Here is a 288,358-nt window from a genome sequence, read left to right as displayed (position 1 = left end):
TGAGTCAGACTGGTTGTGGAGCCGAGCCACCACAGTCGGACTAATCCATGACAGATTTAGAGTCACTAAAGAGGCAAATACAGACACTATGCTATGTTTAAATACAATGAGTGAGTAAACGATTCCTATTATCGTAGCATAAGACGCTTACTCATGGCGTTGACATGGTTGACAAAGATGTCGGGGTGTTTTCTCACTATGATCTATCTTCTGAAACTAGCCCATAGTTTTTTACAATCCAGCTGCATGCTATTGACTTTACAGATGGTCAACTGACAGTTAAAGCGGGTGCAGTGCACTTTATACTTAGAGCAGTCAGTCAGTCAATCAGTCTCTCTCTCTATCTCTCTCTCTCTCTATATATATATATATATATATATATATAAAACTTATGTCATGTGCACAAATTAATTAAAACTTGTGAACGAATTAATTCAAACGATTTACATTTCTTTTCTTTATGGCCTCTCCCGAGCTCTGTAAATTTGCAAAAACATATTCACAACTGCAGTACTCTTAAAAAAAAAAGAAACTATATATATAGGTGAGATAAATTGGTGTTAATTATTACAGATGTTGTACTACCAAAACTTCTTTTATGAGACTTTTGCATGTCATTTTGCAGGCTGTGAGGTTACTTCAAAAGGGCCTTCTGTTGGAAGAAGCATGAAGGTTTACTGGTTACCCCAAGCTGGGGGCAAAGGGAACCCGGCTGCCAGACAGCTGGCCCTCTTCACTTTCGGGGACTCGCGCAAAACCAAGCCCCAAGAAAATGACAATGTACTGCACTACAGCTGGAAACCATCAAGATGAAAAGTTTAGACGACGGGCCTCCTCTGCATAGCTAAACCCTCCCTGTACCCAAAGTCTGTCTTGGCACATCCTCTTATTTGCTCATGTAAACGTGTCACTCCGAATTTATTCTTCTCATTTTCCACGGATAAAGGAATTAAACAGACATCTTCTCTAACTCAAAGCCCTGTTTATTTGATTTATCCTTCTGAGTTATCAGTCATGAAAATACATGTCACTCGATTGATCTTATCCTCCAGACAATTTCACCTGCTTTGACTATTTGATTTGACCTGGGGCTATAGCACACCGCAGCCCCCTTGTGACAAATGTTAAGACTCCATTACAAAATATACATTCATAAAAACTCCTAGAGCTTCCTGGTTTTTTTAAGCAACTGACCCAAACAAAATGGCTTAAAAGGGACAAGTGGTAGATTTCTCAGAGGAAGGATTTCATGAAGAAAAAAACAAAACAACCAATACAGAAACAAGAAATAGATAATGATTTAATTATTTTTTTTTGAATGTGATGAATGAGAATAGCCAACAACAATTGCTTCAATAGGGAAATAGGAAATTAGTATCTTCTGCCTAGTCCATTAATGTGGCTGGGACAGGAACCAAGACTTCCTGAATTGACAGGAAGCCATACACATGTTGCCACTGAGTGATGGAGGGTGTACAGGAAAAGGGCGGGGCTGGTGGAGGCTTGTGGACCTGGCATGCCCAGACAAAAACATTGTGTGATGAGCGCTACTCAGTGTGTTTAGAGCCTGGGATGGCCATTCATCCACACCAGTCAGGCCTCCATGGCAGTGATTAGCATTGTCATCCTCATTTCCAGGCCCTCTATGCAGATGGCCCGCATGCTGGAGGTGCCAATGTAAGAGTGGCTGTTCTCCCTCACATAATCACTCTCTGGCCTCTGCTCTCATCTGTCCTCTTTATTTCCATAAAAAGTATTCTTGGGAAATTTGTATGGCCATTTTATGTTCCTCCATTATAGCTCTGGATTATCAAGAATAGACTTGCCAGCGCTTGTGCACTGATGAATGTTTCTGTGGTATTGGTGACGCAATTGTGGAGCTTCTTTTGAGTTACTCATATTGGCATGGCCAACATTTGATCTTTTTAATCAAGTAAAATCAGTTTTATGCTGCAATATAAAAACACATAGCTGCAGAAGATGACAGTTTAGCACAGCAGAGGGAGAGGTCTGATCAGCACACTGCCTGGGGCACTACAGGGCTGCCGTGGGCTCTCCGTAGATACACACAGCAATTAGGCCCCACTATGAGGCCTGTGGAGAAGAAAGTACAGCAGACAAACAGGATATGGCATGTCAGTTTGATACCACATCACCATGCACAAAATGTCTGATAAACTCATTTAGAACCTTTGACAACAACCTCTGACTCGTCTCGCATGGCCTTGTTTCGCACGTCTGCACTTCTACTCTCTCCTCCTCTTCTCGGCTCTGCTCTCCTCTACCCTGCTCTCATCTCAAAGCCAAGATGATAGGCTCTAATAATTAAAGCAATTCTGTATGGGCTGGAGAGCTCCAAAGCATCTGTGTGTGTCAGACTCCTGACATGATACAGAGGGACAGCACAACTATTAAATATCCATCATGCCACGCCACATCAGTTCTAATGCAATCAGAAACACATGAGTACGTCGGCTAAGTCCCTCTCCATCCACAATGATTAAAGGAGTCTTTAATATCAAAGACAAATAAAAAATGCAGAATCATTTTATCAAAAATGTAAATGACCTGTCTCTTCGCATGACATTTACCAGGGACAGAGCTGGCACTAATATGAAAATCTCTATACCACGGTGAACAGCAGCACAGGGACTGTTCTCTTGATAGCCATTATTCTAATAAGATATTAGAGCTCCATGCTGTAAGCTCTTTAATTATCCTTTCCTTTCATCCAACACGTGTGAAACATAAAGGTTGACAGGCAGACAGGAGAGACCCGAGGACAGGGGAGAACAAAGTTTCTCATCTCGCCTTGGACAGACTATGACATGAGGCAATAAAGAGGGCACCGTCTCCCTTAAAGATATCAACACTACTGTGCAATTGGACTGAACTGTATTTGGCCTTCAAATTGGATTGCAGATGTGTGTTGTGTGTAAAATGTATTTTGTTAAAATGAATAGGTGAAAATGATGGTGAAATTTGCCATTCGAGAGTTACATTTAGATTCCAAACCTTACCTCCATAATTTGAAACACATAATTTCACTTGTCTTGTCACTGCTTGCATGATAATTATGCTATGTTTGCACATTCTGTTAATATGCAAATATCCCCAAAGTGAATAACCATTAGTTAAATTCTCATACTGCCAATGACATTTCATGTTTACACCGTGTCTCTTGTTCATCAAAACTTTACCATTGTGGAAAATACATTTTCTGTCTTTGGCCTATCTTAAAATATATATTGAAGAATGCAAACCAGTCAGTAAAGGAAGGAGATTCAACATTGTGAAGTCAACGTTTCTGTAAAATATTATTATACACCATACATTATTATAATATTGCAACATGTCCTGTTAAGATTCATGTGAGGGATGAAGTACATAACTGTAATTTTACTTGGCTTAAAATGACACTTGATTTTGACAGCACACACAGTTAAGTGTGCAGGAACCATTGAGGGTGTCAGGACTGGCTCACATTCAGCGCAGCCCACCACCTCCATTGCTCTCATGTTTATGCAGAGAAAGACTGAACTCTTTTGATTCTACAGTGAAGCTTTTGATTTGGTGCTGAGTGTCTCCTGGCAGCCTTTCAACACTGCAGCTCAGGTACAGGCATTCACTAATCAAGCTCAGGTGGGGCAGGGCATGGGCCTGAGTGGAGATGATGTACAAATGTATGGAGCTGGTAGAAGGATTTGTTTGGGAAGCTGCATCACCTTTTTCATTTGAGACAGTTTTCAATCGTCCCTTCACTTGTCCCAGTTTTACCCCACAACCCTTTGCTCTATGTACATGTCTCTGCCGAACAGACATACTGGGAGCATATTGAAAGGCTGTTGAATACATTACTTATTCACAAACTTGATTCAGACATACACAACTTTAAAGTGCATCTTTTTGTACAAGAAGATCAGAAAGTCCCTCGTCAACAACTCTGAGCTCATCTTGATGTAAGTTTGTTCAAAGTTTCTCTAGAGTTTTCAAATTCCTATTTTTGACAAAAGAGGAGAGTCAGACAGCACGGCTGGGACTATCAACCATTCCTGTTAATCATGTAGTGTGATTTCAATTTTTGGTTGTTTGTTATTTTTGTCCGAATATAGAATATAAAATTAAAAAAAATATAATCAAAAGGGCTGCATTGAACAAGAGCACCTAAATATGATTTAAGCTTATTAACAATTTGGTTGTATTGTACAAAAGAGACACGCTTACATAAAATGTATTTGGGCACATGTCAGTACGTACTGTGGCCATGTCTAATACACTGAGCATATCACTATGTTATGTTAACCTTTATTATTTGTCACCAGCAGGTGCTTTTAAAAAGTTTTAATAATAGTACTAGTCCTTGTAGCTCACTATTATGTGCAGTCGCATATAAAACAACCCGGCTCAAATGCTATATTATCTTGATTTTTCAAGTAAAAGGTAAATACAACACTTGCAGGAAACAGTCTTAAAAAAAATGTGCCATTCTTCAAACTGTAATGCTCTTTTTTTGTCAATGTACTTGTTGTTTCATGAATTTACTTGGTAAGCCTCTGTTGACAGGTATCACAGCTTGCAAACACTTCCTGAAGACAGCGAAGAGTCTTTCTATTCACTTTTCCTCAAAGATCACTAAGTTCTGAGATATTTTTAGGCTGTCTTTGCAAGCACAGCATGGTTTAGATCAACCCACATATTCTCAATGATATTCAGGTCAGAGGACTGTGAGGGCCACTCCAAAAGATTCAGCTTGTGTTTCTTGAAGTTTAGATTACTTCTGAGATGTGCTTTGGATCACTGTGGGGAAGCCAGCAACTTTTTTTTATTTCTTTATTTTTTTTTAACTATATGAAATTTGCATCCAGAACTTGCTATTTCATGGAATCCATATTGCCACCTCCATGCTGAAATGTTGGAAGAACTTCTTTTCATCAAATGTTGTTCCTTTTCTTCTCCCAAACACACCCTTGGTGATTTTGGCCAAAGAGCTCAATTCTAATTCTTTCCAAAACTCTCTGCCTTATCGAGAAGTTGGTTTGTGTGCTTCAGATGTTGACCTTTGTGATGGAGTTGGAGCTAAAGTTTCCATCTGAAGATTCTGTGCTATGTTTACCCTGTGTATGCATCATCGATGCCCAATGGAACTGTCCACGACCACTCATACAAGAGTTTTGCTTTGCCTCTCTGTTGCGTGTTACCACACGGTTTGATGAGTTACAGAATTTATCGGTTCTACAATTAGCATCAGAAGACAATTCCTAACGTTTTAACCCTTTTGTCAGTTTGGGAACTAAAAAGTTAAATTTGAATAAAGGCTGAATGTTAATGTTGCTGCAGGGTGTCTATTGACCTCTTTTTGCTTAAAAATCGTCAACAAAAAGTATACTTTTCCCAGGAGTTCTCAAACTTTTGAAAACAACTGTATGTGGTTGTGCTTGTCACTTGTGGCCAGCTTCCCAGCCTACTTAAATATCCCAAAACATTTCGATTTTCTGTTGTGTTTTATTGTCTGTCGCCTCTGTATGTTGATGCCATTTCTCTTTCCCCTACTTTTAACTTACACGGTCAACAGTCAGTCCTTTATGTCAGAGTTAAGTCTCTACGTGCATTTGTTGTATAACAGTTCTGTGGTTGAAAAAGTATTTTTCATTCATTCATTCCTCATCAAGTCATAGCTTAAGTTGTAGTTTTGGTGCCTAAATCCAACACAACTGCAACCATTTTAAAACATTAACCACGAGGAGACATGGTATTTCTATAGAGGTCTCTTAAAATGGGGAAATTATGTAATTTCAGTATGAGGATGTGTTGTGTAGACATGGTGTATTGTTTTGAAGCCCCCCATTTACAAATGCATAGTGACACAAACATAATCCCTGAAAGTAAGAATTGGAGTGTCATATACTATTGATTAGGGTGGTGCAGAAATGAATGGAAACAGTTGTGTGTACTGAGGGGCACCTGGGGTCAAACACAGGGGTAGTGTCATTCAGGAGGGTCCCAGACTACATTAGCCAGCACCTCACCGCCAGATACCCTAAATGATCTACAGAGCCTGTCAACTACAGGGTGGGGGTGAGGGGTGCAGGGTATCAAGTCAGTTAACATGACGAGGGAGCCATACAGATAAATCACAATTCACTCAGGGAGCAGTCACACTCAGGGAATATGTCACACTCAATGACATATTCACTGGCTGGCTCTACAGCTCATTTGATAACGCTCTTGCCACGCCATTCATTTCTCTGAAGGATGAAAGGGAGGCTGAAAAAGTCATCAGCTCACTGAGGCAGGGACGCCAGTGACTCAGAATAAAGAGGGAGGGAGGTGCCTCATAATTAATTAAGTTTTTTAACCCAGCTACAGTCAGAGACATCCCACTATTTGCCAGTGGTCTTTCAATTAGACATGCGTTGTAATTAAATGCTGTGTCACAGTGCTGTTGGAGCTTGCCAGATTTATGTCCCGGGATAAGTTACTGCCATTCATTATCATGATGGATAGCGCAGTGTAAAAGGAATATTGTTAGGGTTCCTGTAGGAAAGCCGGAGCAATTGCATAATAATAGAAATATCTCTTATTCTTGTCACCCCTCCCGTTCACCACACTAAAACTGTTATATTTCAAACCTAGGTCAATGTAGCCTTCTTTGTAAGAAAGCTGCCATCTTTAAAGCCATTTGTGTCAAATTGTTAAACACTAATCTGTGAAACCTTGATGATAAAACCTACCACATCAAGTAGAGTAATTGTATAAAGTATAGCTTTGCAAACATTTCTTTACCCCATAGATCAATGAAGATAATTTTTTTCACAAAATCATGAATTGCTAATTAAGTGCCACTTGTGAAATGCTTGAAAATCACAATGGTTGTTGCTTAAATTTAATATCACACACATCACATTCTTCGTGAGACCACAGAAAGTAAGGCAGAGGAACAGAGAGAGCAGCTCCTAGGTACCCTGGCCTATATGTGGCTGAGTGTGAAGTCAGAGACGCCTGAAAATTTGCCAGTACAACAGAGGCAAGGCAGAGACACTCATCTTTAGACATGTCTTCAGGACATGGTGTTGTCATCTTGACCGCACAACTTTTGTGTTAGATGTACTTTCAAGTTGAGAATGCCCACCTCACTTCAGAAAAACCCTGTCTCGGTCCGTGTCTCTCTCTGTAGCCTAAGTTCACACACGCTGGGCTCTTTTATTCTGTCCACATCTCTTAAATCACAACACTATGGTCTGAAAGCAGGTACATCATAGATCATGTTTTTCCCTTTACATAGTATTAGATGTGGTCTTAATTATTTTTATCATTGAGGTGATTTTGTAAAAAAAAAAAAGAAGAAAAACCTTGTAGTCGGTCGTGCTTGTGTATAAGTGGTATGGGATATTGACAAAAATGATTTGCGTCCTTCAAAATGTGTTTTTAAAACTCATATTGTATGAGCACCATACTGTACGGTAATTAATTGTTGCTTAATGATATTAACGGAAGCAACATTTTTACCCATATTACAGAAAACTGTAATTCCCCCTGCCTGGGCCTCAACACAGATCTAGGGTTAGAGATAGTTTTGTCTGGGTTATGAGATATCTGTGTCAAAGATGTATTGCAGCACCCCAATAAAGGTGAAGCCACTTTCTAAAGTCTGAGCATGTTTGATGCATTTTTTTTCGACCTCAAACTTTTTGCTCGAAAAGGCATTGCAAGTGTATTAAGTCCTTGTCCAGGACCTACAATTGTCACTCTGATTTCAGTTTTGTCCACAGAGAAAGAACTGCATCAAAACTTAAAATGTGTTACACCATTTGATCTTCTGTTGTCTCCACCACTCGGAGCACCTCTGCCATTGTGCTGCCCTTCAGCATCACCACAGAATGAGATCAGCCAGACAACTCCTCACTAAACAAGTGAAAATAGTCTGGTTTCTGCTATCACTATTAATGCACCTCAAAAAATAATGCTGTCAAGAGCAACTTGAAGCCAGTAAGAGCACTACACAGAGCCAAGAGCATTTAAACACAAACCTTGGATTCAAAGCATCATGTTTTATTTTGTTTGACAATAAAATGCTTTTCATTTCATAACAGTGAGATTCCATAAAAGAAATAAAAACACAAGTCTGACAGGTGAAGTGTGAGACGTGAAAGGTGTAATCGTCTGCCGGCAGGAGAAATAACCACTGAACAATCCTCGTGCTCAAGTGTTCATCCTTGTGCTCATGCTGGTAAAACATGTGCAAACAATTCAGCAACCTGCTCATCAAAACCTTGCTCTACAGCACAACTAGTGGTCAAAAAGATACATCCACAGGGTTTCTCTGATGTCATGTGCTATGCTTAAGAATTGCATATACAGCACTTCAAATTTCATTTATATTTTTACTGCTTTGTTAAAAAGCACTACGTGTGTATTTTCTGTCTTTCCTTTTTCTTGCCGTATATCTTTCCTGGTTGGGTTCTGTGAAACTAGCACACACTGTAATGGACTTGGCCATCCGGGGCGCCACACAATGAATTTTGCTGTAATTCCCTCTGTCATGAGGGCGATGAATGTTCCATGCTTTTTTTTCCCCCCTTTTGCTTGTTTCCTACATGTAGACAGCAATTTACATGGAGACATTAATGTAACTGTCATGTTCTATCCAAGAGCACTGAAGCAGAACTGCTAAAAGACAGCCGAGCCACAGCACTGATGGCCAGGGCACCAAAGATTGAGGAGCAATACAAAGTTAATGGAATTAAGTAAAGAATTCCCCCATTCGCCAAAGGGGAGTCAAGAAGAAAATAGAGAGCAACATTTAAATAATCCTTGGCTTAGAAATAAATGATAAAAATAAGGGACTCAAAAAGCATTGGTGAATTTAATGTGTATGAGGTGGTGGAGGGTGGTGTAGTGCATCATATTAGCTTTGATAGCACTGCAGCATCAGCTTTTTGTGTGATTTCTCTCCTTGCCTCACTGTTGTCTAAATAAGAAAACAGGCAACTATTACATCAAATGAATTGCTCGGTTAAGTATAATCCAGCAACAATGGTGGTGGTGTAAGTTGCTCTGAGGCTACTCGTAATGCTGTTATGCTGTATGTCCTACTGAACTCTGCACTACATGTGTGGATTATTTTATGTCTGAGAATGAGAGGTGGCAGGGGAGTTCAACAGACAGTGAAAAAGGCTTTGGGAGACACAGTAGAGAAACAAGGTCTTGTACCTCAATATAACATGTTCAAAATCTGCCTTATTTTCACTAGGGATCCTGTAAGCACAAGCAAACACTAAGTGGAAGGTCAGTGTGATCTTTTTCCACAACTTAGTCAAAAGCAGAAAAAGCGTAACCATGCAATAAGGTTTTGCACTTTTTTCCATGAATGTATGGTGCACAAATTTGTTAAATATAAAAAAATAAAAAAATAAAAGAAAGATGAGCAATAATCCTACTAAAAGGGAACATTGCTTATGTACACAGGGTTGTAACTGTTTTTGAATGCACCGTAAAATATTTTAAAGATAGTTTCCAAAAGCTTTTTATCATTTTATGGGTAACCTTCACCTAAATTTTACATTTACTTCATTGTTGTTCTGCTGCCCGCTGTTACAAAAGAAGATTACATGAAGGAAATGATTACTTATGGTCGAAGTCAGCTAATTTTTCTACACATCCATTTATCAACAACTCACGAGTCAGCCTTGTAATTCTTTTGTCATTAATAATTCATGAATGCCTCCTTCATTAATTCATAATCTTTTTTGAGGTCTGATCCTAATTGCTTGCTATGATTTTGATTTGGATCACAGCCTGTGATCAATTAACTAATTTCAGCTAGCGACCATCTATTGCTTTATGGAGCAAAGTAAAGCAATTATTCTCTAAGGCAAACAATGAAAGCATGAGTTCTGCTTGTTTCCTGCAATACACTGAATGTTAGAAGTGAAATACATGTATGACTATAATGGTGGAAGAACACGTATTGAGAGGAACATTTTGCAAAGTAAAATGAAATAAAAAAGGCTCATCATAAACATGACAGGATGTGCAGCGACGACCATTGTTTATTGCACATTTGGGTTTGTGTTAGGAGCAAGTGTGCTGCTGCTTTGCTGTTATGGATGGCCATGTTAATGAGGATGGACAGTTTACATGGCTGCTGTCTAACCTCATCTCTTCAGCTTTTTTTTTTTTTTAAGTTTAATTAGAGGTAAGAAGGGGGAAAACATATTTAGGAAGAAATTGTTTGTGGATAATACAATAAAAATGTAATTAAATAAAAATGTTTACGTAACCCTGGCAAAGGCTGAAAGCTTTTTATTTTCTAGCTTTTGCATTGCTAAAATGATCATTGTACAATGTATTTAAACAAGACAAAATCCAACTAAATGCATTTTTTATTTAGTAGTTAAAGTCTAGTTAAAGACAAACCTTAAAATGCAACACTTGTTTTACTTAGTCATATCTGGTTATTGCAGCTAGTTATATCAGACAATACACTGTATGAGGTTGATCTAAATAAAACCCACAGCAACTATAGTCTAAAGCAGGAAGTGAGATGAAATGCGGTGTACATGTCCCTGATCCAGAAACATTGAGAAATTGTCTTTGGTTTAAACTGGGGGAATTCAAAAATTACAGTTTAATGCCTACATTATTTCAGCTTTATTTCAGAATAATTTCTCATAAGCGTCATTTCTCTGTTAAAATGTCTAAAAAGTATTTATCTTTCATGTTCATGAATACAGACAGTCAAACCTTATAACAGGAACCATAGACATAAACACACTTCAGATACTGTAGTAATGAGATGTCATAAGAATTTCCTTCTCTTCAGATTGTTTTACTTTATTTGTTTGTCAGCAGGACTCCAGAAAAACTATGCACCAAATTTTCATGAAATTTGGTGGAACTGTGCAACATGGGCCAAAGATGAACCTATTCAATTTATGGAGCTGATTCGAAACACAGGGCGGATCCATGGATCATTTTTCACGTTCATTAAAATTGTGAGACAGGGCATTTGGCCTACTAAATGCCATACATTGGTAAATCCAGAAGATGGTAGTAAAGTTAAATGGTGACCAACCATAGGCCATTCTAAAATTTCGATAACTCCACATCACGATCCACATTCATGGATATCAGTAATCCTCTGGGATACACATGTACTTGCCTAAACTTTTTTCAGCAAACTGTTGTTATGGAACATTTGGGAACAGCGGTTCTGTAGGAGAGAACCGGAGCCAGTACAAGCGTAACATCGCCGCAGTGGTTGCATATCATAGAAAAATGAACCATTGGCCTTTGCGGAGGGCTGCACTTTCCCTCCTTATCATTATAATTGTCTCTGATTGTGTGGTGTAATTTCAATAATGTGTTCTATTAATATGAGCTGTCACTAAAGATGTATAATATAATGTCAGGGGCATCAAATACAGATACATACAAGATTGCAATTTTTGTTGTGCAATTCCTTCTGAGACGTAAGTAGTCAACCACTATGGTGTCTGACACAATGTTACACATGCCACTGTTTCTCTTTTCTGTTTCTCTTTTTTTGTGCTCACATTAACATGCACAGGTCAAACTCTGGTTCTGTATAAAACATTAATTTACCAGAAAGAGGGTAAAAAAAAGTAAAGAAGCCTCATCTTTGTCCTATTTATAGCAAAGTTCTTTGAACACATTAATGTGTTTTTGCGATTTATTCTAAATCAAGCATAATAAACAAAGCATACTTTCTTCATGAAATCTAATAAAAGTGAGTGCATGTCACAGAACTCCTGACAGCCTTGACATCAAAAGCATATGATTTTAGATGAATGCAGGAGTAAGGGGGTGGAGGGCATGATTAGCAGCCCACTTGGCTTCTCTCCCTGTCGTATGTGCTGTATGTACATAGCATCAGTCACCTCCCCATCACCTAATTAACTCCTTCACCTTTACACAACAAAGTAGCATCGACTTCAAACTGCTGTCTGATTGATTTGACACAAATGCTTTATGAGTATTTTGGAATGAAAGGTGATTTTGAAGATGCAACATACATTGCTAATAGCCATCAAATGCCTCAAAGGCTATTTCTGTTTTTTGTTGGTTTTTTTTATGATGATTAAAGCTGTTGGTGGGTTTTGGAGGCTTACCTGACCCAAATGCAGGCAATTTGCTATGAGCTGCCGAGTGTGGTGTTGTGAATTGTGCACACAAGGTTCTATACACACACAGGCTAAGCTTTGTCTTCACATGTGTGTTCAGTCTCAGCCAGCAGCAGGTAAAACTTCTGCAAATTATAGCCCGAGGGCAGTCTTTGCTGCTCAGTGTTCGATGCTGTTTGATACTGTCTGCCTGCAGTTTGTGAAATTCCAAGTTTCTCTTATTTGAGTTTTGTTTTTTTCACAAGTCCTTTCATAATAACTGCTTTCCACAAACATTTACATAGAACAATGATTCTTCCTGACTTTATAGAAATAACAATGTGCTCCATTTTTTCATTGGCATGTTTTAATTTCTATTTCAAAATCTTAGTCCTGTATATATGACTTTAGTATTTTTAAGATTTTATATTACTGCTAATATAAAAAGGTACAGGCCTACTGTAAACATAAAACATAACAACATGGTATCGTCTGCCCAGCAGTGCCGACATAAAGGACAAAAGCTTATAATGGCCTCCCTATGGTAGTACTCCAGGCATAGCCTACTGGGAGGAGACCTCAGGGTAGATCCAGAACACGCTGGAGGGATTATATATCCCACCTGGCCTCAAGATCAGCCACAGAGGTGGAGGATATGGCCGGGAATTTGGGCTACGTTACTTAAAGATGTATGGAAAGATTGACAAAAATGAATCAATGAATGAAATAAAAGTCACAAATGAAATGTTTGATTATTGCAGTAAATCAAACAACCCTCATGGTAAATTACGGTTCGGTTCTCAGATGCAGGCTGCTTTATCAGAGGTCAACAAAGCCAAAAGGAGGGTACCTCACAGACTTTGGGAAAGCTGGTTTTAGGGCATATCAGAGCACTGAGCTGACAGAAGGTAAGAAAGTCTCTGTCTAGACTGTACTCATGTTGATGTTCAAGTCTAACACAATATACAGCACATTTATCATTCATAAAGGTGTTCTGCTAAGACAAAATGTAAATGACCACGAATGCACTACGGCTAGTTAAATCAATGTCATTTCTATTAACTAAAAGCAAAAAAAAAAATGTGTGATATGATGAACAATAAATAAGTCGCAAGAAACGTATCTGCTGACAATAAGTGAATGACTTTCTGAGGCATTCAGCATCAGTAATAAAATTGAATTGAAATTTTGGCCTCGCTGCCTCAAAGGTTACGGGTGGCCATGATATCATGCTAACTCAGCACAGCAAGGATGCAGGAGGCTGAGGCTAAAGCCGATCCCAGGCAAAAAGTCAGCATCCTCGCTAGTTGATGATTCATGTGAAAGGCAGAGAAATCAAGTGGGAGTTTTGCTATTGCAGTGCATCGGAGGTGTACAATAGAATACAGACGGAATAATTTTCAACAGATACCTACCAAAAGAAGTTTATGGACAAAAAAAAAAAAAGCAGGAAATTTAGCATCGAAATTTGTATGTGTACACAGTGCATTTATTACTTCTACATGCACATGTCTGTGTGTTTTGGGTGGAGGGGAAGAGGTCTGCGGGTTATGCTGGTGATCTAGAGCTGATTTCTTTCTTTAAGTGTGCAGGATCTGCTTGGCATGCTCTGCGTCTCCTTTCTCCCTGCTATAGGCTCTGCTGGCTATAGCTTGTGGCGCTCCCGGTGGAGTAAGCTCTTTCCACTAACAAAATGCAAAATACAAAATTAATAAAAACACCCTTTGAAACTGACAAATATGCCTCGGGCAAACTATCGGCCCGCCGGCTGCTTAAAATTTAATCAGTATTTTTTTCTTTATTTATTTATTTTTCACAGCCATGCTCATCTTTTTAATAACATGTTGCTGAGACTGTCTGTATACAAAGTTTTCCTCTGTCAAGAATTGCATAGGGCCTGTCAGTTCATGGTCTCTCTCCCTCAGGGGGTTGCCAGAAAATAAACTAAGCAGATTTTATAAACTCAGTCCTTGTCCTTCTCTAAACTGGTTTTCTACGTGGTCCCCGTGGCGATCAGTGCGACCTCCATCCGGAGTGGGCCCATACGAGGACGTAGGGATCCACTCACATTACTCAGATATGCTGGAATCCTCCTGTATTGTGTTTTGGCAGCGGATGAAGATGAACAGGGGTGACTAAAATGGTAGAATTGTTGATGTTGGAAAGCAACACTGAATTCCCTGACAGCCCTCCCATAGTGATATAATATTCATGCACTCATTTATAATTTAATTATATTAACACAGGGTTTCAGTGTGAGTGATGACAGACCATCAAACCCTCATCTAAGTGTCAATCAAACTCTCCAGCAGAATCCTTATCTTGAAAGTAACAGAGCAAAGAGATAGTAGAGAGGGAGCAGCAAAATATTCACAAGCTAGCAGCCAGTTGAATTTTATTCCTCCTGCGTGCCAACTCCTGAAGGTGGTATTCCTGTTGGGGCCATCTTTGCAGCTGCACTTAAACAGAGCTCAGGATGACACATTGAAGACCCATTGACCTAGATACACTTTTAAAGCCCTATGAGTAGATTTTGTGTGTGATCATATTGTTTTTGTTTGTAGAAAAATGAAACGTGTAGCTGTGAAAGTTGGTGCAGTTTGAGTTGAACTCAGCGCTACTCTTCAATACTGTTACTTTAATTATTATCAAATCGTGATTTATTTTGATATGTTTAAAAAGACAGTTGCCCTTGATTGAGTGTTCTCCCAAGTTAGGAGCAAAGCATATTTCTCAGTTCATTGAATACTTGTCAGATTACAAATTTTCTAAGCTCTTTAAAAAGGAAGCTCACATATGTTCATTTGTCTTTGACTTGTCTGATACACCAGTCTAGGGATGGCCAAGTGGTGCTCTATGTAGGTAAGCCATATTCAGATTCTGCACCTGCAGAAACCTATGCCTTTTCACTGAGTAGTAATCACTGCACTGCCAAAACCTACATGTTTTCACCTTGCACTTAAAACTGGAGAGAATAAATTAAGAAAGACTATATTCTTAACACATGAATACAGTCTAAGAGGTACACATGATTTATACATTTATGTTTCCTTCTGCTTGAAAAGAAAAGCCTCTTTCTACCCAAATACAACCTTATATTTCCATGCAGAGGATGAGGTTCGGTTAGATTACATTCAAAATTTATTTAACAAATATTGTCTGTTTATCATGAATAAAGATTTTTTTTTTTCCACTGTGCTTTCTTGAATTATACCCGGAAGGAGGCCGGTCTCTTGTTCTTACACATAAGTGAATCTGAGTCTGAGATAAATTCCCCTTGGCAGCTTTTTCTCCTCTGTGTAAAAAGCTTCCAGTTTTGTGCTGCTTCTTCCTTTTCTTACTTTGTTAGTTATTAATTGAGATCATGAGAGTCAATGCTTTCAGCAGGACTAGTTCAAGACAAGAAATGCTTGAACTTCTTTTCCATAAATATTAACAAGCAATCTATTATGCATATTATTCTTTAAATAACATATAAAATGTGTTTTTGTGCCTAAATCTTAATTTTGCATATGCTTTTAAGTAATATACATTAAATAATAATTGCCATTAAATTGATGGCAGAGGCAGCTTGGGTACTGTCAATCAAATTTGTGAAAACCCCCTCTGACACTTTCTGTCTCTCATCGCTTCCAGCTGCCAAGCCATCATTGTTCACGCCAGCATCTCAGAGTGCAGCAGAATCAGCACATACTGTACTCTGCAGCACTTTCCCATCCCAACACTTACTACAGGTCATTAAATGTACTGTAGATATATTTTTTAACCAAGAGAGAGGGATTAATCTGAAGGCACTGCAATATTAAGTATGTTGCCACTGTGTGGAAAGAAGTAAAGGGCAACGGGACACATGCTCCCTCCTGTTAGGATCTGTGGTGACTTGCCTATTATATTGTTGCAACCAGTGATCGTGAAATAATTAAACATTCAAAGCTGTACTAAAATGAAAGAGTATAACAAATTCTAACTCCTCTCTCAAGCTCTTTAATGTGGCCTTTATAATCCAGCAGTCTAATAACATCCACAAAATAGCATGATAAAAACGGACAGAAAAGGATAAAGAATTGCCACCGGACATCACTCCACTTTGGTTACGTTTCCCTGCTAAAGCTCCTTACGCCTCATCGAAGCTAAACATGTCTCAATTGGAAGGGGACCAGCGCTGCCCCTCCCTGCTCTATTCTCCTTTACTTGAACAGAGGCATGGAAGTATTTCAAGGGACAGTGCCTTTGATGTGAGCAATTTATAAGGCTAATTATACAAACAGGATAATAACAATGGAGACAACAAGCTGCCTGTGTGTTTACCCTCCCTGTGTTTACACCACAGACAGGTCCTTGAGCCATATGGCAACACACTGGCGTGCACACACGCACGCACACACACACACACACACACACACACACACACACACACACACACACACACACACACACACACACACACACACTTAAAGACATTTGTAAAAACAGCTAGGGTAATTCTCAGTTATTCACAGTGCAGATCATAATAACAACAAACAATGAAAAATGCCTCACATCAAAGAAGGAAATGATTATGTATTTAAAAATCCTTTAAAGTTTTAAGAAAGAGGCAAAAGAATGCAGATGCACTGGCTTCCTCCTGGAGTTAATTGATAGCACTACTGGTTGAATGTGGTACATAGCTGCAGGACAATACTTGTATTATCATGTGAGCCCCTTGCCCTTGGGTAACAGATCTTGTTGTTTGCATATTTATTGTATATTTGTGTATTCATGGCCTGCCTGTATCTTATCACCTAAATTGGCTCGTGTCATTATTTCCTGTGTGGGTGGTGGATTGTGCTCTGGCAGTCCCAGTAACAGAGCTCAGAAAAAAAAAGTCTTTTGCTTTCAGAGAGGATTTAATTTAAAGGGTCTGAGATAACAAGCTTCTTTTCTCTGACATTTGTTCAAACTCTTGTACAGTTATAGAATACAAAACCTCAGATGTTCTTCAAAAAATCCTGGACAACGGTTGTAAATTTTTCATTTGAAACATGGATTCTTTTTACCTGTTCAGCTGAAAAAGAATGGGCCTGACTGTACGCATCTACCTTTCATCATGCAGCCTAGCTATTAGGCGTGCCTTATCGCCCCATGCATTAGAAGCACATTAAATTTGGAATCACAGCACTCTTCAGGTTCAAATAATGAGCATTTAATTATTGACAGCAGATGAATATTTAACAAAGACACTGGTGGTTCACTCAGTTGGCCTCATATGGAGTAGTATTAAAGAGGACATGAGGTCCCCATGACCCAGAAACCCACCCCAGTTCTCAATGAATTTCAACAACTGCTATTAGATTCCCTAGCAGGTCCATCCAAGAGGAGGTACTGCTGTGCGAATGCTCTCACTACACAGTTAAATCCAAAAAGGCATCAAAACATAATGATGAAAAAAGAACTAAATTCAGCATTATTGTGTCTGGATAAGCTTACATGTGCTTGTCGTTGCAAACAGCCTTCACACAAATCGGAAAATGGCTAAATAAATCTGAGGCAGCCCACCACGTTGTCTGTGCGAGGAAGGTACTCCATTAGCTAGTATAACAAAAATTCAACAATTAAACATTCACAACAAATTTTGAAATTTTTAAGTTTAAGGCCTCACTTTCCAACTTGCAACTGCATATTAACACCGGTTTGAAAAAGTCAAACATTTGTCAAAAGTAAATTAAAAGTAAAAAGGACACAATGTGAATGTTCCTCTTGTGTCATTATTAAAAAGGAACAAGTAACCGTTATGAGCTCATTAAATGGCTGATATCAGTTGTCATTGTGCCCATAGATATGGCTAGTGGGGCCCTTATCCTCCTGGCTGGCTCAGGAGACCATTATCAACAACATTTCAATGACAGGTGGTCCTTTGTTGTCATGAAAATGAATTTCATCCATACCGGTCCCAACAGCTCTTTGATACATCACGACTGAATGTTTTGTGATCATTATTTTTATGACACAGTCTATTTATTAATTAAATAAGGTCATGATCAAGTCCAAAATTATCTTAAAATGCATAGTTATTAAGTCAAGCAACAGCCTACCCGCCACCACAGCACTGAAGCCCTCTACAACCTTACAGGGAAAACCTGCTCCAGGTCACAGAAGTTTCAGTTTGCCCAGTCGGAAGCATAATTATGGAAGCGATGACAATCAATGGCACACATTTAATAGGCTGATAACATTCAAGTCTAATGTGTGATAGCAAATACAAACATACATATAGTAACCAGAAAAAACAAATATTTGACATCATTAATTTATGGAGATATATAGATGCTACTTGCATATCTATACCCACACACTCTACAGACATTTAAGATTATGTTTAACTCCTCAGAGACAATTCTCAAAAATCACAGAATGTTATTTCCTTTTTAAAATTGAAGGAAAATGCTGTTGATCAGCAAGAATGTCCCTTACCAGCAGTCTATTTTCTATCTAAATCAATGTGGTTTGAAGTTTGATGTTTTCCTTGGCTACCACAAGATCTAATGGATGAGTCTTGTGAACTCAAGACTTTTAACTGAAATCCTTTGTCGGAGACAACAGAAGCAGACTGCTTTCACCTGGACATTGTGGGATCAGAGCCTCTGTACAATCAAAAAGAAGACACACCAACGGCCAGACAGTTGGAGAAAAGTGGCGGGAAATAGAAATAACAAGATCTACATCCACCCCCCAGGGAATGAAGCATTTAACTGTGTCAGTCAATCTTTCCTTTTCGCAGCACACATCTACTTATCCTCCACTCTGTCTGTAGATGAGTGGCTGTTTAGATTTTTTTTTTTTTTTTTAAAGGTCATTTCTATTGTTGAAATTCAGTTTTTATTTCATTGTAGGATAACAAAATGGCCTTAGGTCATGTTACAATAAATTTTTACTTCAGTGTCAAAATGTCTGTTCATTTATTTTACTTACTTGTATGTGCTTATCTATTCATTTGTTTTATACAGAGAACATAAATACCTACTATGACCAAGTTTCTTTAAAAAGAATGGCATTTGTATAATTAAAGTAAGCTGTATAATTATGATTCTACCAACTGAATAATTAAACAGGGATTTTTTTTTTTTTAATAATATCAATAATGGCTTGTATTTAAACATCTCTCTTGAATTAAAGAATATAGATAAATGGTCTATTATGTTACTGTAATCTGTTGTTTGTGCTCAATGACATGGTATAGAGCTAATTCTATGTTGCCAAACCTCCATTTGCACAACACACAGAACAATTTAAGTGTTCTGGTGACACTTCACTTAACTTGGCACTGTAATTATTTGACATTATAGCTGTGGAGCTTTGTAAAGCCCAGCTGACGAGTGGTGACTTTTCGCTGTCCCTCTGGTCCAACAATAATGCAAGCGCTGCCTAATGTGAGAAAATATAACAGTATTTAAAATACCAATGCTTTTACAACGAGGCTACACATGTAAATAAGAGCCAGGGGCAACCCTCCTCTCTGTGCGTGTCCTCACAAGCCCAGCTTTGTACTGTTACTGTATATCTTCCAGTCCAGGTTCTGCACTGCAGTCAACCCACACACACTGACATCTTAATTAAATCTTTAGGATCCTGTTAAAGGTTTTTATTGGGGCCGAGACATATGGGTTTGCTTTGCAGTAAGGAAAGACACATACATGTATGTCATCTCTTATAAGCAGCTGAATGGCAAACAGCTCATTGTATCCAAGATGTGTTTTTGCTATAAGCACTCAACTTCAGTCCCCGAGTTCTGCGCTCCTTTCTCCACCCTCCTCCCTCCTCCCTTCACGATTATGCTGTCTGTGATGGTATAATGGTTAATTCATCCCAAAGCGAGCCGCCTGCGATACTTCTGACAGCTGAGAAATGTCATTACAGGCCATAATGAAGAATGAAATCAGTTATACCATCGCCACACGGCCAAAATTTAATTAGCACCTCTGAAGGTCAGCCGAAATGCTTTCCTCGTGATGTTTTCATGCGAGCACAATGTTTGGTTGTAAATTTATTTCCACTTTGATTTTGCATGGGGAATAGAGCGCACAAAAGAAAAGTTGCCCCTGTGTAGAAACATATGGAAAAGAAATGTAATTAGTATTGAAGTGCTAACTGTGTAACTTGTGAATGGCCAGCAACAAGCAGGGAGTTAACAAAGGCAACTGATAAGACATTGAGATTGAAATGAGGTGTGGAGAAAAGCCTTTTCATCATCCAATGCCATACCTTCACACAATGTACAATTAGAGCTCATACTCTGGAGTGAGACACAGCCAAAGTGTTGCATCAATTTGCAGATCATTTAGTCTTTTCACATGCATTCGGCCTCTGATAAAACAGCAGGAATCAAAGCTGGATAAAGATGAACATAGAGCATGACAGGAAAAAAATTCATGCAAATGACTTTTGTTATTGCACTGTGATTTTTATTTGAATTGTAAGTGATCATTCTGCCTTTTAGTTACAGCTGTCAGCCCTCATTAATGTGCATTATAAATTGCATCAAAGTGCATAAGGCTGTGTGTGATTAATTTATACAGCTCTTTACGTAGGAGGAAACTGCAGGTGCCGAGGAGCCTAATGACTTGGTTTGGGTGGCACAGCTACTCGGAGTCTTATTCTCAACACGGTATGTTATGTGTCAGCTCTGGCATGTGTCTGTCACACTAGCACTAGTTCATTGGATGAAGATTACACGCTCGTACCCATCAGTTAACACACTGTTCAAAGTGACTCAAAAAAAAATCCCCTCTTTCATAATGACAATCAGTTAAGCTCTGATTAGATTCAATAAGTGATTTTAACCTCATGTCATTTCCAATCAACATATGTAGCCACAATAAGACTGATGAATAAAGCTGGAAAATGGTCTTTTATCATGTAATAATTTCATATTTTCATGGGCTCTTATTCAAAGCTTTTCAATTATCTACACAATGTGGTGACACTTTGGTTATCAGTGTTTAGATAATAATAATAATAATAATAATAATAATAATAATAATAATAATAATAATTTTATTTATATAGCACCTTTAAAAACAGAGTTTACAAAGTGCTCTACAGAGAAGCAAAGCATAGTCATACATAACGTCAATACCGGTAAACATTTAAGAAAACAGGAGGCAAAAAAGACCATACCAAAGAGGTAATGAATACAAGAAAACCAAACAAATAACCAAAACAAGCAAATGGAATAGAAAACAAACAAATAAATAAATGAATAAAATAAACAAACAAAAACAGAGGAACAAAAGAACTGCATAAAAGGACATAAAAGGACGACATCACTTAAAAGCAATTCTATAAAAATGTGTTTTAAGAAGTGATTTAAAAGAAGTTAATGATTCTGCAAGCTCAGGTAGGTCGTTCCAAAGTCGAGGGGCCCGAATGGCAAAAGCACGGTCACCCTTTGATTTAAGTCTGGACATTGGAACGGCCAGAAGGGCCCCACCAAAGGATCTAAGGCTGCGAGTTGCCTCATATGGGGCTAACATTTCAGTAATGTAGCTCGGGGTCAGACACAGGCGGGCCTTAAAAGTGATCAACAAAATCTTAAAATCAATTCTAAAACCAACCGGGAGCCAGTAGAGAGAGGCCAGAACTGGAGTAATGTGATGTCATCTGTTAAAACCAGTAAGAAGCCTAGCTGCTGCATTCTGGACTAGTTGGAGGCGGGAGATCGATTTTTGGTTTATGCCAGAAAGGATAATAACATCTGAACAAGTTTAAAAAATAACCCAATAATTGTCATTTAGTCAACTTACTGTTTTAATACAGGATATGAATCATTTTATTTTGTGGTACAATTAGCCGTTAACTGTTAAAAATGTATAGCTAATTATTTTTTGACAATCAAATTATAATATATTATTTTCCACAACTGGTGAAATGAAAATTATGAGCAGCATCTTATAAATGTCTTGACAGTATTCAGAACTGCTACATCTACATGAATGACGAGGAAAATGTGTTTCTCATAATTGTATAATTTTGGATTTCCATGAATTTGTAGGATATGAGGGTAGAATTTCTGGCTATATGTGCCAGATCTCCACAGGAGCAGATGCTGATAAAATCCTCTTAAATTCCAGCAGAGAACAGGCACACCCTGAGAGCACACACTTCTCCCTTAAAGGTTCTCTTTAAAAGTTAGAATTACATTAAGTGTTTCTCATCTAAATAAACTGTGCATCTTTGAGAACTGATTTTTTTTTTTTTTTTTTTTTTTTTTTTTTTTTTATCCTTGCATTTTTGGATAAACTGCAATGTCAGGGCCAGTCCTATAAAACACAAACGTCTATACTGAGTGACTGAGTGTCGGAGTTACACCATTGGTCGGCAGAATGTTGTGACTTCCTGTATCCTTTTCAAATTAAAAGTCCTTATTTATAATTAAAACATTTCACTCCAACATTTCAGAGATGGCCCAGCCACATGCTACATTTTTGACCACGTTGTGTTTAAAGCTTAGAAAACTGTTATGTTCAGATCTTTGGTCAAAATCCGATTGATGTGCATGTCTTATTGAACTCTGATCGTGTGTACAGCTGGAGCAAATCGCAGGAGATACATTTTTTACAAATCTGTTTCAAACAATATCTATATGTGGATTGAAGTTGAATTCTAGCGAATCTGTGTAAGCCTCACTGCTGACTGATTTCAAGCGGAAACTAAAGAAACCGGAATATCTTCACATTTAAGAAACTGGAATCAGAGATTTTTTTCTTTTAAAAAAATTACTCAAAACAATTGTTCATAAAAAAAAAAGTAGCCAATTAATTTTCTGTGAGGAGAAATTACCTCAATTACCCAATGCTTTAAAAGGTTTAAGTAATAATAGCTTTCTGCTTTTGTCCTCTCTTAGATTGCAGATCTCGCATGGAGTCCATGAAACAGGGAAGTATTCAGTGATAGTAGGCCTAGACAGGATCATAAAAAACATAAAAACAATCTCTCATTCCATCATCTGTTGATGAAGTCAACACAAGTGTCAGCCCTATTTAGATGTACAATGCATACAGTAAGTCTTTCTATAAGAATACCCAGCAGGAGTCACAAATCAGCCCTTATTCTCCAAGAGAGACCTCACATGAAGCAGACAACATGTGAAAATGGTGTCATCGTTTACAACATTGCTTATCCCCATCTTCTATTCTAGTGTTATTTGCTTTAAAAAAAAAAAAAAAATCACACACAACCACGTGCGCGTACACACACACACACACACACACACGACCACACACACACTCTTCAGGACTATTATTTTACCATTAAACTTGTGAAACCCACTCTTGGAAGTTCTAAAAACATTGGAAGTGCTAAATGTTTTCTGGTGAGCATCAAGACACGAATGACTCATACAGAACAACAGACATAAAACAAAATCAATGTGGTAGATTAATTAAAGAGCTTTTAGACACCCTTTGCTATTTTCTTCCCTTATTGTCTCCTGGAAGTCTCGCCAGATGAGAGCCACTCTATTCAATCCAGAATTTTGCCTTTTATATGTAAAAGACAGGGAATAAAGCAAGTCTAAAAAAGGGGACAATTTTAAACAGGTCTTTGTCTTTGTCAGAGAAGAAATGGATTAACTATGAGATGCTACTTTGAAGCCCTGGAAATTTGTAATGAAAAATTTAAGCTATAAGCGAGCAGGATGGGAAGGGGTTTAGGTGGGCTAAGCACAAAGATTCATTTGACTCTGCATACACTAGGGGCTGTAATTCAAAGGTTGTGCTGTGTGTTTTGTAATTTCATCTTTAATAAATATTTTTCCTTTGATATACTGGTCGTCCTGTGGCAGGCCTGCATGATGGTAGAAGGGAGGGCTAGAGAGAAAGAGCAGCCTCCTGGCTCTAATGAGAAGGTCATAGCTCTCTAATTATCATAGGTAGCTCAGTAGCATCCTTCAAAAGACCCCAGGAGAGCACCAGTTTCAGACAATATTCTGAAACGGCTATATTCAGTCTCACGTGTAAGCCAACATGGACATTAACAACTATATTCACTCTTACATGTGAGCAGACAAGGACATCAACAAACTAAATTACTTATTAAAGCCTGTCTTTAAACATTTACTAGCCTATACATGCAGTGCAAAAAAACAAAAACTAAACATACGTACGAATCTCCACACACACAACCCCCCACCCTCACGTGAACTAAAGGATCTGCTCACAACCAATATTCAAAACAACTACTCACAAAAACTAACCAGCAATTCATGTTTTCGGGGGTGAATACAGGTTTGTTTACCTGTGCGGAGCAACACTGCTAAGAAAGGGTATATGATGAATGGAGAAGGTGTATGGCCAGACATACACATAAAAAAAAATACTTTTCATCTCATAGACAAACAATGAATATAAACTTCACGTAAATCTAAGGTAAAACATTTAAGGACAAAAGAATTAAACTAAGTGTAAAGTTGCAAAAAAATAGGAGGACATTTATAGATAAAAGCAACTTAAAGGTTATTTATTCAAGCCCTTCTGATAGTATTCTCACCAGCTAACCCACTAACTGACAGTCAGAGTGATCTTCATACTACAGTATCTAATTGTCTAAGGCTTGGGTTATATGAACAAATATGATCCGAACTGTAGAGGGTATTTGAAGAAGCTGGAGAATTGTATGAAAAAAATAAACATTTTCTAACCAGTAAGGTGCTAAAACAAACTATGAAATCCATCGAGATTTAGGTGACATTCAACAAAAGATCTGAACAACCAGAAGAAACCATTAGTAGCTAACTCTTAAAGGCATTTGTCAAGTCATGCAAAACTACCATCTCAAGTGGAAAACTATGGTTACCATCACCAATCATGATTAACAAATATGCTGTTGATGAATAATATATAAAAACAAAAAAGGAAAATGTTTAGGTCTGTCTATGAACTGAATACTAAACCTGGTAGCATTATGTTGTACAACCTACAGTCTCTTTTGCTTTACTATTATCAGTTATATATTTTACACTAATATCAGGCACTGTACTGCCTCAGAGTAAAAGACGCTAATTATTATTCATATATGATGTGAAAAAAGGCATGAAAGACTGTAAAATGCATTATTAATGTTACTGTTGTCCCTTTAAACAAAACAATACTACTAAATGTGCTCTGACCTGCAAAGAAATGAGAAAATGCAGCTGCTGTTTTGACTGATTTGTCAGAAAGATGGGTTGTTCATGGGGTCGCTCGTGTACAAGTATAATAAATAGAAAAAAAAAAAAAAGAAAGCAGCAAATGAATAGCATATGGGCTGGCTCTCCACTATCCAGTGGCTTCTCAGTAAATTGCTTATAAATTAATCTAATTAAGAAACCCACATCGCATCTCAGCGTGCTGTCACTGAACCCAGCAGTCTTTCATAGGTTGTAGCGCTCCGAAGTCTTGAGAAATATGATTTGTAAAAAGTTTTGAAATTTTGGAAGACGTAGGCAATGAATTGAAAAATAATCAAGAAAGGGAGTAAACAAGTTAAATGATTAACAGATTATCAGGAAATTCAGGAAAAACGTGTATTTCACAACAGCAGTATTTAGGTAGTAATTAATGAGCACAGCACTGTTCTTCAAATCCAAGTTGAAATGGTTTCACTGGTAGGTTTGGGCAGCAATATCATACCATGGCCATTTTTTTAAGGGTGTGCCATGTATCTTTGTGGACAGCGAGAGAGTTTCCATTTGACATGTTTTGGATTACACAGGAGACTACTTTCAATTTGCTTGCCAGTTCAGAATAAAAACTTACAAGCCATGCCTCAGAAGTACAATCGTAATGTAAGACATCTCCATCAATTTTCCACTCTACTTCAGTTCGCTTTAACAAGTCCTTATGGAGAGTACAGTACAGTCGGGAGATAAAAAGCTTCTTTTCTTCCCCTGCTTCTGCCTCACTTCTCCTCCTGCCTTATCAATCGACCGCCCATCCTGTGTGCTTGCGACCTCTAATGGATTTCACATGACAACAGGCCTGGCCCAGACAAGAGCACAAGCCCTCACTGACTTGACAACCATTAGTCTGCGACGAAGCAGGAGGGGGGAGAGGGTCTCTCAGTGTCCTGTAACTGATGTGTCGTGCACTGAGCCATCTCCCCCGGGTCAGGCCCGGATATATCCACTCTGACAAGCGTCTCGCTCCTTTCTCTGTGTCCCGATGAGCCTATTATCATGAGGTCCCGTGAATGTTGTGCATTCTGGGAAGTGGCACATAAAAGAATGATCAGGCAAAGCTTTCAGACAGAAGTTGTTCGCACAGGAAGGCTCTTTGTTGAACAAAATGGAAACGCAGCAATGAGAGGTGCACCTGTTGAGCGTCCTTGTGGAGACACAAGCACTCACACTTGGCATTATGTACCTTATTATTTATACGGGGCTGTCAGCTAATAATGCATGGGTCTCTCACTGGAGTACTTTCTGCCATCTTTGAAAGTCATGGCAACAGGCACCCATGATCTCCGAGACATCAGGGGTCTCTCACCAGGGTTTTGTCTGAAGAAGTGATTCCCACTTAAACTGATATAATGCATCTGTGTTGCTGTGAGTGGAAAGCAGTCTTCCTGATCTCTGATTTACTTTTCAGTCCTGTTTAGTGTATTAACTTGCATCCTAGTACTGCAGACCTGATGATTTCAGGATGTGGGAGATCATATGCGAAAAAAACTTTTCCAGCTTGTGAGACAAAAGAATTAAATATAATCTTCAAGACTTCAGATCAAATATTCCCTTAAAAGCACTTGTGAGCAGCCATATCATATATAGCAACAACACTGCCTCCTCGTATCCTAACTTTGCAAAAAATTCAGAACAAAGTCATCTGCCTACCTCCGTTTCAGTATTCCCGCTGCTAATAGCTGTAAGCACTGAGATTAGCCTGAAAGGGTTAAGGGCATTGTTCACTTATCATGTGATAGGGACATTTTTTTATGCAAGAGCGAGCCCTGATTAGAGGGTGAGTTTTAATGACAACTAATTAGCCAACCTCTTTAGCCTTGGCATAATGATCAAACGAGCTGTCATCGGGTACCTGATACAATGATCCTCTCACTCTTGATATGATATTTTATTCCTCTACAATTATGCAGCCCCCACTGCACCACATGTGTTTATTGCCTCAAGCACACATGTCAAATTAAAGAGCAGCTTATGCACCTGATATTTAATTATTGCCTGCTGCACCACCATGCACAATGGGAAAATGTCAAAGCCAGCAATCTACAGTACTTCAAGCAGGAATCGGTACGCTGCGATCACCGAGCACTCGCACACACATAGATAGGAATTTGAATATTGAATATGAATGGGAACATTTTCCAGCTCGTCTATGCTCAGTTGGCTTTTTATACTTCCCTTTGTCACTGTAAAGGGAATTTGATATATAAAAGATATTGCTTGTCAAAAACAAGAGTTCAAAGCTAATGTTTGCTCGAAATATGAAAAAAAAAAAAAACATCATGAAATATATTGTAAAAATAGATGAATCATTATTAACCGAGATTCAGTTAAGTAAATATATTTTTTCATACAACTGCTACCTTCGCTGCTGAGTTTCAGTCCGTTTTCTGAATATCTTTTCAACAAGCATTAGTGGCAGGTCCATAAATCAACAAGAATATAACTTTCCATATCAGTGAAATTAAATTCTGCAGACTTTCTTCAAGGAGTCTTCTTAAAATGATCAAACATACAGCAGTTCTTGATATATTTGTGCTAGAGTAGCTGAAATGTGCAGGAGCACTTCATTTATCTATATAAGTTGAATTGAGAGCAGAGGCATGAACATATTTTGAAGAGAATGAGATTGCCTGAGCATGATGACTCCATGTGTTTATAATGAATGGCGTTGTGGTAAAAATCAAGCAATAAAGGCTGCATTTCTATGGATAATTCAATTATTTCACAAACCATGAAAGTTTAATTATTCTTGAATAGCCTCCGAGATAATTTCTAGGTCTTTGTCTTCTCTGCAGTCCCTTGACAAATTTATAGCACCACAAAATGTGATTCTGATTATTCTTCTGCAGCTAACCCAGTGTTTACTACATCTTTTATGAACTGAAATAGGTCCTTTTTAATTGACTTATTCTTCCCATTTATTCAAACACGATGCTATGGTCATGCTCTAAGTGTTTAATTCTTTCCGTTTCCTTCCTCTAAAGTGCCAAGTGCTGTTCTATTGATGTTAAAATGTGTTGGCCTCCTAATTACACACTTCTTGAAAACAGATTGTCATCTTGGCAGTGTTTCACTTCATACTTTCTGGCTGATTTCATTTTTTTTGTCTCTGCTTTGTGTGCATAAAGCAATATCTTGCGTGTCTCCGAATCTACAGTGAATGATGGAGCCACACTGTTAGGTAACAAGAGGGTAATGTTAGGGGACTTTTGCAAATGAACAGGCTCTGTGCTCAGTATTCCTTTGACCTTATTAAAATTTAGCTACAGTTTAGTCAATTTTACATTTGCTTATTTAACAAGTAAAAAAAAGCTACAACATAATGGGACAACGATAACTCTTTAGTTTCCAAATGACTGTCACTGACATATGCTTAAATATGGAAGACAAAGCAGGACCTGTCTCTTTTATGGAGTCAGAGGTTTTATGAGTACAGTTGATTGAAATATTAATTGCTTGTTAATTAGTGAGGTGACATTGCTGGAATGATTGACTTAAACGCCCCCTCATGTGTACTTGTCATATGTAATAAATCAGAGAGTGAAATACAAAATGAGTTCCCCGTTTTAGTCCTGCCCTATAAAGTTTGTGATTTACTGTATTGGCCACCATAACTTCCTTTCTATTTATTGCTGGCTGCAGCTCAGGGAGGGCGAAGAAAAACAGAACAGCAGCCTTTGATTTGGTGAGAAAATCAAAGTGTGCATTTCCAAACACCTCCAGCACGGAGCCCGTTTGGAGCAGATTGCCGGGTTCTGTGACAGTTGCCATTCAGCTGCACAATAATGACATGTACATTGAGACTTTGAGTGGTTGTATGACAGACCAGCACTGCCCTGTAGTGGGAGGCATCACTTAACACAGGAATACACACCTCCCTGACTGCGAGCCCGCTGGCTGCTCTCCCTGCTCCCTGGTGGATGGTGTGTTCACTTACCACCTGCTCTCCTGTATGGTTTGTGACAAATGTTGATAGATGTTGCAAGTTTATAGAGATAATTGATTGTTTAAGCCAGGGAATCCCCATATGTAGGCTTCATTTACCTGCGGAGTGTTTTTCATTTGCCAATTTGCCATCATTTGTTAAGGCAGTTAATGGTGTGTGTGTGTGTGTGTGTGTGTGTGTGTGTGTGTGTGTGTGTGTGTGTGTGTGTGTGTGTGTGTGTGTGTGTGTGTGTGTGTGTGTGTGTGTGCATTAATAGCAGACTTGTTTTATGGTTAGTGGAATTAATCTCATATTAACCTGTCCAAACTAATCCAAAACTATGTACAGAAGTGGCTCGACCTACTGTCACGGGCAATAAAATAAAGTGTTGTATTGTACATATACTGTAATCAGAGTAAAGGTGTGGGCTGTTATCATTTCACAGTAAACAAATTGACCACAAAGAGATGAAAAGCTGTTTGTAGGATCCTCTGGCAGTCTACAAGTCAGTAATTACTCTTTTACAAACATGCTGCGTGTACATAAAAGCTTTAACAGGGAGGAACCCAAAGCCCGTCCATAGGAGAGCTGTGTTGCAGGGAGCACCTGTTCAGTAGATGCAAGGAAGGAATGTAGACTGGGGAAGTTTTGTTCAGGGTGCCCCAGATGCCAGTATAACACAGATGTTGTAGTGTTGCTTCAAAACCACAATCACAACATATGGTAATTGCTGCAGAATTATTTTCTGGCCAGCTCTCTAACCAGAGGCTGATAAAATGGAGAAGTAAGCTCCCGATGCCCTGTGGAATGAACACCTGCCAAATCTAACTACATGAAATGTCAGTCCTGTGAATGAAGGGCCACCAGGTAAAGCCATTAGGGCTTGTGATGGCACAGCAATCTGAGAGGCCACGGGTGAATGAATCCACAGATGTTTCACTCAACATTTTTCACAAAGTTGATTCTTTGTGATTCTGTGTGTGCCTGACCTGGAAATCCACCTGAAGCTGTTACAGTGGGAATTTAAAATACACAGATGCGGCCATTAAAAATGTACTTGTGAGACAGAGTTGATTAAAGTGCAGGGGTTTTCAAGTGATTCTTATTAACAGTTTTAGACCAAAGAGCTGAATCTTTGCTTGTAAATGGGAGGTAAACAAGTCATCTGTGAGGGACTTGAGAATGTTACAAAAAAACTCGTGTTTGAGTTTCAATTTTATATTGTTGTGCAAATAAAATAATCTATATACTGTGTGATTTTTAATTATACAAAATATCATTATGGTATTTCCACTAAGGTTCCATTCAATCTCTAAACAAGCTTCCTTTTGATCCACTGTAGTTTGGACGTTGAGTCTTCAGTAATTAGGTGTGAGTATTTGTAGTGTTGTCAACCCCATCTTATGACAGGTTAAAATAAAAATCCATGTGGTGCTGTAGTTCTATTCTATTGCAGGATAAAGGAAGCTCATTTGAAAAGGCCAGATTCATTCAGGTATTATGTTCCTTCTTGACTTCTAAGTGAAAATTATCAGCTGGTAGTCTTAAATGTACAATATGTCAATTTTATGCCCAGAAGAAGCAGGATGAGTTTGAGGTTTTGCCACTCAGCACCTCAATATTTAAAAAATGTTTGTGCTGACCAAACTATTCAACACGTAATATGAGCAGAATCTGGAAAGCCACATTGAGATGCAAAATGATGAAAAAAAAATAGATACTAACTAAAACGCAAGCCATAACTGTTATTGTCCAAATGTTGCCAAAGCAGACATACATGAATATGTGTCATGCATTTTGTATGACTGTGTAATTATATACATTTTTATATATAAATAATACATATTTTAAAACATGTAAGTATAGAATATACAGTTACCTACCAGGAAATATTTCTGCAACTTATTTGTTGAATTTGAATTTGTAAACCAAGTGTTGCCATCACAGAAATTTGTGTTTTAGGCATGTTGATGCCTATATTCCCTGTGCTCACTCATCACAGACAAAATGTTGCTTCCTTTTCAAATTGACTCATTTCCCAGTGTTGTTGAGGCACATCTAAAACATAGTTAGAGTTTTGTGAAGCATTCAGCAATATCCAGGAGCAGCGTTTTATTTCACTCCAAGGCGTGACTTACCAGTCACCCGGATATTCAATCACTGAGCGTTCTTAATTGTAAATGTTCAAATGTGGTTGTTTTGCTCTGGCTATTAGCTTTGCAGAGTGTGTGGAATGTGTTTCTGTTTCAGCACAGTTGAGTTCAGAGCCATTATTCATCCATCGCCCAGAACCAGCCGATGGGGTTGGTTCTCTGTTTCTCAAGTGAGTGTTTTTAGTCGAGGGTAAGCACACATGCACACATGCTTTTACACACACACACACACACACACACACACACACACACACACACACACACACACAGACAGACAGACAGACAGAGAGAGACAGAGACACACAACAGAACCATCCAAGAAACTTGCATTAGAGCAAATTAGAAATCAGACTTCTTCTCTTCTGAGTTTTTGGCTCCACCATCTGGTCTTTGCTGTCACAGTTTTCAGTCCAACACTAGTCATAGAAAACACTGAAGCTTATACATTACATAAAAAATAGGCAAATAACATATTCTGCATAAACCAAATTACACCTGCGCAGACTTTTGTTTTGCTTATAGACAATAAATAACAGTTTTTATTTAAATGATTCATAAATTGCTAAATGACTTCAATCTTGCCTTGTAACAAGCACAACAAGATCCCTCTTCAATGACTGTGGCTCAGGGAAGAAAATGCCATGCAAAGGTTAAACAACTTTCCATATCAGGAATTACACAGGATTTTATTTTTGGTTATAACTACTCTGGTATTAATAAGAGTATGACGTTTGTTTCTAATTTAAGAGGAGAAGAGAAGGAGCAGGGATGTGACTTCACATGGTTGTCTTCAGAAGACTAAGTTTATTGATTGGGGGAAATGAGATTGGTGGAGAGAGGGTTTTTGCTCACCAGGGGGTAGACTGGTAAAGGAAGGAGGGTGGCTCACTTAAAAAGATCTCGTGTTATGGCAGCTGTTATTAAGGCTCTTCATTTGCTTTTGAAGACAGGCTGGGGGGATCAGTCGTGGCAGCTTACAGACATGTGGTGTCTCCGTTGCTTATTCTCCTACTGACAACATCCTTTGAAAGAAAGCTCTGTGTGTGTGTGATTTACAGGTAGGTGTCTCTGTGTGTTTTCTTTTATTAAAATGCCTCCTGCAAAGACAATTTCAACAATTAAACACTACCAACCGTTTCATCTGGTATAAGCCAACACTGTATATGAAGATATCAATCTATTTTTTGTGATTTAGATATTCAAACAACCGACACACCAATCATGCTTGTTTGTGTTGCTAGAGCTTAATAATCTATTACATGAAAAGAAAAAAAGAAATTTGTTACATACGTGTTTTAATTGTTTTCCAGCATAACAAGTCACACATAATAGTTTTCATCACTTTGACAGCACTGATTAGTTTAAAAAAACAGGAAACCGTCACATAAACTGACAATTTAAAAAAAAAATCTAAATGTTCTATGAATTATTAATGCATTTGTTTTATATTTTAAAATTCTGTAAAGTTCAATGTGACTTTTTAAAAAGTTTTTTTCTACACTAACAGCTTGTCTGTAGTGTGTCCTTGCCTTTCACTTCCCACAACCCCTCCATGCCATGGTGTGATGGTGAGTGAGTCTACCAATATAGTCAGCACTTTTTTGCTTAGTTAAAGGATTTTAATATACTCAAAATACTGTAAGGCTATGCCCACACTTAACACCTTTTTGGCCTTCTGTTTCCACCAAAAGCCTTTTAAACCACAATGCCGATAACAATACATTTAAAAAATGCTGGTCCGACATTGCAGTACGGACCAAGAAAGACCTCATGAACAGCAGATGACCATGGTTTTGGCTTTGTGGCAACAGTTTGAACTGCAGGTCACAAAATGCTCACTGGTGGCCTCCATCACCAGACCCAGATTCACAACACCCTACTGGGGCTTGTTTCCAGTTGGCAATGACCACATGTGACAAATGTTGTGCGCACAAATTCAACAAGCTGTCAACAACAGAAACCATTCTCAATGCAAAGCCATGTCGGTAAATGACCACTGCAGATTTTTTCGGGGTAGATAATAAAAACGATTCTTGCTCCGGCCTCAATTCCTCGATTCTTGCAAGCATTGCTGCAGCTGTTTATCACTTCATAAAGATATACCACCAGCGCCACTGTTTAAATTACACTTTGACTTAAACGTCATAGCATTTTGCTGGATGGATGCTGACCAATCTGCCCTTCAGAGTGGCTGAGCAAAGCTTAATGCGAACAGGGCTTTCTATGACAGCAAAGGTGAGGGAGCCTGGCTCCACCTGCCTACCTCACTGGCACCAAAAAATTTTTAAAAAATTAAAATTGTGTGGGTCACCTACCTCCATCGTGACAAATTTTGAAAAGCTAAATTCACTCAAATTTAAAAACGTCTATGACAACCAGATCTAGTAAACTACTGTAAGAGGCAATTGCTCAGGAGTTTACCTGACAGAATAACATAAATTCCACTTTTACGGAAGGATGAGTGGAGAATTCAGAAAAAGGTAGAGGTGGATTAAAGTAAAAGCTGGAAAAAGAAACTAAATTATTTGTTGACCTCAATTCATGTTATGATCTCTTCCCTTACAAGCCTTGTTTTACACGTACCAATATGAAGATTTACTAAAACTGCAATCAGGTAATAATTTTGGTACGTTGATGAACAAAGCTGAACCGCACATTAATCTGTGCATGAAACATGTCCGACAAGGCGTGACAACAGACACCCATTTAAAAGTGGGTTTATTTTGTGGTCCTGCTGCCTCCCCTTCCCCCCTCCACTAACGATGGTATGGGAACCAAGAATTCGCTCCGCTGAAAGTCAGGCTTGTTTGTTTTGAGGAGCATTCAAGCACTTCTTCAACAACACGATCTTGCTCTCCCCACACCATGCTGCTGTTACCGCTGCTGAAAACTGGCAGACTGGGTTGCCTTCCATTAGAGCAGCATTGGGAAACTAACCATGCAGAAAGTAGCAGGCTTAAGGAAAACTTGTTTCTCTTTTAAATGGATAGGCAGTAAACACGCTCCCTGGTGACTGCTTCCTCCTGACAAAAATGATATTTGATGCTCAAACAAACTGACTAAGCCCAGATGAAGCTCTCAATAGCAAGGTCTTTGCCTGACTCTGTGCTTAGTCGGACCTTTTTTCCAAGATAAAAAAAAAATGTATTTACATGTGAGGTAACAGTTCAACTGACCTCATCTCCTTCATAGTAAAACATTCACCATGCCAGTGAACAGTATGTGAATGTCGGGCTGAGCCATTGTGCATTGCACAGCGATACGAAGATGAGGAAAGCAACAATAACAATTAAAGCTCAGGTTTTGAGAGCGAGCCTTAACACACACACACAACAGCACACAAAAGCATCACTGAATAGGTGGCTTTACAAGGGATGCATGATATTCAATTTTTTGCCAATATGCCAATGTTTTCCAATGATTTTGTCCAACAGCTCATTCCGATTCCAATATACAGTATGCACATATCGTTTCCATCTAATTGCAGAGAATATTAAATCCTACCATAGAAAAATTATTATAAATATATAAGTATCTTATCGGGGCAAAATAAGAAAAAACAAATTCAGGTTATGTAAAACCAACCATGTTTATTTCAATGTAACATTTCCTTTCAAACAAAACTGAGATTCATACTGCTTAAACAGCAATTGCAAATAGCAACTTTGCCATCAGTTTTGGACATTTTAAAAACCTCCACACCACAGACATATTGTTGTCGCCTGTTTTGCGCTCAACGCAAGAGACATGATGACATCACACTGCGCGTACACCCTCATACCAGGAGCACCGTGTTGAGCTTTTAGTCATAATTAAAGCGTCACATTATTGGCCGATCATATTGGCAGAAATGGTCATTTTGGGCCGATATTACATTTTAAAGGCATTACAGGCCGATACCGTGCCAATATGATCGACCCGGTTAATTACAATAAAGTCAACACAGTATTATCATTAAAGAGTTCAGTGGCTGCAAAATTCAACAACATTCACATTTCTCCGGCAGGGCTTCAAAATCTCCACATATTGTCTTTCTTTTTAGGGGTTTGGTAGCATTTATGATGCACTACAAACTCCTATTAACATCATGCGTGTATGTCGGATCACTAGGAACAGGTTTGATCATGCTTTTTGAGGCTACTTTTTCCCTTCAGTGGTATCCACTGTACCAACTGTGTTTAAAAACATAAAAGTAATAGGCAATTTGCAAAGCACTTAAACTGTCATGTCCTCCATAACCGCACATTTAAATGGATATTTTACGTAATTACACTGAAACAAGAGGATTATAACAGTGCTAAGCTTTGTTGTTGATCTAACTGATGGTAATGCCCTGCCTTTGTGGGATAAATGAGCTTAAACTTGGATGTAAATCAAGAAATTATTAATCACAATGTCTCTAACCCTTTTAACTATAGTTGTTTTGAAAAATACTAAGTACAAAGGGGAGACATTTACTCAGAATGGTTCTATAGTTATGTAAAAATGTGAAGTTTATTTGCCTTAAAACAATTCAAATAGATATTATCCCTAGAGATTCTTTCCCAAATGAGCAAATAAATACCATTGTAATGCAGTACAACCCTGCCCCCGATTTGAGGCAAATCCCCTATTAGGAGTATAAATCTGCAAGGCTTTGTGGGTAATTAGCGAACATGCTCGGGAATGTTAGCAGGGCTTGGCAGGTGCGTTTGATCAGTGGCAAGAGGCAAAATCACTGTTGACAGAGAGAGATGGCAGGAGGATGGAGATGGGAGGGCAACTGGGTGGAGAGGATAGAAATGTGAGGGGCAGGTTTTCCTAAACCGCACGTTTTATTTATTTATCTATTTTTATATTTCACCACTGACACACCAAAGACACAGTAATGCTTTTACACGAGTTTATTTACTGAAATAAATGAGTTAAATTATTGAGAGCTGAATATTTTTATAGTGGAATGCTCTGCTTTAATATGAAAGATCACAAATAAATGTTATATTCTGCAATGGTCAACTAATGAGACAATGAAAAAGCTCTATCTAATTTAAATGCATAAAATATAGGGTTTGGGCAATATAGTTGTGACCTAAAACAAACACAGATTCAGAACACAAACCAGTAGTCTTGTTTCATAAGAAGAGCTCATTCAAACACCCATGAAGGCTATTAAATACTCCTATTTTAATATTCATAATCACCTCATCATTGAATTTTGTTCTGACCAGCGATTATGGTTTTATTAAACTGCAAAGGTGATGCGTGTCAAAATTAATACAATGTGAATAAAATGCAATCTAATGACAACTCTTAAATACATCTTATGCTACTGAATTATTAATATTATTGTGTGTGGGTTACCATGGGTTCAATGAGGCCTAATTAGAGAAGATACACTAAGCTAATTTGCAGATGCCAGAAGCATAGTTTATATATAAGAGCTAATATTTGAAAGTCAAATTAAAGTTGAAAAAGCCTGTAATAACTGTTAATTAACTCTGGTTTTGTTTTTTTCCCTTTGACAAACTTGAATTGAGTACAATATTCACAGGGCTGGTGCTTAACATTTCGGACCACAAAGATAAATTTCAAAGCTTCGAATTATTCGTTTGATGTGGGTATTCTCTGTAGATTAGATATTATTTTAAGATCCCTTTGTTCAAAAATTCATTTTTATTATCGCTGCATGAAATGCATGGCAATTCCCCACATAACTAACCATTCGTGCAATTAACATCTTCGATCGGGCTCATATTCCTGATAATTTATACAGACTATGTACCTCCCCTGTGATTGCTTGCAGGGTATGACTCTTCCACAGCTCCCTCGCATTTACAGAATCAGCTTCACACTGATGAAAATGCAATGCGAAACATTAATGAATAGGACTTGACTGTCATAATAATAAAGACTTTGAAACAACACCGAGGCCAGTTCAACAAGCAAGTCGACATCAGCACCAGTGTAGTGACATCAAACCAATTAAGACTGACGATAAATATTAACAGGAGTGGGTATTAACGGAACATGACTGGGAAGCCAAGCTGTAAACAAGTGCTGGATGGCTGATCATTAAAACTGTGTCACACAGTGCTGCACCGCAATGGAGAGATCGTGATTTCAACACGAGAACTATTCTTTCTTCAGAGTGGAAGGAAGCTCTGAGTATTAGCATGTAATCAGCAAAAATCTGATCAATACAGTAGGTCACATTCACCCATTGAGTCATGACTAAGCTTAGCAGGTGACCATTCACTGATATATCGGTATCGCTGTTTATACTGTCTGATATGAAAACTTTCTTTTACAGAACATAACCCAGAAAAAGATGCTATGGGTAATTTAGAAAATGTTCTATTTGTGTTTGTTTATTGTTTTTTATTCAGTTATTTTGAATTATTACATTCCCAGTGAAGTTCAGGGTTTTAGTGCACTGATGTCATTTTGGACAATAAATCTTATTGGTAAACTATAAAATATCCTCCATTACATATTTTTGGTGTATATTTTAAGTTGATGTCAATATATCCAATATCTGTACCATTTTTAATGTGGCAAAAATAATGATTCATGCTTTGAGAATTACAATACGCTGACTTGTTAACTTCATGACGTCATACCGTTAGGGTTTCCTACGTTACATGCATAATTTAAAACACAGCAACAACAAGCATGGCCCAAACTGCCTCACCGTGGAGGAGAGACGTCCTTTATCTGGAAGTGGTTTGGTTACAAAAGATCAGATGTAGAGGAGGCCACGGTAATATGTTAACGTCAATCCTGATATAAAAGTACAACACTTACTTTGTTGTAGTTGTATGTTCTTTAAATTAATAATCAAATATTTCTAAAAATTCTGTAATTTCCTCTAGAATCGCATTATTGCAAAATTACCCAAAAATATCAATATAATTTTAGGATCTTATCATCCACCCTTATTGTACAGACTAATTAGGTTTTTTTTTGTTTGTTTGTTTGTTTGTTTGTTTGGGGAGGGGGATTTAAATATCCACACCTTGAAGAAGATATAATTATTTGCATCAACATTGACAAAAACAAAAGGTAAATAGCTATATAAAAAAAAAACTCAACTTTTAATCATCAGGAAATTGTGGCCACCTCACAAACGTGAACACAAATATTGCATTATAAATTAATCTTACAGAAGCAACACTTTCTTCATTAACTTTGGCTGAGTACATTCTCGAAGATATACACACATATCTAAGGAGAATCATATGATTTATTCACCATTTCATTGAACAAGACCAAAACTACTATGCCTGCATGTAGTGACAAAAATATGACATCAAATGCAGCATGTACTGTGCAACAAAATGTAAGTGTGAGATCCCACAGAGTAAAATAAGGATATTTCAGCTTTTGCTGGATCCTTTTTAATGTGTCTGTGATTTGATTAAAAGACAGAAAATGAGTAGAGAAATAATTGTTCTTGTTATGTTGTGTTCCCTGAAAATGTAAAATGAAACTTAAAAATGAAATTGTGCAAGAAATTCCCTTTTTTCCCCCCCCTACGAATTAAGAGTTGAAAATATTGTTGCTGTTAATTTGCCTTGAAGGTCTCCTTGACTCAACTGGGTTTCAAATGATGGATCTAATAGGTTACCATGCCGTCACCTCATGATGGGCACAATGGTGGGTTTTCCATTATTTTAAGTTGACTTCAAAGAATTGTTAAAGTAGTTCACTGCCTATAAGCCATATCCTAGTGTCACAATAGCAGAATGTCTGACTGAACCGAAGTTAAGCCCACTCCCTTCAACTATACAAAGGCAGGAAATGGGAAACTTTGAGTGCTGGTGAATGTCACGGTTGCTAATAAATAGGCAGGATTAACGCATACCTTTTAATATTCGCGCTGCTTAATGGGCTGACAGTGTTGAATTATCTATAGGTCTCAGTGATTCAAAAAGGACCATCAAACCCAAACTTGAGAGCAGTGTCTTGTAATTGAATAATACATTACATGTGGCAATTATTTCTGTTAGAAGCAGACTGAGAAATCAATAACCAAGGGATCAAATCAAGGACTGTGAAGCTCTTGTTTCTATTCCCCTTGTGACCAATTACATCACCACAGTTTAAACACCTGCAGTGTCACAGCTCACTGTGACACTTTCTTGCACACTCTCGCACTCTCTCTGTCTCTCACACAGACACACATATGAATTGTGTTGGACAGATGCTGAAGACTTTGAGCAGAGAAAGGTACCTGTATGAAGATCACATCTAAATGTGTACCGAGTGCACTAAACATGAACTGGGTGCTCACATTTTAACATGTTGAAACCTTGTCTCGAGGATTATTGCACTATTGTGTGCTAAATGAACTGTGCATCAAGACATAATTGTAAATATGGAATGATGGGAGAGTAATGCATCTTTGTTGAGATAATATGCACTCATTGCACAGCCTGACCTGCAGTTATAAATTATGCACTAGTTTTTAGCTCCAGGCATTATGCTCCCATGACATATGTGGTGCTGATTAAGAGGGAGTGAAATGGGTCTGTTTTAAAATGAACATATCCCATTACACAAAGGCATAGCTCCAATTTATCACTTAGAAAACACAGGTGACAATGAACCTCTGACCACCTCATGGTCTGTTGACATTGGTGAATACAATTTGCTTTTATCTGAAATATTCACAGCTCCTAAAAAGGCTGATATCAGGTCTCATTAAATGTTGATGCTCCTGGTGAGTAAAGAGAATACTGGCTACATCAAAGGCCTTGTTATGTCCAGTGAATACTAACTAATCCAGAGTTTCTCTTCAGTAAGACCAGCAGTGTCTAGTTCACTGCTGGGACCTCGCCTGGCCCTTTCTGTTCCAAAAGGAGACTTCTATACAAGATGATATTTTTCTGTAAATATCTGCTCCAGCATGTGAAGCATTGTGTTTCATCTCCCCTGTGATCCTCAGTGCACTGACATGCTTCCTCTCATCTGAGAATGGATCATCAAAACTCACAACAGTCAATACCGCACAACACGCATAGGATCGGCTCATCCAAGCAATAATAGCCTGGAGTCAAAAGATACGTGTTCCACGGTTGATTGATTAGTAGTCCCATTTGTATTACTTTGTTTGTTTGAGCGATGGAAGTGGGAGTGTGCGCTCCTGTCAATGTGCAAAAGAGCAACAGGAACATTACCTACAAACAATTTCCTTTTAAGTACAATACCCTTACTTTTTTTATTTTTTTATTTTAAATTAAAGAACATGCCTACTCTAAAACTGTTTTAGTATCAATAAAGGCCGTTAACTTTGCCCAACACAGCACAGTAAATATAACAAAATTGAGGCCGTCAAAACGGTGAGAGAGAAAACAGAAGCAGCAAAAACCCCCGAGATGTTAATAACAGTCATAACAGGTTGTTGGTGTCAACAATCACGACAGGATAAAGAACAGAGAGTTGTAAATACTAAAGTGGGCACTCATAAACCTTTGCAAAGAGAAATACAGTGTTCATGAAATAAAAATCATGGGCAGAACTGCAGAGCCACATTATTCTGATGTAGAGAGGGAGAGTGAGGTGCTGGAGCAAGTTTTACAGAAGGTTAAAACATCCACAGGCTAGTTGAATGAAGACATGCACAACCAAAGGACTTAACATCAAAAGAACCTGTGTTTTCAGCTATTCTCTGTGGTGGGCTTGCTTTACATATTTCATGGCAGTGGATTTCATATCTATGCCCACCTTTCTATTGATATGGGCAAAGCCTTTTCTATCTTTCAATTAAAATGTTGCTTTCTGTCTAAATGTAATTTGTTGTTTTGATTTGAAGAACAATTTCAATTGTTGTTCTTTACTGGAGCAGGGAGCCATGCTAACAAGTGGAAGGCTTCACAGCCCTGCGCAGTTCTTCTCCTAAAGTGAAGAGCAAGAATAAGAACAGAGCGTTTGTTTTTGTCAACATAAAAGCCTCCAGATGACCTATGGTTCCAACCAGACCTTTAAAGAAATGGAGGACAATCAAAAGGACAAATGTGACGGGACCCCTGTGTGAGGTACAAGATGAATGCGAAACAGCGCGGTGGTTCTGTGATGTCTTTGACCTGATAGTTCAAAGCTGCTCCTGGACTCTGGACCCCTGTTCAGTATGTGAGCACCTCAGACAAAGGCTTTGTTCATAATAAAGTAAATCCACCACATTGTTCCTTTGAGCTGAACATCACCATTTCAACAGAGAGGACACTTTCCCGACTTGAGCAAAGCACGAATGCATCTACAAATACGTAACATATACGAACATAATTTAAAAATCTAAAAAGGAAATTTTCATAAATTTTAGATGTGTGTGATGATCTCTACCAAAGTTATGCAATTCAACCCTTCCAATTTCTTTTCCTGGGACACAAACTTATTTTTTTCCCCAAAATGACCTATGTCAATATCCTCATTAAGAAAACCCTACGGAGCCAACCTGGTCAAGAACACCTTGGTACACGGGTTACATGCCCCGTTCTCAACAAGCAAAGTCTTGTAACGGTGCATAATGCGCCTCTGTTTCACAGGAACAGGTTATGCGGTGGCCAGGCACAAGGCAGCGTGCTGTGGAGCTACAGGACACTTACTTCCCTCATCACCGCTGCTCCAGCATCAGGAGGCATGGGGAGGCGCTCCAGCCTGCAGCCATAGTTAACCATGGCAAAGCAGCGAAGGGTGGTGCTATGATGCCTCCATTCCTCCTGAGACACAAGGGTGAGCAGGCCTTTGAAGTTAAAAGTGTGGCTGGAAGACAATATGAGCAGCATGTGAACATCTATCGGTGGTGTGTGCTGCGTAATATAAGGGCAAAGGTGGGATGTGTGATGGTGTCCAAACTGTACAATAGCATGAAGTGTGAGTACAGAAAAATAACAGGAACTTAATTGCAAAGACTGGTTTATATGCGTGAGCCACACCATCCAGGCTTCCAATACAGAGTTATACTTAAATGGCCTAAGAGAAGCACAGAGCAGTTACTGCAGAGATTTAGATTGGTAGATTATGAATACAACACCACTGAAAATTAATTCACCTTAAATTTAGTTTTTCTGCATGTGAGACTTATTAAATAAAGGTCAGGAACTGGTTCATTACTATACACATTGAACTCTTTTAGCATCATGATGATACTGGTGTCAATTTCGCAAAACCTTTTTCAAAGGACAGAAATAACACATCTTTAATATTTTACACTTTAATCTCTAACTATAGCCCTATTGCCAAGTGAAGTTAAGAGTGAGGTTTCAGTGTGCATTAAAGGGTCCATTGCTACCATAAATTCATTTTTGGTATTCCTAGTTTTATTTGTATAAAAAAAAAAGAGAGGATGTGATAAAACAGCAAAATCAATAAAGAGAAATAGTTTTATAAAAATTATAAAATCTGTAACAAAATGCTCTCACAGGATATAAATTAACCACAGCATTTACAGGTCTGACTTTAAATGTCTCATTTTTTATGTTTGATTCTTTCAAATGTATTACAGCCACTGAAACACTACACAATTTGGTGCATAAAAGTGCTCAGCACATTAACATCAGCTGTGAGCGTTAAAGTCCGTTTTGCTGTAAGATCACAAGTGCAGCTTCTATATATGCATGTGATCAGAAGACGCACGAGACAAGATGAATGCTATTGCATTACAGCCATTTCATTATCCAGCACGGCCCCATGGCGCTGCCTTAATGAGAAGTCTAACAATTAGGACGACATGTTGTGTGTGTCTCCTTTAAGAGAATATCAGACAGGCATCTTTATCAAACATAGTTTTTTTTATAAATCCCTCTGTCACTTACAATTAGACAGATCATCAGCATATCTGAACAGAAGGCCTGCTTTCCATTTCAGAATACACACAGGACATTCCTATGCCTACAAAGAGGGCCTTCAGAGAGAAGGAGAGAGGGAGACAGGAGCTAAATCTTTGACAGAGCACAACGCAGGCCTTGCAAATGTTAATGTTGTCTTTGGAAATATATATTCCACGCTGTAAATAAGCCCCAGTAATGACTGAAGTTTTGAAATGGACTAAAAAGACTGCGATGTCTTACATTTAGTAACTTAGGTGTCAAGAAAGCCGTAGTTAAGAGTGAAAGTCTCTAACTCTCAAGCTTTATAAGTATTCTGCATTTAAAGATTCGATTTGTTTTTTTGTCTTTTCAATCATCAATTGCACTGCCACAGAGAGTTGACTTCCTGATATGTTTCTGATTTAGCTGGCAAAATGGCTCAAATATTTAACACAATAAAAACAATGTAGAGTTGTTAACAACACCAACAACCTGACCACACGAGTATTGATGGGTTTACAGGTCTAGACATATGGAACAAGCTGATCAATTTGGATGAAACGATACACTGTTGCTAAATATGTTCATCATAGACCCTGAAATAGCATCAATTATCCTCATCTTCTGCACAATTTCATTTAGTTACCAGCACACTTTTTCTTTTACTTTAACAATATGTTTGATCTGATGGTTTTACAATAGGAGAGGAAAGGCCTACACATTAATTATGAACTATATAAAACCAACACCAAAAGAAAACAACAAGCAGTTTTTCCATCACATTTTGTAAACATAAAATTGATCAACTGAGTAGGAGAGTTGGATGGCTCTTTGCTGCCATCTACAGTATCTGTAAAGACATTACACCATTTCGATAAAAGCTTAAATTACTCTTTATTACAAATCTATAGAGAAATAAGCTTCTTTTTTTTAAGTTAGTTGAGCCTTAGCACTGCCACACTAATTTTTTTGCTTCACCAATAAACAAAAAATGCCAGATTATGATTTGAATATAGGTTGATGGGTACTGGCAGTAGATATTACAGTAACACACAGAAAAAGTAGAGTGTATTAAGGCTAGAAAAATAATAGTCATGGGCTATTATAAATCTTGAAAGACCTCGCCTGTATTTCTTTCTCCTCTTTGATATTAAAGTCCTAATTTATCCATTGCACAATTAAAAGCGATGGGATTATTTCTCTCTTTGAATTAAATGCAATGCACAAAGTTCATCTTGAAAGTCTTTGGGAAAATCCAACTGGAGGGTATCCAGATCAAATACAAAAGTTTTATTACCACAGACATGTAGGAAGCCAAATTAGGCCCTGAAATTACATTAAATTAAACCCGGCAGACTTGAATGCAGTGTTCACCGTTGCGCATTATGAATATAATATGACAGTGTTGTATTATTGAAAAGGCTCTTCAAGCTAGCAGAATGTGTTTTGGAGCTGGGAGTTCTTATTGGTGTGTGTTTGGCAAACCTTGAGAGCTTATTAATTCATAGATTTATATATTTCCTCAAACACTCAGAGTAATGTTTATCTATAATAGTACTTGGTCACTTTTACTCCGATATTGTGTACAATACATTTAAGCCATATTGATATATTTGGATTTAGTAAAAAATGTCATCCTTCAACATCAATCTAATGCTACATACACATGTATTATCTCAGTATTAACTTTAAGATAAGAAAAATACACTGATGATCAAAAGATTTTAAAGCGTGAGTGTATCGGTCGGTGGTCAATTTTCTGTTCAGTCAATCCATTACCTAAAAGTGTTTGGCCTTAAAAGCAAAATGCAGGTTGTCATAATATTTGCAGATGTTGCTGCAAAGTTGAACAATGACACTTTAATGATTTGCTGTTCTTAAGAGTACAATTGGCCACCACTTCCACTATGTTTATGTGGGGGTTATCTTGACTTTCAGTTAATTTCACTGATAATTATTAATATTAATATATTCACAAAAATTGACACACTGGTTATCAGGACTCAAAATACTTTGATTGAATTATTGTTGTTCTGCATGAAATTAATTAAAGGTTGCAAGTATTTGGGTTCTTGAGTAATTATTTCATGAGAAATCTCTTCTGCACTGGCAGCTTAACGTCACTAAAATAAAGTTCTGTCGATAGCTATTAATGCACATTAACACTGCTATCTCCATTTCCAAGTGTCCTCATGCCTCTGCAGCACCACACATGTTTAGCCACATGGTGGCATTGCACTGCACAGAGAAGCAGATAGGAGGGGTTTTTTCTGCATTTAGAACTTACTGCCATAAATTGTCCCATGGTTTAAAATGTGTAGGTTCACATTAAGATGATTAGGATGCCCTAATATATATAATAATCTTCAGTATATCTCCTAACTCCTCCAGATGTTTGGTCACAATATACCCGTCATTGTGGTGGGTAGCCGAGAGTCTGGAACATCCTTACTGGCTCATCTCACATGTGGGACGCAAAAAGTAAAGACAACGATGGCTGTCGTTCAGACCTCAACAAACTCAAACAGCATCCAGCTACACAACAGGGGAGTGTTACATCAGAAAACCAGTGTCCAGCCAGAGCAGAGTATGTGGTCAATCCCCCCCCACCCCCCACCACAGAAAGAGTTTTTCAAATAGGACACGCACTGGTTTATAAAGATGCGTTGCAACATAGGCTTATATATGCATCCAGCATAAATGTGCAATTGACAGTTGCTTTTCACCTGAGTCTACTTTCACTGTTCTGGTCATGTGCAGGCAGGCCTCCATATAATATGACACAATGTTGACTGTCTAATATTTGATGGAGGCTAAAAGTTCTCTACTCTGCCGTATGGACAAAAAAAAAGTTGTGTCCCCAACAATCAGTTGGCACACAAAGAGTCTGTGAGCCTTTGTTTAACAAGAGAAGTCAGACACTGCTACTCTAACTTCCTCCCAGTTTGGCATCCAGATGGCGACGAGGCAAAAGTGACAGATGCTTGTCCCCAGACACTCAAAAGATCTGGCCTGTTCAACAGCTCCACTGAGACTCTGAACCAACTCCAACACCAGCCATCCCTCATCCCCTTCATCAGCTCTGTTTGGGAGTTTACACATGGCTACTCACATCCCAGAGCAGCTCCATCCTCCTCCGTTTCATCAGCTAAGATATGGATTGTTGGTCAACACTCAGTGGACACCAATGCACATTTTTAAAACACCCATCGTTTAAACTCGTTTCTCAAATTAGATTTTCTACAGTTAGAACTTCTTTTGCGGTTTTTACGTCCCATCAAGCATCAGTTGTTTTGATTCTATTCCTATTAAGTTGGCTTCTTTGTTCAAGTACATTTTTTTTTTATGTATTTTAGGTTGTTATTTATCAAATGCTTTGACATGTGTTTAGTATGTAAAATTAGGGGCATTTAATGACTTAAAATTGGGGCTGATTTAATAATCTCAGCCAATTGAGTACAAAAAATCCTGAAAATGTACAGCTTTGTTTGATTGTGGCAGAACAAGTCGCAGATTATAATCACATCTCTGAATTTACAGTGTCTATTATGAGCAAGTTGGAAAAAAAAAACAGCAAAAAGAAGAGGCGGAGCCGATCCAAGCTACTAATCAATATATGACAACGGAACAACACTAATATGTATCAGGCATAAAAACAAGTCACCAGCCCGAGGACACCGGCTCGGTTGGGTTTCAGTTGGTCACAGCAATGACACGGTGAAGTTAATAAATACTCTGCAACGTCATATGTACAATAGATTCACGGGACATATGTTAAACATATCTGGACCCTGCAACATAACAACACAACAGTCCAATATTTGGGACAGCGAAAGTTGACAAATATTAAAGTTTGTTGTTGAACAACCTGTTAGCCAACTATATGTCTTCAAATGTACATTGATACTTAATTTACACGACTTTTGTACACACCAGATACTCCACATAACACTTATCACTTCCATTGAAATCCATATAAACAATCTGATATATAATTGAAAATTAAATAAAATTTTCTAAATGTTACAACACAGAGATAAAGTACTCCCATTTTCAGATTTTCATTATCCACAGATGGTATGTTTAAAAAAAAAAAAAAAATTTTTTTAAATCATTCACCTTAATTTTACATTTACTGACAAATTACAAAAAGTCTCAGGAAATTGAACTAAATTCTTAAGTTTTCTGTGATAGATTTTTTTTTTTAATGGTAAATTAAATTGAGGAGGTTTAAACAGAAGTTGCATTCCTATTAAAGTCTTCCACATGCCTCAACAACCCACCTTACAATTTGTCCTTGTTCTGGTCAACATCTGATTAAAAACATGTATTGTTCAGAGACGATGTTTGCATATTGTAATAATCTCTTGTTGTTGATACTCAGAGTTTAAAACAAACACACTCCCTGAAGGGGCAGAAGAATGGAGGAATCAAACAACTGGTAGAACAAGCATGTCAATTAGGGAGGACTAGCAGCCATGAAGCTCAGGGTCTGTTACACAGGAGCTCTAGAGAAATACTGACAAGACTCCAGGGGGCTGTTAAGTCTGTAACAACAGGTTTCTGGGGATATCCTCCATTATGAAGAAAAAGGTCAGACAAACTGCTGCTAAAACAGAAAAATTGCAAAAGTAGAGGACCCGATACCAGACAGATGTCGACCAACGATCATTACGAGATGACCACAAGCTGATCAAAAGTCTTCGTGATGAAGGAGCGCCTGAGGAAGCCATGTTATACACACAGTGATGACAAGTCAATACATTTTTGGGCCAAAACTATGACTATTGATTTTCTGGCAAATAATACCTCTGTTATTTAATATGAGCACTACGACTCAAGTGCCTGCAAGAAGGAGTACAGAGCTGTGCCAGCGCTGAAGAAAGGCCCGGCTGATCATGATGAGAGCCTGGCATTGGGATTGTTAACCGTAACACACTCGACCCGATCATGTCGGTTCGGGGTCAGATCACCAAATTACTGCAGCGGGTATGAGTGGGTTGGACTCTGCGCTGCGGTGGATAGGTGAACTGTGGAAGCGGGTGGGGGCTTTTCCAAAGTCGTGAGTCTAATGCGTGTCAGAAAGGTAAATTAAAAATAAATAAAACGTATACCCAGAAGAGGTTTTGGTCAAACAAACATCATCGGGGAGACAGCCAGCTGCATTATAGCCACCATTCAGTTTACAAGTAAATCTCTTATTCTGTAAAGTTGAGCTGCGCTCGGCAAAGCAGGTTTCTATAAAATGGAAAAACAAGTAGGGCGCACCAAATCTCTGTCAAAACTTGGCATTTATATCATGTAACTAGCTGCTAGCTCGGAGGTTGTTGTTTAGCAGAGGAGGAGGAGACTGCTGATTGAAATAGTCAGCCAGGGTACACCAACAGTCAACACCCAGAGAGTTAGACTAGGGCCACAAAGGCCTGGGGGGGCGTTGCTACATCCTGGTCTTTACCTATTTTATCACTCTGTCTACCACACTTACTGATGTTGTAAATCTCCACATCCCTGTCACCACAGTGACCATGAGCATTCCTCAGGAGATTCAACCCAGGTGCTGTGTTGTGTTGTTCACAGCAGACATTTGGACTCGTCTCAGTGGGAAAAGCACAAGTGGCTCAGTTACATTATCTGTCCAAGTAAGCCATGAAAGAACCACCATGTACCACAGCTGGACCTCCTCAGACTGGACTGCAGCCTCATTAATTCAATCTTTAATTCATTAATTAATTGATACACGTGTGGTAATGTCTGCAATGAAAAAGGCCTGTTCTATCAAAAGGGCCATTGTTAAAAGAGTGTAATCACTTTTTACAGATGTCGCCATCCATAATAAACTCTGTCCATAATTGTTGTTCCACTTGGGATCTAATTTTTAAAATAGGTAGTAATGCAGTCAAAAGTACTAATGCAGTCTCTGGCTACCACACAACTCCATTTCTGACAAGAGCAGTCAACAACCTCAACAACATCACATTTCAGTGATAAACCATCAATAGCCTCATTTAGACATCTATTAAAGCCAATAAACCAAGTCTGGAGTGTTAGAAATGGAAAACACAAGAGAGAGAGAGAGAGAGAGAGAGAGCAAGAATTCAAACACAGGCATGCTCATTTCTAATATGCACATGTTCACAGCACGGAAGTACAAAAAAAACAGAACAGGAACTTACTTTTGTGTGAAACTCCATCACCTGGCTCAGGTGACCTCTCTGATGGGCCTCACCCTCCGGTTGGTCCACCCATGGCAGGTCAGTGAGGCGGTCTGCGCTCCGGGCTTTTCTCCACATGGTTGCGGTCCTTGCTGGAGAAGTGCGCCAGTCTTCTGTCTTCCGCACGTTGTTCCGTCTTTCCCAGTTCATTATGAACCTCGTGTGATTATCAGGGACAAGCTCATCCTGCACACCAAAGTGTTTCTCTGGTGATACAGTTAAAGTTATAAGAGTTTGGCTCCGGTCCCAGCTGCTTAGCTGTTCGGTGAGCGCAGCATGCTAACGCACGTATCCGGCCTGGGTTACTGATACGGACGCTTCTCTGCTCCCCGCGTCCACTTTTGGAGGGAACTGACCGAACTGCTGCACGTGATAAAGGTTTTTTTTTGTGGCTGTGCCTTGTGGATAGATAGTCTACCATAACAGTGCATGTTTGTTAACCATCAGACATTTTGCCAAACCAAACTCCTGGTTGTTCTGTGACAACACACGACATTGTTCTTCAAAAGTATGTCAACAGTAGATTGAAATTGCAATATAACTGTTAACATACTTTCTGCCTGTATATAAATATGCTATATATATATATATATATATATATATATGCTATTGGGATATATAATGTTATAAATTGCGTGAAATAAAAGCTAAAGCCAGTCTCTACATATGTCTCATTGCAGTGCTTTGATTTGAAAACAATGAAATGTCAATTTCACTCCACTGTTCACGCTTTTGGAGAGCGTTGTATACTGTATATCAGTGTTACAGTATATAATTATACACTATACCATATCTAATATCCATGGCCGTTGTTGGAATGTATTTAGTTTGGTGGTTTGGGTGGATAAGCAAAATTGCTTACTTTTTTTTTTTTTTATATACCTAATTATTACCTAATAAAGAAAAATAAATGTCCTATCTCGCATGTTTGTCTGAAACGATATAAGATAAAAACTCAAAATTAAGTAATGTCTGATTCTACAGGAGAAACTAAACTAAACTTTCAGTTCAGACATTTAATTTCCAATGAAAAAGCAGTGGCTTATTGTAACCACTGGAGGGCAAAATGAGCCAGGTACAGCAAGATATGATATACAAAGTGTTCAAATGTCAGGGACATGCTTACTCTTATTTCAAAGTATTAAAGTATCAAATGCACTTCACAACTCATAATTCAAGAATTATTCAGAAACCAAAATTTGCTCCTGCTTAAAAACCTTGTTTTTAATAGCACATTATATGCACTTTTTTTTTTTTTTTTTTTTTTTTTTTTTCAATTGACGAATCGTGTCCTAGGAGAGCTCCGTATATTTTTCAAATATATCATCCAATGAAACAAAACAGTAAGACATTAGAGCCTCATGTATAGCTAAAATACAATTTATTCCTGCTTTCAAATCACAATAATTACAATATTTAGAATCACAAGTAAAAGTTATCACAGTTGCATTGTTCACTATAATGATATTTAATGAAGGGTTTTACATCAAGGCACAAGACAGCCACAGTTGTTGAGGGTTGGGTTGGTAGTGACACTGTTCTGCAGCCAGACACCAGAAGTGCTGTTGAGCGACAGGTCAAGACAGATAAAGAGATCCACTCTCATCCCTCCTGGCAAAATAAAATATTCTCAGTTACCTTTACATGATGACACCAATGCTAGTTATTTCTGTTTTTAAGTACAGACTAACAATGAATACTGGCAACCATATGTTGGTTTGAAAGCAAGACATTAGTCCATGTTTATGGAGGATATTTTACGTAATGACACTTGTTTCAAAGTGTTGCTAAGTGGATGATGACGTAGTTCTGTCACTCAAGAGAAGAGGCTCTTTATCCTAGAGAGCCGAAGAGAGGAGACAAAAAAGAAAAATGTTAAACTCAGTGTTGTAATCCACAGTAAATTCTGAAAAGATTTAAGTTGTGGGAGGATTTTAGAAGAAAATGTGGGTTTGATTAGTATGACAGGAAAATACAAATATAGAAAGACAAGAGGATTAATATGACAAAGTTCCTTGGTTGAAGTCCACCTGCTCAGCCATCATTGTATGCTTTTTTTGTAGAATTTATAAACACTGAAGCTGTCACAAAAAAATGACTGTTAACAGTCAGTAAAGCCAGATTTTTGTCACTATAAGCCACTCGAGTTTGGTCCGAGTGTGGTATTAATATGTGACCACGTGAAGCTACAAATGATGATGTATTTGGTCATTATGTCTTACTATTAAATTAAAATTAATGGAGGTTTTTCTCAGGTATTCCGATAAACATTATAGGAATTCTACAGTAGTTTTTATATATAATGGAACACAATTCTGTTAAGCTGACAGGCAAAAACACCTCAAATAATAATTGTATTTTAGTTGACACCCAGGTAACAGATTGAAGGACTGTTCTTGATGTTTATTTTGAAATGTAAAAAACAACAACACATGTAACACTTAATATTTCAAATACAGCAGGGGCACTTTATGTTGAAAGAGTAAATAACCAAAAAGATTTTCTTTGTTCTCTTCTTGGTTTCAAAACAATGATTTTGTTTGATCTCTGTCCATGACTTTAGCTACAGTTTAAGCAACTATGAGTCCAGCAATAACACGGCGTGATAACATACCCTCCATCTGGTCTTGTGTTCTCACAGAGCCATGCCGCTTCCGTCTGCCAAACGCCTGGGCACCAACGTTGGTGGGAACAAAGTTGCTGTGCCCCAGTCCTCCTGACCGACTCAGGAAGTCAGCCAGACGGTGGGTTACACAGGTGGAGGTGTTGCATGCCCGCTTTTGTGCTGTGGCATTGCTTGTCAGAACGGAAAAGACAGGGAATAATGATATTGAAGATCAGATTAGATGTCGACATGATAAACTTTGAAAAATATGATCTAGAATTATCAATAGCAAATGAAATACACTGAAAGAAAACAGAGGGAAATTATCCAATAATTGTATGACAATTAAACTTACCCTTTTATTCTTTTTTTTCTTTTTTTTTATCCAATAATTAAGGTGTATTTTAAATCGTGAATGAATAAAAACAGCTCTCAAATAATAGATGAATTTTATTATAGGGGAAACATATTAATCATGAAGAGAAAAATAATCTATAATCAGAATGAACTTTAACTTTTCTCATCTTTTAATTGTATTGTCCAGAATTGCCACAGTTTAGCAGTTGATTCTGAGTCTCTCATGTCTGTGAATGGAAAATTCAAGCAATGATTTTTTTGTTGTTGTTGAAGTTAGTGAAACAAATAGCATCCACATGCATCATGATCTTGTGAATGGATGGAGCTGGAAGAACAAGCAAACATGTGGATTCAGACAGACAAAGAAAAGATGAGTTGAGACTGAGAGTTTCAGTTGTATGAGTTGCTGTAGTTTTCATATTGCTCAGATAGACTTCTCTTTTTGCCAGGTGTCTCTGCTCCCACATTAGTGCGAGGATAGGTTTGTAGTTTGTGAATATCCTGGGAGAGTTTTCCCAGCACGCAAGTGCTCAAGCCGGTGCAACGCTTAGACATGGGTCTGTCCAAGCTGTTGGAGATGGAGACAAACATGCAGAAACAGGCTTACAGTAACATGCAGATGATTATTCATAATTACATGCATGATGTCTCTCCAAAATGTCATGCATTTACAGAAAAGCTGTTTTTATGTTGCAAACGCATTCTAACAGATCCAACAAGGATATGAAGATATCTCATATTGTTTTTCTGTAATAATGACTATCATGCATGTTCTCTCATTTTTTATATCATGCTCTCTACAGTTGCTCGACCAAGTGCACTCTATTGCAGGCACATCGTTTAATACTGAATGAATGGACGGATGAATGAATAACTGCAGTCCATGCGTGTTAAGGTTATGACAGAGGATGTTCATAAATTTCACTGTGTACCTTGATCATTAATAAACACCAAACCTGTAAACCTTACCTGTTCCCATCAGCTGTTTGATGGGCTTGCTCATCTGCGGTTATCTGCATAAATTCCTTGAATGCTCTGAGTAACCTTTGCACATCATCGTTCGATAGTGTGACTCCATCTGACACAGACTCCGTACTAGTTCTGAAAATGTACATTCAATTACAACCCATTGATCTCTTTGGTTCTGCCAAAACATTGGTTCAAAAAACGGTGTTTTTAAATAGTGATTAAACCGGGGATGGTGCGCTGCATGTAAATTGATCTTTGGGATTTTGAGGACATTTAGTGATACATTTAAAATCTATTTGATTGGCCGTGGTTAACAAGGTTTTGTAGAAATAGTGACATTAAAAATTACAATCATTACACTGTTTCGTCTTGGTAAATATATTTTTTTTCTTGTAGGAGTAATGCCACCGCTCTCACCTGGATGGAGCTGCCTGCGAGATGTACATCTGGCAAATGATCAGCGCATAGGCAAGAAGGAGCGTCCAGAGTTTAAGCATGATCATAATTCCCTGTGGAAAACACACACAAAACCAAACAAGGTAAGAAATATTCAGCTTACTGTATGCATTTTACATGATGTTCACAACATTTTGCCATTAAATATGTTTTTGTGTAGAGTCTCTCATCCATTCCATTCATCCACACCTGTCTGAATCCCTCTCTCTCTCACACTCCCTTGGTGTTGGAGCCACTGAAGTTGCTGAAGCAGATTGAAGAGTTGTGTGGTACACTGGTGCTGGCAGCAACTATAACAGCAGCTATGTCCATTAGCAGAATTAACTGCAGCCAGCCATAGATAGTAAGACATCATCAAACCAGCAGAGCAGCATCTAACCTTCTGTTTGTAGCCTGCAGTTACCATCCGACTCACTCACCTTTTCCAAAACCCACAGCTTCATATCTGATATTTCTAAGTGACAACATAATTTGTACGGAAATCTAAAGATTCTTTTTTCTATACTCACCGAAAGATAGTAGATCTACTGGTAATGAAGATTTCAATGAGAGACTCACTTGCGAATCTGCTGAGTGCCACAGTGCCTGGTTTTATATACGTTCCCGTGGGTTTTTGTGTTGACTGAGTGAGCACTTGATCATAGTCTATTGGCCAGTCAAGTGCTTTACCTCAAACTGCCAGCCAATCATAAGTCCTACGTCACTTATAGAAAGCCAATAAAGGAGCTTGTATGCAAATTACACTGCTGCACGTTCATAAATGTACTTAATTCACAAAAAGCTGTCAGCTATTTGAATCAGTTGGGAGTATAATTTGTTGTTTAAGCAATGTAAGTGGGACTCACTGACCCTCACACACTGCATCAGGTTCTTCAGCCCAAATATATGATCTGTAAATGACCTTATATTACAGGCTGTAAACGTAATTTTGTTGGTCAGATAATGTGAACTGCAGCCCTTGTTGCACCCACTAAAAACACATTTTATGTGCTGCAAGCGCAGCAGGGTCAAAAGCCACATGCAGACAATTCTCATCATCACAAAGTATAACTTCATACAAAGTTGCTAAACAACACAAAACTGCACTCTGAAAATCCAGAATTGAATCAACATGGTTAATGTAAAGTCCCAAACAATGTAAATTTAATTAAAGCTACGCAAGTATTTATGGCCTCCATCTAGAAACCACTTGTAAGTATGATTTATAGTGGATAAGGAGCCAATACATGAGAAGTACTGTATAAAGATTCTCTTATGAAATATTATATACCAGTTTTTATATCTCTGGACACTGCCTTCTAAACCACAGTATCTTTTGTTGTTAGCTCATGCTAGATTTAACATTATGATGAAGGTATCCATTTATCGCCAGGTAGAATGTACTCTGGTTACAACCTGCTCCCTCACATTTTTCACAACAGCACTGCCCCTTTAGACACTGCTGGATCATTTCCCTTCCCACTTGTCATCAGATCTGAATATCACTAAATCTGGAGGAAATGTATGGGTTGCGTTAGTTAGTTTAACCTATTGTACAGAAAGAAATAGCATCACAGTAAGCTCTCTATTGATAAATTCAACTTGCCATTCAGTCGTGTCCATCTGGTTTCTCTAAGCTAATTACTTGGCTGTTGGTCTCTGGTCATCTTCTAATTCCCCTTATGTAACAATATTGGATGATGTGTCATAAAGCATCCTGCCTCCTGGTTACTTTTTGCGTCACGAGGAAGCTCATTAGAGTAGAGAAGCCTTTTAGTACTATTGAGCAGGCCTACAGGCCATCTACCAGAGGCACTAAATTAGTTTCCAACAGCTCCACACAGTCAGAAACTGCTCATGAAAGACAAAAGACTTGACAGAAAGAGATACACAATGAATAATGTTAAGTGTCTTGTTCTCCTTAGAGTACACTGCCAAGACTTTTCACATGCATATCTTTTAAGTAACTACCCATTGCCAACATCTAATGCAGTCTCAAGCCAGTAGAGCATCAAGACAGAAAATCATTGAGAAAGAATTCAGTGCTCGAACAATCTCACTGCTGACACTCTTTAAAATGACTGTGAATACAGAAGCTAAAAGTCTGTAATAATGATTCAAAAATGCACAGGACCATCTCTCTAGCTCAGATAAGGAGGATGTGAAGTGACACCTTAATAAGTCTAGCAGTTGAGATGCTTCTTCTTTTTGTCTGCGTTGTTCTGTTTTGGTCTAATGCTGCTCCTTTTCCTTGATTCACCACTGTCTGCTCTGACTGTGGACACCAGCTGAGGCAAAGAAATTACATTCCAAGGGGAAAAGTGTGCTGTCATTGCAATTAGCTCACACGGTTCACATTCCCTAATGTTAGGCATGAACTGGACTGGAAAATTAATTACAACACAGGAGAGCATTCATGACAGAGAGGGCAGCTTTATGCTCACTGCAGAGCTCATCAGTGACAGTTTCAGCTGAGTTAGTGTGAATGTATCTTCTCCCAGATGGAAGCAACACCATTCTCCACAGGCACTCTGCTAAAAAGCCCTAATGAGAATTTCCTTGAAATCTCTTTCATATCAACAAGTTGCATGATTTGAATAGACAGCATGAGTTGATAATCACCTGGTTTTGTCATGCAGAATAGTAAGTGACTGCAGCAGAAATGTTTAAGTTAGAGTTTATGGATGGTTTTTTAATTATCTTTGATGCAAAAAGTACACTAGTCATCCACAAAGGTTTGTCATTTTTAGCAATACAGCCCTGTTGAATTTAATCTGACTAAGCAAGATGAACAGAGGCCATGACCACCCACTGAAGGGACCATTAATACGTCTTGGATTTGCATGCAATCGCTGATGGAGCCTTAAAATAAGAAGACGACATTAAGGCTTATGGTATATTGTGGTCAAAGTGTGAATTTGTTATTTTTTGGGGGGGAGTTGTCAAGGCAGCCAGAAACATTTGTTAAAGACAGGTGCCAAAAGAGCACAAATATCTCAAGTACTCCAGTCACCTTGACAGAAGCACCTTGACAAAGCCAAATGAACTTCCGGGGGTGAGTGGGCTACTATCTGTAATTTGGTAAGTGTTTGTAAGTGTTTGAACATGTTTTAAAGCCGTTGTCAGAAGTCAGATCTCAGCCGACACTGGAAGTGGTCGATTGTAAAAAATCACTGTACCTGTTACAGATGTACAAAGTGTTTTTAAAACAGCAGCCTGAAAAGGACATTTAAAGATTCATCTGCATCCTCAAATGGAAAGAGACATTTACACTGAGGCTCATGGAACTGTAAACATGAAGTGAAGTATCCTTCAGCAAAGAAACCTCCACCTGCTGCTGTCCATTAGAAAGCTAACCTAACATTTAAACACCTGCTCAGAAGTTGCACAGGGATTACAGGACCTCCTGCTGTTCCTGCCACAGTCATCATGTTGTTAGAAAGTAGGTTCTGGACAGCATTAGTATTAACAGAGAGGGTCAGTGATTAGATTTTACCCGTGCACTTGATAATTCCAGTCGTCCGGATGGAAAATTATTTACTGTGGAACCACAGTAGTCAAGGGACCCACACAATCAAACTACCACACATGCAAAACAGGAAACACAACCTCCAAATGGCTTTATAATGTAAAGACTGATGCTGTTCTACCACACATATAGTAACTGCTTCAAAGTCCCACAGTGCTTTAAAGCAGTAGGACGATGTCGTCCGCCACAGTAAGTAATATACACACGTCAGTGCACTGGAAGATGCCAAGTCAGAGTCACGCTTTGCCATGGCGTGAGAAATATAAACATATATGACTGTCAAAGAAGCAGGTCATGTGACAAAGTACAAAGAATGATAAAGTCTGCATAGGAAGGAGGTTGGGTGGTAGTTGAATAGAACAACCACGGGACTTTCCCCCAGGCAACAGCTGTTTGAGTCTGTGAGAAAACAAAAGTCAACGAGGGTTTTCTTTTAAGCAACATAAGTTATTTACATATAACATATTTCATCTACGTGACGTACATGAAGTAACTTACTTAATGTAACAATATTTATGTAAAATTACGTATTTTAAAACCCAAAACGTGATCTTTTCCTGAGCATGTGGTATTTAGTGCCAGGCACCTCACTTTTCAAACCCAAAACACGGTATCATCTCGTGGAGTGATGGGTGTGTTACATGCTTTGTCGTGAGGTGGGGTTGGTGTAGTGGTAGCTATCCCCTTTAATGCATTTAGTACAAGTCCTTAGTATTTAGTCCTTATTTTTCTCCTCAAAGAACTGCATTTTTGGAGGCTTTATCATATCGAAAAACTCATGAAAGTTGGTGCACGATGGTGAAAAATTTATTATTTTAGTGGAGTCGTGAGTGGGCGTTGCCAAATGGCTCGCTAGCGCCCCCTAAAGAGATGCCCCGGCAGCTACATTTACCTACATGCATGAAATTCGGTGGGCAGGTGTATCACACCGAGATGTACAAAAAAGTTCCAACGCAGCATTACATCAACTCAAAAGGAAGTCCGCCATTTTGAACTTAGTTGCCATTTTTGCCGATTCACACGTTGTACTTTAACGAACCCCTCCTACAGATTTTGTCGAACTGACTTGAAACTCTTAACATGTTTGGAATTAAAAGTCATCACAATGCATGCATGTAGGTAAATGTAGCTGCCAGGGCATCTCTTTAGGGGGCGCTAGCGAGCCATTTGACAACGCCCACTCACGACTCCACTAAAATAATACATTTTTCACCATCGTGCACCAACTTTCATGAGTTTTTCGATATGATAAAGCCTCCAAAAATGCAGTTCTTTGCGGAGAAAAATAAGGACTAAATACTAAGGACTTGTACTAAATGCATTAAAGGGGATAGCTACCACTACACCAACCCCACCTTATGACAAAGCATGTAACACACCCATCACTCCAAAAAGTGATTTAAAAAAAGTCATTCAAAATATCCAAAGTGTTGTCCAAAATAGTCAAAGAAAAGTCATACTATATAGCATGTTGTCCAAAAAGTGACCCAAAATTCATTTTTGTATATTGTATAGAGTATAGAGTATAGAGTATAGCCAGGGCGATGCGGCTAAGTTTGATGTTTCAGCATGACACAGGAAGTTGATGTTTAAGGTCAAACGATGCTCCAAACCTCACGAAACTTTGCACATGCGTCAGGCACCAACTTTCATGAGTTTTTGAAGATGTTAAAGCCGCCAACAAAAGCCTTTTTTTTTTAAGAAGAATAAGGAACGAGATCAAAAAAAGAATTGAAACTGCAAGCGGGAATATACCGACCCTCGGGTGCTGCACGTCGAGGAGCCGGTGGCCCCGACCTGCTGGATCCCTGACGTGCAGTGTGCGAGGGCCCGCAGATCACTGCTTGCAGTTTTAGTTTTTATTGAATTTGCTGGATTAGCTGGGCAGATTTCTGTGTATTTTATCTATTAACCTTTTCATCTAATAACTCATTGTAACAGGCACTCCAGAGATCTTTGGGGAACTTGTATGGTAAAAAGTAATGCAGCAGAGGCCAATATAGCCTGACTTTTGTCCCTAGTATGGGTGACGCTTCAAAAACACAGGCCCCTATACTAACTTTGATACATCTTCATAGCTTTTTTCAGTAAGGACACATTGATTAGTTTTCAGATTTTGAAAGCTCCCTCCAGACCCATATTATTTTTCTGCTGTCAGGTTTTCAAGGATCCAATACACTGAACTTTATGAGTAAAATTTGTGGTGCGTACCTTTCAGAAATTGTAATACCCTGTATAGTTATGTATCAATTATATATAATATATATATATATATATATATATATAAGTTATATATCAATCAGCCGTATCAATACATATTTCCCACTCGGGGCATAAGAAAATACTCAACTATTGATTACTTGACAGGGTTTGATATTTTTTCCATATTAGATCCAATTAAAAGTAACTCTCACAGACCTCACATCATATGCCCTCTAGAGAACACTAATGTTACTACAATCTGTAGAACCACCAGTTAACCTGACATGCAGGTCTTTGGACGGTGGGAGGAAGCCAGAGTCCCCGGAGAGAACCCAGGCAGGCACAGAGAACATGGAAACTCCACACAGAAAGGCCCCCTGCTGAGGCTCAAACCCAGAACCGTGCTAACCACTGCCCCACAAGGCTGTTTCAACTTGGACAAATATTCTCATAACATTCCTTTTGTCATTTTATTTTTCTTTCCAAGTTCAAATTTTTACGTCAATCCTCATGTCACACCTTTACTGTATGCTCGTGAGATCTCTTATACCATTCTTTTGTGATTTCCAGATCAAAGGTTTGACACTTTTGAAACTTTTCTTTTGATTTTCTTATATTAGAAGAAGCGATTCTGTCAAATATTTTTCAAATAACTCTTATTCTGCTTACAGAAAATATGGTCCATGTTAACCACCTGGACGCTCTTGTCGTCGGTGTTTTGATTAAACTAATCGCTAACAGGATAATGCAGCAGTGAGCACAGATTTTTTGATTAAATTTGACAGATGTGTTTAACGCTTCCAGAATAGCTTTTGAGTCGGGGGAGCTGGCAGGAAGCAAAGAAGTAATTTGCAAGAATGTCCTCATTAGGTAGCCCTAACAAATCTGAATGATTGGGAGAGGTCTGTGGAGGCCATTGAGGCATCTGGAAAAAAAAAAAAAGCTCTCCAGCTGCCGCAGCAGGAAGGAACGGCTGGATAAACAACTTCGTGTCTAATGAGGAGCCAGTCATGATGAACTGATCACACAGCAAAGTGGAAAGTGTGATTGTACAAATGTACAAATTGTTTAGAGTTTAAAACTGCCTGAACGAGATGATCTCATTTACCTGGGTTAAACTACAAACTCTCTCCACTTCCGAAGACCATAAAAAAAAACTTGAATACATAACTTTATTGTGCATATGGACTATGAACATAAGGGGGTTGTTTCAAATATTCTTGGTAAATGTTTTGTCAAGTTTATGTTTATTGATTTGTTGCATTTATGTAGGTAGAAACCAGCCACTGTGCCACTGTGCTGTCACCCTCAAAAACACCCTCACACAGTCCTGCACGAGTTCTGTCTGAACATCGCACCCAGCTATGCAAGTTTAGAATGTGGTGCATTCCTTCACCTTTCACCTCCAAATGTAGTTCAGGTCCTAACCTTTAACTTGTTGAGGTAAGGGAACCTGCACAAGATTACTGGGTCAAAGTTTATTTGCTTAAAAACATGGGAACAGACAAAAAAACCTTGATTCTTCACTGAGCACATTAGTACATTAGTACACTAGTACACTCAGTACATTCCAGTTTGAAAAGAGGCTTCAATTTGGAGTATAAGGAGTTATAATTACTGTCTGTACAATTCATAATTTTATGATTAATGTGGGATTCAGTCACAATTTTAAAAACAATTTTGAGTTATGCTCAGTTTCTGGTTAAAGAGTGAGACGGGCAGGACTTACAACAAGCCTGTTTACATAAGGAACTGAAATGAATGTCAAGTAATAAAATTAATCAGAATATATCATGTAACAGACAAAATGAGAAACCTGGATCTAAAAGAACAAACGGTGAATATATTTTATAAAACATACTCGTATACTGACAAAAATATTATTTTTTTTATATGCAATACACAACCAAAGTATTTGAAAATCTGTATCTTTCTTAAAAATGTATTTTAATAGTGTGTCGTATTTTCCTCTCTTCTGTATTGTTGGAACTTAAGAGTGAGTATTCAAATTTCCCAAACTGTCAATATTGAATTGGATTCGTCAAAGTGATTGCTGTGATTAGAATGAAGATCCATCTCAGAGCTGAAAAAAGTTATTAGTCATTGAAATTGTTTTTATTTTTTTTAAACACATGCATTTTTTTTATCGATACAGGATTCATTGATTCTACACATCAGTGATCTTATTTACATATACAAAACATGCTGGTAGTTCCTAGTGCTGTCAGATTGTTCAGAAATGATCAAATCAACTCATTTGAATTCACAACGATGAATTTGATGAGTTTTTTTCTTAAATGCCCTGCTCTTCAAATAAAATGTTTGAGAGCACTGCAGGTTTATTCTCCAGGATGTATCTTAACGGCATCTCAACATACGCGTTTTGCATGAACCTTGTATTGACATGTTTTTTTTCCTTGTTTATACAAGATATTTAGATGCAGATCATATGTCGTGCACTGTATTGAGGGCAGCCTCTTCATGTCAGAAATTGATGTACAAATTTGCTGTTGCAAAGAAAACTATTCCTAGTTTGCCAACATGCTGACCCTCATAGTTCAGTAGTCATTATACAGCCTTTAACTCATTCAATTAGCTGTCCCACTGACCTTCCAAAAGTCATTACTACAGTTTTTTTTGTTTTTTTTTTCCCTCATATATTTCAATCTGTGCTCTGTCTTCTTTATTCAAAGCCTCTTTGTGTTCTGAAATCGTTGTTGTGTGTGGCAACTGAGATTTAATTTAGCCAATGACAATCCCGAGCTCTGCTTCCCAGAAACGCTCGTTTAACTCAAACTTTATGGTTTAAGCGATGCACTTTACATTTAGACAAAGTGGTCTGTATACCTGAGCTCCTGAGTTGCCTAAATGATCAAAATACAGTATTCATCATAATATTAAATAACCAGACACCTGCCAAGATCCTCGACATTTTAGCCGGTGACATACAGTAACTACATATTGAACTTCTGGACGCTGACTGCAGTTGTCAGGCTATATAAACAACTTGAAAATAGTGTAATGTTTTTTCCTGTTCATTTTTTTGGTGACTTTAATTGTTATATAGACTGACAAATACATAAATCAGAACTACAGGACTCTACTTCATTTTAATCTCATCCAGTAAAGATCACCACGCAGCCTCGACAAGCGCACGGTAGATGACATCATACGGATATGCGTCTCGACAAACATTAGTTTTTGTTTTACATGATTATGAGTTCCTTTGATTTGAGTTAAGCGTTTCAACCTCTTCTATTATTGTTAGGACCCAAGAAGCAGTGACATTTAAAACTTCAATGCGCTGCAGCATGTTCCCTGTACCTGCAACAAACAGAAAGAGGCTTCCCAACTGTGCGTGGAATTTTGGAATATGATCGATTTAAATCGAACTATGTTTGATGTAAGTCAGAGCTTCTGCAATATTTTGATCCTCACTAATGCACCAAAATCTGCACGTTTGTGTCTCAAACGAAGCTAGAAATGCATTTTTCAACTTCCAGAGTATTTTTTTTTTTTTTTTTACAATCAATAACAGGCTACATGAGCAACAGTTTTACGGTGTGCTACCACCTCTGTAGGTTGCTTAAAAGCAGCCAAAAAGTCCACCTAATAACCACCAAAATGATCCGGATTATTGATCAAGAGCAGAACAAAGTTCACCGACAGTTGACACTAACTTTCTGGCCAATCTTAGCTTTAGAGGCGGGGGATAGAAAATGTGCAAGATGATACATATGTGCTTCAGTTCCTCGGGACAGAAGCCGAAGCGAGCAGAGTTTGTCTGCAGGGGAAAAAGCTTTTTGGAAAGATGGTTTCACTTAAATCGCCGTCTCTGATGCCGGTGTCCTGCACACAGGCTCTGCTCGGTGTGGGCTGCTTGGCTGTCGTCTTCCTCGCGTTCCTGCTGGTTCGCCAGCTCGTGAAGCAGAGAAGACCCCCGGGGTTTCCTCCTGGTCCATCTCCCATCCCTCTGATAGGGAACATTCTGTCTGTGGCCACCGAGCCGCACGTCTTCCTCAAGAAGCAGAGTGAAGTTCATGGACAGGTAATGACTCTGGCCGCCTACAGCGCATTTTTTACAACCGCAACGCTTTTCAACGTAGTTGCTGTGCAAAACGGTGCAAGCGGTTTCAGACTTTCCATGTCGCGCGCGCGCGCACACGCACGCACTTTTGGAAATACGAACAAAAGAGACTCGCCCTAACATCTGGTGGTCTCTAGCGTTTGGTTGGAGGAGAGTAACTGGCAAATCAGGGGCTCCCAGCAATCAGAGCCCCCTCCTTAAAATACATACAGCCACACAGACTTCTTTATGATAACACTGTGTACTTTTTGAAGTTCAACATGAGTTATGTACATCTGGTTATCTCTGTAGATGGGCAGATAAGTACTTTCCATCCACTCGGCTTTGTTAAATATCGAGAAAATGTACACGATCGTTCTTCTCTAGCACATGAAATCCCACTTTGGAGAGAAATACAGACTCAAATGTTGTAACATCTGGTACAGTTGTCATACCAAATCTCACATTCCCTGACAAAGGCAAAATGCTTGCAAAGAACAAAGTGTCTGTCATGTTGCAATGTGTTCCTTATAGATTTTCAGTCTTGATCTGGGAGGCATCTTGGCCGTGGTATTAAATGGGTACGACTGTGTCAGGGAGTGTCTGTACCATCAGAGCGAGGTGTTTGCTGATCGGCCATCACTACCTCTGTTCAAGAAAATGACCAAGATGGGTGGTAAGATGCTGTGTTGTGATTACAATGCATGCTGATTTTTGGGACAGTACATCTACAAAATTATTGGGATTTGAAATGATTCAATTCTCTCTTATTTCTCTCCACAATCCGAAGGGCTTCTCAACTGTAAATACGGCAGAGGCTGGATTGAACACCGTAAACTGGCTTGCAACTCTTTCCGATACTTTGGCAGTGGCCAGAGGCTGTTCGAGAGAAAGATCTCAGAGGAGTGCATGTTCTTTGTTGACGCCATTGATGAACACAAGGGAAAGCCCTTCAACCCCAAACACCTTGTGACCAACGCTGTGTCCAACATCACCAACCTGATCATTTTTGGACAGCGTTTTACCTACGACGACCGCAACTTCCAGCACATGATTGAGATATTCAGCGAGAACGTGGAGCTAGCCGTGAGCGGCTGGGCCTTGCTCTACAACGCCTTCCCATGGATCGAGTATGTGCCGTTTGGAAAGCACCAGAAGCTGTTCCGCAATGCTGCTGAGGTTTACGACTTTTTACTGGAGGTTATAAATGGGTTCTCTCAGGGCAGGGCGCCCCATGTACCGCGTCACTACGTTGATGCCTATTTGGATGAGTTGGAGCAGAATGCAGGAGATCCCAGTTCATCTTTTTCTTATGAGAATCTCATCTATTCAGTGGGTGAGCTAATCATCGCCGGCACAGAGACCACGACCAACACCTTGCGCTGGGCCATGCTGTACATGGCTCTGTACCCAAACATACAAGGTGAGTTGCAGAAGAATCACCCCAATATGAGAGCATCTTACGTCGGATCTGCTCTTAATGTTATGTCTGAATAAATGCCTGATAGTGTCTGTTTTTCCTGCAAAGAGAGGGTGCACAGGGAGATCGACAGCGTGTTGGCCAATGGGAGGGCCCCCACTTTGGAGGACAAACAGAAGATGCCCTATGTGGAGGCGGTTCTGCACGAGGTCCTTCGCTTCTGCAACATTGTGCCTCTCGGCATTTTCCGCGCCACCTCCCAGGACGCAAAAGTCAACGGCTACACAATTCCCAAAGGGACCATGGTGATCACAAACCTCTACTCGGTGCACTTCGATGAGAAGTACTGGATCGATCCAGGTGTTTTCTCACCGCAGAGGTTTCTGGACAGCAGTGGCAACTTTGTGAGGCGCGAGGCCTTCCTTCCATTCTCATTGGGTTCGTGGCTTTGTGTTTCTCTGAAATAGCAAAGACCTGAAACAGTGGCTACTTCATTTGCCCTTGAATTGTTTCAAGAATTCACATTGAAGAGTGTAGAAAATTTCATTGATTCCTCGAAGTTAGTCCATCTGTGGAATCCAAGGCTGGCAAGCTATCAACAAAAACATAAAACGAAACTGATACATGAAGTATGCATGTGTGCCTTGACAATGAGCGCTTATATACACAGAATTTGATCCTGAGCTGAATTTCTCCTCAGTTTTTGCAACTGTACTTTCCCCACCTGGCTGAAATAGAAATATAAACTGCATGAATCACTCACACATACTGGCATCACATTTTTCGCAATCCAGGAAGAGAGAAATGTGTGATGCGTTTTAGTTTAGAATAAACCACTGTAGTTTTTCCCTTTTCCCCAAAACAACATATTAATTTTCCATGTTGTCCATTTTTATTTTGAAATGGTCACACCATTCAAACTATCCTTAAAATATTGGAATTCAAAACAAACATAAGCTGAATGTGTTTGCTTCCAATGTAGTTTGAATGTTATTTTCATTTTGCTCAAGTTCTTCTGTTCCTTTGCTGTGTGTGTGTTTTCTCATAAGAACTTCCTGTTCTCATACAGTCTTTATTGCAAGACATACACTTAAGAGAATTGTCTTTTTTATATATATATTGGCAGCACTCTGTATCCTCGGTTAAACCCATTTTCTTCTCTGTACTGTTTGTGTTCGTCAAGGACTTGCATGTGAGGACTTGAGCGAATTTGACAGATGTTGCTCCTGTGTGTGTATGACAGTGTTGATTCATGTATTTTCTTTTTCTTTCTTTTTTTCAGGGAGGCGTCACTGCCTGGGTGAACAGCTGGCCAGAATGGAGATGTTCCTCTTTTTCACCACTCTGATGCAGAGGTTTCATCTTCAGTTCCCTCCAGGAACCGTTCCAACTGTCACTCCCAAACTGGGCATGACCTTACAGCCCAAACCTTACTCCATCTGCGCAGTACGCAGGCAACACAAACCTCCCTGCCCTGGAGACACTCCTTATCACAAGTAGAAAGATTCTACTTTGCACAGCAATGCAACAACCACATGATAGAGGTGTATAAAACTGTATCACTCGGGACTGTAGTGTGCGTAACAGTTTTTCCAAAGGATTCTCTGACAAGGGTGCCTCTCTGCATTGCATATGATCCCGTTTATTCAATTACTATCGATTTTTTTTTTTTTTAAACTGAGCAATATGCATGTTTGCACAACACTTTTAAACAGCAGGGAAAGCAACAGGTACTGAAAGGACACCCTGGGAATACAAGTGCACTATTGATTTAGTTCTCTGAGCCCAGAACATGAAATGTCTATGAACCTTGGTGCTGTAGCGGGGGTTTAGGAAGAAGTCAATGATTCATAGTATGTACACCTATGATGGTTCATAGCCCTGCCTTCTTACGACAGCTTCAGGCAAAATGACACCGGCAATTCACACGTGGTGAGCGAAATCAGATGACCAGACTTTCCAAGAAAGCTCTGAACACTGTGTATTGGAGCTGGGCACGGGCCAAGATGTGGGTCATGTGGACTGACTCTGACCCCTTCTCCAGGGACAGCAGTGCTCTGTGGAAAATCTTTCTCTTAGAAAGCAAATGTACCCGGGTGGATTACTAGAAACTGTGCAACACTGGTTTCTGCCAAATGGTGCTTATCAGTACTAACAATGTACTGCATTTATGTGTAAGGTTCTTTTTTTGCAATACTGGTGGTGTGAGGTTTAGTTGTGTGTTCATAAAGTCTTTCGTAAGATATTAAAAACTTGCCCTGTCTTCTTTTAGCAACTGCTCAATTGCTAAATCCCACCTTTTAAATGTACAAAGATCTCAGATTTATTAGATGACCGAGTCCTCTGCCCGACATGTCGATCAAATGATTGTCCAAGAGCTCATCTGAGGTCCGAACAGATTCCTATTCTGTCTGTCTCGGGACTCCCAGCATGATCAGTCATTGTCACAATGTGTATGCCGATGAAGGTGAAAAGCAAAAGTGTGTCATTGCACTGCTCTGTCCTCATTGAGACATGATTAGTTGACGTTGATTAGTGGTGAGAAGATGCTGTCTCCTATATTAATTGATTCTTTGGTCACTTTAGGGCAACCCAACAAGCTGTAAATATATTCACAGGCTATAAAGTCACCAGTGGAAAACAGTGCCTTATTTGCAAATAGAAAAAAAAAGTGTTTATGTGAAAATCCAAAGGAACACCGCATTGTAGTCGTAAAATGCACAATGTAGGCACAATAAATTGATTGAATAGATGAATAAATGGTGTGAACAAATAGCTAATGTGTGCTGGTGGATTGACAAAATTACTTTGTTTAAAATCTAAAGGCCATTTAAAGATCAGAATATGTAGACAAAAATGATCGTAAAACAACTAAAATGAGCTGCTGACAAATGAACGTCTTCAGTAGAGTTTATATCGGTGAGAGAGTTGAATCCATGCCCTCATTTTACTGTGCGCTCCCTTTATTAATCTACGCACTAGGTTTATTAATCCATTCCGTTTGTTGAACTTTTTGCATTTTTTTTTTTACTAGACCGCTGCAGTGCTCTGTGCATTCGTGTAAATTTCAAGTCTTGCTGGAGGCAACTTGGTGAAAAACCAATATTCACTGTACTTTTATCTGTAGTTGCTCTCCACCAACCTCCGAGAGAAATGTTTCTGCCTCTCAATGATACGTTCACCAGTTCATCAGCAACTTTTGTCGGCTGATGTTAAATGCTGAGGTTGTGCAGTGGCTTTTTAGAACTTTTTTTCTTTGTTAAAAACAGAGTTCTTCTGCAGCGAAAATGCCACTAATGAGAGCAGGAAGTGTGAACCAAAAAATGTCAGACCATAAAACCAAAGCAATGAACTGAAAGCCGCTGAAATGCTGACATTCTGTGGGGAACTACAATGTGGGAAAATGAAAAAAAAAAATTCTGTCAATGTAACATGTTCCATATTGCGGGCGGATCCATTGTTACTGTGGCTGATGAGACCTCTTGAGTGTTGATGCATTCATATAAATGAGAAGGGAGGCTATGTTGTCCCACTCTTAAGAAGTGCGACAAAACTAAGTGATGGAGATGTCAATCAAACAGTCTGTTCACGCCCTCACTCTCCTGTTAGGAGGTGTTATGAGTGAAAACATTCAGTACGTGTGGGTGGACAATAGAGGTATTTTTGGTCTTTAAAGTTATTTTTCTGTTTATCGGAGGTGGCATGGACCAAAAAAAAAACCAAAACAACAGAAAAGTGTATATTGTGAGTTCACACAGACACACAAACACCAATAAAAATCAATGAAAACTGCTGATGCTTTAGGGATGGTGTTTTTTTTTATGACAGCTATAAATAACAACAAAAATCTGTTGCCCCCACAATGTAGATAAGGGTGAATGGTTACATTAGACAAACGTACGTATATTGATGCTACATAATGGTAACAGCCATTCATAGATGTATTTATGGCACAATCATCAGAGGACACTGTGGTTTGAAATACTGCACAGTGAGAAGCCAACAAACTTTTACAACGTAATGAGCCGGAATATGTCAGGTCAGGAGCTACCGAGGCTTTATGATCCAGCATGTGGTCCATGCGAGATAAAAAAAAAAAAAAAAAAAAAACAACAACAACTGATGACAGACTTGTCAGAAGGTGTCTGGCTCTAACCCGAGTCCAACTCTGACTCTCGCCACTTTTGATCCCGGTGGAATACTCGACTCGTAGGTGTTTCTCTTGCCTGATCAGAACTGGAGCCCAGAGAAATGCCAGTCAGCATATCACAGACCACACATGACGGTTGGTAGGTAAAGTTTGGCACTATAGTCGGGTCAAGTGATACGACAGCGAAAGAGAGAGATAATGTAGAATACACGAGTGGTTATGATACAGAACAGGGAGAGGTTGAAAAAAAAAAGTGGAAAAATCAAGATCAAAAAACACCAAGCCCCACAGTTCCACACCTGTAAATAGAAGTAGATAAAAACTCTGGAAACACAATGGTACTTACAGGATCGCAATGTACAATATGTCAGCTGCGTGTAGAAAACAGATGCATTCATTTGATTATTTAAAAAATATATATTTATATGCACATACTCTTTTGTACAGCGGCTAAACACTTGTTTGGTATTAAAATGTGCACATCTGTATGTTTTTTTGTCTTTAAATATTACTATCTCAATTTACACTGCTTACTTAACATTGTCTGCAGAGATTATGGTTTAATAAGGTGGTAAAGGAGCCAGGCGACAAGTCTGCCTTCCCTTTGATAAAAGGTCTTATTCTAGTGGAATGCCAAGAGTTCTTCGAGACAAAATTAGAGACTGAGTCGTTTTTTTTTTTAATTTGCCTCATAGTCATAAAATATCTATTTATATATAAACAAAAGCAAAGTAACATGAAACCCTGGATCCCTTCTTAACACACTGGCTGAGTTATGGGTTTTGACAAAGATCTTTACAAAAAAAAAAAAAAAAGAGGAAAAGGAAACTTGGATGGGGTGTCAGTTTGTCTGAACATCAGCGTCAGCTAACAGGAGCACGGACATTTAGACGTTGTACTGTTGGATTAAAAACAATGCAGAGAACATTGAATCTAAAAAAAAGCCTAATGTACTGTTATAGAATGGCAAAATTGTACAATGTGTTGTCCAGCTGCAGGAGACATTTGCAGTCTGCCAACAATTAAGATAAGCTCTTCTCCAGTGAGGTTGTAAAAAGGTTATGCAAACAGTGTATGAATGGCCAGGAGACAGCACATAACTGTATGCTCCTCTGTCACAGAGGACTTCAATTGCTTGAATTTGTTTGTAGTCAAGTTGTTCATTAAAAGATTACAAACTACTTCAGTCACCCAGATGTTTAATTTTCTTCGTTTTTAAAGTGTGTTTCATATTAATGACATAAATTCTTGCAAAATAATTATTCAACTTTGCGTGAATCCTGAGTAACCTTTAAAAAAATACTTATAATCAAAAAAGGAAAATGAAGAATCCATTCATTGACACAGCACTCCTGATCTGAATGCAACATGTTAAAACACCAGGACATTTCACTGATTAGAAACCAACCATTACTAAAAGGACACACAAACATACACACAAATTACATCCTAAAATAATTAAAAATGTGCTCTCTTTCTCCCTACTCATTCTCTCTTATCACATTCCTGCCAAAAATATTCACACACTCAAACAAAAAGAAAGAACAGAGATAAAGAATTTAAAAAAAAAAAAAAAAAAAAAAAAAAAAGGGTGGTACACATGAGTAAAAGCATCAAAAATGATGCAGATATAATGCTATTAATCAGTCAACATTTCAATAATGTCTCTGTGACTGAGTCTGATACAGTGTTTCGTGTCGCCAGCAAGGAGAGAACTACACAAGCCTAGGCTCTGGGCCAATATGGACTTAGTAAAGGTTCAGACAGGCACATCATTTGATATATATATATGTATATATATAATTCAAAAATATACCTGACATCGAGGCTGAAGCAGTTTCAGTCTCTTGTCTTTCCGTGTATGAACTGTTCACTTTGGTAAAGGGTATCAATCACTTCACGATGTCACTTGCTTCAGTATTTCTCCTCTACCTTTCGTTTTCAAATATACAGAAATTGTTTTGTACCTAAGGGAGGTGTTAAGTGTTAAGCGCTTTGCATTCAAGGCAGCATCACAGCCAGGTTACCATGGAGGGCAAGTTAATGCTGGACCCAATCCGCACTCTTCCTCCGCACCTTCCTCCTCAGTTCTGGTGCCTCTTTTCCTGGGTGCACTTGACTCTCCATGGGGTGAAAGTGCATAGGAGTTGGGCCCCTACCGTTGCAGTAAGGATCCGCTCACAGTAGTAAGGCCTTTTTGTTTCTCCAAAAACAATGTGACTGCTTAAGCATCTGAGTGTCTGCACAGTGAATCTTTCAATATATGAGTGTGTGTGTGTGTGTGTGTGTGTGTGTGACAGAGGGAGAAAAGTGTGTTTTATGTGCATTTGTCAACTGTCTGTCTGTATGTCAGTGAAAGGCAGGTGGTCGAGGGACTCGTGTCCTTATACTGCCTCTCCTTCTCTTTTCCCCACATCTCTGTTCTTTCCTTTGACCTCCTGCTACTGACGCTACTCCCCCTCCTCCTCCTCCTGGATGACATCTGACGGGGAGGTGGGCAGGCTGTCGGGCTGCTGCTGTTTGCCGAGCTCTTTGCTCTTGTCCTCCTCCTCGATGGTCTTCTTCCACACCTTGTGGTTCTCCGTCAGGTGCTGCATGATGCTGCAGAACAACCTGCGGCGACGTTTCCTCCTTCCTACAATGAACATAAGGAAAACATACATTTAGAAAATCTAGACTGGTGTAACAGTGATGTAAACACGACTTTGAACCCTTTAGAGTGACACCGATGCTGCTGTGTTCTAGATGTTCTACTTGTGCACTAACACTCACTATTCTGAGTGCATCAGTGTGTTCACGCTGTCAGTACAGAAACATGCAGTGCACTGCAAGTACCAGGATGATGCACTCAAAACGCTCCAAAAACGGAAGTGTGAAACTCTGGACACTTTCCACCCTAAACGGTCGCCATCTTGGCTACGTAGAGGAAGGGGCGCGGCCACCGACGGAAAGAATTTTCAAATTAAGTGTCTCTATTGTTCTGCTGCTCGACAGAAAAATCAGTGTGTTTATTGAGTGTGTGGCACAAAAACACGTTCATTTCTGAGTAAAATAATTAAAGCTGCAGATCTTTTGGTGGCTGATGTGTTCACCAGCTGAGGTTATTTCCTGTAAGTGTAGAACAGCAGTGTGCCATTTGAAACAACACCACACTGTCAAAACTCCTGCTCTACACAAGTAAGAGTCCTTTTGTGGAAGAGCAGTATTTGTTAGTGTACTACAGAAAGTATGTCATTTGGAGCACAGCATGAGTCAGCGGGATTAATCTTAATGGGTCAATCCACGTCAGCTGACTGGCAAATCTCAGCTTTATCAGTGATTAGCTGGAGTCTCTGTTTACACTGTGAAGCAGTGAAACTGGAGACAAATCTTACTTGGTGCCAGCTCATCTTCTAGCTCATCTTCCTCATCCTCATCTTCATCCGTGTCCATGTCCACCTGCCCCTCCTCATCGTCTTCATCTGATCCCGCTTCGTTAATCCAGTGGCCAGGAAGGAGGCCAGCGGCGTCGTAGGAGTTACACAGCGGTCCCACAATGTGGGTGATGAAGGACTCCTGTAGCTTGGCCAGCTGCGGGGAGGAGCGGTCCATGAAGGGGCTGATGGGTAATCCCAACCTCGCTTCCTCATCTCCCTGCAGATTACACACAAGGATTACAGTTAAAAACAGATTTTAAGAGATGCCTGTTTCATACTTGATTCCATCTACATCCCACTGACACAGCAGAATACCAACGTTTTTGTCTTTGGGCATCTGGGTCCAAGGAAAACCAAGTTTTACATGCAGGAAAATAAAGACTGGACTGCGTGTGAGCTGGAAAGATTTTCCTCCTCGTCATCTTTAATCGTTACATCACATCCCTTATGGTTTTCTTTTCTCTATTTGGTGTGTTCTTGTTTCCTGTATTGGTAACCCTGCAGTTTAGATAAAGATGAGCCTGTTTGGAGGGTGCATTAGGTACACATGAGAGGTATGTGATCTTTTCTGATGGTGTCTGTACTGGTAATGGGATTACTGTCATTTTACAAAAAGTAAAAGAAGATCTTATTTAAAGTATTGTTCTAAAATAGTTCAATCTCCAGAAAAAATGAAGTGGTCTGTGATGACTGAATACACTCAGCAGCATAATCTGTACCTGCTCATAAAACTCATTGACGATGCCTTCTGTCCACTTGAGGTGCAAGTCGCGGACTTTGGCCGGTCCATTGATATCTGCCAGCTTGATACACACTTGGCACACCAGTAGCCGGTCGTTCTCATTGGTCCAATCAATTCCTGGACTGTTCACATCGTTCACCTGTTCACAAACAAAGATGGATGCCTCATTAGAGCAGGTCGGACAGTTTACCCTGCACTCATTATGCTGAGTTACAAAATGTTAACATCCTCTTAATGCTTGAATCTAAATGTAGCCAGAAGTTAAACATCAACAGATTTCTGATTGGTTCTTCGTCTCAGACCTTGGCGTTAAACTCGGCCAGGAAGTCAAAGTGCTTCTTGAGGTCTGTGGCCAGTATGGCCTCGATGACAAGGAAGCGAAAACGTTTGAATTCCACGTGATCCAGGTTGACGAGGAAGTTGAACTCGGGCTGGGACAGGTAGAGGCTCCAGGCAGACGCAGCGTGGTGATTCTCCAGCACCGAGCGGTCGTTGTACAGCACTGCCTGCAACAAACAAGAAGGAAAGACCACAAGGTGAGAGAAGAAAACACGACACACTGACAAGATTCCTACTATTTCCTCTAAAATGGTAATAGTCTTGCTTACATAATGTGTCTGCATACGAATTACACAATTTGTTATGGATTTAAAAATAGCAAGCACTTAACAAATGAAATAACAGGACATGAGGGTATTTGGTTATGAAAGCAGAAATGTGACATGCTCAGGCACACGTATAGCTGAGGGAGTTACAAGGACATTATATACCAACAAAGACTTGGGATCCTTTTAACAGACATGGTTGTCAACATCATTATCAATCAATAAGTCCAGGGTTCCCTCTCCTTTTTTTTTAACCCATTTTCCTGGGACCAAACCCAGACAGTGTGAGTGCAATCACGGGACATGTTGTGAAAATACAATATTTAGACTGGGGCAAGTGGTTAACTTTTTCACCTCTCATTTGCATAGCTGACCACACTGAGAGAGCAGACTGGGATTAAATGGCCGTGTGGCAGGAAAATAATCTTTCATATGCTCTCCATTTGACAGTTTGCAGAGATAATTTACTTGTGTCAGGTTGTCAAATAAGACTTTAATGTCAAACAGAAACCCGTCTTTGTGTTATGAAGCATGTAAATAAAATGTTGATTCAAATTAACCCTCTGAATCCCAAACAGTCTCTGGGCGTTTTTTGCTCCTTTCACATTTGTCATTTAAATAAATTGGAAAAAGATGGGATCTAAATATACAACATTTTTCCAAGTGTCCTCAATTGTCACCAATGTAGGGAAAAAGTGGGGGCTCCACATGCCACACATATTGAACTATATACAACAACCCTCTGTGCTCTCCGTCCTATCTTTTTTGAGCTCAACTCTGCCGTTGGGTCAAAAATTGTCTGAATTTTTGTAACGTGACTGCTGAGTCATTTAAGGCTTCTCATGGGAAGGCTTTTGAGTTTTTTTTTTTTACAGAATTTACATCATGCAAACTGTTTATTCTTGGCAAAATTTGAAATGAGAAATGCAGAATATAGGGATTTTGCTGAAATATCACTATTTTAAGCTTAGATTTCTTTTCTGGTTTTTTTTTTCAGACAGAGGCATTTTGTTCACATGATTATTTCAAGGACCATTGGAAATTTGAAAACCTGAAAATAATTTAGATTTTTACAGTTTCTGGCTGATATATGGTATAATTTTGCCTGCCTTTCAAGCGTGACTAAAATTAGATTTATAATACATCAAATCACAAACACAATGTGTGGCAATGGAAATGATACTGAGGTATGTATGAGTTAAAATGAACGTGTTATTTACTACATTAGAGGTAACAAAAATACATCAGTAGTAACTTTACAAATAGTAAAAAAAAATACTACATATGTGATGTGGCATTTTTTTCTGTCTGTAAAATCGAAGAAAAAAAAAAAGCCGCTCAGCATCCACCGGGGGCCACTCACACTCTGGCACTGCTGCACAGAGGCAGCCATGGAAGTTGCATTTATACACTGGGCCTGTCTGGGGCCAAGACGCCAGTGGTGATATTTGCTCTTTGGCTGTTGGTCTTCAAAATACAAAAAAATCCTGTTTGAAAGCAGGCTGCAAACAACGACCCTCCATATCCTGAGTGGATAACTCCAAGTCCAAACAACACGGATACATGGTGACTACAGGATCCAGAATTTCAACAAGGAATTGCCCAGGTGTACACGAAGTGCGGGACCAACGTCGATGGTGCCATCGATTTAAGCTGACTGGCAGGTGTCATCAAAACAGTGCATGATTTTCAGCTGTGCGTAATCTTACAAACTTTTATGTAAACTCTATCTTCGCCTCACCATTTTCATCATTTGTGGCAAAATGTAATTTTGCATTAACCGATATTTTGAACATCTGATCTCATTTCTGTACACAGGAATGTGTTTATGTTTGACAATCGATCTGAAACACTTTTCAGTACCAAACAATGCTGCAAGTTACCTGAGGTGCATTAGTGGCTACTAGAAAGGCGTTTGTACGACCGGGGTGGTCGTAGTCGTGCATTGCAGCTGCTACATAAAGGGCCATGAGTTCCAGGGCAGGTATGTTCCAGGCCAGGCAGCCGTAGCTGTCATCTGAAATTGAGGAGCTCTTAGAGGAGGCGTAGGAGATCCTGCCTGGAGAGATTCCACTGTCTGAATCTGGAACAAAACAAACAAGATGGATGAATGGGATAGTAATGACAAATAAGGTCAAACCACAGTGCTGTTGCTGTGAAACCCGGTCACAACTGTAGCTTTTCTGCAGTTAGGCCAAACCACAAACGTATTATTGAATGGCCATACACACATTTGTCTTTTCATTTTTGTTGGGACAAAAATTTGTAGTAGTGTACGCGTCTCCAAAGGTGCCAACAGGAGGAGGAGTTTACACACTCTATCTCTAAAGACGATCGGCCTCATCATGTTTAGGTGGTTGTATTTTTCTGTTCTGGTCTTTGCAGATAGGATTCCTTATCAATGCACATTCACCCAACTTATAAACTGACTGCTCCCAACTCATGTTCAACAGGATTGGCAGACCAAAATGTCTGCAACTAATTTATGATGATAGTTTCCATGATAGCTTCATTTTGAAGGTGTTTATGAGGAAGACACTGGGAACAACTATATAAAAACAAATACATTTAGTTATTAATGAGATCAGAGAAGTTCATTAAGAGAATTTTGAATGAATGTTGGACATCACAACCAGTTTCGCTCAAACTGTAACAACAATGTGTGGCTAATGAGTTTGAGTCTTTACCCGTGTCACTCCCTGTCACATGCTCGCTGTGGATCTGCTGGAACCCAGGGATTGGTCGAGTGGTCAGGTACCAAACAGCGTGGAGCACATCAGTAGCATGGACCCGGTTATGATCTGTGTGTTTGAATCAAGTCTGTTTCAACCATGTTCACCAGCAGAAATTCCAAAACCTGCATCTTAGCTTAGCTTAGCTGATCCACTAATACACATGAACATCTAGAGATAACACATAAGAAAAAACAAGCATAATTCTTTATATTTCTTGAAGACTACTTACAGGGAATGTCTCTGTAGCCATTTTCCAGAGCACAGAAGTATGTCATGAACTCCCTCACCGGGATCTTGAAAATTTCGAACAGACACATATCCTGGAAAAGGGTGTATGTCACCTGAGGAAACCCCAGACAAAACATCAATGATCCACCGAATGAATCAGTTCAATGGAACACTAGATATACCAAATATTAACATGACTGTGTGTGCATCACTACGCATGGAAGAAGTTCACAGTTTGCTGAAGTGTCATTTCAAAGGAACGTCATCCGCACTGAAGTGCTGCATATCTACATTTACAGTAGATGTGTTCACAACAAGTCTCTCCCTATGAAGCCTTTAAACTGTGATGCTGCTGAGGAGCTCACCGGCCATCATTAAAGTCTGCATCCACTCAACCTGGAGACTGTTTTCATTCTACTAACACTGTGTTTTTCCAATTCCACTTCTTTTTCAGGTTATATAAAGCTGTTCCACAATTACGCTCTGGTTACAAAAAAATAGTTATTCACGCAAGTTCTTTACAAAACCGGACATGGGCATTTTAAAATAAGACCAAAAGGCTAAAATCCTTCCAGTAGGGGAATAACAGTTATTACATCCCACTAACAGAACTGCCTGCTTTTGTTAAGAGATTTATCAGGAGAGGATGGATTAAAGCACATTGACTGACGGAAGACGGATGTGCTTGTTGTTGTTGTACTAACATAGCTGAGGATCCTGCCGGTCTTCCCTCCTGTTTTGTCCACCAGGTCAAAGATCTGGAAGTTCCAGGTGTTCATCCTCTCCATGAGAGCCTCGTGGCCCTCCAGCATAGGATCGAGCCTGAACTCCTGCTCACCCTGGACACACCCACCAAAATGCAAAGGTTGCATTGATTAGCACCATTTTATGGAGAAAACATTAATAAAAGAGTACTCCACCAATTTAGCATTGCACTAATATAACAGTGTTGGCCTCATAACAGAAAACACATGGGTCAAAATGAATGCAATAAAACCAGAGCTATAATTTTTGTCTCTTTTATTCGACAACCAGGCTGCTGACAGTTTGGTCAGAGATTTGTCTGTGTGTTGTGCAAGTGGTGGTTGATGTAGCTCTGCTGCTAGCACCACTTGATGAAATGGATCAGACTCCACACAGTTTCATCTGAAAGCCAAAAAAGGCTTTATGCAACTTTTTTCACATCTACAGTAAGAATTTCAAAGACCTAGAAACTGTGTCTCTATATTATCAGCTGCTGTAAGCAATTCTTCATTCTGTAAATGTGTGAAACATAACTGTGGTATGTGGAGCTGATAAATACAACTTACATCGCAGATGAAATAGCTGTCCCTTCTGTTGTGCTGCAGTGAATAATCATATTCTTCAGTAGAAGCCACCTGATCGAGCTCACCTCTGATTCCCGAGTCTGCTGGTCTGTGCTCGGGCTCTTCTCCTTCTCCTCCTCTGCCAGCCCCTGGTTTCCTCCAGCGTCCGGCCTCCCGTCTCCAGTCGCGTCCACCTCCACGCTCTCCTCCCTGATCAGAGGCTCAGCTGTCAACTCCAGCCCTTCACCTGCTGTGTGTTGTAAGGACATACAGCGCAATGAAAAACCACCCAAGATGTCATAAGTGTATGGACATACCTAAAAACAGAGACCTAGAAGGTAAAAGTATGTTCATTAACTGGTCATTTAATGTTGTGAAGTTCTGTTGTAAGGACTTTACTGTGTCAAGGGCGTTAACATAATTGTGTTGGGATTTGGCACTATATAAAAAAATTTACTCGAATTGAATTGAATTATCATTCTACTTTTATAAGTTCCAACTTGAAATCTCACTAGATTTTCTTTTTTGATGTTAAAAATATCTGTTTAGTAAAGATTATGTATTTTACTTGTTATCAAAATTGCTTGCTTTAAACAGGTAGCTGTTGTTAAGTCAACATAAAAATTAAGCCTTAAATAGTAGCTGTTGCAAGAAGACACAGTGTCTAACGCAATTAGTAGGATGAATAGTGATGAAAGCAAAATAACCACAGAGGAAATAAGTGTTTTCAATGTTTAAGTCTAATGATTCAGCAAACTATACATTTACTGATTTAAAATTGACAATCATTGCTTGGAATATAACAGGAAACAGAGCAAAGATATTCAATGTGAGAATATCTTTGCTTCTGTGTGCATCAACCTGCATTCTGGTTGGACTCCAGCAGAGAGCAGCATTTACTCCTTCAACTGCTTCCAGGAGGGCTTTCTCATCAAACCCCAACACTGCTCATGACTGCCTGCTGTGACTCCATTACACTGTATATTGTGTATTAAATGTAAGTGTACGTACCTGAGCGCCTACGTTGAGCCTCGCTGGTAAATGGATGATGAGATTCCCCTGAATCACTGCTGGAAACTCCCTTTAGCATCTGGCGGCCACAGCTGGAATGGACAGACGACCATCAGGCATGTGACAAATTGCAGTGGCTCATTTAAAAGTACTGTTAGAACCCCTGACATAAAAGAGTGGATGAAAGAACATGCCACTTCAGTACTGCAGCTCTTACCCGGTGCACAGCGGGAAGGCAGAGCTGCGGAAGGCCTGCTGGAAATCGGCAGAGCTGACTGAGTAGCCCAAGGGCTTGAACAGGTTCAGATTGACACTCGGCTTTGTCAGGAAGTCAGCCGTGTCTGGGAACTCCACAGGCGAACGAGTGACAAGGGATAATGAGGAACCTGGACCTACTGAGGGAGGACTGTGGCTCGGTGAGGTGACTGGGCTCAGGCTGGGAGATGTGCCTATAGGAAAAGAGAGAGGGGGACAATACTGAGTCAACACACAAGCAATTAAACAACATGTAGTGAGTTTGGGAAGTTTTGTGGTGAAATCTCACCTGCTCTTCTGGGCCCTGCATGGTATGTGAGGGTAACAGACGAGGACCTCTGCTTGGGAATGGTAAGCAGGTTTGCATTGGGCCCATTGGACAAACCTGAGCTGGAGCACAAGAACACACACATTCAACTCAGAACCAAACCTTTTTGCGTAATAAAGAATAGCTGTCTCACTATCAGATGTTTTGCTTCATCCAGCGAACAGTCCAAAGCTACACAATCCTCTATCAAGTCAATTATCCAACACTGAAACAACAAGAACCTTCTGCTACTGAACCCCCAGAAACACATCAACCATCACAGCTGGTCCTCTCCTGCCATCCTGTGGAGACAGACTGTATACACACACACACTATGCCCCATAGTAGTCGTATTTCAAATAAATTGAGTTTCTCTTCATGGATGTAAACAGCAGGTACCATGAATACAATCCAGGTGTAAAATGCAGATCTATTTCTCCAGTCTCTGCTCGGAGAAGAGACAACACGATGACACGTTAACAACTCTTGGCTTCTCTGTGCGAGCTCACATTCATTTTACATTTTGATGTTGGCTAAAACACAATGAAAGGACGTGATCAAACATGATTTCTCTCAGTTTCTTGTTTGTGGTTAACAGCAATGATCAGACTGCTAAACAAACAAAACTAAAAGGCTCAGGCAGTACTGTCATTTAAGACGGTTTGTCAGGTGATGGTGGGGTCTGGTCTGTCCCATGATGAAGCAGGAATTGTGGGTTAGCTGGCCAGCATTGGGCCTCTCAGTCTCACACATACGACACAGACCAAAACTGCAAGTGGCTGTTTCTGCTCATGAATTACATCGTCACGAATCGACTTGAGGAAATTGGAGGTACTTCACTGTGGGCTGTCCATCATAACTTATTGCATCAAATCAGACATATCCTAAATGTTTGCTGTACATCTGGTGTTAATCTTTGGCAATGAAAGTAACAGCTAAGCAGAGAGGGACTTGTGTAGTGACACAAGGAGGAATGCAAAAGAATAGAGGCAAAAGAAAAAATCAGAAAAAAGCACAATACTCAAAGTTTTAACAGTTACATCTGCCTTCTCGATGCAAAATGAAATATGATCATTTTTCATCTGGTCCTTTCGTTTAATATGTATAACTGCATAGATAACATGAATTTCGGTTAAGTTCACTGAAGAATATTTTTTAACTGCTTTACAATTTACGGAGACAAATTCATAACTTACATGAAGGAAAAATAAAAGACGTTTCACAGTGCACAAAGGCTGCAGAGCCACCTGAAGAAGACCACAGCTGGAATACAGACACATTATCCTGCAGCAGCCATCAATCTGTTTCCAAACTGAGCAGATTCAGGGGCGAAGCTTTGCTCACACGATGTGTGTTAGCAACGCTGGAGAGAGTCTGTGTGATACCTGGTCAAGTTGAGTTCAGGGTGGGGTCTCTTGCCATTGTTGCGTTCCCAGCGTGAGGAGGCGGAGTCAAGAGGAGGGAGTGCAGAGGGCGAGGAGGCGGAGCTCCTCCTTGGCTGCGTGTTCGGGAGGCTGTTTCTGCTGCTCAAACCCTGAATGGTAAAGGAGGTTAGAGTTTCATACACAAACTGAAGGTGCTGTTGCACAAACTATATCACACCTAAAAGTTACAAGCATTTGTTAACTTGGGCCATATTCACACTGACTACAGAACTGCATCGAAAGGCTCCTGATCATAAGGTCAACATGTTTAACCTGGCTCAGCGTTTGCCCAGCATCATCTGGCTAATCGAATATAGTGATTAGTAATCCTTTAATGAAATGGTCAAGATTGATGATTGTCACTACTTTCCACAGTTGCTTTCATAGTATTACAAACTGGTGTGTGGCATTTTGTTGTCTGAAGAGCTCAAATAAACCACATTTCACATGACTTTTTCCTAGTCAGCATCCTTCCCAGAACAACCCAGAGCTAATTATCAGTTTAGTTGTAACCCTTGTGCCCACCTTAATGGTTTTCCTGTCACCCCTCTCTACACAGTCCTCCACCTCATCGCAGGAGTAGAAACCTGGGAAGGGGGTGAAGGGGTTGACCCTGGGGCGGCACGAGCCGGAGAACGTGCCCATGAGGCTGGAGATGCTGCGCAGAGCAGAGATGGTGTGTGGAGACAGAGACGAGTCCATCAGCAGGTCTGACACCAGATTCCTGGCCTCGTTGATGACTGAAAGATCCACGCCATTGCCGCTCACAGCACCCTGCCATATGCACACACACACACGCACATAGACACACACACAGACACACACAAATACACACAGACAGATACACACACACACAAATACACACAGACACACACACACACATACAGACACACACAAACACACACAGACAGATACAGACACACACATACAGACACATGCAAACACACACACACACACACACACACAAATACAGACAGATACACACACACACAAATACACACAGACAGATACACACACACACACACACACACACACACACACACACACACACACACACACACAAATACACACAGACAGATACACACACACAAATACACACAGACACACACACATACAGACACACAGAAACACACACAGACAGATACAGACACACACATACAGACACATGCAAACACACACACACACACACACACACACACACACACACACACACACACAAATACAGACAGATACACACACACACAAATACACACAGACAGATACACACACAGACACACACACACAAATACACACAGACAGATACACACACACAAATACACACAGACACACACACACACACATACAGACACACAGAAACACACACAGACAGATACAGACACACACATACAGACACACGCATAGACACACACACGCATGCACACACACACACGCACGCACGCACACACACACACACACACACACACACACACACACACACACACACACACACACACACACACACAGGTTATGAAGATCTCCCACTTGTCTCTCCATCTTTATTTCTTTTAGGAATCTCATTTTCCCACAGCTGACTGCTGATATTTATCATTTCTAACTTCCTCTCCCGCTTCATTCCTCTCTGGTTGTCTCCTCATCCCTCTTCTCTTCCTCTAACCTCTGACATAACAAGACAGTAACAACAACTACAGTGTAGTGGGGGGAAAGTACACTATCTAAAATCTATATGAAAAGTGGAGTGCTATGTTAAAATCTAAAGTGAAATCCCATAAACGGTAAGTGCAGTGTGTTACAGGGTGTAATCCTTGCTTTTCTTAGGGCAGGTTTCCTAAGGGAAAATATTCTGACTTGGTTGGCTCTGTTCTACAGGAACAAATAATGACTTTTGGTCCCTGGGAGCAAATTTTTTTTGATAGATTACACAAATAGTTCAAACTAGATGTAGAATGTCTGAGGAAGATAAAAAAAAAAAACGTGGCGTGACGGCGATTCCGAGGTCATTGTATGCGAGGTTTTACACAATGTGTATTTTGCCTGACAAAAAAAGATGTGAGGAAGAGAACTGAATGTCCTAAAGGTGACGTTACACTCTGCCGCTCTATCTGAAAAGACGTGTTTTCTGAATGAACCCCAAAATACGTGAGCAGGAATAGACGCAGTACTGACCTGATACTGTGGTTTGTACCAGTGTTTCAGATCCCAGTCCCATAAGATCATCTGGAAAACACAAGAGAACTGTCATTCAAATGGCATCATCATATATGTGTACAATGGAGTTATAAAATTCATTTACATGGGACAAGTTCAGGCTTTGACCTATGCTCCACTTTGAGCACACTGCCTTATGACTTCTCAGCGAGGGCACTAGCGGGTCATGAGCAGAGCAACAGAGCTCCTGCTAGTCTATTCTGCCTGTTATCTAAACACACAGTGAAGTAACAGTTTACATTAAGGATTTCCTGCACCACATGATGCACTTTCTCCTGCAGGTATGCTAATGCACACTGACTGAGCAACAGCAGACTGAGGCCTTTTACTGAAAGTAAAAACAGAAGAAGAAAAGCAAACCACTAAAACCACCGTGGTGCGTCTACAATGGAGCTATGAGATCTTATCTGGCTCTAACTACGTCAATCAGCAGCATTTCCATGCTATCTGTTGGTAACCGCACAGGAGCTCTCACACATTACAGAAGTACACAGTCAAAGTTGGAGCAGCTTGTGTAACACTAAGTTGCTGGACCTGAAATAACCTAATTCTCTGTGTCAAGTATGAATATAAAATAAAAAATAAAAATGAGTTAGTAAAGCAGTTAATTGGGTTTATTATACAGCCCTATTATGCTGAGCACAGTCACTGCTTTCTTAATGTGCAAACTTAGGAAAAAGTTGATATATTTTCAAGCTGCCAAAAAACTTTAATATGCACTAAAAAATAAAGTCCAGGCAGTCAGCATTCCTTTTACAGAGCATGCAGTCTCACCCTGCACCACAAGAGGGAGAAACATTCTACAAGAAGCACCTCCTCAAACACTGAGCCTCATCCTGACATGTAAACACACACACAGCCACCATACTGTCAGGAATAAACAAAGCACACCATACCACATCATGAATGGGAAATCGGTCGGTCATATTTCAGTAACACACTAAAATAATAAATTCACTGTATTTTAGGGAACAGCTTTAAATGTGCTTTTTACCGACAAAATCTAAAATGCATTGTTCTGCTACTATTTTACATTGTGTGATTACAAAAACAATGTGCTAATTTTTAAAAGATACGAGAACAGGATTTTAATTTAACAAGAAAAACTGAATATGTGACAGGAACAGAAGTCTACTAAACTACACATATTCTTGTTTTTGTACAGGTTTTTTTGTCCCCCAGCTATAATGATATTGTTTTGTTTGATTCATACAGTAGGTGAAATCAATAACTAAGGTTGCTAAGTAGATCAGTGGGTCCATTCCATCTCCACTAATCAGTAACTGTTTCATTGATCAAAGTGGGATGTTGGGTGTTTGTCATCAGCATCTGTACAATGCTGCCAAACATTTAATATGGCAAATAAGCCCTGCCATGGCAACCCGACATAGAGGCCAGCAAACAATGCTCCATACACCATGGCAACGAGATGGCGGGAGACGGCCGGAGGACAGACAGAGTTGTTGGCCTTCTGCTTGTTTACAGAGAGAAACAGAAGGACTGAAACAGAGAGGGAGATGGGTAAAAAGGATGCCATTAAAGATGGGAGAGTGAGAGACTAAGAACTACACACCGGTATAAAAAGAGAGAGCGACATGACAGGATACGACGTGCACTCTTGACACCCAGTGACACACTCAAATGTCTGCAGAGTGTCACACAATAAAGAATAGTGTGCACAATCTGCCACCACCGCACCATCAACGTGTGCTCCTCGCTTTACCTCTGCATAATCTGCGCACAATGCACAACAACATGTGACTGCTCTCCGCCTCTCAGTGAGCTCAGAAACAGGAAAAGCTGGCCGATTCAGCGCTGCTGCTGCCGCCACCACCACCACCACCACCACCATTAAAGTGTGTGCCAAGCAAACAAATTATTTACAGTGGGGACCTTTGGCAAGCAAGGAGAGTAAAATCTTGCAGTGAACAGGAGATATTTTCTTTAGTGATGTTATGAAAACATGGCATGAGGGCAGAGAGACACACAAGTCAGCATGCTCAGACACCTGCACACACGGCAAAAACCCATCATTTTACAATTGTGAAGCAGCCTTTTTCTCAACCGCACTGGGGCACCAGGTGAACTATGTCCTGTGTCTACTTTAGGCGAAACTCTACTTTAACTACATTAAAAAGAAAAGAAAAAAAAAAAAAAAAAGAAGAAGGTACTTTTTACTGCACTAAATTAAATACAAATCAAGCAAACATTTAACAAAATATAATGTACTGTTATAGAAATAACTACCCAGAAGTATGTTGTAGTAATACAAACTACATTGAATTCAATGAGCTACAGTATAAAATGTTGCTTACTGTATATGTTTATTCATTTTAAAATAATAATATGCTTCTCTGTCTAATATATACTTGTATTTTAGATTCTTTAGTGCATTTTGTTACTTATACTTAAGTACATTTTTGAAAGCATGTTTGTTACATTTCACAGGGTATTTTTATGTTATGTATTCCCCCTTTTACTCAAGTAAAGAATCTAAATACTTTATATAAACAGACAATGTAAGTGAGTTTGTAGGGGCATGTTTGCAGCTGGTAATTATACATCAATATCACAACATATATCTACAACTGGGAAAATGAGAATATGTTAACCTACTGACCTGTTTCACCTTTTTTCTGCTGATAAATTTTTCGATTTTTGAATTTCAAACCCACAAACACAGATAGGGTTGTAGGCCATGTCCTGTGTGTCTGTGATTCTGCGTAATGCTGCATGTGCCCCCCCCCACACACACGTATGAAGACTATTTACAGCGCAGGTATTTCCAGAAGGGACATAACTGCACTATATTTATGCAGAAATGTACAGACACAAAACAAACAGAGGTACCTATACAGACGAAATAGAAAATTAAATATGAACTTATGCTTTGGCAAAGAATAGTGAACGTAAAAATAACTCCTCATACACACATACACACATACACACACACACACACACACACACACACACACACACACACACACACACAGTTATTCAACATGAAACAGGTCTTAAATATTTCCTAACAGGAGTCAATAAACCTGTGCAAGCTATTAGACGGCCAGTTAGTTACACCTGTGTGTCACATTAGCCAGGCTCTGTGGTGTGAGAGGTGCTAGAACTGATAAAAACATGCTAATAAGAGTGTGGGGGGGCAGAGAAAAGGTATCAATGGCAGGGCATTTGTATGGAGAGGAGCAGGGCACTGCTGACGTCAGTCTGCAGCGACACACAGCGTCAGCAGGCCTCTGCACATGCACACGTGATAATGAGGACTGGGCTCTGGCTGTCAGAACACGCAGGGGAAGAAAAGATGATATGGAGAGAGGGAACCAAAGCGCCGGCTGGCCTGATTGTTTTTAAGCCCATATTCAGGAAAAAGAGCTGAGCAGAAGAGAGGTCTGCAGAGTGTGTGGTTGTGTGTCCTACTTGCTGAGCCCAGCTTGAAGTGACAGGATGGAGCTGTGGCTGTAGCATCGAGCCAAGGCTCAGGCAGGTTAGCCGACGAGGGAAGGAGCAGACTGGGATTAAAGAAATGTCTCTGAACTTTTGACCCTTAAAGACTCACTACAAGGATGTATCCTAAATCCAACCACACATAAAACAGCCAATACGATACACATACATGCACACATACAATAAAATAGTCTGTACTTCTGAAAATAAAATATACCTTGTCCACACTAGATTTTCTGTAACTCTGAGAAATGCACAAAATTGAAGTTGGTAGATGATAAAAGTATGAGCTGACGAAACAGCTGTTCATGAAAGGTGGGAAGAGTTTCAGCACTTCCTCCCATTAGAGGCAGTTGACCAATCTACAGGTCCAAAGAATTGTACAAATCTCTTTACATCACTGTTACGCAGCTCAGCAGCAGCCCACAGATCTACAGGCCTGATGGGAAAACTCAGGGTGCTCCAGATGGCTATGGCTGTCACCAGTGTCGTCAGGGCAACCTGGCAGGACTATGGAAAATTCTTTGACTAGTGAAAGGAGCTCGTTCAAAATGTCATCCCTCTCTTTCACACTCATCTACCACTTCAGTGGACCTGGTGTTGTTCAGCGTCTGCTCTGCATAGGCCAGCATCTGAGTGTCATTAGAAATATCTGGACTATTTTTGAAGCGCTACAAGATTTGTGTCTTTGTTCACTATGGTGTTTGTCCTATTTGGCACCAATCCAGTGAAGTAAAAAAAGCAAACGCTACCAATGAACTATCTTGACTTGAACAGTCACAGGTTTCATGTCTTGTTAGTCAGGTTGTAAAACTTGTTCTGTAAAACTTTATATCGGAACGAGTCTTCGGATGTAAAATGTTGGTATAAACTTGCCATCGGTCGACTATTTCATTCGTCATTATGTCCCCTTCTGCTGTCTCTCTCTTACTGTTTTCAAAATCCCTGTTGCTGGGGAAAACAACAACAGCCTCCAGGCTACCAACCTACATGCTGAAAATGGCAAGTTTTGACAAAGGTTTGCATAATTCAAGAAATACATCCGGCTTTTTTTGGTCTTTTGCTTGGAATTAGCCTCTTTTTTTTGTTTTTTTTTTGCTAGGGCTAGCTACCCCATGTGCAAATGTTCCACTGAAGGAGGTCCCGCCAAAATAAAAAATGCATAGTTCTGAGTTTTTTTACTTCCTACATGTCCGACAAGGCACATGTTGGGGTTTATTTTAGTTCAGTATCTGTACTGCATATCAAATCATGGGTTTATCCCTTCAAAACCAGCTGGCCCCGTTAATGTCACTCCCACCTTATCACGAGACAATGTCCACCATGAGAGGCTTCAAATGTCTATACTGACGACCGACCCAAACAAGTGATCTTTAGCGACCCCACAACATAGAGTAGTATTACCTGCTACAAGTATCACATGCGATGTGATACCATAGGACAAGATGATCTAAAGCTCAGTCTACTTAGCATTGGGTTACTTGACACCACGTTCTCACATACTACAGGAAGCAAACGAGGTACAGTAGTAGTCTCGCATAGCCAGATCTACTCTATCTCCACCGCACTGCACCAGGGCTGGAGAAAAATAATACTCTGGTTTCTATTTCTTCAAATATAGCAAAATAGTGCTGGGTCAGCACGCGAATGTCAACTGGGTAATATAACTTGTACCAATAAAAAAGACAAACATAACTTGAGTGGGCAAGAGGTGAAGCCTGAATTAAACCACAAACCATTTAAGAACTGTATGTTGCTCTTGCAGGACATAAAACCGCTGTCACAGAAACTTGGAGAAAGTGGAATGAATTAGTAAAATAGTCAAGTTAATGTCATTAACACGTGCCGCTGCATTTAAAAAATGTGCAAATCACCTACGACTGATGAGGTCAGAAAACGGATCAACATCTGGTGTGAATGTCTGGACTTTTCTAAGGTGTGTTCAGCAAATGTGAACAAATGTTTGGTGTATCTTTAAAACATACACCGGAGTTTGCCTGCCTTATTGCATGATCCAAATCTACGTCAAAACCTGCCATTTTCAACGTGTACATCGCTTGCCTGTTGCTGTTTACCATAGTGACGGGGATTTGAAAACAGTAACACGCAGATAGAAGAAGAATGACGACTGAAATAGCCGGCAAAGTGCAGGCTTTCAGTGTAGCAACAGTCTACGTGAGGTGAGTCAGACTAACACAACAGCAACATTAAACTAATGGCCAGCACAGAAGGAAGTGGTGTATTACACGCAAGAATCTCAGATCTGAAACTGGAAGAACAAAGTGGACAGATGAGCAGAGCTGTTGGTATTTTCCTCGACTTAAATTCATTACTGACAACTGATCCATTCATGAGGCACAGACATGAGCCATACTTGTTTTTCATAAACAGATGGTTGCATGCCTAAAATATTTTACATAATTTTCTGGTGAGTTTTCATCATTTTACAGAATTGCCATGTCTCATTATCACACAATGTGAAATTCATTTTTTAGAAAATGGAGAAAAGTCATTTGCTTCCTCTTCAGATAGTAACATCACGCTACATTACATGAGGAAAGTATGCTTATCATCAGCTTGAGAATTAAACATATAATGCACGATCACGATCTTGTAAAACAGTGAGCTTTGAAAACTGACTTGACCTTCTAAATCCTTTGTCTCTCTCTAGACCGCCATTATTGTTGTTCTCTGCGGATTATGCTTCAGTTATTCCAGACTCCCTGATAAATTACAGATGCTTTTTCATGTGACCCCACCGGTCCACAGTGAAATGAATTGAACAACAAGCAACAGTGAGTATTCATACATTTGTATGCAGAACCAAGTTCAACCATGTTTTGTGGGGTGCTTGTTTAGCTCTGATGTACATTGAGTGAACACCCTGGTCAAAATATCATTGATTTGTAAAATTAAGTGCATTTCAAGAAGGATTTTGCGGTCAAGTGTTGTACTTTCAGTGGGTAAGTTTCTGGATTTCCAAGACATTCATGGTTTTCTGTAGATACTAGTTTCTCTGTAGTCAGCAAATAGAATTTAAGTATAACTATCTAGTTGTCAGTTTTGCATTGGATTACCAATATAACGTGATCAAATGTACCCACTGATTCAGATTACATGAATTTATCTAGAGAATAAGATTTGCAAGACAGCAGCATAATGAGTCAGTGAAATCTGGGACGTGGTTTTGTCCTCAGAGATGTAATGAGAACAAGTTAGTTTTTTCGGAGGTTAACTAAATCTGACTAAAACTACATCTAAAAATAGCAGCAAAAATAGGAAAAACAGGAAACCAAAAGAATTTGGAGGAGACCAAATGATTGATCAGCTACAACACAAATCCAACCTCCAAGGCTGTCTGGCCTACATCAACAAAGCTCCCTTTCCTAGAAGGGTAATCTCATTCATGGTCGTAGTTCTCTGCTGCATAGTGATTAGCCTACACATCTTTCTCATCTTCTATCTCAGGGGCATAGCATGTGGTTTTACTATGGAGCTTTGTTTACATGAGGCAGTAGACGTACAGCACACAGCCTATAGAAACGCACCCGCTAATTCCTTTAAAGCAAGGAACATAGCAGTCGCTGTCTGTGTCCCCAGAAAAAAACCGATGGACCAGCACAAGGCTAACAGAGAAACTAAGTGGATGAGTTACAACTGTGCTCAATGAGACTTTTGGAAAGTAGAAGAAACAGTATGTGTGCCAAGTTGGATGGTGCTTCTTCCCAATGCTATTATTTCATCAAAGCAAGGAGACTGGAAGAGCAAGAGGCACGTGGAACTGATGTATTTAATCATACATTTCAGGAACTGAATTGAAGAAACTCAGGTGTGGGGTGGTATATGGACCCTTTTACACCCTTATGTGGTGACGGGATCTGCTTTGAGTTGTGGCTGAAAGTTGGTTGGTGTTCATCATGGTGCAAACCAAAGGACCTGCTGATGGAATAAGGATGGAAAAGGCCCAGATGCCAAAAAGGTGTTTTTTTCATGTGTTTAATTCACACATCAATATATTTTTTTCAAACTGTTGTTTTTGTTACGAGCACTTTCACACAGAACACGAATATTACACAGCAAGGAGAAAAATGTATTGTTTTTGTCAGGTGGATTTTTTTTTTGTTTTGCTTTTGCACATCCAGTAAAGACATCAAATAATCACATCCCGTGTATGAACATAAAAGGATGTCACATGACAACTCCTCTTGCCACCTGTTGTTACACAGCAAAGTGGAAAAACTGCAAAGACCGCAATCTTAAGGACAACGTGTGATTCAGCATTGCTGAACAATGAAGCTATCGGGATGGTGAGTAGTTTATCTAGTTTAGTTTTAGATGTAGTAGAGTTGTTAGCAGGCAACTGTGTCACAGTAAGTTTGGCTAACGGCTCATGCAAATCTTTTCAAATCTTTTTTTTAATAGCTGTTGTGAATTTGCAGCCTCTTGGTGCAGATATAAACAGTTTTGAAGCAAAATATTTGCAGGCAAGTGCGTCACATTTTAGTTTCTTTTATTTGTCAGGCACAAGCGGAAACCACCAGTGACGTCACTCATTGGTTTGTGAGCTGTCTTTCTGAAACCTCGAGTTCAGTATTTTGTGTATCACCATCTTGCTTTTGGAGCCAGAAGTGACCATATTTGTACAAGCTGGGGAAGAGCGAGCAGTGGATCTCACTCAACCTGATTGGGAAATCCAAGGACACTACACCCACCCACCGATAGCTGAAACCTGACTGCACCACAAGCCTGCCAATCAATCAGACACCCCCCCCAACAATTACCACTTTTTGAGGCCTGATATGTAATTAATGAGGATTATTTTCAGCTGGACCACCAGAAAACTAATAAGACTATTATGACTTGTGGATAAATTTGATTGACCTTGCATTTTATGAGACAAGTTGAATGGCAGTCTATGGAGCCAGAGTCTTTTTGGAGCAGACCCCTAGCGGCACTTAGCGGTACTATAGTTTAAGGCCCTTCTACATTGACCTGGAAGCTTCATCCCCTTTTACACACAGTTTCTGGGTGTGTAAACGCTTTTAGTCCAAGGAGGCTGGAGTAAAATCACATGAAGGCCTAAAGAAGGAAAGACAAGAGCAGAAGTAACTCAAGCTGGTCTGAAGGTGCAGGTGTGTCCACTTTGTTGGATTAACTGTGTCTCTCAGCTGACCTAAGATCACTTTTGTATCCTCCAGAAAGAGATGCAGTAAATTGCTTTGTGTCTGGGTTGCCATCCCAACCTGATTACAGGAAAGAATACAGGTGCAGAACGAGATAGCTAAGAACTGTAATGGTTGACAAAAGATTATTTGATTACATTTTTTTCTAAATTTTTCCCCACAATGCAAATCTGAACTTTAGGATATAATAAGAAATGGCTTTATGTCCCCTAAAGAGTCCGTTCCTGTTTGTCCAGGTTTGATCTGGTGGTATAACAGACCTTACGATTATGAGCATTTCCCCACTGTCGCATAACAAGTAAGACATTTATCCTCTATTAATTTTACTTAACCTGCTGCAGTCAACTTTCAGTTCTGACTGGAATCACAATACACTATTTCCTCTTTGTTTGGGTGCATAGCCAGAAATAGGCAGAAAAACATTTAGGATCAATGCATAACTTGAGCCTCAAGAATGAGTAACACTTTCTCTTACAGTTCTTAAAAAGGGAAGGATTGTTAAAGGTTAAAAAAAATAAAAATAAAAAAAATAAAAAAAAAAAAAAGGAACTCAACCTGTCACAACAAAAGTCTAAGACGTCATCTGCAAGATGATTATCAAAGCAGTTGATTATAAGGGATCTTGAGCTCATCCTGGGCCGACCTGATGTCTGTCAGTAATGTATTCTTATTGCCAATGAGTTTCCAGATACACATTCACAAGAGGAATGCATCGCCAGTGCATTTAGGAAAAAAAAACATTTCTGCATAAAACCAATTCAGGTGTGCTGATTGTGGATGAGGATGAAACAGGGCTGGCAGGTACACACCTTCACAAGTTAAAGCGAGACCGTGTCACTGTGTAAGTTCCTCACATGATTAAAAGTTTAATTATAAGCAATATAACACACTTCATGCTTTTCACCAGTGGCTTATGGAGGCTAATGTTAGCAAACTTTGATTGACCTGACAGCTCTTCTCTATTTGTGCAACTCTTACACTACATTGGGCCATGTAACTACAGTTCCTAACTGCCATTGGTTGCTACCGTAGCTGCTGTTCAGCAAAAGTTACAGAAGCTTTAAGGGGACAGTTGACAGTTTTTGACACAAGGTGCGATGAGTTACAGACTAGCCAACACAACAATATTAATTTTGAAAAAAATAAATAAATACACTTTAAAGAAGTTCAGAAATGTCACAGAGAAGCTACAGGTCAGCGTTGTTGATTCCAGATTTAAGATTTATGGATGCTGTTTCACACCATATCCCAACCACGAAGGAAAAGGTGAAAACAGAAACTGAGCCAGTCAACGTTGCCCATAAAATTACAGCCAAGAATGCAGAGTCTCATACATGCACACCAGTGAGAGGGAAGTCAAAGAGGTTATGATGAAGCCTTTTCATCATCAGGAAGTGGGCCACCAGATACTTTGTGTCTTCCATGTTTGATGTGTTGGTGAATCCACTGAAATAATTGAAAAAAATGTCAAGTACAAAAACCTGCTGCATTCATTTTTCATTCGGACAGTATTTCTGATTTATCTACCCTAACTCCATCCTGCAACTTTACTCTCTACTGTAAATGAATGTAAGATGTCCACATTTTTAGAATATAAAGATGTGTTCTCGGTTAAGTGTAATTAATAATGTACAATGAGAGAAATGTAGATGTAGATCGAATTTCCTAAATTATTTAAACCTCATCATTTCTTAAAAGTATATATTCTTACTGATGTTAGGTTAGGTTAGGTTAGGTTAGGTAGTTACTTTATTAATCCCCGAGGGGAAATTTTTTAAAACTATGTTAAAACTATTTGATGTTCAGAACATGTTCATCAAAGGTATTTATGTTTGTTCACATACATTTTCTTTCACTCCCCCTGTTATTTATCTTTAAAATAATAGGATTGTGCAAAATGGCATTATTAGAACTACATAGTAGTATATTAGTAGCTTTCCAAATTTAAAATGTTTCAGTGGATCATATTATGCAGAATTATATTTCCAAGGTAACCAATCCTAATGAGAATTAAGACGTTTTAGTCCTCTTTTTCGTATTTTTCAATTCATTGTTATTAACTTGAACATGTGAAGTTATTTTGATATTGATTGTTGATTATACGACCCAGCCCTCTAATAGACTAAAAAAGTACAACAAAATGACTTGTCTGTTTCGATTAAAAGAAGCAGCGATAGAAGTAAATGACAAGGTGTGAAAATGTTGTAGCTTTACAAGAGAAAAATCTCAGTCTCACTTTTGAGACTGACTCATTCAGATGACGTTTCGTCAGCTGGCTGCTTGCCAGACAGAGTGGAGCTTGCATAATGACAAACACAACATGCAGGAACAACATAAATGCCACAATATGACTAAGGTCAACCCAACTACGTCAATGATGAACTTTTTCCCACAATGGTATGTTTCATGCTCAAACGGCCGGTAACTTTTTGATTGTACTCAACACCAAAAGTCAGAAGGCAGCTACAAATGCTGGCAAAATACAGTCTGCACACCTACAAAAACCAGAAGAAGAAAAACAGATGAAGCTCTATTTGAATCTGGCAAAATGCATCTTCCTATTGCTAAAAGTGAGCCAAAAGAAATGTCAGAAATGTTTAAACATAACTTAACAGTCAGTTAAGTGCAAGATGATAGGTCACAGTTAATATGGATTTTCTTGGACGTGGTATTTCAAAAGGTGTTCTTTATATCCACAACTCATCGTTAGATATAGGTTTAAATGTACAGTAACTTTGCTGCATAGTGCTTGTCACAGTATCCATCCTAATATTTTTAATATCTATACATAGTATACTCATTAACAGTTCATCTTGCACAAAGTGATTTAAGAAATAAGTTAAACCTCAGTTTAGTTGGTGATTGCAACCAAATTGACTTAGACATGAGCTTCAAATCAGGTTAAAAGAGAAAAAGAGTGTGACTTTGTACAACTCTTAGGATAATTTTACATAACACAACATAGTCAACATCAAGGGATTTAATCCCTGTTTGACTTTGGCCTTACATTCACTGGAAACCCCTCAGCAAATCACGCCCCTATAAATAGTTGAAGGCGGTCTGTAATGTGGGCTACGTACGCAGGTTACATTTTATCTGAGCTTAAATTTTCTCTCGACCTAGAACGCAGCAATTCATCGCTATCACAAGAGATTGGCAAGAATATAGGCATGCATGACCTTTGGAGAGCGGTGGCAGAGAGCCCAAGTGTAAATACTCTGAATAGTTCTTCTCAATGTCCTTTCTGCTGACATTGATTTGCTGATCTGCAGGTTCATATAAATATCCCAGGTTTACCAAGTGTTAACACACGCAATTATTAAAAGGACTGCTGACCTTGTGACGTACACAATGTGCAATCAGAGCATCACCAGGGTTTCATGTTGTGAAAAAATAAAAATGAGTTGTTATTAAGGTACATCCAGCACCTCGGTTTTGTGTTGCTGTGTTTCCCTCGACCTATATCAGACCAAGGTTTGGTTTACAACAAGTTAGTACTATCAAAGACTCTATATATGCCAGGGGACCGAGGTAATCTCAGTGCCTCAAGTTTTCTGTTGAAACTGTGCCCAGGCATCTCTGTCCAGGCCAGCAATCTCACATCCTGCACACATAGAGATGTCGCATAAATGTTTGTCTGCATGGTTTTTCATTTGTTCATGCCTTTCAGGTTTACAGCCATTCAACATCGAGGTATAAAACAAAAGATGCAATGCCCACTAGGGCTGTAGGGTAAAGGAAATTACCCGGACAGCGCTCAAAGACTTTCAGGACTCGCAGGCCCATGAGATCATGCAGTGCGCTCACCGCCTTTTCTTTTTCCCCCCACTTCCCACTCTTGAAATGCCGTAAACTTTTACAAGAATGCAGTACAATGTCATCCAGTAAATTGGCAAATTAAATTTGTAGATTTCACATTCCAGATAGATTACTTTGTAATGTGAACTGCATAGCTCTACTGTGTACGTCACAATCATCAAAACGGATGACTAAACGATGCCACTGTGGTAACTTTCCAGGGTTGTAAAACTCGGCCTCAAAGTATTGTAACCTGCTGTTTGTGGTTTTTGGCATCTGATGTGCCTTCAGTACGTTATCATTCAGCAGATCTGATAACAGTGAGGCTACAATCTATTAGATGAATACAAAAGGGAATTTGTATGACATTTCCCTTAATGTATGCTCCAAACCTTAATATTTATCTGGTCGGTGAAGCTGCACCACATGTTTCTGCACTGAGCCTTCATTGAAAAAGAAAAAAAACAGGAACATTTTGGACTTGCTGGAAGGGTTTACATCACCCAGTTAATCCATGTATAATTAAGTGCTGAAGTGGGCAACAATTATGATAATTGATTAACTAGTAAACCCATTTATTGAGCAAAAATGTCAAACACTCAAGTGTTTCCAAACTTCTTAGATGTGAGAATAAGCCATACTTTTCTATTTTTTCATACCCCTATAAATTGAAAGACCACATTATGTACCATGAGAAAAAAACAGAAACAACGCTGTAGTTTTCATGTTGACAACAAATAGTCCGTACTCCAAGCCTACGTGTGATGTATGCCCGTCACACACAACCTTTTTTGACCACAGTGGAGCCCAACAGCAAGCTATAGTTTGGAGGCCGAAGTACAACAGGAAGGTTATACCTGATATGGACATGAGCGCTAGATGAGGAAGGCTCGAAGCCTTGTAAGGGAACATCTGGTTTTATCGTGGAATCAGCGCAGGCTCCTCTCATAAACACAACCTAACGCCTGAGCCCTGCAGCTCTGGCCAATAACAAGCATGTGAACACAAACGCCATCCATCAGAGCCGAGCAATGGTGGGAGGAGTTCACAGGGAAGTAGAGAGGGTGAGACAGACAGAACGAACACAGAGGAGACCACAACAGTGGTTAAGTAAATCATTTACAAGCAAGTGACCAACACTGGCTGTAAGCAGCTTCTCATTTCTCCTTTATGTATCACATTCACAAAGCTGCCATTAAAGCTGATGTGACAGGAGATTAAATTTAAAAAAGTAATTGTACGAAGCTTTAAGTTGTACACTTGTTAGGTTATAGCTGAAATTCTGTACAAAATGGGCCACTCTGAAGCACCTCAACATCTGTCAGCCTTGTTGTTGTTATTTAAAAAAAACACTTCGATAATTTAATGGTTATGCAGCATGACAGCATTTTAACCAAATTAAGTTCACTCCTCTCGGCAAATTCACAGAGAGGCTGTTTGGGTGCTCCATAGCAACAAAGGGCATGTTTCAGCCTGTTCTTGGTCGTGGTGTGAAGGCCTGGGCAGGATCACAGAGGTAAAGGTCAGCATCATACAGGGCTTGTACACATCATTTTCAAAATGCCTCACAGCAAACAGGTTTTTTGGTCTGGAAACTCTAGCTGCTTATTATTTTGAAGAGCAATGATAGCCGACAGAAACTTTGCACAAAACATTTAAAGAATCACTCATCAACACACTTAGTGTGCTTACAAACCCAGAGAGACTTATAACTAAACTCTGCAACTCAATGCGGCTTTTTAACCTCTTTTAGGTCATGTTTTGGTTTTACATTAGAACTGTCTGGTTCAATCCATGCAATTTGCCCCTTTCTTCCGTTTCTACCGGCAGTAGGGAAGCAGATTTCAGCCAAAAAGTTAAATGTGACTGAAACCACTGTGCAGCACTTGTCTGATGACAGAAACAGAAAGCAGACAGATATTTTTCTCAGGAGTTAGTCTGAGACCAAACCAGAGATAAAAGCAAAGTGAATATTGCACTACAATTCGTCAGAACAGAGACATGACTCAAATGCAAAGATAATGTTGCTCTATGTCTGCTGGATGTGTAAGTAGGGCTGCGTATCATTCAAATTCCTTTTAACCCAGTACCGATTAGGGATGGGTATCTCAAGCAAAACTACTGTTGGAAATTCTTTGTTGCATATTCACCCGCATCCTCACCCGCATCCTCACCTGCATATTCACCTGCATATTCACCCCTCCCCCACAGAAGCCTCGCGTTCCTGAAGAGCACACAACTCAGACAGGTGTGTGGCCACAAATTAATTTGAAAAAAAGCATTCTATTATAAGTTTTCCCCAAGTTGAAACCATGTGAATTTAAGTATGTGGGCTGTCCATGTGGAGTCTACAGGACCTGGTAAATGCTGTGGCTCACTGGCGCTGGTGAGATTTACTACTTGATGGCAAAATTTGGTAGCGAAAGACATTTTTCAATACTACATGGTATGGAGGCAATTGAGTCATAAAAGCCATAAAAGAAGTGAAGTCTGACACCCACCCTTTGTGTAAGTAGGAAACTGTTTGTTAACCTTTTCATAATAGAACTTTATAAGACCCATAATTTATCAGTGCGGTGTGTCTAAGTTCTTTTGTCATCTTGAGGTCTGAAATAAACAAATGGAGCGTGGTGGTATGTTTCCCTTTTCTCATGGATTTCTATTTAAATCTTTTCAAATATATACACTTTTTCTGGACATTTCTGAATGATAAAATGTCAATACTCAAATACCCACCGGTGTGCAACCACCCAATTCATCGGTGTGGCCAACAATGGCCAACTGAACAGTGAATAGTTTACAGCACTGTATCAGGTCAGGGGATAAATCCTACAGCAGCGCAACAGGCCACAAAATGTCTTCTGTTGCAATGTCCGAGAGCACCAGAATAATCTACCCTGGCTTGGTGCATGGGTGGGGTGTTTCGGTATTTCACATTGTGGAGTCCATGGTGTTTAGCGCACACATAATGAAGTGAGACTGTCATCCTGCCATGAGGCCAGTATGCTCTCAGTGACAAACATGGACAACCTGCTGGTGGAGCAACAGTAAAAGAGAGAAATAGACTGAGAGAGAGAGAGGCCACACATTTTATGAATCAAAGGAGAAAAGTGAGAGAACCAGATGAGTTCAAGAATGACTGAATAAAAAGAAGTGTGTCTGAGACAATCAGTGAATTTAATGATTGTTCTGTACATACGTACAACATCCTTTGTAATTTTAGATAAAGGAAAACAGACATATTAATATTATAAAGCACAACCATTGACACCCAGCAGAAAAAAATAACGCTGTAAAACGCATGCCAAAAGTTCTTTACAGCGCATCCTAATTGTCTGATAGAAACTAATGTAAAACAAAGAAAACTGCTGTAATAAAGTTGACTAATATGTAACTGCAGCTTTTTGAATGACAAGTCTCCACTTCTTTACAAATGCATCATGCTGTTTGGAGCCGTCAGCCAGAAGCAGCGGCTTTCAGAGCGACTGGGGTCTTCAGTTACCTTCCCCTCAATATGCCATCTTAGGAAGGCGCAGACTCAGCAGGCCGTGCCGACAGTGTGTGGGTCAGAACATAATGCTGGAACCACCAGAGATCAGCATTTTACATCTGTAAGTCTAAACTTGATGCTCATTGGCATAAATACTGGAACACTGGCTGACTGTCAGATGAGTCAGTCACACAAACAAACCTGAAGCAGGTTTACTAAACACAGTATAGGAGAACAAAGGTGAGGCCTACATGTACCTATTTCACCAGGATTTGTGTAGTATACAATCTTTTTTTCTTTTTTTTTGGAGGAACTTTCAAGGTAGTAAAATGTTGTAAATATGGGACCTTTAAGGTGCATTTTAGAAAGTAACCTTCCCTGTATGTCCTCCTATTATCTTATTTCTCTGATTGCTCTGTTGTCAACAGCAGCCGTTATAATCCATATAATATGTCCAAAACTGGATAAATGATCTTAACCGTGGACATGCTGTTGCTATCAGCCAACAGTCTAACGCTGCACGGTTAAGTGTCATTTTAAGCCGCTTTTATTTTGACATTTTCAAGTTTATTACAATTTTGCAATTTGCTTTTACTTTACTTTTGTAATATAATGATAGTTGTATGTAACATTTTGTTCTTTAAGATGGATGGAAACATTTGATAAACTACCAAAATATTGAGCAAAATGATGGTGATTTACTGTGGCTAGTTTTGAATTTGTAGTAGTCTCATTTTGTTAAAATTAGCATCTCTGTTCTGACCTTCTTCCAAACAAGTTGCCAGTGAAAAGGACAAATAAAGGGCAAAGGAAGAGACTGTTACAGCCAACAAGCTAGGCAACAGCTAAATGTATAAGCATAATTAAAATTTGTTTTAAGCCTGTGTTTTTGCTGCTTGTGCAAACAGCCGACCTGACTTTTTCGATCACTCAGCAACAGTAACCCAAGACTTTCTATATGATCACTGTGCCTGGTGGATTTCACCATATGACGCACGCTGCATCTTTAATCCATGCCTACCCCCGGCCAACTACTGCCGTCTGCAGTCGAGCATCCAGTGCCTAATGCCCCGTGTCTATGGTGCCATGCCAGAGTGCCTGCTGCTGATATGTGGCATCAAGTCCACTGTTGATCCAGTTGATCCTTTGATACAGGGTCAGGCCAGATAAGGACGAAGGCGGGTCAGGCTGCAGAGGGCAATCCAAAGCTTTTCAGAATCTATCAGTAGAAGTCAGACAACTTTTTAAAGCTGCTCTAATTCATAAATGCATGAACATGTCTCTTTAATACATCAATGGGTGTGTCTTTGAAGGAAGATTGCATCTTTGGCTAGCTTACCTCCACAGTGTCAGGTGTTCTCATAAAGGTTGAGGGGGATTCAGCTAAAGGACACTTCCAACATGAACTAGTCTCTTTGGCCACTAAACCACTGCCCATCATGCCTTGATCCCTGAACATCACTATTCAAAAATTTCTACTGAGCACATCATGACAAGAGCTTCACAAAGGAGCAATAACAAGTTCTGGGCAGGCCACAGCTCTGGCTGTATCTGCAGCACAGTGTGCATTAGCTGCAGAGGGAGGTGTGTGATTAAAACCTTGTGCCCTCCACTCATTCGCTCTGCAATCAGTGAGCTCCATTTGACTGCTGCAAACACCTATCTCTGCCCGTAGAGCCCCAGTCTCTGCTGGAGCGGTTTATCTCCAGTGGCAGCCTCGATCAGCCGTCATTACTTACATCACAGCCTTTAGAGCACAGATGCAACAGACATGATATGTTTCCTGCTGTATGTGGACGAGTAAATTACTGCGCCATTGCTTAAAAAAAATGTTTTTACATGTACGCTGTCAGAACAGAAATAAGTAAATAACAATGTAACTGTTCAGGAGTTGTGAAAAGAAGAGGTACACTGCCATTTAACCCGAAATGTAGATAAACTCTTTGCTTGATATCCAACAGTCAAATTGCATGTGCTGGCACAGAAGAGGTCGAGGGGGAAGAAGGGGGCAGAGGGGTGTAGTCCTGGGTAGCGAGAGGAGGATACAGGTCCCTGGGAATTGATTACCCCGAACAATGGCAAGAGCAACCTTGGACGGATGGGGGAGATATCACACTGAAGCTCTGAGTCAGACACAAAATCTACCTACAAAATCTCACGTTATGTGAAGGAGGGGGAGGGAGGGGGGGGGGGGGTCGTCTGCCATTTCAGTCCGTGTGTGTGTGTGTGTGTGTGTGTGTGTGTGTGTGTGTGTGTGCGCGTGCGTGTTGGGGGAGGGGCAGACGGGGTTGGGTGGGGGTTAAAGTGAGAAAGAAAAGGAGACAGCGTCAGACTAAAGAAAAAGTGAAGAAAAGGGGGTGGGGATTGGCCGAGAGCAATTTAAAAAAATAAAAAAAATAAAATAAATGAGTCTAAACCTCATTATTCCACTTTGAAACATTTACTTTTAGCACAAGTCCCTGAATAAATCACACACAGTTATGAGAAATGGCGATCCTGTTGGTCGGAGTTAGGGTTTTCATTGCAGTGACTAATAGAGCTTCACAGTTTTGCCCTTTTCAGTGGGATCTGCCCTCAGCTGCTAAACACACACAGGCCCTCCTCTGTAGCTGCGGCTGACGTCAACCGTCACTTAGCAACAGCCTTTTGGTGTAAAAGCAGCAGTGCTGACACCGTTTTCAAAAGAGGCGCACAGAGAAAGACAGAAAGAAATTCAGAGAGAATGAGAAACAGAGATACAGAGGATAAAAAAAGAGGGAGGGAAAAGTAGAGGGAGAAAGTGAGTAAAATTTCCCTGAGATTGCTGTATAATGTTCTGGTGGGAATGTAATGCAAAACTGATAATTGTGATAATTTTAAGCACCACAAAAAGCTGAAAACACTCTTGAAGGAAAGGATTATGTTATGTCAATAAAGTTGTCTGGAGACTATTAACAGTCAGTAAAACCTATGGCATGTAGTCATTTAAATAAAACTTCACTTTACAACATCCTTCACCTCGACTTCTCCGTGCTTTAATTCCCACAGTGGCAATTTAAACAAAGGCTCCTAGCATCTGTGTCATAGCAGTCAAATTTAAGCACAGCACCCCTCAGCTAAACTTATCTCTCGACTGCTGTCACCCTCTGACGGGACAGAGCAAACAGTCCGCTCATGAAAGGTTCAACAACCTCATTCTGAACTTAAAAGCAAAGCCATCTGACATGTTTGCATTGTTGGGGACCTTGTGGTCTAATTAAAATCTTTTCAGACAAGTTGAGCAGAAAAACCTCAACCGTCCCCCCCGAACTAAAATGCTGGGGGAACCAGCAGCTCAGGGACCACTTTGTCATTACTTATCTTATCAAGGAGTTTCACTTTTGACAGTTTTTGCATGTAGTGGAAACAGACAAAGTATGGCAGGCTGATAAAACAGTTGCAAAAAAATAAATAAAAAGGCCTAATTAGCTCAAACTTTGTTGATGGCAAAGGCTCGGCATGCCTCTCTAAAGTCCAACAATGTGGGCCTCAATAATACACAAACTCAGCCACAAATAAGCAGAGACAAAGTCAGAACAACAGATCAAGGCTCATTAGAGAAAAATAAGAAAAAGGGGACACGCTGCATAACTCTTTATCAGCAGTTCAAAACCATAATCCGTACTATATCCTCAAATAAAAGGAATTTTGTAAACAAAATGTTAAAGAAAGAAGGAAAATAAAACCCTCTATTAATATTTTGTGAGCCCGCTTTTGATGGTGACTCTTCAGACACCAGAGTCATTAGGCTAAGCTCTGGTAGACCTATCATGAAAACTAAAGAGCTGCAAGCTAATTGCTGGTGATCATGACGCAAACCGTTTCCCTGGTAACCCGAGTTTTGGAGTACCCGCTCCAGCATTTCCTCATCTGTTTGCACTCACACCAGCAGGCTGACAATGCAGTCGCTGCATCCTGTTTCACTCTGCAGTCAGCCAAACACAGCGAGTGCCTCGCTCAACTTAACCCTTTCTACGGGTTCGGCTGCCTGCGATGAAAAATTAAAAGCACCTACGCAAACTAGTTTTGACATTAAAGACAGCGGGATGGGAGTACGGTTCACAGAGGCCATCTGGATCCAGGCACAAAAAGTTGAACCAGTACAAATGGTCAAAGAAATGAATCATGTACATTTAAAATACAGATTAGAAACACCTGAAAAGGCTTCATCACATATGGAGGCCATATTCACAAATGCTGATTCAGTTCTGGAGTTACCGTTCATATAATGTTCACCTTTACAGATCAAAGCTACCTGTGGCATCAATGCGGAGTTGCTAAGCAATGAATTAGGACATCTTGGTCTTAATATCGCAACTGTTACACAAGCTCCTAAACACTGACTTCACACGTCACTCTCCTTCAGTTAAACAGCGGCTCAGCTTCGGTGCCATTTCATCAAATCATGGTTACAATGATCAGCTCAAAGTCACCAGGACCAGGCTTTCACTGAAGATGGACATGTTTCCATTTTAATTTAGGAAACAACTAAATGAACACCTGCATTACAAAATAACATTACTTTCAAGCTGTCTTATTTTTACACATAGTCACAACATAGATAAAAATCAAGATGAAAGTTTCCTTAAAATAAAAAAAAATAAAAACACGCACACACGATCTTCAGCTGCAGATAACATTTGTCATTTTCTTTCAGGGCAATGCTCTTTTTCTCTGTCAGCACAGAGTTTATTGGAACTACACCTATAGAAAACATAAATACAAAATTAACTCGGTTGAACTCAAAATTTGATATGATATATTTTTAATAACCCCCCCCCTTCCAAAAAAAAATAAAAAATAAAAAAATTATGAGCAACACTGTAAATTAGATTGTTCTCATGAGTGTTCATGTCACATCCTCGGTATGCCAGAGGTCACATCATGACCAACAGGGTTTCATCTGATCCTCCTTCATACATTTAATTGTCAAAAGCAAGCAAGGTGTACTTATCTTGTGTTTTATATCAGACTGAGCATGATGCAGACCGGCATGTGGACGATTAACTGTACACTGGATAATAATTTAGTTAAATATGCTTGTTTCAATGTGCACTTCACACAGTGGTTTAGTTGTGACAACATAACAAAGCAGGCGGCAGAGCAAGCAGACAGTGTGACTAAATGCACAGAGGCTTTCATCTCCACAGACGACGGAGACGCACGCACTATATAAACAGTACAGAAAGTACAATTTAATTATGGCTATGATTTTTTTTTATCTTATCAGACCACTGGCAAAAATTTTGACCACACCATTATTATACCTTTACATTCATGCTCATACTGATTCTAAGTACTGATCCTACAACACGTCTACTGTTCCACTTTAAACCAAAAATCTACTTTACACAAATTATTTTCTCTCCACCGCTATAATACTGATGAGGGAGGATTTATTCAAAGTAAATATTACATAACTAGTTCAACACACTTACACCACACTGCTTATAGCATGACAAGCATAACATAATGTAGATCTTCAGCAAAAAAAAAAAGGCACCTTCTTCCACCTCAACACTTTCTTTCTTTCTTTCTTTCTTTCTTTCTTTCTTTCTGCACACTGAAGACTGACAATTTCGCCCTTCCTCGTCACTGCTGGAGGCAGACGCTATATTCTACAGGGCAATTAATAAGACTTCTACATTTTTTTTTTTTCTTCTTTGCAATCACCCTGTGGTACGTCACTTGGTCGTGACGTCAATGTTATATCATTCCACATGGCTTTACAGCAAGCTAACGTGACAGCTGAGAGCTGCTCTGCGTTTTCACTGCTCTCCCTCCAACCTTTCTCTCCACAGCCTGCCTCTCTCTTCTTGTCTGGATGGGGGGTTAGTTAAGTGTATTATTTACCCCTGCCTGCCCCCGTGGAGTGGTAACCACACAAAAAGGCCGCCCTCTCCCTGAATTCAACATTGCGCTGCCAGTATGGCCTCTGAGGTCTTAGTCATGAAGTGGAGAGCTTTTAGATTTCTGCCATGAAAGCCCAAATACAATAATCCTACTCAAAAAATATTAATTCTACTTTATTCACTCCATCTCAAAATAACTAAGTGGGTCTCGGAGACACGAGCTGACATAATTTCGGGGAAGAATAGGTTTCTCTTCCGGTTGAACAATAAAATCATTGTTTTAAAAAAACATTCATTTGAAATTAAAACACAATGTTTGAAAATATTTCTCAAATAAAAATAGTCTTAGCCTAATTCAGGGTTTCAAATCATGACCCTTGTGACCATTGGATAGTCTCACAGTACAAGATTAATTTGACAATGAAATTAGCAAACACAAAGACATTTTGCAGGACTGCTTCACAGTGTCCCACTTAATTCACTGACTTATTAAGAAATCTATGAAGAAGAATTTAACAAAACGCGCGACACAGTGAATGCAGTAACTGTGGGAGTCAGTGAGCCTGACCCCTAGCAGTTGCAGTCAATCCATAAAGCTTTTGCTGCGCAGGAGGTTTTGGGTTACTGTGGCAGCAAAACACCATCGCGAGTGCACAAATGAACTTGAACTGAAAACAGTGCAATTCTACAGTTCTACTTCTGACGCCACCAAAAAAACATTGTTCATAGTGTGCAACTGGATTTAACATGGCAGCAACCACCAAGGGGTTTCCTCCCCAGTCAGTGTGACACATGTAAGTATCACACATGCAATGAAAAGATGTGCTCAACCAGCAACAGAGACGGTTTCCATGAGCTATCACGACACGCCGTATGAGCAAGAAAAAAGCTTTAATCCAAGGAAGGAAAGTAAACAACTAACTACAAACACATTTTTACGAGCCGTCCTCAAGGCTTGACGAATAAGAGCGGTCTGTATGTACAGCCGGCTTTGAGACGATCCGGCAGGGACCATCTAAAAAGTACAACGCTGAAAAAAGACTTGCAACAAATAATAATAAAGAACTTCAGTCTTTTTCAGTCTAGTATCTCCAAAGTCGCTTCACACATCTATGATCTTTTGGTTATACTACAACTATTTATTTGGGAAAAATAAGTATTTGCATAATGTTGAGGAATTTTTAATTGGAAAAAAAAAAAGGTCAAATCTTTATATTATTTCTTCAGCATATAAAATATAATCTTCAGACTCTACTCTGTATGAGTTATTGTTCCGTATTTTTTGTTTAATAAATGTCAATCATTTTTGCACATTATAATTTTATTACGTCCGACAAGAATGCGCACAAAACCTTTTTCGCACACGCGCAAAAATAAAAAATTTCACACGCACACATGGTTAATTTGAACTGCTACAACTCCATCCTAAGGAAACACTGCATTGCCATCTGACAACATTTCCATTACGTTATCTTGGTGTATAAATCAGATTTGTAAAACAGGTATTCTAAATCTGAATGGGAAAGAGGGTATTTTTTTTGCAACATGCAATACCTCATTTGTACACTCAGCCTTTTAAAAATTCAACTCCTGAAAAGCTTATCATCTGTGGCTAGTTATCAGCACTTAGAAATAAAACTATATTGCTGAAAGAAAATTTCTGATTTTCTTGGTTGATCCAAATATGTGTGAGTGAGTACGACAACATGCCCAGTCCCTCTTAAAATCTAGATATTGTTCATTGAAAGTATGAGATAAGTAAACCTTATTAGCCTAATCGATCGTGACACATCGGCAAAGACAGCTGTCTTCCCATTCAACCATTACGATGTGTTTGTCGTAATTTACAGACTTTACCATTCAGGCTACTTCACGGTTTAGTAAAAAAATGTAAAGTACACTCAAGCAATGTCAATGTAAACAAAAATACTGATAGTTTCTCAGAAACAGTTATTTATGATTAAACTACTAAATGAGCCTTTGATCAAAATGTATTGCTGTGTAGATTTCAGGAACAACAAAGTTATGAACTAGCATTTAACCTGCTGCTGGCTCTAAAACACTGGGTGCCCCATCTGACGTATGTGTGAGGTTTGCACATTCTCGTCGGACATTACCCTTTTATATTTACCACTTTATGTGTGGAAAATGGTGCATGCATTCATTTTTGTGCACATGCAGAGTTTATACATGTGGTGTCTGATGTCAGGGAGGTACACGGTCTCAAGCAGATCCTGGTCACAATACTCAGGATGGTGTCGACTTGCAAAGCGTCTGTGCCCATATGAACGGACTGGTTATGGAGAACACATCAGACGCTTCAACCATGAGTATAAAATATCAAAACGATTCTCACAAGAGGTAAAAGATGAATAACTGAAAAACAGAGGATGCCTTAATATTAATATATTTAAATAGTACTGGATAAAGACCATAAACAGAGTCATAGTTTAGTCTCAAACTGCTCATTTCTGGTAGACAGTGACAAAAAACAGCTGTGGAGGGGTTTGATATAGTCACAACTGCAAACATTAATCCACAAGAGATGTCACAACGTATAAAATTATGGAGGAACTTCACAATGTAAAGCGTCAACCCTCGTTTCATCAGCCAGCTCCGTTATCTTTTGTATTGCCACAGTTATAAACTGGTCATTTACCATCAGAGATAAAAAAAAAAAAAAAAAAAAAAAAAAAAAGTTACGTTTACATCATGTGTTTTATAAAGGTGGTTGGTTGTGGGTTTAACTCCGGGTTAAGTCCTTAAGCTGTTATTGTTAGAAAGCGTGGTGCAAACGTACTGCTGCTGTAGTTACCTGCAGTAAAACATATAATCCACATAAATTAAGGATGTTGGTTGAACTGTTTTCAGTCTTTCTTTCTTTTTTTCTGTAACATGATTTTAACAAACCCCTGACAGTTAATAAACAATAAGCAGTTTTTAATTCCCTGGTGGAACATGATAATTATCAAAAGGTTGAGGATAAACGGAAGAAAAAAAAAAAAGGGACAGAGACGTTTCTGGTTTGAATTGTTTTGAAAGCAACATTTTGTTCATATCTACGTTAACTTTGGTCTTTTCTCTTTGTCTGTTATTCTGACCGAAACATCTTCATGTATTATCTATACGACGCTAAAACTCTCCACAACCGTTGTTTCAAAAGAAATGAAATGAAATGATGAATTTGCTGTATGTAAAACCACGTTGGTGGAAACAGAAAACAACTCGTCTCTTTGTAACTGAAAGGCAGAAACCGGTGACCCTACCAGACAAAAGAAAAGAGGGGGGGTTGACGGTTTTGTGAGCAAAGTGTGTGTGAAGATGAAGAGCATGTGTGACATCACCAGTGAACCCTGAGTGACTCCTTTCAGAGAGTTTCTTTGTGCCTCTTTTTTTTTTTTTTTTTCCTACCTCTGACGCAGAAACTGTCTGTTTGTGTATAAAATCATCGCTCAGTCAATCATTATTACATAGAGCACTCATATTACACAAGATCATCTCCGATGTTCGCTTTACAATTCTTGTGCATCAACTCTATATATATTTATTATATCAAACCCGGGAGAAGAACAGACTCGTTGTGATCAGTAGCTAAAATGTAGAATGTTTGTAAAATCTTGAGAAAAAGAAAAAAAAAGGAACTTTAAAAAAAATGAGATAACATTTACGACAGCTCCTCCCTACGTTTCAGGCTGCATCCCAGAATTCAGTGGGAACAAGGCACCAGACAGGCTGCCAGTAAGCTGCATCGCAGGGCTAACACTTACAGATAAACAAATACACTCACTCACACGTTAACAACTAACAGCCAATTCACCTGACTGGCAACTGGCAGAGGAAATCCACACAAACAAATATATCATGGCATGTACTGATGTTGTTAGTCTCTTTTACTCTAAGAAAACATGATCCTGGCAGAGAAGGCACGATGGTGTGACGATAACACGAGTGGTAACAGCTGCCGGCAAGTCTGATTATCCTGAGAAGCATTTGTAAAGAACATGGCATTTTTTAATCAAAAACAATGTCCTGTTTCAAGCTTTCAGATGAAAATGTGAACGTGTAGTGCTGTTGTGTGCTGTGAATACTACCTAATAACTGTGGCAACAAAAGCGGTGTCAATTTCTTTTTTCTGTTTATTTTTCATAAATCTAAACTTTTGTGCAAATAATGCTGGAGCAACATATTTCTTGGAAAAGTCTTAATTTCATATAAATATGTTTTTCTTCCTTTAAAAAAAAAAAAAAAGATTGGCAAATGTTGGGAGCTAAGGCCTTCATCACAAAACTTAAGGAAAATGATTTTACAGCCTTCGTATATTATTATTCACTTCTCAATAATTTTATGAACAAATAAAGTGCATTCTGGGATCTAAAGTTTCTGCATCTCATACAGGATACAGAAAAAGTGAAGTGGTCTAGCAGTCAAATAAGGGTCAAAGTCTGTGATCATCTTCATCCAGATTACTGAATGAGCCCCTGTTTTTCGTGTCCATGGTCTGTTTAAGGCCTAATGCAATGTGACCACTAATCTACTAATAGCACAGAACACAATGAAGTGAGAAAAAACTGCTGGAAACAGCGCAACTGAGACAAACTGGATATACATTTTTAGTTCTCTTATCATTTCCAACAAAGCTCGAAGGACACAAAAACAATGTGTGCGAGTCGATGGCTCGACACCCGCTGAAGAACGGCATGCTTTGTTTTTAAATACATTGTTGACGATGATGTTGGCACATTGTCTAGACGTAAATAAAGGCAACAGCTTGCGTCAGCTTTTTGTGCACAACATCTTGTGTGCAACATGATCGTCTTCATTTTGTATGGGCATCACTTGATATCTGTGTATTGGTTTTCAAAACCAAGGTAAAGTGGAGAAGAGCATCACTTTGCAGTTGTTAGCTAATGTATGTAAACAGAGTGCTTTTAAACAGCCTGTGCAGGCTTTTAAGAAAATAAAAAGCAACGAGCTGTTATGGACTGTGGACACTGAGGATCTCGACGTGTGCTCGACATCATTTTGTCTTGTTGACCGCCACAATCAGATGAGTCTGTAGGCCACATCCCCGGCTTGGTTGCTGCTTATGTTGTTTTTCTGACAGCGGGATGTGGACGTGCATTTGATTGACTATCTGCTATTTCAACTTTTACAGGGATATATTATTTCCAACAAAATGTAAAAAAACATGACTGATGTCATAACTGCATGAAGGGGAGTAATAAAATATCGTTACACTTGTGTACCCCCCATTATTATGTTTTGTGACACTGTATTCATTTTCAAAAACACTATCTATTTTAGATTAATAGTTTACGAGCAATGATTGGTGGAGATTCCTTTGGTCAGATGCAAAAAGACATAGTGTTGCAGTGAATGTGATAAATTAAAATGCAGGAACAACTGTTCTGATTTAATAAAAGAAAAAATTGTCCGATTTTATTTTTATTTTTTTTTAGAATGAAAATTTTGCTAAAATTTGCTAAAAAAAAATTCTAAATCGCAATATCCTGCCTATCATATTGCATTGCAATATGTTGAATCCTAACACGTATCATATCAGATTATTGCCAAAACACAGCATTAATAGGCAAGTAGACGACATACAAGGTTGAGATTTAAACCCAGTTTTTGAGTACTTAGGTGAAACACTATTTTTATGTAATTTTTGACAAAGCTCTGCCTGTCTAATTACCCTGGTATTATATTGTATTATTAGGAGGACAGCTAATTGGAATAGTAAAATCATTCACAGCGCACTGTTGTCTCCTTAGGCAGAAATGTTTCCCTTAACCAGTCATTTAATTATTGCACATGTAATGTTATGCTGATCTGCAGTGAAACGGTGTGGGGCTTTCCTGGGTCTTATCGGCGAGATTGTCTCTGTTCTTCGTGACAGGAGATCGTGTGTTTTCCACTTGTGCACGTGTACTGACAGCAGCTGTGGATGATCAGTAGGCCTACTTTTGCAACTACAACAACAGACGTGGTCCTGCAGGGGAACACCTACCTGCTCTCTGGATATACAGGGCAACGAAGGTCTGCGAGGCATCTTACAACTGCCATAATAGCTGGTCGACGTTTCCCCCAGGGAAACACAGCTGGACCTTCTCCTGGGTCGGATCACAGGCACCTTCTCCTCGGCGCTGGAAATCCCACTCGGCGCTTCCCTCGACGGGTAGTAGCGGTCGAAACAGAGCCCCAACAGGGAGCCCGAAACCCCCGCAAAGCAGGCGAAGAGCGGTCTGAGCAGCGCGGGCAGACCGCTCAAACTTGTGAAAGACACGAGCCACACAACGCTGGCAAACACCAGTATGAGGACACTGTGTTTGAGTTTCAGCGTCGGGATCAGCGTGAGCAGACCCACACATCCCAACACGAATAACAACCTGCCCACCATTTGCATCTGGTGCTGGTCCTCTCCCCATTGCAAAAACCGCAAAACCAAAAAATCCCCGAGGTAACACGACGCTGGCAGTGACACCAGCCAACACTTGCTGCTCTCCTTCTTCTTCCTCCGCAGGTAAAACGTGAGGAAGAAGAACGCACATCCTATGCTGAATAAAGGACTGATGGACTGGGAGAAGCCCGACAAAAAAGTCCGCAAATCCCAAAGCGAGTCACTTTGCAAGCTCCGAGAAATGAGAAAAGAAACCGCGAAAATAACAAACGCGCCGACGTAGAGCGCGGAGACCTTTAACAGTTTTGAATTCAGGATGTCTTCGTTGCAAAACCTGCACACGCCGAACAAAAATCCCCTCCGATGGTCCTGTTTAAGGGGGGTGACGCAGCTCTTCACATAGCCGTTCCTGAAGCCCTCCGAGCTGTTTACACTTCCAGCTCCGTCGTGGTGCCTTATTTTGCCGTGCAAAGCCTCTCCTTCCTCCCGTGCAGCCATGGCTCGACCGGGGCCCCTCGTATATCCACGCTAAAGTCCCCCTCGTCGACTATTCACGCCGTATTAACGCTGAACTACATGACAGCAAACGCACTCCACGGTCACTCAAACGTGCTCCAGCACTTGGACTAAAGAAAGAAGGTGAGATGTTGTTTTTACAGAAATGGGGCTCTCTGTCGCCGCCTACAGGCCACAACTCACACCGCAGGGCTTTTGTCACATGAACCAAATCCTCGGCTGCATCATCAATATAATGTTATCAGTATACTCTGTGGCTGCAGATAATGAGGGCGCTTTCAAAAGGGCTCTAATTGATTAAAAGGAGATATCTCTAAAAAAAAAAAAAAAAAAAAAAAATTAAATGTCCACAAGTCAACTATGAGATTTTACTTCAGTTGCATTATTTTTGTGTGCAGCAGTATTTGTTTATCATTTATTTAGACTGAGTTTCATCTGTTCACAAATTAAATATCATCATAAAGCTAATATAGATCAATATATTATTTGAGGCACCTGATCCAGACTTTGGTCCTATTTGAAGCACTTCTCATGACTCAATTTCCCTTAGCAAATAGTGTAAATTTGCATGGCCATACTCTTATTAACTAAGCATAAACTGGATGGTTTTTTTTACCATGTTGATATGATTGGTCCTTTGGTCGAAGTGTCACCGCTGCGTGTCGCTGGATCATGTTGCTCTGTGTTCGATTGATTCGTCTGGTTTGAGCTTGGTAAAGCAGACAATTGTCGATTTAACTGATCAGAATAAACCAAGCAATCCAGGGAATAATATTTCACACGCGAGAAGTTATCGTAAAATAAAAGACGTCAGTTTTCTTTATTGAATTATTTTAATGTCAGTTGTACAAAACTGTTAGATTTGTTCACCGGATAGTGTAACTGTCACACTGTTCAGCCCTGATGATGGCTGTAGGCAGATATGGCTTAATTTGTGATTTTGTGTGAAAATTAGGGAAATACATGTATTTAAAACCATATTTATAAAGTCTGCCAAAACCTTAGGTCATTTTAGAACTTCGTTGTTTGCTGTAATTTGACATTTCTGACATAACAGAAACAGCACAAGTGTAATTAATAAGAATAATGACTGCATTGTACATGGCTCACTGGTCAAACTGAGCCACCTCTCATGAAATCAGTTACACCTGTGTCACTGCTGCTATAACAAGTCTAAATGACTGCTATAAAAATAGTCAGTGGAAATGCAAAGCGATTTTGTCACTATAGCCCATTTCATTAGCCTACATGTTGAGGTATTTAAGAATAGCCTGGTACAACATGACCGAAGAGAAACTATGCCAAAAGAACACATTTTTCTATAAGAATCCCATCATAAACAATTATTTTAAGGGAATTACTACAGAACAGAAAGAAGACACTAGCTATAGTATACTTGTATACGAATACTTGTCAGTGGAGTAAGTTAACTGTTATTTTTATTTTTGGATTGTTGCATCACTTGCTTGTAGTTAAGGTCAGAGTGAAGATAATGTCTGGATACAAGATTTTAATATCATCACTGTGCCTCATTTTAGCTTGTGTATCCACTGTGTCACTCCGTACGTCCACTGGAGGGTGCTGCACACCAATTAACATTTGTTGTACTATTTTCCTAAAGCACAAAATAAAACAGTTTTCCTTCAGTATTATAAGTAGCCTACATTTTAAATGATAGGTTTGTGTTTGTGATATGGGAATACACAGGCCAAATCTGAAGAAGACTTGGGGAAAGAGAGACCTTAAAAAACAATACATTTTGATATCACTGTGAGATCTCTCAGGAAGTCCTTAGTTATGTCCAATATTGTGTTTTCAAATGGAGATATTCTTTTTCCTGTTTTCAATACATATAATGGCTTACAGTGATCTCTCCTCTGTATTTGTTTTTATATGAAAAGACAGAGTTTTCTTGTAAGAAATCTTTCAAAAGATGTCAAATGTTGCTTAACTGGTTGAGAAAAAAAATCCTATGTTTTATTATTTGCTGCTTTAAAACCCTCTTTGATGAGCTGGAAACAATAAGCCTACTGTTTTTCTGAGCTTATTGACTTTATAAGTATAACACTAAAATGCACATTAATGCAGCAGTAATATTAATCCCAAAACACCATATATAACAGTAAAACACGGATAGGGAGCATTCATGTATATTGTATGTATATATGTATGTATGTATGTATGTATGTATGTATGTATGTATTTACTTTATTAATCCCCGAGGGGAAATTTTTTCGCGACAGGAGCATACAGAAGCAATAAGATAATAATAGAAATAATATAATAAAATAATAGATAGAATATAATAATAGAAAAGCAATAAAATAGCAGTAAATAGCAGTAAAAAATATAAAATATAAAATGCACAGTATATACAGTACATGATATATCTATATATATTATATACAAACAAACCAAGAAACACAGTCAACATATATATATATATACAGTACAGTATATATCTATATATATTATATACAAACAAACCAAGAAACACAGTCAACAGTGTTATTGTAGTGTGATGGATTTTGCCAGAGGTGAGTTGATGCCTTTTACTTTTGATACTTTGGGTGCAATTTTCTGATAATACATATATAGTTTGAATGCAGCACGTAAATTTGTAACGTCGTATTGTCACATCGTGGTAGTTATATATATATTTTTTTAACTAAAGGTAAAGGTCAAGCTTCCAAGTGACCGCTTTGTGTTTTTGAACGGAAAGAGTTTTCACCCTGTGAGGTTTTTTTTTTTTCGCGTTTGGCCCTCCCGGCGCCCCGTAGCAGTGATGTGGCTCGAAAAGTCGTCTTCCACGTCACTAGGAAGTGGTGGAGAGCCGAGGCAGACAGCTCGCCAAAGGGAGCTTCGAGCATTTTTTTTTTTTACAGATGTAAATATCTAAAACTGGATATCGAAGGCCACCTCGGAGGATACTAGTCGTGCAAGTTAGGTAGGTTTACGCAGCTTAGTTTTCACCACCACGAGTTGTGTTTTCTTCCCCGACCCGTGGTAACTACTAAGACGTTACTGTCCTCCATTTCACTGCTAGCCGGAGCAAAAGCTAAGCTGGCATTATTAGCTCACGCTCGCTGCTCAGCTATCCATCGCGTATTTTAACTTCATGTAATGTCACTTAATGTTTGGTCGAATAACCGAAAGATGTTTGCGTGTTAGCGGGGTTTTGTTACCCGGCTGTGGTGCTAACGGAGCTAAGGCCATTTAAAGCACTGACAGCAGCGTCCGTGTTGGACGAGGATGAACTCTGCGTGTCCCATTTTTTTTTTTTTTTTTTTTTTTTTTTTCTCCCCACTTGCTTTAATGTAAAACTGTTGCTGTCATACTAACAGCTCTTTTCTGCGTGACATCTTTGTTACAAACGCATATCTATATTTCAGAATAGATTATGATGTAATATAATAATGGACGTACGGTGTAAATTGTTCCTTACGTACAAATAAATATAGTGTGTTGACATAATGTACATTAAAGTTAACGTACTTGACAAGAATAAATACAGCTCGGAAAATGTTTTTTTTTTTTTTTTTTTATGCAGAATTTGTCCAAAAAGTCAAAAGATCTTTCTGTGCACAGGTACATTGCCATCAGACATAGAAACGGGCACATTCACTTCTTGCCTAACGAGAAAAGACTTCGTTTGTGATGTGACTTTGGAGAAATTGAAAATGAAATCCAGTTTTTCTTTTATTGTCCTTTGCATGATGATACATATTCTTCAGTAAAATGTCATATATCTGCCATCTTCTTCTGGCTAGATGATCACGAAAGACCTGATTTATGTTTTAGGCAAAGTACCTACATTTGGGATAATGATACCCGTGAAGCTTGGGGAAAAAGACAGTATGCTGTGGTTGCATGACATTGTGTTTGTAAAACTGTTTGTTTTTGTGATGCACTCCATTGCAGTGATTATATGTAGCGTGGGGTCGTTGAAAAGGCCTATCTACCCATCTATCTACCTCAGCAGCATTTGGTGTAATTGCACAATAAGGTGCTGCTGTTTTATGCAAGAATTTCGACATATAATATGTGAGCACTTGCAAAAATAACAAGCTATACACATAATATGAGCAATAGCCAAAATGTGTGACATTTTTTGACATTTGGTTACTTGGAGCCATTCACAGAATAATAGATTCCCTCACAAAAGCAGAGCGTTAATAACCCTCATTAAAGGAAAAACCACAGGGCATTAGTAGTGAGCTGGGCATCCTGTCAACCCCACAGCTCATCAAATGTGATCTGGATCATGTGGATTCCAAGAACTTAGACTAATCGGTCTGTTATTGGGTTTGGGATAACATGTTTTGTTTAATGCTGACAGAACAATTAAATGTATTGAAAGGTACTCTGGAAGGATTATTTAGGATATTTGGGCTGTGAGGTGTCAGCTCTTAACAATGAGCCAATGTTCTACAAACAAGAAGTGGCTGTATTTGGTCTTGTAGACTCAGTTTGCCTTATTTTTGACAGCATTCAATCCAAAAGTAAGTTCTGTCATTGATACCTGGATTTTTACAAAGATTATAACAGTCTGGTTCCGTTCCTCACCACACTGCTTTGTTTTACGATGATATACAGTAGATTTAATGTGTTACAGTACATGGGGATGACTTCATAGTTATTTCCCATATTTGCTGCACTAATATTTATTCCCCTGTGTAAATGCTTTCTCCACCCTTTAACTAATCATACTGCTTTTCTGTTTCTCGTAGGTGTGATCTAGGGAGCGACATTCATTGGGATTCTTTTGAAGGATACAGGCCCGGCAGCACGATGACGGCTGCAGAGAACGTTTGTTACACTCTGATCAATGTTGCCTCTGACTCAGAGCCTCCTTCTGAAGTCAGCCTGAAAACAGATCTGGGTAACTATTCTTAATGTAAACTTGCAAAGTGGTGCCGCACATAGTTTCTCACTTGTCTTAAAATGTATTCATTTCTAAACTTTCTCTTTCCATCATAAGACAGTGGAGGTGATTAGTTTTTAATAAATAGTGCTTAACAAATACTTTGAAGAATCACGAACTAAACATCTCTTCTCTAAAACATTGTTCTGGTTACTCTGGATAATCCACACATCTCACTGTCAGCAGTTTCTACAGGGATTATTTCTATAGTAGTGCCAGTGGACACTGCTGGGATTGTTTGTGTTTTCTGAAAAGCTTTAACCAATTTTGGTTTTAGTTGAAGGATGACTCAATGATTGCTTGTCAAAATACAAATAATCAAATCTGTTTCGACAAAAGTTTTAGCTGAACATTTATGAGGTTAATGTACTCTTGTAAAAAAATGTATAATTGACAATGCGTAATGATTAATATAATAACCATTATCTTTCCACAGAAAAGGGAGACATGAAGTCAAAGACTGAAGCTCTGAAGAAGGTCATCATCATGATCCTGAATGGTGAGAAGTTGCCAGGACTGCTGATGACCATAATTCGCTTTGTGCTGCCACTTCAAGACCACACCATCAAGAAGCTGCTGCTGGTTTTCTGGGAGATCGTCCCCAAAACAACTCCAGACGGCAAGCTGCTCCAGGAGATGATCCTGGTCTGTGACGCCTACAGAAAGGTAAGCGAACTGACACACTAACTGCTGTTATCAACTGAGCAACTCCGTCTCTATTCATTTTAGTGTATACGTCATAATAGAAAATGTATAGCAGCAGAGGAAAGAATTTTCATAACAGTAACACTGAAAATATCAAGAAGATATTCTTATTAGACTACATATTGAACTGGTTGTATGAGACATCTAAATGAATGGCTGGGTGGTGCGATTGATGAATTCACACCATTTCCAGTAAACCTCCTAAGTTCATCCATAATGTAATAATACTCAAACTACTAAAATGCAAACGTGGCTCGAATATGTGGCTTTCATTTGGAATATTTTTCAAATGAATTCCGCAATCATCATTTCTTTGCGTTTCAGGACCTGCAGCATCCCAATGAGTTCATCCGCGGCTCCACTCTGCGTTTCCTGTGCAAGCTGAAGGAGTCGGAGTTGCTTGAGCCACTGATGCCAGCAATCCGGTCCTGTCTGGAGCACCGGCACAGTTATGTTCGCCGCAACGCTGTCCTGGCCATTTACACCATCTATAGGTACACGCAATACCTATCTTCAGTTCCTCGTCATACATGTTTTGTTCTCCATTCAGCCGTGAATTACAAACAACTTTATTTGTTTTAGGAACTTTGAGCATCTCATCCCAGATGCTCCCGAGTTGATCCACGATTTTCTCGTGAATGAGAAAGATGCCAGCTGTAAGAGAAACGCTTTCATGATGCTGATTCATGCAGATCAGGTCGGTAGCAGCATATTGGCTCAATGTCCTTTTCACACGGTTTCTGCTGTTGTATGTCACAAATCTTACAACGTTGATGTGAAAAGTCCAGCTTATGGCATTCTCATCTTCACGTCTTCCAGGATCGAGCTCTGGATTACCTCAGCACATGTATTGACCAAGTTCACACCTTTGGCGACATCCTCCAGCTGGTTATCGTGGAGCTGATTTACAAAGTCAGTCAAGGCCTTTTATTAGTCTAATTTGTAGAACAACAGCATACAATCAGAGCTGATTTTAACATCTGTGCTCCTGTTGTTTTTGTTCTTTCTTGTTAGGTTTGTCACGCTAACCCTTCTGAGCGCGCCCGTTTTATCCGGTGCATCTACAACCTGCTGCAGTCCTCCAGCCCGGCTGTTAAGTATGAGGCAGCTGGCACTCTTGTAACTCTCTCCAGCGCGCCCACTGCCATCAAGGTACATCATCAAGGTTTTGTCATTCATCTTTTGGATGTAATATGCTGTTTATACAGTGGTGATATTGTTTGCTCAACATTTGACAAAATAGCAGTGATGTCTTGGTTCTAGAACAGTCTCTTATTTATTCTGTGGTTTTTTTGGACTACAGGCCGCTGCCCAGTGTTACATTGATTTGATCATCAAGGAGAGCGACAACAACGTGAAGCTGATTGTTCTTGATCGTCTGATTGAGCTGAAGGAGCATCCAACTCACGAGCGCGTACTCCAGGTACGTTCAGTTAGGGCTGTGGTTAGTTTTTGTCTCAGTTAAAAATGTTTTTTTAATCCACAAAGACAACTTTCCTCTCTCTCAAAACGTTTCTGATTAAAAACAAATCCTAAACAAGATTTAAGCCCAACTCATAAAAAGACATCAAATTTTTAATGTTAGTCTTTTTGTGTATAATCGTCATCTAATATCATATCATGACAAAATGTATAAGAAAATATACAGAATAAAGTGTTATTTAGTCTAGTTTATAGATTCAGAAGCGGCAGAAAAATCAGGCAAATGCTGTTTTATTATGAGCCAGTTCGGCGCATCTATAGCGTATCAACTCTGTTGTCACCAATGCTTTTTTATGCAGGACCTTGTGATGGACATCCTGCGTGTTCTCAGCACTCCAGACCTGGAAGTCAGAAAGAAGACCTTGCAGCTGGCACTGGACCTTGTCTCATCTCGCAATGTAGAGGAGGTCTGTTGCATATGCAATATATCCATGTTGTTGTTTTCTTGTCGTCGCATCGACACACAGAGTTGGAATATGTTGCTAATACAGTGACCGTATCGGTCTGTTTTCCAGTTGGTGATTGTTTTGAAGAAAGAGGTGATCAAGACAAACAATGTAACGGAACATGAAGACACTGATAAGTACAGGCAGCTCTTGGTGCGCACTCTCCACTCATGCAGCGTACGCTTTCCTGACATGGCGGCTAATGTCATACCTGTGGTGAGTTTCCTATTATTCAGCACACTGAAAAGAAGATGCCCTCATAATTCTTTATATTTATACCATTTCGACAGACACTTAAGTTCTGTGTGTTGGTGTGATTTACAGCTGATGGAATTCCTGAGTGACACTAATGAGGCAGCTGCAGCTGATGTGCTGGAGTTTGTGCGGGAGGCAATTCAGAGGTTTGACAACTTGAGACCGCTGATCATCGAGAAGATGCTGGAAGTCTTTCATTCCATCAAAACTGTCAAGTAAGGCTTTTTAGGCACATTCAGGAGTATATATGTATGAAGGGCCTTGGTTCATCTTTTTGTTTCTCTCTTAATGGCTATAAAAATGCAGGTCAAAGTCAATCAGTGATTAAGTAAACACTTATACATTCAGTGTTTACAAATCACAGCCCAATACTCTGCAAGGTGAATGAAGCTGAACCTCCAGTTCCAGCAAACTGCATTGTCTGTTCGGTACTTGCTTTCCTGAAAATGATACAGCTTAAGTGCCCTACATAAAGCACAGTGTGGCACATTTCAGTAGTTTATAGTCCTCTAACTGTGTCTCCACTCTCAAATGATGTGATTAACAAGCCAACAACAGGAGAGAAAATGTACAAAAGAGGGTCATGCATAACTTTTAGCAGTTGGTAACCTTACATAAGGAATGGAAATGGTTGGTTTTTGTTCCTTTGCTGTGTTTTACCAAACTCATAGACTCATTTGATAAGCTATTTCTACAATCTTGTTTGTCTGTTTCGTTGACTGAGTTTTGTAAATAGGACCAGCTATAATATTCATACATGGGTATGTAGTACTGTATATGATTGTAATTTTTACCACAATGGCCTATTTCAGGATTTATAGGGGAGCGCTGTGGATCTTAGGAGAATACTGCAGCACCAAAGACGACATCCAGAATGTGATGACAGAAATACGCAGGTCCTTGGGAGAGGTATGTCATCAGATTTAAATGTAACACAGGTCAGTCCCAATTTAATTAAAGTTCTCACAAATATCTAATAGCTGTCTCTCAATCGGACAGATCCCAATTGTAGAGAATGAAATAAAGAAGGAGACAGGTGAGGTGAAGCCAGAAGACGAAGTGAGTGCAGCTCCAGCTCAGAAGCTTGTGACAGAGATGGGCACGTATGTGACGCAGAGCGCCCTCAGCTCCTCCAGACCTTCAAAAAAAGAGGAGGACAGGTAAGCACTGCACATTATGGGGGAATATTATTATTATTATTAGCCCATAAAAAAAATCTCTTGATTGTATGGAGTTTTTCGTCCACCTCATTAAGTAAGATTTTGTTGCACCAGACCTCCGCTCAGAGGCTTCCTGATGGATGGAGACTTCTATGTGGCAGCTTCCCTGGCCACCACACTAACCAAATTGGCCTTGCGCTATGTCGCTATTGTTCAAGACAAAAAGAAACAAAATGTAAGTTATTCTTCACTTCACTGAAAGTCCCTGTTGCATCATTTGACCTACTGCTGGTTCCTCTCATCCTTGCTCTCTTCCTGTTCCCCCGTCAGTCATTCGTTGCAGAGGCCATGCTGATCATGGTCACTGTGCTGCACCTGGGTAAGTCCTCTCTACCCAAGAAGCCAATTACAGACGACGATGTGGATCGCATCTCGCTGTGCCTCAAGGTCCTGTCAGAGTGCTCACCACTTATGACTGACATATTCAACAAGGAGTGCCGTAAATCCCTGTCACATATGTTGACTGTCAGACTGGAGGAGGAGAAGCTGTCACAGAAGGTAATGACAGATGACTCACGGGGCTGAGCTCAATACTTAACCTCCTGACACAGCTGCAGATTCCTCACAAGTACAGGAAGGGAACACATTTTTAGTGGCGTATTTTTGGACCCAGTGCTCATTGATTATTATTGCAAACGTGCATCTATGTTTGTAGAACATGAGATACCTGGTTATAAGCCAAGTAAGTTTAGTTTATCTGACTGTACAGCATGATTAAATCAGGCCCCCGGGGCGTCATGTATAACTGTACCCATAAAACATACATACTCCTCTTCCCACTGAAAACATGTCGGGATAATGTGTACACTTGTACAGAAAGTACTACAAATGTTTTGGAGACCATGGACAAAGACTGAGGTTTTGAATTGACGCCAGATTTTGTAATAATCATCTCACAGGTTGACGACATATTGACTGAATAATCATATATTAATGTGTCTTGTGTGATTCACATTTAGATCACCAGTGTTACGTTGTGTTTTTGTAGAAGTTGTCATTTTGATTAGGACTCAAATTGATCAAATTTAACAGTTGCCAACCATTTTGTGAAAATGTCAATCAATTCTTGGCCCTAATATATCCCAATCGGTTGAATATGTTTGGCATTGGGATTAAAAGTTTGAGTAACTTCGTCGACATCACAAACGAATGTGATTCATTCACTCTGGATTCTACACCCACTTTTGTAATTGATGCCTCCGGTTTCTCTTTGACAGGAACATTATGACTGCGCTATAGTTTTTCTGTTCATTCTACACGACAACATTTGGCTCTGATTTCGTTCAATTTCTTTCTGTTTCCCATTTGTTTTTGTGTGTTACTTCTTGGCTTACTATTATAGGTGTTTTTGGACTTTTATCCCCCCCCCGAGGATAACCCAATGTGTTTCTCATTCTGACCACAGAAAGAGTCCGAGAAGCGTAACGTAACGGTGCAGGCAGACGATCCAATCTCCTTCATGCAGCTCACAGCCAAAAACGAGATGACTTCTAAAGAGGACCAGTTCCAGCTCAGTCTGCTTGCTGCTATGGGCAACACTCAGAGGAAGGAGGCTGCTGATCCTCTGGCATCAAAACTCAACAAGGTGCAGCACAAGCTTCCTTATAAAATCATATCATACAAGAAAACTGGAAATTACTTTGAAAAGAACACTCATTATGGCAGACAAATATTGGGCTTGCAGATTAGATTGATTTTAGTGCTTTGAAATTCATTGGTGGCAGTGATGATGCATGAATATGTTTAGACCTCATTGTGGCATTTGCTCGAGAGGATTTTGCACATTGGGAAAGAGAACAGTTATTCCTGTTTATGCGTGTTTGAATTTTACAAACAGTGAACAGTTCAAATGTGGAATCTGTGTTATGCATTGTGATTTATTTGTTACATTTTTATTTTTTGGTAGGTATACTGTCACTTCTTAATATTTCATCCTACTGCACTGCTGCTGAAGTCATTGTTGTTCACATGCTCTTCTGTAAAAACCCTGTTAGAAAGCCCCCCAAAAAAACCTCCAACATTACTGGGAGGAAATACTTGTATTTGATTATATTAGAGTTGATCATTAATAGTAATTATTTGTTTGGTCTTAACTAGGTGACTCAGCTGACAGGCTTCTCAGACCCAGTGTATGCTGAAGCCTACGTTCACGTCAACCAGTATGACATTGTGTTGGATGTGCTGGTGGTCAACCAGACCAGTGATACTCTTCAGAACTGCACCCTCGAGCTCGCCACTTTAGGTTAGTCCGATTTATTTTCCACGTCACCAGACAGATGTGCGGCTTCACTTCTCCGTTAGCGCTGATTCAAGCAGGTGACGTGTGGCACTAAACTAAACGTTTCCTTTCTACAGGGGATCTCAAGTTGGTTGAGAAGCCTTCACCTCTAACTCTGGCCCCTCATGATTTTGCTAACATCAAAGCTAATGTCAAGGTGGCTTCTACAGAGAATGGCATCATATTTGGCAACATTGGTAAGATAATAAGTGATTATTGTCCATTAAACAGGATTCAACTAGTGTTTGTTGCACGTTTTCTTATTTGCGGGGATGTTTGATTCCTTCTTCCCAGTCTACGATGTGTCGGGAGCTGCCAGTGACAGAAACTGCGTCGTCCTCAGTGACATCCACATCGACATCATGGACTACATCCAGCCAGCCTCCTGCACGGATGCAGAATTTAGACAGATGTGGGCAGAGTTTGAGTGGGAAAACAAGGTACGCTTTGCATTTCTACTTCACAACCGCTACCTGGAAACGGACCGAATTATTTTAAACTCCTGCACGTTCATTTACTCTGTGAATTAATAGGAATATTTAGGAAGGTTAAAGATGGTCCTCAACCTTTATTTGTTGTAGGTGACAGTGAACACCAACATCACCGATCTGAACGAGTACCTCCAGCATATCCTAAGGTCCACCAACATGAAGTGTCTGACTCCTGAAAAGGTCGGTATGAGAAGTCACATAGAGCAGAACAAAAGAAAACATGAATGAACTCGGCAATTAAAGCTCTTGCTGCTGGTGCACGTTGGAAATAATCATTAGTGGTCTTTTTAGTGACCTGATTATGTTTTTTTGTGATGACAACATGTATGTAACCCGTGTGAGTAACCTTAGAAAATCTTCCATGTACATCGGACCGGATCATTAGGTGAATGGTTTTTTTTTTTGTTTTTTTTTGTTTTTCTGTGTTGTTGTACAATGTTCTCAACTCTCTTCTTTTTGTCTTCTCAACCAGGCTCTGTCTGGCTTCTGCGGCTTCATGGCTGCCAACCTTTATGCTCGTTCTATCTTTGGAGAAGATGCCCTGGCTAATGTCAGCATCGAGAAGCCCATCCACCTGGGGCCTGACGCGCCTGTCAACGGACACATACGCATTAGAGCCAAAAGTCAGGTGGGTCACAGCTGTTGCACCGTGAACCTTTACAAATCCGAGCAGTAAAGGCTGGGCTGAATTTATTTGCCTTCAAAAACAAGCATTTCGGCCAATTCATCTATTAGTAGGATAGAGTAATATTCGGATAACTTTTGTACTTGATGAACACGAAAAGAGAATATTAGATGTGACGCTGCACGAAAGCGGAACGCTCTTATCAATATATCTCCGATCCCTTGATATATATTGTCTGTTGAAATAAACCCTCCCTGCTTCCCTCCACAGGGGATGGCTCTGAGCCTGGGTGACAAGATCAACCTCTCTCAAAAAAAGGCAAACATCTGAAACAACTGCTGTTTTCTTGTGTCACCCATCTTCATCGCAGCAAATTAAGAACTCTATATGGTCAGTTGCTTGTGCTCTTCTTTTTTTTTTTTTTTTTACATCACCTCTCTCTGAAAACTACATCTCAGCAATGTTCGTCTCTTGTCCCGTTTAATTTTCAATAAACATATGTATTAAAATTATGAGAAAACGTGCTGTATTCATTGAGTAATAATAATCACTCATCTTTAAATAACTGTTTGAGTGCCCTCTGTCGGAAAGTTGCTCCAGCTTGGCACGAATAGTAGTAGATTTCAAAGCACCTGTTACTGTTACTTAATGGTACGTTTGCTCCAAAGTGAAGGGACTCCCTCCTGGAGCTCTTGCTGGGTCGGGCTTCATAGCTCACAGCTCCAGGCTCTAATTAGAATTCCTCTTGTGATATCTCTCAGTGTGACGCTGATTGGAATTGGTTCTGTCAGCGCACCCGGATCGAGGACGTCATCACGAAGACTTTGAAATACATACATATCATATGCAAGGCCGTGATTCCTTTTAACCTAAGATAATATATTACAGTGATTTCAAGTGTTCTCCCACAGCCGTCTGCAAGTTTTACTGTCGCCGTGATAATGAGATAGAGATGGATTAGTGTTGGCACAGGCCTGCATATACCACTTACCCTCCTGTTTATAATTTATGAGTAAAAGGACCTTTCTGGAGACGGGCCAGATTAAAGGGTGACGACCTCATCATACATTTACAATATCTGAAAATCTGTGTCTCCGGGGGGGGTTACATAAAGGCTGAGGTGGCTTTGAGGTCAGAGCTTCAGCTGTGAAAATACACAGTTGGCTATCAGGCAGCACCGTGGAGTCCAACTACTATGTGTAGTGTGCAGCCTCTTTGGATTCAGTGGAGATATTACTCCTAATTACCACAATCACAAGTAAACCCCATAATGTAAGGTCTGAGCTTCGGCGTTTCTGGAATCCATTTTCTATTTTGACAAGTTACCGTGTCAGTAATTGTCAGTAAAGGATCACCGTTACATTTTTAATTCCTCATATTTGTCGAGAGATTTTATGATTTACTGAGTTTGTGGAACAGTGAATATTCAGTGACTTTATTATATAAAAAGAATAATAAACTTTATTTGTATAGCATCTTTCGTACAAGAAATGCAGCTCAAAGTGCTTTACAGCGAGAGAATTACATGCAGTGTTTCACATAAAAACACAAAGGAACATTTTTAAAAAATATAGAAAAGAAATGAGATGCATAAGAACAGATAAAATGAAACAAATAGAGTTAAAATATAAAATAAGCAATACCCATTTTAAATGCGTGAGGTAGTTCAAGGGCACACAAGTGCAAGAGAGCTTCAAGAGTAGCTAGTTAAAGGCTGATGGAAAGAGATGTGTTTTGAGCTTTCTTTTAAAAGTATTAACTGAGCAGCTTCCCTGATATCTAACAGCTAGTTTGTTCCACAGCTTTAGAGCAGAACTGACAAAAGCTGAATTTCTTTCTGCTGTTGCTGGGAACCTCCAATAAACCAGCAGCGGATGATCTCCGTGTTTTTGAAGGCTCATAGTTCACCAGAGAGTTAGAGATGTAACTCGGTCTGAGCCCATTAAGAGCTGTGTATGAGGAGGAGGAGCTTAAAGTCAGTCCTGTGTCTTACAGGTAAACCGTGCAGAGCAGCCAGAACTGGACTGATGTGTTCTCCCTTCTTGGTTCTGGTTAATAATCCAGCTGCAGAGTTTTGGATGAGCTGAAGTCGCTCTGTTGTTTTCTTTGGTCGGCCAGTAAAAAGTGCATCACAGTAGTCTAGTCAGCTAGAAATGAAGGCATCAATCAACTTTTCAGCATCTGTCTGATTTATGAATGGCCGCACCATGTTTATGTTTCTAGGTGTTTTATAAGTTTTGGTCATTTGTTAATGTGAGCCTTGAAACTTAGATCAGAGTCTAAGATTACACCCAGACTAGTTACCTCTGATCTTACCCACCGAGTTAGTTGCTCCACATCATTTTCTCCGATTTCTCTTTTTGTTTTTGGGCCGATGAGGAGGATTTCTGTTTTATCCTCTTTTAATTTTAGGAAATTATTGCTCATCCATTTATTTGTTGCTAAAAGACATCCAGTGATGGAACGCATAGCTGCATTATCATTTGGTTCAGCGGAGATGTACAGTTGTGTATCATCTGCATAACTATGAAAACAAACATTGAGCTCTCTAATGATGTTCCCCAGTGGCCAGTGTAAAGTGAGGAGAGTAAAGGACTGAGGCAGCTGCCCTGTCTCTGAAGAACAGTGCTAGTTCTTCACATTTTGACCTGCAGGGGGGCGAGGCTAGTGTTGAGTAGCTGCTCAATAGTGGAGAACAATATTCTGGAGTTCCCAGCATTCTCTATAATTATCTTAGAAAAGTAATCCTTTCTTACCAGACATATTGCTTTGTTATTGGAAGTCATGGCTTCTTTGTATATATCACAGTGAACTATCTTGCATTAAGGCTAAAGCCAAAGACTTCTGCCTTTGTAGTTTTGCAATACTTTGTTTCCTTAGACATCTGGAATTTTACTGTGATGATAGATTCAATAAATTCTGCAGCAATTCTTTTTAAAAAAAATTTTTTTTAGCTTTGTAAAGTGTTAACCAGTTCGAGACTAAAGCTTTAACAACACCGCAGTACTGTAAACACGCTTTGAAATAACTACATGAATATCAGAAACCATTTGTATCTAGAGTGCAGTTTCACATCCGGTCTCTCTCTCTCTCTCTCTCTCTTGACACTGGGTGGCGCCACAGGGATCAGAGCAGTCCGTGATGGTATTCAGCACAGTTGTATAGGGCTTGTCATAACATGGCATATTATTGTCATACTGACAATAGAAGTCGTCCTTTTACACACTGAAGCAAAGTCTGTGATTTCAGATTAACTCAGTTCAGTCTGCTCTCCAGGGGCCAGTTTTCTTGATTTCTTCAACAGAAAATCAGTCATCACCTTTTCTTTTCACCTTGGTGATGAGGTATGACACCACATAATTAAATCACATGTAATGTTTCAATTTGAAATGTATAAGTGTAGAACACTTCATGAAGTAGGTGAGAATAACAAAGCTATCAGCCTTTGTAAAGGGAGGGCGGGGGGTCATAGCTAAAGAGAAATTCACTGCAATGCAACTATTCTCACAATATTCAAATAAATAAGCAGTAGTGGAAGAAGTATTCAGATTATTTACTTAAGTAATGTAAATACTGCAATGTAAAAATGCTACATTACAAGTAAAAATCCTACTTTGATAAACGTACATACATGTTAGCAGGAAAATGTAATTAAAATAGTAAAAGTGCTGGTTTTGTCCCTCTTACCAATATATTATTCTAGATGACAAAATTAGATTATGAATACTGAAGGATCAGTGTGGAAGCAGCATGTTACCGTTGTAGCTGCTAGTTTGAACTACTTTATTTACGGTTTTATATCCAGTGGCAGCAGATAAATCTGAGTGGTCGTCTGATGATTACTGAGACAGAGAGAGAGAAAAATCTAAGTTGTGATCCACACATTTGTTTTCGGGTTGAGGGGAGATATTGGATCGTTTGAACATTTATTGAAATTAAACCATGTAAAAAGCCAAACAGGCTTTAAATCGCTGCTTTAATCTTTAACAGTGCATTGTATTTTAATAGCTTTTCATGTTATTCATTGTGTCAAAGCTTCATCTGTAAAGTAAATAAAAGTGTTATATAAGCATAGTGTGTAAGACATTTTTAGTGAGTAGAAATTATTATATTTCCTTCTTAGAGTAGAAGTATATAGCATCAAATGGAAATACTAAGTACCTTAAAAATTTTACGTACAGTAACTACAGTACTTGAGTAAATTTACTTAGTTGTTTATCAACAAGGTAAATAAGTAGCTGAGAGTGACCAACAGCGAGTTGTGTATAATTTTAGAACCGTCTTTATTGTATTTGTATTGCTTTATTTGCCCACTTTATTGTACAGATTAATTATTAACATACTGGGCGTCACTAAAGTCAAATCACTAAATCTGACAGTTAATTCATTTCAGTGAGTAAATGTAACTTTCTGAGCATTTATGCAAATATTTCAAATGACTGAAGGAGGCAGATTCACAGTTTTGACCATAATTAATGGGCCTTAGTGGGGACGACTTGATGTAGAAAAAATATTAAAAAAAAAAAATGCAAGAATAGGCTATATATGATAGGCCAGATGTTTTTACAATGTGATTTGTGGTTATTAAAATGAGCAATGGAAAAGTGTGGCTTAACAAATCAGGAAATATTACAATGAATTACTATTTATTTTTTTTATAGAAAGAAAGACTAGCTAGGCTAAAGAAAATACAGTTTATATAGCTGGGAGTTTTTAATGATGATCACTGCAGGACAAGTTTATTATCACTGCGTAATGACAGTGAGCAGGAGACACTGTGGAGTGTGTTTGAGGGCAGGAATGCGACTGCAGGGGAGCACGATGTTAGTCTCAGCACAGGGCTGCAGGGTGGGTTAGGGCTGTGTGTGTGTGTGTGTGTGTGTGTGTGCGCGCGCGTGCGTGTGCGTGCGTGTGTGTGTGTGTGTGTGTGTGTAGAGGGATTGTCGAGGCAGTCAACCGCCTGTAGAAGGGCCCCTAGCGCCAGACATTAGTACTGGCCTGGCTGATGACTCCGACTATCGGCTCTTGAACAGCGCAGTGTTGTCGAGGCTCGAACACCGTCAGCCGTATGGACAGGCGGCTGTAGCTCCGCGAACCTCGTCTCTCTCTCTCTCTCTCTCTCTCTCTCTCGCTCTCTCTCTCTCTCTCTATCCGTGCACAAAACGGACTACACCGACGAGTCATTTCGCCACATAACTAGGCTCTCCCTCCTGCCTGCGCTCCGGTGTCTCCACCGCAGGGCCTGTGTTCAGTTTACGGGAGGAAAATTGGGTGTTCGCTGCTCCTCACTGGTGTTTCAGCAGCGGCGGCGGCGAGCGGCGGCGAGCGCAGCGAAGTGTCCTCGATGGCTGGCTGGAAGGACGGCTCGGTGCAGGAGAAGTATCGGCTGGTCGTGGTCGGAGGCGGTGGTGTCGGGAAGTCGGCCCTGACTATCCAGTTTATCCAGGTCAGTAGCGGTAAAAAAAAAAAAAAAATTAAAAAAAAAAACCTTCCCTCCGATGCTTTGATTTCTTTCCGAAAACACGGCGAAAGAGGAGGAGGGGAGGCCAGACACGGGAACCCCGCAAACGCATACCGGGGTCTGTTTTCTTCAACACTTTGCCGAGGCCTACAACTATTTACCGAGGCTGTTCGGAGATTTTAGGAGGAGATGGGAGGATTGAAACGAGGAAAGACCGCTGTCACTTTAAACCATTTCCGAGAGAACCACTTCCACTTTGCAGCTTCTAGCCGCTAGTCGAGAGAGAAAAGAAAGTGGGTCTGCAGGAGCTCCTGAGTTTGCCTATTATATTAAGTTAGTCTGCAAAGTATAGCAGCGGATTTAGAGTCCATGCTGACTCTCAGATGGAGTCTATTATGGCCTACCAGGGCAGACAGCTTCCGACATGAGGTAGAAGCGTGCAAAAGACAAGTGTGTGTGTAGAAGTGTGGACAAAAGTTGCACAAAAATCACATTAACCTGTGAGATTATCATTGGAGTACTATATCCTCTCAATTCAGTTTAGCTGTTCTGATTGGAGGTGAACTGCACCACAGAAAATCCCTTTGGGTTGAGTGGCTGTAAAATAAGCAGCAGCACAAAATGTCCATTGAAAGATGATTAACTTTTGTGTTGGGATGTAGACTTTCACTAAGCTGCTGCTGCTGCTGCTGCTGCTTATAACCTCATTCCAAGTCCTCCCACTAATCAAGGACAAACCAGCACACCAATGTAAAATGTATGTGTCGCATATAAAAGGCATGTAAACAGTTTAACTCCCAGTCGATCCCCTGTTTCCCCCCCCCCCCCCCCCCCACACACTCCGTACAAAAGAGATGACAAACTTTGCCCTTTGCCTTGTGTATTCCCCCTCTGGTGTCAGTGTTACTGATGATGCTGGCTCTGGCTTCCAGGAGATGAGACTGCAGGCAGCTGCATGTCTCCACACTGTCAGACAATAGTGGGCCAGCACATGTTTCAGAGTGGGGGGGAGGGAGGAGGGTGGGGGGGGAGTGAAGAACTTGTGAGTGTGTGTGAGCTTGGAGGGTGGGTGGTGGTGGTGGTGGTGGTGGTGGTGGTGGGGGGGGGTTGAGTCTAATGAGGGTTCAAAAAGCTCATTAAGTGCATACCAAGTAAAAAGGGATCAGATAGCTGTGGCACAGATTTTTGCCATAGCCCACTGACCTGAAGTGGGGGAGCATTTAAAGCTGAAAACACACACACACACACACACACACACACACACACACACACACACACACACACACACACAGGGAAGACATTTCACTGGATATAATGTGCTATTGGTAACGACACTGTGATAATGCTATTATGTAAAGGTTCTCATTTGTAGTGGAAAATCACATTGTTGTTATAATTGGCAAGAATCAACTCAGACATGTTGGAGTTCGAAGATACTGTACAAGATCATACTCGATATCTGCTCTTCAGATTGCAAAGATTGTTCAATCAGCGCGCTGGAGTCCGTTTAACAGAGATTTAGCATTAAATTGTCCACTAAGGAGTTTGTAGAGTCTTCTGCTAGAATAATTGACAAATGCAGCAAAGATCAATACATTCACAAGCTCATTCTTGAATTAACTACAATGTTTTATTTCTGCTGGGTGAGTGAGTTCACATTGTGCTCCTGCCATAGATTTAATTTAGAAACCAAACACTAGTGAGTATCAGAGGGGATTTTGCTGGAATGTCCACTTTGTATGTATTTTGCATCCAGAAAACCCCAAAGTTCATTTTCTCTCATGTTTTTCACCACCGGCGGCTGGCACATCTGGTGCCATGAACGTGAAAGAAATCAGATGCTGTTAGCGGGAGGAGAACCGACACACTCTTCAGAAGTTTGTAGAAAGTGGCCTGCCAGGGGAAAAGACCTAACAGCTGGTTGTGAAGTCGAGGCTTTCCCCAGAACTTATATGCTGAGTGCTGTGAGGTGTGGGGGGTCTGAGTGAGCCTGGGCGGGTTAATGGTCATGGGCCATGTGGAATTTGGACCCTTGGCAAAAGGAAGTCACTCTACTGCTGCTGCTCGTAGGACCTCCTAGTTTTGTATGGAAAAACATGACCTGCTTCCTGAATCACTGGAAGTGTGTGTGTGTGTGTGTGTGTGTGTGTGTTAGATTTAGTGTTATGTGTGTTTTGCCAAAAACATGAAGTTGAAGTAGTAGATGAAAATGTCATGAAGAATAATTGCAGTGTCATTGTTTTTACACATGCCATAAGTAATGCATTTCCCAGTTTAGACCAGACTTTAAAGGTCTGTCTGTAGCTCTAAAACTTTTCTTTGGTGGGTTTGGCCCCTGATAAATGTTCTCACAACACTTTTCCCATAAACTGTATTTGCTTTTATTTGTTATGAATATGATATATATATATATATATATATATATGTTATCCAATATGAATATTTCCATCAACCTTAATAGTGAGACACTTTATCATCATTTGATACTCTGTCAGTTACCATTTAAAATCGGCTACTCGTAAGGGCCTTTCTGTGGCATCACTAGAACCATTTTATGAAGCACAGTTGAATCTTGTGTCGTTTGAAATGTTTTAATACTGGAGTTGATATGATACCCGAGCTTTGGCACTAATGCCAAAATAAAGTTCTGATTCAGATCAGGAAAGATACGACCAAAGAAGTTAACTTGATTCGGTCATTTCTTAAGAGTCTTGAGGTTGGCTCCCTACGGGTGATCTTGAGACTTCTTAGCAGAATCTAAGGCAAAAAAAAAAAAGTGGACTGCTGAAGCAGGAATTTTAGGGAGTTAGAAGATAAAGATGATGTCGTAGGAATAACAGAGTGGCAGGTCCCCGGAGCTGCTGGCCACCCTAATGCCAAGCAGTTGAAATAGCGTTGGGATGACATAACATTGAGTCATCTGACAAAAGTTGTTGGACACAGTGCGTTGCTTAATGTGACGCCTGTGAGGGAGGAAGCATCCCAAGTAACGGAAAACATGACTCACATCAGCCATGTGAGGACTGCATGTGGGGTGGCGTGTGCGTCCGGAAGGTTCGTTTTTATTCCAGAAATAATGGCATATCAGAAACCTGCTCGATTGACTCGGAGTAACCTAAGAAGCTGCTGCCATGAGTCGACTCTGTAATGAGACGTTGGACCGATCTGATTGCTGGCTGAAAAGCGTGGTGCTGCTTGCTCACATACTTGCTAATATTAGTATAGTGTCAGCCCTCGGCAGTGGAGATTCATGCACGAGAGCAAAACATCCTGACTGATCAAGTCCGGGCAGATCAGTTGAGGATTTTTGTAGACCTCAGCTGGATTCACAGCGACAGCACACAAGTGATCTCCCTCTTTCCCTCCTATATGCCCACTTTACACATATCTCACATATTTACTAACGTGGCTTTGATAGATATGAGGCCATTCGGGAGTGGTGTTGCCAAAAGTAGCAGTTTGGCAGAATAAACATGGATTATAAAGACAACCGCTCGTTGCGTGGCATGTAGAGGAACGGTATGATAGCTGGGTTTGAGTGAAAGGGAAATACGGAGGGTGCTGTTTCGTGCGTTTCTCAGAAACGACCGCCTGCGGTGAGACAAAGTTTTTGCGGCGATGCTTTCATGAATGTGTTTTAGTATGTAAATTCGGTTATATGTATTGCTGCACACTCTCAGCCCATTTTTGGATCCAGGCAGTTTTGTAGCTTTGTTTCTGGCTCAGTGATCTGTCACATGCCATACTGCTGACTGCAAACAATTCCATTTATACTCTGACTGCTGTTTATCCTTTAAGGGAGTTCATGTCTTTTCTTTCTTTGTGTGGGAAGACTGAACCGTATGACAGTAAACTCTCTTTCAGTGTAGGGTGTGGGTGTGTGTGCGTGTGCGTGTGTGCGTGTATGTGTGTGTGTGTGTGCGTGTGCGCGTGTGTGTGTGTGTGTGTTCATGTGTGCGTGTGCACGCGTGTGTGTGCGTGTGCGTCAGTACATTGTTCATTTAGCTCTGCAGGAGGGTCACCTGTTGATTTTTCACACAGAGCACTGCCACAAAGAGAGTAAAATAAGCCCTTCATTGGTTTTCACAACAGGCTTTCTTACCATAAAGTTAAAATTGGGAGACATTTTTCACAGCAAAAAAAAATGTGGCCCCTTTTAAAGTTGTTTCCAGTGACTAACACACACAATTTTTGTTGTGAACAATTTGTCTACATCTACTATTTATTTTTTTGTTTTGTTTTTGAGTCTTTTTGCTGTGAATCTGCCATTACAGTAACAATATGAGCATGCACAAAGTGAAATAAAGATATTTATGTTCTGCACATCCCGATAAACAGCATGCAGGGTGAGTATCATATCTTAAAAGGAACGTACTCTTAGTCATTTAACGATGAGTTGTTGTCATTCTGATTGCATTTTTAAGAGTCGGTTTACTTATAAGGTGCCAGTGCTACACTAACATCAGTACCTGTTTCATGTTGTTGTGAGTCAGTAAGATTTTAAACAATAGTCTGCAGACACAGAGCGTAGCACCACGATGTGTTTTATTTCTGGTGAGATGTTGAAGCCAAGTTCCACCTACATGTAGTCTGTAATTTTTTTTTTTTTGGAGTCCTTATTAAAAGTTAATGTTACAGGTAGCGCGGCCAATCAATTCATAGGAGCAAAATTGAAGAGGGCTGCACATGTTCAGGCTTGTAGAAAGTGTTTAGTGATTGTAAAGTAACTTAATATTCACAGTACACTATTGCTATATATACAGAAACCCTTGTTCTCCTTGTCATACCAAAACACTATCAGATGTGCCCGGGTCATGAAAGGAGTCGGATAACGTGCGTTGACCCATTAAAATGGACTTGCAAGTTTGTCCATTGTTGTTTCTGAAAGGGCTGCAACTGCGATAAGAAAACATTTAAAGAGAAGTCATTTTGTATTCTGCACCGTAGCTCTCTTTCTTTTACTGCTTGTTTCTCTTTGTCACCATGCAAATGTTCAGACTTACTTATATATCTTCACAACTGACTTCGGAGAACATGAATACATGTATTTCTAAATGCAGTTTTGTGTGAACACTCAGATATGAACTCAGCAGGCCTTGTGGCTTTCACAGCGTGCAGAACTTGACACGTGACTATTTTTTTCTGTTATTGAACTGTACGGTCAGGTTTCTGAGGTCTGTGGCAGTTTATGGCACCTGTAGTATCGTCTTTCAATTAAAACAAAATGTTTTGTACATTAAAATAGTGGCAAAAGTTTGAAACCAGATAGATGGACATCAGAGTAGTCACTTCCCCACACTGTTACATGATGAGTGTCATGTGAAGAGCACCTGTGGTGTTTTAAAGCTGGAAACATCATCTGTCCACTTGCTCTTCGTCCTTTAGCCTGTGATGAATATTGCAGCGCTAAGGGCCACTAGTGAGGCTTTTTCTTTTTAGTCTTTTTTAAAGCTATGGTTAAACACAATTATGTTGCTGAGGTAATTTACTTGGATCTGGCCAAATGCCTTGCAGCACACCATAGGAATGTTCATGCAAAAGGGAGTTCAGGATCTGAGGGCACTCCCACCCATCTGGGAAAGCTCAAGAGACCAGCAGGTCGTCCTCTTCGCTCCGACCTAATGAGAAACTAATGACTATCCACAGAGGACGACCGCTCTTAATCTGCAAAAGCTCAACAAAGACATATATTACAGCATGAGGCCCGACCGGATTATTCTATATGTTTGTGTTTAAATCCATTCTGAGTTTCTATGTTGTACCTGTGCTTTATAGTCATAATAATAGTCCTGAAGATCCATTGTCAGTTAAGATTTATAGGGGCAGACGTTACCTGATTACACATGTTGACTAAACGTGGCACACTTACTGTGTACACTTACACCTGAACAATGGACATCGCTCACCTCCCTTTGTAATGCTTCCTCATTCTGCAGGATTCTTCTGTATATTGGTGATCATATTTGTTTGCTCTAAATTAGTTCTCTGTTTTTGTTTTTCTAAACTTTAATGCCATCACTCATTGTTATTGAAGAGTTACGGTACGTCAATGACTGTTTACCTAGTAATTTCATTATTCGGAGAAAGAAGAACTCTTATCTCAGGGGTGAACATGTGATCGCCTTCGTAAGTCAAGAGAAATGCCAGTAATCATCACAATTCATCCACCCAGCTCACCCAGTCACACTCTGACTCATATTGAGCCTTGAATGCCACGGTTATCAAATAAATCTGTGTAAGAGCCATTTAAGAAGTGCCTGAGAGAGAGAAGTACTATCGTTTGTAAGGCTTATGTCAAAACTTCGCCCAAAGTGAGCTGGGATAGCCCCCCCCCCCCCCGTGACCCTGTTCAGGATAAAGCAGGTATAGATAATGGATGGATGGATATCAAAACAATTTTTCGTGTGATTAGATGGAAAAGCTGTTGTGAGCTCTGTGGTGTTAGTCATCAGTTGGTATAGAAACCAGTTTCTGATGAACTTTTCTAAAACATCTCTGCTCGGTGAAGTTGTTCGTTGGAAGTGAAGGTGTGATCTTTTATCTATGATCGGTCTCCTTCTGTCTGTCTATTTGCAGCAGCACCAACAGAGAACTAAACGAATGAATGTCACTTATTAAGAAATGAACAAAGAGTTCAGTTTTAATAAAAAAGTGACTGACAAAAATCATTGATGCACAATTGTCTTTCTTGGGCAGTCTTGATGCCGTGTGAGCTGACTTGTCAATTTTCCAGCGGATGCAGATATGAAACATGTGTATTGTCTTTTATTAGTCATGAGATCATGCATATAGTTTAAGCCTATATATTTCCACTACGACAGTAAAGTGCTAAGCTCAGTCTTAGTTGGTTCAGATTTTACTCTATATACAGTGTACCTGTTCCATTGCGAGCAATAGTCAGGAAATACAATATCATGTTATCTAACTTTAAAGAAAAGTAGCACTGATAAAGTTTTGAACTAATAACAGGAAGGAGGCGATGACAACAGCGAGTGATTACCAATATACCAGCCAGTCGCGGTTACAGAGAACAACACATTAAAAAATATTCTACATGCTGATTAAACATATGCAGTGCACAGTGAAGATGTTAAATGACCACTGTTGACTAAATACAGTCACTTCTGTATACAAATTTATGTATTTGTTCATAATTTGTTTTTATTGTGCAGTGATTAACAGTATTTTGAAAATAGCACAGAACTGAAAGAATATCTGATTTTATTCTGATTTTGTTCATTTGATTGTTGATCTGTTTTTTTTTCTTCTACATTCTAGATTGTATTTAATGAATTACTTGCTCGCATTTAAAGGATATTTCCATATTTGGGAACTTCGGCTTTTTATTTTTACTAATAAATGAAATTAATTTTTTGTATTTTCTTAAATGTATTGTTATATATAGCTATATATATTTTGAACGTGTAGCGTTTTCTCTCCCGATAGATTCAGAAAAACATCCTATATTCACCTGCGATATCTCTCCTTGTTTCCGGTCACTGCCTCACGTAGTCAGACAGACAGCGAGGACAGCGGGTTCCTCTGCGTTGTTTTTGGCTATTGTTCTGTATTCACACATCTGTCTGTTTCAGAATAACTGGTCACAGTATCGGGTCTCGCATCTCAGAGTCGTATAACAACAACTCAGGCTCTGGGAAAATGACATGCTTGCTGCTTATTTTAGCAAACCACTCTCCCCACCTTCTAATGTTTAACATTCCAAATATATGTACATCTCTTTACGATAAGCGTATTTTTATTAAGCATACTACTGATGGTGATGTTGATTATTTATAGTATACAGAGGTGAATGTGGGTTGACCCTTTTTGGACATTGTCTGCGCTGTTACTTAAGGTAATTCTGCCTTTTGTAGTTTGCCACATGAAGAGGACACATATTTCATGCATGTAGTCAATAGAGCACTATGAATGGTTCCTTTTATACGTCTTGTTTTTGTCGCCGATGCCGGGCCCTGAACTGCCTGCTAGGCAGCTGGTGGACATTTGGCACGTCTCATGCAGACAGTGTCTAGAAGCCTGTGGGGCACCTGCTGTCCATCAGGGGGAGGTGAGGCATGGAATGAGACAACCCCCCCAACAGGTGACCGTAAAGCACAACTCACTGTCCAAATGTGCTGATGGCAATGGTCAACAAATGAGCCTCTGAGTCTCTCTCTGCCACTGATAGGACACCAGATCTGAACCAGAAACGCTGTTTAGTAAGCATCAGGTATATGTGTTGATCCACTCAGGAATTTTAGAGTTTGGTTGAGTCAGTGATGCAGCTGTTGCGTGACACTGATCTAACACACACAGCAACTGTATGTGACTCTGTCCACAGCACCAGTTGGTGTCGGCTGACCCGATGTAGAATTTTAAATTGGCACACGGCAGTGCACACTAAGTCAACAGCTGCCTGAAAAGTGTGTTTGGTATGTCTAACCAAAACATTGTCCTCTCCCAGCCAGGCCTGTCTACATAATATAATAATGCATGTGGAGCTCAGGCCCCTGCACAACCAAAACACATTCACTTTGTTCACAAACTGGATGGCTATTTTTGATTTTAATGATGCTAATAATGGTTTTGACTTTTGAATTGTCACAAGGTGCAACTTAAAAAGTGTTGGGCCAACACAAGCCTCCAGAACAGCAATTTGGCAATGAAGTGTCTCTGCTGGAGAAGTTACTGACATTAATTCCTCACAACATATTTATTTGGTGCTTTGGTGAAGGGGGTGTACAAAGGCCCAGCCTCACCACCAAGTGGCACACCAAAATTCACCCTTATGCTTTTAAGTTCTAACAAGCTTGGTGAAGTGACTCCTCATCTACTCCTGTCACTGACTACCAAACCGCTAACATGCAGGAGCGATATCCCTTGGCATTTTGGTCTAGAGATATTCTCCTTCTTATTAAGGCAACACTATTAATCTGTTAAAATCACAATCTGCATCAAAGCAAGTGCGAGTCTCTTCCTCAACAAATACCAGATGAAGAGCTGCTTCCATCCATCCATCCATCCATTCATCATCTATACCCACTTTATCCTGAACAGGGTCACGGGGGGGCTGGAGCGTATCTCGGCTCACATTGGGCGAAGGCAGGGTAACACCCTGGACAGATCACCAGTCCAACACAGGGCCGCAGCCCTGCTTCTTACAAACAATTGTTACTGTGACATACGTGATTCTTGATTCTGCCCTGGTGGTGATGGTGCCAAGACAGGCAGGGAGGAACCATCAGTGGGAGAAGAGAAGATGGTGTCCATTAGGACTTATTTATGAGGAGCTGCCTGCTGAAGTCATAACATTTCTGCTGCCTGTATTATAGCACTGCGGGTTTAAAAGCACACAACATTAATGCTGTTGTGTCTGACATGGTGCCAGTGAGTGGCCCCATTTCCTTTGACAGATCACCCCACGTCAAGAATTATAGTCTGCAGGAGAGTACAGTAGTGCAGAAACACACACTCAGCAGTTGTGCTGGAGGAGAGAAGGGGAGAGGATGAATACATCTCTGTCGGTGATGTGCAGTTAAATCTCTTCAGAAGTGTTTATGAGAGAACTGATCATTTTAAATAGGTCGCAGTAGAAACATGTTTGTGGCGGTGTCAGTTATGGGGCTTTGTGTTTAGCTATGAATGATTGATCTCCTAACTGGTAAACAAACTCCTTGGATTCACTGACCGTTCTTTGTTTTCAGAGCTGATCAGCATCCCATTATCTGGTCAGTCATACGGGTTTCCCGAAAACCATAGACTGTGAGCCACACTCTGTTGAATGACTTTGTGTGGGTTTTTGAAAGTCACACAGTAGTTTCTCTGTCCACACAGCCACTGCAGTAGCTGGTGTCCTCTCAGTCGTCACAGTGCTGCTTTGTGGATGAGAGCATGTGCACTGTTGCTTCTGCACAAAGACAAGCAGAGGAAGGAGAATTGAATAAATCCCAGAATGAACCGAGAACATATGCAAACACAATACTGTCCGAGCTTTTGTTTTAAACGTTAGCGTGGCGATTAACTTTCTGGGTCGACTTTACCGTATCTGGTTTATATTTTAATCATAATTACTACATTACTAACAGTTCTGACAGCACCTCACATCATGCATCCTCGTATATTTACATCTTTTCCACTCAATTTCTCGATTTTGAAACGACATCACGTGGGCCTTGATTTTCCCACCGCCATAATAGAAGGCATTGATGAACATTCACCAGAGCAAAATGCAGTCAGGGGGACTCACCGTGTCTTCTTACAGAGCGACTCTTTTCCAAATAAGTCTTTATTTTCTATTCCCTCCAGCAAAACAACCAAAAGCCTTGGAGAAAACTGCACTGAAAACCCATCAATGTCTGGACTCAGGGGCGGCGCTTTTGCAGGGAAGGGAACATTAGTGATGCTCCAACATCTTTGTTATGCTGTGTTTAATCAGTTTGTGAGATTCTGAACTATTTAAGCAGGTCGGCACTTATAAATTCAACTCAAAGTCCCGAAATGGAGATAAAGAAGCAGCTTGTAGTGTGGCCACTATAGAGCAAATAGGCAGCTTTGAGCCCAGTGACCTGGTGGAAAAGGCCTTTAAATGGCAGCTCTTTGATTCTGCACCTTTGAGCGGGTTCAAAAGTGTTCAGAGTCCAGCACACATTGATATTTAACAGTGTGATTGAAGTCTTAATGCCAGAGAGGTTAGAGGGGAGCAGGGGGTTGACTGCACCATGAGTTGGCCTACTTGGTGGGATATTTATCCTGCGCTTTATTCTCTGCATGAGTGCTATCCCCAACAGGCTCGAGTGCTAGCTGGGCCATTCAGCAGCATATTCCATCTAGTTTTATCAAATTCCATCAATATGTCCAATATACTGTAGTTCTTATAAAGACAAGTACCATTCAGTGGTGCTTGATTAATGGCAACTTAAATTAAGTTAATGATTTATTTCCAAAATAATATATATCGTACAATACATTTATAAAGTTATGAATAGTTATGCTATTACTACTGTCACTTCAGCTTAACCACAAGTATCGTGTAATGTGGTAACATCTAAAAGCAGAGACCAACAGGGCAAGCAGCACAACAAAGACAGGTTGTAAACAAACAACAACCCAAAAATGAAATGGTAAACACAGCAGAAATATTCCTTACAATCTTCCAATTGAATTTAAAAAACTGCATGTATGTATGTAAATCCATTCTTAGTCTAGGGAGGTCAAACCAGGTGCAGCAGTGTTGAACATTTCTTGCTAAAACGATTTGTCAATTCAGTAGTTTATTGACATTTATTTATCCTTTTAGTAATTTTTTGAGCATAAATGTCAAAACTGTTATTAAGGCTTCTTAAATGTGAAGATTTGTGGGTTATTTTTGCCGTGTATCGTCTTAGTCTCTATAATTGGTATGCAGTTGCATATATTACATTATAAGTTGCAACCTTAACACTTCCAATTTACAGGTTCCATTCATTTGTCACTTTAAAATAAGTGTCAGAATTATTTTTTAACAACCTGTTTGATCACCGGATCCTTTTAGTCTGATTGTAACTTATCGTTAGGATGATGCCGCTGCGCGCCCATATCCAAGCCATGTAGTGACCAATCAAAACGATGGCCCAAAGTCCAAACATTGCCCAAAAAAGAAGAACATTTGTTTCAACAGTAATAGAATGCATGTAAGCTCTTTCAATTTTAAAATGTTAAGGAGACTATACAATTAGATGTGATCTGTAGGAATCAGTCCACAAGAGGTCGCATAGCTGTCCATACAAATGGTTATCAAAAGGTAAATGAGGAGCTGGCGTATGCCTCCTGATTATCTGAAAGTCCAGGATTAACAGGATTTTCCCTCATTGATCAGCAAGACCAGATGAAAGATCTTCCATATGTATTGTCAACTACTTTATGTTTTATAGTTTAGGCCATCATTTCTGTTACTACTCTTGTCCTTTGGCTTTAGAGTGGCAGGATCTTAATTTCCAGTGAGGTCATGGTGCTGGATGGATGTCAGCGTTATGCCAAGGGTTTGTCTGGCGGGGCAGTGTTTCACTTGTCTGCTGGCATTTAAGGACTGGCTAGTGATTAAAGAAAAAGGCTATTGATCTGTTGCGCATTAGGAAGAAGAGAGCTTGTAGGAGTGATATGCATGGGTTCATTTAATTTGGCATGGAGCCAAAGGTTGGTGCTATACCCAGACTGCACTCTAACTGTAAACATTCAATGAAAGTGTTAACTATGGCTCCCTTTTCAGCTTTACAGCGGCGGCGTACGACTTTTACAAGTTTTTTGCTATTTTCAAACAAATCTCTGCAGCAGTGTGTCCTGTCTTAAAGCTTTCCCAGCTAGAACACAATGGTCCCCAGTGGCCCTTTAAGGCACTGGACACATTGTGTGCTTTCTTTCTCTTCATGTGTATTAGGTATTGAATAAGTGACCTTTCTAGTTGTATGAGCTCATGGGAAAAGTGGGTGTTTCCACAGGAAGTCAATGCCTTTCCCTCCCCCTGTTTCTCTGGCTCTCCTTCTCCATGTTGTCTACAGTATTTCCCCCCCCCCCCCCACCCTCGCCACCCTCCCCCCCCACCCCCCCAAAACCCTTAATTCTGTCTCATTTCATCGCCTATTTCTCAATTTAAGCACCAAATCAATGCTCCTCACACAAATTCCTGTCTCACTTGTACGAAACCTCATGAAGCACAAGAAGAGAGGTGACAGCGGAGGAGGAGAGGCAGGGTAAAGATGCAAAGGAACTGGTCTCCACTTGCATCTGTTTAACATTAAACCCTGATGGTGGCTATTTGAGTCCGGACAGCTGCTCATAGTCTGGCCCCAGAGGTTCCACAAAGGTTAAACTTGCACGGGCTGAGGGACAGGAAGTGTTACATAGATGCCCCAAGTCAAATTTCATTTTTCTTGGGTCACTGCCCCATTTACTACACTGTTTTGGTGCACAGTGCAATAAAAGTTTGACCTAGACACAGATTATTGTAGACTTCAGTTGATTTAGATGATATTTTAACAACAAATTTGAACTCGTATGAATATCTGCTAACCTTGAGTGAAACTCCTGACATATTGATACCATTTTGAACTATTTGCATGTATGAGTCAGTGTATGATGTGCTATCAGAAATGGAAATGGATCAACACAGCCTGTCACATTCTGCTGCTGTCTAGCCGAGGGTGCGACTTGGCAGGCTCCGGTCTGTCTGGCATGGAGTTTGAGTCCGTAATTGAAATTGCTGCACTAGTCTCTGGCCCACTGAACAAGTCTTACAAATGGCATGTTTCATCTGTCAGCTGGAGCTGGAGGGCAACCCCGCCCACCGCCTCCGCGTGTGCTGGCCACTCCTGTCCGGCTTCTTGGTGCTGATGTCTTCGTCTTTGTAGCAGTTTGTATTCGCTCTGTCAGCAAAACTAAGAGCGAAGGTCAGTTTGGTGAAGCTGAACACTCAGTGGAAGAGAATGATAGCATATCAGAGCTTTTTAGGGACAAACATTTTTTGATTCAATTGTCACATATCCTGCAGTCTGAAAAGTAGTTTCATTGATTCAAATTGTGGTGACAAACACAATTCCACTCATATGAGAGCATTTGTTGCACCTGCAGTTCAATTTGAAACATGCGTGAAAAACACACGAAACGTTTTTCACACCTCCTTTTCCATTCAGAGAAATGTTCTTTTTGTTTGTTCACAGTGTGAGCAAAACAAGTGAGTTTAAGTGACAGCTTTAGGGTCACAAGAAGCCAATCCTGTTTTGCTTGTTGCTTGACAGGAGATAATCTCTTCTATGTATATATCTTGCATGTATCAGCTGTAGGGGAACATATTGTGGTGTGTTGTGTGGGAAATGAGGAGGTTGGGGAATATTATGAATCTGCAGATGCTGACAGAGTTTTTCCTAGAATAACACAATTTAATGGTATTCATACATTTTTCTTTAATTAAAGACTAACCATGGCTGATGATTTTCAAGTCAAGGTCTGTGAATTTTCTTTGGGCATTGGGCCATATGCAGAAGGTAATTAACTCCCAACTGTGTTGATGACTATTTGTTTTAGCTCAGCATTGTCTCTCATTATAGCCGTCTGGGAGGCAGGCACACTATTTACCCTCATCTGTGTTGGTCCAGTGTGTGTTTGCTAATGAAGGTCTTATATTTTTTTGCAGTGTAAATCTCACTTTTATCGTTATTGGTGCTGAATCAGTGGTTTTGCGTTCTGTGTAGATAATGACGGTATATTGGTTAAAAGTTAAAGAGGTCTAAACAAACACGTGTGATAACTGTCAGAGATGGAAAAGGATCTATATTTAGTGTTAGTAAAGCTGTTGGTGTGGAGAGGAAGTGGGTGCATAGTGCAAGCATGATGTTGATTACACGCCTACACACATCACCCATTCTTACTTTCCTTGAGGCTGGCAAACAGCGGTGGTACCACTAAGGATTTCATAGCTTGTTATGAAGTGGAAACCCGACAAGGTACTTTGGTATTTGATTCTAATGTTAAACGGTGGGGTGGCTTTCAGGACAAATACACCTACACACTGATTTGATGCTATTTTCGTGGCATATGTGGCAAAAAGATTGGTTCGGTCTTATTCATCTTTAAATGCATCGCTGATGGGAATGTGTTTTTATTCATGGCATTGCAAAGTCGAGCAGACTAAAGAATTTTGCAAAACATATTTCTGTGTTTCTTGTAGCTCTGAAAGGATTTGTTAACCCACAGAAATCACAGAAGCAGCTGAACAATTTTGATAATCGTTCATGCATTTAAAGGGAACTTTGGTTCTAAGTGATTAATGTGGACAACCATTTTTGGAATTGCTCCAGTATTAAGCGAGTGCGTTGCAGCAGGTCGACACGGGCAGTTGCACCATGCTTGTTTTTAGCATTGACAAGCTCCGATTCTTGATATAATTATCTGACAACTTTATGGAAAGGACCTCTAAGCTGAAACAGGAGTCTCATACTGAAATCTCGCAATAGGGGACCTTAAGTCTTTTATCACACAAAAACATTTCCTTCCAGCCGGTCAAATGTGGGGATTTGTTGCTTTACTCGTTTACGTTTTGTTTTATTTTCTTTAGATGGTGGACAAAATAAGCAGTTTAAGTATTACCGAAATTGGACTTTGTGAAATTGTGAAGGCCATTCTTCAGTATTTCCTCGCATTTTATAAACCAAACAGTTAATAGAGTCAAATAATAACTGAAACAGAAATTGTTCTTTATTCATCAGTTGTCTCGTCCTTTAACTTTCTTCTTTGTGTGGTTTCAGCCCAGGAGACATTCTGTCGCCCGAGCAGCAGAACAGAAACCTCTACTGCCGCTGAGACGGCTTTTTATTGATGGCAAAAAACGGCTTCCAATGTTTTCCTGGTGTGAGCGTGCATACACTGTGTGTGTGTGTGTGTGTGTGTGTGTGTGTGTGTGTGTGTGTGTGTGTGTGTGTGTGTGTGTGTGTGTGTGTGTGTTCTGTGTTTCTGTGTCTGGGATGTATAGCTGGAGTGCTGGAGGGGAACTGAGTGACAGGTCTGGACTCTGGTTGGTGGGCGTGGTGGGGGAACATGTCATCTGTGACATCAGCACCACCCGAAGGCTCGGCCGGGCCAGCTGCCTGCTGCAGAGGTGGAGTTTCCTTCCTGCAGTGCTGACTGGAGCTGAGTGTAGCCTGACCCACCTTGCCACCAACATCTAAACTGTACGGCAGCTTGGACCTGCTGGCTTTTGGGTTTTTCTCTCATTGTTTTCAGTTTAGTTTTGTACAGATTGTTTATGTACCCACTGTACTGATGGTTGTTCAGATAGTAAAGTTCAGACACCATGGTTTGATAGTTGACATTAAATTAACCTTAATTTGACTTTGACTGCTTGTAAGTGAAGGTGAAAATCCAAAGAAGTGAATTATCCTGGTTTTACAGCTCACAGATACACACACCCGTGTGGTGGTCATGTCAGCACTGGCCTATAGATTGTGAAGTTGACCTCGAGGTTGTTTTTGTTTTTTTAGTGTCATTCCTTGCTCCATGCAAAGGAGTTATATAAGTTGTCATACTGCAAGTTGCCACTTATTTAAATACTGTAATTTACGTCTGAAGAACATCTCTGGTGAAAATGCAGCGGTTGCAGTTTGACGAACTCTCTGACTGGAGAACATTTAGTCACATGTTAAGAATAGAGTTTTTGTCTCCTCATGACAGCTGTCCAATGTTTTCATGGAAATGTGTGTAGAAATCTGTATGCCTCCTTGGTATGTGCCTGTGATAAAGTCTTGCAGGTGACATCACAGCCGTACATCTGATATTTGTGATCACGATATATCACCTTGAGGGAATTTCTTTAAATTTGTCTCAAACATTCAATTGGTCCCAAGGGTGAACTGATTAAACGTTGGGAGTCAAAGGTTATTGGGCCTCATTCACCAACCGTTCTTAAGACGAAATTTCTTCTTAAAACACACTTATGCAGTTTTTATGAAGTCAAACATTCACCAATGTTTTCTTATTTAGGAACAAAATCTTTGCACGCTCAAGAGCACACGTACGCACATCTGAGTGCTGATATGTTTGTGCCAAATAATTTGTTAATGCATTTTCTTCAATTCTACAGTTGTATAATATTATAGTAATTAATCTACAATTATATTTTAGTTTTAATGATTATTTTTATTACTTTACGAACCATCATGGTTTTGAATAAAACACCCTGACAACTGCCTTCCAGGTTTGACAGCAATGAATTACTTGTTTGTAAATTACAATTAATTTAACTTTTACAGTGTGATTCTTTATATGTTACAATTAATCTGAAGAAGGAAAGTTATCACTAACAAAACAAAGACGCTTAAGTGTATTTTTGGTTTCTAAAAATGTTGTTATTAAATTTCTTGTAACCAGTGTTGAGGCTGTTCTCTCCTGGATGTCCAGGACCATCTAAAATCAGACATGGGGCTGGTGGACAGGATCTGGCTGCATGTCTGCAGGTGCTGCTGCAGGAGGGCACAGTCTGCGAGCTGCTGCTTATTTTTACAGAATTGTTTTTTCGCCGTTCTTCTGATAAAGCATTCACTGAACAAGCAATCCCATCACATGCTTCTTTTTATTTCCCCTCACTGTCTGTGACTCCGTGTGCACACGGCACTGCAGTGTCACACTCTTTTATGGGCATTGGCAGGGCATTTACTTATGCTAATTAGGGACAACTGGCAGGCGCTTTCTACTTACAGGGATTGTGGGATTTATCAATATAAGAACAGAAGTGTGAACAAATCCGGGGTTTAAGAACACGTGGTGAATCTGACGCAGACTTTTACTTAGGACATTTCTTAAGAACAAATTAAAGACAAATCTTAAGAAGATATTGGTGAATGAGGCCCATTGTGAATTCATATCAGTCACATTCGTTTGAACACAATATCTTGAGAATGCCTTGAGGAAATTTGAGGTCACTGTGACCTTACAGAACACGTCTTAAATCTGTAAATATCTGATCAAAGAATACGTTAAGAAAATATTTAAAAAAAACCTCTTCCATCCTAACTTTCAGGACAGTGTTTGATATTTGACATATAGTGTTTTGTTCAGCAGTCAAAAAGTACTGAGGTTTGATCCCCGGCTCTAGTGGTGAACGTAGTTGTAACCCATGGCTGCAACTGCTCTCCAAAATCCACTTACAATTTTCACTTGATACGTACAGCTGATTCATTTTGTTTGAAGAGCTGTTAAATCTGATGAAGTCATGGACCAATATACAGATTTATAGGTCATATTACTGGACATGACTCAGGCTGGCTTATGTCACGTAGTTATTGGTAGCTCTCCTGAGTCATGTTGCACTCCCTCAGCCAGCTCATTGCTCTACTGCTGCCCAGCTAAAGCTCAGCCAGGCTGAGCTACAGCCCTGAGAGTGCTGGCTCTAGTGCTGCTGGCACTGCAAAACAGCCTCATCTATCACGGGAAACATCTCTGAAACAATCAGCTACACTACCCATGCATGTGGAGGGAGGGGAGGAATAGCCAGAGGAGAGCGCTGCTCAAATCGGCTGCCCGAGGTTGACAGAATAGGAATACGAGGTTGACGGGAGGCCGAGGCTGAAGCTACGGCTGGCGGATTGGTGGTGGTGGTGGTGGTGGTGGTGGTGGTGGGAGGGACAAGAAACACAGGCAGCTTTTTTTCTCTTTCACTTTCTGTCTCTGTCTCGTCGTCTGAAGGCACCCTGGCAGCGTAGTGAAACATGTTCTCGAACTCACAGTATTACTGATGAATTATTGAATGGTGAACAGTGGATGGATGTGACACAGAGCAGCATATGTGCATGCTGCAGAGCGACAGGGGAGTGTGAGGGAGAGATTGCTTGCATCTCCTGCAACAACGGAGAGCTGCAGGTGGGAATAAGAATTTGTATGCAGAAGATGTAAGAGGTTTTAGAAAAATAAACCTTTCGTACCTGAAGTAGAGCTTGACTAATACTGGATTTTAGAGGCCTTGGCTGATATTGATATTTGAGAGCTCAAGAAATCTGATGATGACATATCAGCCAGTAACATAAACATTTAACAATTTTGATCCCATGAATTTTTTTCTCTGACCAAGATATAATATGTACTGAGCAGGATTTATTTGCCCCAAGCATCTTTCAGAGGACAATGCAAGTAATAGAGCTCCAATAACTAGATACTGTTTTCATGGTGTTTGTTTTGGTCAATTTACAACAAAAAGGCCAAACTTTTGCTGGTTCCACCTTTTCAAGTACAACAACTGTTTTCTTTGCCACGTATGAGACTGCACTGACTAATTTTGGATTTTAGAAAAAAGAAACCAGCCCTAAATGGTGGCTTATCTTTGGCATTTCTGTATCACAGTTACTTGTTATTTATCAGCTAACATTGCTAACTACTGATGTGTGTAAGCTGATTTGGTTTACAATTCTGGTCATGAAATCAGTCGGGCTCTTTATTTTTTTCTTAATTTTAGAATTAAGACAGTGATTCAGCTGCTTCTGTTTTTGATTTGTATCAACTGTCTGCTTATTACTCAAAACAGTGACATTCAGTACACCCAATGCCAGCTCTCTCAAATAACCCCACGTAGGCACTATACTGCCTGTGTTGTAAAATAACAGTTTCACGCGCCAACATGACTAACTGTAAAAGTTTAATTTGGCTTATTGTTAGAGTGACAGGAAAATTAATGTGGATTTTATGTTCTCGTGATCGCTGTCTGTTTTAGGGTGTTGGTTTGACTTTCCCCGAGCACTCCCCTCAGCTGTCACCACTTAACTAGTCCCAGAGGAGAGCGAGAACTACAAAACATGGGAAAAATGTAAAAAATGCATCACTCCTCCTCCCGGCTCCCCGGCCCCACCCTTCCAGTTTAGGTGACTAAGAGAACAGAGATTGGCCTCGGAGTGAAAGAATCAAAGGCGTCAGGAGTAAGTGGTGCCACCGTTGTAGCTGAGGAAACAGCTTGTAAACGTGTTATTAGCATGAAAACCAGCCTGCTGTTGAAATCTAAACTGTGGTTGTTTTGTGAGGGACTATTTAGCTCACATTTTTTTGTGCATGTGTCTGCAGGCTGTGTGTTTACCTCCTGTCTGCAGCCTGGTTGCAAAGGTAGAGGTTAATAAGGTTGTCTGTGCTCTTTTAACCCGAAAACACAAGGACCAGCTGTTTGTTTCCATGTCCATCCATTTTGAAGCCAGCTGATCCATAGTATATAATCAGCATTTAAGTATATTTGGTGGTATGTTGTTGCTCAAAAATACGAAAAGCTTAGATTTTCTAAATGTTCTCTGGTTGGATATACTTCATGCAATGCACAAGGCAATGGAAAAGCTTCTCTGAATGGTGGTGTGACAGCTCCGGAAACACCGCAGAAAACACACACCAAACATCTTGCTGTCTAATTGTAACGCTGCTTCATTTACTGTTGGTATGAAACCGTAAAGTATGTTAGTGTCTCGTGTACTCGCTGCAAAGATCAGTATATAATGAATACTCTACCCAGGTAGCTTCTACCAACACAGCTCCTGCCTCATCCTGACACAATTTCAGACGCCAGACATAATCACAGCTTCTATATTTCATCTATTTACACTTAATATGCCGACAAAATATTCACAGTCTCTTTTGTGTTGTTCTTTCTCTCCTGCAGTCATACTTTGTTACCGACTATGACCCCACGATTGAAGACTCCTACACCAAGCAGTGTGTGATTGACGAAAGGGCGGCCAGGCTCGACAGTAAGTGCACTTAACTGAGCAAACATTACCAGAGTAAATACACACACACACACACACACACACACACACACACACACACACACACACACACACACACACACACACACACAAGGGTCATTTCTACGTTTCTGGTGCTTTATATCCCACCTGAGGAACTGATTTTGGAAGTTTATTTTGCTGCAAGTTACTCCGTGTGTGTGTGTGTGTGTGTGTGTGTGTGTGTGTGTGTGTGTGTGTGTGTGTGTGTGTGTGTGTGTGTGTGTGTGTGTGTGTGTGCACGCACGTGTTTCTTGCTCTCTAGTCCTCGACACGGCTGGACAGGAAGAGTTTGGAGCCATGAGAGAACAATACATGAGGACAGGGGAGGGCTTCCTGCTCGTCTTCTCCGTCACTGACAGAGGAAGGTAAGTGACAGTTTTCGTCGTGTGCGCACATCTCCACACTCACTCTGTCTTTTCTTTCTGTTTGTGCATCTCTGTTTACTGTTCACAATCCCACACCTTCCCCTCTCCTCCCCCTCCCCTCTCCTCCCCTGCCTCTGCTAAAACCATAAATCTTGCACCGATACTCTCACTTGTTGCTACTTGTACTTCCGGACCTCGCTGTTGTTCTTGTCATTATCTTTTGTTCTTAAGACTTCCTCCATTATTTTGTTCTCTTGAATTCACCTATTGACGTCCCTTAACTTTATTTTTAAAGCCCATGCGCTAGTATGTGGGCTACTACAGAGATATCTTTAGATACATGTTCAACTTTAGGGACTTTACAATAGTTTTATACCCTTTGAACTCTCCATGTATGTACTAACAACACATATGTATGTATATACTAACAACACTATTGGGCACAAACAGTCCTTTAACCTATTTAACCAACTGACTCACTGTTGTCAAACTCACCCTGCAGCTTAACATTGTTTAAACTCCCACAACTTTCATTTAAACTCAAGTTACTTTCAACTCTACTTACCAAAGATACAAAATATGTTTGTTTGAATTTCAAGGAGATGTGTAAAAAATATTCGCAAAATATCCAGAATATTTACATTCAACTTATTCTATACAGTTGAAGTGCAATAATTTATTTTCATTTTCGTTTCCGGGTGGACCTGCTGACACCTGTGGTTACCTTGGTAACAGCAAGTGTGGTTTAATAGTCAGCATACCTAAACCCACCTGCTGTTTTGTCAGAAATACAACAGATGTGCAGCAGATGTATGTGTTTACGTCACTGCCGAGCAAACTGAGTTAGCTTCAATGAAGAAAGGAGGGTGAGCAGTCAACAGTGAGGCTGCTATCAATTTGATAAAATACATGCCGACAGTGTTTTTCAGTGTATCCCTCGTGCTTTTGTAGGTGAAGAAATGACAGACTCCACCAGTACCAATAAAAACAAATGGTTAAGGCACCGCACATAGCTGTTATGGCTACAGTTCAACTCCCAGCAGCCTACAAGTCTATTGCATGTCATCCTCCTCCTCATTTTCTGTCCGTATCTCCACTAATACTGTTAACGCAGGCAAAATGAAAAATCAATGATATTTTTAAAATGCCAATTATAAGTGGGGTTTGATTTCATGAAAATATTCAAAACAAGATGACATGTTTTTTTTAGTTTTTTTTTTACACTTCTCCTTGAAGTCACTCTTTAGATATTTTTTTGTTTTTATGATAAACTGTATAGTGTTCTTGCTGTCTGTTTGTACCCATCCTCCCTGTAGTTGTGTCCCTGCCCACCAGTGCAGTGAGCTGCATTCTCTTACCCTCCCGCCCCCCACCCCCTGCACTGTTTATGTTGTAAACAGTCTTTCCTTCCTCCATTTATATTAGTCAAGTCTTTCCAGATTTACTATGTACTCACCAAGCTGTCTGTGGGCCCACGGCTGGAATGCCATCCTGGGTTTGTGGTTGCATTCTGCCTCTTTTTTTTTTACCTCTCAACTTGACATCTTTATTTGCTATTTAGTTGAAAATGTGCCATCTGTCTGCATTGTAGTGGGACAAGAGTCAGGTCAGTGCACAGAGTAGAGCCTTAGATAAACACAGTTGTGTTTCTGTAATAGTGTGGCTGACTTTTCCGTGACATGTTCAACCTTTCAGTCGGACCCCGACTCCTGGGTGATGGCTCTGTTTGTGTGGTTGATAGTGGGGGATCATTTAGCACATTTTCAGATGAATGTATGCATCTAACAAAATATTGTATAACTTGTCTGTTCAGAAAACACCACTTAACACCGTGTAATATTATTTACAGCTTTGAAGAAATCTACAAATTCCAAAGACAAATTCTCCGAGTCAAAGACAGAGATGAGTTCCCTATGATCCTTGTAGGAAACAAAGCAGATCTGGAACTACAGAGACAAGTAAGTCCAACAGACTGCAGAGATCTGAACCAACTCACTGACACACACAGCTATATCCAGTTTGATCATCTGAAGAGATAATATCAACCAGTCTGGAGGAGTGACATTTGCATACTTGAGTGTGGAAGCGTTGCAGCTGCTGCTAGCTGCAAAGATACAACAGGATGTGAATGAAAGAATAAAAAAGAGGCTGTAGAAACCCTTGTCTCGAGAGGGGAGGATGGATGGATGGATGGAAGAGGGAGTGGGTGAAACGAAATGATGAATTTTCTGGCTGTTGGTCTGCAGTCAGTCGTCACTTCCTCCAGTGAATCCACATCACCCCCTGGTGGTCAACTAGAATCTTGCAGGCACATACAGCCAGTTGCTATTGATGAGTTTTATCCACATGGTCAGTTTTTAGGAGTGCAACCATATTGTGACTCAAACCTATGTTGGTTTATTCTTCTACTGCCTTACAATGAGGACAACTTGATATACTTGACATATTTACCGAGATGATAGCTCAGTAATAGAAGCGTAAACATTATGACTCAAACTGTAAATAAATGGTACCCTGAAAAGTTCTATTTTTATATTAGCTTCCATTATTGTTATTAATATCTACCAAACATGGCAAAGCAATATGTCAAACAGACAATTAGAGTTTGCAGTTTATTTTACATTATTCACTTTTTCATCTCTTTAGTCACCATATATAGTCTATCTTTGGATATCATTTTTTGCCATATTCAGTTTCAGATTATACGTACAGCCGTGTCGCAAAGAGGACAAAGGCAAAGGCAGGTTTCAGCAGATTTGTTCTACATACTAATTAAATTGCTTCAATCTTGATGTGGACGTTAAAGTCCCACAGCACATTAGATAATGAAAAGGAAGGATCTCCACAGGGTTAAAAAAAAAAAAAAAAAAAAAAAAAAATAAAAATTCTGAACAATTACTCAGAATGACGAGATTTAAAGAAAGAAGAAAGTCTGACCATAAATGCAACTATTAAATCCCATCAATTGAAAAAAAATAAAAAAATAAAAAATAAATATATATATATATATATATATATATATATATATATATATTTAGTTTTGACTGTGTAACAGATCCAAATTGGAAAGTTAATTCAGTGTTATAAGGGTCATTTTCATTTTGAAGGCTTGAACGTATGTGGTACGTAGTGCATACTAAGTCACGTGCAGGTAGCACTCAGTGCTGCTGCAGTTTTACACCTACAGCTTTTTGGTTTGCTCAGATAATTAATTACAAAAATGTTGTTGTTCCTGTAAGAATTATTAGTTTACACACTAGATAAATTAATCTGGCTGGTCATCACGAACAACAAAATGAGAGATAAAACTATGACAGTTCTGAAAATTGTAACTATGGATTTATGTATATAATAAATATCGATCATCACACTGTCATGAAGCGAATACTCAAAAAGAAATAATCTGAAAATATTGTTTATTTTACTGAACTGAGATCATAATCCAACAGTAGTCATGGTACTGGAAAATGATTTTACTTGTGCCAGACCATTCAAGGTTCGTCCCATCATCATGGTCTTGTTTCTGTTTCTTTAGGTTACCCATGAAGAGGGCCAGCAGCTGGCCAGACAATTAAAGGTCACATATATGGAGGCATCGGCCAAAATCCGAATGAACGTAGACCAGGCTTTTCATGAGCTGGTTAGAGTAATCAGGTAGGTGCTTTATGAAGGCGTCTTCTACATACTGTCCTCATGCGGGAGATTTTTAAAAGTATGACAATGGCGAAAAAGAGAACCAGTCATTTCTATGGTAACTGTTAATCATGCAGAGTACAGTAAAGGTATAATACATGTTGCTGTAACATTAGATGTTCATGACTGCCCCGGTAGCATCTTAGTGGTGCAGCGTTTAGGTCGCCAACCATGATCCCAATGCTCCCCGATCACGTCCTACCAAGGACCTTTGTTGCATGCTGTTTCCATGTCTCTCTCACCTTTTACTGTCAGCTAGCCAAAAAAAAAATCTTGAAATGTCCTCCACAAATAGTTTAAAAAAAAATCACGACTTAATAAGCAACAATTAATTTAAAAGTTGTGTATAAAAGCTTTAGATATATACTGTAAGTATCAGGAGTTTAACATTAAAATCTGGATTGTCAATTCTGTGTGAGTGTGGGTTGATCAGATGTGATCGACAGTTGCCCCGGCAATACAATATTGCAAAATTTTGATTCAGACAGAAATCTGAGACAAATAACCAAAATGTTTTCTAAATTCAGCTGAAAAATCAGTGTTTTCATGCCTGTTAAAACAATGATGAAGACATTTAATTTTCTATTTATCACTTGTTTTAAAATGCTTGACTTGTGCAAAACATGAAGCAGGAGTTCTGGGACAGATTGGGGAGATGGTGTGCTGTAAAACAACTAAATATTACCTCTTCTGTCTTCCTAATTTATTTTGAAAGTTTTATTAGCGAAAGGCTAAGCTAAGATCATAACTTCTGGCCTCTTTGAAAAAAAAAAAAAAAAAAATTCTGTTAGGAAAAATAAAAATAATTTAGTCTAGATGTTACCACTCTGCAACAGCAGCTTCTTCTCCTTGATTCACGGTTACAGTCTAGGTCATAGGTTGCTCTCTACAGTCTTACGTGTCCAGTTGCAGCCATTTAATTTGGTAAAGATGCGGCAGCAGTAAATTTGCATTATTCATTGGGTAGCATTCCAATTTATTGGAGTATGCGGTTATGAATAATGCAAATTTTATGTAAATACTTTTTAAAACTGCCTGTGGAGGACAGGGAAATCTGAGCTGTGAGAAAAGATGAATTCATAGATATCTTAACTGCTTTTGGTGAACAAAATGTCACTGATGTGTTTAAAATAGTTTTTTTTATAAAAAAAAAAAACATCTATTCAAAAAAATAAAGAATGACCCTAAAAGTACACAGTCCAGTGTGTCCTGATAGTTTTGCTCTCTCTGGACTCCCAGGAAATTTCAAGAACAGGAATGTCCACCGTCGCCAGAGCCTACAAGAAATGATAAAGACAAGAGCGGCTGCCATTGTGTGATCGTCTGAGTCGGCCTTATCACTGTAACTCATGCAGCTACTCTACCACCCCACCCACTCTGCCTGACATCACATCCTTAGTGGATGACTGACCGCTGCCTTCTCCACGTGCATGACTTCAGACGGCCTTTCCTGAGATACTTTCACCAGGAACTGCTGTTCCCAGGACATCGCTATGGACAACTGACAATGCCAAATTTTTAACACCACTCTACCTTCAGCCGTAATCTAATTCACATGAGAGAGTCCCAACACTAAACATTGCCTTCTAAATCAACCTGACAAATTAATGTTTTGTACTCTGAAGGACTTCTCTTGCCTTGTAGTGATATTTGTACTTGCTACCGAGATTGAATGAAAACTATATATCCAGAATGTTAATGACTTTCGTTAGTTTCCAATGTCTGACCAGAGCAGAGAGATTATCTTATGAAGCTTTGTGTATGTTGTGCCATATCCACCTTTACTCCCATGTGCTAATCTGCTACTGTACATATGTGACATTTGTTGTGATTTTCAAAGTGTATTTCTAATGACCTATTAAATCACCACAGTACAGTGTGTGAGGTTGAGTTTGGTTTTGCATATATGAAATTGAATATATAAGTATGTATATAAATATAATGCCTAGACAGCCCTTAAAGCTATAATGATAGAAGTTTCTGGCATTCTGCAGTGGATTCTTTACTTTTTCTGTGGTTCCTGCTTTCATTTAAATTGCCAAATATGGAGTGTCTACTGTATTTGATTTTTTTTTTTAAAAGTCTTATAGATTGAATGATTTATCCTATTCCTTCTCCTCATAGAACTGGAAGTATCAAATTTGTCTAAATTTCCTCCCTTGAAGGTGGCGGTTCAGTAGATATTGGACGTCATACATTTTTCTGAATTCTAAAAGTCAGTAGAGACAAAATTATTGGTAGCACATTGTGTAGCTTTGAAAACTAACATGATTATAGATTGAAACAGTGAACACTGCTCCATATTGAACTTTTGACAAGCAATATTAACAAATCTATTTGTTTCAAATCTAGACGCTTTCAGAGCTCACTTTAGTTCAGATCATTCCAATGTAAGGCGTCACTTCTTTCAAACGTTTAGTCTGCGATTTAGATCAAATAACTGTTACATCATTCCAGTAACACAGTGGCAATGCATTTGTTTTGTCTCCTTGAGTTATTCTGTCACACAAGTTTTTTTTCCCCAGTGGTCTGCCAGTCGGAAAACCAGGACAAATGAAAGCACTGAGATGCACATCGTAAGACAACCCATCTCCAATGGGACATGAATTCACTGGACCTGCCACCTGTGGAGCTATCATCACCACAGACACACAATAATGTTCTGCCTTCCCTTTCCAATTCTGTACTTCTGTTCAGGCTTTCAAATGAAGTACTGCCGTTGTTTTTTCATATCATCATCTTGTAATATAAACAACAAGAAAATCTGATGATGGAAGTAATGGACTTGATTAAATGTTTCTACTCTACTTTTATACATTATTTTCTTATCAAACAAGTTGACAAGTATTTTTATATGTTTATAAGTGAATACATGTTCACAGCACAGCTGTGTATATATGTAAAGAAGAATATTTAATTCTCTTGATTATTTTAAACTGAAGATGACTGTTGGCCCAAATTTGCAAATTAGGATTCTTTACATAGATGTGACCAAGAATGTTATTTTCTTCTTGTGGCTTAGAAATGGAGAATCTATTTATCGTGAGGTGTTTACCACTAGCTCGGAGTGTAAAATGCCAGTTCAATAGGAGAGGGTTTTAGAAATGATTTTAGTCTTCACATAGGAGCTTTAAATCACACAAATGAATTATTATAATCACTGAGATTTGAAAAACCCCCTCTTCCCATCTTATTGCAAATCCTAGTGTGCATCCAAATCATACTGTTTTTTTCTTTTTCTTCCACATCAGTGTCTTTTGCCCTGTGTCTAGCTTTTGGTGCTAAAATAAAATCTGTCATTGAGCTGGAGGGGGTAGAGAATCTTTCTTTGGGAAATGCTGCACAGACTTGAATCTTGTGTCAGCGAGATGTAACTCTGCTGTCAGTCTGTGAAGGACAGGATTCAAGAAATCCATGCCGTACCCCATCATTACTCACAGTATCACTCTAACTGGTATCATATAATCAATATGACCACTCATACTTCAGGGAGCAGTGAGGCAGGAGCAGGAATGGATTAGCTCTTTGAACGATATCTTAACAATCCTTTTTGTCAGTCCACATTAATTGGTCAAAACTTTTCATGTTTTGTTAAATTTCTGAATTCTCAAAAGACTTTTGGGCTGTTGTAGCGTTTTGTTGTCACAGTATGGGTCAACAGTAGGAGAAATATCATTTTAATGGGCAACATATAACATGAACTTCTTCTAATTGTGTTCAAATACACATCTAGGCCAGACCCTCAAGTGAGCCACCTCTAAACATACCGACCGTCTTCTCTTTGCCTCGTCCAATTTTGAGCCTTTGACAGCAGAACAAAAAAAATTGATCTGCAGCCTGAACATTAATGACAGAAACTGATCTAATAAACTCTTTAATTAGCTCCCAGGAGCTGCACAATTTGATACGTCCTAAAGCAATATCAAAATGCTAACATCATATGTGCCTTAATTTCCATCCGCTAAATGATGTTGTGAGTGATTATAAAAAGAAAACACATTCTTCCATGAGGAGAGTGTGACATAGAAACTCTCAAGTGTATGCCTAAGAATAGCATGTATCCCATGTCCTGAAGGAGTGTTGACATGGATTGAACCCAATGAAAGAAAAGTAGACAAATTCACACACTTGTGCAAAAGGAAACCCAATACATGCAAACACATATTTGATCACAAGGTGACTGTTTTGACAAAGGAAGTACCGTTAAACGCTTGAACCGGCAGCGGTTAAGGTACATATTACATAACTCAGAGACATAAAGATGGGTGACAAATAAAAAATATTTCTCATAAAGAGTCTTCGTAAATTGATGTGCCACCATGAAAAGCTTTGAATTTTGTCTTTTCACAAAACCCATAAAATAGAGCATCATCATGTGTAATTTGAAAAGCCATTTGACCTGTGAAAATAGGGCTTCTTTATTCTGATGGGGAAATGCATTACTCTCCACAGCTTTGCTACATTTCCAAACCTTTGTGATTGATTTTGGATTCAGGAGATGCTTTACTGTTGAAGACAATGTGCAACTGCAGCTTGAACATTCAAACATCTCCTGTGATCATATTGCACTGCATGGGTTTCAGCACTTTAAAATGTTAAACTGTAATAATGGGCTCATTGAAACAGAGTGCATTAGATGTATAACACTTTCTTATTAGTACATGTGTCATTATTTGTATATTTGGTGTAGAGATCTTTTTTTTTCAACTTGAAAGTGTTCATCAAATCATACGAACCTCAGTGATATTTGCTTCCTCAGAATAGTGAAAACAGGAAGATAAAATGATCTCCATTTTAAGTGTCCTTAAGAATCACAAAGACAGAACTAGAGAAAAAAAAAAGGGAAGGTTGAAGGAGGACCACCATAGCTCCAGCAGTGTTTATGGTAATGTGTTGGCTCAGGTGAAAGACTATTGAAATGGCTTCTCAAGAGTGTTCCTTGCATGCCTTTTGCTTTCGTTTCCACCTCTCTGGAGTTCACCATATGATGATTATTTTTAAGCGTCTCCTTCTTTACACATAATCGCTGTTATTCATATTTGAGAAGCAGCAGTCCTAACATACATACGATAGGCAATGAGCTTTATGTGAGCCCGACACTGTGAAACATGTGAAAATGACTCCCACATACATTTAATTCAGAACATTGCTGTGTATATGGGCTTTGGCACAGCTGTACGCCTTGCACTGGTGAGCGATTGAGGTTCAGTGTTTCCTGTTGGCTGTAAGGTGTCTTGACATGCCAACAACCAAAATAAACAAATCACAGTGTCATCCACTGGTACGGACTGATTTATCAGGGCTGAAGTGTGGGCGGGGCTACCGACAGACAGCCGCTGGGGATTCTGCCAGTGAAATTGATCAGCGTTGCGAGTCCTCATCGTGAATGAATTAAATCGGCAGCTTGCGCGTGCACTGTGAGCTGACAGCTCGCGCTCCCCTCTCTGTGGTGGTATAGTCCATATAGGAGAGCGTCTGGCCGTGTTCAGCCTCTCTGCTCATTCACTTAACGGCGATTCCATTAATTCGTGTTTGCATTAGTAAAGCCAGGACAGAGGAGCGTTTTGCGCTTTGATTTGTTTTTTTTTTGTGCCGTCTAACCGTCCAGTCCATCCCATCCACTCCGGGGACATGGAGGGAGTCAGCAGCAACAGGAGCATGTCTTACAGTAGATGGAGTTATGACAGGTAAGCGAGCTCACCCATCATAACGAGTGTACGTCTAAAAGCCCTATCTAGTGTGGTGCGTTTCGCTTGTACTGTCAAGCAAGGCCGATGTTGTAAATGTTGAGGCTTCATCTTGGTGGGAACCCCCCACCCCCCTGCGGAATGAGTTGACAGGTGCAACGGATTTGGAAATGAGATGCGATGTGAGTTTATTCAGCTTCATATGGTGTTTTGCTGGCCGATACACTGGATGTTTGCTTCACTCTGCCCGTATGTTTATGGTGTATTCAAATCTCCTATGGACCACCATCACCAAAACATTCACATATGGCTTGTTTATACTTCATGCAATTTACTCTGTTATTGCATTTTCATAATATTCAGAAGGTCTATCTATCTATCTATCTATCTATCTATCTATCTATCTATCTATCTATCTATCTATCTATCTATCTATCTATCTATCTATCTCTACCACTTGATACTAAATAATGTTATAGACTGTGTGCTGGAGAAGTGACATTGTTTATTTGCTGTATGAGGCAAAAAAAAAAAAAAAAAAATCATCATAACAGTGGTAAGAAAGTGGTTCAATCCCAGTGCCGGAATAATTAGGAGGGAAGTTGGCAGACTCTGTCTCAGTAGGGGTGACTGTGATCAAGACCCCACATTTGGGTGCAAATTCAAAGAGATGAAAAATGATGAACCTACCCTGTAAAACCATGGTGGTCCTCAGCTTGACAAAACTGCATTTTTTTTTTTTTGATGAAAAAAACAAAAACAAAAACGTTGAGCAGAGACTTGTTTACAAACGTGTGATTCATGATATATTTGTATTAAATTGAAAATGAAAACAACAAAATGTCCATTTTGTGTGTGTGATGTCATCATCATAATGTCAGTCACGCTGTAAGTGTGAATGAGTCAGTCTCTGAATGGTCATGACTACTGAAAGGAGTTCTAACACGGAGGAGGAATAATGTAAGTATGTTCAAGTAAACAGATTCATTGCTCTGAGTTTATCCAGCAGTTGACATCACATTTGTTACAAATATCTCCAGAAATACTTTCCAGCCAACACACTTGAAATCACACATGGACATATTTGGACGAACTGGGGAGGAACGGGCGGTGCATCTGACTCCATTTGACCAAGAAGCCTGACATTATGCCTGGCCACTTATATATGGGAAACCTGACTGGACTGATCAGAGGGATAGAATTTAAATAATGACACCAGGAGGACTTATTGACTATGTACAGTATTCCAGGAGAGAAGTTTACACTTTTTGAATGAGAGTCTATGGAGCCACGGGCTTTTAGGTAGCAACCCCTAGTGGTCCTGAGTGGTATTGCACTTTAAGGGATTTAAAACTAAACAAATATTTAGTCATTTAAAAATTTTTTAAATTTTGATCCTGGATGATGAGCTGATAATTATGCAACATAAACTGATCATCCTCAAACATTCTTCTCCGTTTCTAGGTGCGTGGTCATGTCGTATTAATGAGTTTTTGCAGGCATTGTAATTCATGGTTTGTTCCTGGACCCATAGTACTTACAATCACACGGTGTCCTGGCACCTACTCGGTAAACACTGTATCCTGGAGATGGAGCGGCAAGGTGGGCTGACAAGATACAATTTAGAGCTGGCAGCATCTCATGTTTTTAACCAAGGCCAGTGTGAATATCCTTGTGTACACCGTGGTCCCCCATCAAACACAGGAGAAGAGGTGCAGCTTGTACTAAATATCTCCTTCATTTTCATCTGTCATTGTTGGACCTGATGATGAGTTGGATAGACACCTGACCCCAGTGAAAGCAAGAACTGTGGGTATTGTAAGAAGTGACAAGTAGCTAACTGTTTATGAATTACAACATCTCTTCTCAGCTGCAGTTGATATTGAGATGAGAATCACATGAAACGCCAGAGGCCCGTCTCTCCTATTGACTTGTTTTGTTCAGTCCTGCTTTGTTTCTGTCAAAGCAAACGATTTGCTGTTTTATAATAGTGGGGATCATTAATTTCTCCATTTAGCTTTCTTATATTTCGTAAATATTTTTTTCACATTCGATTTTATGGCACTTAGTGTTTCCCACATATACTTTAGGGCAGGCCGCTCCGGTATATGTACTGCCATATATTAAGTGTGTGTGTGTGTATTATAAATACATTACGATGTTAATGATACTGCTTATTGATTCAATACTATAATGACACTCTCATTGGTTGTTCTGGGTTTTTTAAGAGAAAAAAACATCATGTCGTTTACTGTTTATAAATTAACATTCTTGAGTACCAATCTGCGGCAGCATTATTTTTTTATTTTACAGTGTTTTTACTGTGCAGTAGTTTACCTGCAGCACCCTCTTCACTAATTATTGTTAAAAAAAATAAATAACTGACCTGATGGAAAATAATTAACTCTAGGACCATGTACAGTAAAGTTAACTCTGTTTCTTTGTTTGTAATCACTCATTTCAAAGCCCTGATCATAAAGCACAGGTGTTGGTTTCACTGACTCTCCAACCAGATGTTGACTGTGGTGCTGAAACTAGCCAGAAGAACACAACCAGAGATTTAACTGCTTTCCCCTGCTCTCACATTTTGTGTCAAAAGTTATTGAGGATGCACTTTGCTTATTATTATATTAATATTATTAGTATTAGTATTATTATGTGGAGTTTCCATGTTCTCTGTGGCTTCGTGGGTTCTCTCCGGGGACTCCGGCTTCCTCCCACCGTCCAAAGACCTGCATGTCAGGTTAACTGGTGGTTCTACAAATGTCCCTTCGGTGTGAGTGAGTGTGAATGGGCTTTGTTTGTCCGTCTCTACGTGTTGTCCCTGTGATGGACTGGTGATCTGTCCAGGTGAACCCTGCCTTCACCCAAAGTGAGCTGGATAGGCTCACAACAGGATAAAGTGGTTAAAGATAATGGATGGATGTGGATGTACCAGAAGTCTGTGTTTGTTAGGAGGCTTTGCATTGTTTGCTCTGTAGATAATATTGTCGAGCCTGCATTATTGCTGCAGAATTTCCGCTGTGCTGGGTTTGAGGTATTCTCATAAAATGTATTGTTTTTAACTGCTGATCCTAATTTGGTTTCAGATCAGATTAGAGGTGTTATCTGAAGTGTGAAAAACCAAAAATAGAAAATACACATTCAGCTCTTTCCTCCTTCTACGAAATAGATGGGTGCTAGAAATTCGAACTGATCCGAGGTGTGATCATACCTGCAAGCGTGTGATCACACATACAATTTGTCACAGCAAGAACTGTTGATTGTCGGTAGTAAGACGTTTTGTGTGTACGCAACTCTCCACCGACTTAAGCCCAAATCTAAGGAGAAAGTATGCTACCTTTAATTTTTAATTACAGTATAATACATTTTTCTGCGTAAAAATCGAACACTGTGTCAAGTATCAGATTTCTGACACCGGTTAGAAATATACAGAGCGCCTGAATCCATTGTGTGTTTGGGCCATTGTAGGTGGTGTTAAAATGAGTCACAAAAGAACCGGTTGGAAACTGTAGATAAGCAAATAAAAGGTTTGAGATTGATTCATCCAAAGACAATAATAAAAGAAATGAAATTTAAAGTAAAAAAAACCCAAAAAAACATCAGAGACAAGAGTGGGTTGGAGGGAGAGTGTAGAGAAAAATGTTCAATGTGATTGTCATAACAGTGTAAAGTTTGAAAGGATGTTTTACTCTTAAGACAGACTGGAGGGCTGGGTTATCATTCAGAAATGGTTGATCCCTTAACTTCAATACGGGTTCCCGAATGACACTTTTTTGATGCCATTTTTTTTAAAGTCCATTTTAAGAAACAGAAAACTACATTAGGCTACATATTACTGTATAACTCTATTGTTTTCATGAAAGAGTGTAACGCAGATTATTTTCTGTAGCTGCAATTAACAAATGTCCGTCAAACGGCTTAAATGCAAGTAATCCATATCCACTATGGTTCACTGATGGTCCATAGATGTCTCCTGTTGGTAGATGCTAACTACCTGGCCAGAGAAAGTCATTGAGGGCGTGTAAGGTGACCAACATTTAGTGTGAAAAAAGTGACGTAAGATTTTGTGACGTGACTGTGGCTGGATGACTCATTGAGTGCTCGCTATGGATTGACTTTTTATTTTGTAGTTTTCTGAGATACGGAAAAGGAGAACAGCATTTATATCATGTTGGATTGTTACTCCAGGAGGAAGAGGAATAACTGAACACACTGAGCAGCAGAGCCGGACAGTGAGAGGGAGAGAAGCCATTTGGGTGACATTTACTTACCTAAGTGGAGACTGAGTGATTATTATTATCTCCAAGAAGAGGCTATGTATGGAAATGCTGTGGCTCATTAATGCCGATGAAATTTTACTCCTGTGTAAACGTAACTGAAGTTATGGTAAGTATTGAAATTTAATACTGAATGATAAAGCTTTTTTTGATACTGGATAGGACCAAAGCATTTCGGTCGATGCTATAAAAGTATCCCTTTTTTTTTTTTACTTCGGCCTCCCAATCAGGGTATGTAATTATTCAGCCAGTGTGGCAAAATCATAATCTAAAAGTTACTAAGATTAAGATTTCTCCTGTAGACCTATTTAGTAAACAGCCTATACTATCTGACTGATGCAATTCAGACTGACTGTACCATCTTAAACTGTCTTGAACTGGGAGTGAAGAGCTATTTGATATTTGATATTCAAAGTATCTGACACAGTATTTTGACCCTGCCTCTTCAGATTCCTACCCATCTTCATGAATGTCTAGTATGGTGTCAGCAAAGGTTTGATGACAATCTCTTTGCTGAAGTGCTTTGCTTCAGTGATGTGCATGCTGGTGGAAAACAGGCTTGAGGCTGTTTTGCACCGCTGTGTCCAGAGTCAGATCGTCCACTCAGCCTGCTGGGAAAGCCTGTCCACAAACCTTCCCAATGGTAGACCTGTAGAAGATACTGTACTGCCAACAACATAAGAAACTGTGGCCTTATATTTACCAGTGCTGTGACACCGCTACAGTTTTACTGAATTGTTGTTATGATGAGTTTGTGGAATAGTTCACATTTACAGCATGTCTACCTGGACGAAGAATTTCAGTTTCCTACCTCTCGCTGTTACACCTCTGACTCTTCAGCTGAACGGCCCTCTGCTGCACTGCTGTCATAGCTTACTCAACCTGTTTCTGTAGTAACCAGAACCAGGAGGATACTGAGCCTTTGTCTATAGTGCTACACCTTTTGTTTTTGCTTGCCACTAGGAAGCAAATTGCTGTGAGGATGCGTGTCCCAAGTATTGACTACCTATTTTGCGATTAACCAGTTTAACATCTACAGTTCTGGCTGCCCACTAAGGTATTAGATAAGCTTATTGCCTATAAAAAAAAAAATATCAGTGAAATGTTCTTTGGTTATCATTTATGGGCGGATTTGGCATTTACTTTAACTGTCACATATTTTCACCCGTCACATACATATTATCTTGTCACAAATATCTTCCAGGAAGACTTAATTTAATTCAGAACAAATAGAAATGTACTGTGTGATAATAAATGGCTGCATGTATGGATTTCTTTATTTTAAATCAAACTCAATAAAGCTAATGGCCAGAATTGCAGCAGACTGCAGATTCTGTTATATCACACCAACCAGATTGATTACAGTAATTCAAGGTAACAAACTAAAAGCCGAACAAAAACACAAACATCGGCTCAGAGAACAGAATACACAGTGATGCCTTATACTGTCATAGGATTGTCATATAACACCTTCAAAAATATGTCAATTTATGTTTCGTAATCATAGCATAGCCTCTGAACATTTGCTTGTGCTTTGGTCACTAAGCTGTTTTTGAGATGTTTACTGGAGAAATATATTTAGGCAACAAACCCAGATGTCATAGTGAATGTATGGAGGGAGTTTGGTGAGCAGCTATAAGGTAAGAAGTGAACGGGCGTGGGTGCTTTAGGATGCACTGAGGTGAAGCTCAAAGATTTTCCAGGTGGAGATCGAAGAGCGTTATTGAAGGCGTGGCGACAGACAGGCAGCCGGCCTGTCAGTCCAATCCTCCCTCTGCAGGTGAAAAGGAAAACACTGACATTGTCTGGGGAAGTGAAGCCAGCTGATCTGATTCTGTGTTGAAGCTGCATCTCTGACGAGGTTTCCGACAAGTAGCGACTGACATCAGGTGCAAAGGTGGAGAAGCTTCCTCTGCGACACCTCCCTCTTTGTTTTTGGCTTGCTGGTGCTGTGAGGGAGCTGTCAGTGTCTGCTGAGGTAGTGATGCTGGCAGACCATGAACTCTGAAAGTGAAGATGCCCAACATGAGACACAGCAAAACTGTCAATTTCTGAAGTTTGGGCCCAAGTACAAATTATTCACATGCAGACAGTTCTGTAGTTTTTTAAGTCTGCTAGAGTTGTCTTGACAATCAAAATGCATGACAAAACATTCAAAAACATTCAAGAATTCAAAAACATTGTATGCACAACTGTATGTGAAAAAATAGAACAAAAAACATCTCAATTAGCTTTAAAAAAATAAAATAATAATAATTTTCTTCTGTATCTTCTCGGTAAAGTTAATCGATGCACGTGTGCCAATCAAATTAAGCTCCTGACGGAGACCGATTACACGCTCAAAAAGACGTGATGGTTCTACTCATTACAAACCATAGTTCTATACCTGACGTGCCCTAAATCTTTTAATTGTGTAATGCGAATTGCAGATGCAGATGAGTAAGGACAATCAGGATTGAGCCTCTTAAACATTCCTGTGACACTTGATGATGTGGATCCAGAAAAATATCTGACCCAAAGACAGAGTAGTTTGAATAGCTGTTGTTGTTACTCTTCTTCTTCTTCATCGTCTTTATCTTCCTCCTCCTCCTCCTCCTCCTCCTCCTCCTGGGTTTGAACATTATACATTTTAGATGCAGATGAGGAAGGACAATCAGCTGTGCTGTTCAGGATTGAGCCTCTTAAACATCCCTCTTTGACCCTTGATGATTATCTTTGCTCTGAAGTGTTTGAGAAGGTGATGACTGAAGTGTGAGTGTGTTCTGGAGGTGCAGTTGAAAGATGTGGAGGTGTTTTATGAGAAAATGTTCCAAAGCGTCATGAATTTCTCTGTAAAGTGTGACGTGAAAAGAAATAATTGAAATGCTGTATTCTTAATGCCTTAACATAACATTGGTGCGGTTTGGATTTTGAATTGGCTTTGTTTGCATTCACACAATAACCTCATACTTATGATATTCAAAATGTTTTTTTTTTTTTTTTTTTTTTTTTCTTTTCAAAAAAGTCCACTGTGAAAAGTTGAATTTGTTCAGTGTCAGTCATTGTCTGTGGAAATAACACACATCTGATCAAGTTCTTCAATTTCAAATCTGTTAAAGTAAAATCAAGGTTTTTGCTAATAGAAATCTTTTTGTCACATTCACATTTTGTACCAAAACAAATCTTCTATTTTTAGACTTGCAAAGGCAGGTTCATCAAAGAAATAGCATCGCCTCCCTTCATAAATCACGATCACTTTTAAGTGTCATGATGGTGTTTGTAGCCTCCTCACTTTGATGCCTTTGGTGTCTTAATAAAACGGAAGAGGTTGTTGCTTCTCCTTCACATCAAAGTGAATTTGTGTTGAATTACCTTTTCAGCAGCAGGTGTGCTTTTGGAGCAACATGACAATCCAGCTGTGCCCCGGGCCCGAAAAGATGGCTGCTGCAAGAACAATTTTTTGGGGGGAGAATGCCATTGCTTTATTGGAGAGTGAAAATGAGGAAGCCGTGTCTTTCACTGACATTTACATTGACATGGAGTTGGATAAGCCAAATTAATAGTGATGTATGATAGAAGGGCAGTCATTGTGTAAGTAAATATTTAGCATCTCTGAATATACAGTATGTGGTCCTTCACAACCACTTGTGTTAGGTTCATTTCTTACTTAGACGTGTGTCATAAGTTATTCTCAATATATTCCTCAAGGAATAATTATTTCATTTGCTCAGCAGATTTCTGCAGCCGGTGTTGAGGCCACCACGTTATGTATCATTTCAGATAACATGGGTTAGTGTCACAGGCATATCTGTAAAGGTGAAAATCATAAATTTATGGTGGTACAAATGTAAACACTTACACAAATGCAAATTATTGACATTTACGTAACTGCAGTCACTATAGATCACATTATTTTATGTAATATGAAAGGGGTGGTTTTATTTGGGTAAAAAAAAAAGTGTTGGGACAACAACAACTCCACAATTTTTTGGCATCATTTTTGGCATAGAGGTGTTAATTTGACTGAGCACTATCCCTGTTCTCCTCCATGTGCTGCTCCGGTCAGTTTGCTTAGATATGTTTGCTCTACTGAGAAAACCCAATTTTACTGCATTGTCTTGACTGACTCCTGATACTTTCATGTTTTGTAATCTTTTAAGAAAGATTCTTGAGACCCTGAAAATCAGTTTTCGAACAGCTACCATCCCCTTCCGAATAACACGCATAGGGAAGCAAGGACATTTCTTTGGAGAATGATAAATCTGCATTTATTTTTTACCATCAGTTTGGTTTCTAAAACTTTGTCACTTTGTCAATAACTTCAAAAGCATTTAGATATTACACTGCCTTGTATTAGGGAGAATAGCAGCTCTTTAACCTCTGAATGCCTGTTTTTGCAGTGTGCACCTGCATTGGCCAGCTGCTCCTTGTCACCTCCTCATCGTCCGCCAGCTGTAGGTGACAGAAGATTTTCCTCGTCTTCTTCTTACCACAAGCCGATTGTCAAATTCGCTCCAGAATCTCAGCAGTCAGATATTGCAGCTCTGCTATTTCATACACCAGAGCTCCTGCACCGACACGCTCTGCATAGTTACCCTTCCTCAGTAGCCTGTGGGCCTTGGCCTTTGCCCTGTCTTTACCTGCACTGGTATTTCCATGTCCATATATTTTTCAGTGTCTTATTTCAATCTTACCAGAGGTAAAAAAAAAAAAAAAAAAAAAAAGAACAACGGTTACGTACATAACCCCAGATTCTACGAGTATAGGTGTAGCTCTGGTGGCCTTCAGAGCTGAGTTTGGGTTTATCTCCTTATGCATGACCAGTCATGAAGAAGAATTTAAGGCATTACAACCCTGTAATTACGATTTGTGGCCACATTGGTCGTTGTTGCTACTGCTCAGCAAATGCTACATGTTGAAGCTTTAATTCAATTTAGACCCCTATTGAGATGTATACTGGGCTCTAACTGACACTTAACCATTTTTGTAATTATAGCACAGGGCTGACATTTTTAAATTACTCTACAATAGATGATCCAATTTTTAAATGTGATACAAATGAGTCTAAATATGAAGAGAAATCACAGTGCAGCAGAACACCATGAGAGAGGTTTGACACCCTGGAGTTTCTGTGGACAGTTGGCACCAAGAGAGGCGATGAAAATGATTCTCATAAGACCATTTTCCTTTCCTTGTTTGTTTCAAATGCTGTTCCCACTTTCTCTTAAACAAATCTATTCTCACCTTGTTCCTGTAATGATCCTTCATTTTTTTCATTTTACTCTCTAATCCTATACAATAGAAAATGTATCTTTCAGCCTCCATTACTTTTACGTTTACCATGTTTCAGTATTGATACATTTACATTTTTGGCGTTGAACTTGTACTGTGGATTTCACCCTTTTTTGAGTTCATCAGTTTTATATTTTGCAGTGGATTCTTATTGGATTTGACATGTAAAATATGATAGTTCTGTTGCTGATTTTCTATTGTTTATTCATGTCCATCCTCTTCTCCATTTCTCTGTACCATTGGTGGATGTGTGTGGGATATGCCCCTGGAGCTGGTTGCTATGGTGAAACAGAGTTTTCAAGTGGCATTAAGTTTGTGAGAAATACGGTGTGTTTGCATAGCCAGAAATGATACCGTAGGAGGGCACAGAGGAAATCAGGTGGGCCTACCTCGAAGACCCTCAGGTACAGTGTTGTGTTTTGTTTTTGCTTTTTGCAAAATCCGGCAACCATTATCATAATATTACTTTTTGAATCATCGGTACAGGCACCTGCGGAAAAACTGAAAACAAAATTCTAACGGCTGATGGAGGGCATGACAACAGTCTGGCACTCCTGGACAACCATGCACGGACGTACAGTCGGCATACACAACCGCAACAGTGTTAAAGTTAAACCATAAGCACAGATACAGTGTGAGCTGCAGAAGCACACCTACACTTACGTGAGGCTTTATCTGACTGACAGCTGAGAAGAGGGATGTTGTTGTATAGTTTTTCATGGGGTTGCAGCCCCTGGCCTGTATGTTAGTGCTAAACAAGACCCAAACACATTTGATTTTCAGTTTTCACATAATCTAGAAAACACACACAAAAAAAAGTTGTTATTGATCTTTTTTCATCATTTCAGATTTAAGTCTTTGAGGTGCTGTGATTAGGATGGGCTTGACCTCCATGTCAGTGGTCCCAGGTCCATGTAGGCCCACACATGACTTCATGTATTGTGTATAGTTATTAATCCTAAATTCATGAGCAGACTGAGTGTGGACACATGCGGCCTTATCTCCTTCTGTCCTTTAATCACATGGAAGAAAATTACTGTCATCGTGATGTCTTCTGCTCCTATTTGAATATATTAATTAATAAGGTCAATATATTTTGATATACTTATAGTTAAGAAGGAAGGGCAAAAACAAACATGTAAAGAACAGTTTGATTTGTTCTCATAGATTCAATGAATAAATAAAACATCATACAATAAATTGGCTAATCATACTAGTACAAACCAAATACAGAAACTTGAAAATTGCAAAATGATCAATATATTTGAAAAACTTCTCTTTTTATCAAGTCTTTCTCTGTCAATCAAAGAAACAGGCAACAGACAGTAATGTGTAAGTTGTAGATCAAAGCAACAGCCAATCACATAACTGGCTCTATCCTCTTTCTCTTGATTATTTAAGTTTTATTTAATTATTCACTGCTGAGAGGGAACATAAAACCATATTACTACATGAGTATTGGATACTTGGAGGATTACTTAGATCTGTTTAAGCTGGAGGGAGCAGCTGTGACAGGTGCTGAGGAGTCACTGGGACATTGTTAGGTAGAGTTTACCAACCAGTCATTTACAGAAAACTTTCCTCCATCATGTTCATACCAAGATGCCTTCAGAAGATCAATATGATGAAATATGATTGAAAATGTATCCCTCTTTCATAGAAGATATGAATGCAGCGAGGGGATCGTATTCACATTCAAACCGCCAACATCAAACAGTCTTAATAGTTACAGTTTTTCCTCAATTAATAGCAGTAACAAACACTTTTAAACATACATTTAAACTTTGTTGTGCAGAAGCAATATGGAGAGTGTTTTCATACTGTCACGTTTTTCTTTTAGCAGTTTGTCCTCTGCTGACGCTAATGTCTGAACATTTAAGTCATTTAAGGTCCTCAACTGCAGATGATAATTCAGGAAATAAGATGTTTGTCACACTGAGGTGACCAGGAACTAAAAAGACTACCTATCTAAACTCTTTTTATGATCATGATATTTAAATCAGCTCTGAGTGTTTTGCATGTTTCTGCTCAATGGCAAAGAGTGAGGTAAAGCCAATGAGTGGGAAAGAGATTGATAATGATGTATGATGACAGAAAACCCGTTGGGGTGGCTTTTATCCCCCACACACCAGACACAGTAAAGTTCAGTAAATAATGTAGTGCTTTTACCTTTAAGAATAACTACCATCAGGATGCTCTTTAGTGAAGCTTTCAATCTTTCTCTGCTTGAAAGACTTGAAGGTTGACTTGTGATTAATTCTCGTTGAGCCAGCACTCTAAAAGATATCTTTGTGAATGTGAGTAAATTATGACTTTAAGATGCTTATCATTTACAACACTGACAAACACACGAATGAGGTTAGAAAGCAGCGTTCAACAACTAATTTCCCACAGAAGTTGGTTGTGTTAGTCTGAATTACCCTGCTTCACACATTGTGCGATGCTGTTATTGTTGAGCGTGTGATGCTGGAAATGCAAAGCTTGTGCTATTCTACAGCACCTCCATGTGTCCATGTCTCATCACTACACATTTCTGTCACTGTTCAACGAGTCCCCCTGTTGGTCACGGAAAATAACCACTGCCACTCACTGCAGCATCACAGTGATGTACATTGCAGTCACAGTCAGATGTTAATTAATAAAAGATGCGGCAGCTGGCAGGGCGGTAATGCATTCGTGCTTGTGCGTGTGTGTCTTTTCCTGAGGTACACATTTAGGTTAAATAGCCCACCTAAGAGCTTTTAAATGATAATTAGTCTCAGCTGTTGCCATGGTCACGGGAGCGAACCGGCAGAAGAGCGTGTGTCAGAGGAGGCAGCGTGACATGCAGAGAAAGACATCAGCCGCTGCCTCCTCACGGAGATGCGGAGTTAGGATGGATGTGTGCAACACTGGAGCACATTCACATCGTAGCGATCCTGCTATCCCCACAGAATCAAAAACATTCATTAGTGCTGCTCCCTCATCCATTAAATTATCTAACAGTCAGGATGACATGGCCAGATTTATTTTTCACTGAAATATTCTTCACTTGAACATGACTTTATATAGTGAACAAGCTGACTGGTTGTTTGTGTGCTGTGCATGAGGAGAAGAATGAAGGCCAGTAAACTAAAAACACTGCCATTTAAAGCTACAGCCCTTTTTCATTTGATTTCCGGCATCCTCTGGCTCACTGTTTGCTGCTTTTATCTACAGTAATTCGCTGTACTGTGAGGTTTCCGAACTAGAGATGATGGCACTGCAGTGTTTGGCAATGCAAAACCTAATCTGAGAGTTGAAGATAAGACATAAAGAAGACAGATAAGTATAAGCAGAAACAACTTAGAAACAGTGAGTCACATGTATACAAGCCTCTAAAGATAGAGCCAGGGCTCTCACTGTACAACACCTGACAAGACGACACTGTCATTTAACATCTCTGCCTCTCTGCTGTCTTTCTGTCAGCAGGGTGTGAGTTATGTATGTGTGTACGTCAGTCGGTGTTGGATGTAGTTCTTATCCCCCGTTTGAACCAAGGGCAGGGAATTAACTTCTGAGAGGCAGAATTATGCTGTTTTGGTAAAGCAAACCCAGGAGTACCCTTTTATCAACTGGGGGGAGGGGGGGGGGGAATCAGGCAACAGTTAGACATTAAAATTAAGCAGTGCAATTTTAACAGTTGGAAAATCACAGCGAGTTTAAGGCAAAATGTGGCTGTCGAGAAATCTAAACACATTTGTGTATGGAGGCAAAATGTGGAGGTGACTCATCCGTCCATATTGGGGTTTGTCATTAGCATATGTTTTACTAGTTTATGTGACAGGACCAATACAGGGAAACATTGTTAGATTGTACTAATAGAAACACTTAAGAAGTCACCCACCTCTTTCCCAATATCAGCTGGAATTGGCCAAAACATATGATCATTTGGTCACATGTCATTTGCAGCTTTCATCCCTGGTCAGTCACGATCGAAATACGCATAAATAAGTATATCTTTGAAATGGGGATGGGCATTTCCTTTGGGTCTGCCGTATCATATCGTTCACAATAATACGGGTATCATTTAAAAAAAAAAAAAATGATATCGCGATAGAATGTAACGACGTCATACTTTTACGCAGCGGAAATGTAGGGCATACATTTCAAACTCAGCTCAGCATGGCTCTGTTCCTCCTCGGTCCTCTGTGTGCTTCACACACACACACACACACACACACACACACACACACACACACACACACACACACACACACACACACACACACACACACACACACACGGAGTGCAGCAGATGCTCAGGTGAGCGAGTCGAGAACATATGAATCTGCCGACAGGTGAGGAAGTAGTCAGAAGCTCTGCAGCTGATCATGTAGTCGTCCTGACAGACAGCAGCTCTCTGCACCGCTGCACCTCCAAACCTCCCTCAGCTCTGAACAGAATCTCAATCTCACTTCCAGGTACTGGTGTTTACACGAATAGAGTTATCGCAAAAATACCCAGATATATCGTGATATTATTTTAGGGCCATGTCGCCCCCACCCCCTAGCATTTCCAACCAAAAATACTATTTCATATTTTCTGGGAACTATCTGGTTATTATTTGAAGACCCCATTCTGCCCTTTTGACTGTTGTAGTAGTCTTTGCATGTTTCTGCTCTTTGTACTGTTGCATTCAATCCAATATCACAGCAAAATGTGTAATTAACCCACCAGTCCACTACAATGCAGCGTGTCGGTGTCTCTGCTTTGCCTCATTAGGCATCAAAAATCGTGTGCTTCAGCAGTAGTATTGCATTCCTACCAGGCACCAGTAAATACAAAGGGAATAACAGGATAATAGTTGCATAAGCTATTTGAGTTTTTACTTTTTAATGACCGTTTGAAAATTTAGAAAATCATGAACACTTCCTCTTCCTCAGACCTTATATCAGATTGATTGAATAGTGGTAATACACGTAGACATGTATCCAGAATATGTGCTATATCTGTGTTCAGTGTATAGTAGGTACAGACGCAGATAAAGCTGTGCTATGGAAATAGAGGCTGGAGAGGAACTTTGGTGTATTGAAGCAGTCAATCTTGAGGCCTCACTGGGACACTGGGACACTGTTTCATCCAGCATGACATTTTCTAATCCAAATCATGTTTAATGCATGCTCTCTGATGGCCACTGAGCAATGAGATACAGGGGTTTATGTTGACACAGGAACTGTGCATGTGTATTTGTTTTTGTGTGTGCATGTGTGAGTCTTTGTGTGTGAGTCACCCACCTGCTGAGTCTTTTGCATAGTTTCACACTGTGTTAGTCTTGAGGACAGAAACTCAGGGGCATGTGGTGTCTATAAAGCCTGATGTGACCCTATAATGGAAGAAGAGGTCCCTGAAAATGTAACTGTATTACCCATTTAAACTTTGCAATATTCTTCACAATGCTGTCGCAAGCAAACACCACACTGTCCACATGAGATGGAATCAATACTTGACACAAGCCATTGTGCTCACTCATTTTTCATTCTTTTCATGCATAAGCTTATACACAATCTCTGGCTTGCTGTTTTTGAAGCTGTGAGATTTAGTTTTCACTCGCACTCACAAACACAAATGGTCTTTTTCTCTCTGTCTCTCTTGAAGATTTACAACTCCCCTTAAATAAAGATGCCACTGTTTATACAAAATGCCTCACAGCAACCTTTAAAAAAAAAATGTTTTTTTATTTTGTTTTAGTCACTTACTATTGCTCTTAAATAATTTTCTTTGAATATTTGTTTGGGAAAAATGTTTGAGGAGTCTCCATCTATAAATAATGATGTCATCAGAGAAAGTCTTTCTTTCTTTCAGTTCATATATGTTGTCACCTTTTCCTACACTGTATTTTACTGGTTTTATACCGCAGAAATTAACAATCAAATCTTATATTAATCTAAAGTTGACCATCAGAGGTAGCTTGAGTATATGTAATCTCAGTTTTGAAAAGGCTTCCATATATTTGTTATTCATTCAGCCTAAAAAAAGGTTTCTCCAGTGCGATATGCTCCAATATAAATCAATTTGTGTAGAGCTGTCTAATTATACCAATGAAACCTCTATGTGTAAATTCTGTAGCTTCTGATTGTTATTATTAAGTCTGTTGCTTTTGGGATTTTAATTGAGAAATGTATGCAGTCAAACATGTTTGAACTTCAAAGACCCTTTATCAAGTTGCTCTAACTCACAAGATGTTGCACCATCTGATATCCACTGTTGCCCGTTGGTTCCTCTGATGCGCTACTGTTTTCTGTATGCATAATTGAACAGGTGAGCATAATTAAACAGCATCCATCTTCTTAATCCTGATGTAGACAGGGCTCTTTTAGCTTACACCAACATATTGCTAACACGATCCCTTGGCTCTCGTCCATTCTCTCTGGAACGCGGCAGCTCCCACGTGTGATGTGATGTAATGGGGATCCAGTCAGTGACTCACTCCTCAGCTGTGTCCTCATGGCCTCCTTCAAAGTCCTCATTTCAAGGCTGGATATGTCGTACATTTCTCTAAAAGACACAAGAATGACAGCTTTCATTTGTGTGACTCTGGAGAGCACTATTGGTGGCGACTTACTGACACCACAAAGCTGCTGCAAAGTGGTTATTGTTAATGGTGTATGTGAGCAGTTCTTGTCAGCTGGTAGGTCACACTTCTGTGATAAGGTGTTTTTTTAAGAACTAGTAAATGCGTCACTTTTACCTGGATGATGCCACTTTTTGTTCCTGTCAGTATCTTGGGAATGTTGTTGCAGTCATTTGAACCGCAGTTGAGCAGATGGATACAGTTACACTGGTAAAACGCTAAGTGTCTCGAGTTGAAATGAAATGTCACCTCTTTTACTGTAGGTTATGACTGGTATTACCACTTTGTTAGCTCCTATGTTCTGTAAAATTATAACTTTACACATTGTGCAGAGCACTGAGCCCTATTAATTTAGATGTCTGTTAGGTGAAGGGTGATAACTGTGATGATGAACAACGAATTGGAGAAATAACCCTTCAATCCTCCTGTAGCTACAACTTTGCAGGCTGTGTTCGAGGACGCTCCGTGAACAACAAATAGCTGCTGTGCATCCAGTCATGCAGAGCTGCATGAATCCTCAAAGCCCGGACACGGGCAGGTTGCTGTTCCATGTTGGAAATGGCTTCTTTATGTATGTACTGGAATTAGTGGTAGAAACTGCAACTACAACATGGTTTTTCATTGATTTGTGTACGAGAAAAATATACAAATAATTCACTTCACCAACTCCTAAAGTTAAATGTCACTCCTAAGATGGCGCATGTCCTGCATGCCTGATCAGGCTGCTATATTATTAAGGCTGTGTGCTCTGCAGCTGTGTTTCAGCCAGTCTGACTAAGTCAGGCAGACACAAGCCAGAGATCCATTTTCACATCAGTGTGCCTTCTATGCCAGGACAATTATTATAATTACTGATACTGCTGGCCTCCTGTTACCAACAATACAATGCCTCGGGGAAAACTGGAAACTGGAAAAATTTAATTTGTCAAGAGGATCTTATCATTTGTTGTTTAATGCTATAATGGTTGTAAGTCCAGAATGAAAAAAAAATAGAAAAGGAAGTGAGGGAGGGAAGGACAGAAAGAAAGAAAGAAAGAAAGAAAGAAAGAAAGAAAGAAAGAAAGAAAGAAAGAAAGAAAGAAAGAAAGAAAGAAAGAAAGAAAGAAAGAAAGAAAGAAAAAGAAAGAAAGAGAACACTGTTTGCAGTAGTTTTCTTTTAAAAAAATGACAAACCCCGTCCACTCCTGCCGCTCTCATTGCCAAAGACAAACTTCAAAGTCCTTCCTTCAGCATCAAATATTAAGCAGGGTGCTGTGCTTACACCTGTTCCTCGCTGGAATGGCTTGTTCCATTTACTTCCACTTTCATCGCTGATACACAGGGCACGCACCATTAACCACAGAGGGATTTTACTGTGCCATTTACTATATTTCACTACACAGGCTTTATAACGTTTGTTTAAAATAGTCATATGTAATGATTCTCTTCTTTGCCCCCATGTTATATTGCAGTTAAAGGGGGTGGGTAATCAGTGTGTTGCTCAAGGGCACGGGCAGAGCTGATACCTCTTGGCATGGGGGCTTTAAGTCCCATTCTCAGATAGACTTCATGTATCCCAAATGACTGTGTCAGCCTGATTCACAAATACTATTATACTTTCAACAAGGAAGATGATGCGGGCTGGCATTCTTGAGCTTTTTCTCATAATTTGCTTTATAATGGGATGATAGGATAAATTACAAAAATCCAGGCCTCCTGGGTTGTGATAAACACTACGCTGTCTCTTTTAGTCCTTCATGGGAGAAGACCTGAACTTTTCTTGTGTAGTGGAATGATGATTTTTTAATTTGCAGAAGAAGCTGCGTAGGAGGAACATCTTGCTTTACTGCCAACCTCAGTAAAATTCTAACTATCAGCTTTCCTCTCAGTGATTTACTATTTATTCTGTCCTGAAAAACCGGTTCACATATTTTGTAACTTGACATTTTTTAAAGGCCATACGATTAGAGAATGCAATCAGTGTTTCATTGTGCTTTCAGTAAAGCCTTTGATGCTTATTGGCTGTACAGGAGGATCAAATTACATTGTGGCTTTAATTTTGGGTAGACCTGTCTACCAAGGTTAAAGATTTGTGATTGTTTGGCCATTTGTGTTTGTTGACAATTTTTGAGCAAAGCAATTTGAATGCGACGCATTGAAAACCTTTGAAAGTATCGGATTACATATTTTTGTAATAACACAATACCTTTGTGCCTCTTAAACAACACCACAGAAGGAATACAGAGTATCTTAATAAAAGGTAAGAAATATAAAATGAGCTATAAATTAAGAAATCTGAATTTTTTTAAATTTTAGTACAAGTCCAGCCATGTGTTTACAGAATTTTGAGAGAAAGTCATTGTGTTATTTATCATGCAGGCAAATTCCATTGTGGTTATTTTAACACCTCAGTTTTTTAATTAAAAAAAATCTGCTTTTGTCATAAATTTAACTGCAACAGCCGTCTTTACTTCTCAGTTGGCTGTCACTGCTCTTTCATTTGCCACTTGGTTTACTTTGGCAGTCGACCACTGCAGTCTCCAACAGGGATGCCTGTTTTTGGCGTTAATAAATGACTGAGGGAAGATCCTAGAAGGCCCATTTTAGTGACTTCGCTGCTTGACTTGTCTTTGCTTAAATCACATTTTGTACAATGCTGAATGCTGTGATACAGCTCTACCATGTAACCACGTGTCTAATCTGATAAGCACATGATATGAATTGTGACCTTGGCAGAATGAACCTCACACTACGCGTCAACACATTACAAATGCCTTCACTATCATATCTGTGTGTGTGTGTGTGTGTGTGTGTGTGTGTGTGTGCGCGCGCGCGTGTGTGTGTGTGTGTGTGTGTGTGTGTGTGTGTGCACTTGTATGCATTTTGTGTAATTCAGAATAGTTTGGCACAACAAATGTCCTAAATCCATGTGAAAAAAACTCAGGAATTGGTGCAAGATGATAAAATACAGCAAATAACACATTGTGCCACCTGAGGATATTTTGCAGGGAGTCAGTAGGAGGCAAGATGCTTTCATCTATACCCACTAGAAATAGATTTCACTCCCCACATAAGTTTACGTAGTGTTGCAGATGATTTTACACATAATCACAAGTCGATCACACATCTCAAATGAAGATATATGCTTGTTGATAGATTTGACATGAATTGACTCCTTGTAAAAAAGATTCGTTACAAGGAAGCCGCTTAGATTAACTGTCTATAGACGGACTCCTGAATAACCCGGGAGCACAGTGAGTGATGTGTGTTTGTGTGGTGACAGTGAGGGGCGGCAGACTGAGGGCGGAAGCAGATGTGTGTGAGAGAGGGACAGAGCTGTGGCACTATCACAGGGTGCCTTTGTCTGGCTGTAGAGAGTGTTGAATTAAAGGCTGTTAACACTAGTCGGCACAGTCATATGCTAATGCCTCTTACTCTGAGAGAATAAATAAATTATGGTCCAGAAAACACATCTGAGGCCCTGCTTTACATGCCTGATGCAACACAGATAGTGTGCAAGGAAGATACAGAGAGTGCAGAAATAGAGAGAGAGAGAGTGTGTATGCATTAGAATGAGTGGGTGGCACTGCACAGAAATAGAGTTAAAGGCGCATCAAAGAGGCAAGACAAAGGGGATTCTCTATAACCTTTCTTCCTTTTCTTTTTTTCTTTTTTTTTTCGCTTAAGGCTTCGCACTTGCTGCTGCTTTAGGTGATGCTGCATGAGAGATAACGAGAGATAGATTGAGCAAAGAGGCAGAGTGAGATTTGGGCCGAGAATAAGGAGAGGAGGGGGGGGATTTAAAGGGAAAGAAACGGAGGGAGATTTAGATAGAGCCTACAGAGTGAGAGTGAGGGAAGAGAGCCAGCGCAGAGAAGGAGCAGAGGCGGTGGATGGGGAAGGAGAAGAGGAGAGGCATTGACTAGAAGCATACACATGGAGGAGAAGAAAACAGCTATTTCATGTGCTCGGCGTGCATGACTGAAGAGTGCGGCTGTCTGACTGGATTGTTAGTCATCTGCTGCCCACAGCTAGAGGACATACAAAGCGACACAGGCAGGCTGGGAATATAGGGCTGCGTGCAGAGGATGAACAGCCGATGTGGGCTCTCCGGCTGTGATCGCTGTCCTCAGACCCCGTAGACACTTGCACTGGTGCTGTTGCAGGCCGTTAGCCTTGCAGTTCGGCAGCAGCAGTCAGAGCAGTTGATACAGAATGAGCTCCAAGCACTCCTCCGACTGGATCCCTTACAGGTACTGGACCACATTCCTGAGAACACAGGAAAGGGCACAGCATTCATCTTTTGAAGCAGTGCCTGCATGTGTGCGGTTTTCAGTGTTCAGTTGTGTGAGAGTCTGACGAGGAGATGGGACTTATAACAGTAACATTGAGCAGGCACAATGAAAGCAAACTATGTAATGATGGGAATTGGATTTCTTTAGGGGGATGCGGGGTCCTGGTGTGGCATAATATTTTGGTTTTCACTTTGATAAACATGTTTAGTGGAAGAAACGTTGCACCTCACTATTTATATTTTAGACTGAGGGTTTTCTTAAAGAAGTACCTCAAGAAAAAAATTATAATGCAAAAGTGAATCTCAGAATTTCAGCTTCATAACTATTGAGGATCTTATATTGTTTCACAGGTTGACAAATATAATTTGTCCTGCATTATTATATTTGTTAACTTATTACTTAGGTGTTAAACAGTCAATAATTTAAGTATGTGCTATTCCATTGTATTCAAAAGTAGTAGTTTAATTTGGATGCAATGGATGCAAGTTGTGGTATCATATTAGTACATATTTGCATCAGTTTGTCTTTCCAAGTTCCTGCCTTTGTGAGAATGTGTGTTTAATGTGCATGTCTTCATGCATATGTGCCAAAATGACCCGAACTGGATCATGCTGCTGATACAGTCCAGCCATTTGTAACGGACTAAAGTATTTTTTTGTAAATAACAACAAATTGGAACATTAATGGGCTTTTGGTCCTTTGTTGTAAAACCTATATCTGCTCTAATCATTTCAAGTGCCGTACTAACGCTGCTGGCTCTTTGCTCTGATTGAACACCCATTGCCATGGTTTCCCCTGCTGGCTTTGATGCTATTGGCTAACGGTTGCTATAAGTTACGGGGGCAATCCGCAAATTTCAAAAAGAGGCTCCAACAGGAGGATATCTGTGTGGAATTTAGTTTAAACTTAAGACTGTAGAGACATTTGTCTTTAGATTGCTTCTGTATAAAACAGCAAAGTTACAGCTTTTTATGGAATAACTGGATTGACTAATGAACAGCAGTGGGAAGAACAAGTACAGTATTTATTTGGTAATTCTACATTTTGACCTTCTCACACTTTCACTTTTTTTTTTTCCAGAAAACATCTGGTGAAAGCTGAAAATGAGTGACAGGCAACAAAAAAGATATAAACAAGACATTAATCATTTCCAGTATCTGAAGTTATTCCTTGGAGAATATGCAATTTGAGTGTTAGCGGGAGGGCGGGCGCAGAGGATTGGTGGTTTCTCAATGAGCAGGTTTTTTTCATCTCCTGAAGCTGCCATTAAAAATGCATGGGCCTCTGTGGAGAGTTGGAGGAGACAGCTGCATTGTGTAGCGCTGTCATCTCATTACAGATATCCAGTGTGTGCATTCACAGAAATCAACTAAATGAAGAGAAAATATCTTACAAAGAAACAGTAGTTCTATCGCAGTTCTTCTCTGTGGGGAGCAAATTCACCAGATCAGAATTTGAGCAGTACAAGACTCTTCTGTTTTTTTTCTCTGACATGGGAACTCAGGGAGGAAAGGAGGAATCGCTCGCTCTTGATAGAGAAAAAGTCAAAATTGTTGTCAAAATGCATTAACAGTCCGGTTTTATTTTACATAGCCTTTCCAGAAATACTCATTGGCTGATGTAAGAAATAATATCATGGTCTGTATGAAAGCACAAGCTGTATTATTTACATTCCTACCTGCAAGGTCAATTTTGCATCTGTACAATGCTCAACATTTTAATTTCCGCACAATCAGATCAGATTTTTCATGCATTGGTGCAATGCATGAAAAATTAAGCTTGCTTTTGTGTGGATATTGGATTGCCTCCAGTGTTGCCAGGTGCTGCTGCAGAAACATCGGCCAATGACTGCCACACATATAAAACCTAGTGATGCATATAAAACCATTTTAAGAGTGTAAAGAGGAGTCTCAACGACTTAACAGTCAAATCTTATCCCAACCCCCAGTACCAAATTCAGTTGTGGCTGAGGTTTGAGTTATTGAAAAGACAATATTTTTGTATTAAAAATCGATATTTTAATTGTTTTCAGTCAATTTTCTTTTTTTCATAATGCACAAAATATATTTTACAACACAGCCAACAAGATTAATGCTAATCTTCATTAGTAATCAAAATCAGTCCTGAATTTCAAATGAACTTCACCTGCAGTTGGTACAGATGGTGTATTTTCTGCTTCCACTAAGTTAGAAATAGTCGACAAATACACTTTAACATGATTCTGGGAAAATCTGAGAATTTGCATTCGGACATAATCAGATCCAGTAAACAACCAAATAGTCCAGCAGCTTCAAAAAAGCAAGGTAAAAGATCAGTTTTTATGGCAATAAAGGCTTTGCACATACACTTAAGGACAAGTATTTAATGAGAAATACTAGGAATTTATCTGGATTTTCAAATAGTCATTAAAAAAAAAAATTTAAAAAAAAAAGAAAAAAGAAATATATATATATATATATATATATATACTTTTACTGACTGATATATACTGACTTTTTATCTTATATATATATTTCTTCAGTTTTTGTGTTATTTCCCTTGCTTATAATGTTGCTGGGTAGTAATTTGTTATTACTGCTAGAAGGTGGAGGAAATGCACCTAAAAGCTGTTATCCAACCACCAATAAAAAAGTAGTAGAGGAAGAACAAGTTGCAACCAGGCTCTGGGGATTTGTCAGGTAAAATGTGTGCAGTGATGTACAACAAACAAACAGGACAAACAAGCACAGACAACTACAGCCGTTCAGTGTGTAGCTCCTTCAGACAATAAACAAAGATGAGGTGCAGTACAAATCTGCCAACATATAAAAAGTCTACCACAACTCTGCACAACGGTTTGAGAGCAAACCGTTCATCCACAGACGAACAATCAACAGATTTGTCACCAGAAGAAGTGAGTTTGATGTTGGATGCGCAGTGCGTCCCTCATCTCAAAGATTGAAGATAAAGGAGGGTTTTCGAAGTTTGATGTTTTTTTTGCTGAGCCTGAGTTTACAGTGTGAGTGAATCTGTTTTGTCTCTTTGGGTGTGTGGATGTGCAGTGGCGGATGAGGGCTGTCTCTAAATAACACTGAGATAGCTCCCAGCAAATATCAAATAGTATTTTTGATTGAGATGCCATCACTGATAAATACAGGTTTTCGTTGCTTTCCAAACAGTGCTGCGCTGCCATCCTGCACCTCAGCGTTCTCTGGTAAATGTTGTGATCTTTCAGAGATTATAAAATTTCAATGTGTTACTGAGTTTTTCTCGAGGAGGTTTGAGGGTTTTACCGGGTCGATATATATCGAGCATTTCCAACCTCAGCTTTCCATTTAAGCGCGTAACATTCAATAAGCACCGTCGTTTAACATCGTCGTTCTAAAGCTTCCTAAAACTTGAACATCAGTGTGCTGCAGAGTGACCACAGACTCTCCACACAATAATGAGCTGTTTGACCTGCACTGGAACAGCTCTGTTGATGTCATTATCATCCTGTCTGATGCCTATTCACACACTTGATTACTCTGATTGCAGACATGGAGTGCTTTGTTTGTCTGTATGTCTGACAGAGAGTGGGAGGTAAATACTTTTTTATTTAATCTGTGTGGGCCTCTGTCCTGAAACTAGAGTTGACAGCGCTTTACTGTATGTAGATGGAATATTTATTGATTGGTGTCACGTGCTGTATCTGCAGGACTCCACTGACACTGACACTTTTGACATGAGGAGTGTAAAAGTACTCATCAACCAGGCAGACAAACCACCTGTTCATGCTCTATTATTTATCACGCACGGGTAAGAAATTAAAAGAGATTCTTCCACAGTTGCCACAAAACAATCTGAGAAATAACAAATAGAATTTTTTTTTTAACTCATCTACAAAATTGAAATTACATTTGCTTTCAGTTATTTTGAAACACTTACAATGATTTCTCGATGAAAAGGAATCAACCAAATTCGCTATGTAAAAACATACATTCACAATATATGGACAATCATTATTTGCACATTTATCAATTGTCAGCAATTTGCATGACAGTTTTTTTTAATTATTGAGAGGAAAATATCACTGGAAAGGTAACGGTATGTAAAATATGAGACGACTGCACTGATTCATTCCATGCAGAAAAATTAAAAGGTGCTTTTTTACAAGTTGCACAAAATAAATCAGTAACTGAATAAAATGGAAAAAGTAGTATCTGGAGACATTTTGTCACAATCTCTATTTGCATGTAAGAAACCTGATGCTTATTTTAAAAAAAAGCTATTTCAGTCACAGTTAAGAGTGCTCGGATTTATTACACCTCAGCAGACACCTCTTCAATGTATCCCATCCTCTTCCCTTCTGCTGTAGCTAATTTTCTCTGACTCTAAAGGAACAAATCTCTATTTGCTCTATAATTAGGAGCCCTTAACGCTTTCAGAGGTCTCCCAGATGCCTAACCACAGGAACTGTGGGTGAAATCCTGAAGCCCGTCGCCAGTTATTAAAAGCAATGGCCGTAAAAAGGAAAGACTGGATGCAAAGTGGAAACAGGCAACAAGCAGCTAATCACTGGTCCTGGATTAATATCCTGTTGTGTAGTTAATGGGAGCAACTATTCTATTCACCTTTAGTAAATGGTCTGGAAGGGTTTGATTCTCTTCAGAATCAGGGGTGTATGAGGTCATAATCTTTTCGTGTACCGTATTTCTTTAGTGTCGAAAACTTTTGATTCAAACCTCTTGGATCTACAGCAGAGAAAAATGACGAAACGTTTATACAACTGCACAAACTCACACATCCAGTAATAATGGATTTGTTGTCAGTTTCCTGTGCTCGATCTGTAGGTGTTTGCACTAGGTGAGTTTGACTTAGTCCTTCATGCACAAGTAACAGAAACAGACGGATGAACAAACTCCCACACCAACACGCCACAGGTCTGTTGAAGGTCATTTTAAATAAAAAGATACTGAATCAGTGAAAAGAGGAAGAGAACAGTTAACCGCCGCGATAATGCTAAATTTCTCATTTAAATGGATAACTGTAAAACTTTATGTCGCAAAACTGTTGAAAAATGATGTACAGTTGCTTCAGAAAGACTCAGTCTCGCTTTTTGTGTACTTTATTGTATTCTGTTTTTAATTTTAAACTGATAAAATTTGCAATTTTCCCTATCGGTCTACCTGAAAGACAAAGTGGAAACAGGTCTGTAGGAATTTTTGAACAGTTCTTAATCAAAAACTGGAATTTACAAAGACATTTAGACGTTTAAATAAGTACTTTGCAGGAGCCTATTCGGCAGCAGTTAATGTTTCGAGTCTTCTTCAGCAAATCTCTACAAATTTGCAAACCGGGATTTGGGAATTTTGCTGCCTTCTCCTTGGCAGATTCTCTCAAGCTCCGTCAAAATGAATGGGAAAAGTGAGCTGACATTTTCAGGTCTCTCCCTAGATGTTGTGTGGGGTCTAAGTCGGGACTCTGCCAGGGCCACTTGAGGACAGTCAAAGATTCTTCCTGAAACCACTCCAGTGTTGCTGCTTTGGTTCACTGTCCAGCTTAAAGGTTCCATATTTTACACTTCTCTTGTGTTTTATTTGCAGTCTTAATGTCCATAAGAAGATATTCTTATGGTTTTCATTCCCAAGAACCATCTCAATAGTTTTACATCTCCTCTTTTAAGCTTCTCTCTGCAGCTGAACCAAGAACAGCCTCTCTTGTGTCTGTCTTTAAGGCACATTGATTGTGATTGACTGACTTTTTTCTGAGTGATGCACACCTTTGCTAACTCCACGGTGGAATAGCTAAATAATAAAATGTTGGACAGTGGCCCATGCTGAGGGCGGATATGTGACATAAGCGTGAGTTGGTGTTCTCAGTTTGGTCAGACTGTTAGAGGAGTCCTGGTGGTTCCAAACTATTTCATTATCATCGATGCCACTGTGCTCCTGGGAAAACTCAAGGATTTAGAAGTGGTTTCATACTCTTGCCCTGATGCCAGCGTTTTATCACAGAGTTACAGAGAGTTCCTTTGGACTTCATGGCTTGGCTTTTGCACTAACGTGTGAGTCATGGGATCTTATATACAGTTCTGTCTGACTTTCTAAACTCTGTTCAATGAAGTCAGTTTGTCTTCCAATTTGAAGACAAATGGGAAATTAAAACAAACAGCATGGACTTGGCCACAAAGCTGCAGCAAAGGTCTGAATACTTCAATCATTTTGAGATTTAAGTTCCTCATTTTTAATAGATTTGCAAAAATGTCTAAAATCCTATTTAAAATGTTTCATTATGTGGCATGTGGGTTGATTGAGGTAGGGGAGTGAAGTGGGGAATTGCCAGCAACCTCATTATTCTTGTGTAACAATTCCCTCATCATCCATCACGCAGTCCTGCTCTCCTTTCATTTAGACTCCAGCACAGAACGAATCCTCCCCCAACATGCCAAGTAATCTTTATTAGCAAGGTGAAAAATATCTCTTAAGAAACATTTTGTCACTGATTTATATTGATTAATGCTGATTCTGATTTTTAAGTAATCCTTCAAGTAATGTATTATGTTACAAAAGAATACACTTGCCTGTTTAATCAATGTAAACTTTGTTTGTGTTTTAGTCAGTCCTTATTGTGATGTGTATTTCCCGTTTGCAGTTCACAGGTTAAATAGTGAAATATACATTTTCTAATGGATAATGAAAATAGCTGCAGCCATGGTCTTGTATGAAACAAAGATGTGGCAAATGATTTTACATTTCCCATGTGTATATTTTTCGCAATGTGATGTGATTACATGTTTTATATAAGTGTGCATAATACTGGCGCTTCGGCTTTGAGTCTACTTCTGTGCAGTTAGTTACTAAAATGTTTGACCCTTTATCTTAATGTTTGTGTGTTTATAGATCTTCAGATAATGACTAAACTAAAACACTAAACTACTAAACAACTAAAACAAACTGTAAATGTTAATCTATGTCTGTAGACATTCTTGCACCAGCAGGTAGGCAAGTGTTTTGTCGTGGAGAGAGAATGAGTCTCCAACTTGCTGAAATCATTTAGAAATTGATTTTGCCAACACTACACCTGTACTATTCTGACCTTCAGGCATTATGCAAGGGTGTATGAAGTATCAAGTGTTATTCAAATCATTGCTGGTGTTCATGCAGAGAAAGATATAACCCAGTTGTGTTGAGGACAGCAGACTGTTCAGGAAAAGCTTGCTCAGAGAATCCCTTTTACCGACTGAGATTAGATGTATGCTTTGTGTTGTGTAGGTAATTGTGCACTGCAGTGCCGGGCCAATCTGGTATTCTCACAGCGAGTCTCCATGATTTCCTTTTGTCCTCACATTCTCTTTGACCTACATCAGATATTAAATTTGCTGCAGAGGACACAGGAATGCCTTTGAGAGAGAGGAAATATTCCACCGAGCACATGGAGAGTAGCATCTGTCACATTCCTCTTAAACAAGATAACATGGAGGGAGACTCGTACGCCAAAAGAACTGAGGCTAACAATCACATTTCTTTATCGAATGTGTGGTTAAACATGGCACACAAAGTCTCTTTCATCTCATGCAATGTGTCCAAAGTCATCAGCAATAGTGACACAGCTTCCAGGGATGCTTCCAGAGAGCCAGACTGAGGAATACTGAGCATATGGATAGCAGAGAGGTGGATCATGCAGCAGGAGGGGGTTAAAAAGTTCCTGTGGATCCTTTGATATTTTCTTCATTATGATAATTGTGGCCATAAAGTCATTTTATTTATACAGCTCCGAATCCTAAATGTGCCTCAAACAGCATACGAGCACCACCATCCTCACATCCTCTAACTCTGCTGTTCCCATGACAGACGCTTCTGTCCATATGTTCACTCATACAGTGATCTTTAACATGAGCAATGGATTCAAAGAGAAAACTGTGACAATGTTGTTTGCTGCGGTAGAACTTAATCTTTGTTGACGTAGCTGAGGAGATATGCACAAGTTCCTCTGGTTACAGTCACTCATGGCTTGTAATGCTTTCTTGTCCCCCTTGCAGCATTTATTACTTTGTCATCTTCATTATTGAAGGGCAGTTTTTTAGGTGATCCATCTATTAAAGTACAAATGTTGTCATTAAAGTCCTACATTGTGCTTTTGATGAGCCAGACTGAAAACAGAAACATCCTTATCCAGGATGCTATGACACTGAGCTCAGTGCCCCCGTCCCTTATACACGTATCATGCTGACTGTGCTTTGTATCTGAAGCCTTGTTGTAATGTGCTGTACACGTTCTCATTTGTGTCTTGCCCATAATATGCCTTTGTGTGCGGCAGATAAGTGAAAACATATTTGTTGCTCACATTTAAACATAAGACATTTACTAACTTGAATTCCTCTGTATTTTAACATTGTGGTCGTAAATAGTGCTCAACATAAGAATACACAAAGCTATAAACTCACCTTTTATACAATACATATACTCTTCAGGGAATAGTGACCCCGGTATTTTGAGGGTGTGGCAGTAATTAAAGGCATGAGGGTGATTCAGGTTTCAATATGAAAACAAAATGCACTGTTTCCTGAAGTCCACCACCAAGCTTCATTACCATTTATATTAGGCAATAAGCATAAATACTGGCAGATACTTTAAGTGTTTAATTTTTCTCTTGCAATTCAAGAGCAGCAAGTTAAATAACTAAAGCAGTTTGGAAAATGTCCTTCTCTCATTACAAACGGCTGAGGAGCATTTTCAGCGTTTTAACCTGTCCCTTCCTCTTTTTCTTTGCAGCACTTTAGATGATGAGGGCACCAACCTCCGACAGCAGAAACTGGACAGACAGGTACGTCTTTGCAGTTCTGATAATGGAGCAACACAAAGGTAAAATCAATTATAGCAGGGCAGTTTTGTCATGACACAAACTTATCCTGCTCCATCATGGAACCACAGATGGCCAACTGTAGGACTTTTTATCTCCAGTAAATAACATACAAAACCCAACACCAAGCAGTCTTAATTCAAATGTCCTTAGTGGTGTTTACAAGCCGAACAAATGTTTTTTTTCATGGCACAGGTATACTAATACAATAAATAATATAACAGATCTACTGCAAAATCACAACTTGGAGAGTACTGGATGCTTCACTCAGACGGTTTGGCAGCTTCACACCCTGCCAAGTGACACTGCTGTTGTCATTGCTTGTTGTCAGCAACCCTGTAACCAGGCAAAACAAGCACAGACTGCTGTTTCTGATGTCCTACTCTGTTTCTAAAGGAATGATATCTGTGGAGTACTCCCTAAAATGTCTTATTCTGCAGTCAGAGCAGCAAATACTCCTGCAGTCTTGTCCTAATTAACCATTAGGAATGCCTTCAGGAGGTCGGTTCCTTAACCTGTAGTGACTCACTTAGTCTGGCTTTAGGCATGTAAGCATCATAAGCCAAAGCCAAATTATTATTGATTGAAACATTTTTTAGTTTTTGATATTTCTCATTGTTTATAGGTAACATGTTAGTCAAAGGGAGAGAAGCTTGTTTGTAGTTGTGCCTTTCAAAGCTTTTGCTCCAATGTTTAAGTGCTTCACCCAGAGGTCAGAGTCTTCACCTCCAAATCCATGTACTGTGTAAATGTAGCCGCTGTGCACGGCCTTCACTGTCCTGCCACAGATGGGAGCTTTACTGGGCATATTGTAGACCCTTAGCGCATCGCTGCCGGAATTCTCCACTAATAGAAACTGTGAATATTTTATGAGTTCTGGTTTGAAGACTTGCATATAGCTGACAGTTAGTCCAGATGAATAGATCTATCCAGCCTGAGGTCGGGCAGCACATCCCTAAACATCAAGCATTGTTCTCTGGGCTTAGCAGATTTATCATAGACTGTGTTATTGTTGCTGGCTTTTAAACCCAACACTCTGCCTAAAATATGACAGTTTACAAGAAAAATGTAATGCCTATTAAGAGATCATCTCAAGCAATTAAAAAAAAAAAGTAAAACAATTTCATGTTCTGTTTTGTGTCTGAGAAGCAGAGAAGAATAAAGCTTTAAAACTTTGCCTCTTGCAGATGTTACATGGTTCTCTGTATATAACTTAAACAATTAGCAGCTAAATGTTCACATAATCACACACTGAAGGAATTTTGGATTATCTGAGTCTGTAGTAATAGTATCATAGTTATGTACATACAAACAGGTTTCAGACATGACATATCTGGCAACTGTCAGGGTGAATATGGCGACTAACAAAGAAAAATAGTTTGTTCTGAAATTGATGTTAACTTTAGTTCCATCGTAATTTTGTTTGATTTTAATTTGTTTGTCATTTGCTGACCCTGTCCCCTTCTTCCTGCCTGTACATGTTTGTGTGCATGAAACCTCAGCGAGCGCTGCTTGAACAGAAGCAGAAGAAGAAGAGGCAAGAGCCTCTGATGGTCCAGTCCAATGTGGACGGGAGGTCCCGCACTCGTCGGACCAAACAGAGCGAGGAACAGGCCCCGCTGGTGGAATCCTACCTCAGCAGCAACAGCAGCACCATCTACCACGGTAAATTAGACTGGTCCTCCTCTGGGGCGCTGCTGATTCAGAAAGCTCAAACAGAGGATTGAAGAAACACATCGATTGAACAAACAAAGATGTCAGACAGATTGTTTGATCAGTCTGTTTTATTTACAGAGAATATTTTTTCTTGAGCCAAAAGTGATTTTATTCTTATCCAGTTTTTGCTCTTCCAAGTTTCCCAATCAGAGCTGTATTCAGCCCAGTGGGATTTCCTACTACAGACTATACTGTATATATAACTATAATACCAGCTGAATACTGATAACTGTTGCTAATATTACCACCCCAGGAGCTATACATCATACTGTAAAAGCTACGTTTTGCAGGGTTTAATGCAGTGCTGCAAATCCAAACACTCATGAGCAGAAACCTGGGATTGATGAGGTCTTTTTATTTACACATGGAGACCAGAGTTCAGCATCTAATCCTCATTTCTCAGGGCCGGTTTCTGGGCTCGAGGCCATGAACTGTCACATTTCCTGCAGAGAGATGAAGAAAATATTGACAAAATGAGTCTCTGCAACAATCTAATATTCTGATGGAAAGAAAGGAAATAATAACCTCATCAATCCTGCCAAAAAAGTGTCATAAATCTTCTGACATTCTTTCACTGTTAACCCTATACTGTATTTCTCTACTTTAAAACAGGGAGAGATTGCTTTTTTATTTTTTGTCTAAATGGAAACTCTATACCCGCTGTGATGTCACAGTGTCATTGAATATTGTTCCCATGTTGAGTAAAAACATCCATCTATTATACTCAATTTCCATATTTTTCATAATGAAAAAGAAAACATCAAATATTCACACATTTCACATATTCACATATTTTAATGGCTGCAGGGGAAGATGATTTTATTGTAACACATAATCACATATTTAAAAATATACATTTTAGATACTAAATGTCTTTAACTACTACAAATTAATGCAACCATTGCCTTCTAATTTCAGGCTTAACAGTTACATTCTCATATGGAAGAGACTCCAAGAAACACAATATAATGTAATTTGTTAATGATATTCAGTAGAAACACTGTTTTGTTTTGAATTTTATACAGTATAAGGGTAATATTTCCATGTGTGTAATTGTAATCGTGCTCAGCCTTATTTTCTTCTGTCCTTTCTCTCGGGTAAACCTGCATATGTGCTGCTGGTCATCTCGGTCGCTGTGTTCAGTGCAAGAAGCTGAACAGGAGGAGGTGAAGGTGGTAACGGACACACAACCGCCTCGCTCAGCCAAAAAGGGCAAAGCATCGGCCAGCTCCACTCCACAGAGCGGCAGCGACAAGAAGGAGAGGAAGGGGAAACACAAAGGTCAGCCTACCAGTATTAAGACAAACGGGTAATCAGGCACAGTGAAGAATCAATAAACGTATTGATCTCAAGTCCAAATAAACAGATTAAAGTCATTAGAAACAGTCCGCAAAATAACAAAACAGAAGAGACAAAATCCTTATTGTCCAGCAGCTGCAGCTGTCTGTCCGCCGATAATGTTTCCCCTGCTAATTTTTCCAGCCACATCTGGCAACAAACATAACTAGTGAAGCTGCCCTCTTCGTCTCGTTGCGGTGCCATGCTTGTCAGAGCTCAAACGTCTGAGATGATGTATGACACGCTGACACAGCAGAAGTGATGACATAAATTAGAAGAGGAAAAAAACGAATGTAGAAATGGTATGTTATATCTATAAGTAAACTGCTTTGATAATTTCCCTTTGCTTATTTGCTTTTCAACATTCACATATTATTGCAGACTGAGGACGACGCAGTATATTAAAGTATTTTCCATAAGTGGCAGAGCAATAAGAAAAGCATGCAGTCAAAATATAAGAAAAAGCATTACAACAGCACCATTCCTCATCTTTGCAATACATCATTTTCTCCCTCGTTTCTGACATCAGAGATGTTTGTCGTTGGATCTACTGCACTACAGTAGACGCTCATCTTCGGAATGACTTTGTCCCAGAAAAATACATGTTAATGGATTCAACTGGGGTAAAAGATTAAACAGGCCAGTAGTGCCAAACTCACCATTAATGGAGCCATCTCACTCTGATTCTTTCAAGCGTGAGCACACACCGTGCACTCTGAAACAATCAGCCACAGAATAGATTAGAGGTTCTTCAATTTTCTCAGAGGGAGTAATTCAAGCTGCTACACAAATAAAACATCCATCTAAAATTAAACATCCAACATTCATTTGAATCACATCTAAACAGAACAAGACAAGCGCTGACTGACTGCCCCCATGCACAAGGCTTCCAACAAGGCTTCCAGCAAGTGTAATCATGGAATGAAATATGCATATTGTTTACACACTCAAGTTTAATGTTATTGAGTCATTTGTCATAATTATAGGGTGGGCAGTGTACAGTGAGTGGCAATGCACATTCAATATTTAAGATGTACTTTTAGAGCTGTATTCTACATTTTGTGTAAGTATATTTTGTTGATGTTACATTACATAACATGTACGTGTATATGTGATGTATATGAAGTGCTGGTGCAGGACTGTAATTTACCTTTGAGGATTTAAAGTAATCTATAATTATCTCACAAAAGCTGAACTGTATTCATTAATACATGGACCTGTGGTTAACTTTGTATTTTTTTTTTTTTTATTAATTACACAGAATTTCCACAGTGAAGATAAAAGCACCCACATGCTGTTTCATAAGACTCTACCTCTAAAGACACAGAAAGACAACAAGCTGGAAGAGAGACCAACTCATTAGACTCCCTTCACATTTTTAAATCAGCATGCTATGAATGTATTTAGTCAGGAAAAAGCTTTTTCACCATACAGAGCAACACTGCACCACAATTAGGTGGATGAGAGATGTGGAAATCTTACCACTCTTAGTCAGGCTAGTTGACTATGTGATCAATTCCTGAATCGTTGTTGCAGTTTTATGCAAACATCTGCCTTTGTTTTACTTCACCATGAAATACTGCTTGTTGAACAGTAGTGAAGCTTTCTGATGGAGTTTTTTCTTGTGGGGTTGTGACTCAGCAGCGATCGATGGCCTAGCTTCCCAGCAGGAGGATGGTCAGATCCAGATCCTGACAGTGGGTCACCCCACCACAGAGGAGGGCGAGGCAGAGCCTGTTATGAGCTGCACTCAGTCGCAGAGTAAACAGGATCTACGCGTCACTATGCTCAAGAAAGGTACTGTCAGTGGTCAAGAAAGCTTCTGTTACTGCATCAACAATAACACAACCATTAGTCCATGTTTACCTTGTGGTCCACTGCTGTAGAACGTTGGCAGGAGGAAGGAAAACATTGACTCGTGTTGAAACCTTCAACTGCAAATAGATATTCCATTTTAAAACCTGAATCAGGTCAGTATTCATATTGTAAACACTGAATACTGGCACACTCATGAATTGTTCCCTATGTAACAACCACTCAGCAAAGGGAGATTTTGGACCCTTAGAAATCATATTCTTTGTCTTCATTGACCAGGACAGTGTCTAATATTTGTAAATGACATATCTATCAGATGAACTACAAAACTCTTGTCCTGCGTGCAAACGGAGAGCAGGACCGTGATGTGCACGGAGGGGGAAGCTGTAACCTTCATGAGGAGCTATTCCAAGTTTCAACATCAGCTCCTGTGTTACACACAAGTGTACTCCACACTATGGTTTGCTCTTTCAAGTCATAACACTGTTTTTAGGACTTCTTTTCTTGTGATGTATTTACATAAAATTGAAATGCCTTGCAACAACAGTATTAGTTATCATGTAGGACTGAGGATAATCAGTTGGTTCCTTTCCACATTTCCCAGGAAACACAGCCAAAGAGGACCAGCGTGAAATGTGGTGTTGAGTCACAGTATTTTTGGACAGCAGTAACATTAAACCTCTTTAGAATGGATGATTGGACACAGGTTTCTAGGAAACTCTATGAAGTATTCACTGCTATAGCTGGTTGACATGAGATCTTTATTATTTTCTAAACTACTAGCACACCAATTTTGATATGACTTTATCAGCGACACTTGCCCTGATATCAGTATGTATGGAAACGTCAGATACTAAAAGGCAATAAACTTAATGCAATGGAAATGCTCTACTGGTCACACTACTGATGACAACAAGACAGACTGCAGGTAAGAGACAGTCCTGCTACAACATCAAAGATAAGTTTACTACTGAAGTCAAATATACTCAAAACCCCTGTGGCTCTCAGTGAGTTCTGACACCTGGTTCAACCTATCGTCTCATGAAAACGTGTGACCTAATTCTACACACAAATGTGTGTCACAAGTTTCTCTATTTAAGCCTCAAACTGTGGAGATGATTTTTATGTAACGGGGAAGAAGTGTGACTGTTCCTGTCGAAGGGTTTGTTTCATGTTACCAATTAAAAAGCAGAGAAAGCTCCGTGACTGTTATTCTGTCTTTCTTGTTTTTTCTGTGAAGGTATATCCAGCAGCATGAATTTTGATGAAGAAGAGGATGATGAAGATGAAATTAGCTCCAGTTCTTCGCAGCTCAACAGCAACACGAGACCAGGCTCCGCCACTAGCAAGAAGTCATGCAAGGTAAAATGAATTTCATAGCACATATTTATAGTCTTTCCGTGTATTCTCTCCAGCAACCAGTGCTTTTAATTACTGAGTCACAAGCAGCAATAAAATGCAGTCAAAATTTTGTGGCCAAGCTGGACTCTTTAAAAATAATTTCATGGCTGAAAGTACAGTAATAGACAAATAGAGCTTAATGTGGTACAAATGAAGTGTTTTTGCAGTTCCTTCTTGATGTTTATGTGCCGCACCGATCAAAGCCATTTTGCTGGTTATGTTACAGTGTGGCATAAGTATGAAGCTGCTGGAAAAACAATGTCATACCTCGTCTCTTGCTGTGGAAAAACAATCGCGGATTCAAATATGTCAGGGCAGGAAAACTGTATTAACACTCAAGGAAAAAAAAGGAAACACCTGTTGTGTTTGTCCAAAAATTATATTCATTGGCATAATGTGGAGAGGTTTCTTCAACCAGCTCACAGTTAAGGACGTAAATACTCTTGCTTATATTGAGTCACCAAAGAACGTTCCTTCCATTGGTCAGTTATACATAGTGGTATCATCATTTTCCTCTCCACGTAATAAAGATTATGAAAGTCTTTCAGTAAGCAGATAAATCTCGCAAAGAAGAGCATTGTTTCAAATTTACAACGTGAGCGTCTGGCTTTCGACCTTTTCATGTTCCACAAACAGACACATGTTGCCTGGCCCAGACTGAGTCACATCACCATGATGAAAAATACAAAGAAAGTTGCCCAAGTTCCTAAGAGAAGCTCCGAATGAAAGCAGATGATTATGAATAGATGATTAGCATATGAATAATGGTAAAACAAACTTATTTCTAAGTTTACTTTCCCAGTTTGCAGGAGTTTGAAAGACATAAACTGTTCTCTAGTTGAAACTAAGGTGCAGAGCTTTATAGAAGGGCTTAGATGGGGCGATTGTTGGCACTAATTTTTTAGCTAATTCAGCATTCTCTATTATTTTAAAATATGCTTTGGATTCAGCAGTTGGTGAGCTGTTATTTTCCATCCTTCTGATAAATTAAAGTCAGCGAGCCTGGGAGCCATTTGGTTTAATGTTTAACAAGCTTAACAGATAAAAAATGAACAGGTTTTGTTCTTCCCCATTTCAGCTGTGATAATAACTGGCTTATAGTGCCAAGAAAATGTTTATAAATTCTTTGGAATCACCTGATTTTCTGCATGAATTTTTCATAAAGTTTGATCTGATCTTGATTTAAATCCAAATTATAGGCAATTCAATGTGCTCAATATAATAGCACGTAAATAATTATAACCTTTTGTGTCTGTACTGAACACACCCATTAAACATTCACAGTACTGGAAAAACTAAGTGAAACCTTGGATTTAATAATTGGATCGAACCTCCTTTGTGAGCACAATTTCAAACAAGCATTTGTTACAGAGCTGCTTCAGCTCAACAGTAGGACGTCTGATGTGAACGGCTCTCTTAATGTCATTCCACCGTATCACTAATGAGTTTAAGGTCTGGGCTCCAAAAGGTGTATTTTCTTTGTTTGAAGTTATTTCTGTTGTATATTCACTTTGATGTTCAAGGTCTTTATCTTGCTGCATCACCCAACTTCTGCTGAGCTTCAGCTGGCAGACAGCCACTCTGACACTATCCTGTCAGATACCCTAATAAATTTGGGAATTGATTTTCTCCTTGATGATGGCGAGCTCTGGGGCCTCGAGGCAGCATAGAGTATCAATATTTCACAGTGCTTCCTCTGCCATACTTTGGGATGATGTCACTATGTATTGCCCTTTTCATACCAGTGCTGCGTGTTCTTCTCAAACAATTCAACCCTTGTTTCATCAGTCAACAAAACATGTTCTCAGGAGCATTGTGAAGACTCAAAGTGCTTATTGGCAAATTTCAGGCACGTAGTGATGTTTTTTTTCAGAGAGCCGGGTCTTCCTCCTGCTCCGTGCAAACAATACACAATGATTTGTGTATGGTAGAGTCCTGAACAGAAATGTTAACCAGCTTCAATGATTCCTTTAAGCCTTTAACTGTGACTCCGGGGTTCTTTCTTATACCTCAACGGGCATTTTGCATTGTGCTTTTGGAGTCCTCTTAGCTGGATGCCCACTTCTAGTAAGAGCGGCCACAGTACTAAATCACCTCTCTCTAAAATGTGGATTAATCAGGATGTAAACTCTTTGAGATAACGTTGTAACCCTTTGCAGCTTTATGCAAATCAACATTTCATGATCACATGTGCTCTAAGATCTCTTTTTACAGAGACTTGGTTCACGTCAGCAGAAACTTGTGGTGAATAGCAAATTCATGTTTGGGTGATATTTGCAAGTCAAAGAAGCTCGAGCCGACACCTCCAAGTTTGCTAACTCCCGACCTGCTGACTCCAATTAGCTTTCATTGATGTCATTAGCCTGGAGGTTCACATACTTTTTCCAACATTTAATCTGTGCTGTTTAAATTATGTTTTTAGGATAGACAAGAACAATACAATGATTTGTCTTTTGTTGATATGATAAATTGAGTATTTTAATTGGATAAAGATCTAACAGTATTTTAAGAAAAATCACATCCTTTTCAGTCTCTCCACTTTATGATAACCGCCACTTCTCTTTGCTCCTCTTTCCTCTAATCTTTCCCTTCAGTTAACTCAATCTTCTGTCTCTACACCAGGTCCTTATTTTAGATTCAGTGTGCTAGTTCACGGTCCCAGTGGACGAGTTGATCTTCAGACTCATTACTCTGTGCTAATGAAAATCAACTCAAATGCATCACTCACCAGTCCACCATCTCACGAGGGTTCTTGTCCTGAGTGGGCTTATTCTTCTCCTCCAGGATGTGGCCTCAGCACCCACTCCACCAGTCAGTGAACCCGCCATCGATGTCGATGACCTTGAAGAGTTTTCTCTGCGACCTGCACCGCAGGGGGTCAGAGTGAAGTGCAGAATCACCAGAGACAAGAAGGGCATGGACAGAGGCATGTATCCCACCTACTACCTTCACCTGGAGAGGGAGGACGGCAAGAAGGTGAGCGGGGTCTACCAGCTTAACGGACATTTCGCAAAGGACACGTATTTGAGAGAATGGATTGTGAAGAGTTTTATGTGGCCTGAATTTTGTGTGCACAACATAAAATATTAGAAAGATACTGTTTTGTGGCTTCAAGCTGTGTGTGTCCAAATGACATGATTATTTTTAAGTGTACTGGTGACACTTACATTTTTCAAATTTGGTTTCTGGCTCGTTTTGACGCAGGTGTTCCTGTTAGCTGGTAGGAAGAGGAAAAAGAGTAAAACATCAAATTACCTCATCTCCATTGATCCCACTGATCTATCTCGAGGTGGAGAGAGTTTCATTGGTAAACTCAGGTAAGTCCTCCGTGGTTTTACTACATGGAAAATTCAGGAGACTGTCCTCCTTCAAACAAACTACCCTACAGGCTCGCAGCGTATCACGACCCACAGCTGCATTTAAAAGTGAAACACCCTCTAGTAGTCATATGAATGATGACAATCTGGTGTCCCAGAGAAGTTATACAGTCCACATGATGTTTATACAATGTGAGGCGGGTTGGTGGATGGTTTGATACACAGCTGACTTTGGCACAGGAGACCGCTGTTTGCTTCTTGTTTCCAATCACAAGTTTGGACAGTTTTTTAAAAAAATGTTGCCGAGGTTGCGTAACTTTGAGGAAGTATTAACATAAAGGTACAACATGGTTCAAGTGATCATTTTAAATCAAACCATCATCTTTCCTTAACCTTTCCTTAAAGTGTTTTTGTTCCTGTACCTAACCAGGGTGCTAATTTAAGAAACTCTCCTATGGGTTGTGTTTGAGGGTAAGAACAACTGACCTGTATGGGCGTATGTGTTGGAGGACTTGTTGAAATTTTGGCAGCCCACACTAGAAATTCTATACATGGGTATGTGTTTGTGCATGATTCCTTATTTAATTTTTCCCATACTATACTATTTTTCTAAATGTATTTTCTATTGCATTTAGTGTCGACACAATTTTACTAGCCACATTCCTTTATTTGTAAATTCCTATAGGCAGTATTAAAAAAAAAACTATGGATTTATAGCAAAGCTCATAAAAATTGTGCCTAAAATGATCCATTTTCTTATGTAAGGCACCATAGAGTGGAAATACTTAATGTCCTGTTCTCTCTTAGCTTCAGTCAAGAAATTGTAAAATAAAAAAAAATGTCTTTGTTATATTATTGTTTGAACCCTCGCTCATTGTTAAAAAAGAAATAGTCTGAAATAATTCGTATTTAAAATTCTAATCTTCAAGGCTAAGATTGGGAGAAAGTAAGTGGCGATTTAATCCTTAGAGACAACTTCAAGGCTCCGTAGAAACTCCTCTGGAGTTTAATCAAATATGGCTCTGCAGCCTTTTAATCTTCAGAGCTGGTCTGGCCATTGGTTGATGCACTTTTCAAACCTTTGCAATCACAGTCCTGCTTGAAGGATGGAGATCTAAATTTAAATGAACAGTGACCTTTCACCTAGGATTATATTTTTACATGTACAAGACAGTATTACCTACCTATGACACACACACACCAAGCTGGGTACTGTTACTTGACTTGTTGCTGTTATTTGAGCAGTTTATTTTTCGACCTAGAGCATGACGTGGGAACTATTACCATTATGTTACAGGATCTGGATGCACTTCAAATTCAAAAGGGACACACTGGGAAATGCCCCTTTAAAATGCTTCTCATGCATTGTTTCATACAAACACTCAGACTAACAATCAGACTTTTTACTGTGTTATGCTTTCTTTGGAGATCGAACCTCATGGGAACCAAGTTTACTGTATACGACAGCGGTCTGAACCCTATGAAGAGCACCACCAGCCTCGAAGCTAGCAATCTGCGGCAAGAGCTAGCAGCCATTTGCTATGTGAGTTAGTTAAAAGGCTTCTTATCTCAAGGCTGTACTAAGGTTTTCATCTTATCGTAATGTTATTGTGCAATTTTTGTTTAAGGTTTGAAATGCCATTTTTCTAACAACCCACTAAACAGAATAATTTAGGACCAGAGGTCTAATGGAAGCTACAGTAAATTAATTTGCTTTGAAAATACAACATGTTGGTTAAAATGTCAGGTGGTCTTTAAAATGTACAATTTCATGCAGGGATTCCTGGAACAAACAGAGGAGTCACAGTATTATTATATTCAGATTAAAAGCAAGTTATCATCTACAGTATGCATGCATGAATACATTTGAAAACCTCTGAAGGAAAAAAAACTGCATATTAGTATTTCACAATACATTTGAGTAATTAGGCTGTAGCTTTTAGTTCAAAGAACATGCATCATTTTATTTTTTGAGTTAAGGTACATTAGAGAGTGAAGTGCTTCTTTTTTTTTCGATCAATAAAAGTTAATCTGTCTTTCTTTGTGTATTTTATTTTGTACATAATTGATATTCAATTAAATATTATACAATGTGTTATGAATACATTGTAGGTTTGTAGGGTGAACATGCTTTATGATCTTTTCAATCTAGGAAACCAATGTTTTAGGATTCAAAGGACCTCGCAAAATGAGTGTCATCATTCCTGGGATGAACATGGACCATGAGAGAGTGTCTATTCGCCCACGAAATGTATGTGTTCCCTCATTTGTCAATAGTCACATCTGTGCTGACCCACTCAGCGTCTTACTATACTTACATAATTGATCTGATATCGATGATCCTCGTGATCCGGAGCTTTGCTATTCTTCTTCGTTACAGGACCATGAGTCACTGCTGGCCAGGTGGCAGAATAAGAACACAGATAGCGTGATTGAACTTCACAACAAGACGCCTGTGTGGAACGACGACACACAATCTTATGTGCTCAACTTCCACGGCAGAGTCACTCAGGCTTCCGTCAAGAATTTTCAAATCATTCACGACAACGACCGTGAGTTTCCACACCTATAAATGTTGTTTTATCAGGTCTAATGTTAAAAAGTAGAATAGGAACTAAAAAGTATGAATAGGGGAATTGTTATGTCTCATGGGGAAGACTTGCAACTCCCCATTCTCTCCATTTCCAAGAAGGACCAGCTGCACAGTATGAATTCAGGTTTAAAGTAACAGTTTGTTCAACTTTTGATATGAGCATTGACAAAAATGCACTTCTTTACCCCAAACTTCCCTATCACATAAAAACAAAATGCAAACAGAAGACAATTCCTTAACCTGGGCTTTTAAACCACAAAAAAACAGAAAATGAAAGCGTTCCTTATTCCTACAGAACGACTGTTAGAGGCTCTGTATTTACAAAGACTATTGTACAAACTAACACACGTCAGTCAGAATAACAATATTTACCAAACAAAGACTATACAAAGCTTCCCAAATGGTTTGTCCACATTTAATCTACTTAGAAAAACACTGAGATCACAGAGCTAGTGCTGGCTCTGTGTTGGAAGAGTTGAAAGAAGGGAGGGGCAGATTTATATCAGCTGGGCTTTAAAAAAGGCTGCTGAAACACTGTGGTCCAGTCCAACAGCAGCAAATCCTTCAGATTCCTCCAATTCAGAGGCAGCAATTTATTCCAATAAACCAACAAGATGGTCCCTTGTGTTTTATCACCAGGGCTGCGTTCCAAATTGTTTACTCACGAAACTAACACTTAGTATTTTCGGTGCATAAGTGTGTCACACTGTCATGTACGGTAACATACAATGCACTCTGGGTACCCGGATGATGTACTCAAAACGGTCCACAAATTGAGTGTGAAATGATGGATGCTTTTCACCATTAACTGTCACCATTATGACTACGTAACGGGAAGAGAGGGACCACCACATGGCTGTTGGACAGACGCTATCCGTACGTTTATTGTGTGTGTTAAACAGTGGACATGAAAACACGTTCATTTTTAGACTACAGACCAAATAGACTACAGATATGTTGGTGGGTGATGCATTCAAATGTTATGGTTACTTCCGGGAAGTGCAGTAGGGCAGTGTTCGATTTGAGACAACACAACTTCAAGTACTGTACAAGTAAGTGTACTAACATGTAAGACTACTGTATGTGAGTGTTTTAAGGGAAGTACACCATCTGAAATGCAGCACAGCACAACATTTACCGGCATACGCTCGAGGGGAGGCACAAAGTGCAGACCAGTGTGAGCTTTAAAGCAACTCTATTCAATTGAAGAGTTGTATGACAAATTTAAACACTCCTTTTCTTTATTTATTCATGTGATTATTTTGTTTAATCGTGACTTTGATCAAATTTAGCACTAAGTTATTTGGGTCTCCATAATGAAGAGCACATATTTAATAGCTTATGTATGATTTGTTTCCTGTTTGTTTCCTCTGCAGCTGACTACATTGTGATGCAGTTTGGCCGTGTTGCAGAAGATGTCTTCACCATGGACTATAACTACCCAATGTGTGCCCTGCAAGCCTTTGCAATCGCCCTCTCCAGCTTTGACAGCAAGTTAGCCTGTGAGTAGACTCCAGCCTGAGGTGCAGTGGAGAACTGGTCCATCTGTCCTCTCAACAAGGGCTGTTCATGCATCCCTTGGCTGGTTTGAGATCTCCAAATCATCCAGTACCTTGGAAGTCCTGCATATCCCAAAATACTTTATGGGCCTCAAGTTTTATGTGTATGTATGTATGTATGTATGTATGTGTGTGTGTGTGTGTGTGTGTGTGTGTGTGTGTGTGTGTGTGTGTGTGTGTGTGTGTGTGTGTGTGAGAGGGGTGGGAGGGGGGGACTTCAGGATGGTCTTGGTCAGTGGAAGAAAATAAGCACAAAGAGTAATCCACTTTCAAAGTCAAATTCATTTTTGATAACTTTGGTCATTTTGTACTGTAATGGCATTATTAAAAAAACAACAACACTGTTCCTTTATGTCGTAGTTATAGAAATTTAACATTTCTTTATCTGTAAATTATAACTAACAGTTACACATCAGTAAGTTTTAAAAGTGGACTAGACTTTTTGTAGTCTACATAAAAAACACAATGTCACACACTTCCTCAAGCATGAATTCTGTTTATACAGATACTAGATCAAAAATAACTGCACGTCACAATATATTTATTTTGTTGTTTACATATTTATTACATCTTAATTTTGCTTTCATTTGCATCAACTTCGGCAGTACTGGCTCCATGGAGCCGCAAGCACAGAAATGATCATCGCAACAATATCACTTGTATCCACACAAAACAATTAGAGACTTGGACGTGAAAAGGGCCAAGGCATGTTACACAGTGCTGTGTACCATATACAATATTATGTCACAGTGTCATTTATGTGAATGTATAGGATGATGGTGCACTTTACTTTGAAGTTTGTGGTGGATGAGATATAGCTGTACATACTTTATTGTGCCTTTGAAGACTAATTCCAGTGTTACACTTTGGCCGTAAAAGGAGTCGAGCTTGAATTGGTCTTTCTTGCCGTATACTCATGCATTGGAGATATTTCTCTGTAGCGCCTCTGAATTCAGTTGTCTGATGCAAGGTTCATTTAGACTGATCAAATATCTGAGGTTGCAAAACCTCCAAAAGATGCTATTCTTTGCAGTGTGCAACATCGGACAATATTTCAGCAATTGTCTGTGTATATTTAAATTACATTTAGGGCCTATGCCACATTACACTAAATAGATGGGTATTTATTTACACTGCAAACCAGGCAGCAGATAAAGCAGATGTCGAACCATACAGGCTTTAGGTTGTGCTCTTATCTTCTGATGCCTACTTGGGAAAAAATATACTCAACACAGATTGACTTACTGCCAACAAACACACGGTTGCAATGCAAATCTAACACAACTTAAACACATTCTCCATCTCTTGCTTTACATCTCTGATTAACTTTATGCTCTGCTACGTTTGATACATTCCTCATCTGACTGGCAGTAAGTTTCTACATCATGTGGCTTATTGCTGTTCACATTTTTACTCAAAATATTATTCCTCTTGCTCCAGATGGGTTATTTGTCAAATATATGATAGTATTTTGTATTTTCTGACCATTAAAAAAATCTGAATGAAGGCAAAGAACAATCTCTGATACCGCTATTGTTACTGTGGGTTATGAGGAAATCTTTATCAAATGTGCTATTCTTGTACCCAATTGTGCTCTATTTTAAATTACTATTTTAAAATTGTTGATACTCTTGCTGTAAAGTCTGCTTTTCATATATGTGTCCAGGAACCAAAGGTTCTCTCACTTTCAGTTTTTAGTGCTCTCGTTGTAATGTACAGTCAATGGTGTACAATTTACTGTGGTGGTATAGGCACAGTCCTTTGTTCATGGAAAACAAAATAAAATTACAGTAAGTCAAAATATGAATTCTGTTTTCTAAAAAAAAAAAAAAAGATGTGTTCATGAATTTGAAATGTTCTCCTCTTTCAGAACAAGGCAACAGTAAACAAACGATCTATTTCCAGTCCTTGTTTTTAGTCACTTCTAATTTATACTTGTTGTTCCTAACTGGGCCAATCAATGTAACTTTTACAGCAATACTTAAATTAAGTGACAAGGTTATTTTCAACACTGTGGATTTTTAGGGAACAGTTAAAAGCCTACATGATGCATGAAAGAAGTAGAGGAAGATAGAGAGGAATATCTCTGAACACAGACATACCATATTTTCAATTGAAAAGCAATGTTGTCATTATTGTGTGGTATTTATATAACAACATGAACCAAAAAGGATGCATAGCTTTCAAATTACAGTACTTTGGAGTGACAGGCTTGCTGACAATGTGGCCTACTAGTTAGTTCTTTATAAGTGGCACTGTGATGTGCACAGATGATGATACAGAGGCACCCTCAATATGAAATGGTTTACAAAGGATTGCAAAGATGAGGACAGTCATGGATTGGAAACAGAGAGATGTTAAATCCTGTGGTGAAAGCTGTATTTTGCACGATATGTTGTGGCTTTCTCCATCTTTTCTTTTGATCATCTTGTTTTCTGCCTTGCATTTTTGTATGATCAGAGAGAAAACTCTACACATGGCAGTTTTTGATTGATCATAACATCAATATGTTTACTCCTCTAAGACTGGGATCAAAATGTCTGTCCTTGATCACCTACAAAAATCATTTTTCTAATTTACTCTGTGAGTCTCTACACAGGATGTAAAATACATACAGGCAAAGATTTAATTAAATGGTGATGTTAGGTTACTTACAAACTTCAGAATAATAAGTAAAGATGACCTTTCTTACAGCTGACATTCTCATCACCCAATAGTATTAATTGACTGATGGTTGGACCTGTTTAAGTGTCAGCAAGTAATACCAGTGAGACACCATGAACAGTGACATGTCTCTGGAGGAGCACTGCCTGACTTGATTGTGGCCGTTGTTATTGTTGTGGCACATCAAAATGTCTGTCGGGATAAAGGTTTACTGGGCAAAGGGAAGTGTTTGATGAGGTTTGCTGTGAAAACACTGAGGTTGTTGAGAATGATGTAGTGCTAAAATCTAACAACAAAAGATGTCATTTTAGAAAATATGTGAAACGGATCCTTTTATTTGTATAGACAAAACAAAGTTCCTATATGAGGTTATTTTTTCTCTGTGTTGATAGTGACAATTATTTAACAACTTCCAGTTCTTGTGTAAAGATCAGACTTTGTACTTTCATCTTCTGTTGTTTTTTAAGTGAACCTTGTTGCCTTTGACCGAGGCACATCGCTCATAACTGATACTATAGCTCCTGGACCTCGAGCTGTGGCTGCCCACTGCTCCTCAACAGTCAGAAGGAATCAAGTGCGGATGACAGATTTCTCTGCAGCGTTTAATAAGCTGTAACTCAATCACATCAATCTCTGGAGGCGGCAATGCACAAAGCAGCTAATGACTTCTTGGTATGACACCTCATGTTGAAGATGTTGTGGCAGCTGAGACCTTTCTGACAACACAACCCACATCTTACCACACTGAAATGTATTTATAAACGTCCATGCTCACATTTACTCTGTATATTGATGTTGGCTTTACATTTGTTGTTACTATCAACTTGCAAAAGCCTTCTCCACCACAGCCTCCACCTGCAGTGCCTCCACTCTCTGTGCCCCCTGGAAAGATCTTATTTCTATGATAATTCTTGCGAGGGGGTTATTTGCAATGCTCTCTGCGTTTTATCGTGTTGCTTTGCAATCACACCTGTTATGCCGCATTACTACATCAGAAAGAAACCCTTATTGAACCACCAGGGGGATCCAGATAAGGCGTGACACTGTGAGGCACTTGCTTCACACAGAGTATTTCATTTGTAGCAAAATCCTCAGTTCTCTGTTCCTGCTGTGAACATTCATGGCTTCTGAGAAATGTGACATATTTTCTGGTTCAAAACTATTAATAAGTATGTTATGTAAAAGTAATCTGAGATAATTTATCTGGGACAATGATAGTAATGATAAATCATTCGGATCATTTGGAGAATAAAACCATTCTTGAAAAAAAAAAAAATCCAATGAGCAATCACTGACTACATAATGCTCCTTAGTTCAAAACATTAAAGGCTCTTCACACCCACACAGATGTCTTTAATTAACTTCACGATTGAACATGTGCTCAAGCTCTATTGTATGCACATCACTGACCTAAAAGAGGTCTATTCAGGCAAATAAGTGAAAACACCTGTATGGGTGAACCTTGGGTGTTCTTTTATCCCTTTGAAAGCATAACGGCTTATGTCACAGAGTGGTATTAATAACATCAAATTATTGTGTCAATTCAGTTTTAAAAGAAAAAAAAAAAAGTGGGGCACTCTGAATGAAAAAGTACATTTTTAACCACTTAAATGGTCCTTCAGTCTGAACTTCTGGAAACTTTTTTCTGTCTGTATCAAAGCCATACTGGAAATACAAAGGAGTAGAAATGAATAAAGTACATGAGAGACATCAGAGGCTTTTACCATGTTGATGGTGTTAAAGGAGACTTTTATTTGTACAAAAGCATGACTTAAGAACAACACTGCATGTCTCTGTTTAGTTTAGGTTCTATACGGGAGTTTAAACATATAAGGGATTAGTATAAACACAGTATGATTCAATTTAGGGAAGACTGAGTTTACCGTATGTTTAAAATCCCCTTTTAGACATAAAAGTCCTTTATGTCTCTCTCCTGTTCCGCATCCTCAGCCCGCTCACCGCGACTTCTTTCGGCATGTCTGCGTGGATTCCACCCTCTCCAGCCGCTAACATCAACAAGTACTCCTCTTCATCCTCCTCTGCCTCTTCTTCTGGGTTTGGACAGCCTTCACAGCCAAACAGCAGACTCTCTGCCTCCATCACCGGATCCTCCTCATCAGCTTCATCCACCTCTGTCCCCTCGTCCTCTTCCTCCCCCTCCCCCTCATCTTCCTCCTCGTCCTCTTTAGGATAGTGGAAGACATCTTTGTGGTCACTGAAGGTTATTTGCTTCTTCCCCCCACTCAGACACTGCAGCTCTTTGCTCACCTCCAACCCAACTCTCTGTTGCTTTCTTTCAGGCTGCAATGACGGCAGACTGAGCAACAGTCTTTTCTCTGCTTCCGCCTCCTCCACCTCCTCCTCCTCCTCCTCCTCCTCATCCTCCTCCTCCACCTCCTCCTCCTCTTCTTCCTCCTCCTCCTCCTTCTCCTCCTCCTCTTCTTCCCCCTCTACGTCTATGTCTTCCTCAATTTCTTCTTCATCCTCATCTGCATCGTCTTCTCCCTCCTCCTCATTATCTTCATCTTCCTCTCGCACTATGGAGAGTTTCCTTGCCATCATCTCTTCCTCCTCTTGCTCCATCCTCTCTGCCAGGGCCTCAGCGGTGGGTTGGATGGAGGGTTTTTCCAGCCTAATCATTTGAAATCTACGTCTGTCACAGCTGTCAGATGGATCATCGTACTCTGGGTAGGTCTCCTCTGGGTAACCTGCATTCGTGTTCAAAATAAGACATCATCTGATATTCAGTATGGTTGTGTAAAACGGTATAATACTTTGCATTTGATTTAACTGGAGCTGCCTGGGGATTCATATTTAGGCATGTACCTTCCCAGTCTGCACCGTAGGGCACCTGCTCGGCCTCCATCTCTGGGGAAGCTCCCTCCAAACGGCCCTCTTGAATCATCAGTGTGATCTGTCTAAGTTGCTTGAGCAGTCTCTCCTCCTTCTTTGATGTTGTGGTTTTACTCTTCCTCCTTCTGCCACTAGAGAGCAGCACATAAATGGAAGCAGTCAGGCACAACAGAAATGTACAGCACATCACTCTGTGGCAGATCAGTAAACTGTTCTTTTTCAATTACGTGATCATTACATCCAGTTACCACATACAGCTACAATGCTGAATCATTTTTAGTTCCCAAAGTTTTCTGCAATAGTTAATACTAAATGGTGGAATGAGCTCCCCAACGACATCAGGACAGCTGAAACTCTGTACATCTTCCGCCGCGAACTAAAAACACACCTCTTCAGACTTTACCTTGAACAGTAGAACTTTAGTAGCACTTAAAATGACACTTACTGATAGAACTTTGTAGTTTGGCTTTCTTGAAGAAATTGTATTTTCTTGATTCTTGTTGTTCTGGGTTTTGTACCCTCATGGTTGAAATGCACTTATTGTAAGTCGCTTTGGATAAAAGCATCAGCTAAATGAAATGTAATGTAATACTAACCAACAAAAATGACTTTGACTACATCATTCAGTCTGTAAGTCTGTTAGTATTTGCTTGTTAAGGAGAATTGTTTTGTCCAAAAGTGAGAATGGTTTTAGCAATAAATAATGTTCCCTTCCTCATTTATGAACACAACAATTTATGTTATTGAATGACCAATGGACTGTTTCAATAAAGGAACAGCACTCAAGGGAAAATATGGTGAAATATGAGGGTTTTTTTCACCTCAGAATAATTTTCTCTTTCATTTTTGGTCTTTTCATTTTTATTGCCACGTTTAACCTGATGCATGATGTAAATTCTCTGGTATTTTGGTGCTACCAGAATTGAATTGTAGGATGTTAAAATAAAAATAAGTCTCACCTCCCAGAAGAACGTCTTTTCGCAGAAACGATCCTGTCCATCATCCTCTCTGTTTGCAGCAGTCTCTCCTGAAGCCTGGCGAGCTCTTCATTTGTCACTACACGATTGACAAGAGATGTTGTTTTAATATCAAAATATAATGTGTTTCTATGCAAACCCCATATGTATGTTTACGTCTGGGTGTGTTAAATTACATGTACACTGAAACACACACATACCCACACTGAGTATGTTTCAGACAGTGTTGTGCTGCTATACTGAAGGCAAAGTACCATTTACCTACCAAATGCCTTTCTCATATTTTACTATTGTACTTTTAGTTTCTCACTATTCTTTCATAGAAGAACTTCATGCCACTTATCCTTATAATTTTTTTATTTAAATCATTTCAGTGTGACGCAATGTACTAAAAGCAATGTTTTGGAAATTACACTGTATGACAAAGACTTTAAATTGCTGAAGATACTTACTAGTCATATTCCCCATGTTTGTCTTGGTTGCTGTAGTGTAGTTTCCTGATTTATTAGTCTTCCCCCTACATGTCAGCTGTGAATGTAAACATGTACAGTTTAGTGCTTCTTACTATTGTATTGTATAAATCTGACAACACTTTGTAGTTGCATATGGAACTTCATTCAAAGTGTATATGGTATCTTATTGTCATAAAACCTGTCTACCATGCAGGTCCGTTATAGTAATTACCTTATAGATTATATAAAAGATGTAAAGAAGTATCCCAAAGCCATAAATGGGAATGACTTGTCCCATCAGGTTGTGCTTTTTGCCTCGTCCAATGCCTTTTACTTTTGCCATGGCCTCAACACTGTGTGCGATGGAATACGAATGGTCCACACCCCACTTTTCAGGGTCGTCTGGCACTGATAGCCGATGCATCACAGGAGGGTAGAACCCGGGTCCAACTGAGGGAGACAAAAATCAATCAATTAATCATTAAGGCAAATTGATCCTGCAAAAATATCCCATACAGTCCATCCTCAATCCGTGGTATCTTATTTTCACTAGGGCTGTAACTAATAATTATTCATATGTGGATCATTCTCTAGGTCCATTGATTAAAACATTACAGAAATTTCCAGCAAATTGTGAATGTAAAATTTCCCAGAGCCTAAAGTGATGTCATAAATGGCTTTTGTCTGAGTAAGCTTTCAAAAAAAGATACAGTTACTATACGGGCCTGATTATTTCAGATCTGATTCATTCATTTCAGAAATGAACTACATAAGTGACAGGAGTGAATTATATATCACTACATAAAATGATTTCCAATTTTGTCATGGTGAATAAGGGTCAAGCAATTTGGGTAATGAATTCAGAATTTTTAACTAAAACTTTCAGCATTTTGTATTACTGTATTCAACATTTAATAACACATTTGGATGTCCTTCAAACACATGAAAAACTCAAATTTAAAAAAAAAAAAAAGCTAAATATTGAGAAATGAGGCCTCTACCATGAAACAACATCAGCGGGTTATCCAGATATCACTGGGATTAGCCTAGTTTTCCAGCTGGCTGACTTTTAACCGGAAGAGATCACAATGATAACACATTTGCAGCTCATGTTTGGTTGTGTTTTCTCTTTGCAGCAATTATTTTTCTTCTCCAGTTGTGAAGATATTTTCTGGATTTGCTGTTGTCTTATCTCTTCGCTTGTATTTTCTGAAGTTACAGTGCATTTAGCTCTCAGTGCCACCAAACATCAACATTATGAACAATCAATTCAAGCCATTCAAATAATTAAAAGGAAGGGCAACATAATCTCACATTCGAGAAGCCACAATCATGAAATTTGGCAAGAAAAAAAAAGTTGGCTCGTATACAAAATCAGCCAATCCATTTTCTGTCAATCCACTCCTAAATGTGTCAACTAACTGTTTCAGCTCTATTGGAAAAAAACATTTCACTAGCCTACTTTAACTTATATCCCAAAGCGTAATATTTAATGAGGTTTTATATGCAAGAATTGTACAATTGTTATTTTGTAAAGTAACTAAAGCTGTCAGATAAATGCAGTGTAGTAAAAAGAAGCAACAATATTTCAAGTATAAAGCAGCATGACAATGAAATACTCAAGTACAATAGAAGCACCTTAAACATTTCACCTATAGTACTTGAATTAATCTACTTAATAACGTTCCACCAGTTCACATATTTCGAATAGATAGTTTCTTCACAATCATTGTCTATCTCTTATAATAATCTCTGCACTTACTTACAGTATATCCATCCCTTTACTTTAACATTTTAAAATGATCTACAGAGTTCCTCCATCTTCTTATAGTTGTCCAGTTTTATGAACATACAGTGTAGTTTACATGTCACCTGTGGTCTAATGGAATTGAGCCGCAGGTGTCGCCGTTTCAGCAACGTCACTCATTAGTCCTGGGTCCCGTCCTCTTCTCTCTGTACACCAACTCTCTCGGCTCTGTCATTCACTCACATGGCTTTTCCTACCACAGCTATGCTGATGACACCCAACCGATCCTCTCTTTTCCCTGATCTGAAACACAGGTAGCAGCACGAATCTCTGCCTGTCTGACTGACATCTCTCAGTGGATGTCCTCACACCACCTGAAAATCAACCTCGACAAGACCGAACTGCTCTTCCTTCCAGGGAAAGACTCTCCCACCCTCGACCTGACTACTACCTTCAACAACTCTGTTATCCCCGACCCTGACTGCTAAGAACCTCGGCGTGACACTCGACAGTCAACTCTCTCTTACTGCCATAATCACTGTAACAACACGTTCCTGTAGATACATGCTGCACAACATCAGGAGAATACGTCCTCTTCTCACTCAGAAGGAGGTGCAGGTTCTGGTCCAGGTTCTGGTCCATGCTCTGGTCCAAGCTCTGGTCCAGGCTCCGGTCCAGGCTCTGGTCCTCTCACATATAGACTACTGTAACTCCCTCCTGGCAGGTCTACCTGTTAGTACCATCCGACCTCTGCAGCTCGACTGGTCTTTAACCTCCCGAAATTCACTCCCACTACTCCGCTCCTCCTTCGCTCCCTTCACTGGTTACCAGTAGCTCTCCGCATCCGTTTCCAAACATTGGTACTTGCGTACCCTGCTGTGAACAGATCGGGTCCAGTCTACATCCAGGACATGGTCCAACCCTACATCCCAGCCCGCTCCCTCCACTCTGCTTCTACCAATCAGCTTGTTGCTCCTCACTGAGCTAAACACTCTACAAAATCACGACTGTTTGCTGTCCTGGCTCCTAAATGGTGGAATGAGCTCCCCAATGACATCAGGACAGCAGAAACTCTGTACATCTTCTGCCGCAAACTAAAAACACACCTCTTCAGACTTGACCTTGAACAGTAGAACTTTAGTAGCACTTAAAATGGCACTTACTGATATAACTTTGTAGTTTGGCTTTCTTGAATAAATTGTATTTTCTTGATTCCTGTTGTTCTGGGTTTTGTACCCTCATGGTTGAAATGCACTTATTGTAAGTCGCTTTGGACAAAAGCATCAGCTAAATGAAATGAAATGTAATGTAATAGACTGGAGCTGTACATCCGGGCACTTTGCGCTTGCGTCCTGGCCCCGCCCCTTTTTTTAATAGGGAAAACACACCTTTTCATATTGCTGGCGGTAAACGAACACTCCGATGTTCGACTACAAGTCTGGTGTGGTTGTTAAAAGTTTGAAATGTATTATTATATCGACATTATATTTTATTATCACGGTCTAGTGGAGAGAGGAACACCTGGAACAATCGCTCATAACCCCAAAATAATGCGTCAAAACCGCCAAAACGCGTCTGTTGCTAACCGCTGGACCACTGCGGAAGGGAAGCGCTACCAAAACACAGATGATCAAAACACAGATGATCAAAACACAGATGATCTCCTCAACTCTGGACCCACGAAATGTGGCTGCACAGAAGAGAGAGCAACTCCTGTTTGGAGAAACAAGGTGAGAAACTGGTGAAGACTGTTGCTTTCTAACGATTTTTCTGTGGATGTTGTCAGCTCTCTGAAAATTGTTCACTTTTTAGGCAAATTGCGGTACAGTCAGGGACACATGGGAGAAGCGCGTTTTAAAATAGGTAGAAGTGTCTTCTTCTAAATGATTTGGTTTGTTTGTTGGTCAGCATGTTCTTATTGATTCATTCTGATCAGCAGTAGCTTCTGACAGCCTATAATGTTCAGGTTCGTTTTGTATGTTGCTTCTAACTGAACCATCATTCACACAATGAATCTACATTGTATCTATTGTATTTTATGAGTTTAATAATTAAACCCACATTAGGCCTGGTGGTGATGTGTAACACAGAGTTGTCCCACTTCCAAAATATGCTCGACTCTGCTTTTATTCACTTGATCTGTAAAAGTCGCTCTCTTGTTGTGGATGATGTCTCGGAGAATATTGTGGTTCCAGCAATCTAAAACAGCCCTTTAGTTGTGACTGCAATGTTCAATATTTCCTTTCTGGATGGTGCATCTTCTTTTCTTTCTGGACTTTTATGTAATTGTTTAAACAGTCTGCGCTGGTTATGTTTGAGCGACAAATCTCTCCAGGTTTATGTAAGACGTGCCCCTATTGTGATGACTGATGCATTTTGACAACATCTGCAGGCATGTGGTTGTCACCCACCATGTGAAGCTCAGACCGAGTTAAGTCACAGACAAATGGAAAAAAAAAGCCAAATACTGAGTTTGCGTATGACTGTAAAGATTAAAATTATAGGGTTTGAAATGGAAGTACAGTGATTAGAACAGACTTGACTTGTGGTGACTGCCCACCTCTGTCTTTAGACTCAAGTCAACAGACACAGCAGCTTAATTAATGTCATGCTTGTCATGAGATGTTAACATTTAATATAACAATAACACACGTTGCAACAATAACCTCATATCATGCAGCCTAGGCTGAAGTTCCCCAGTAAGACTTAACAGACAAAAACATGGTTAACCACATTCAAATGCATTTAATACTTCGATATCACCAGAACATATACCAAATATATGCTCTTCAAAGTATGTCAAATATGTTGTTGTATTTACCTCTTACCCATTGTATAGCATTATGACAAACATGTGCGCACTACGACAGGGCCTCTAGGCCGAATGCACTCTGTAGAGAGCAACAGCTGGCAACAACAACAACAGCAGCACCAACAAAAAAAGACATTGGAGATGGAGCACGATGGAGATGGATGGATCATGATCAGATAAGCCGCCTTACCCTCAGGCTGCCCCATCTCCTTTTTCCCTCTGGGTAAAAGCATTCTGGGCAGGAAGAGAGAGATACAGAGAACAGAGCATGATATAAGAGTAACCTTCTGGCAAGTTGTAATAGACATTTTGTCTCAGAAACTGATGGCCAGGCGTTTGTTTCTCTTGAACAGTAAAGCTAGTATCCACAGATGTCATCGCTCTTCTGGTGACGTTCCTGCCTAGATTAGAGCAGATTAGACAAGCTGCGTTCAAGTGCTGTTTGGAATATTGACCACAAATCCCCAAAGAGGGAATCAGGTGGCCTTTTTTATTTTTATTATTTATTATTATTATTATTATTATTATTATTATTACTGTTACTATTATTATTATTATGTTTTACTTTTGATTAATCCTTTACATTATTGGGAGGCTGTGGCTCAGTTGGTAGAGGGGGTTGCACACTAATCAGAAGGTTGGTGGCTCAATCCCCAGCTCCTCCTGCTCACATGCCTAAGTGTCCTTGAGCAAGACACTGAACCCTAAATTGCTCCTGATGGTGTACCATCAGTATGTTGTAAGTTGCTTTGGATAAAAGCGCCAGCTAAATGTAATGTAATTATTAGTTGGAGTATATTATAAACAGATAAATGAACAAGGCATTTTAACCGTTGGAGGCACCACAATATCAAAAAGATAATCTCTCCAAATTGATTTACTTTGATCATGATTCAGGGTCATTGCTGAAAATAGTCTGAATGTTTGTAAATTTGTGGGTGCTTTTTCTCAAACTAATGATGGGTAGAAAAAAATAGCCATTTTAAGGTGAGGCAGCTCCATGTGTTTCTGATGGCTGGTTTAATGAGCGGTGTTTGTCAGGACGGTCAGAGCTTTGCTAATTGACGTTAGACTTCATTGCAGCTTCCAGCCACGCTGTTGTTATTTACATTTGATAAAAGTGGTGGACTGATGGCTTTGAATGGAAAGTGCATTGCAGAGATGTGTCAGAGAAAAAATAACAAGAAGCAGACCTAAGGTTTAAAGTGTTTTACATCTGTAGCAGTGTCATAGTGTCATAAATGTCTTAAAGTGCCTTAAAGCGATAGTGAAGAAGTTTGGAGGAGGAATACATTAAAAAAGCAATTTTATTGTTTTTCATCTTGCCATTGTATTTCTAAATGCTCAAATTCAGATGGAAGAAGATGCTAAAACTAAGCCATCATGACATGGTACTGAACCCGTGTGTTTTCTGCTCCTGGCTGCGTGCATCCTCTATTTATCTGTGACAGTGCTTTTTATGACGAAGAATACAATACATTTTTTATTAAAAACAAACAAAAAATGTAAGAAAACAAGAGGTTCAGCCTTGATATCCAAGCCACCAAAAGTCATGCAGTAATAATTATTCCCTGGTGCAGGTTTTGAATACACAATTTACAAAAATTCACAGCTTAGGCGTTTATGAATGGCACTTGAATGCAACACATGACCTGTCAACCCACCCACTTTGTAGACCCTCTGGAGTGTATTTTATCCTAAAGAGCAGCAGATGGCAGTGCAGGCTCAGGTACAAAGGTATGACATGTGGAAGACCAGATGTCACTGACTCAGAGACCCAACAGTCCTCTAACTTACTGCGTAGTGTAATTATGGTGAGTAACAGATTTGTCTAAAAGTCGAGCAACTAAGGAGTTTTTTTTTTTATTATTTGTCTATTCTCTCCCTGTAACCATGTGCAGGCTTACCACATTTGCTTGATGGTACAGCTTATGTGCTGCTACAATAATAGTACACACATTCAGTCTGATCTAAGAAGACATCACTTTGCTGTCACTACTGGGAGGGCTTTGTAGGCCTCAATGTTAGAAACCTTGTAATACTTATGTTTCATTACAAGTTAGTTAGATACCTAATTGGTAAATGAGATAGTTTTGAACTTCTTTGTCCACAATGTGGAACAGATAATGTGAAAAATGGTCTGATTTAGATGAAACATGGAATACAGACAGTCAATGGGGACAGATATGAATGAATCATGACATAGATGCAGATGAAGTTGAGCAAGTGAAAAATGTAAAAAGTGGCTGTAAATTTTTTATTCTAATAACACTGTAATATTAAACTGCAATAGTGCCATGTTTCATCTAATTCATTTTTTTGTGATATTTGTGTTGAACTATGGGATATTGAAGCCATCAGTCTTTTATATAAGAAAGAGTGGAACTGAGAAAAAAAACAAAGCTAATTGATTAGATTTATTGAGGTTAAAAAAGTAGGTAAGAACATTATTACTATATTACACTATTTGTGGCGTTAGTTCGATCATATATTGTAATTTTAAAGGTGTGACAGTCCAGTTTAGCACTAGCTCAAACCCACATTAGAATCAGAATCAGCTTTACTGGCCAAGTCCAGTCAAGGCTGTGCATTGTTTTTGTTCTTGAGGCTGTGCACTTCAACTAATTCCATGTGAATGAGTCTTAGTTTTGATTTGAGTAGTTTTGAACCATCATGTGTGTGAGAAGTACACCCTTTTTAATACATAGTGCCCAAAGTTTAGGGGTTTAAAATTAATTTTACAGATACACTTGAAGTCAAACAAAATCATCCTATATATATATATCCGAGCTCACAGTATGCTGGTTGGTTCCATTTGTTGTAAAAAACATTAATAAATGCCAGTGTGCCCGTTCCTTTGGCAGCCATACTTGCCCAAACCATAACGTAACCACCACCATGTTTGACAGATGAGGTGGCATGCTTTGGGTCATGAGCCGTTCTCTTGTTCGCTGACTAGGAAACATGCATGCCTACAACCTGGAGAGCATTCCTGACTTGCTCTGAAGTCATGAAGACGTTTTTCTTCATGTGCAGCTTTTGTAATACTCAAGATGTGGACTATATACAGATAAAGAACATTTTATACATACGGCTGACAGTAGGGCTGGGTAATGAACTTCAACACTTTGATGGCAGCGATTGAATTGATTTGGTACCATCACCAATCAAAAGGTGCTTTGTCAGCCGGTACCAATTTTTGATACCTAGGCTTCATCCAAACTAACATGTTTTTGTTTTAAAACGCATGATGTTTGCCACGTCTACAAAGGAGTAAATCTCATCAGCATCATTAGGCATTTTCCATACCTAGCCTCTACTTGGGTGGCCCGCCCACGGAGACCCCAAGGTGGTATATAACTATCACAATTAGTGGAGCTGGTATAATGTTGAATGTACAGTTTGAATATTGAAACAGCCAGTAAGCACAAGGACCCGTCCTGAAATCGTGCTTCTGACAGCTCAAAACACCGTTACACTGTCGGTGGTCGTATCATTATATGGGTGCGCCATAGGGAAGCTTAGTGCTAAAGGTAGATTACAGGCGAGCCGGCGATTCTTGTGCTTACCATGTAATAGGATCCTGCTGGTAATTGGCAGCAGTATTGAAAATTATTGAACAATACCCAGAATTAGCTGGAAGCAAGAATAACCTAGCTGAATGAGAAGTGAATATAATCATTTAGCAATTATTTACATACAAAAAGAGGTCTCCTTTTTGAACAAGATTTCTAACCTGGTTGAATAAAGAAATACGAAACCAAAGAACAACAACATATAATCTCCATACACAAGTCAAACCGTTTGTGTACATTGTTAACACGAATGCAATAGTGTAAGGGTGCAGAGTGCAAAGACTGTTGGAATAACTACTGAATGGACAAAGGTCAAGTGGGTTGGACCGAGGGGACTTATTAGCAAAGACCATGGCGGAGATGATCCCACATGTATCTTTCACAGAATACTTAATCAAGAGTCTAAAGGTTTTTTGAAACAGTGATCAATGAGTTAAACCCTGCAGGGGTCAGATAAATAATTGATGGAATACATGGACTCAAGTATAATTAAGGTTTAATTGTTCCTGCCTTTAATTGATGAATATAATCAATCTTATGTATCTGAGTAGACTATATCTCCATTCACATATGTCAACACAGTGACTCACTGAGAGGCAGGCAACATGTTTTTTTTTTTTTGCCTTGTGAAAGCACAGGTCTGCAGCCAAACCGCTCTCAACAACTCATAAACCAATGAGGATACACTCCTGATAAAACCGGCCACGCCAGAGGTTTGTGTCAGAATTGCAAACAAAAAGTACGGCGGTGAAAACGAGACAGCTGGCAGTGTAACCGCGAAGCTGTGAGGGCACAAGTGATCAGGGAGAAAGAAGCAGATTGAATGTAAACAGAAGGGGGAAAAAACTAGTCCAGTTCATGCGATTACACATAATTTGTCACATTTTTTTTCTTTGCTTCCATGAGTTTTAGTCTCTCTCCAATTCTTCATTTTGTTTGAACCAACACTTAAATTCTTGCATTCCTTCACTACCTACCTTCAGAACTGATGTTGTTTTTTCTTAAATCCATATATAGCACATCTCTTGAGGAAATGCTTTAGAAAGGTTGTTTTGTCCTATGTGTGACGTATTTAGGCAGCCGGCCACAAAGGCTATGAATGTTTCACAGTGAGGAGCCATTTGCTAATTAGAAAGCTATTAAGAGGTGTTTGAAGCTGGCCCCTTGTCTGCTGCTCGGTACCCCAGTGGAATCTGTACCTTGGAACCTCTAGGTTTGGCTGGCTTTGACACCCTGTCTAAATATGTGTCCACTTTTGAGCAGTAGTCCTATCTTAAGATGACGACCTCATCTTTTTTTCAGTGGTTAGAATGGTAGAAAGAACAGTGTTGTCTGATCTGTAGCTGGTTGGTGCTGCAAGGTTAGAGAAGGGATACTGGGAACACCTGTCTGCTTTATTTTTTATATGTTGACAAGCTATCATCTGATTGAGTGGTAGATGTACCAATTTTTCATTGTCCTGAAATGGTGACTTCGGGAACAGACTAATTTTGAAACTTGTTTAATAGATTTAAATTACGTCTCTGACATATTAGCTATTTACTTCAGCAATTCTACAGTTTTTTTTTTTTAAATTTTTTTAATAGATAAGAAAACAAACAAAAAAGGCCACTAGAGAGGAAAAGGTGTCTTTACATTTTGTAAGCACCACTCTTCTGATATAGAAGAGATTATGAGGTATAGACAAATAGACCATCAAGGCCTTCTTTATGGTGGCCTATAGTGCATCACTGGTCCCAGTTTACCTGTCGAGCAGATCAAAAATCTTAATCTAAGTGGTACTTCTGGAAACACATCAATGGGATTTTAGGTAATTGAAGAATGTCAGGCATGCCCGAACGTTGTCCCTGAGTTGTTTTTTTTAGTAAAATACATTTACCGAAATACAACACACAACACACTGTATGCATGTTGTCTACCAATCAAAACCTCAAGCCTGCTGTTTTTTCTTGTCTCAAGATACAATACATTTCCAAATCGAACCAGTATGCTTACTTTATTCGACTTTGCATACTTTGCTGACACCTAACATAAAAAGTAGTAAATTGATACATATGAGAGCAACAAGAACTCTATTGAATTGGTCATTTAAGAAGGCTCAGTAGAATTACTTTATTTCAGTGTTGGTGTTAAAACAAAATCTTTCTTAAGGGTTCTGACCGGCATCCTTTTTCTGTAGTTTTGTGACAGTCAAACAATAATTTTTCAATCTTGGACTGTGATCTGCCGGCCTACAGGTGACATCTTTGTTTGCTGACCACACGGGATGCCGGCAGGCAATGGTATCAAAGTTCTTACCATTTCCGCAAATTGGCTGAACAGTCAAATGATCATTAGAGATGATAGAACATTTACCCTTGATTTCTCCCCCTAAAAATATTAGGACATTCTAATCTGGATTTTGTGCTTGGATACTTGGGATAGTGCCTTGTGACTTAAAAAAAGAATCCTATATCCACAATACAGCTGAAAATTCTGTCATAGCTGGCATGGATGAACATTATTGGCCATGCCATACACCCTCCATAAGCTTTTAATCCTAGGAAACAAATATGCATTTGTGTACCCTCTCTGGATGAATGGATTATAGATTATCACTGCCAACCAGCATATGATGCCAACAGAGATTATGGCTGCTGTATGTTGAATAAAGCAGATACCACTGTTTGGGAAATTGTGGCACCATGAACTACTTCAAGGTAATATGGATGTGCTGCAATATTTGACACATAGAGGGTATTAGGGATTTTGGCTGAAAGGATTCTTTTTCTTAACGGGCTGGTATTTTAAAGACAGTTGAGTTTTCGAATCCCCATTTTCACCCTTGCTCCCTGTTTCTGTTTTCTATTCCTATTATTCCAGGCAACTCAACTGTGAACTGGCTCAAAATGTATTTCCATATTTTCTCATAATTGCAGCATTGTTGAAATAAGACTTTCATCGTTCTCATGGAAACCCCTGAGTACACATCAAGCTGTGCAATTACTCAAAAAATAAAACCCACTAATGTCAGAGTGGTGAAAATATCAGAGTGCACTCCCATTCCCAAAATCCAGCTGGGAAGTATTAAATTTTGAATTTGACCACATGCATATTCACAGCCACAAGCTCTTTAAAGAAATGACATACAGACTGTTGGCCCATTTTGGGTGTTGCCTTTGATGCTTTGTCTTCTTGTGGTGATGCCATACTGGAGGTATGTCCAATTCCCTCTGCAGTGCACCAGCACTGTTAATACCAGCACTTGTCTTTTATCTGTTTACTGTGCCTCTCTCTTATCGAGCCTTTAATTACTTAATTATTCTTCATTGGGCTCAATTAAAACACAATGGACTCTGCTGCTGTAAAAGTCAACCATTTCTGCTCTTGCACAGAAAGATATACAAAGAATGGGAGAGACAGACTGTTGTAGCTGGCCTTCTATTATGTACTTGGAATAAATGATATTCTGTTATTCTTTGGATGAAAGTCTGGCCTTTCTGATTATTATGCTAAAATATAACATTGACTTTTATAAAATGTTCAGGCTCCTCGAATCGAGTGAGGAATAGATTCACATACATGGCAATCAACACACCTTCCCCAAACAAAATTACTTTTTAGAAATAGAAATCGCTTTCTTTCTCTGTTCATGGAAGTGATTTGTTGCGCAATGTCACCTTACTCAATAGAAGCGAACCAGGTTTACATCATGTTTTTTTTCCACTCTTCCCTGTGCCTCTATCTAAATCAGTCAATTTATTTCCAAATTGCATGTCGAGTGTAGGAGCAAGGGCTTATGGCAGTATATTAAATCACTTCACTCCAACAGTATATATTTTGAGGTTTAATTTTTTTCCTCTTTTCCCTGATATTGATGGGGATGCACCAGGCTTTGAGTGTCATGAAGGACACACTGTCACAAATTTGAATCCTGTATATTCATAGAAGAAAGACAGTTGTGAAAAGTGAATGAAGTGGATTAATGGAGTCGAAACATGTTTGACAATATGGGCAAGACCTTGGCTGTCTTTTAGTTGTATGGTTGCCAGTCTGAACACACTTTAATTTATTAGCATGAGAAGGACAGACACTATCACTAAAGGATGCAATTTAAATATGTGGTGCCTTTATGGGCTGTCATGAACAAAACAAGCACCCTTCTTTCTGTGGGGAATTTGAATGTGAGTGCTTCCTGAAAGTTGCACCTACTCTGTACAGCCTGGATGAAGAGATGTTTTCATGTCCGTGTACAGGTATAGTTAGGAAATTCGGTTTAAGATCTTGTTGCTCAATAAATGTTCTGTTATAGTTTGTCATTTTTCTTAGTTGACGTATATGCATACAGTAAACTGCTCTTATGCAATTGTGCATTTTTTTTGTCCAAAACTGAAAGCAGATATTCGAACCCCATCTGAAATGGTTTTTTTTTTTCAATTGTTTAACACTAATAGTAGCTTATATACATGTCTTTGTTAATCTATGAATAAGTATTTTTCATGGCAGGCCTTTGGACTTGTTATAGCAGGAAGTGAAATAAATTATATTCACAACAGTTCGGTTCAGTTCGAGTCTTAAGCCCCTTTTCTACTGCGGACATCAACTCTACTCTACTCACTTTTGGTACCAGGTACTTTTTTTGGATTTAGTTTTCCACTGCAAATAGTACCCCCTCCATGTGGCATCGTTGCTATAGCAACACAGCATGAAACTGCTGTATCGTCATCAACTTGACACCCACTCGCTGAATTCTTTGGTTGGCTACCAGACACTTCCTCATTTGACCACTGTGGTTTTGTGGGTTTCCATTTATCGAGTACTCCAGTGAATAAAAAGCAATGCAGACGCTATACTTCACTGGTTACTAGTAGCTGCCCGCATCCGTTTCCAAACATTGGTACTTGCGTACCGTGCTGCGAACAGATCGGGTCCAGTCTACATCCAGGACATGGTCCAACCTTACACTCCAGCCTGCTCACTCCGCTCTGCATTGGCCAATCAGCTTGTTGCTCCCTCGCTGCGAGCTAAACACTCTACAAAATCACGACTGTTTGCTGTCTTGGCTCCTAAATGGTGGAATGAGCTCCCCAATGACATCAGGACAGCAGAAACTCTATACATCTTCCATCGCAAACTAAAAACACACCTCTTCAGACTTGACCTTGAATCGGTAGCACTTTCGTAGCACTTAAAATGACACTTACTTTTAGCACTTTGAAGTTTGGCTTTCTTGAAGAAAATTGTACTTTCTTGATTGTTGTTGTTCTGAATTTGTACCCTCATGGTTGAAATGCACTTATTGTAAATCGCTTTGGATAAAAGCGTCAGCTAAATGTAATGTATACTAGCTTGACTAGTTAACGATGGCGGATATGTGCATGTTGTCCTGTGTGGCGTATGCAGTGATGCAGTGATGCAGTTATGCAGTGATTCAGACGATTCTCTCTGACCAATGATTGGTCTGCCGTTTTTTCACATCACCTTTCAGTATGAGCGTGGCTCGTTTGGGACATTGGCAGAGTTGATATCAAAAGTAGTAGCAATAGTGGTACCATCCACAACTTTTGCCTGATGAAAACCCACAAAAAAGCAAGTAGAGTCAAGCTCGGTACCGGCAGCGGAAGAATCAGTGGTAAGCTATGCCAGTGAGCCAGACTGCACATTACCAGAAACCTGGAACAAGCTCACATAAATGAAATTGTGGTGTGTTTTTAATGTCACATCTGGGCTTTTCCTGCTATCACAAGCCAAAATGGCCTCTGTGAAGATGATCTATTGCTTGTTCTTCAAATGTCAGTTTTTATCCAACTATCAGTCGATAAAGAAAAGCAGCAAATCCTTGTAAGGTGCTGAACTTTAGTTTAAAAAAAAAAATCAACGATTTGTTAGGCAAAGTATTGGCAAAATAATATTCACTTAGTTGACTAATCCGTTAATGGAATATTTTTTCAGCTCTGTATGCAGGGACTGTGGTAAAGTGTGCATTGTTATCCACATTTGAATGATTGGTTGTGTTTTTAATCCGCTCTATGACGGGAGGCTTGTTGTGGTCATTCAGAACAGCTACAAACACTTTTGGTCAGAAGACACATTATACGAACTAGCTTGTTTCAAGCATTTCATTGATTTGACCGTTTAAGTTACATAAGATTTGCTATTTGTTTTCTTTATGTGTTTACATGGAAGTATTTTTATATTTGCATTTGTGCATGTATGTAGTTGGTCAGTTGTGCAGTGCAGAATCTGGTTTGGTCTAAATGAACTCTGGTCCGTTTGTCAGGTTGTTCGTGCTGGTGAGAAAGTTGTTGATCAAACAAATGGACCAGGACCAGATTTCAGTCGATTTCAAAGCAAACTGTGGTGCAGTTTGTTTGTGGCCTGAAAGCAAACTAACCAACCGCAGCATTTTCTGATCGTACATTTGTGATTAGCATGAATACAAAAGTAAAACTACTGAGAAATGGTGAATAAAAGCTTTTGTAAACTGTTCTGTATGAGTAGTCTGTAAAAGCAAAGGATATTTTTATGTAAATCACACGACAACCATGGTAACGCATGTAGTACATGCATCAGCGAATGACTGCAGAGATTTTTGCTGTCAGTTAAAAGTGTTAAAACTGGATCTTTGGTGTTTTCAATGTACTTTGTCAGTTCATTAAGACCATTAAAAAAAGACCAATTCTACAGTGAACCCCCCCCCCCCCAAATATTTCTCTGCAAGACAACATTTTTATGCATTTTCTATCAGTTTGTCATTATTCATGATTGGCAGTTAATTTGCAACCTATTCATAAAGCTTATAAGTTACTTGTTTTGTGAATACAAGTGTACAGCAGCCTTTAATTGCAGACTGATTGCTGACAGTCACTGCAATTTAATTTTCCTATGTTGGTCCTGATGATGCAGGTTCCCTCAATGACTTGGCTGCTTGTCAGTCTGTGTGACTTCATATTTACTCCTCTTGGTTTGTGTGCACCCACACCACCGGACCCCCAAACTATAGGCTTGAACACGCTGTCCAAGGTTAAAAACTTTTCAGCAACATTAGTCGGCTCATTTATTTATTTTTTTGTCTTTACTAAAATTCACAAAGTTCATTGTGTTGCATGTGGGTGCTTCATTTTTTAAGTATTAAATAGCAGCATGTCTCCCCTGTGTGTTTGTGGCACCTTGAATGCCCTTAACCAGCACTAATAGGAGATAATGATTGGCGCTCAACAAAAAGAGAGATTCATTTTGAATTATTAACAAGTTAACTTTGTAGTGGAGGCGCTTTATCCCCGAGGACAAACAGCCCAAATGTTTGCAAAATATAATTAAGCCGAGGCATCTTTAAATGTCATTGCTGCCTGTGCCATGTTTCAAATTGTTCTGCATCAACAGAATTTAACGAGATGGCTAAGGAATCCATTTCCTGCAAGCATGTGATAAGCCACACATACAGTGGAGCACTTTCATTGATTGCCAAAATAAAGCATTTTGTATGCAAATGGGGGAATGGAGTGGCTAAGCTGATTCAGCCTCATGGACACCAAATAATGGTCTTTACAATTAATACTTTTACATGCTATCCATTGAAAATTTCATCTTCCATTTAATGGCTCTAAAACATTTACACATGCCCGAAAAAGAAGGGGAAAATGCGCTGTGTTCCAATGGATTAATATGAAAGCCAACAAACAAATAAAGCCATGCGTCCCTCCCTCCCCCTAGAGTATTGGTCCCTTTCCTGTCGTCTCATGCTCCTGCACATTTTGGATTAACAGATAATCTTTGAACATGAAGGAAGGTCTGCTAACCCCAAGGGGGTGAGATGTAGTGAGTGAAAGAGAGCGCAGGATCGGAGGCAGTGCTGCATTGTTTGAACGTAATGTGCTTGTCTTGTTCTTGTAAACATGTGGCTGTTTTTGTAGTGGTGATATGGCCTGAAATACGCCTCCTGCACTCTTGCAGGTTGTGTTACAGGAGACCCACAGGTATGAATAGATAAAGGGTCCTGGGTAATGTGGATGTCAACTTAAAAAGGAACCCTTTTAACTGTATGTCCGGGAGTCATTGTGGGGACCAACCAACCACTTGTAGTCACTTAGTGTCTCCATGGATCCTGCTGTTGACCTTCCTGGTCGCATCTATTAAACACTTGTGTTAAGAACAACCACTGAGTCCAGCTTCAGGACAAAAGTATATATGGATAGACTTTTCTCTATCTTGGCCAATTGATGGATGGACCAGTTTTTAATCGGGCCTGTACTTTGTCCCAGATTCTTTCGTAGTTTATTCGATATGCTTCAATGGGAGTCGTAGTATTGAATGGTTATTGTGTCCTTTCTGGACCTCTGTTTTGTGTTGTGTCCTGGTCAATGCTGTGTAACTTGTAAGCAATTTTCAAAACACATTCATCCATTAAAGATTCTATATATTGCCATTACTATTATTATCATCATTAGTATTATTGACAAATAAAAAACATTTTTTTTTCACAGTTGTATAGGTTGGAAACAAAGCTTATTAAAAAAAAAAAATAATCTAATTTATTGTAGTTTGTACATTGCTTTGAACTTACAAAATTCAACAACAACCACTTTTAATTTTCTTTGAATGCCATTGGGTTATCATTTTTGAATATTCGAATAATCATTAAAATTGCCTATATAGAACAATAGTCCTTCCTTGTTTCCCCTGTTTTTATTGAGGTCTGGTTGTAATGTGTTACTCCCATCAGAAGGTGGTGGTAATGCATCTAAAAGCTGTCTGCCAACCGCAATTAAACACATTAATAGTACGATTATTGTTGATTAGTTCCGAGCAATTCTCAAACAGTATTTTTGCTTGAAATGCCCATCCATAGTCCTTATACAGTGTTATGTAGAATTTATTCACAGAATTATAAAGTAAAAAGTAAAACGTAAATGTTTTTCAGGATTTTATGTTATGTCATTTACGTTACCGTTGATGTATTTCATATTTAATAGAAGGCAAACCATCATATGTACTGAGACAACAACTTGTCCATAAATTTATATTCAACTCTTGTGCTGTCTTTGTCCCATATCATTTTTGTCCTGTTAAAAGTTACATTTATAGGGAATCATTGTTCAAGAACTGCAACACAATTTCACAAAGCACAAGTTTCACAGTGATGAGAGTGAAGTGTCATCTTCATCTGATTAACAGAAAATATAGAAGATAATGTTTCTAAGTAGTTTCTTGATGTTGTGTTTGTACTGTAAGAGCAGTGCTTCCACTTTCAGTGTCTGTATTGATGGATCCAGTTAAATTCTACTCGTATATTTGAGTGCACAGGTTCTACCGTTCTTAAAATTGCTAAAAGGGTCTAGTTCAATGGCCAACTTAGATTTTATTTGATGTATTAATGGTTTTGTGTTGTCCATCAAAATAAATTCAATTTTTTTTTTTTTACTGTAAGACCTCATCTGCTGTCCCTCTTCGTCCCTGTTACACTTCTGCCCTTCACCCCCGTGGCGTGTCATTCTCAAAATATGAACCCTTTCTCATTTTAGAGCCAAGGACAGCAGCAAAAACTGTTGACAGCAGTGTTTGAAGTAAATGAGAAAGCTGAGCCCTTCCAGAGTTACTGAAAGGCGGTGAGAGTGCAAGATGGGCAAGAAGTACGATGATGATGGAGCTGACCTTCTGATCAGGTGAGTGTGAGGAGGCCTGAGGACAGAATCCCCTCTCTGCTGCCCAGGCTGGAATTTTGTGCTTGAGAAGTGTTTAACTTTCTCAAATCCCAATTGCACTCCGTGGGGAGTGTCCTCTTTCCCTTTGCCCACAGGTTTAGTGACTGCCCTTAACGCCTGGGCCTGAGGAGGGGGGTTGGGCCGGGGGGAGGGGAGGGGGGGATCAATAAGATGGCAGCTTGTCTGTTTAACAGAGGTGAAGTAAAGCTAGGAGAGAGGGAGTGAGGTGAGATAGTGAAGGCTATAGATATCTGAGTAGGAATTATCCATGACACCTGGGCTCTCAAGCTGCAACCTTTAAGCACATGATTTAGGATCACCTCTATTTGTGGGATAGCCCTAGCGCATTCAGCACATTCAATCCAAGCCATTGTGCTCAGTTAGCTCTCACAGCTCAAAGCCATTGTCAGTTATTTGTTTAGACATGCTTTCATTGTCAATCCCTCCTACCTACATTGTTTTAGCCAGGTAAATTTAATTCTGTCTCGTACGTTAGTTTTTACTTTCACTGAGTTGTCAAAAAGATGCTGGAAATCTCTTTTAAGTCGTGCAGACCGTCCCTGTATTTTTCTGCACCACTGGATCGATACAACCCCTTTTTTTTTCAGCGATATATCATTTCTAATAATCTCTCTTTGCTGTGAGAATGGTGCCATTAAAGTGACATGTTAAGAACAAATGCAATAGCCTTTATCTCTGTAAAGATTCACAGCCTTTGCTTCAATCGGTGACAAAAACAAACTCGTAGCTTTCAAGGTTTTGCTTTATTTTTTTGGGGAAACAGGATAACTCTGGATGAGAGTGAGTATCTTGGCTTTCAAAAAGGTTGACATTTAACTATTGCAGATATTATGATGGATACAAGAAATGGAGCCCGTTAATGTAAAATGAGGATGTCACGGTTCATCTTCCAAATTCAGGCACATTAATCCAACAATGTCATGGAAAAATGCTGATAAAAACATAAATGCACTGAATATTTGTAACAAGTGGCATCAATTTCCCTTTTAACTGTCAGTGAATGAAGATTTCTTCGCAGATAGTATTATTTACTTTGCTCAGAAAATCACAGAGCTGTAAAATCCTTGCCAGCATATTTCTTGGTGTTCTTGATTTCTGGGAGAGATTCCAACAAAGGCAATGTAAATGTTGTAGGTTTTAAATGCCCCATAGTGACAACTTTGCTTTCATCATACCTACATTAATTAAACTGGGATTTCCCATAGACTTTGACACAGTCATTTGTGTACTCATGAGTGGTTCGGTCTTGGTCTGCTTTCTGATGACAGACTGCTGACGTATGTTGTTGAAAATAGCTTGAAGTTATTCGAATCATCGAGAAGCATGGACATAGATACAGTGGTGTGAAAAAGTGTTTGCCCCCTTCCTGATTTCTCATTTTTTTGCATGTTTGTCACACTTAAATGTTTCAGATCATCAAACAAATTTAAATATTAGTCAAAGATAACACAAATAAACACAAAATGCAGTTTTTAAATGAAGGTTTTTATTATTAAGGGAGACAAAAAAAAATCCAAACCCACATGGCCCTGTGTGAAAAAGTGTTTGCCCCCTAAACCTAATAACTGGTTGGGCCACCCTTATCAGCAACAACTGCAATCAAGCGTTTGCGATAACTTGCAATGAGTCTTTTACAGCGCTGTGGAGGAATTTTGGCCGACTCATCTTTGCAGAGTTGTTGTAATTCAGCCACATTGGAGGGTTTTCCAGCACCAACCGCCTTTTTAAGGTCATGCCACAGCATCTCAATAGGATTCAGGTCAGGACTTTGACTAGGCCACTCCAAAGTCTTCATTTTGTTTTTCTTCAGCCATTCAGAGGTGGACTTGCTGGTGTGTTTTGGATCATTGTCCTGCTGCAGAACCCAAGTTGGCTTCAGCTTGAGGTCACAAACAGATGGCCGGACATTCTCCTTCAGGATTTTTTGGTAGACAATAGAATTTATGGTTTCATTTATCACAGCAAGTCTTCCAGGTCCTGAAGCAGCAGAACAGCCCCAGACCATCACACTACCACCACCATATTTTACTGTTGGTATGATGTTCTTTTTCTGAAATGCGGTGTTACTTTTACACCAGATGTAATGCGATATACACCTTCCAAAAAGTTCAACTTTTGTCTCATCAGTCCACAGAGTATTTTCCCAAAAGTCTTGGAGATCATCAAGATGTTTTCTGGCAAAAATGAGACAAGCCTTAATGTTCTTTTTGCTCAGCGGTGGTTTTGGTCTTGGAACTCTGCCATGCAGGCCATTTTTGCCCAGTCTCTTTCTTATGGTGGAGTCATGAACACTGACCTTAACTGAGGCAAGTGAGGCCTGCAGTTCTTTGGATGTTGTTGTGGGGTCTTTTGTGACCTCTCGGATGAGTCGTCGCTGCGCTCTTGGGGTAAGTTTGGTCGGCCGGCCGCTCCTGGGAAGGTTCACCACTGTTCCATGTTTTCTCCATTTGTGGATAATGGCTCTCACTGTGGTTCGCTGGAGTCCCAAAGCTTTAGGCTTTATAACCTTTTCCAGACTGATAGATCTCAATTACTTTCTTTCTCATTTGTTCCTGAATTTCTTTGGATGTCGGCATGATGTCTATCTTTTGAGGATCTTTTGGTCTACTTCACTTTGTCAGGCAGGTCCTATTTAAGTGATTTCTTGATTGAGAACAGGTGTGGCAGTAATCAGGCCTCGGTGTGGCTGGAGAAATTGAACTCAGGTGTGATAAACCACAGTTAAGTTATGTTTTAACAGGAGGGGGCAAACACTTTTTCACACAGGGCCATGTGGGTTTGGATTTTTTTTCTCCCTTAATAATAAAAACCTTCATTTAAAAACTGCATTTTGTGTTTACTTGTGTTATCTTTGACGAATATTTAAATTTGTTTGATGATCTGAAACATTTAAGTGTGACAGACATGCAACAAAATTGGAAATCAGGAAGGGGGCAAACACTTTTTCACACCACTGTATATTGGGAGAAATTGCAGAGGCAGACACGTTGCAAGTTCACAGATTCTTTGTGCCACCAGACAAGATGTCCTCATGAAGTGAGGGGCATCAGATTGCGTTGCTACAAGGTTCATTGATAAAATGAATCATGAAGGCTGCTTTAAAGGAGGAAATGCGATTATTTATTCAAACAAATATTATTAGATATGAGGAGTTGCTTGTGGATCTATACTGTCAATTAGTACATGTAGTAGTCTTCACTATAGTTTGGATTTTTGTAGTTGAAAATCAAAGCATGTACTTATTAATACAGTAAATGACATTCATTCGTATCTGTGAAACAACAAGGTTTTAGAATGGAGAACCTTGCAGTGCAGAGATGCAAGAGGCCTTTGCTTGGACGTCTCTCCAGCCCATGTACTTGTTGAATAAAACATCTGTGTCATGCACAAGGTAACGGCAACGAGAGGGCCTGCCTTTGCGAGAGATGAAACTCCCTATCCTCCTCTATCCCCGAGAGAGTTTAGCCTTGATGCATTTTACACCAGCCCAAAAACCTGCGTTGACAAGTTATCTGTGACCTGTGGTGAGAGCGGGAGTGGCTGCGGTGAAAATCAATCTTCGCCTCTCCTCTCGCCTTGAATACCAGCAGAGCAAACAAACAGGCCTAAACAATACGATATATACCACATATCAATTACACTAAATGCCTCAGTATCTATACTTCACTGTCCCAGGCACACACCGGTTACAAGGCACACACGCTGCTGTAAGACGATAATGGTGCTGCATTGTTCCTCACCATCTGGAGCACTGATAAGGCCTGCCTGTGCATAGTTGATAATGAGAACAGGCAGAGGAAAAACTGAGTGTTAAACATTTCCTTGGCCCATGAAAAAGGTTCCATTAAGTCCACTGACCCCAATTGAATATTAATGAGCTAATTAACGGATTTATTGTTATGCGCAATTTCTGGAGGGGCAGTTTTTTTCAAGTGCTATTATTTTTTCTAATTATTTTCTGTACTTTTTATAATTGAATCTTTGTAGCTGCCAGCATCCTGTTTGTGCCTTGGCAACAAGAAAAAAAGGAGCTGGCATCTGTTTTTCCTTCTTTTAGCTTGCTGTAACTACGACCAAAACGAAACAATGTCCTTTTCGATACCAGTGTGTTCATCATCAGGACCACTCCCCATGCCTCCATCAACGCAACACAACTCCCAAAATATTACTATTTAAGCACACGGCCTTGCTTCTGTTATTAGAAATGTAGGGGGTAAGTGATGTTCAGGTGTTGGATTACAAAGGTGCAATTACTTGGTTTACTGCAGGCTGCATTGCATGCAGGACTTAACAAAGGTTTAAATGGGCAATGACAGCTGGCCTTGATAGATAGCATAATCAGCTGATGAAGAGGATGCAATGAAGCAGTCCTCAGTGGACAGCTGGAGAGTACAGCCCAGCTACCGAGAGAGACGGTAACCTTGGGAGGTATGAGTGTTGATAATTTGTTTAATGGATACATAGACTGCAGCTTTGGTATCCACCTAACGTAAATTGTGCACTTAATTGTGTGATTGTTATTCAAACAACGTACACAATCTGCATTATTTATTACACAGTAATAATTCCATCCAGGGCCAGTTGCATTTTTTTTTTTAAAGTCCACCATTTTCACAGAAATTCTCCTTAAATGCCTTAAATTAAAAAAAATTCCAAATCTCGAGAAGAGTGAGTGACTGAGCTGCTCCCTGAGGACAGACCCTCTGACCCTGCTGCAGGGACATCATCTCCCTGTTATCCTGCAAATGTCTGGGGGTCGAGTTTGAACAAAAGTATGTTGTGGGGTAGGAAGACTAGGTACCGAATTGGAATATTGTTTTGGCACTGGTAGAATAGCTTTGATATCATCTATGCGTTGTAATGCGATACAGCTACATCCACACAAACACGTTTTTGTTTTAAACGCATAACTTTTGTTACGCTTACGTTGAAGCAAATTTCCAGCTTCAGTGACCCACCGCGTTTACCTTATTGGCTCTCCTAAGACAGCCTACCTTAGTAGGTACTAGCACTCAATTTTAACTTTGATAAATAAATCTTACATTAGAATCTCTTAATTTCAAGCTTTTCAAACTAGTTTTTGGTCACATATCTGTCTGAGTTGTGTTTGCGGCAGTGACTGGGGACTGGAGGCTTCTCTGTGGGCAACCAGCTAGCTAGAGTCGGCCTGCATGTGAGGCATTTATTGGACATTGGTAAATTATCGCATCCAACAATACCTTGCGTGGCGTTTAGGAAACATTTGTAAATTGTAGCTACAGGAAATAACCTGGGTTACACTCTGTCCTTCTGAACTGCATGAAAACTAAACATTTGTAGCGTAATGTGTAATGCAACTTTCTATTTGTTAGAAAGGTTTACGGTTTGTAAAATTGATAAGTGAGGTGCTTTTGGGTCATGACTCTCTTGTTAAGCTGGAAGACTGGAATTGATGAATTGCAAGTATTCGATTTTTTTTTTACCTGCATTTTTATAGCTGTGAATAGAATTATAGTCATCAATTGAACAGCCTGCTCAAGCAAGGAAATTGGAGCTATTCTGTAGCTGAAAACAGTACCTCTGTTTGAGAGCGTTGAATAAGAAGCAGCAGGGGCCATCCTGATAACCTTTTCGATAACACTAATGTAATTATTATTACATTTTGCAGTCTGCATGTTTGCCTAATTCTGTTTATGGCCGAAACTCAATTCTAGCTTAATAAAAACATCAATTTCTTTTGGTTACTTCACCAATATAACTTAGAGTAATGAACTCATTTTGCTGTTGTATGGAAATTTTGTCTCATTACAATAATTTTGCCTGATCCACTCGGCAGCCAATATTAAGAGTAAGGCCCTACAGTCATAGACTGGGTTATTATGCTATACATCACAAAATGCATTAGGCTCATAAAAGCTGTCAACAATAAGGTTGGAAAGTTTGTATGCAGCCCAGCAGGTTAATATATTTCCTCCAAAGACAGACTAGAAATGTCCAACCTATATTGCTGCTTTACTGAAACCAATTTTCTGCTACATGGAAATTCCAGATTCAATACGAATCCCCTCTTTACAAATATTACCTATCTTTAATCATTTCTCATCAAATCAGCTATTTAGTCTCTTTATTTCAGTACAGAATGTAGAGTTGATCCTTTTGGAAAGTTGAAATCTGTATTCAGATTCACTGGACAAGTAGGTAAACCTCATGAGAGAATACAGTGCAACGCCCCTGTAACTGGAGATATTTTTCCTAAACATACAGAAAGTGAGTGAAATTAAATCAAGTTTGGACTCAGCGATGTTTTGTCTTCATAAGACAAACACCACAGTTCATTCAACACAGTCCCTGAAAAAGCCTTTGTATCCTGTAGCTGGATGCTATATTGTTTCACTTGCCCTTTTCTGAATCCTTTTCCCACATCAAACCTAATGTTTGAAAAACTTGTAAAGCATTTAAGATTTCATATTTCAAACTGCAATATCTTGAACACCAAAAGACTTATTGTAAGATTTAAATAAGTTCAAGGACGCATGCAGTCCCGATGCATTATCATTTTAACGACATCATTTAAGCAGTGAGAGCAGCTCCGTATGGCAGTTTTTTGGACTTGTTTTGGAAATATGCATCCTATTTTCCTTTTACTGACATCCCTCGATAGAAACCGCGATTGTCCGCATGGAATGGCAAGTGAGTTGGACACAAACTTATAAAGAAACAAAGTGGGGACAAAGATCAAACAACAGCGTATGGTAATTGTTTTGCAAACTGCATGTCAGTGTGAATGTGTGGTGCTGAGAGAGTCTTCTTTGCACAGCACTTTAAGGCATCAAATGCACTTCTGAAATAGCTCTGTGTTTTTCTAGAAGAGGGTAATCTTTTGTAACAATCAATTACGATACATTTCCCCCTTTGTCTAGGCACTAATAGCTCCTGTCTGTGCACATGGTGAAGCATGTCTAGTAAATATACACTGTTTTCCTTTTAAATGTCTTATAATATGCATGGGGAACACAGAAACACACTATGACAGAGGGATTGAGCATTAAAGCTGGAGAAGCCATTCAGCTGAGTTTCTCAGTCAAAGAAACGAGAATGGAGCAGTTTGTGGCTTTCCTCCCATTAGCCAGATTGAATTACTGTGTTTTACTTTTAAGGGCCATCTGTTCTGGTTTAATTCATATTTCTAAATTTGTCATGTTATGTGTATGTGTGTCTATGGAGAACACTTCTTTGATGGGTGCCGTTTCTTGCTGAAAATAAAATGTGTAAAGACTATTGTGACATCTGTGATTTGCATGGAAATGCTGTTCCAGTTTGCAGACTTTTCAAGGCAGAGCTCCACCTTACAGTCCCTGCCTTTAGCTGCATGGTAATATGGCTCCATATCCCTCTAAAGGACTTTAATTACAGGACAGCCATCACATTCGTACTATAGCACAAGACACAAGGCTTTCAGATTCAGAAGGCTACTGATACATAGATATTTTATAAAGGTGGTGAGGGAGACAGCAGGCAGATAAAGAGATGGTGCGATGTAGTTCACTTAAAGGCTGTGGTGTAAGAAGCCTTGTATTGAATTGTAACGTGAAAAGATTATTCAAATGCCAGAGAGTTTCAGAATGAGCTGAGAGATCTGGCATTGCTTCATAGTCAATTACTTACAACCCTTCAGATTAATCTTTTTTGGGGAGCTTGCAGTCCCAACCTTAAAATTGCAGTGGCAAAGGCTAAAATTCTGGTTGTGCAAAGTTCTTGCATGAATGCACAAGTGAAAAATCACACCAAACAGGCACTTTCTGACTGGAGGAACTTTTTCATAGTTCTCATAACTGCTGGAGGAAGTACACTCCTTTTTTGTGTCGGTACTGCTGACGTATTTCTACGATTTTAATGGAGGTTTTTTTTATTTAATTTTTTTTAGCTCCGACATCAAGGAAAGCCAGTGCAGCACTGGGAGCTGCCAATCAAAAATAATATCCGTTGTGGAACTTTAGCTATGTAAACAACAGCTCTTAACATTAGTTTTAAAAAATGAAACAAAACATCGACATGGGTTCCTATTGTCGTTGTCGTTGCTGCTGCTGCTGCTGCTGCTGCTGCTGCTGCAGCTGCATGTCGCGTATAAGTAAGCTTTTTTGTGTCACTCTAGCGTCCCTATTGGAATGCAAACAAAAATATTAAACCTTGAGGGTACGTAGTTCTCAGGGGAGGCCCCCAGTGGGCAGCTCTCAACTGTTTGGACCAATACCAACGCAGGAGGTTTGAACTAACAAAATGTATTATGTGTTGTTACACAAATGCATTAAAAGGAAGAGCTCGTCAACATGCTTCCTGGCCCCCTGTCCTTCCTGCATCCATTTGCTCACACTAGGCAGAGCATCAAAGGACTCCGGTGATGGGCCTTCAGCAGAGATCCTCAGCAGTTACCAAAGGCTTTGCTCTCACATCATTCAGAGAGGTAACGCTGATGAGCTCAAGCAAATGACACAAAGTTGACCTTTTGTTGTCATTTTCATAATATAAATAAACAAACAAACAGATCATTCACATGAAAAAACCAGGACACCCCAACATTTATCTCCTTTTTCAATCTGTAAGATTAAAATCAGGGGATTTGGATTAGGTACCAAAAATTAGAACCTGTCTTTAATTTAAACATCAGAGTCTGCCGTTCTCTTTGCCATTGAAGTGTGTGGTGTCATCATGCCAAGATCGGCCAACATTTGTTTGAAATAACTTACTTGAACCCAATTGTTTCAAAACTTTCCTGCAAATTCACAGTGGTAAATCATTATTTTTGTAAACTGCATTTGTGCCATGAATAAAGAGCTTGATGGCGTAGCATCAGTAAAGGGCTGGCAACGGTCAGTTATTAGTAAGTGTTGTACTTTGTGCATATATCGCCAGTATCAACCATTCAAATCCTACAGTGCCCCGGTTGAAATAGTTTTTACGTTGTTACTGCAAATATTTCCAGACACAAAAATATTCAGTAAATCTGCTCTTTACATCAAATGCACTTCACTATATGCTGGGGATACATGTACATTTAATTTAATTTAGAGAGATTTTAATTAGTGCTCTCAGGCATTTTCTGTCATTTCATATTCTTTCTCCTCTATAGCTGAAATGCTGACATGAATTTGGTGCCTGGAAAACCTCTAAAATATTAGTGATCCACTGTACTGTTGCAAAGATGGGGGTGCATGGCTTTAAGCGACAAACCATTTCCCTGCCAGCAGAAAGACTCTCCAGTACAACCTCTTCACAGCCCAGCAGGCCTTGCACTGTCACTGAGTCCCACGATTGAATTGAATGGTCCACAGATTACTCAATTATTTCTATATACCAGCCTTCCATGGCAGACTAAAGGCCTATTATTGGAGGGACTGAGACCATAGGAACTTATTACATGTGTGACCTTTTAAAGCCTTTCACCGTGATGGATCTCAGGTGAGAATTTACCGGAATCAATTTTTATCTGTAAGCTCGATGCTTGCTCACCAGCCCAGCCCTGTGTGAAACATTCACTTTATAAAAAAAACTAAAAGAGGTAAAGAGTGAGACGGAGCCCTTGACTACTGGAAATGGGCAACATTTTAAAGCACCCCAAATGCCTTTGTGTCCTTTCCTTCCAAATTAAAGAGACTTTGAAATAGAGGCCTGGAGGAAGTGCCGGAGTATTGTGCTTAATCAAGGTAGAAATACAAAGACAGAGCTGGTTCCCAAAGGTTCACATCAAAAGGTGCATCCCACTTTGTGAGCTATTTAATCAGTTAAAACACAGATGGCAGGCTGCCGCAATTAATTAATCATATATGAGGCATCCTGTACCTGCTAGCAGAAAGTATGTCAGTGCTACAGAGATCTCATTTGGATTTCATTGTAACTATGTGCCACCATAATAATTGCAGTGTGAACAGAACTAGCTTTGGAAGTAACGCTGGACAAAATTTTGAACTACTGTTCTCTCTGATGTTATTTTATGCAGAAATTAGAGTAAGTCAGGACTTTTTTTTGTCTGTGATGCTGCTTTGACTTTTTTCAGTGTAGTGTATAGCACACTATGCAGGTAATTGGCATGGTTTATACAATGTTAAAGTAAGAATGGACCAATTAGAGCTTTGTGGGTAGACTTTGCATAGCTACACAGCTAGCTATTTACCTGCAGTTACTTTCATGGATCTGATTGATGCCAATTGAGGCAGATGTGAACCTTATCTCTCCGTGAACCTCGTGGCCTTTTATCTTCTCACTAGTCTCCACAATAGGTTTAGATGGGGACCGTCTATCTTTTTTAAACAGGTTTTCAATCATCATACTTTCAAAGAATTTCTAAATTTTGACCTCAACATACTTGGGTATGTTTAATTTTAGGGAATATTCATGTTTTAGATGAATGGAAACTCACAATCAGATCAATGGTAGCATTGAGGCCGACAGCATGTCCATTTCAGATTCAAATGGAAACTATCATTCCATAAAGTTGCATCATATTTCAAAAAATATATGTTCAATGCGTTTAGGTTACGCTACAGTATTTAGCTCCGGTACATTATAAAGAATATCATACATGGCTTGATACCTTAGACTGGTTCACAGATTACAAATAATAGCTTGGAAGTAATTGAAAGTAGCCTTGCAAAGATTAGTAAATGCATCCTTTTTTGTGTAAATTTGGCATAAATGTTGGAGTTTATGGCCTCAAACTTCTTGGGATTTTTGGGTGAATGTAACTGGTTTGTGAGCGTTTCATAGATTATATTTCAAAGGTCAGGACATAATGCACAGGAGGCGCAGCTTGAGCTGCTTTTTAACAGCAGCAGCTCCAGCCCTTCACCTGCGTCTACACAGGATGCGTTCAGGCACAATATTGAGAGTAGGACACTTTTGGCAGCACTTAGCGCTCGGCACACAGTCACTTTAGTAATGCCTATAAAACGGAACTAAATATACTTCATGCATAAAACTGTGCTTTGGTTCTGGGTTTTGCACCTATTGAATTGAAACACAAGTCATTACATTGGCCATATAGACAGCTGGATTATATAAAATAGAAGTCTGTCTGTTCCATGAGGTGCATGAGGGACAGATGACTTTGAAATACTGTCTGCATCGACACGCTGTGAGACTTTGTATGAGTCGCTGAGAAGTCACTCAAGATGTTTTGTTGCATGTGAGAGTGGTTCTGATTTAGAGTATTTCATGATTAATATGCTGGTGTTGGGGGGAAAACATGAAAGGATTCTTTGAAGTTGAACAGTTTTTCTCCAGATATTGTGAGGACAGGAATAATCTTGAGATTGATGTACAGAGGTTGGTTGAATTTCCAAATGCTGTTTTTCCTGTCATAGCTTGTAGTTAATTACATTGACACAGCCTAAATAAGACGAAGTGAAAACCAAAAGGGTTCAGAGTGCTGACAACAAAGATTGAAAAGACCACTAGGGTGAGGGCAGGCTTATAATGTGTCAGCTTTGAGTTAACTTTGGTCTACAAAAGCCCTTTGTGTCAGTGTACTGCATCGGACATAATGATGGAACTGTGAAAAGGACCACCGAGCACATGGTTGGAGCATTTGTGAAGTAGTTATATCTTATCTTGTGTTCCACTTGTACAGTGAACAAGATGTTCACTTGCTAACAGAATACAAAGCTGAAACATTCAGTGCTTACATGCTGTACAAACTACTCCCCACTTTTCTTTGTTACTCTGACTCCTTGTCACTCATATATATACAAATACCCACCGCAGTATAGCCAGTAGACTGTTTGATCTCATCTTTTTTTTGAATATTTTATACATGAGATGTTTCCATCCAATCCCATAGTGTCTATCCTTAGCGAAAGGAGATGGGATCAAAACAGAGATAATACAAATAATATACTGTGTACGTCTTCTCTGGATCATCCATACTCAACAAGGTGATGCACACTCTCACTACTCTTTGAGAGAAGAAAATTGCACACGTAATAAAATCCAATTTTATATTTTATTCTGAGAACTACAATAAACACAAAACAAGCAGTAAATAAGCTTTTCAAAAAGCTGATTACCAAAGCAATTTATTGCCAAGTCCAGGACTGTGTTAAAGCAGAGCACCGCTGGAAAGTGGAGGGGCCCACATTCCAAATCTGCTCTCCCTCAAGCTCTTTGCTTGCCATGTTATTAGCTGGGCTGCTTGGTGAGGAGCCAATCTGATCAATTTATTTTACTATACAATGCACCAGCTCCTGCTGAAAGCAGTTAAAAAAGGCTTGTGATTGAGGTCATCATTGAATCCATCACGGTGATAAACACTGCTACGTCTATTATTAAGGCCATTTTCAGTGTTGGGGTTAGTTTTCATACCACAGAGGGACAAAGCTCAATAGCCATAACTGTAATGACATTTTAAGGTTTATGAAGAGCCCTTTGTTCATGTTCAGGTCCAATCAGTATATAAATATAGGCCTGCAGAGAAATGTACGAATGATTAAATGTTCCTGTTATCAAACACACATTTAGGTATCTTGTGAATCTTCTCTGATTATTATTTAACTCTCCCTGTTTTAGCTACACTTTATGTTCTCGCACACTGATATGACCACATCATAATGTGAAAAGTGTTTTTATGTCTGCGTCATTGCATTGTAGATATCCTAAATTAGTTCTAACTTTAGGTGGGTATGATTGAGGAATGAGCAAAAAGTCAAAAGTCTGCATAATATTTTTGAATATATATTGAGGCTGTGATGGCACAGGAGAAAAATGCTATGTGGGGATTATTCACAGTTATATAATGTTAGGAAGAAAACCAGGCGCTTCTCATTTTGGTCACTTATCCCTCATTGTAAAGGTCTGTATATTTCATTGCTGGTGCAGCAGCTTAGGGGATACATTTCAAAGCAGCAAATAAAAATTGGCTAAACTTCTAAAATTAGCACTTCAAAGTCAAACATGATTTGCAGCGAGGGAAGGGGTGGAAGCAGTGTGACTGTGAAAGTGTGTTTGTAAAAGCTAGCTGTGTGTGTGTGTGTGTGTGTGTGTGTGTGTGTGTGTGTGTGTGTGTGTGTGTTAGAGCTGATGTGCAGAGTTCAACATTAGGCCTTAGAACCAATTTCTAGGCAAATTGGTTTCATTTAAGAATGAGATCACAGAGTAAGCAAACCTCTTTCAGGGCAAGTTCATGCATCTGTAGCCATTTATTTCAGTTTTATATGCATTGCTTGGCACAGGCTGTTTGTAGGTAGAATATGCATAATCTTAGCCATGGGCACAATGCTATAGTTAACATGTTCATATTTACCTGTTATTACCATGAATTTAAATAGTTTCTTCCATTTTATTGCATTCTGTCACAAAGAGCTTCAACAGTAATTTAGTATTTTGTTTTCTGTATTCCTTCCAGCGCTGTTATGGAATTGGTGCTAATCAAAGCCACATGTAACTAATTGCCCTCTCCAGTCTCTTGCGCAGAGCACACGCAGGGCCATTAGGCATCAGTGGAACATATGTTGAAGTTTTGGAGTGGCTATGAAAATCTGTTTATTTTCAAGGAGAATCACTGTCACTTGACCACAGTTAGCATCCCTGCACATATTTTTTGGAACTCTTGCTGGCCAAATCCCATCTGAACCCACAGTGTCCTAAATAATTCAAATTGATGAAATTGTTATGTTTTACTCTGTGTAGTATGTGAGCCATCACATGCAAAATTGATTTGCATGTGATGGTAGTAACGTTTTGTCATTCTAATTTGGTGAAAATAAAGGAAACCAGTTTGACTTGACACGTAGCTTGGCGTCTTACAAATTACTGTATGTTGATAAAGAACAGATTCTGAAGGTGTCATTTATATCTCGTGTCAATGTTCAGTCACAGTCCAGGAAGTAGTGCGTCCTCTACGTTCTGTAACATAAAGGATGGCACTTCCACACTAATTAAGTCTCTCCCATTTTTGGAACAAATTCCTCACACATGTACTGTGTTTCATAACGGTATGACGTCGTTATGTAAACAAGTTGGAATATGATCACGATTAGAATTTTTTTTCATCATATTCAACATTATAACGATATTATCTCGACTGATATGATATGGTGCACAACTAATTGTAATGCTGCATCATTGTTGTTATGTTTTCTGAATGAAGACAGAATGTGAAAAGAGTTTTTGAATCTAAAAAACTCTCCCAAGAAAGTAGTGAACTGTTGGATGGCAATGATTGTCCAGAGCTGTTGTGCAGATAATGATTAGAATTTCCCATATGGCTATAATGAGGTTGATTCCTCGCCAAGAGTTGGACACCAGACTAATTTAGAAAATACACCGGCAGAAGGTTTCTTTGAATATTACCTGTAGTAATCAAAATGCATTGCTTTACTATCAGTTCCTTCTCCCAAAAAAACTCTCAACCACAAAATTAAATTCAGTATAATTAGAACTATTGCAGTGCTGATGGAAACAGAATGAAACACAAAATCACTAGTTTCACTCAGAAATGTTGGCAGCTTTTCTACTTATCTGCTCTGCTCGTGGTTTCTATTCTATGTGCAACCTTTATGACCAAGCTCTGCTGACAGCTGTCCTTATGTCAATACCAATGTCTGTCAAGAGAGATTGTACATCACATGAATCGAGGCAGATAATGAGCAAGAGGGAAGGGCACTTTTTAACACCCCCTCGTGTGCAACATATGACACCAGCCAAGCTAATTAAGCAGATGCCATAATGCAGTAATCAGGAACACAGAGGAGGTTGGAGAATTCACAAACTTGAGTCATAACAGCACAACATTTGGTGCTTAAGAACTTCTCCACCAACACAAGCAGATGGGAATGCCAAGCTGCAGTGCATGTGTATTTATGTGTGTGAGTATCCCTGTGTGTGTGTGTGTGTGTGTGTGTGTGTGTGTGTGTGTGTGTGTGTGTGTGTGTGTGTGTGTGTGTGTTTCTGTGTCTGTGTGTCCTATTTTATAATTCTTGGTGTGTGTGTGGTCTTAATAGTACCTGGGTGCATTTTGGTTTCATGTGCATGTGTTTTTATGTGCATTATGAGCATATACATTTACTCACACACCCCCTGGATGGATGGATGGCTGGCTGGCTGGCTGGCTGGATAGATGGATAGATGGATAGATGGATGGATAGATGGATGGATGGATGGATGGATGGATGGATGGATGGATGGATGGATGGATAGATAGATAGATAGATAGATAGATAGATAGATAGATAGATAGATAGATAGATAGATAGATAGATAGATAGATAGATAGATAGATAGATAGATAGATAGATAGATGGTCTCTGAATCTGTAAATGTGTGTGAACCTACAGCTGGGGACCGTGTTACCTGGTTTACTCATTAGTTTTTGGCGAAAATGAGCAGCCATATTGCATGGAGCCTGATTGTTTCTCTGTGTAAATCAGTCCAGGAATTGCAATTAAAATGTGCTCTTATGTGATATAATTGATGTCTACCTAATCCTTTATTTGCACACCTGCCGGTGAGTCTGAATTTTTAATGAATTTCTAATTAATGCTCTTTGCAAACTTGATTTATGTGTTAGCAAATTATATTGCTGTTCTGTGTCCTGCTGGTAGGAAGGTCCCTGACAGAATGTCACACCTGGGTTGAAATGTGAAGTTTGCCTGTTTTCTCCAAAAAGGTAGAAAGATACTGTGTTGACTAGAGCCGTAGAGATGAGACATATTGAAGGCCTTTGTTATACCCCTGAAATCACATCCCGTTCATGCATACAACAGCTGAGCCACATTTAGCAAGCTGTACATGTGACAGACTCCTCTGCCTTGGCTGTTTATTCAGGATTGTATGGCTATATTTAGGGCTCTTACATCAAACATACATTAACTGCAACTTCAAATAAAATGGATGACAAGCTATTAATTTTTTAAGCCATATCAATTTGCACAAGGGAGTTTAAATGTGACTAATAGAAATATTGAGATTTTATTTTGGCAGAATTCATTCACTAAAATGTTAAATAAACTGTATTTAGTAATAATAAATAATAACTAGTGACACTCGGCTCTAACATACTAGAGGGAATCATTAGTAATGATTGTGCTACCTAATTAATATATATAGCTGTTTATCACCAATAACACGTTATTTGTAATAAATTATCTAAATGTCTTCCTACCCAGTATTATCTTTTCTGATTTAGAGATTAATTCATACGACTACATGTAATAAGCAAAATCACTGAAATGGATTATCGCTTGACAGATCAGCTGAATATGTGACAGCCTACCAGACTTGGTGTGGGCTCCTGGTGTGTATCAGATAGAACCTCATCAGATAAACAGTGTCACTCGTCTCCATTAACAGAGTCTTCTGGGGAAAGTACTTTTTAATACAGCACTGCACTTCTGTCGCTGATGAGTCTGAATGAGCTCATACTCAATGAGTATTTATTTTCTCTCTAATTTATTTGCTGTTGCATTTCATTTCCAGGCCAATTCACCCTCATAATCAGATGGCAATTAGTGAAGCATGAATCAGAGAGCAGCTCAGCTTATCTCACTCCCTTTCATGACACCTGCACGTCGACAACAACACAGTTTGGAGAAGCATTCTTTTATTCCAAATAAAATCTTGTTTAGTTCATTTTAAACAGCATTTCTAATTCCATCAGAACTCTGCAAAATGTAATAAAACTTGTTTTGTTGCATCATGTTAAGGAGGACTTCAAATATATTTTTCTCTTGCAAGGCTTTTTATAGCATTGCAGTTTTTGGATACATGATTACATATGAACACATGGGCCAACCTCCTCCAACAACTTTGGTTTTGGTAAGACAAAAAACTCACTATGAACATTTAAGAATCTTTAATTCACACTAGTAATAAAATTGCATTACATTTCATAAAATAAATGTTCCAGTTTATATATACAGAGAAAACAGACTGTACATACCCTCCAGTGAACCATTTCGAAAAGAAAAAGAAAACAAACCTGAAACAAATTTCACAAAACATACAAGCAATACAGTGCTCAGCTAAGCAGGCACAACTGTACATCAAAATTTGTAACTGCTCAGTGTTGGGGGTGTGGGAGGGGCAAAAAGTTGAACATTTACAATAGAGTCCTTAGGGACTGATAAAGGGGTCTTAAAAAGTATTGCAGGCAAGCAGACAGACGCTTGTCTTTTTCCAAGTGCAGCAGAACATCCATCTTGTGTGTAAAGTGTGGAGCCGATTGTTGCTGCCATGAGGTTCCAACTATTGAACCTGTGTCTCAAAGCTCCCGTTCAGCTGGCCCTCCTCATAGTCCATTTGACACAAAATCATGTTGTTTTTTAGGAAAAACTTGTCCCCCACACAAAACCTGTTGGCAGAGAAAAACAAAAGGCAAAACTGTTGTTATAAACACGGATGATTAAATCTGGCATCATGACAAAGTGGTGTGTGTGTGTGTGTGTGTGTGTGTGTGTGTGTGTGTGTGTGTGTGCTGACTGTTCTGTTCTGGCAGTGAAAATTTAGCATTTAAGATCAGTAGGTAACGATGATTTTGTTTGATTGCACACATTTGGCTGGAGACATTTTACACGGTGCCTCGTCAGAGATTCAAAGCCTGTTTTGATGGTCATCATAAATGTGTGGTTTCAAATAGAAGTATATTAATACCTTATCCCATTTCAAAGCAAACAGACATGAGCACTGGTACCCAATGAAAGGCAGGTCAACTCTCCTTGGCCTGGCAAAACGGCATTGGTGCCACGAGAGTTTCCAAGGAAACTCTGCCACAGGGTGAGCTTTTCACACTCCAGTTTGGTTCCAGTGCTCGAGAACATTTTTCCTCTAAAGTCTCAAAGTCAATTGAAGACGGGAATAAAACACATTGCAGCCTGCCCTACTGATGTTCTCCTCTATGTTGCTGTTTGTTTGTGTGACACAGTGGACACAGCTCCATAATGGGACTGAAGGGGAGTGAAGATAAGAATATAGCTGAAAATAGCTTGACTTTAGTAATGTGGCAGGCTGGTAACAGTAAATAAAGCTGTAACAGTCACAGCCATGGCAATGCTGTGCCAGATGAGACCTGGCTTGGTGTCTGCCAGCTGAGAAGAGAGACTGCAGTCATAATTCCCTTACAGCAGGTGTTCACTATGGTAACTGAATCTGGCCTGCAGAAGGTTAATGGGCTTGTGCTGTGTGGAGGAACAGGGTCACAGCACCCCTGACAAGCATGCAAAGGACGTTCTGCTCTCAGAGTGGTGCCATTACTGACAGTATATTAATAGGAAAAAGCAATATTTGGGTATGTCATAGTCTGTGTACATCATACCATAGGCTTTGTGCTCACTCCAATTCCATAATAGTTCCTATCCCTTAGGAAACACCATTTCACACCCGTGTAGGTCTATTCTCTCTTGCGCAGCAACACACCTCTGGAAAACGTCCTTTTTGTACCTTCTTTAAATCTTTGAACACATAACAACGAGGGCTAATTTTACATCCCGCTGGCTTAAAAGATTTACAGATCTAGCCATAAACAAGGACAAACTGCTGCCGGTGTGTCATAATAGTAAATTATCAGGGCATCACAAAGGCAACCTTTATTCTTACAACACAACATAACACAAGACAACCACTGTTTAGTTTTTAGTTTTTTTCCCAAGACTCAAACTATGTGGTCTGAAATAATGTAATAAAACATTTAATTTCATTTGCACCAGAGAGCTTTTTCAAGAGCTCCTGATGTTTAAGCTAGCGGGTGTTTTAACACTCCATTCATGTATTTTAAAAAGGCAATGTTGTGTAGTTATGATCCCCATTCTTACCTCTGGTTACAAAGCTGACAGGCAAAACAGTCCAAATGGTAAACATTATCTCTGGCTCTCATCACCATTTCAAAGGCTGGAATCAGTTTACTGCAGGCTGCACAGTTCCCTGTTGTTCCAAAGAGCCTGAAAGACAGAGAGTACAGACAAAGATTAACTCACCTTCCCTTTACCTTGATGCAATGAAAGAGCAAACAAAAACAGAGCAAAACGACAGCAAGAAAAACAGAACGAGAAATGCTGCAATGGCAAACAGGTCAAAACCAAAATATGCAGAATGTAATGCTCAAATCTTTCTTGGCATCCAATTGGTATTTTTTGTTAATGAGAGTTACAAACATCGATCTTAATTCTTGGCTAATGATCTAATTAAAATGATCACATGGTCTTAATCTCGTCTTCAAAGGATTTCCCTCTTGCTCATTGCACAAGCAATGAAAACAGGTCTGAGGCAAACCATTTGAACTATTGAAAGTTTTCTTCTTTCAAAACTAAAATACCTAATGACTCCATCTCCAACCAAAGCCAGCTGTATTTTTACACAAGAGACGATGTTCAATAACGTAGTCATAAATTCAAAAAGATTTCTGTTACAAGGATTCAGGCTCAATCCCGACTCTTTCTTTCTTTTTCTTTCTTTCTTTCTTTCTTTCTTTCTTTCTTTCTTTCTTTCTTTCTTTCTTTCTTTCTTTCTTTCTTTCTTTCTTTCTTTCCTTCCTTCCTTCCTTCCTTCCTTCCTTCCTTCCTTCCTTCCTTCCTTCCTTCCTTCCTTCCTTCCTTCCTTCCTTCCTTCCTTCCTTCCTTCCTTCCTTCCTTCCTTCCTTCAGGCAGAGGAGAGCCTGAGACAGTGGTGGGCTGTGTAACCTAGAGGAGTTAACTAAATGTTTCAGTGAACTGACTCACTGCGGCTTGTTTAGGCTTATTAGATAAGAGCCAAATGATAAAGGTCACAAACACAGCAAGAAGGCCCTGGTGTAGATATCTGTTCTCCTCAAAGCAAAGGAAGCTCAAATGTTTTTCCCAGTCAGATTTACATTTTCATTTTCCAAGCGCCTGCCCCTATGTTTAATTTGGAGATTTTGAGGCACAGATAGATTTATATATTCTGCAGCAAGAAAAGGACCGCTTCACAGCTTTGCAAAAGGGGATAAGGCAACAGCAGATTGTCATTCCAACCATATGTTAACCACTTTTCCCCAAACTTGTAGAGCTCAGACAGAGGAGGCACAGTGTTGATATTCTGCCTCGTTTATTCTAGTCCCATTCAGTTGCTTTCACCTTGTTAAAGAAAATGTCTATCCAGCAGCTCTGCTTCTAATTAGGGGCCACTGCCCCAGAGGAGCCGGAGACAGAAACAGAGGGAGAAAGGTTGTTATGTTCCATGAGAGGGATTCACAGGGTGTTAAACTGAGACGTTGTTACAACTGCTTACTGTTTCAGTAAAAAACTGAATGTTCTCCTACTGTAGACATCCGCCACCCACAGGCTGCTCTGTAACGCCAAGAATGTGTTGTTTTCACAGAGACATAAAGACTTTTGCTCATCCAAACATCTAAAAAACATTCTCACACATTCAGTATTGCTCCACAAACAGACAAAATATACGTGCAACAGAAACTGACCTTGTTATCATCATATTCCAACATTTATGATAGTTTCTGTGCACAAAACACAAGTATTGGCAGCTATGATTTCTTGAGTTTCTGACTTTGATTAGATAAAGGCTAATTCTTTTCCCTTCTTTTCACTATTCCCCAAAACATTGTCCATGTTTGATAAAAAAAAAAAAAAACCGACAGCCTCCAGTGTGACAGTCAGGCACTCCTCTGTGTTTCACCCCTCCTGAGCTCTTCTGCACCGAGAGGGTCACAGTGATGTCCTTCTCTCTCCCTCGGAGAGCTTTGGTCACTTACAGAGACTGACATGCACACACCTGTAACAGTGAGTAGGATTATTCTTTCTGACCTATCTCCATTACACCCTGCTGGGCTGCAGACATGGTGCTCAGTTGATACATACAGGTTGTGAAAACGCCTGGTGGGGAAGCCCAGCTTGCTGCTGACACCCGAGTTCTACCTTCAGTGAAAGCAGTGTGCCACATCTGTGGCTAGTTTTTACCTTCCAGCTCTATCTATATACTCTACAAACCTATTAATGAAATACCATGCCTAGGATCTCTTTTCCACTTTATTACGAGGGTTATTTGAACTTCGTACTGGAGACGAAACATTCATAACATAAAGCCTGCAGAGCATGATCAACGCCCACATCTTTCTAACCCCACACCCCGAGTTTGATCACACTGAGGACACAAGTATTCTGCTGATAGCCCAGAAAGGTTGCAGGCCTCCTCTGTGGAAGTACAGTAAGCTGAATGGAGCTACGGTACCGTGGCATGTTCTCTTTACTGGCACCGCCGCTTGGTCACCTTAATAGACCCCAAATCATGAGGCAATCCACTTCTTTCATGCTAACCTGGTTTCCTTATTGGCTTTGTGATTTACAATCACAGGCAGAAATTTGGCACAGAAGAGTTGGAATGCAAGAAAGTGCTCAGGATGTGACTGCGTCCCACTCACACAGTTCTTCAGCCAACAGTTGATGTGTTTGGGTTATAATGTGGCATCAACATATGGCTTAATTGAGCTCCTTGTGCTAAGAGGAGATTACAGCCTGAGAGACTTGTTCAAACACATTACACTCTTCTCTTCCTGCTCCTATGAAGCTAAAAGCAGCCAGAGAGAACAACCCCTGCAGTAGTCTCATGAGTAACAGCTGAGGGGGCGCTACGTATAGTAAGCAACATATTTCACTCCAAAGCAAGATGTCGGCTGAGAGAATGCATCATATTACAAAAAAAAAAATGAAGTAGTAAGCCACACAAAAGGGAAATAGATTATAAATGATTAGATCCATTTAAGCTTTTGAAGAGCAGGACTCAGTATACTGTATGAATTGTAAATGATTGCCTCTATTTTGTATGTACAACACTGATTAATAATCTATGGAGTCATCCAAACTAGCTGAGGGTGTGTTTAACCCCACTGTAGTCAGGCATTATAGAAACTATACACAGGACGGTATACTGTATAAAGGTATATATATATATATATATATACCTTTATACAGTGTGTGTGTGTATATATATATACACACACACACACTGTGAATACAGTTCCGTAAGTCATTTTTCTACACCCGATATGCTTGATTGCACAGAAATAAAGCCTTCAAAGAACAAAGTGTAAATTGCTTTTGAAAAACAAATTCATTTCATTTAAAATAGATTTTTGTTTTTGTTTGAATAGACCATTTTCTGAAGAATTCCCGCGTATTGTTCTGACACATGTCCTGTATTGTAGGAGTGCAGTGGGTCATGCACTTCAATTTCCCCCGTCATTTGGGTGAAATAAGTCAATATTCTCTCAAGGAAAGTGGAAAAAAATCAACATCAACACATTTTTTTCAGCATTTCTGTTTAAACAGAGTGTGAGTGGCACTCAGAAACATTGTTGTTAGGGGCTGCTTATGAAACGCCGGGTTTCACTGATCGATCATCAGTGTGGAACAGTTCGAAGCACAAAAGGTCCTCTATTGAAATCAACACTTCTGTAGTTCATATAAATGGATTAGAGGGTTAGAAGTGCTGATTTGGTTTACTCCCCACAACCTGTGACACATTCTGGTGTGGATTTCTGTACCGGATAATGCAGTATAAAAACAAGCTTAGTGGATGAGTTTGTGTTTTTTTGGAGCTTAAAAATTTAATCAACTGTAGGGTTCAGATACTTTATGGCATCTTTTCTTTGGACATAGTAGTTAGGAGGGCTGCAACCACATTAGTTAGTAAAGTGGCATATAGTAAAAATCCCAGAGTCCAGTGGGACAACTTTTAATGTCTTATTTCAAGGAAATTATATTTAGTTACCATCACATATGACACAATAAAGTGGCAATTTTTTCTTCAGCATTGATCCTCTCCTCGCCCACCCCCGACTGTTGTAAATACACACCAGAGCTCTTTAGGCAAACACCCACCTCATATTTCCAAAATATACTATATGTATATGATTCCTGCCAATTACAATCGTATGACTGTGCAATAAATACTTTATCTTAATTCCCTTCTATTTATGGTGGGTTTAATGCTGCTGCTTTCTCGGAGTTACCACAAATGTTCGCTTTTCATTTTAATTTCTGAACATACCTCCAATGGTCAGGTATATTTACCAAATATTGAATTTCTTTCTCCTCGTCTCACTGGCAGATTTGAGGTTGTAGCACTTGGATCAGCAGTCATCATTATTGTAGCATAGATCTTACTACATGCAGATTGACTTGGCATGGAAACAATTGCATTGCTTTTTATTTTCTTAATTTTTGTTGGCTTGTTCTAACGTCTGGAAATATAATTTCTCGTAGCAGCTTGTCCATGCGTTATATGGCAGGTCGTATCCGTGCTTCATCCCTGCTTCCTGCCATCTTCAACACAGGACTGTACTCTGCTCTGTAAAATAGTTCTAGTAGCTATACAGTAGTATAGTATAGTATAGTATAGTATAGTATAGTATAGTATAGTAGCTATACATGTAACTGTGTGTGTGGGATTTTGCGAGCAGAATTGGACGGCAAGAAAGTAAAGAAGCTCTCCTTCCTGTGTTATTGAGTTATTACAATGGATCTTTCGAGAAAAGAGGCCTTCTTCAGTTCTTTCAACTTGCTGCTTTGTTAACTTCAAACCCTTAACACTCCTTCAGTGCATCATCTGCCTCTCTGTATAGCTTCCCTCAGATTGGGTTTGGCTCTTGAAGTTTTTTTACCTGTTCTCTGAGCTCTCTGTGACTTCCCTGCCTGCACAGGGTTTGTCATATTTCATAAAAGGGAAAGCTGTTAATGCATGCATCGCAGGCTCTGACCTTCCCCAACAGTTGTGTCTTTTTGAAAGTGTAAACCTTTCTGCTCAGATCTATCGAGCCCAAAAGAGAAGAGCAACTGTTACAGAAGAAGAGCGACTGTTTTACTTCCTAAAGGAGTGAGGAGAGGATAAGATTTTTAAAAAACAGTCACATCCAGATGGAGCTATCATCTTCCCCCTGCTATTTCACTGGTTTCTGGATAACTTATAATGTTCATTATCTTGAAAACGTTTTCCTCTTACAGTTAATTATACCCCATTTTGATAAGTGGATGACTATTATGTCCTCTCTAATATATTAAATAGAAGATTAAATGATTTCAGGCTTCAAGTCCTGATGATCACACCATGACTACATTGTCAACCCTCTGGTAAAGTCGTACGTTTGGCCCTAGACACAAAGGAAACACATAATTAATCTGTTATTCCTGTTTTTGATTAAATAATGTGTGCGAGCTGCTAAAAAAACAACCTCTCTTTATACAGGGAAGTGAACATCAGGTGGATTAAAAGTGAACTTTTTGTTGGTGCATTGTTTTGAAGGGCAGGGGAGGACATCGCCTGATATGTGTGTGCATTTTTAGTGTGTGTTCGTGTGTGCGCGTGTCTGTGTGTAAGTATAAGATTCAGGAAAGTGTGTGCGCATTCAATAAGGAGCTAATGCCACTGAAGGACAATCACAGATGGAGCTCCTATAATAATTAATGTGAGCATGGCAGAGTTCCAAACCCTGGGAAATAACCAAAGTGTGTTTGATCCACCGCTTGTCTTTAATGAAGTGCAGGAGGCTAATTCAGTGCACAGATTTAACTTCATTACTGCAGGTGAGGCGAGCATTCGTCTCACTGCTCAGAAAAGATGGAATGAGAAGGAAACTGGTGCCGGATGGAGCCTGCATCACCTACTTTCTAATACTCTGGTTTTTCAAACTGCCTCTTCTCTATGCGCAAGGCAAGGTTTTTAATTTGTTCCATAATAGAATTCATCTCAAGCATCGCAGCCATTAAGTGTTCTGCATTTGTCGCTGGCTGAAGAGCAGGCGAGTGGGATGGATTTCATTAGACAATCTGGGGCAGCTCAGGAGCACAGGAAGCTCTCTACTTCTCTTTCCTTTTCATTCTTATTTTAGTATTCCTAACCCTTGATTTCATATGTCACTCTCCTTTTTCATCCCTTCCCTGACCTCTACATCCTACTGGTCTAATGTGCGAGAAAGCTTTTCCTTCTCCCTTCACTGTGCCAGTTAGGCACTTATGGCTTCGGGGTTGGGGTTGCTGTCCTTTCAGCTGATGTATTTTACCAAGTGAAACTCTGAGCTTCATCATTTTTGCCTTCTCTTGGTCATTTGCCCATTTATTATTTCCTCATCTGCACCATCTGCCCCTTCTGGGGGCAACATCAGGTCTTAGTGGACCTCTCACTGCATCTTAAAAGCATTAACTGTGGGTGGGGACTGATGGATGATAATGGCCTATCTCAACGTAACGTCCCTAAGCGCCTCTCGAGTGGGCTGCAGGCTCCTTCCAGGTCAGAGGAAGAGGTGGGATGAAAGTAAAATGTCACTGAAAGACACAAGTGAAGTAGGAAGAAAACCAAGTTCATTAAGGTTCTATTATGTTGGATTTTAGTAGTGATTTGAAATTATGCTGCTCTTTACTAAATTTATTCAAATTTAAATCGTAAACTGATCCCAGTAGAGCTGCAAATAGTGTAATTTATTTTCCCAATTAATCAATGAGTTTGTTGGTCTTTAAAAGGTCCGGAAATAGTAAAAAGCTCAAGGTGCAGCATGAAATGCCGTTTTGTCCCAACCAACAGTTCACAACCAAAAGATATTCTGTTTATTTTCATGGATTAAAAAAACTGGAATTAGAAAATGTCAGCATTATTTTTAATTAAAAATGACTCCAAACAAATAATCGATTGTTAAAATAGTTGGCAATTAATTTTCTGTCAGTCAGATGATTGATTAATCGTTGCAGCTCTATATCCAAACCTAATTGGGTAGCAGCAAGTTGGAGATAACAGTGAGTTGGAGATAACTGAGGCAAGAAGACAGAAGGGGAAGGGGGAGGACGGTGCAGGACAGGGAGGTTTGGTCGGGGGGGGGGGCCGAGGGCACCGGCATCCCTAAGTCGGCCCCAGGGGGATTCTCTCTGAAATAAATGGTAGGGAATGTGACCTAACGCCCAGGAAATGGTCATGTTTAATTTAACAAGCAGATGGCAGGGGCATCAGAAGGAGTGGGTGGGTGGGTGGGTGGGTGGGGTGGGGGTGGGGGGTGGGGGCACTGGTGAAGCAACAAGCCTGCCTGGAGGTTTCTCACAGCCTACAGCTCTGGTACAACTGAGAGCATGTCAACTTCACGACAGAAGTCCTCTTTGTTTATGTAAACAAAGGAAAAATATGAGAACAATCAACAGCAGAATCATATCATATCTATCAATGCTATAAACTGACTTTTTTTGCATAGAGGTCTTAATGTCCGCAGGCTGTTTGATGTATTTTGTATTGTGGATACAGTAATGCAGAAATATCATGATTCCATGTATCATGTTTTGAATGCTGCAGAGGATTTAAATTTTTTTTTTTTTTTTTACAATTTTTTGCAATTTATGGATTACAAATATGGAGATGTGCTGCTCCATAAATTCCCAAAATGTCTTTTTTTTTTTGTGTGCCTCTGCAGAGCGCCCGTGCTAGAGCATCCCAAAACAACATTACCCTTTGCTGTATGCATGCTGTAAAAGAATATGACAGCAAACTCGTATTGGGTTTTGCCTAGATGTAGTTACAACGTTGAGAAATCTGCATGATTTAGATTGATTTTAATGGTGTTTGAAGAAACACCAGGAGGTAAACAAAAAAACGGTGATCTTTTCAAGTCACACAGCCTTTGGAGTGGCGTGGCTTTTGTGTCTGTAGTGAGTGGAGAAAGGTGATTGTGTGTCGTCTTGCCTCAGGTAGTCCCTGCGACAGAGGATGAGGTTGGCTTTCGTATAGAGGGTGGAGCCCACCTCCCCCAGGCGGCAGTCGCAGCAGGCACATTTGAGACAGTCCTCATGCCAGTATTTGTCCAGGGCCTTGAGCAGGTAGCGGTCTTTAATCTTGCGATTGCAGCCAGCACACCCCTTCTGTTTCCCTTTGGGCTGGACGGAGAGCATCGGCACACCTGTAGTGATAAGGAGACAAACAGCCATGCGTGATTTACGGCCCAGGAACACGAATGACTTTTCATGTTCTCTTTTTGATAAGCTGGCTGCTTCTCGAGGCGTCTAAGCCTGGCCTCGCACACGGCCACAGCACACTGCCTGCCCTGCTTCATATGCATTAAAGAAAACATTCTTCCATGTAGATAGGCACACAGGTCACATTGGACTACAAAGACTTGACTTAGTTGTTCCACTACGAACATGCTGTAATACAAAAGTTACATGATCACCGGCAGCAGGCTTCAGAGGAAGGAGCATGTCACGTGGATTTCTGAGAATAAAAGCCCTGATGTTTATTTTGCTTACTGTGGTATTTACTACAAGCTGTGTAGTGTGTTAGTTACCTACCATTTCATCAAAGCCCATTTCACTCAACTGTCCACAGCTGTAAAAGCTCCTCATGGGCTTTGTTTGGTATAGATTAACATTAACCTTTTAAAAAGCCTCTGACCACAAAAACGTTGCTACCAGACCCCAGTGAGATATGTTATGGCCTAAGTGCCTTTTAGCATACACTCACTCTGTGTGTTTCATACAAACACACACACACACACACACACACACACAGACTCTCACACACGCACACACACGTACGTGCGTGCACACAAACCACAAACACACACACACACACACACACACACACACACACACACACACACACACACACACACACACAGTGTTCCTTACTCAGAGCATTACAGCCTTTCCTCCTTTTACACTTATCTGTGCTCATGTGTCTGCAATGAGCGAGCCTAAGTTACCAAACTCGCAAATTGCCCTGCTGTCACGCAGGTCCCCTTTAAGTGCGCCTTTTAGCCTCCTAAAGGACAAATAAAGTCCATTTAATAACTGCACTAAACACTAATAGTCTATGTGTGGTTGACATTTGTGTTTGGACTAAAAGCCCCCCTCAGGCCACTGCTGGTACAGAGGCAGGGGCTCGCAGCTCCCCTCTGTCGCACTAACAGGTCTGCCACAGCTGAAAGCACAAGACAACAGCTCTTAAGACACTCTCTCACACACTGAGCTATTGATCCGTCTAAAAGAACACACAGTGGACGCCACTTGCCTCTCTACTTTCAAAACACATTTCTCTCTCTCTTCTAAAAAAAAAAAAAAAAAAAAAAAAAAAGATTGGACACTCTGCATCACGGGGGGTTAGGCCAACATTTTGTATGTGTGTATCTGTGAAGTCCCGTTTTAAAGACACGTTACGCAGGGTTTTATGTGAAATGTCACCATTTTACTGTTGCACTTTAGAGGTGTGCAGGCTTACAGTTAGTACAGACCAGATCAAGTTTATTTATGTCCTTAGCAGTAAAGCATGCACAGTTTTGATGGTGTATTCAGCAGTTGTATGACATTAAGCTTGAATATATCCATTCTGTAGTTAGAGCTGCTTTTTATCTTTAACTTCTGTGGTTAGCTGAGTGATAAACAACCTCAGCTGGAAACAAGAGACTGCTTCACTTTGTGTTTTTCTCACTTAGTTCTGTCAGGTTTGTTCCCTTGCACGGAAATCTGATTCCACTTTTCAGAAGAACTTCTTTCAAATAGAAAATCATCGTTCTCTCTCTCTCTCTCTCTCTCTCTCTCTCTTTCACATACGCGCACATACGCGCACAACACACACACACACACACACACACACACACATGTAAATCGACTCACAAAGTACCTTATTGGATCCAGATTTGCGCTGAGATTTTTGGCCATCAATAACTCTATGAATGTAATATAATTAGCATTTCCCCTTTTAAAAAAAGAGGTGAAAGGAATCGGAGAGCTTGTTAGTCAAATTTATGGCTTTGGTTTATATGTCAGTAAGTGCTCCAACGGTGTTGAGCCGTCTTATTTCTTCATCAGAAGTGGAAAGGCTAATTGGTCCAGTGCTGGTGATGGGAGCCATCAATTAGTGCTCTGTCTGCCCTCCAGCTCCCTCACCTCCCTCCCTTCCCAAAACAGACCCCTTGAAGCTGGCGCATTAGGATCACAAACCCTGCTATAAATACCAATGTTCAGTGTAAATGAAGCTAAAAAGCTTCAAATTCAAGCCACACTGGATCATGGCGGACTCTTCTACCTGTATTTCATGGCTTGTTAGGGGAGCTCTCTGCAGGTATGCCAACAGTACTCGCCTGACAGACTTCTACAGAACTAAAAACAGTCTTAATGAGGAGAGAGAAAACGCCTGTGTGTGTGTGTGTGTGTGTGTGTGTGTGTGTGTGTGTGTGTGTGTGTGTGTGTGTGTGTGTGTGTGTGTGTGTGTGTGTGTGTGTACACACATGTACATGTGTCTGTGCGCCTCAAAGCTTGTGCAAAGGAAAAGAAAGGAGTTGCTGCAATTCCCTCAGGGATCACAAAAATCTTTAATTTGCCTTTTATGACACCTAATTAGTTATTCTGCTCAAAACCTTTGCTTTAAATAAGAGAACTAATTATACAAAAAGGTCGTTCCTCCACCTTCGGAGAACTGCTCCTAACTGGTTGAGACCACCACACACTTCTTAAACATTACGTGTGTGTTTTACATCACATTTGAAAAGGCCGAAGCTTAACCTATCCCGGAGTTACTGTATGCTGCTCAGCCCTGCTATTGGATGCACGCTTTGTTTAAACCCTGCTCAACATCATTAAAGTCACAACACAGTATGTGTCTTTACACGACCGAGGTTCTGTGTTCGTAGTTAGTCTGACATTAATTTCTTCTTGCGCATGTCCTGGTGCTTCAGGCCTGACTGTAGGAGAGATGTCTAAGTGGAGGAACACCAAATGTCTGCCAGGAAACCAGCATGCACATTTAACTGATGCCTCTTTCTTGAAGCCATTGCGGGGAACAAACATTGGTTTGATGTCTTCTACCAAAGCAGCCTCTGGAAAACTGCTTTAATAGCAGTGTGGCAAGCAGTAGCTAAAACCTCCTAAACAAAGAGCAGTGACAGAAGAAAAAAAAAAACTGTGTAAAGTAAATGTCTTTTCAATTCCCTTAATGCCATGAGACATTTTCTTGCACCTGTCACCACTCCCGGCGCTCTGTGAAACGCTGGAGTAGAACAGAACCTCCAATGCTTGCCACCTCCCAGAAAGAAAAGCTGCATTATGAAAGGAAGCAGCAGACTAGGAGGCAGCCTCCACTTAATCCAATCCATTTAACAGATACAAGTGCCACTGACCTTCCAGTGTCATTTGATGTCACCAAAAGCATGCCTCTCCACATCACGACTCATTCTCCAACAAGGGATGCATTTTACCCCTCAAAGTGGAGAGACAGCACTTGCCCTGCCAAATATCCTTCCTGAGAGGGAATTTAATTTGCTATTAGTACTGTGTGTAAAGCCCTGTCATCTCTCTCTTTCTTTAAGATTGTATCTTTCAAGAATACGTACAGTTAGTTTTACTCGGCCCAAGCAGTCTGTCAGAGCATGTATTTTCCATTATAGATAGCATCCGATTTCTGTTACCCCATTTACACTTCCATCTGTACAGATATCAAAAAATCACATCAGTCCACTAACCTTTTTGATATATTTAAGGTTTTAAAAGAAAAAAATACACTGTATGGAGCACGCAAGGAAATGTTTGAAAATAGAAAAATACAATTTTCATCTGGACATGGCAAAACAGAAAAGGCAGATGACTTTCCCCAAACCCATTTTTTTCTGTCATTACTGCTAAAATGTTTGGCTGCTCTTTTTAAATTTAAATTTATTTCAGTAGGTGCTTGAATTGTATGCAGCATTGTACCAGGATCAACAATAATCACATGACTTCATGGCTAAATTTGACACCATTTCTACTTATATTTTGGTATCAATTTACAATGATATAAAACTGAGAAATTATTTAAGAGATTAGAGATCAACCATCTAAAAAGTTGCCAAATCAATTTACTGCTGATGGACTGATCCATCTGATAATTTAGTTTTTTTTTGTATTCGTAAGGAAATTCATGGTCTCCTTCATTACACTAGACACACTCACTCCCAGTGGAACAGCTGCTCTCATGGGCACTCATCCTTAATGGCAGAGAGGACAGTTACATCTGCTTCTGTGTTTTGTTAAATGTCTTTTGATCAATTAAAAGCACTGACGCCATGGTGTGATGCAGACTTTGCTGGTTCATGGGGAGGTAAAGGATCTTGATGAGAATCACTCAGCCTTCCTGACACATGGGGAGGGAGGTGGGCTTTCAAGGAAGTGGAAGCTGGCCCTGGGTGGGCCTCCTCTCAGGGGCCCCTATAATTCCAACTCCCAGCTGCACTAAATAAGAAAGTGTAAGCCACCAGCATGGTGAATACACAGACTGGGATGCTCAAGGAAATTAGATACTACATTACCAAATGATTGCGTTTATCTGGAACAAGTGCATTTGTCATCATCATCATCACCACCACCACCATCATCTCTTAATTCAAAGTAGTCCTGCACATGACATTAATGGACTACAATGAATCTATAAAGTGCTGCTTGAAGTTACCAAACCACTGAACATTAACCCTGCATGACTGAATGAATCATAATATAATGCTTTTAAGATTTATTTAAGATATATATATAAAATATATTACATATTATATATATATATATATATATATATATATATATATATATATATATATATATTGTGTATACAAATATGTAATTCCTCTTGTAGATGGTAAGAGAAAAAAATAGGGATAAATGAAAATGACTGTTGGTTCTGTGTTGGACAAACTCTCAGAGTCTGCAGTTTACAGGCTGCAGGGGCCGATTTAACCCAGTCTTTTGTGTTTCAGCCGCCACTGTAAACGCTGTGGCCATGGCAATCACAAATAAAATTTGTCCCTGGGCCAAGGTGTCTGCCACTAAGGTTAATAGGGATCTCATGCAGATGTCTTGCCATTGTGTGCATAAATCAGCCCCTTTCATTCGGCTTCCATCATCGCTGTAATTGAGCCCATAGAAGCACTTTTCTATCGCCAAGACAAAATACAAGACATCTGGTAATAATATCAGCTGGAATACACATGCCAGTTGAAAGCAGAGTGATGAGCGTATTCTGAATGATAAACAAAATAAAGACCACTGATTCATGTTCCTATCTTTAGTTGGAACATATGCAAGGAGTAAAGCAAAAGATATACATGAACACACACACACACACACACACACACACACACACACACACACACACACACACACACACACACACACACAGAGAAACACATGCATACACACTCTCTTTCAAATTAGGCAGTTTCTTACAAGGCCCAAGTCAATATTACATTTCATACCGGCTGTGTTTTTTTTCCTTATAATTTGCTCTAAGAGCCTTCTATATTACTGTACGCCATGCTACTTTTCCAGATGGTTGTGTATGAATGCTGGGGTCTGTGAGGTGATTTCTGGGACTGTATGCATGCTATGATTATGACATAATTAACACCCACAGTAAGTGGGAGAGAGAGCAGACAGGGCTGGTGCAGTTGAGGAGGGGACTGTTCATTAACAAGATGCACTCTCTCAAACTTTGCAGCTTGCTGTAGCTAATAAGCCCCGCTGAAACGGAGCCCAGCCGTCCCTTGCATTGACCCTGGCACTGCCCAGGATAAGGGAGGGTTTTGTCTCCTGGAATAATTGCTCTTTTCACATGTTACAAGTGTCCTGACCCCCACGGTCGGCAGCCACTTTCCCTACCATAATTACTCCTGATCCGCTCCAAATGAGTCAGCCGCATTAGGGCTGCAATAACACTGGCCCAGCTTCAAGCGCGGCATGGGGAGTCTCAGCAGAGCAGCCTGGAACAGGACTGCCTTTTCTCCCAGCCCACGGTCATTTCCATCACGTCAGAGGTACATTTCTTACACTTGAAGTCAGCACGAAGGCCCTGGGCCCTTTTCTGAGGCTTACAGAAGGCATTGTTAGCTCCTGGTGCTCACTACTCACTGAGGTTTGGCTGCAGACTCCATCCCAATTAACAGAAAACTTCATTAGGGTGGTTTTTTCCACACTTTTCAGCCCCCTATTATTTTTAATTTATTCACATGGGGTTAATTAAAAGAAATGTATCACAGAGATATGCAACAGCTTTCTAATTAAATTCATTGCTGCTTTTTTTTTTAAGACATAAACCTGGCAGAGTTTCCAAATTATTACAGAAGGCGACTTGTTCCAACACTTGGTTGCTCAGTAGCAGGTTGAGATTAGAGCTCTGCAAGGTAAGCTGTCAACTGCGGAAACCGAGTAGGGAAGGGAGAGATGGGGCAATAAATGAGAGTGATGGAATACGATGAATGAGAAGGAGGAGAAAAGACACAAAACATTCATGGTTTGGTTTACCCCAAATAAACCCACGAGAGCTGTTAAAGGAGGAGGACTGTCAAGAGTGTTGACAGAGCAAGGAGAAGGTTTGGTATTTCTTCTAGACAATCAAATGTGGGTGTACTGTTGGGCTTTGACTGCTGTTGGTCGGAGGTATTTGGTTTTTGAAACCTGCCATTCTACCATTTTTCATTTAAATGCAAGCTGTCAATAAAGGAAAAGGTGAATGCATCTTCATCTTCAGTTCTCATACAGTCGGTACAAGATCAACTGACATTTCCTCCAGAGTCTGCATCTGAGATGGAATAAGGAAGAAAAAAAAAAATCCATCTATTCTCAAACTATATACTTTAAAACTTTCGTAGAAGAGGCAATCTTATCTGCCACTTTATGATTAGTGTCAAAAAAAGAAAAGAAAAAAGAAATCAAACCGTTAGACCTGTCACAGCTACTTTCCGCCATCCGGAACAGAACGCAAACACTTTTTAGTCCACATTAAAAATGCATTTGGAGAGGAATAAATGTAGCCCTCTAAAGTTTGTGTCACTCATGAGGTCAGGAAGTGATGTACCAAATCCTCCCCACTCCCCAGCAATTACTGCACACTTATTATTTCAAAGGATATGCCAGGAGACAGGTGTGCCATTCAGGGTCCTCGGTGTGTTGAAAATGGAGGGGAAGAAGGAACATCATACTGTGGTGCACTGTGTGAGCTTCTTTAATCCTGAATAATGCAAATTCCCCACAGGGGGCAGTTATTTGGCGGCATGGGCCTCTAATGTCATTCAAGCACCTACTCCCACACCTGATGGGGTAAATAATGAGGGAGGTCGGGTGGGTGCGCAATTAGAGAAGAGGTCTTCATGAAGATTCGGTGTGATGTCATGTCAGATGGCAAACCAAACCGTCTCGTGTAGGCAGGCTATCCCGAAGCGCTCAAGAGAGAAATACTGTAGATGATATTTGACGTTTCATTATGAAAATGGCTTTAATGAATTCCTTTTAACGCGTTTATATTACCTTTATAATATAAAGACTGACCCTATTTCCTCTAGGAGTAATTCTTATTACTGGCTAAAATCAAATGGCAATTCAGCAAGAGACAACTGGTCAAATGAAATGGAATAAAATGAAAAGTAATGTGTGTGTGGTGGGGGGGGGGGGGGGGTGTCACGTTAAGTTAATTGGGGATGTGTGTGTTAGGCAGCTGTCATTTGCCTCTGAATCTGTAGTTACCAACATCATAGTTAAGCACCGATTAAATCAACAACTTCAATATCCAAAACCTAATCTATTTATCCAGCTTCAGGGGGCTAAGAAGGACTCCTCTTAATCACAAGCTTTAATTAGCTACTTAAGAGTTTATTTACTGAAGGTCATCCAGGAAGAGATAAGTTCTCAGAAAGTTGATTCTTCTTGAAGAGAAGGCACCCCGGGCATCTCTATTAACCAACAAGATAACTGTAATATCTTAAAACAGTGGGAAGCAGGAATCCATCCTCCTTTTCTCTGGATTCCTGTGGTAAAACTCAGCTCTAAAGAGGCTTTTCATTTCTTTGTTTCAGACATAAATAAATTTGTGACAAATTTCTTTTTACCAAAAGTAGTCACGTGAATGCATTTTAAACTAGATGAGAAATTAAAACTTTATATGAATGGGCAGGAAAATAAAACAACTTGAAGTTATAGGACTTCAACATATGAGTTAATTAAAACTTATTTCACAGTTATTATACTGAACAGCATCCTGAGGCAGGAGAGGGTATGGCTAAAAGAGACCGTTATGAGAAAGAAAACATAACGTCTACATCTCAGAATGACTGAATTCTTACCTAAGGCTAAATACGTTTTGGATCTCAACCTGCAGAAAAATGAATACAGAAATAGTGTGGAGTTGGACTGAAAGTCTAAAAGCCCCGCTAGCAGCCCCTGGAGGCCGTGCTGCTCCTAACACCCACAAGAACAAACTATCTTTTGCAGACCAACCAACACTGCCACACTCAGAGTCACACAGTCACACAGCCGGGGCCAAAAACTAATTAAACTACTCAGGAACAGCGATCAGGGCTTTTGCAAATGGGAAATATGGCATTGTCAAGAATTCCTGTTGGCCCTGTGAGGTGTGGACTGTACAACAGACCTGTTCATATAGACTCCTAAAAGTATATTAGTACCATGATGCAGGTATCCATCACTTCATGTTTAGCATACAGCATCGCCAACAAACCAATGAATACTTTTTATTACTTGTCCACTGCTTCTTCTCAGATGTGTCACCACTTTGAAAAGTAACACTTTGAAAAGTTCTTCGCATCAGCTCCCGAAGCAGCAGAGTTGGTGACATTGTAGTTTTGACATCTCCAGAACTTTGCTGCATGTCACTCTTCTTTCCAAATATTTTCCTCTAAATATACTACTCCCCCCACCCCTCCCTCCATCTTCCACCGGGACAACATTGTGTTGGCGCAAATACAGACATACACACTGTAAGAAGACTGATATTTGAAAATATTTCAAATAAATAATCAGTCAGAATATCAAATTGGATTTTTTTTTTAAACTCCAAGAATAATGACTGGCATTGACCTTAAATATCCAGTATCATCTATAACGCACACAGACATACATATGTATATGCAGTCCTTTCTTTCCTTTAAAGAAATATGAATCAGGGGATTATCTTAGCAAGAATCAAACAAGACCTGCTTAATGCTGAATGGATAACGGTACCAGTTTGTTTTATGACATAAGCGTTAAGAGATGTCAGTGCAATTATGATTTGAGATTTACATGTGAATAGTGCACCGCAGTAATCAAATAAACATTGAACCATTCCTGTTTATTCTGGGTCAAAAATATTTTCAGACGCGTCATTTACTCCATTTTTCCATTGTAATTAATCTCTCAGCTGCTGAGGCACCGTAGCTGGTGACATTGTAGTTTTGACATCTGCTCATGTCAACAACTTTGCTCCATGTCATTCCTCTTTCCCATGTCTGCTGTCTTCCCTCTCTAAGCCTATGATGACAGAATAAAGGAGATGATTTTCCAGAGAGCAAAGAATAAGCTTTACAGAGAGCATCAAAACGCTAAACAAGTCAGAACAGAGAGCATGCAATAGGTAAACAGGTGAATAAATAACTGTTAAAAAAAAAAACTGATGAGATATTGCAGGAAGTGTGTGCGCATGTTTGTTGAGGCATCAGCGGGTGAATTCTTCTTTTTTTTTTTTTTACTCTTTGACATGAGAGTCGTCAGCAGCAGCTTGAAAGATTCAACTTTACTGTGACAGGTGGGAGTGAGACCTGCTGCCAACAGGCTCAAAGAAACTAACTAACTATATAAATATATATTATATATATATATATATATATATTTATTTATTATTAGTTACTCATGTCAGCATGTAATCTGGCTAATATTTTAATAAATGCATTAAGTTGTGGTGTTTATTTTAGTTTTGTTCTGTAGTTGTGCAGCACTTCAGTGCATGTCTGAATTTATCTCACAGCTTCATAACACGGTAGATTTCTCTAATTTGTTTAAATAATAATAATTCATCTCTACTTGTCAGCACATTTGTTGATTTAAAAAAAAAAAAAAAATCTTTATTCTAACATTTGTGCTTTTGGACTGTTTAAATTTCACGATTGTCAAATAAAAATAAAAAGATCAGACTGGGGACAACACAACAGGGATGCATGTGGTAGCTGCAGATCTTGTGAGAATTTGTATGATAACATGGCTAGCATGCAGCCTCTGGCAATAATGAAAGAGATGCTCTTACAGCTCAAGAGTGCATAATTGAGTTTGTGTGCCACACTGATGAGTGCATCCATTTACATCGAAGGCAGGTGGGCGCGCTCGCTAACACGTGTCTCTTAAGTCTCAATTCAGTCCCTTTGAATTCCACTTAGATCATGGAAAATGATACACATCTCCCGCACTCGTAAATGTGAAACGATCAAGACTGATAGGGATCTAGAGGTTTAGTAGTGACAGACGAAATTGTCTCGAGTGAGAATTCTGCATTTGTGAGATCAGACTCAGATTAGATGGAATTAAACACTCGCAGCTGAAAATGGTATTAATGTGATTTTGTGTTCATTTTTTTTCCTGAGTTTAGCTAAAAGGAATAATGAGGAGCGCTTTAGTATTGATGGACAAAACACGAAGGGCGCAAGTCATGTTACCTGTCGATGCAGTATAGATAATGTTATTATCACGTATGTATGTTTTAGTACTATTTTGGATTGTATATGGAAATAAAATAGGACATTGATCTGTGCAGGTTACTCTTATAACTGTTACAAAACACAACTGTCTCCTGACAAAGTGTGTTTAAGAAAAATTGGAAAAGTACAGCTGAGGCGATGCAGGTGCCTATGATAAATCTTAATAAAAAAAAATACTGTAGTGACTTGAGAAATATCAAACGAAGCAATGTGTTTGTAATATTGTTCAAGGCCTAGAGCACAAAAACCAGATGTAATTTCAATATTTGAAATGGGCAAGTTTAATTTTGAAGTGAGAGCAAACCAATAAGATGAGAAAATAGCAAATACAAGAGAGCAAATTGCATTCCTTTGTAAAAGTGAAAAGACTTAAGGAACATATAAAAGTAATCTCCAACTGGAAATTACAAATCAACCCTCAGAAACCAAATAACAGAAAAGAAATATTACTGTCCACTTTCTAAATCAATATAACATCGCTACGAGACAGTATTACCATGGTAACACTGGTAAAGAATGAAGCAATTCTTATTATTTCAAAATAAAAATCAGAGCCTGAAGCCCAAGTTTTATTACAGCAGTCGACAGATCGCCAGTCTGTATTCATCTGAAGCATTGCTTTTCAATCACATACTTTATGAATGTAAAAATTTCACTGGACAGGATGATAACTGCATCTCGAATTAATGAGCGAAAGGTAGCCAGAAATTTACCAGTAGCAGGAGGATTTTTCTTCTGCCCAGGCCTGTAAAGACGATACTGTAGTTATGTTAATGTTCAGCAAAATATGCCTTCAGCGTGGACCCACTTCCTTCTGCTGCACTTGGTACGAAGAAGGAGAGAAAATTGCTGAGTTGCTCTTTCCTCTCAAATTAGACGCAAATTGGAACCTCATATGGGGTGAAATAAAATGTTGACACAGAATATCTTGGTACATGTGTTGCTATCCATTGCAAACTATAACCTGCATATTAGGTCATTTCACAGAGCAGTGCCTGTATTCCTTTCACAGTCCTCATACGTGCCCTCAGACTCAGGGCTTTACCAGATCGTGGATATCACCAGTTAATACCGAGTCGTCTGAGAATGAGGTAAATAGTGTACAAAGTGCCTGTAACATGTGATGGACAAGACACATGATATGTGCAGGTGCCTACATCCAACATGAAACTACAAGGAATGTTTCCGGTTTGATTCCAAGATGTGATGAAAGTGACAACTGACAGCACTATGTCTGAAATTGAATGTTAAATGCTCGTCTCTTGATAGAATGATGCAGCGGGAAATTATTTGTATAAGATTAGATTTTCTCAATGGAGCTAAGAGAAAAAAAGAGACTCATTTCTGGTAACTGCTTTTGCGGCGCACATTGTTGCAGACTTTTCTAAGAGAAGTCAGAGTTCAAAAACAGTCTGCCAAACAAGCAGCATCATTACTTAGTCGCCAACTAGCATCGCAGGCTTTGAACACAACACCAGACACGCTGATGATCGGCTTTACAGGCCACACAAGGACTGAAATATGAACACTTAAGCTACTCGCACGAGAACACGCAGGCAAAAATCAATCAAGAAAAACAGAATCATCTTGTACACATACCCACCTATGTGGCCACCCAAAACACTAACCCACGCCTCCCTTGCCACGAACGCACACATTTATTTGTGCAGGCACTAAGTGGATACATTAGACCAGAAGGTTGAATTGACAAGCCTATAACTTTAGAGCCAATAAACGCTAAGAGGCACCATAGTGAAAGAGAACAGATCCAAGCTGCTCTGTTGACAACCTGGCCAAAATGCTGGAGCTGCTGGTTGGGCCCAGCAAATAAAGGGTGAAGCTTTTAGGCAATGAGCAGCAGGTGATCTCAGCTTTTCTGCAAGTCCTAATGCTCCTAAAAGCCTCTCTCCCTGGTTCTGTAATTGGGCATCAGTAGTTAATGTAGTATTGACTGCATTACATGCTCCTGTGCATCCTTCCCCACTAACGCCATTTGCATCACCTTGTACATTTACCATATTGCTTAGCCAATAACTGTTAAAAGCAATCTGAATCATGAATCATATGGGGAACTTTTAGCTAGACAGACATCCAAAGGAGACAATTTACAGTTGAGTTAATTTGAGTACATTAGCAGCACAACATGGATTCAGCCAGACAGACCAATTTATGTCTCTGCCGCAGTCCTTTTATTGGTTTTTAGATGTGTAAGTGAAAGGATGCTCTGATAAGATAAATGAAATATCCATTTTCAAACATAAATAATGGGTTACAAATGCATCCATTACTGTTGAGGGAGGAGGAGCTCTGGATAAACTCAAATGTGCAACAGAAATGTACTGTACTTTGAGAAATAACACCGAAAACATGTTTAATGGTTCGTGGAAGCTGTCATTGTGCATGCCAGCAGGTGGTCGATAATGTTCGCAAATCGACTCTCAAAATAGTCGTGAAGAAGTGACAGGATAAAGAAAAAAACATCCCAGAATGACTTCATTTCAGACCACATAAATCCAACTAAATATTCTCTATCTGGATATTTCTGTCATGTCTCACAGTGCATAAACACTGTGAGACATGTAGACCTGAATGTCATAAATGCACTGCACATCTCAACATCACTTTAATCCAAAATGGGACGTCATTAGAGGCGAGTTTGATTTAAATTTAAATTAATTAGATTGCCTCCCCCATTAACCTAAATACATGGAAATAGATAAGTAATGCAAGTAGGCCTATTTTGATGGAAAGTGAGTGAACGTTGCACGGCGCTATCCATAATTTGCAATCAAGTTAAAAGCACTCTGCTGTCATCTCCCATCCCGTGGTGATGTCAAAGAATGCCTCGCCAACTTCACAGACGCAGAAAGCACTTAGAGGAGGAAAGAAAAGCGGAGCCACATGCACTGCAGTCTGTGGAGTATCCTCAAACTCCGGGGTTACACACCACACAAATCTGCTCCAAATAAACATGCAACTCTTCCAAACTAAACTGCAGTTTGGCCGTGGCAGGCTGTTTTTGTGAGGAAAAAAAAAAACGAAAAAAAAAAAAAAAAAAACACCTCAACTTCACGGTACAGCCACAAGATACACGTTTCTGCGTGGAAAACACGGACCCTGTCGTGACAGAATGGGGTTGAAAAAGCCAATGGAAAGCGGAGGCTGCGGGTGCGCAGGGTCCGGGGAGACCGGAGGCACTCGTAACGTGTAAAATGTCAGTAGTTAGCCGTGTTACTCCCCAGGTTATAGCATCCCGCGGTCCGTGATTGTTACTCACCCTCTTCCTTGTCCAACACCATCGTCCTGAGGAACGAGGAGTCCTTCCCCGGGCGATCCGTCCTCGGCTCCAGCAGGCTGCACCGCTCGGTCAGCTCAGAGCTTCTCTTGGAAATGGCTTTGAAACGCGCGGTTGACTAGACTACGCCTCGATCAACCAAAACCCTGGAAGGATGAATTGCCGTCTGCACGTTTTCTCCCTCTTATCAATAATAATTCATACGCGGAATACGGCGATAAACGCGGCGAGAACCCCCTATCCGGGCTGAACTGTAATGCAAATAAATAGCGATCAAACAACGTTGGTTGCTCTTGATAAATTCCATGCGAATACAAAAAAAAAAAAGGCAAAACAATGAAAAGCGATATAAATCTAGTGTCGCCTATCCGTAACTATGCACACACGGTCGGACCAAGACGCTCAGACTGAACGGCTGAGCTCTCCTCTGCTCTTAATGTTCTCTCTTTCTCCTTCTCATTTGCTCCGAAACGGCAACTATATTCAAACAAATCCAATTGCAAATCTGACAACTGCTCTGAGAGCAAACTCGCGCCGCCTCTCTCCCAGTTTATGTGCCGCGCTCGCCTCTGCTGCTACTGAATAAATGCGCGCAGTTTCCAGAGACCCTCGGATTCCCCTGTTAATTAAATCAATTCATTATGCTCAGATCTGATTAGCAGCCCTTCCCCCCTCTTTGAATCAATTATTCAATACACAAACATAATTGCTTGTGCCAGAGGTGTCTAAGTATTAGCTTATTTAACTCCAAGGACACTAATTACCCCTAGGGCAAGGGAACTTTTCTCATTAATTCTGACAAAACACAAAAGCACAGCTAAGGGAAAGTGTGTGTGCGTGTGCGCGCGCGCGCGCGTCTGTGTCTGTCTGTGTGTGTGTGTGTGTGTGTGTGTGTGTGTGTGTGTGTGTGTGTGTGTGTGTGTGTGTGTGACTGGTTGCCTGCCAGTCTGAATGTGCGTGATGGAGAAAGAGAGAGTGAGTGCACGCAAGGTTGTATTGATGCACGTGTGCACGCACGCGGGTGCGCGTGTCAGAAAGAGAGCGAGAGCGAGAGAGAGAGAGAGAGAGAGAGACATCGAGGGAGAGTGATGGGGCTCCATAGGTGCTCGGTACAGTTCGAGTAAACAAAATGTGCTTGTTTCCTTCTCCGCTTTACTTTTTTCCTGCAGAATTTAATAGAAATAACATCTAATTGTGGTCTATTTAGCAGTTAATTAGTGTCCAGACCCAGTTATCGTACAGGCTGCAGATAAACGCTCGTTTCAAAAGAGACAGCACAACAGATGGGCTGCGTTTTTGATTAGTGGGTAGATAGAAGGTTCAGTTTCGAATCTGGTAATATAATTGTTGCCTGTTATTGCCAAGATGAAAGTGTTGCTGTTTCATGGTGGAGCCTTAAATAGCACCACTTTCACTTGCCCTGCGGAGACTGTTAACCAATTAAGGGCGAGATCCAACAAAGATTAGCCATTTAGGAGAGTGGAGTTTAGCTACAATAATGCTGGTTCGTCAGCAGCCAGCAGGCTGTCTGTGGTGTGAGCTTGCTCAGTCTGTCCTTGCCGTCTGTTACATTTTGCACCAGATATTACAACCCCACTCTAAGCGCTTTATCATTAGCTTCTCCATAATCAAACGCTTGTGATTAATTATGCTCAAACTATTACTATTAAGACCACATTGTATTAACATGTTTTGCAGTGGAACCTCATTCGGGAATATTTTTTTGTATTACATGAATTCCATTTTTATGGTGGAGGTTAAACAAAATCTGTTTTAGCTAAATGAAGTAAAAAAAAAAGAAATCCCCTCAGAAGTGCATTTGTGTTGAGTTGAACCACCATGCAATGGTTTATAGATTGCGTTTCTACAGTAGGTTGCAGTATATGGCCTACACAGTCATTCCTGTTGGGTAATTATCCTCCTCTGCGTTTAAAATAAACATTTATAGGCCCTGCTAATGTGATTATCCACTACAAATCTAAGGTATGAAGCTCACTGTACATAGCCCATAGGGATAATTTCAGTTCTCAGGGCAGCAGGCTGTGGTGAGATTGGCTTGGCCCTGAAATCAATGGGCTGATCCTTCTCTGTACAGCTTTCTGGCTGACATGCTTGACTTTTCATCTCCACGGTCACATAGATTGATGACTTATGACCGAGAATGTATGTTTGCTGACCTCTAGCAAAGTGAGTGACACATAATTAATCCAATCACACAGAAAACTGCAAAGGAAAAGGGAAGAATGGTTCGGATCACCAGGGCTTGACTTCAAATAGCCATTTGACATTTGAATGTGAAAAAAAAACAACCTACATGTCCCTCAAAGAAGACAATTCATTGATGGAACAAAAATGGTGTGAGTGAAGGGTCAGTAAAATGGATGGAGTCGTGAAATTTCCACAATTACTGTCACAACCACTAGTACATTTCAGAGTCCACGTTACACGGAAACATGTTGCGGATGAGGCTTCTTGTACATTGAAGCGTCACAAGTGTTTGATCCTCAGTTGAAATGACGAAGTACCTGCAGAAACCATGTAAATTTCCTGCGTTCACGAAGATCATGTGTGAGCAAACGGACAGGTAGTTCTCATCAATATGAATTACTGATATCACCTGGTTCATGTGGCTGTGGTGTGCTTCTCAGCCCCTCACAGTGTCTTGGGTGTAGACCCTGTCCCACTCCACATCCAACAGCTAGGTCAGTGAATGCTAAAAACAAGCCCCTGAGTGGGCTTCTCTGATACACAGTTAATTAAAATTCATTTCTGAGCATGCATTAGCCATGCCCATCTATTTATGGGCGGCTCTCAAATGCAGCCACTACAAAACAGTGCTCTGTAATTAACCCCACCTAATCAGATAGCGCACTAGTGTTGTGTTCCTATTCGTCCTCAGGCACACAGCCATTGGACAGAGGTTTCAGAGAGAGGATGAGCCCATTCTATAGTTCAGAATGGCTAAGCAGATTAAAACCTCATATCAAACATGATATTTACAGGCAGGGCTCAGTGGAGAGTGCTCCTTTTATGTGGGATGGCGAGAGGCTTCAGGGCTGGGCTTTTAAAGCCATGTCCCTTAATTGTATTCTGGCTAAGTGGGATGAATGGCGCTTTTTAATCAGACTACTGACGGGGCTCTGTTGTAAAAGTATAGAGATGGTGGCTGATAGTTAAGATGCTGAATGATATGCTTTTAGTCCGGGCCTCCTCCAATATTTAGATGCATTCTAGCATCATGCTGACACCTGTAAACACCAGTGTGATTTCCCCTTGTGGTTCTGCTACTGTAGGAAACATTGGTTTGGTAGGTCCTTGTATAAAATAACTACAATATAGTCACTGTTAGGGCTGCAACTTAAAGGCAGACATTTTCTGGTGGAAATGTACACCGTGCTTCATGTGTGGTTTTATTTTCAGAGAGAAAAGCATTGACAACTTCATGAATCTGAAGTTTCATTGAACAGTGAGACCTACTTTACTTTGCTCATCTGAGACTTTAGGTTCTGCTCCTCCTAGTGGCTGATCTGGGCTATGTTTCCCCTCAGAGTTGTACACAAATGGCTTTGATAGCTGAGGTTTAACACATCACATAATAAATTGTAACCACTTTTTATTCTCTTCTTCCAGGGGCTCCTCAGATTGTGGATGCAAATAGGAATTATTGGAATCTTTTTTTCTTTTTTTTTTTAATGTAATCTGACAGGCTCACCATATAGAAAGTAATAGAAACAGTATAAGCCCTGCTGTTCACCTAGTCAATTTGAATTTCATGACCAATCAAATGTAGACAAGGTGTCATTTGGTGGGTAGGGAAGAGGGGAGAGTGAATCCCTTTCCCAAACAGTTAATCCAACTTTAATCCTAGTCATTAGGAATTAGACATGCCGAGCTGTCCGGCCGTGCCTCTAAATTACAATCAAACGGTTACCAATTACACAAATTATTGATGGTAGATTCTCTTTTCAACTGCAAATTAAGGCTATTAAGGAAGGCTCCTTTTTTAATGCAAAAGTGACTAATTAACCAGCGGATAGGAAATCTGCTGCCCAGATATCAAAAAAGTTCTCAGCACACATTGCAGAAACACAAGGGAACCAATTAGTTTAATTATCAAAACAGCTAATTAAAATTGCACAGTTCCTAATTAGTTCTTTGCTTTTGCCTCTAATTGACAGCATGGAGATAAATGGGCTGCCGATGAAAACGGGGAGAGGAGAAAAACAGGAGAAACTTCGGCAGAATATTTATGCTGACTTTATCTCCGTCTGTGTGGCAGCCCTTGAAAGTGGAAAATTAATGACCTTAATTCCCAAACTGTTTTTCCTCTAACGGTGCTCCCCTCTGCGCTCCTGGTGCATGCTCCTTTGTATGGGCCTGCCACCCTGCCAACTGCTGGGATGGGAAAAAGAGGGTACTTGGGGGTGGGAAGGAGCCACGATTCTCCTCCTAATGTGACAGCTCCCACCTAACAATGGAGAAAGATGAAAGAATGGAGCAGATGTAACCACTGGGAGCGTTGCATCATGGGACTGCAACTCTGTCACATTTATTTATTTTTTAAAGCGCCTCTATCATCGAGGGGGGCACTAACTTGTCCCAATGAAAAGGAAGAAACTCTGCTGGGACAGAGATAAAAGACATTTATTTGATGGCCCAGAAATACTTTGAATAAGCTCTTTCTAATTTTAATTTTAGATTGATAATTACAACTGCCTTTGAAACTTTGCACAAACACATATTTGTTGGTGTTACCAGACGGTCTAACAACTGAGAAGCTACTGGTATACCCTGCAGATTTATTGTTACGGTTCTCCGTCCTTATTGGTATGATCTGTTAAAAGGTCCTTCAAAAAATAAAGAAGAAAGATGGATCCTGCTACACATAATTGCTAGACTAGCAAACCTGAACAACAACCATTTTACCTCAAGATTTTGCGCTGCACTTTGTGTGTTCCCGCGTATATGCGTGGGGTACCTTTCTCTGCTGTCTGTCCTTCTGGCAGGCATTGTCTCTTTGTCTGTGTCCCTGCAAGGCCAACCTTGTCATGTGTAATCCTGTCCCTCTCCCTGGATGCGAGTGACATGTGGGTCCTCTTGGCACATTAGTAGATAACTATCAAGTAATCAGTTTACTTTTGGGACTATGTTAAAATGTAAATTACATTAATGCTCAAATTATGCATCAAACTACGCAGATAGACCAGACCAGGGGCCACATAATGCTGGGATCATTCAGTTAGTGCCCTCTACATGCAGTGTTAATGCACTCTGATTTCCCCGGCTCTGGTTCAAATCAAGTGTGATACGTCAGCCAGTTGGTGTCTGGGAAACTGGAGGAGCTTTGTATGAAGTGGAGGAGAAAGCCTTTTTGCAAAACTCCATTAAAAGGCAGAGAGATGACAGCTGCCCTTTGGATTGCTTTTGTCTAATTCAGTGGAAAGGACTTTCTGCTCCATGCGCATTCTAACATTTTACTCATCTCTTGGTTGAAACTGTAGATATTAATATACTTGTAATCTGTATGAGCAGATTGCCTGAAGTACATTCACTAACATTCAAAATGTGATTTATCTGAACTCATCCCATCTACTTCAGAATTACACCCTGAAGAGGCAGGTCTGTTACGAAACCTTGGCCTGGAGGAACTCGCTGCCCGTGACTAACAAACACACGTCTACCACTAATTGATTGTCTTGTGTTTTATTTATGGTGCAGTAGTAATTAGTGGACAGCATAATGTAAGCCATTCATTAGCACCTGGCTACCGCTATGGATTTCACTGCTTTGTCTCAGATGCACACATCATTAGGGAGAAACAAAGACTGGAATTTATTAGCATGGCTTCTTATAAATATTCTTAAAGTCAGTGTGCCTTTAAGGAAGAACACAGGCCTGTAAAACTTTTGTCAGCATTTGCTCAGTGATTCCATTTCTGCAGAATATGTTAAGGAAGAGCAGTATAAATTTAATTTTAATTGTTTTGTACACACGCCAGTGAAAAGGAACTGATTGGATACAGTTCAGAGACAGTATATTAATACGTTATTTTCATATGTTAATTGGTTTGCATAATCTCCCCCTTTGCTTGGTTTGGAAGTACCTGGCATTGAGAATGGGACTGAAGAGAATAGAAGACTCCAATTTACATAAAACCAGCTCCTCTGAACATTAAATAATAATGCATCTGCAAGCTGAAGGTGTGTTCAGTTAGCAGAAAGCACATCTTTATAATTTATAGTCCAGCTGTTTCAGTGCTTTCGAGTCCATTTTCCTCCCTGCCTGCTTTTAATGAAATCTTGTTTTGTTACTGGAGAATTGACTGGAATGAATTGAGATTTTAATCCCATTGACGTTCTACCATGGAAATGCACACGGGTAGGAACTTTTAATGGTGGGCCTTGTAATCAGAAGACACTTGTATTCAGCTCTCTACAATAATGAATCTCATCAAATGTTAAAGCTCGGGTTGTGTGCAAGGGGCTCAAATTTCAAGGTTTTTGACCATCCCCATTTGAGAAATTCCTCAGGGAGTGTGTGATTACTCAAGTTTAGCAGTTTATTGCCTCATCTTTCAATAGCCACTGAAGCACAAAATTCTCATCTAGGTTGCTCTTTTTTTTCTCCACTTGAAGAACAGGCCAATATAGACTGCAGAACAGCTGCTCAGATCCCGAGGAACTGCTGTTGGCACTGCAAAATTATTGGCTGCCACCATCGTTGTCCACTCACTGTGTCATTTAAAGAATGAAAACTAAATTCCATGACAGAAAGCATTGGTGTGATTTTTAATTGTGAGAGATGTGTGGTTTATTGTGGTGTTTGTCGTCTCTGTGTGGCTGCAGTAGGGTTGGAAATTTGCGTGTATCCTGATATAGGGAAGTGACCACAAGATTGTATTGTGCAAGTAACAATGAATTGGAGAAAGAAAAACTTACATCAATGTAATCGGCAGGTCTGACCTCAAACTTAAGTTTCTTTACCTCACTTAACCCCTGACATCAGAGCGTTGTTTCAACACTGGTATTTTACACACTATACAAAGTTGCAACCGGGTATTTGTCCAGTTCGTGGCCTTCATTATGACATTATGACATAATCCATGAGGATTATTGGAGTTGCTGTTTCTTTATGTTTTTGCACCTATACTGTGTAGACAGGGCCATCACCATAATTCTGGGCACCTAGGAGGGGAATAATTGCAAAAGGACAGACTTCAATTGGTCCTATGAACTGCATTTCTGCACCAAGTTTCACATTATATATGGAACTATCTCATTTTTGTCTGTTTCCTCTGAAGCTCAGCTCTGGAGAGGACTCAAGCAGGTCACATGGGTGCGAGTGATGTGATGCCGTTTTATATTTGAATGACTAAATGTGACCTTTTGAGATTAGAGGAGGAGTCGCTTCTCAGGGGGCTGAAGAGAGTCCCTGCTGCTATGAAGCTCATGTCCCTTTGATCCCTCTGTAATGAGACTAACACCAGGCGTTGTGGTCACTGAACACATTGACACACCACTGGAGAGCCGACAGCTCTGCTGCCTGGTACTAGAGGTGTCTGTGTGCGTGTGCGTGTGCGTGCGCGTGCGCGTGCGCGTGCGCGTGTGTGTGTGTGTGTGTCCTCAGGTACAATAGTGCCTGGAGACATGCAATATTTCCACTGGGATTTACTATTTGACTGTAATACACTGCTTCATGCAGTAATTTGCAGTTAACATGCCATATAAATGATGTATGCAAATGCCCACAATTTGTAATGCCAATTAAAGAGTCTCAGGTGGCAGTAACACCCATGATCAGACACACCAAGACATCTCATTTTCTCCAAACAAGGAAAGTTAAATCGGTAAAAAAGAGTTTCGGCTCTTCTTTGTCGAGCGAAGTAAAGTTTCCCGTTGTGATGCGATGCCACACACTCGAGTTCGAGGGCATTCACTCTGACCTGAACACCACTCTGGTGAAACCCGGTTGTCTTAGACATCTTCAGAGGTCTACTGAAGATCAATCATGACCGGGCTCGTCCCCACGAGACCCTTAGTAACAGCCACTGATTGCTTTCTGCTGTGCAGGCCGTTAAGTGGAGTCTGGCAATGGGCTCCTGGACAACACTTAACAATCAATCAGAGGGCACAACCACTTCTCATTGCATCCCAGTTCTTCCCCTGCATTACACACAAACAATAATTCAGGTGGACAAGAGTGACACTTAAGAATCACAGCCAGAGTATGCCCTATGATTTAGCTGGAGAGGGATACACTGGACTGTAGACAGAAACTTGAGTTACCAGATTTACATAAATCCAGCCGCTGAGGACTCTGGTGACTGTTCACCAATTGTCATTTTGACAATATGACAGCATGATTTTGATGCTCATCATGTGTGTTCGACTTTCCAAGATTACCAGTTGTTTGATTCTGAGACTGGAACAAGAAATCACTGTTCACCAATTGTTCCACAATATTATTATTATTATCTCAAAACCTCATCACAGCACCAAGGTTATGACACATATTTGGAAAACATTTTCCCCAAGACTGCATATTACAATTCACCAAATACTGTATGGAAGTATCCTGTTACAAATAACAGGAGCCTTTAGTGAAACAAGCTGTTTACCGGGGAGAATATACACGTACGTTAGTAAATACAACAGAAACATTACAGAGATGAGAGCAAAGCTGTTTAGTGCTTTGTGCCTCACCAGTGTAACTACATACATGTGCAGTAGAAAGTCTGCCATAAAAGCCTGGACTTAAAGTTTGCCTATTGATTAAGGATTCCATTGACTTAATGAACCTTCAACCCCCCCCCATCAGATGACTAGCCAATATATGCACTAATCTCTAAAACGGATGTCTGGCTGTGGTTCCTTTTAAATGAATTGATCTACTCAGCTCACCCCAAATGGGGAAATGGGCAAGTATTGATATGATTCCTGACTTAGTGATGGATGTGTGTGATGGTAAAACACGAGCTACATGGGCCAGTTTGCCCAGAGCAGAAAATTGAGAGAAAAGCTTTACCGGTGCTGTTCAAAGTCAAAGCATTATCATTTGGGTCAGTGCCAGTACTCAGCCCACCTGGTTGTCAACAATAAAGCTCCAACATACAAAGTAAAAATCCTCCTCACATTGCTTTATGTATAAGGTTTTGAGGATATTTTATATCTGTTAATATGTTTGTGAAGTCCTTCCAGCTGGTTTGTTGTTACTTTTCATTGATTTTTGAAATTATTTTTCATTCTACTTTTAGCTGCGTGTCTTTCCTTGTTAAATATTTTCGCGAGAAAAGACAATTTTAAGTCAAAGTCACTTGAAGGCTAAAATCCATCTCTGTGGCAAAGTGAAGCAATCACAGCTTCACAAGAGCATCGCAATGGTTTTGTGTGATGTTCAGACTGCGTGGCAAATATTTATCCAAGTCAGATTACATCCAAGGTAGAGAGAGAGAGAGATGTGTGCATCCCTGCAGCCCTCTGTTGTTTCTCTTCTAGGAGAAATGTGTGGCGCGATTGTTTTTGGCAGAGGTTAGAACTTCTAACTGTTCACTTCCCACAACAGAAAACCATTGTTCAGTCTCTCCACAGTAATAAGCGTGAGCGCCATGAATAATCACCAGTGTGTCAGCTAGCTGTATTGTGATCCTCAGCGCTGGTGAGCCTCAGATGGCATCAAATAATTTTGTCTGTCTTCCCTCTGAGAGCTACGCAGCCAAGAATGTTTGATGTCCCTTCAGTTCATTTCAATAGCAGAAAGGCATTTTGACAAAGTTGAAACAACCTATTTCTTCCTCTGATCTTTTTCTGCTGTACATGGTTGTCAAAAATGTTCAGCATTACTTTGACACACAATAATGAGTCAGCTGGGCAGGTCAAAAGCCCTGATCATTTAAGCTCTAATTTTATTATTTCTTGTCACACACTGCTCTGATGGAGAAAAAATATATATACATTTTTTTTTTTTAATATATATAATATCTGAAGATTGCATTGTAAATGGCAGTCTGAAAGGAAATTATAATTAGTGAGAGGAAATGGTTTCAGTGAAGCGCTTGAATTTTGAAATGAAACAAAATGAACCATCGTATTATGTAAACATTTAATTATAGTCCAATTTTCATAGACCGTTCATTGCCTGTCACTTTCACCAAGCCCTGTTCTCTTCCTGTCGCCTGAGCTATCGAAGGGTTCAGGCCAAGAACAACAGCAACCTATATCTTGGTCACAACCAGCAGATGATTTTATATATCTCATACTACCTTTAACTGACACTTGACTGAGATCACTGAAAAACATTTTACATGATATTTTACTGTCTTTAAGATAATGCAATGGTAATGTAGTAGTATCACACTTGAAGGTTATGTTTTGTAAACCTGGTGCTGTGATCACAGGCCGATCCCGGTAGGGCACACTACATGTTGACATTGGTTGCTGTGAATGCTTTAACATAGTGACTTCACTTGTAGCGTTCTTTCTGTGTCAGACAAAGTGCCCGCAGACACAGTTACTGACCCGATACCACGGTTAGTGAAAATATGAAGTGCCGTATGATGACAGGCTATATCAAAGAACAGGCTCTGCATAGGCTTAAGAGGCTAAAACATGCCACTCACACCTCCTGTTGGGACATCAGCATGACATAAAATCAACATGAACTTGTTATATTGGATCTGGTGCCCTTTCAGCCCCTTTTTTGTTGGAGGACAGGACGACAAAATACTATGGTCCGTTCTTGATTGACCCTAAGCAGTAAAAAGGAAGCAATCCAGTCCATCAATAAATATGAGCTGAATGGAAACAAGGACTCAAAGGCAAAGGCTAATTCTGCAAGCCTCCGTTGACTACTACGGGTCAAGGCTTACTAAGTTAGAGGAACATCACTTTTTCAGGGTTACACAAATATTTGTAGATCTCAAGCAACTGCATCTCCCGTATACAATGTGTCCTCACCCTGTGTCCATCCACTGAAAGGGAAAAACAGAGTGCAGCCAAGCAGTTTTCAGACTTGGACTAAAAAGAGGAACCGTCATTCGAGTCCAATCCTTTAACATGTGGAGCCTGCCTGTGAACAGTCCCATGAAAGGGAGAACTTTAGGATCAGACCTCGACAGCTAGAAAAATAGTTAGGTTATGATGCATGTGACATTTGGGGTGCTACCCCAGATGTTCAAAACGCACCTGCGTACACCTCATGAGACCCAAGAGAACCACTGAGTGAGCTGTTGCTAATAAACCTAAAAGCTGCACGAGAATCAGAGCTGCCATTGTTGTGCTTCTGGACGTAGACGTTCTGGCACTTACAATACAGCTCCTGCTACATGGTGCATTTTGAGCTCTCTTTCGTCTTCTTACTTGGTGAGGTGCAGCATCAGTTAGACTGTGTGGGACACTCTGGAGACCAGGCCAAAATATTCTTGAGGTTATTTAAGTAGAAGATGAACCTTTGCACCCATAAAGTAGCTCAAAAGCAGCAAGTTGTATTTGGAAGTCATTCTCTCGAAAGTCACATAGAGTAACTTTTCATTTCAGGGCACCACTGTTACATACAAATATACATCTTTCAAGTCTGTAGTGGTGAACCACCAGGCCGAGCCAGCAGTAGCCTTTTAATGTGGGTGAACAGAAAGGTATACCTGCTCTGCAGGAACATCTTTTTTTTGGGAACCAGGTAAGAGTCAGACGAGAGTCCCCTCTCTCCCTGTCCTACTTTGGAATTGTTGAATTGAGCAGCAGAAAAAATTAATGCTCCTTAAGAGGTGCATTCATTTCTTCTTGAGAAACTTTCTTCCAACATTGAAATGATAGGATCCACTGACACTGATGTGAGTAACCATGATGCTGCAGTTCATCATGTTGGTGTGTAGCATTGCTGCCCTTCCTTTCAGCGCTGGAAGAGAGGAATGACCAGATGATCCTTCAAGATAATAACTAACTCAGGTCACTTATGAATACACAGTTCATAACACTCACCAGAAATGACTTGCAAACAGTCAAATTATTCAGGTTAATGTCCATTTCCTCATTTTATGTATTTGGTTGTAGCCCTGTGCTACATTGCTGTGTGGTGCAGCAGTGTTTACAGAAAAGATAGCGGAGTTATATAAAACTAAGAAACTTTTTAAACGAGCAAAGTATAATACCTCTGAACTTATGCTGGATTTAGACACACAAGAACCAAGAAGAGGCCCAACAGGCCTACAGTTTCTCTACTCCAATTATGTCTAATGTGTTTGTGTTGCACAACACTCCATCATATCTTTAAAAAAAATTTAATTAGAATATTTTCAGATACCAGCTTTAAATTAGTAAATAAAACCAATAACAAATATATTCATAAATAAAAAGGTAATGTCACAGCACTATATGCACATTGTAAATATGTCCTATGTGTGTGTGTGTGTGTGTGTGTGTGTGTGTGTGTGTGTGTGTGTGTGTGTGTGTGTGTGTGTGTGTGTGTGTGTGTGTGTGTGAGAGAGAGTGCGCGCGCGCGTGTGTGGTGTGTGTGTGTGTTCCAGTGAGGGTATGGTGAGGTACAAGCCCTGTTCACAGTGATGTCACGCAGACTCTCCGCAGACTGGCTGAGTAAGAGGAACAACAGAATTTCAACTGGAGAGATCAATTATAGATAGAAGAAAATGAATGGGAAAAGTAATTTAATAAATTATTGACTTGATGTCTTATATCATGTACAAAAGCAAATGAAAAATTAGATTGTGCATTTGGATGAAGTTGGATTTAAAGAGCTTCAAAATTATATTTAATTAGACAAAGAATAAAAATGTGTCATGGGTATATGAAGTTTCACTGGGAAGGGTAAACTAATGATCGCATTTGTGGCAATAGCGAATGACGTGCCAACTAAGAGTGCGGCTGTCTGGAAAGGGAAGTATTGGGTGGGGGTGGGGGTGGGGGTGTGTTTGAAAAAGTGGTGTTCTGTCTTCCTTTACTCAAATTAGATGAACAGATTTGAGGAAGAGTTTCTCTGCACGGTGTATTCTTTACTGTTCAGATCTTACGAGGTGCTCAAACAGAAACACCATCTCTGCAAATGCTGCCTGCTTTGCATGATGACCACACAAATGCAGTTGGGTGACAAATTATAGGAAAAACACCATAACGATTTTTAGGAAGATGTTTTTTTTTATTTGAGTCTGTTGACCTCTGGAAGGATGAACACCAAACTGTATCCCCTTTGTTGATGTTCTGGTGGTGGACCATGCTGTTGAACACATATCTCCCATTGATATTCAGCTTGGATCAGATCCTTTTACTTTAAAAGCCATAGCATGTAAATCAGTGTTACATACCGGTAACACGCTGGCTGGAGTATAATTCTAAACATCATTCAGTTACTATGCATGCATCCATTTTCTATCTTGTGCAGTGTGACACTGCAAGGACCTGTTCCTGTTCATGTTTAGAGAGGAAGGGAACTACTCGCTCAAGTTTTGAAAAGGCTAATGCATGTAGACTATTCACATTTACCAGCAAGTAGAGTCGTGAGTTCATGTATTCAAAGTTTTTGAGGAAACCCACGCAAGCAAGAGAATGTGTTAAGAAGCGTCCGCTGGCTGGAGTTATGAGGCGTCGGTGCTAAACACCTTTACGCACGTTGTGTTTTTGCATTAGACAGATTCTAAGGGAATGGATCTTTCTGTAACTAATGTTTACTTTGACCTTTTCCTTTTTGTGTAACTTGATTGTGGTTCTGTGAGAAAGAAATCTGAACAATTCTGAACCTAGAAAGGTTTGCATGCTCTCAGTGCAATTTCCACATGTGAAACTACACCACGTCTACAGTACACAACGATGTAGCATCAGCAGCATGTTGGCAAAGCAGCTGTGTTTGTGTCGGCACTGGAGGGGTTCAGACATAGTATTCAGCTGTAGGTCACCCTCGTTTAAGCAGCGTTACACGTTCACAATCACCGTGATGTTGTGCTAAAATTCAGGACAATAAACACGAAACATACTTTAGCTCCAGTTAGTACACAAATAAAATGTGAACTGCCTGTCTAGACAGCTGAGGTGATTAAATAGGAATGTATCTGCTCCATCAAACCATTCAAAACAAAGTGTATTTACTTTCTCTTTAGATTCAGCTTAAATACCTAAATGCATTTTGCCAAAAGTGAAATGTTCACATGGAAATACAAACATATTGTGTCAGGGGAAAGGAAATATCACCACGTCCTCAACGAAACGACGCATTGGGTCATTTTCTACTGACTAACACCACGACATGCTGTCAAGAAGCGTTTTAAGTGCACTCATAGTACCCTCAGGAGGCTGTGGCTCAGATGGTAGAGTGAGTTGCACACTAATCGGAAGGTTGGTGGTTCAATCCCCAGCTCCTCCTCTCCTTGAGCAAGACACTGAACCCTAAGTTGCCGTCGGTGTGTGAATGTGCTCCTGATGGCAGCACCTTGCATAGTGATCTGTCTCATTAGTGTGTGAATGGAAAAACCATGTTAAAGCGCTTTGAGACCGAAAGGTGATAAAGCTATACAAGTACAGTACCGACAGGTCCGAACAACAAAACAACATATAACAGTTGTTAGATTTAGGCAGCAAAGCTATTTGGTTCAGTTGAGGAAAAGATTGTGGATTAGGTTAAAATATCTCTGATTGTTACATAAATTAGGTTACGTAGATGACATAACTGCCTTTACTTTACAAAATGTACCTATATGACGTAGGTCTCATTATGTACGTGATGTATATTAAATACATTTCGTAAGTAAAATAAGTTGGTGTTGACATTTGGTTTCACATCATGCACAAACAGTGGTCTCCTCTCGTCCATTGCTCCCTTCATAATCACTGCAACCACTAGAGATTGCAATGAATGTAAATATTAGTCATTTTTAACACCCTTAAACCATTAAACCAGTGGTGTTGTTTTCGGTATGACAATGAGCTGTAAAATATGCACAACAATTAGCATTTAAAAAGTAATCGAATGTACATTATTGACAACAATAATGTTGAAAAGAGTACCATAGCCTGTACGCAATAAACATGATGAACTTTGTCCAACATATGTGATTCAGCTACATGGGTTTGGATTTGGCGTGAACTTTACTTTACACTGTTGTTCTATTATTCCAAGGGAACATTCAATGCTGAATTAAACATTGGTTTCAAGACTTAAAAAGCCGATACACCGGGTCACACAGCAGCCTCAGGAAAGTAAATAGAGATTGTAATTAGTTGGAGAAACTTTAAAGTTGGAATTCACTTTCTCCCTTGTATGAACTGTGATGCGATGAAGCCATGGGACAAATGGGGAGGAAAGGGGAGGAGCAGCAGTGGGAGACGAGAGGGAGGAGAGACGAGGGAATAAAGACTAATTTATGTGTGAGCTTCCAATGGCATCTCTGGGATGCTGTATCCCTTCAGATTACAGTGGCTGGTGTCTGGAGAGGCGGAATGCAAATGGAGCAGGTTTCTAGGTGAGGTTGGGCACAGTCACAGGCCCATGTTGGGACCTGGGTATGCAGCTGCTAAACAACTGCTCTTTGTCATGCAGTGCCCCTGGGGCTGAGCCAAACCAATCCTATCATCTGCAGTGTTGTGTTACTTTAGCAAAAATACTCAAGTTTGCAGCCAGTATTTATAAGATGAAAGACCCTCTTCGGGGGAATGTCGGAATTAGTTATTTTTTTCCCCAATTAATTTGTGTTGCGAGTATAGTTTCATGGTCCCTGCATGGACTCCCTGGTGGATTGGTTTGGTGTGCTGTTATTTGCACGTTAGTCAATGTGTCAAAATATGGAAAAAGGAATATGGAATTGTTTAGTCTTTATGTTTGCTGCTGTGAACCCAGTTCAGGATGCAGAGATCATTCTCAAATAACAGAAAACAATCCTCAGAAGAATGTGGCTTGTTTATTTACTGGTGGATTTGTTTTCACAAAAATACAACCAACTCATCTAATGCGCTCCTTTTCTCTCCTTTTGCCTCTGCTAATCTAATAAATGCTTGCATACTGACTAATACTAGGCCAAAGTCCTTGATGAATTAAGAAATACTGTGTTGACTAATTGACAAAATCATTGAAAAGTAAAGACAAAATCCTCACTGTAATTGAATGTGAAGCATCATTTATCTATAGATTTGTACCAGACTACTTTATTGGATTGCTTTCCCGGGCCTGAAGTATGCTTTAGCAAATTGACCTAAATTCTTCTGGGGAACATAAAAATCATCTAAATTTACTTTCAAGTCCATGATGTGAAGTTTTACAATTTCTGTAATCATGCAACTTTGGTACTTAAATTTCTCTTCATTGTGTAGAAGGGGTGGGGGTGGGGGAGTGCTCCATGTTGTCAGGGATTGCTGCAGTCCTGGAACAGAAGAAGGTGCTAATAAAAAATGTGTGACTCTACTAATGAATCCAATTCTGCAATTCTGCAACTCAAGCACTTAATTATCATAAGACATTCGCTAATGTGCTCATTCAAATGGGCAACACTTTACTTGGAATAAACTGTATGGCTTAATGACTTGAGAAAAAGAGCCTGATGACATCCTGCTCTCTTATCAACACTTCCCCAAGACTGGCACAAGAGATGGTGGGTGGATATGATCAAACTGGCCTATAAATGAAGCCACTAAATATTCATTGGCGTCTCATATGGCTCCAGAGTCACTGAGAGGCCCCGTTTATCTGTCAGCTCTTCATATTTTTATACATTGATCTGGATCTGAGCACAGGCCAAGGAAACCAGAAATCTAGTTGCTCTTGAGATTTAAGTGTAAGGAAGTGATGTCATTGCTCTTTGTTCTAACATCTGCTCGTGAAAAGAGATAAAAAGAATGAAGGCATTACAGGATATTATCAAGCGCCTTTTGCTCCGAGTCTAAAATAGGTCTACTTTGACAACCGACATCAAAGTAAGTCATTATGGCGGTATATGATCCATCCATTAGCTGCACTCTCAACTTCCGTGGCATTAATTGCTCTTTATGTGTGCACACGCGTATACACTTGTTTGTGCACGTGTACGTGTGCACATGTGCTGCTGTGTATGTGAGTGGTGTACATGTGTGTGCCCACACACCCTCACACAGCCTGTTCAGACAAGTAGAGGTGTAAAATTAAATCCCTCAGTGCAGTGGCATGCAGATGATGTGCTTCAATGGCCTAGCTGCTCTTTGCACCATTATAATTGAATAACCTACAGAAAAGTCATCACATTCCCACTTTGCTATTCCCTCTCTATGTAACATGTAAAAAGTCCTCTTGTAACTACCTGGGAGAGCAACCCATCAACAGCTGTTAGAGCTGACTTGAAGGTTAAATATTAGGAAGGAATCCAATTTCTCTTGTCTATTCAGCTCAGCGGTGTGTTAGATTGCAGCTGGACTGTGCTTACGGAGTGTGGGATATGAAGTGGGCTAATCAATCCCCTCTGCTTCATTCTCAAATTCCTCTCATATCAGGTCCCTGCCCCCCGGGCAGGCCTTCTGCTTTCCGAAAGCCAATTCCACACGAAATAAGAACTGTGACCTGCAGCTAGAGGGTGAAGTTGAGTTTTCCCTTCATGATTAATCTCTTCTTGGGTGGTTTTCAGAAAAAAAAAAAGGAGAGGGGGAGGATAGAGAGAGAGGGTGGAAAAAAAATAAGAAAACATGCAAGTCGCTGCCTTGTGACCTGCAAGTTTTTTTCCTCTGAATGAGCCCGGTGCACTGGAGCCTGCTTATCTCCCAAGAGAAAGACAGAATTCATTTTTTGACAAAGTTTCATGTTGACATTGAGAAAATGAACTACCCGATTCTATGATTAAACCTGGGCTGTCGTAATTGTCATCTGAACTGTGGTGACGATGACAAAAAATTTTTTTTTTTTTTTTTTTTCATAGCTTCTTGTTTTGAGGAGTTGGAGCTGAAGAAATGGAGAGTTGATTCAAAGCTTAGGAAACAATACTGCTTTCTAAATTAGCGACAAAGAGGAGAAAATCATACATTTCACTTTATATGTGACACATAGACTCGGAGCTACTCTACATACTGACCTATGAACTCACAAAGTATTCCTTATTATTTGATTTCAAAAGGGATACAAAATGTAGTGTATGTGGAATAATAGAAACGGGTAAAAAACTGATGTTCAACCCATTGGCTGTGTGACCTAAACCAAAGGAGCGTGCCCTTACTATGGAGCAGATGGGTTGCCAGAGTTGAAGGGTAAAATGATATAACCTTAAAGTGCCAGTATCACATTTTGCAGGTTATAATGGCATCTGTCACTAAGAGTGGACCTGTCAGACACTACTCTCGGGCAGTTGAATCACTATTAACGTTTGTTTCTCCTGGTTCAGATCCACTTTTAGACACGCCGTGATGTCTGTCTAAGGAACAGTGACGTTAAAAGCATTCAGCTCGACTGAGATGGACCTTCTTATGGCCCATTTTTTTCTCCGTTATTGTCATTTGTTCAACATTTCTGGGCTAGCATCATCTTTGTTAAGGAACAACTCCCCTGAGGACAGCTATGACTTCAGTGTTTAATGGTCAATATTGAGAGCATTAGTGTAGAAGAAATGCTCTCACACTGGGACTCTAAAAGGCCTCCAGAAAAGTTTACATTTTTAATGCCATAATGATGATACCACATTCAATCTACATGCTTTCCTCATCCATCTAGTAAATTTTTTAAGTGTGTAAAACATTCCATTTGGAATAACAACCCATTTGCCCACTACCACCTACCAAACAAATTGGTTGAGAACAACATTTCTTTGTTTGTGTGTTTTCCCTCTCCAGCAGGACACTTATGAAAGTGTTCTTTTGCATCACAGATAAGATATACGGGCCCAGTGGGAAGCGAGTGGAAGTGGGTTTTGAAATATGTGGGAGACCAAATTCCTACTGCTAGAAGTACCTCTGCGCCCGGCTAAACAGTGGGCTCAGGCCTCAACACACACACTAATGGAAGAGTGAAGTAGCATACGGTGTAGGAGTGCAGGTTTGGGCTCAGGTAAACAAGGCTCTACCCACTGCTGGTCCAAGGGCCTGTAAGTTATTCATTTAAGATATGTCAGCGTTCTCTACCGAGTCCCACGGCAACAGCCCCATTGTGTTTTTTGTGATTTTAGGTGGTCTGCTTTCCAATCAGACAAATTAAGGCTTGGTTATTACAGATTCGTTCTTTTAAAAGCTGCAACCAAACTTCTTATCTAATCAGGTTAATCTGCACTGTATCTGGACTTCACACTTGCCTCATTGCTTCATAAGTGAAAAGCAACATTCACAAAAAAGGCTTAAAAAAAAGGTACAAATGTGAAGTAGTGGGTTTTTTTTTTTAGTTGAATGTAATGAGTGGCTATGAGAGACGTTAGTCAAGCCTCGTATGTCATTTAGGTGTCATAAACACTCTGCATCGCTGCGGGCAGCTCAACTCAACTGTCAAAATGTTACCAAAAGGTAAACACATTTTTGCACTCAAGGGTCTGTAGCAAGGCTTATGAAAATAAACTCAGAATTTAAGAATAAAATAATTATTTATGCACTGAAAGTAAATTAAACATCAATGTTATATTCGAATTTTGAAAGTATTTCAGATGTCCCACTGTCATGCCCGCTAAAGTGGAACAGCATGTTTTACATAAAGTGGGACAGACTCCTTGGCTTTGCAATGGAAGAAAGAAATCCGATTTAAGTCTCCACATGTACGTAGGCGAGACAACTTTCTGGTTCTCATAGTGTTACTGTAAATCAGGTTAGAACATTTAGAAAAACTAATGTAGACAGTAGTGTTGAGAAATTTACTCAGACAAGTCAGTCAATAATTATTACGCTCCTAATTTTTGAATGTTAGTTTCTGTTATGTGGTGGTGTTGGTGAACGGAACCAAATGCAAACACACAGCAGGTCGTTTTA

The 288,358-nt window shown here is 39.7% G+C and overlaps 8 protein-coding genes across 10 annotated transcripts; 4 read left to right on the top strand and 4 right to left on the bottom strand.

Annotated features, from left to right (window-relative positions):
* Nucleotides 1–51,176: 51,176 nt before the first annotated feature.
* calca (calcitonin/calcitonin-related polypeptide, alpha) lies at nucleotides 51,177–53,824 on the bottom strand. Its single transcript, XM_069174099.1, has 4 exons — nucleotides 53,739–53,824; nucleotides 53,322–53,453; nucleotides 52,005–52,186; nucleotides 51,177–51,228 (listed from the first exon to the last, which is right to left on the bottom strand). Exons 1-4 carry the CDS (start codon nucleotides 53,822–53,824, stop codon nucleotides 51,224–51,226), a joined length of 405 nt encoding a protein of 134 aa, XP_069030200.1. The 3' UTR covers nucleotides 51,177–51,223.
* Nucleotides 53,825–63,298: 9,474 nt separating this feature from the next.
* On the top strand, nucleotides 63,299–67,193 carry cyp2r1 (cytochrome P450, family 2, subfamily R, polypeptide 1). The gene is made up of 5 exons (XM_069173857.1): nucleotides 63,299–63,535; nucleotides 64,088–64,229; nucleotides 64,344–64,976; nucleotides 65,082–65,411; nucleotides 66,256–67,193. The coding sequence occupies exons 1-5, from the start codon at nucleotides 63,299–63,301 to the stop codon at nucleotides 66,471–66,473; spliced, it is 1,560 nt and encodes a 519-aa protein (XP_069029958.1). The 3' UTR covers nucleotides 66,474–67,193.
* Nucleotides 67,194–70,305: 3,112 nt separating this feature from the next.
* pde3b (phosphodiesterase 3B) lies at nucleotides 70,306–112,167 on the bottom strand. The gene is made up of 16 exons (XM_069173904.1): nucleotides 111,169–112,167; nucleotides 83,317–83,367; nucleotides 81,679–81,927; nucleotides 81,115–81,263; nucleotides 79,712–79,812; nucleotides 79,385–79,616; nucleotides 79,168–79,259; nucleotides 78,243–78,406; nucleotides 77,554–77,688; nucleotides 76,851–76,962; nucleotides 76,574–76,687; nucleotides 75,770–75,969; nucleotides 73,584–73,787; nucleotides 73,259–73,420; nucleotides 72,498–72,756; nucleotides 70,306–71,758 (listed from the first exon to the last, which is right to left on the bottom strand). The coding sequence occupies exons 1-16, from the start codon at nucleotides 112,054–112,056 to the stop codon at nucleotides 71,574–71,576; spliced, it is 3,297 nt and encodes a 1,098-aa protein (XP_069030005.1). The 5' UTR covers nucleotides 112,057–112,167; the 3' UTR covers nucleotides 70,306–71,573.
* Nucleotides 112,168–114,885: 2,718 nt separating this feature from the next.
* Nucleotides 114,886–125,012, top strand: copb1 (COPI coat complex subunit beta 1). Its single transcript, XM_069174041.1, has 22 exons — nucleotides 114,886–115,021; nucleotides 116,805–116,956; nucleotides 117,435–117,664; nucleotides 118,028–118,197; nucleotides 118,286–118,400; nucleotides 118,523–118,615; nucleotides 118,718–118,855; nucleotides 119,007–119,126; nucleotides 119,485–119,592; nucleotides 119,701–119,847; nucleotides 119,956–120,101; nucleotides 120,699–120,795; nucleotides 120,886–121,046; nucleotides 121,161–121,281; nucleotides 121,377–121,604; nucleotides 122,512–122,691; nucleotides 123,204–123,348; nucleotides 123,462–123,581; nucleotides 123,679–123,824; nucleotides 123,966–124,055; nucleotides 124,348–124,503; nucleotides 124,771–125,012. Exons 2-22 carry the CDS (start codon nucleotides 116,866–116,868, stop codon nucleotides 124,828–124,830), a joined length of 2,862 nt encoding a protein of 953 aa, XP_069030142.1. The 5' UTR covers nucleotides 114,886–115,021; nucleotides 116,805–116,865; the 3' UTR covers nucleotides 124,831–125,012.
* Nucleotides 125,013–129,497: 4,485 nt separating this feature from the next.
* Nucleotides 129,498–157,604, top strand: rras2 (RAS related 2). Its single transcript, XM_069173953.1, has 6 exons — nucleotides 129,498–129,946; nucleotides 150,111–150,198; nucleotides 150,500–150,602; nucleotides 152,452–152,560; nucleotides 154,138–154,256; nucleotides 155,535–157,604. Exons 1-6 carry the CDS (start codon nucleotides 129,845–129,847, stop codon nucleotides 155,620–155,622), a joined length of 609 nt encoding a protein of 202 aa, XP_069030054.1. The 5' UTR covers nucleotides 129,498–129,844; the 3' UTR covers nucleotides 155,623–157,604.
* Nucleotides 157,605–159,723: 2,119 nt separating this feature from the next.
* Nucleotides 159,724–203,158, top strand: tub (TUB bipartite transcription factor). Of its 3 annotated transcripts, none has more exons than XM_069173688.1 (12): nucleotides 159,724–159,982; nucleotides 189,132–189,183; nucleotides 190,722–190,884; nucleotides 192,079–192,216; nucleotides 193,915–194,070; nucleotides 195,329–195,450; nucleotides 198,274–198,465; nucleotides 198,694–198,806; nucleotides 200,235–200,349; nucleotides 200,959–201,057; nucleotides 201,187–201,358; nucleotides 202,776–203,158. In XM_069173688.1, the coding sequence occupies exons 1-12, from the start codon at nucleotides 159,927–159,929 to the stop codon at nucleotides 202,907–202,909; spliced, it is 1,512 nt and encodes a 503-aa protein (XP_069029789.1). In that variant the 5' UTR covers nucleotides 159,724–159,926; the 3' UTR covers nucleotides 202,910–203,158. The 3 variants fall into 3 exon arrangements, with proteins under 3 accessions (XP_069029789.1, XP_069029791.1, XP_069029792.1); XM_069173690.1 differs by having other exon boundaries at nucleotides 159,726–159,982; nucleotides 193,918–194,070; XM_069173691.1 differs by lacking the exon at nucleotides 159,724–159,982 and adding an exon at nucleotides 179,949–180,357.
* Nucleotides 203,159–207,293: 4,135 nt separating this feature from the next.
* Nucleotides 207,294–214,795, bottom strand: ric3a (RIC3 acetylcholine receptor chaperone a). The gene is made up of 6 exons (XM_069173692.1): nucleotides 214,654–214,795; nucleotides 210,137–210,354; nucleotides 209,905–209,980; nucleotides 209,435–209,531; nucleotides 208,449–208,606; nucleotides 207,294–208,330 (listed from the first exon to the last, which is right to left on the bottom strand). The coding sequence occupies exons 1-6, from the start codon at nucleotides 214,769–214,771 to the stop codon at nucleotides 207,543–207,545; spliced, it is 1,455 nt and encodes a 484-aa protein (XP_069029793.1). The 5' UTR covers nucleotides 214,772–214,795; the 3' UTR covers nucleotides 207,294–207,542.
* A 29,748-nt stretch (nucleotides 214,796–244,543) lies between these two features.
* On the bottom strand, nucleotides 244,544–269,324 carry lmo1 (LIM domain only 1). The gene is made up of 4 exons (XM_069174113.1): nucleotides 268,452–269,324; nucleotides 254,386–254,599; nucleotides 246,513–246,638; nucleotides 244,544–245,056 (listed from the first exon to the last, which is right to left on the bottom strand). Exons 1-4 carry the CDS (start codon nucleotides 268,471–268,473, stop codon nucleotides 244,951–244,953), a joined length of 468 nt encoding a protein of 155 aa, XP_069030214.1. The 5' UTR covers nucleotides 268,474–269,324; the 3' UTR covers nucleotides 244,544–244,950.
* Between the last annotated feature and the right edge of the window lie 19,034 nt (nucleotides 269,325–288,358).

This window comes from Embiotoca jacksoni, unplaced genomic scaffold (assembly GCF_022577435.1).
Source record: "Embiotoca jacksoni isolate LCO1_2020_lvr unplaced genomic scaffold, fEmbJac1.0.p SCAF_6, whole genome shotgun sequence".
Classification (NCBI taxonomy): domain Eukaryota; kingdom Metazoa; phylum Chordata; class Actinopteri; family Embiotocidae; genus Embiotoca; species Embiotoca jacksoni.
The sequence above is the reverse complement of the archived record's forward strand: the minus strand, read 5'-3'. Positions and strand labels throughout refer to the sequence as shown.

Coding starts and splice junctions, on each gene's coding strand:
- calca (XM_069174099.1), bottom strand. CDS start 53,824: ATGATCATGCTTAAACTCTGGACGCTCCTTCTTGCCTATGCGCTGATC. Junction 53,454..53,738: donor TCGCAGGCAGCTCCATCCAG/GTGAGAGCGGTG, acceptor GTACATTTTCAG/AACTAGTACGGAGTCTGTGT. Junction 52,187..53,321: donor CAAACAGCTGATGGGAACAG/GTAAGGTTTACA, acceptor CGTTCTGACAAG/CAATGCCACAGCACAAAAGC.
- cyp2r1 (XM_069173857.1), top strand. CDS start 63,299: ATGGTTTCACTTAAATCGCCGTCTCTGATGCCGGTGTCCTGCACACAG. Junction 64,977..65,081: donor TCTGTACCCAAACATACAAG/GTGAGTTGCAGA, acceptor TTTCCTGCAAAG/AGAGGGTGCACAGGGAGATC. Junction 65,412..66,255: donor CTTCCTTCCATTCTCATTGG/GTTCGTGGCTTT, acceptor TCTTTTTTTCAG/GGAGGCGTCACTGCCTGGGT.
- pde3b (XM_069173904.1), bottom strand. CDS start 112,056: ATGGCTGCACGGGAGGAAGGAGAGGCTTTGCACGGCAAAATAAGGCAC. Junction 81,264..81,678: donor GTGACAGGAAAACCATTAAG/GTGGGCACAAGG, acceptor TTTACCATTCAG/GGTTTGAGCAGCAGAAACAG. Junction 73,788..75,769: donor TAGCCACTAATGCACCTCAG/GTAACTTGCAGC, acceptor TGTTTGTTGCAG/GCAGTGCTGTACAACGACCG.
- copb1 (XM_069174041.1), top strand. CDS start 116,866: ATGACGGCTGCAGAGAACGTTTGTTACACTCTGATCAATGTTGCCTCT. Junction 117,665..118,027: donor TCTGTGACGCCTACAGAAAG/GTAAGCGAACTG, acceptor TTTGCGTTTCAG/GACCTGCAGCATCCCAATGA. Junction 124,056..124,347: donor AGTGTCTGACTCCTGAAAAG/GTCGGTATGAGA, acceptor CTTCTCAACCAG/GCTCTGTCTGGCTTCTGCGG.
- rras2 (XM_069173953.1), top strand. CDS start 129,845: ATGGCTGGCTGGAAGGACGGCTCGGTGCAGGAGAAGTATCGGCTGGTC. Junction 129,947..150,110: donor TGACTATCCAGTTTATCCAG/GTCAGTAGCGGT, acceptor TCTCTCCTGCAG/TCATACTTTGTTACCGACTA. Junction 150,603..152,451: donor TCCGTCACTGACAGAGGAAG/GTAAGTGACAGT, acceptor TATTATTTACAG/CTTTGAAGAAATCTACAAAT.
- tub (XM_069173688.1), top strand. CDS start 159,927: ATGGAGGGAGTCAGCAGCAACAGGAGCATGTCTTACAGTAGATGGAGT. Junction 189,184..190,721: donor AGCAGAAACTGGACAGACAG/GTACGTCTTTGC, acceptor ATGAAACCTCAG/CGAGCGCTGCTTGAACAGAA. Junction 201,058..201,186: donor TGTCTATTCGCCCACGAAAT/GTATGTGTTCCC, acceptor TCTTCGTTACAG/GACCATGAGTCACTGCTGGC.
- ric3a (XM_069173692.1), bottom strand. CDS start 214,771: ATGTCTATTACAACTTGCCAGAAGGTTACTCTTATATCATGCTCTGTT. Junction 209,981..210,136: donor TCTTTTATATAATCTATAAG/GTAATTACTATA, acceptor TTACATTCACAG/CTGACATGTAGGGGGAAGAC. Junction 208,607..209,434: donor AAAAGACGTTCTTCTGGGAG/GTGAGACTTATT, acceptor GCTGCTCTCTAG/TGGCAGAAGGAGGAAGAGTA.
- lmo1 (XM_069174113.1), bottom strand. CDS start 268,473: ATGGTGTTGGACAAGGAAGAGG. Junction 254,600..268,451: donor GGTGTTGGACAAGGAAGAGG/GTGAGTAACAAT, acceptor TTATCACTACAG/GTGTGCCGATGCTCTCCGTC. Junction 246,639..254,385: donor TGTCGCAGGGACTACCTGAG/GCAAGACGACAC, acceptor TCTGTCTTTCAG/GCTCTTTGGAACAACAGGGA.